We start from the raw sequence: 234,488 nt of genomic DNA on the forward strand, positions 1-234,488 counted from the left end.
GTCAGCTTCTTGTAATTGAAGCAACTCTGTATGGCACTGTTAAATCCCAAAGTGTTTATATCTAACACTTCTAACGTTCGTGGAAGCTCCTTCAACTTTATGCTGCCAACATCTTCTCATGGTGGTGAACATTCAGTCCCCAATGCCGCAGGTTTCAAAAACGAGAGCAGCCGGGACCAAATTGGCAATTGGGCATTTGTCTTGGGTGTTGACCTTGTGGAAGTCAATAAACAGTTTGCTGATGGGCACTCCTGTTTCTCTTGAATGCCAAGGACGACTGCATAATTTTTTTGGAGGCTGTTTCTGTCAGCTGGGGTTAAAAGGGGATAAAATGCTCTATGGCTTTCTGATATTAATGGGATATATTTTCCAGGTTCCTTACCGTCTCCACAGAATGAGGCAAGAGGGAAGAGAGCATTCAGTTCTCCACATTCATTTGCAATTTTTCACACAAAAAAGTCCTCATGAAAATTCACCAGCATTTTACCCAAATCTGTCCTAATACACAATTTTTTGTATACAATTTTGCCTAGGATACAAGCAATTTCCCCTCATAGAATGTATTTTTATATGGTACTGTCACTAATGCAGGCATTTGAAGGGAAGCTTTTCCAAATACACAGATTTTTGTCCACATTTCTGGGTTGAAGCGCTGCATTTCAAAAGTCAGAGAAATGCAAATTTAGGGTGGTTGTGTTTCAATTAACGTATCGGTTCGGCAAGTGTGAATTAGGTAGCTCTGCCTTTAAGTGCAAACTGAGCCAATTTTCTCCCCTCAAAATGTCTTGATACCGCCCTGCGGCCTACTTTTTCCTTAGCTGCTTCAGCTCCATACCTCAGCTCCCACCATTGTTTCTCTAGGTCCTGAAGTAACCGAAATGCAGCCTGCAGGTCCCTTCTGATTTGGATCGTCTTCCTAGCTAGGGTCTGCAGAGAGCTATTATGGAATCATGAAGCTTTTATGGAATTCTTTTAGAGAAGACATTGTTCCTGTTTTCTACAATCACATAACTAGCTTTGCGTTGCCTTCTAATTCAACACACATGGAGAATTTTGCACAGTGACAACAAAGTGTGTTTTGTTCTGTGTCACCCGATAAATAATTCGCCATCAGAAGGCTTGGATGCTGTTCTTAGAGTCGAGGATCATTGTTCCGCTCGGTTCAGGAAGTTGGCAGCCTTCCTTTTCCTTCTTCCCAAGAGAATTGGGTCACTTGAAACACTGAGTAACAGTCAGCCTAGTACCCCCAACAAGATGTTCACAAAATGCCGCTGACTGGTGGGGAGGGAGAGGAGAGCGGTGGCTTAATTTGCTATTCGGCAAATGTTTACAGACAGCAGCTATTTCTTATTTTTTGCAATAGGTTTGTAACTGTTACTGCTACATTCCTCCCAGTCTTATCACTCGTAATCATAACACAATCACTCATGTGATTAGTGCCTGGCTAAACGTCTTGGGTTTTGATGGAGTAATATGTGTAAATACGTGTAAACACCTGTCTGAAGGAGAAGTCTAATCACTGCAGAAGTTGACATGCTGTTACACCGGCTGTTTAACACTATTTAATAGATATGCCTCAAAGTCAAGGCTGAACTGTCAAATCTTCACGGAACCTAGGGTCTCCTAATGCTCCCAAGGAGCTCATCTTAAATCTCAAAGTCAGGCTTATCCACCTAGATTCCCCCCCCCCCAATTCCAATCCCTCTCCTTCATCTCAAACAGAAGCGAGTTCTCCCCCTGTTCCGCTAAACATATGAACAGCTACTGCATATTACATGCATTATGACCTGCATTATTGTATATTTAATATTATATGCACACTGACACATAATATTCTCCAGGTTTCCCAGGGCAAACAGCACATAATCAGATACATGCAAAATGAATACACAGGGTAGTAGCCAATTAAGTTTTACTCAGAGTAGACCCATCGAAATTAATGACCCTCTGAGTAAACCTCTGCTGAATACCACCCACTTCTATTCACATTCTTCTAAAATTATGCAGCAGAAATATGGCACAGCATGGGCCTTGACTCCTTTATGTGGCTTTTTTTCATACAATTTTGCACATAATTAGTCAGCCTTTTTATCTATAACTGGCAGAGTGACAGATAAAAGATAAAATGGAATGGGTGTCGGTGGGTGGTAGCCAGATAATATCAAATAGCATTCAGGTCAAATGGCAGCAATAACAGCAGCAGCAGCAACATATTCATGTGGCAGCAGGATATCACCAAAAAAAGGTCCAAATGAAATTACCAGGGCAGGGAGTTCAAAAGACTCCCTGATTTAAATGACAAACATAAGTCTGGGTGGAAAAAAAGAGAGGTTCTACTGTGTTTTCATATTTCATTTATCAGAAACTGACCTCTCCTCTTCAGGGTTGTTATTTTTAATCAATTATATCTATAGCTTTTAAAAACAAACTCCTGTTCATTGTTCTTTGATAGACAATTCGTGATCCTCTGTGCTTTGCAGTGCATTTCTAATGTGGCTGTGGATTTCCTCAGTGTGCTGAGTTAGAGGCCGTATTTTGAATAAATCTTTTATCCGAAATGTAGCCTGTTCCACACAGTAGGCATATTCATTAGTATCATTGACAGTATACATAAGACTGGATATACCCTGGTGCTTTAGAACAAGGGTGGCATGGTTGGACTTCAGTTCCCATCAGCCTCAGCCAAAATGGCTGATGGTTAGGGGTGATGTGTGTTAGTCCATCAACTTCAACACAGAATGCTGCCGTGCCTGCTTCAGATGCTGCTGGTGAACCAACAATTGCGCTCTGTTGCATAACGATATCACAAATGCTAAGTCACTTGACAAGTATTCTTACTTTTTCTTTTCTTTTTTTTTACATCAAACATGCAAGTTAGCATATATTTTTGTTTGTTTGCATGCCGGCTTGGGCCCCTGGTGAGCCTAGGAGGTGATATTGTGCAACAGTTGCGTTAAAACATCCAGTACATTTCTGATAGCTCTGGCTCTTGTTTGCCAGAACAATTGACTCTGAGCGCAGACACTTATCGGCAAAGGCCTAAACAAATTAACTTTATTATTTTTCGCTGACTGAACGTCAAGGTCTTCCAGGGCTGCGGTTGCTGTAGCGACACAAGGGCGCACGCATTAAATGATCAACATCAATGCCAAAGCTATCAGAGTTGAAATGGCCAAAAGTTAAACGTTAACTTCAATCTTCTGTTTGCTTTTTTTAATAAAATAAAAAAAAGAGGGAGAGAGAGAGAGAGAGTCCAGATTCATTTAGTTATCAATTGCTCGATGGAACCACTTTGGAAAGAGCTGTGGAAAACATGACCATAGGAATTTTTATATGAACGACTAACCGCTGACTATACTACTCAGGTATCTTCTCTGTGACAGTAACCAGATACTGCATGGCAAGGTGCAAAAAATAGCCATAATGGACTGTTATGCAATAAAAATGAAACGTGAGAATTATGACAGCTATGCCCTATAGCACAAGCCGGGGATTTCATAATCTTCTATCTTAGGAGCATTTCTGTGAGGGATTTGAGAATGACAGCTATATGAAGAAAAATAATCCCTTCCTTATCTTCTATGGAGGCCTCACATCTTCTCAGGATCAGTTGATTACCTGCAGATCCTGCTAAGCGAAAGGGCATTGCTGATGTTTCCAGCACCATATGGTGTGCATTGCTAGAGCTATATGCACGGTAAACAGTTAGGGACACTACCAGCACTGCTATAACCACTGCTAGCACTCCCATAGTGCTGTCACAAATTTTATCATGCATACAGCTCCATCAATGTGCTATACATGGCAAGGTAGCTGACAGGAAAGGGTATAGGTTCATCCTGGGCTTTTTTGCTTACTTAATAATCGAAAGGCCTTTCATCTCCTGATTCTCAGGGTTATCATTTGGAGGCAGTTGCAGCCTCATTGCAATGCCATGTAGAAATCCAAACTACCCCCCATACAAAATCAGGGTCAGCAGCACAGGGCCAAGAGATGCTTGCGCACTGCAGTGTCATGTAGGAATCCAACCCTTAATAAGAGATACATGAAGGTGGTTGGCACCATTTTGAAGGGTGTGTTTTGTAAGCCTCCACACATATGCTGAGTGGTTGCCTGCTTTCTTGTCAAAGAACATCTCTTAGTCAGTACAACGTCCATGGAGATGTCACTCCATGGTATTGTCAAGCTGAGGGCTAAGCCCCATACCACACCTTGACCATTAGGTCTATTTGCGTGTGAAGCTGAGTCCTCACAAAACAAGATAGTGGGTTATTCTCATGTTAGGTTTTGTAGTTGCCTCCTCTGAAGGAGGAGGTTAGTAGTTTATGGGTGCTCCTTGCTCTAGCATTGTCACTGGTAGTGAGGTGAGGTGAGAATATTATCCGGAGAATTTTCCCAAGAATATTCCCTGCTAGAAAATTCTCCAGAGAACATTCTCCACAAACTGTAAATTCTGTGTCGTCTACACAGCTGCTTTAAATGTACACACCTCATTAATTGAGAATATTCCCCAAAAGATTATTCTCGAGAATTTAACATCACTAGTCACTGGAAACCCAGGAGGCCTAAGTGACAATACCTGTTTCCACGTACAGCTGGTTCACCAGGGGCTGAAATGGTCTTGTGACACTGGTGCATGATCTCAAGTAACTTCACATTTAGACTACTGCAATGTGTACTGCATAGGGCTACCCTTGGAGACAAGCAACTCACTTAGAGACTTATAAACAGGCCATGCTGGTCTATGGCCATAATAAAGATCTGGATTGGATTGGATTGGATTGGATTGGATTATAAACAAGCTGGTGGCAGTGCTACCTAAGGGTCAGTACTGTGGATATTCCCAGATCGTTCCTGACAGTAAGGTCATAAAAACCAGCTTTCCATCAACTCTGATAAAGCAGAACTATTTGAATTAGTCTGCAAACAATATACGATGCAAAATAATTTGTGGAGAAGCAAGGCTGTGAGACTCAGCTTGGTGCAATTTAGCTTACACTGCTGAGTAAACAGACCAGAGCAAAGGCAAAAACCAGTTTTCTCAGTGGGAATGAGGGAGACGTGCCTTTTAAGTCAGGTGTCCCCACTTAGAGAAGGAGGGTTGGAAAGTATGCCTGTTCCAACCTAACAGTTCAGTCAAGCATTTTTAGGCAGTCTGCTGCCAACGCCCATCAGTTTCAAATCAAGAAAGAAAAGAGAGGTCTTCCTTCTGCTGCTATGGTACTCTCCTCATGCCCTGTCCATGGTTCTCATTTTAGCACTGCACATCCAACACGTTCAGCTTAGCAGCCCGACAAACAGATGTGCCCTTATCAGCTGTTGGCTCTTCCTTTTCTCATAAAACTAGGGAGAAATGTTTAGCTGATAGTTATGAGACCACCCTCCTTCCCAGCGCTAAAACTCTGTTTTACTTGGGTGTTGTTGTTTTTTTAAAGGACATAGCTAGAACCCAGGGCTTCCAAATTTCATATCTCCATCTAGTTAAGACTATTTCATATAGGAAGTATGAAATAATCAGTGGTGCTTTTTGGAAGAAGAACCAAGAAGCAGCCCACTGTTTACAAAGATATCCATTCCTGGAACCCATTTTTTAAAAGAAAGAAAAAGGAGAGACGTGCCAGGAGTTCAGCACCTCTCCATTCCAAAGAAGCACTAAATATAGAGGGTTTTTTAAAAACTATGTTCACAAATAAAACTAGCTATAACTGGTAAAAAGCCATTATTTATCACCCATGTTCTGATGTGAATGACTGCATTTAAAAGTTCTGTGAATCCTAAATGTTTTACAGGTGAAACACAGATGTGGAATTGTTCGCTGGAAATGACTTGCTCTTTGCTCTTTATACCTTGGTCTCCTATTCAGCAAAGCCTCAGACATGCAGTCTAGAAGCAAAAACAAGAACATGACCTCAGCTGTACAGTCTTGTTTTATTTTTTAGAGTAACAGAAGATGTGTAGCCAAGTGCAGCCATCTTCTCTAGCAGACATTTCGACAGTTTTTGTTAGCTCCAGTGGATGCAGGAATTTCTCACAACTCCTCCATCCGCATTTTAGTGCGAATTGGCCCCAATAAACACATTTTTTTAATCTTCAGTTTTAACTAGTGTACACATTTTCCCCAATATAATTCATTTTTGTATGACGGTTTCACTAAAACCTTCATTTTTAATCACACTTCCCCCTAGTGTATGCATTTTTGTAAACACTGGTTACTCAGACAACTGCATCGCAAAATTCGGTGATGTGCAAATTTCAAAGGGTAGCTGGGAGGTGTAAATTTGATAGATTCAGCTTTAAATGTGTGTTGAATCAGATGTCTCCTCCATCCCTATCTCCAACTTAACACCAGAAGCAGCAGCGGAGTCTTAGCGCCTGCTTCTACCTCCCTCTGCATTTTGAAAGCAACCCTCACTCAGCAAACACAAAATATGTTTACTGCAGAAACTTTGCACTTCAACCACTGCACTCAGTGCCCTGCCATGTGTTTGTTCTTTTTATACCTCCACAAGGAACAGATCCTTGCTCTTCTGAGATCGTAGCGGTATAGGGCATTTATTTAAGGCAGATGGAGGGATACTTAAACCCGCTGTCTCATTAGGCTGATTTATTCACTTATTTTTAGATGGGTTGGAAAGACGACATGTGAGCTAGCAGGATCAGGAGGCAAGCCAGAGTGCCATTCATATGACATGGCCTCGGAGGTGCTAAGGGCTTCCCTATCTGCTGCAGGCAGAGAGAGCTCTGAATTCTGAGCACCACAAGCTCCCAACCCCAGGGCCTGCTTTTCGTTGCAACGTGCAACAGAATATTCAGTGAAAATTTGCAATGAAGAGCAGATCATAAATGCTCAAATAATAACAACCACCCCACTGAGTTGATTTCCCAGCTGCAGAATTTGCACCATTTACATGCAGAAGAGGATCAGAAGCAGTAGGAAGGGCACTGAATGAGCTCGTCCACACTTTTGCTTGTCCCATGTCAGATGTCAAAGAGATAAACAACTACCTGACATTTAGAAGACATCTAGAAGACACCTGAAGGCAGCCCTGTTCAGGGAAGTTTTAATGTCTGACATTTTGATGTATTTTTAATGTATTTTTAATCTTTGTTGGAAGCCACCCAGAGTGGCTGGTGAAGCCTAGCCACAGATGGGCGGGGTACAAATAATAAATTATTATTATTATTATTATTATTATTATTATTATTATGCATGAGTCTGAGAGGTTTTCCCCTTGACCCACACTGCTAAGGCATGGGTCCAAGTGGTTTTCCCCCTTCCCTGCTCCTTTCCCATGGAAAACCCACTGTTTAGTGCCAAACTGGAGGATACGTCAATCTGGAGAAAACCCAAATTGCTGTTTGCTCTAATTGAACACTAAAGAGCTATTTTCCCCTGAGGAAGAGCAGCAGGACAAGAGGAAGTGTGGGTGTCTCTGAATGCCAGCTGCTGGGGACAGTGCTGTTACACTCATGTCCTGCTTACAGGCCTCTCACAGGCATCTGGTTGTCCACCGTGACAATAGTATGCTGGACTAGATGGCCCATTGACTTGATCTAGCAGGACCTTCATATATTCCTAGTTTCAGAATGCCTGTTGCAAGACTGCCTGGTTAGAGCAGAATCCCTGCAATCCCTCTAGGAATGTGGGAGCTGCTTTTATGGGCCAGATCAAATGTCCATGCGCTCTGTCCTGGACCCTGAGCACTTCCAGGCAAACTGTTTACTGAGTATTCGTCCTGATTTAGCTGTCACTGACCCTGTCACCCTCCAACTTGTGGAGGTTGACAGGGTGGAGGGGATTCTCTTTCTCATTCTCCCTGCTTCCAAGCTCATTTTACACATGAGTATGATGCCTGAATATGATTTTACTAGAGAATAAGCTACACTGGACACAGTGGTACCTAAAGCACCTTTGGGCTATCACAATTTTCGGGCGGGAGTAAACTGTAATACAGGGAAATACAGGTTGTGCAATTAAAGGTGATTTGGAGCTCTTGCGCAACAAACCTACTTCCCCAGAAGATCTGACTTTTTGCTAGAAGGAAAGGACAAGGAAATGCAATGTCATCTCAGCAAACGAATCAGAACGGATTCTCAATAAACAGGTCATCTGGAAGCAACATTAGTTCAGAAAATAGTGTTGGATTCACCGCTAATGACTGTTATTTTTTCTTTATCTTTATATATACCCTGCCTTTTTAAAAGTCTTATCAGGTTTTTAAAATAAAAGTACATTTTTATAGAAGTATTTCATAGAATGCCAATGAGAATAAAAGCAACAATGAAACACATATATAATTAAAATAGCGCAGCAAAAAGGTTTTTTAAAAGCCGGTCAGTATATACATAGTTGTTTTTTTTCGGGGGGGGTTAATAAAAAAAATCAAATCACAAAAGGCTTTTCCAGCTATTAAATAAGTTTTCAAAGTATGCTTCAAAGCACACAGAGAGGGGAACAGTTTCCTCAGGGAAATGGTTATGAACATTTAAGTGTGAGTGTAAGAGGTATACATTCCAAAGGCAAAAAAACAAAACAAAATCCCTTTGCTTGAAAACAAACAAGCATAGGGCAACTATTTGACCTGTGCTGTTGAAATTGCTATAATTATAAGGTACAAAAAAAGGAACCACAAAAATGTTCTTAAAATACAGCGGTGGTTCCTCCCCTACCCTGGATTTAAACTTGGAGATTTTCAAGAATGGATGCTTAAACCCAAGACACCCACAGCCAAGAAGAAAGCTATTCTCTCTCATTTGATCTGGTTATCAGCAGCAGAGTATCGCAGAGATAAGTGGGAATTCCATTTACATACTATAGCTAATACTAGCCATTGACAGATATCCCTTCCAGGAACTTGTGTAATTCCTTAAAAACAGTCTAAGCTAGTAGCCAACCAAGGGTGCCAACTTGAATAAAATATGGGGGGCCCAAGTCAGCCCCATCCTAAATAAATGATCACAAGACGTAGTCCATGCACACCAGCTGAATGACAATGTACCGACAATGTCTGGGGAGCTGAAGGGACCTTGGCCCCTCGGAGTTGGCTCCTATGTAGCCAAATGAAGCTATGTGTGAATTCTGTACGTTGGTGATGGGGAATCATTTCAGTCTAAGAGCTACATCCCCTTTTGGGTAACATTTGGGGGCACCTGCCAGTGGGGGCCAGGACAAGAGTCAAGAGTGGGTGGAGCAATACATGTGAATTTGCATTCTTATTATTAGTTGCTTTTTTGTTGCAAAAGTAAACTCAAAGAGACTTGCAATCTCATGCAAAAAAAAACAAATATAAAGCAAAATCCTGCTATTATGGTAAGGCAGGCCCTGGACCAAACTCCTACCCCAGTTGCATTCACTCAGCCATCAATCAAAGCCTAACCCACACGACAAGGAGAACAAAACTGCTGCAGACACTTGCAGGCTGGAAGAACAGACCAGGCAAGGGCCGGGATGGTTCAAAGCCAGCCCCTCCCTGCTTCTCTGTGGGTCGGGCCCCCTGGCAGCTCTGCTATTTAATATCTACATGATATATCAGGTGCTATTTAACATCTACATCAAGCCATTAGGAGTGGTCATTCGTAAAGTACCACGGGTATTCGGATGACATTCGGCTCTATTTCTTCATAACATCTGGATCAGGAGACTGTACTGTACAATCCCTAAGCCGCTTCCTGGATGCAGTGGTGAAATGGATAAGGAAAAACAAGCTGAGGTTGAACCTTGGCAAAATGGAGGCACTGTGGGTAAGTAGTCCGGTGTCCCAGAAATTGATCAGTTGCCTACACAGAAGGTGGCCTAACATACCCTACCCACTAGAGAACACAATATCCAAGACCAGGGGTCAGCAAACCTTTTCATCAGGGGGCTGGTCCACTGTCCCTCAGACCTTGTGGGGACGATGACTATATTTTGAAGGGGAGAAAATGAATGAATTCCTATGCCCCACAAATAACCCAGAGATACATTTTAAATAAAAGCACACATTCTACCTATGTAAAAACATGCTGATTCCCAGATCGTCCGTGGGCTGGATTTAGAAGGTGATTGGGCTGGATCTGGCCCCCAGGCCTTAGTTTGCCTACCCATGTCCAAGACTCTCCAAGTTAAAGGCCAAAAGATTGGCTGAAAAGAAACATTTTGCATGGCTCCAGGCATGCCTCCCCAGGGAAAACATCCCATAAATGGGAAGCTACTACTGAAAAGGCCCAGTCTCATGTTGCCACCCTCTGCACCTCCCTCAGAGACATTTCATATGATATTATTCATATTATTTTACAGAGCCTAACTGCCCTAGACCTAACTGATCTGCTTGCACCTACTCTTACAAGTCACAGAACAGCCTATCACCACTTCTTGACAAGGCAGCACATTGCAGTAATCCAGCCTAGATGTTACTGAGCCACATGTGACAGTGACCACATTAGCCTTCAGGCTCCTGAATGGTACAATGAGAGCCAGCATGGTGTAGTGGTTAAGAGCGGTGGACTTGTAATCTGGTGAACTGGGTTTGCTTCCCCGCTCCTCCACATGCAGCTGCTGGGTGACCTTGGGCTAGTCATACTTCTCTGAAGTGTCTCAGCCTCACTCACCTCACAGAGTGTTTGTTGTGGGGGAGGAAGGGAAAGGAGATTGTTAGTCACTTTGAGACTCCTTAAGGGGAGTGAAAGGCAGGAAATCAAGTCCAAACTCCTCCTCCTCTTCTTCTACGTCTTCTTCTTCTTCAAGCATGTCCTTGAAGCCAGCCTGACATTACATGGAGAGCCAGTGTCAAGGAGATAAAGTGGACACACACCCCTAATTACACTGGGTACATTCCCTCTATGATTGTTAGTTGTAAAGATTGGTAGATGAACAATTGGACATGCAAGTGATTCTGTGTAACTCATAGAAAAATATGGCCAATTCCTCTGGATACAGTAGTTAGTGTAAGTGCTATGCAGGACGGCTCAGAGCTGCGGTTCCCCCTTCCCCAAATTGCTCTCCAGAGAGGCGTGATCATTAGCCTTTTTGGCACCAGAGTTCCTGTATCTTTTGAGGTGAAAGAGGATTTAAATAGTCTGCATTGCTTGCTGTCATTATTACTATTATGCTATTGAAGCAAGCCAATCTGCATAGGGGATTTCAGCCAAATAAACCCAACAGCCAACACAACAAAGCATTACATACATCTCTCGCCTGGAAGTTGCTTTTATTTATGTTATTGGAAGTTGTCAGGGTGATGTCTGGGCTCGAGCCCCAAGGTGGAAAAATCTGGAGGTTGCTACACAGTGGATCTCTTTCCAGTTGGGTGGACTCACGCCTGTTATGCTGAACTGCAGGCTGGGTTGCCTCACAACACCACACATGTTTGGAAAGAGACGGAGGGTTGTCTGGTGCCCTGTGCTTCATGGTGCCAAGGGCACCAGCCATCGCTCTTCATGAGGAGAAAATAGATGATGGCTTTTCATAAGAAAAACTTAAGTCAACCCTGCCCACTTTTCAAATGGGCACATAATATTTTGGGTTCCCTTGGTACCAGAACAGAGTAATGAATAAAAACAAAATAAAAAGATTCCTTCCAGTAGCACCTTCTTCAGAAGAAGTGTGCATGCACACGAAAGCTCATACCAAGAACTAACTTAGTTGGTCTTTAAGGTGCTACTGGAAGGAATCTTTTTATTTTGTTTTGACTATGGCAGACCAACACGGCTACCTATCTGTAACAAGAGTAATGAATAGTATGTTAAAAGCACATGTTCTTATGTCCTTATAAGAAGAGACCTGCTGGGTTATACAAAAGGCCTATCATGCTTCCTGTTCCCCACAGTGGACCAACAGTTGCCTCTGAGAGTGGCTGGGGAAACCCAACCAGATGTGTGGAGTATAAATAATAAATTATTATTTTTTTATTGATATTATTATTTGAGAAGTCTTTAAGCAGATGAAGGCAATAGTCCTCCACCACTGTTGACCCAGAGAGTGGTATTCCATAGTAGTATATTGCCTCTGAGGTTCCGTAACCACCAAGGCTAGGAGCCATTGGTAGAGTAGAGATGAAATGTGATGTGAGAGACATAGGTTGATAACTCAGACAAGTCACTTGTTCACAGAGTGGCTCCAAACAAGCTGAAGTCTCTGTGCCTTGTTTCCATATTTTTAAGCATGAGGTCCAAGTCCATGCTTCCAGTGAAGAAGAAGAAGAATTTTATTATTTATACCTTGACAGCCGAAACAGCATCTTTTGCTAGAGAACTAGCACAGTCATTTCCCTAGCCTAGAGAAAGTGAAAACTTTTAAAGGAAGGTTAGGCACATTTACAAAAGATAGGCCTAGCAGTGAGCATTAGCCATAAAAGTTAAAAATGGAAGGCCCCTCTTTAGAAGCTATAGACCTCTGAGTATCAGAAGCCAAAGGGTATAGTCATTACTGTGGTGTCTTTATGGAGGTGGGGGGGCTTTCTCACAATCTTGGATGGCCACCACTGAAAGTAGATGATGTTCTCACTCACTAAAAGCCTTTGGTGGTTCCCGTCCTATACAAAATTCAGCACTACACATAAGCATTGAATCCATTGCCAGTCCGGTGGCTCCTTTTGAACATATGAAAGAGAGCCAGTGTAGTGGTTAGACTCTAGGAAGCCAAAGTTCAAATTCCCACTCAGCCATGAAGCTCACTGCATGATCTTGAGCCAGTCACTGCCTCTCAGCCTAACCAACTTCACAGGGGTGTCGTGGGGATTATAAACAAGGAGGGGGAGAACCATGTTCACCACCTTGATCTCCTTGGAGAACAAGGTAGGATAAAAATACAACAAATGCAATAAATAAGATGTTCCACAAGGCCTTTCTCTGAGCATAATGAAAGCGGAATTGAAACTCTACCTGAATTTTCAGTTCTCATACAGCCTTTGGGTTATTGCTTTAATTCTTAAATCACACAGAGCCACCATCTGCCTTGTTTACTGGGCAGTTTGCCAGATCAATAAATAAACTAATAAATAAACACATGCTTTATTGTTTATCCTAAAAAATTCACGGCCAACTGGCAAGCTGCTGCACTCTGCAGGCCCCTTTGGAGTGGAAAAGTTGTTCAAACTGGACTTCAAATGCAGCAAACACACCAAATCCCAATTCAGATCTAGGTTCTGCTTCCCAAAGTTGCTTCCAGTGAAATGCCTGCCAGCTGAATTTTTCACTGAGAAGAAGTCACACTTGCACGAGCACTCTACTTGTCTGAGCAGTGTGATGTCAAAACCATAAACTCACAAAAATCTCAGTTTTCCCTCTGACTCTCTGCAAAGGAAAAAAGGGCCTCCGCAATCCACAGCAAAGCTGTATTGAAAGGAGGGAGGTTGGTTATTTAGCAGCCACCCCCACATCTAGTGGAATAAAATTCCATTTTTTAGTTACATACTGCGTGAAAAAGTTGAATAATCTAGTATTAGGTTGATTAAATGCAGTGTGGGCACCAAACCTCTGTGTTTCAGGCATAACAGTTTCAGCAGCACTGATCCCTCTAAAGACCCCTTTTGACCCCTAATCAGTACCTCTCCTCTTTCCTTAAAAAAAAATTAATCAAAATTGTATTATTATTATTCAGGTTTTTCTATCTAGTTTGCATAGGGTATTGTTTTGGTTTGTGTTATATCCCCAACATTCTCTTCAACCATTAAGCCATTTATCCCACTGAAGAAAGAAAGTAGGTTAATTGCACATAATTTGCTTTTCACAAATCTCTGTTGACCAACTGCAGTCTTTAAACCTTACAGTCATATCCTGTGGTCTGCTATGGATGACGAAAAATAAGATCTGTGTAATATTACACATATCAAAAAATGCCACAGATATTGTATTGGTGTAGCAGCCTAGAATGGTGAAATTGAGTTTGTGTAATTTCAGTGTGAACCATTGCACAAGGGAGCTTATAGTCTTCACAGAGTCTCCACAGAAGATTGTAGTAGGCACACAAATGGGAACATTGTTCTATGCACAAACACTATGTGAAATAGCTACCTTACTAGGCATTGCCGTAGATCCCATCCCATTCACAGGCCTGGATAGAGAAATGGGACATCATCAGAAAAGCGGGAACTGAGAAGCACATCAAACAAGAGGACAAGTCTGCAAGACCATTAAATGATAACCTGGAACCCTACAGATATTGAGACAAGTTTCTTTCAAAACTGAACAGCAGCTTACCACATCGGGGTTATTTTCTGTGGTGTAAAAAAGCTCCAAAAGGAACATTCACTCCACGCATGCATGCACAGGTAATATTTTTGGAGCTCAGCCATAATCAAACTGCAAAAATGCCACACTAGTAAATCGATTTAAATTGTGCGTTTCTAAACGATCCTGTCACATAAAGCAATGCCCCAGAATCTTTCCTTGAAAATGATAAATGCATACTTTCCTGTGAAAAACCTGTAATTTACAGACAAAACAATTGGTTCTAATGGACTGAACATTATTCCTATTAACAAACCAGAGCTACATTGTATTATAATAGCAGACATTAGTCTCACAAGGAATGGGGGGGGGGGGACTATTAAAGAAGAGGGAATAAAGCATCCAAATTTAGCAGTGACTATTCCAAGAACAAGGGACGCAGGTGGCGCAGGGACGCGGGTGGTGCTGTGGGTAAAACCTCAGTGCCTAGGGCTTGCCGATCGCATGGTCGGCGGTTCAAATCCCTGCGGCGGGGTGAGCTCCCGTCTTTCGGTCCCAGCTCCTGCCCACCTAGCAGTTTGAAAGCACCCTTAAGTGCAAGTAGATAAATAGGTACTGCTTTATAGTGGGAAGGTAAACGGCGTTTCCGTGTGCTGCGCTGGTGCTGGCTCGCCAGAGCAGCTTCGTCACGCTGGCCACGTGACCCGGAAGTGTCTCCGGACAGCGCTGGCCCCGGCCTCTTAAGTGAGATGGGCACACAACCCTAGAGTCGGACACGACTGGCCCATACGGGCAGGGGTACCTTTACATTTTTATTCCAAGAACACAGAGGTGCAAAGCATCTGGATAAATCCCAGTGGAGTTTTCTGCTACACAGCTCATCACCAGGACATTTGCAGAAGACTGGAACAGATGAGGTAGCTTATGTGCTGCCCTCTAGCTGTTGACCTCTAAATGGTTAAGTCCAGTCAAAGGCGACTATGGGGTGCGGTGCTCATCTCGCTTTTCAAGCCAAGAGAGTTGGTGATTGTCCACAGACAGCTTTCCGGGACATGTGGCTAGCATGACTAAACCACTACTGGCACATGGAGGACCGTGATGAGCGCTGCATGGAAACACCATTTACCTTCCCACCACAGTGGTATCTATTTATCTACTTGCACTGGTGTGCTTTCGAACTGCTAGGTTGGCAGGGGCTGAGACAGAGCTGGTATTCGAACTGTTGACCTTCTGTTTGGCAAGCCCAAGAGGTTTATACCACAATGCCACCCATGGCCTGACAGCACATGAGACCACTACTCTGCTGAAGCTAAGCAGATCTTATATACATACCTATATACCTTTTATACATAATTTAGTGTACCTATTCCCAGAGAGTTTGCAACACTCCATGCTACAGAAATGGAAATGACTTTTAACTTGAGAACTGTGAAACAGATGGAACAGAAAACCAGAAATCCATCCCAGTTCCCAAACAGGGCAGTACTCTGCCTAAATAGGTTTATTGGCTCTAAGTTAAATTTTGCCCCTCAACGATTCAGTGATCCACTAAACCTGCTGAAAAACAGAACCCTCCAAACTAAAAGGACAGAATGTTGAGCATTTTAACATACCCTGTTTAATTCCAGAGGTCTGGGGGAAAATTAATGAATGACTAAATGAACAGGAACAGACCAAATGAGGACCACTTTACAACTAGCTTCCAGAAATAGGAAGCCAACCCTATTCAGATAAAGCATCCTATATTAATGGGTGACAGTTTCAGTCACTAGATGTAGTGAATGAATGACCACTGCTTCTGTTCTAAAGATGTGTTTTTGAGAGTTTCCAGTTATGCAAAGACAGTAGGCTGGAAATGATTGGCAGACTAAAAAGAAGGATGAGTGAACTAAAAGAGCTTGTCCAGGTGATCAAAACTTGCCTTATCCATCTCCTGTGCCACCTGACATTTTAGCCTTCAGGTGATGGTTGTACTCACATCCAGTCTACCTAAAATGGTTTGGGCTGAATCTCCTGAGCACAGAATGCAGACATATTACCAGGTCCATCATTTCTTCTTTTTAAAAAAATGAACAATATTTGCACTCCAAAGCTAGATAGAGAAACCATATAAAGAACTAGATAAAACAAAAGGATTTAAATGAAATCAATAACCCGGTCTTGTTTTATACAGTATTTGAGGGAGGCAGGGTTCATGAACACAGGTGACCACGCAGAATGGGGCAGGCATAAAACCACACTGGAATGTGGTCACATTGTCTAGAGAACTCCACCACACACCTGCAGACAAACAAAAACCTGAGTCAACAGAGACATGGTCAAATCCTCCTCACCACATGGGCGATTTCTACAAGCAACCAGGTTCCTCACCCAGTTGAGGGCCCACCACAGGAAGTTCCTGTCTGGTACACAGTCCCTGTATTGGCACATGTCTCCAATTTCAATATGCAAGCTTGAGATCTGGTACCTTGCACGGTGAAACATGTGATTTTAAAGTTCTAGTTATGGCTTCAGATAACTCCCTGGGTAAGTAGTACCCACAAAGTCTGGGAAAGATATGTTTGTTGGATTGCCTCAGTCTATATGGTTGCATTGAGATGGGGAGTTGGTTATAGAATAGGTACTGCCCAGGTTTGTAAGTGTGGCATCCCCATGGCTTCGTTGTCAGCAAATTACCCACAATACTTATTTTTGTAACAATTAAGCTGAATTTCTCTTTATTGCGGGAAATCTGATAATTAACATGGGCAGTTACTGCCTGTGTGAAAACACATTGTCTTAGGGTGGGTAGATTTTAACAGACGTGGGTGGCATTTTGGTGGGTGGCATCTCATATCACACCCCTACATTTGCTCCTCACCTGGGCACAACCTGGCTAGTTTTGTTGCTGACCCAAACCATAAAAAAAATTCCTTCCAGTAGCACCTTAGAGACCAACTAAGTGGGTTTTGAAGATGCTCAAACTCAGGACGAAAGGAAGAAACACGCTAAGAGGAAGGCATGTTTGGCAAACCCTCACTACGATCAACTCCTGCCCAGAAACCTATGTCCGTGCTGTGGAAGGATGTGTGGATCCACAGAATTGGCCTCCACAGTCACTTATGAACTCACTGTTAAAACCGTGTTTATGGAAGACAATCTTACTTGGCTATGTGTGATCGCCAAGGAAGAAGAAGAAGAAGAAGAAGAAGAAGAAGAAGAAGAAGAAGAAGAAGAAGCTGCTGCTAAGGCTGGTAATTAGTCCCCCATCTAGAAGCACCTTCTTTCTCTGCCTCTTATAGCATAAGAACATGAGATCTTAATTGATCAGGCCAATGGCCTATTTAGTCCATCATCCTGTTCTCACAATGGCCAACCAGATGCCTGTGGGAAACCCTCAGCACAAGAGAATTCCTCCCCAGCTGCAGTTCCAAGTCACTGGGGAAGATTGCAGGACTTCTTCAGCAAAAAAAGAGACAGCTCCCGGCATCAAGGAACTTAAGTTTAACACGGCTATTTTCAGGTGGGATTCAATCTCATACCAGCAAATTCAGGTTGTGCAATTCTAGTTTAGGCGGTCGTGTGCAAACAACCCCGCTTCCCCTGAAAGATCCAGCTTCTTGCATTCAGGGAAGCAACAGGGAACTGCCCTGGACAGTGTGGGAGAACACTTGCTTCAAATCAGAAGCAAATCAGAATGAGTGCTCATTAAATAGCTGGTGACATCTAATCTCCTTGCAAGCAAATCAAGATGGCTGCTCAATAAACAGGTTGTCTGCAAGTGCCCAAAGGGAGTGAGGAATGTGAGCCTTTACATGTACCTAAGCTTGCTCACAGTTTGGAATGAGAACGAAGGGGTGCTGCTAATGACATTGAGGAAAATTGGCTTTCATGGAAGGATTGGGTGGGAGCAGGAGAGGGGGCACCCCATCCGTGCTGTGCTAGGGGGTTCCTCACACCAGACGCCATCATGGGCCAAACTCGCGGATGCCAGAGAACGAGCACTCATGGCCTTAAAAACCCTCTGCATGTTTCTTCCATGCATGGCTCCCTGCTCCCCCATGGGTGCCTGGCTTCCATTTCTTCCTGACTCCTGTCCCCACTTACTTTACCCCCAAACCTCCTGTTCTTATCAATGGATCCCCTATAGCATAAGAGCAAATTATGCAAAGAAAGAAGCCCCGGGATGCAAAGGCAATTAATTTGCATGATTTATAGGGAGCCCAGATTTATACTGGGCGGAGAGGGTTATTTTGGTCCAGAGCACATACAGATCCAACTGTGTGCTCTCAGCTTGTAAACGACAGGGGGTTGGCACCTCTCCCAGCTGCTGGGTCTTTTCTCTTTCCAACCAGCACAGACCTACTCTTCAGTCTGAACTGGTGGACCTGTGTTTGTCATCCCTTGGCATAATAATATTTGCAAAACACTTTGCTCCCCTCCCCCCTTCAACCCAGGCAGCCACCAGGGACCATCTCTCTGTTTTCCGCTCAGTAAGGCCTGGGACATGCTGTCCATGGAAAAATCACACTCATCAGAGAAAGAGAGAGAGAGAGAGAGAAAGAGAGAGAGAGAGAGAGCAGTAGAGAAAACGAGGCGACTACCTGGCTGCCATTTATAGAATCCTGAATAAGTGCCAATTTGAAATCAGCCAAGCCCTGGTGTTTATGTCCCTCTTACATTTGCTACGGGATGGTTGATTAAATGCCTGGCGTCCATTTGGCACAATCCCCTGATACTGTAATTATGCTCCAGGGCCTCAGCCAAGCCGCGGCTGAAGACAATGGGGGCAGTGGATGCTGACAAACAAGGTGCTTGAGGTTTGGGGGTTGTTGTTGTTTCACTGTGTGAAAACCAATGAGAAAAGAGAGACACTGTGCAACTGTAGTGCTCAGCTCTATGGATGTCTAGGAAGCTCAGAATGTTCTGTGAGGTGTTCGTTATGTTCTGTAGGAAGACTGAGCAGCATGAAATCCATGCGTGTCAAAAGGATGTTGCCTAGTTTGCTCTCGTTAGTTGAGGTGTGATTAGGCTGCAATCCTAGGCACCATTATTGAAAAGTAAGCCTCATTGAGCACAATGGGACTCACATCTGAGTAAACAAGCATAGGATTGAGCTGTTAATATATGTCATTTTTACAGCATGCTGGATAACAAGCTGCAGTGGGTATAATGTTTTCCAGTACTTTAAACTGAGAAGCCATTGTTAGAAAAAGACCAGCCCTATTATCAGGCAGAATGAGGCAGTATCCTCAGGTGGCAATTTCCAGGGGAAGGAGATTAGCAACGAAAGGTTGGAAGGACAGAGCTGTTTCTGCCCTGAGCCTGTCTTTTGCCCTCAAGTGCAATTGAAAGCACTGTCCCATTATCACTGTTAAAGGGAGATTCAGTTGCCAGCCTAGTCAGCTTCCGACTGTGGAATGAGAGGGGATGCCATCTTGACCTTTGCCTCAGGCAGCAAGATGTCATGGATCAGCCCTGGTTCTTAGTCTGCCCTCAAGGGCAAGGTGGTAGTGATGGAATGGGACAAGAATCGGGGGGGGGGGGACACTAAAAGAAGGTTATTTTAGAATAATTACTTGTCTCCATGGCACCTTTACAAAGGCAAACACAGAAAATGATTCTCAAACAGGTGCCAATTTTTTCAAAAAATTAAGTGGCCCAAAGTTTCAAATTGTGGTCTTGTTTTTTGTTTTAAAAGTCATTACAAGAGACAAATTTGCTTGCAGCAAAAAGTGCTCCCAAAAGCATTCAAGCCAGCACAGCATAAACCTCTTTCAAGCATCTTTTCAGTGCAAGGTAAGTTCTGTTCAGGTAAATGCCACAGTTCAGTGGACTTATTCCCAGGTTGGTATGGATTGGCACAGCCTTAACCACTTGAGAGATGAGGGAGAGGGGTTTTTGAGAACTTTCTGAGAACTCGAAAGAGAGGGGCAGGACTGTGTCTGGTGGGAGATGTGGTCTCCCACTTGTGTTGGGAGGGTGTATGGCACCTATCACCAAACGGTCCTTCCTTCTTTGAAACTGCTTTTGGAAAACCCAGCAAGACTATCACCCCTTTGCTCCTAATCTAATGCCCCATAGCTACTCCACAACCCTTATTTATGTTAATTCTTCGGCCCACAACATTCAACTTAAAGGTAAAGGTAAAGGGACCCCTGACCATTAGGTCCAGTCGTGGCCGACTCTTTCTCAACAGGGGGCTGGTCCACTGTCCCTCAGACCTTGTGGGGGGCTGGACTATATTTTTTTTGGGGGGGGGATGAACGAATTCCTATGCCCCACAAATAACCCAGAGATGCATTTTAAATAAAAGGACACATTCTACTCATGTAAAAACACGCTGATTCCCGGACTGTCCACAGGCCAGATTTAGAAGGTGATTGGGCCGGATCTGGTCCCCCGGGCCTTAGTTTGCCTACCCATGCACTAGGGGTTGCAGTTTTAGTCTTGATTGCGACTTCTATATCATGAACCATTTCCGCACTTAACATACAACAAGTGTACCTCTGTCAGCTTGCTAAGGTCTTATAAAACACCAAGGCTTCAGCTTACATAACACAGCAAAGGGTCAGAGTAATCATTAACCTTGCCCCTTTTCTAGTTCACTTTGTTCTCAAGTAACCTGTTTGCCTGGATTAAACATATAGCAATATGTTAAGAGAAGGAGAAGCAGCTCCACAGTGTTCTTCCTACTATTGACCAGGCATGGAATTTGAGGGAGGAAGGACAGGCATTCCCAGGAAAGGTGGCTTTAAAAAAAGAAAGAAAGGACCAAGATCCACTTTCTTCCCTTCCAATGCTTTCAATATGCCCGGATACATTCCCCAGGAAATGACCTTAATAAAGAAAAGCTGCATCACTGGAAAGATCAGAAACGCTCATTAGCAACATTTAAGCAAGAACAGGAATGTTGTTGGCATTTGATTGGCATCCTATTCGTGTGTGTGTGTGTGTGTGTGTGTGTGTGTGTGTTGCTAGTCAAGGCATGGGTCATAGAGTAAGGATAGGAAACTGCAACTAATACAGAATGCTGCAGCTAGACTGGTGACTGGGAGTGGGCACTGAGACCACATAACACTGGTCCTGAAAGACCTACATTGGCTCCCAGTACATTTCCAAGCACAATTAAAAGTGTTGGTGCTGACCTTTAAAGCCCTTAAACGGACTCAGCCCAGTATACCTGAAGGAGCGTCTCCACCCCCATCGTCCAGCCCAGGCACTGAGGTCCAGCGACGATGGCCTTCTGGAGGTTCCCTCACTGCTAGAAGCGAAGCTACAAGGAACGAGGCAGAGGGCCTTCTCGGTAGTGGCACCCGCCTTCCCAGCAGATGTCAAGGAAATAAACAACTACCTGGCTTTTAGAAGACATCTGAAGGCACCCCTGTTTAGGGAGGCTTTTAATTTTTGAAGTTTTATTCTATTTTTAGTGTTCTGTTTATTCTGTTTTTAATGAAAGCCGCCCAGAGTGGCTGGGGAAACCCAGCCAGATGGGGAGGGGTAGAAAAAAAATCTATTATTATTATTTAGAAAAACGATGTTTGATGAAATAGGCAATTGCCAATAGGCTGCAGTTGGAGCCAATTTGTACAAAGAGTAGCAGTAGTAAGTAGCAAGTGGGAAGATGTAAGTTTTTAATGTGTCCTCCTAGGCAAGGTGTGTAGGTGAGGAGGAAACTCACTTTGTATTCTGAACAAGAATGCCCTGGAGAAAACTCACAGTTCAGATGTGATTCCTTCTTCTCGAGACATCGCTATGTTGATAAGCTCGGGATATTATTGTTGCACGCCACCCCAATCTCTGGGTGGTACAAGATTCCAGGGGTTCCGGACGCTTACCCAGGCCTTGTGTTTCCTTCTGGAAATGAGGCACAACGGAGACTGCAGTGTCTTTATGAGATATGGTTTATTTGCACATTTTTACAACCTGAGCCTACGATGGAGGGGTTCACAGTGTCAATACCCCAAGAGCGTCTTGCTTCCTCCATAGGCGCAGCCTAGGATTCCAGCAGAGATCCAATATGGTGCTGCCTGCTGCTTTGCTTCTCAGTCGCATCACTCAGTCACAATGGTTCCAAACTACAAGAAAGAAGATTCCACCTAAACATTAGGAAGAACTTCCTGACAGTAAGAGCTGTTCGACAGTGGAATTTGCTGCCAAGGAGTGTGGTGGAGTCTCCTTCTTTGGAGGTCTTTAAGCAGAGGCTTGACAACCATATGTCAGGAGTGCTCTGGTGGTGTTTCGTGCTTGGCAGGGGGTTGGACTCGATGGCCCTTGTGGTCTCTTCCAACTCTATGATTCTATGATTCTACATCACCTCTCTAAGCTAAGCTCTGATTTTATCTTCTGAGTTGAGGGAGGGGCCCCAAACATAAGCCATCTCACACCGAGTTCCTTTGACCCTTTGTAGTCTTAATGGCTTGTCTCCCAGGCAATTTCCTGGACATGGGAAACTTAGCCCTGACAGGCATCATATTACGCTTGTCTACCTGGTATTGTCATAGTTTTGCTTTCTGTGCAAATGCCAGTGCTAGCCAGTGGCCATACCAGCACACTCAAAGGGGAATGGGCTGTAGCATTTGCTTAGCATGCAGAAGGTCAGTCACTGGTATCTCCAGGTATGACTGGGAAAATTCCCTGTCTAAAACCCAAAAAAGCTGCAGCCAGTCAGTAGAAACATTAAATAAGATGGACCAATGACCTGCTTCAGAAGTGAAACAGCAAAGATCATTCTGTGTGCAAATTAATGGTTAATTTTGTTTAATGTTAAAGTCAACTAGCCAAGAGGGGAGTGGGTGGAGGTGTTACTTAGCAACCATGCAGAGCGACATGTTTACCAAGGTTTCACGTGCTCTGATTGGCTGTGTGGTCCTGAGGGATTTTTCCTCTGTATGTTTGGTTGTATGTCTCCCTGCTGTGCACAAGGCCTGAAGTAAGAAAGAAAAACCTCTCTGTTATTGTTCAATTTTCTCAGTAAAGTGTAATCAGGATTTCTTTTCTCTCTGGATTTTGCATCATTTAAGTTAGTTTCCTAGCAGCTCGACTCAGTATAAGGCAGCTTCCTATGTTTCGAAATGCTAGACGTTACTATTCTTTCCCATCCACACTGCCAAGGGGCTCCATGGACCCCTGAAGAATATGATTGTGAAAACCAAGGAAAGCGCATCACATCACTTGTAAAATTTCAATTTTCTTTTTATTGTCAAAGTAAATATATTTTATGAAGAACAAAAGAAAAAAATATACAGGATTGTAACTTATGTACACTGGCTTTAAAGATATTCTTTTGTTTCAAATTTACACAATTTTCTCATACGTTATTAAAAGATATTTTATATAGATATGCAATATGTACAGTTTTATTTACATACATTCATAGGATGTGAGATAAAAACCAGTCAATAGAAGAAAGATTTGTTTATACTTGTTTCTTAGACGACAAAAGGAATGCATTCCTAGATGAAGGTAGTGAGTGGAGCTCTTGCTCAAACATGGCGACGTGGTCTGCATTTTGACCTGGTACGAACACTAGAATTGCAGTGTTTTATTTCCCATTTGGCTAACAAAAAAGTTGACAAGACAGACAGGCTTAATCCTACAGAAGTTAATTGCAACCAAGTCCCATTGAAACCAATGGATCTTCAGGTAGGAGCTACTAATCTCGTCCCATTGATTTCAGAGGGGTTGAGTCACGGCTAACGTTTACTGAGTTGTGCTGACGGACACAGGCACCGTCTATGATCAGAGAAGAGATGCAACACGCTCAACTGTATTTTGCTTTAAACAAATATTCTCTAATTACCAGATTCTATTTTTGCTAGAAAGCTTCCTACGATCAGCTGAGTACATAAATAAAGGGAAAAGAGGGGGTGCAGGGGGAAATGTTTCCTAACACAATAATTTTGCTGCCAGCATTGCATTATAAGTATATATATATATATTGATATATATATGTATGTACGTATTCCCTTTTTTGTTGTTGTTGTTTAGCCCTTGAGACAGCTACTGCACCAGCTGGCAAAAATGCACGATGCCCCAGTTGCATTGCTCTCCGAATAGCAGCCCATGAGGATACTCCACATTTGGGGGGTGCTTGCCTCCTACGGCTCAAAAAAAGTGCTTTCGCAAAACATTCAATAAGTCTTTTAAGTCCTCCCTCCCCAGTGACTGGGGGGGGGGGATAAGGATTTCATTCCATGCTGTAAACGGGGGGGGGGGGTGAGTCCAGCATTTCTCCATACATCCATCTGGGAAGATGCAAAGAGCCATCCCAGTTACTTCTGTGCCCGTCAAAAGCCACGTGAGGAGGAGGTTGTAACTTTTGGCAGGAGGTACCTTAGGCTCCTGCAGGAATGGTACGTGATGCAGGCTGTATTGCATGGTGAAAACGCAGTGGCCCAAGAAGCGGCAAAAACAAGGTATCACTCTTACATCCAGTCCTCCCACATCATGATCACCGGACTATGAATCTTTGCCAAAGAGCAAGCATCATTTGTACAGGTCTGTGAGCATCACTCCTCTCCAATGAAAAATCTTTTATAGAGCACATTGGCCTGGCTATATTTTGGGCTGCATAGGAAACCAACATTCAACACTCTACCTTAACACCAGCCACACTCACACACAAACACACTGATAAGCTATTGTACTGTCAGCCTACTTTGGATTATGGCTGGACTGTGACTTTGAGACCTATGAAGCAGCAGTCAAGAACTGCTCCCAAAGACTGGAGGGGGGCAGAGTCTGTCGCTGAGATGCACCTCACCCTATGTATATTTATCATCCATGAACTGAATGAGACTGGTGTGTTTTAGTAATCTGGATGATTGGGCAAAGGACATACATTCCACATTTTATCCTTTTGTTTCTTCCTCCTTTGCTTGCCAGCTTTTTGATTTCAAAAATACTGACCTCAGGAGGGGCAAGGGGTGGAACCAATACACACTGGTGGAATAGGAGATAACATGGAAGACTCTTGTCAGCCTGGAAAGGAACCAGGGAGGATTAATTTAGTGGTTTATGAGAAGAGGCCCTGACCAGACTCCAGCAGAACTAGGAAGGATCTGGACCTTATGAGTTTTTCAGGCCACAATTCTGGCAGCTGACAGGATATTGTGCAGCTCTGCTCAAGAGCAGCAAAATACCAGCTGGCTTGCAATTTTCCACACAGAAACACAAATACACACATCATACACCCAATATGCTCCTTTTGCCCTTCCTCATTTGATAACCTCTACAGTGGGGCAGCTAGATCATTTTAGACTCTGGACCTAACAGTCGCATGAGGCATCCCTCTATAGGTGGCTGTGTATGACTTCAAAATGTGTGCTGCATTTGGGGGCCTTCCTGCTCATAAGAAGAGCCCTGTGGGATCAGGCCCAAGGCCCATCTAGTCCAGCATCCTGTTCTCACAGTGGCCAACCAGATGCCTATGGGAAACCCTCAAGGAGGACCGGAGTGCAAAAGCACTCTCCCAGCCTGGAAGTCCCAAAACCTGGTATTTGGAGGCATGTGTGAGCTCCAACAGTGGAGATGGAACATGGCCGCCATGGCTAATAGTCATTGATGGCCTTATTTTCCATGCTTCTACTGCTGAGTGGGCCTTAGCCATCAAAGGCCTCTGCCCTGACAGGACTACCAGGCCTCTACAAACTCCTAGATAAGGAACACCATCACCTCAACAAAATATATAAGCCTACCACCCCACCCCAACCTTGCCAAAAAGGCATTGTTTTAATTTCGAAAGGAATTTGCTGTTTCCAAACTGGACAAATAGGCCAACTTAATAAGAATGCTTTAAAAAAAAAAAAATTACCCCTCACAACGAATAGCCCTGTACATGAGCAAAGCCTTCAGGAATGCCAGAACTATAATTAACTAGCAGCAAGTAGCCCATAAATTATCATGGTGCAGGAGAAAACAGCTAAAAATAAAACACTGTAATTTCAAAAGGAAGAAGCATCAGCAAAGGAAAGGAAAAGAAATAAGGTAAAGGTGGTGGGTGGGGGTTTTTTTCTTCTTTTTCTTTTTAAAAAAATAGATGTGTGTGATGTCATGGCATCAGCTGTTACAGGGAGACAAATAAATTATCGTGAGGAGGATACTGAACAAAGTTCTGTCAGTTCCTGTTCATGGGTGAAGGGGTGGAAAGGAGAAAGTGAGACCCCACCCCCCTCAGTTCACTGAGCGCATCGAGCGGCTGCTTCTAGGAAACCGGTGGACTTTGACGTGCTTGGACAAATGGTCGCTCCGAGCAAACTTCTTCTCACACACGGGGCACTGGTATGGCTTCACTCCAGAATGCGAGCGCCTGTGCCGGGATAGTTCATCTGATCGTGAAAACCTGAAAGTCAGTAAGGGGGGAGAGGAAGGGTTATCAGTAGGTTGTTGTTTTTTGTTGTCATCAATGCATGAAAAACCAAAGGACGAAGTCACACAATGAAAAGAAGACAAGAGGTGATTTATAAGCAGACAGAACAAAATTGCATGTAAAACAAACATATACATGAATAGCAAAGCTGGCTGCTGTTGTGCAACAATTCCAACCATTTCTCCAAATACCTCAGGTTATTCTCTTATTATGACAAGATCTCCTGGATTTCATCCAGTTTCAACAGAACAAAATGGAGAATTTCTCACAGATGGCAGCTGTAAATCCCCTTTTGAAATCTTTGTTCATATGGTATAGTTCTTCCACAAAAGCTTAACCAAGGTACTTTCTATCCTGTAATCCCTATAATTTTATTTATTTTAGTAGATATCCTGCCTTTCTCCCAACATGGAACTCAACATGACATACATGGATTTCTTGGGCAGTCTCCCCTCAAGGCACTGAGCAGACTCAATCCACCCTACCTATATCAAGGTAACAGTATCATTTGCCCATAAACCATTCCCCTATGGGCCGGGGCTGCCCACATGTCAAGTCACCTGGCATCACAATTACACTCTGTGATCTGTTTTTCCATTGCACTGTGTACAGAAACCCCAGTGATCATCAGGGTATGCACACCACAGTGCATGGTGCTTTGCAAGCCCTGACAATCAGCTGATTGACAGGGATCACAGCTAAAGAATCCCTGACAGATGGCCATCCAACCTCTGTTTAAAAACTTCCAGTGAAGGAGAGTCCACAGCCTTCTGAGGTAGTCTGTTCCACTGTCAAGCATCTCTTACTGAGTCATTTGTTTAAGCTATGTGTAGACCAGTTAATTACAAATGTTTCTAAGTGGTGTACATAAAAATTAAAAAACATGCAATGGATAGGATCGATTAAAATTACTCGTAAAAACTGAAAAGTTCCCCTTCAATTGCCTGCTGAAGAAGAAAGGTCTCATATGCCAAACACCTTTGTCAAGCAAATTCAACGGAGAGGAATGAATGAATGAATGAATCAATCAATCAATCAATCAATCAATCAATCAATCAATCAATCAATGCATTCGACATCAAGCTATTCCCCACATGCTCTAGCAGACCTGTCCCCAAAATGGTGGCAACATGTGGGAAATTCTCCAATACATTGGGACAAAGTCATTATCCATGACCCGCTAGCAGCACAGAGGCAGATGTCGGCCACCAAGCATAGTTAAAAGTAGTCATTTCATATCCACTGGCACTGATTTCAAAGGAGGAAGAGTGTGACACTGTCTCATACAAATGTTCCTCTCATATCGGAAGGCACAGAACAACGCCATTTTGAACACAACAAGGCTCAGTCAGATTGTGGAGAGAGGAGAGAGAGAGACCCTCCAGCTAGCAATAGAACTCTCTGAGCTAATATATTAGGCAGCTCCTGCCTAACATCAGGAAAGGGGAAAAGAAAAGAAAAACCCTAAATACAGTGGTACCTCGGGTTAAGAATTTAATTCATTCCAGAGGTCTGTTCTTAACCTGAAACTGTTCTTAACCTGAAGCACCACTTTAGCTAATGGGGCCTCCTGCTGCCGCTGCACTGCCGTTGCACGATTTGTTCTCATCCTGAAGCAAAGTTCTTAACCTGAGGTACTATTTCTGGGTTAGCAGAGTCTGTAACCTGAAGCGTCTGTAGCCTGAAGCGTCTGTAACCCGAGGTACCACTGTACTGTCAATACTGAGATGAATTCATCGAGTTGCAAGGCAGGACAGTGTTGATTTCTAGCTGCGCATAATGCTGAAACTCCTCTGAAAACCCCACATGTTCAGGATGCACAACTGAGACTACTGCCCCTTTCGAAAGATGGTGCTATGAAGTGGGTGTCAGATAGAACAGTAGCAAAGGTTGGCACTGAAAAGGATTCTTAAGAAGTGCTGTCAGCTGTTTGCTTGTAGTAAATGAATGAAGCCGCAGTCATTTACTAAATGCAAATTGGAAAAGAAAGGAAATCTGTAAAATATGTTTGCCTGAAAAGATAGTAGATTGCTATGTTTAGGTGAATGCATTTTGTTTTGTTTTTAAGCAAAAAATAATAATTCTCAAGAGAAATGCAGGTGTGCCAAATTCCTGTGCCATCATTGTGTGATGCTTGGATTCATTTCTGCATACACACACACACACACAAATGCTGAGTCCATTGGGATGAGTTTTTATTATTAGCAAAATCAGGGGCAGATGCATGAGCACCTCAAAGATATGTGCTATCTGAGCCATGGAAAGCAGCGTGAGTTAATATGATAAGAATATTCTTTACCTCATGCCTAAACCCTGCAGTTGATCAGGTAACAATGTTGCTATGCTGTTGCCCAGCTTGCTGGGAAAGATCAGCTTACTATACCAGCAGAAATACACTCCCTGATCCCTGCGTGTTTATACAAAAGAAAAGACTCGAAAGGTGAACATCTGAAGCACGTAGAATCCCTTGCGATCGCCACACACTAGCCTTACCAACTTTTGTTTGCTCATTTTAGCTGGCTTTTGTGTCATGGTGCACATGGAATGATGTAACATATCCTTAAAGAGTTTGATTCAATCACAGGTGGTTCTCGGGTCAAACAAGCAGGACATGTGACAGATCCTGGAATCATGGTAGCAAGCTGCCTGGGTTTCACAGCAATTAGCTGAGCCCGGAAAGTGAGAATGGGGGAGATCTCTTCCCATATGTTAATTGCTCAGAAAATCTGGGTAAAAAGGGTTTCAGTGGGATTTAAGCATGCTTCAAGGGAGGGTTGCTGGCAGAGTGAAGCGGCTGCCTCAGGTTGGTTTGGGGGTGTCACGGAAGGACAGCAATTTGTTAGTTATTTAATTGGAAGTTGTGCCTTTACTCCCAAGGAGAGGTACTTGTGGATTTTCTGTCTCAAGTGCCTCGGGTACTATGCACCTTGACTCTGGAACTGTAGGAGGAGGGAGTGCGCCACATTATTCACATGTGGAAATGTGCTTCATACCACATATATCTTCTTTACTTGACAGATACCCCCACACCTTTTATTTTTTTTTATTACGGTAAGGCACATCAAGAGACAGGGACGCGGGTGGCGCTGTGGTGTAAACCACAGAGCCTAGGACTTGATGATCAGAAGGTTGGCGGTTCGAATCCCCGCGACGGGGTGAGCTCCCATTGTTCAGTCCCTGCTCCTGCCAACCTAGCAGTACGAAAGCACTTCAAAGTGCAAGTAGATAAATAGGTACCGCTCTGGCAGAAAGGTAAACGGCATTTCCGTGCGCTGCTCTGGTTTGCCAGAAGCAGCTTAGTCATGCTGGCCACATGACCCGGAAGCTGTACACCGGCTCGCTTGGCCAATAAAGCGAGATGAGCGCCGCAACCCCAGAGTCGTCCACAACTGGACCTAATGGTCAGGGGTCCCTTTACCTTTACCTTTACATCAAGAGACACAATTTGCTTTGTGTTGGTCAATTGCAGTATTCTTTAGCACCTTCATATTGTGCACCGCCAGTCCAGCTTCCTTGTTTTTCAAAAACCCGCCCACATTTTCTTATGTGATGGCGGGTGCTTTAGAAGTGTGCAGACTGCAGCTAATGGACTGTGTCTGCTTTCTAGTGCAGCTGTGCTGAATGCCTTGCATAAAAGAAAAGGTACAAGAAGTAGCCAATAGGCATCTCTTTGTCTCCATATGCCCTACATCAGTATTCTTCAACCTTGGATCCCCAGGCATTTGTTAGACTACACCTCCCAGCATCCCTAGTCAGGTTAGCCAATGGTCAAGGGTGATGGGACTTGTAGTTCGACAGCATCTGAGGACCCAGGTTCAAATGCTTCTCAGTTAAAACTATTATCGTTCTCCACCCTTGAATTATAGCACCTTGATTGACAAACATTATTTTATTTTTATTTACTTATCAGATTTATATACACACAAAGGAATGGTATTCTGAAGGAAAAGCTGGTATGTTTCAAGTTCCAAGGACTGATATATAGAATTTCAGGTATCACACATCCTAAAATATCAAAGATGGGGGGTTAAATATCGATTTCATAGGTCAAATACCAACCCAGGAATTGGATATCTGCATTCAGCATGAAATCTGAGTTCAACTATGTGAACCGTAGCAGATTCCAAATTGGATTTCTGAATGAAAAATGCATTTCTGAGTTAATTATGGTGGTCCAGCCGTTATAAGTGTATTGATGGCTTTCCAAATTATAAGTCCACAGCTCACTTACATTTTGTGTTTGCCGATTGCTTCATCCCAAGTTCTGGTAACACTCAACTCTTGCTAACTACATGCTGCATTAATATAATATTTTTAAGTGCTGGTTTTAAATTGTTTTTAATGATAATTTGAATGATTTATTTTATATTTTTTGTAAACTGCATAAGAGGTTTTCTTACAATCATGTGGTATATAAATTTTGTTTAAAAAAATAAATAAGCAAACAGACACCTTGAACTGCATTCATAGAGGAGATGCAGTGCAATCGTGGGAAAGCGTCCGTTCCAATGGGTGATATTTGTCATTTGCCTGTAGGGCTTGTTTGATTGCTTTACACAACAAGTTATTTATTTTGTAGGCTCTCATAATGGTACAACAGTAACAAAGACGATAAATGGTCCCAGGGTATGGTCTGAAGGCAAGGGAGGCTACCACCCTAGTGAAGCAAAACTGGTCTGGCTCTAAATATAGGAAGCTGCCTTATTTTGAGTCAGACCAATGTTTTGCCTAGCTCAGTATTATCTACTCTTGACTGGCAGAAGATATCCAGGGTTTCAGGCAAGACCTTTCAGTTGCCTTGCATCAGGTCAGCCCATATATTTATCCTACCAGTTTGGCATTGTCTGGCTAGCAGTCTCTCTCTCTCTCTCTCTCTCTCTCTCTCTCTCTCTCTCTCTCTGGGTTTCCAAGACACAGACCTTTCCCATCACCTGATGGGTCTTTACTGGAGATGCCAGGCACTAAACCTGGCTCCTTCAGCATCTACTTGACTCTACTGAGGTTTAGTCCTTCCCCATGGAGCAGGAGCAGAGAAAGATCCATTTGATTCTGCCTTGTCTACTTTAAATGTGTTTTGATGTTCTACTACGGTAGTAATGCACTACAGTAAGATGAGCTACTGTGGTTAGATAACAGCCTGTGAAGCAAAGTCATTGCTGTTGCTGCAGCCATCATACTACAGACAGAAGGAGGGCCATACCACACAGCAGCATGGGGTAGCCAACATGGTGGCTCCCTGGCATTGTAACACTCCAGCTCCCAACTTCCCTGAGCACTGGCCAGACTGACTGGGGCTGATGGGAAATGGTGTCCAATAATATCTGCAAGGCACAACACTGACTACCCCTGCAACAGAAGAATGGAGAAATGGAGAAGCCAATCTGTAGTAGATGTATTAGAATATAGGCACATCAGATTTCCTGGTGCATTTTGAATACCCAGGTTCTCTTTTGAGGGAAGCTATTCAGCAACATGACATTTTGTTTTTAACCTCACTGTCTCATCTAAAAGAAGGAGCAGCTTTAGTGCTGTGCATAGCTAAGTTATAAGAAAGGAGATTCCGACCAAACTTCAGAAAAAACCTTCTGACAGTAGGAGCTGTTTGACAGCGGAATGGACTCCCTCAGGAGGTTGTGGTCTCTCCTTTCTTGGAGGTTTTTAAGCAGAGGTTAGATGGCCATCTGTCATGGATGCCTTAGGCCCTTCAGGTCCCTTCCAACTCTACAGTTCTTTGATTCTAAGTATTGTGTTTCCATTTACACAGACCAGGGCAATTTTCTTTAATTGCTCTTGATGCAAACAAACACCTGAAATGCATCTGTTTGGAAAAAGGAGTCCTGCACAAAGAGGAAAAGAAAACAACTAAAGGAAAAATACCAGAAGTGTATCTCTTGGGCCTGTGTGTTCAATACAGAGCGATAAAGAAAAATGGAAAAGAACAGAAGCTCCAGGTGTACTCGGCACACACAAGTCATGTGAGGTCCCAGCTCTCTCTGAACTTCTGGAAAGTAAACATTCTCTGCTGATAAAAGGAAAGCTGTGCAATTTTGGGCTCAGTTACCTCCAGCCACTTGCCAATCTCACTTTGATGGCCAAAAACACCATGTAAGTGTGCACTGAAATTCTGGACTAATCCTAGAGAGGTATACTGGAAGAAACAAACTCCTTAGAAAATGGGCGGCCGCCTCTTCCTTCCTTTTAATAACAAATGCCCATTGCAAATGTGGGGTGGGAAACCCTGGGCCCTCTCTGGCCCTCAAGACTCTCTGAAAGCTATGCTGCACCCAAGCCCTGCCCTTTACACACAATCCACACCCTGCAGTGGCCATACTCTGCCATCTCCTTGAATAATCTTGCCTGCCTGCAATCTGCCACTGATCTGTTGATCTGCTGTCTTCCATAAGTCTCCTCCTCATAGTAACCATGAGCTAGAGCTGTCAAATGTACATATCAGTTAACATAGGCACTGGCTCAAAATAATAGCTCCCACCCAAAAAGATTAAAGGGCGTAAGGATCTGCAGGATGTGTAGTTTCTCGAGTAAAGAAAGGGGAAGACCTCTGGTGATGCAGTGGCGTAGCGTGGGGGTGCAGGGGGGCCGACCGCACCGGGCACAACATCTGGGGGGGCGCTCGCACTCACAGCTCTCTGCCCCTACCTGGAGGGGGCACAAATTACTTGCCTTGCCCCGGGTGCTGACAACCCACGCTATGCCACTGTTCTCCACAGCACTTAGACCCTGGATGCCACAGTACCAGGCCTACACAACTCACAATGCACCAAAGCAGATCACAGCTGTGCATTGTGGCCAGCAAGGTGCATGCTGTCCCTTCCCCTGCTTTTTGCAGAGGCAGCAAAAACATGAGAAGTCTATCAAACCTCTGGTGGACAATCATCCATGGCTGGTGTACATCACTCATGCTAGTCAGCTGTTACTCACAAAGACGCAGGCAGTCATCAATGCAAGCACACTCCCCATCACAGCAATGCAACATATTGCCTGGGCCATATCCACTGCCCTCTCTCCTGTGATAAATGTACAGCTGCCATTTTCTGAACTTTGTGACATTCCACAAAGCCGAACCTCATAAAGAAGGTATCTTAGATATTAGTTCTTACTCTGTTTAAGGGTTGGGCACTCCGGGCCTCTCTCTCTAGCCCTCAGGCCACATGTCCTGCCTTAGCTACAAGCCATCACTGGCCCATCTTCTCATGAGTGCTTCTGCATGGCTGGAAAGTATCCTAGAATTCTGTCAATGCCCCTTGCTTGTCTGGACGGAGGATAGATTGTGCTGTGTAAGCGGGTGTAGAAACTCACCTACTGCACAAAGGTAACATTTGCATTTGTTGCTCCACCCAATTTGCTTCCAGACTCACCCAACACTTGCATGTGGCCTCTGAACAGTGGCCAAGAAGGGAATGTGGCCCTCAAGCTGAAAAGGGTTCCCCACTCTTGCTGTAAAGCAGGGGTGTGGAACTTTGGGCTCTCTGGGTGTTGCTGAGCTACAACTCCCATCAGCCCCAGCTCAAGGCTTATGGGAGCTGCAGTACAACAACATTTGGAGACCAAAGGTCCCCCACCTATGGCCTAAAGCAGAGTTTCCCAAACTTGGGTCTCCAGCAGTTTTTGGACTACAATTCCCATCATGCCTGACTACTTATCCTGCTAACTAGGGGTGATGGGAGTTGTAGTCTGAAAACAGCTGGAGACCCAAGTTTGAGAAACTCTGTCCTAAAGCATACTAAAAAATAAATTTTAAAAATTGGTGATTTCAGGCTCTTCTCTATGACTTGTGACAGTTTCACCCACTGCCCTCTTGACATCTTCTGCTCATGCGATCCACGCTCACTTCCCTTGAAGTTAGGAAAATGACGTACATTTGTGGCTTTCCTAAAGTACATCCTCAGAAGAAAGGATGGAAGAGCAAAGAGGACTGGAGAGTCACTGAGAGTCCTCAGACAGGCTTGCTGGGATTTCAAGTTCATTGGCTACAGAATACCAAAATCATTTTCCTTCACCAGCATTTAAAAAAAATCTGAACATTTGTCATAATTTCCTCACATCCCCCGCTCACAGAAACAAAATTTTCCACAAAAATATTTGCATTAGGGTTCACTGTTAGGAAGAGCAAATATTCTAAATGCCATGACAGGAAGCCATCAGGACGGGAGGCCAACTACGTAGTTAATAATCAACTATTTCCCTAAAAACCATGGGTGAGAAATGTTATAAGTCGCTCCTTGCAGGCATAGGGCAATCAACCTAGGGAAGTGTCACAAATATGGAAATTGAAGAACATAAATACTGAGTCAAGCCAAATGTCCAACCGAGAATCTCATGCCTCCAGGCGTGACCATCATTGGATCCTACGCCATAGGGAAACCACAGCGATTACACAGCGATTCCTCTGTCTAGTCTCTCTTACTTACAGCCTGCGGAAAACAGAGGGTTTGGAGGCATTTTGACTAAGCCTTCCCCATTCTGAAAAGAAGCATGCCTATTTCATCCTCAAGTATCCATGCCCAACTGCAACATGTAGTAAGCACCACCCACTGCAAGATGGCATTTGACATCGCCTCACAAGTTCAGGGGTGCAAGCCACAACAAAGATGCTCAGCACACGGATGAGATGCAGGTCAACAGACATTTAGCAGACCAGATTTGCAAAGTCTTGTGGAATTTGTGTTGATTCAGTCAGAAGGAGTGTCAAGCCATTCAGAAAGCAGAGATTTCCATGGGTCTGATTGTATGCATTCACTTAAAGATGGTGAATATGGATATATAATTGATAATTCCCCCCTCCCTCTTTTGTCACTAACTGCAATTATAGGAACATATGAAGCTGTCAAAATACTTTGCCCATCTAGCCTAGTACTGTCATCTCACCTGCCACTCAACCATTTAACAGGAGAGGACTGAGCCTGGGACTTTTTTGTATTCAAATCCTGTGCTTCACCACTGAACTCTTCTTGGCACCTATCCTTTCCTTTGGTGCTGATTGCGGGAAATGCATCGCAACCAAGCCCATAGTATACAGCTCACAATGCCTGTTCTGACAAGTTCAATCTCTCTTTTATGAGCTGAGATGACAACTGTTTTTGTGGAAAAACAAAACCTTTTCTGCCACTAAAGCCCAAGAGGTTGTGCCATTTGATTCATAGATGTTGCTAGCGTCATCTCATTTTGAGAGAACATGCTTAAATTCTAATGATCGCCAGGTACTAGAGAAGAAGGCACATCCTTCAATTAATTTGGTTCAAAATCACCGGCTGGCAAATAACATGGAACGAATGGCAGTATTATGTGACCCAGCCGGCCACCACACCCCAATACTGACCTCCATCCGCAACCGGGCCACGTACACGCAAAGGGTTTCTCCCCCGTGTGCCTCCTCAGGTGGGCTTTCAAGTGGCTGCTTTTGGTGTACATCTTGGTACATCCGGGGAAAGTACATTTGTGCATTTTAATGAGTTCTGCCGCAGGGTTCTTTTGAAACTTTTGACCCATGATGACCCCCGTTTGCCCCTGGATCGTACCTCCAGGCCCGATTGGTTTTGCAGCGATCGGAACTGGGGCTATGCGGACAAATTTGGAGGAGGAGTTCAAGTTGGATGACGGAACAAGCTGTGGCACAAGTGCAAACGTTTGCCCTTGGATGTTGACCAGGAGCTGTGCAATTTTAATGTTCTCTTGCGCAGGTCCCTGTGAACTAGGGCTTGCGTTTGATGCTTGCTTAACTTGCACTGGTTGGATCTGGAGCATGACTGGGATCCCCCCATCGAGGGACACGGCTCCGTTTGATGCATCCATCGTGCCGCTTGACTGTTCGCTTTTGCTATCTTTTAAACTATTACTGGGTACCATGTGATCTTTGGGCTGCATGGAAGCCACAGTTATCTGGCCACAAGCTCTCATGTCTTTGGTCTCGCTTTTGGGTCCTTCCTTGAGCTCTGTCTCCATGTTCTCTTCCAGAAACTCCTCGATTTCCTCCAGGGTGGGCTGAAATGGTCCCGAATCCTCCATCTCCACTGTGAATTCGGGCATCCTATAATGCTCCTCCTTCACAATAGGCTGAAGTCTCCTTTTGTCCCACCAAGAGGCATGGCCATTCCCCAAGGATGCCTGAGACAACAAGTAGTCCAAGATGCTGTCCTGACTCTCGGCACTTGACGAGCTCCCGCAGCTTGAGCTAAGGACCTGGGAATCGGGACTGGAACAAGAGCAAAAACTGGAAGAGTCGCTGTCATCTTCCGACAAGGGGGACGGCAGCATGTGGTATGACCTGCCGATTGCTGTCATGTCCCCAAAGTATCCGAGAAGAGGCCTTGCAGATGAGAAGGACTCATCCGCAGGAAGCAAGTGATCCACCATCCCGGGATAATCTCTTTATAGGTCTCCCACCAGCATGTACCAACAGAGCGAAAGCCTGGATATGAGAAACACAAACACCAAGAGTCAGAAGTCAGGTTTAATCATTCATCTCAATGCACTAAAACTACAAAGCATTCTCCAGCCTGGCCCACAATCCTTGCTGCGTGCTCATGTTGCTACATGTTTTGATATTGCCTGTTATCACCCAAGAGGATTTTTTGAGAGCTCTTTTTCCAGGATTGCACCACATGCTTGCAAAAGAATTCTCTCTGAAACGCCATTTCACAACTATGTGTTCTGTAGATTTACAACAGCCTACTTATTTCCAAAGGATTGCTGGTGAGGAGAAAGATGTCCTTCAATGTCCTTTTCCTTAGCCGTAGATCTTGCAGCCAATGCTAAAGGGTAGAGAGAGCCAGGAACGAGGCCGAGGGAGGAGAACTGTTGAAACTTTTACCATTCCCAAACCTCCATATCAAGCAGAGTGTTTATTACTAGGTTGCCGCTTTCCACTGGCTTTATTTTTAACTTTCTCACATATACAAATATAGGCTAATCAGCGTAATGCAAAGCTTGGGGCAGCAGGAGCTAAAAATATTGGCTAGACTTTGACAGTAAGGATTTTCCTCTCCGGGTTAATGATTCAAATTTTCTACTGCCATTATCTGTTGTGCTGTTCTTGATACAGGCTTGAACCAAGCCGGATTATTTAATCGCCATACCTTGGCAAAGAGGGGGCCGTTCCCCACCCCTCAAAGAAAGATTACTAGCAAATTTTAGCTCTGGTCTGCATGCCCACAAGTCCAGTGTAAAAACTTCTCTCCAGCATATTCTCCTGCCTTTCATTTGAAGCACTGCCTTGGGATGAACTGAATCATGTGACAGCTTCTAAATTTGGAAGACTCCGGTCAGAATTAGCATCTCAATTCTGGCTTTGGATTTCAAAGCATTGTGACCAGCCTCATTGTGCCATGTTCCTGACAAGCACCATCAACTCACTTAGCCTCAGGAAGACCTGGGAGTGAATTTCCTACGGAAGAGCATCTGGGGGGGGGGGGGAGAAATCATGCACAAGCCTTTCCTGCTCTAGCTGCCCCAAGCAAAACTCTCACAGCAGAACACCCAAAGCTTGTGCTCTCAGTTGTGAAAGGGAAAAGATACAGTCTCGGGCAGACAATTATTTGCTCTTCCAGTCAAGGCAAACCTACTTTGCCTTGGGGGAGGGTATATGAATTGTGGTGGCAGATCCTTTAAGAGCCAGTGCTGGTGTAGTGGTTAGAGTGTTGGACTATGACCTCGGAGATCAGGGTTCAAAGCCCCACTTGGCCATGAAGCTCACTGGGTAGTCTTGGGCCAGTCACTGCCTCTCAAACATATTCTACCTCACAGGGTTGTTGTGAGGATAAAATGAGAAGAGGGAGAACCTCTTGGAGGAAAAGGTGCAATATAAATGCAATAAACTTATAAAACCTGGGTTTGGAAGAAAGAGGGTGAACGTGAGAGCGTGAGAAGGGGCAATGGAAAACAAAGGAGATCTCAAACACACCTTTTGCAAAGTCATTTCTAGCATGCTCGTCTGCTATTGCTATTGCTGCCGCAGCTGCTTTGCCACAAACTGTTGTTGATATTGTCCAGGGGTAGGCAAAAGATGCTTACTATTCTCTGTATAATCTGTGCTTTTACTGCATCTTTTAACTCGCCCCATCTTTGTCTCGTTCCACTCAAAGAAATAAAATCCAAAGCACGCACCGCACAGCTGAGATGGCAAAAGATGGATTTTGCACACATCTTCCATCAGCACCAGCCCACTGACATTCCACAGGAAGCCTGAACAAGCGAAAGTACATTTCTTTGAAAAGCAGCTTCCTGACTGATGCAAGGCTGGGGACGTGGATGGCGAGTCCTGAAGCAAAAAAAGCATTTGTTGGCTTCCCAAGCTGCACACTTTCCTAGTTTACACACAAACGCCAGCCATCTCTTCTTGTCAAATGACTACACTTATGAAATGTTCACATGTGCTGAACGGGAGGAAGTTCAATCAAAGGTTAGGCTTCACGGTGCAAAAAAAGAGGAAGGCGAACAAAGTTATTATGACATAAGCTTTCATGGGCGACTGTCATTAAATGCTATGCAGAATTCTAGATACATATGTGGTTGCAGCAGAATGGTATACTGTGAGATCAGAAGGCAAGGTAATGCCCCCAAAAAGGACATTTTATTAACAATGATCATTCACACATATAAGTAGTTAAATAATGCATGTAGGGTGATTTATTTATTTTTTAATCCATTGTGTTGGTTCAGTTCACAAGAGATAGCTTTGAGCCTCTCAGTGTATGGTAATTTATCCATTCCACAATGCATTTTCACCTCTTTTTGCATAATAATCACTATGAATAGTAAAGGGGATTCTTCACCTACACAGGTTAATTACCTAAGGATGCTGCAGATCAGATCTGAACCTCCAGAGTTTTCTCCTTTGTACTGCTCCAGGTTTATAGTTTAACCCTGTTCATGTCTACTGATAAGTGAGTTCCATTGAATCAAATGGGATTTGCACCCCAGGACTGCAGGTTTAATCAGTTTGATAGATTAATCAACTAAAGCTTTAGCTGATTAACCAGTAGGGAAAGGTGAGCATACATGTGTTTATTCAGCCTGTGGTATATTGGTGTAATAGGAATGGGGGGGGGGGTGGAATACAAAAGATGGCATTTCCTTATAAAATTATAATCTCACGCTCCCTTTAATACTGTGGGGGACAGGGAATCACCCTGATAATGGGCATAAGGAAGGTTGTCAGAGCTTCTGAGTAATATCATCCTCCTTATTCCCTGACAGAAGTTTTGGTAATACGCCGTCAATGAATTGATCAAATCAGTCAGCAAGCAGGCGATTAACCAACCAAGGATTTCTGGGCACAATTCACACAAGGGATTGTCTTAATCTATGATGTCCTAAGGGAACTTTGCCAGCACACACAAGTGAGTATACACACCAGTTCAGTATGTTCAGATCTTTGGAAGACACCCTGCTCTGAGTGCCATGCTTTCTGGAGTAAGGAAGGTCTTCTGAGTAGTAGCATCCTCCTTACAGAATCTCCTCCCCAGAGATGCCCAGCAAGCTGCCAGCTTGTTCTTTTTCTCGTTTTGAATCAAAGCTTGTTGGGAGGGAAAGACATCAAAATGCAGCGCTAGGCATTTTAATACGATCTTCATTAGCTCCTCTGCAGGCATTCGAGTGCCACATGGTGGGATGAAGCATTTCAAAGCAGAGATGCATTAATGAATCCTGCCCCAGTTTGGTCAGAGTCCAAAGCTGCAACCTTACCAGGGAGGGAGCCCCCCACTGAAGCTAAGGGCACTTGCTTCCGAGCAGAAATGCACAGTTCACAAGTTCCACTGGGGTGTGTTGCAGATGGCATGCAGGAGGGAGGGGGGAAATGGGAAACACATGTCTCCAAAAATGCAGGGAATGCATGCTGGGGTGCCTTAACTCTCAAATGGCAGTCTATGCCTCACCAAAGGAGGGCACGCATTTGATTTGCATAAAATCTGCATGAATTCAATTCACATGCATAGATACAAAGTAATAAACCGTTGTACTATAATTTAAGTAGAAATACAGTACCTTTTACTACAGTGGGGAAGGTGGCCTGTTTGCCTGCCCAGCCTGCTGCCCAGGCGTCCCCTGTTGACGGGCAACTTCAAGGCTCTTCCTGCTCTTCCTTCTGATGGGTTCTTTATCTTTAAACTTGACTTGGACGCCTTCAACAGAGGGCTGTCCTCCGTAGGACACGTGGCCTCCCTAATATTTCCTGGTAAGGGCCTACGATGTGTCCCAGGGTATTTGGTTTGCACGTCTCTCTTTTAGACTTCCATGCTTATGCCCATTCATGCAAATGGACTGAAATCTTACCTAACTCTGTACTGGACTGTGACCAAAGTGCAGAAAACAGCACTGTATCCAGGTTGCTATGCAGAGGGCCAGGAAAAAGGAGCATTTTAGAAGGAAAGTGTGCATGCCAAACATACAGGAAGTGGAACGAAGCTGAATGGAATGGACAGGGAAATAGGTAGAAAAACAGGCAGAAACTATCAGGTTTGCAAATCCTGGGAGCTAATGCTGTAAGGCTTAGTCCTGAACAGATATGTATAGGATTGCACCTTCAGGGCACATTTTAAACCATGAATGGCTGATTTGTGGCCCTCCATATGTTGCTAGACTACAGCTCCCGCAGCATCCCTGACCATTGGCCATGTTGGCAGGAACTGAGACTACTTGGAAGCCAACCACATCTGGAGAATCGTCAGCCAACGCTGTTTCGAACTGTCCTTGTCAGCTCAGGAGCTAGCATTTCAAGCAGTGATAAGGGCAATATTAATCTCCGTGATTTCATCAGAATGCAGGTTCTGGGGTGGGGGAGGAGGGTGGGGGAGGAATGACATGAGAGTCGGCAGATGACGAGAATGCTTTCTAGCGCAGGGCCAGCTGCTATTCATCTTACATTCCCATATCCATATGGCACAAATCAGTGCTCTCTCCTCCAGTGAAAGAAGAAATGCCAACAGGAGGCAGAAGGGTGAAACCCTAAAGGCACAGAGGTCAGTAGGCAGATGTGAGAACTTATACCACTTTCCTTGCCCTATCAGAGCTGTCACTGGAGCCAAAGGGAATTCTGGGTATTGGAGGAACATGCTGGATTCATCACTTGCCTGCTAATGACCAAATCCTTCTTTTTTTCCCTTTTCTCTTTTGGAGATTCTTAAAGAAGTAGGTAATAGTAATGTTAGTCTCATGGGGAAAATGCATAGCTGTATTTTCATTTACTGAGGCCTGCCCACTTTCAACAGTTTATCCATGAATAAGTTTTGTGGGGGTTATTGCTATGGTTTGGTTTGGTTTATTCTTGATCTTATTATGTATTTTTATAGGGTTTTTCCCTCTCTGCAACTGAAATGCAGTCAGCTCTGGGGTGAAGCACATTGACTCTCCCACAGTACTCCAAACCTCCGCAATATCCTCACAATATTGTTTTCTTGCTACTGATCTTTCAGAGCTGCCTTGTTTTGGGAACAACAGTTGCCTGTTTAGGTCACCAGCTAAATATTAAAAGGGCAGCAAATGTACTGCATGCCTGTGCACTGCTGTATTTCAGAGTAAGCATTCAGAGGAGAATGCAGAAAGCTATGCAAAACTTGAGCTGCTTGTCACTCCAGGGAACATTAGAGGACGACTGGGGAGCAGAGAGATGTTGCTGCTAACGGTATAATCCGATTTGGTGCCTTTTAAACAGCTGTGGATATGCTGACAGCTACTTTCTAGGGTTGCCAACATCTCCTCTCTTTGATGCAACGTAATCCCCTAAACCTATGTTCTCCCTACTACAACCGATTGCACCAAGAGGGATACCTGCTGATGGAATGCACAAGTCCCATTGGGACATCATCAATGCACCTTCAAGAAAGCCCAGGAATCCCAATAAACAGCAGAATTACTTTGCATGCAAATGTCATTGCTTCTGTATATGGAAAGTGCCAAGTCAAGAAGCCAGTGTGGACCAATGCTGGATCTGTTTCCACCAAGGGAACTCAAGTCCCAGCCTCTGCTTGACTGTAGGGGGGTAGACCTAACTCCTTCCATCCCTTGTGATCTAAGGGTGCTGCATTGCTAGCTCTGCTTCCCTCCACTGTCCTAACTGGACCCTAATATCTGTGCACAGGTAAACATCCACAGGGCCCTTTCACGTAAGGCTTTTCCCTCACATGGAGGAGACCTATGTGTGTAGCTCTGCATGCACAAAAGGGCCTATTATCATTCTACATGGCCTGTAGGATACCTGTGATCTACGCCCTTAGACCACATCCCAGTCTCAATTCTTCCTCTGCCTTCTCATACATGCTTTGTATATACATACCCTCCAACATTTCTCCGATGAAAATAGGGACGCCCCATTCCATAATGATAATTTTACTATTTATACCCCACACATCTTACTGGGTTGCCCCAGCCACTCTGGGCAGCTCTCAACATATATAAAAATATAATAAAACATTAAGCATTAAGCATTAAAAAACTTCCCTATACAGGATTGCCTTCAGACAGCTCAGGGGTCAGATATCCTCCAACGTTTCTCCAATGAAAATAATATAATAATTATTTATTATTTATTCCCCAGCCACTCTGGGCAGCTCCCAACCAAATATTAAAAACACAGTAAAGCATTAAACATTAAAAACTTCCTTAAGCAGGGCTGCCTTCATATGTCTTTTAAAAGTAAGATAGTTGCTTATTTCCTTCACATCTGAAGGGAGGGTGTTCCACAGAGAGGGTGCCACTACCGAGAAGGCCCTCTGTTTAGTTCCCTGTAACCTCACTTCTCACAATGAGGGAACTGCCAGAAGGCCCTTGCCGATGGACCTTGATGTCCAGGCTGAACAATGGGGGTGAAGATGCTCCTTCAGGTATACTGGGCTGAGGCCATTTAGGGCTTTAAAGGTCAGCACCAACACTTTGAATTGTGCCTGGAAACATACTGGGAGCCAATGTCGGTCTCTCAGGACATCCTAAGGAAAGGTGGGACATTCTGAGATCAGATCAGAACTGGGACGGCTTCTCTAAATGAGGGACACCCCTGGAAAATAGGGTTATTTGGAGGGATATCTGCAACATGACCAAGATGCAAGCATTTGAATGGAAATATGTAAATGAGGAGGCGGGACCAGGCAAACAAAAGTAGGCTCAATTCAGCAGCAGGAAACAGTTATAGACCTATGCACACCAAACACCAATGTACCCTGGAGTGCTATTTTTCAGTAGCTAGCAGTTTCCTTCTAGAGAGACAGACACCTGAACTGCTGCACTTGCATGGCAGTAAGAGCCAAAGCTCTCTTCCGCTGCTGAACCTGGATGGCTGAGATCCTACAGATTCCTTGGGGAGCAGGCACACAGGGGCAAGCATGTGTGCATAGGCACATGTGTACATGACACAAGGACAGAGTGGACCTCTTAGGAATCTTTCCAAACACAGACCCTCTAGAAATAATCTTGCCTTTGATAATGTATTTTATTAGCAGCTATTGTAATGCTCTGTAGGATTTTATACCCTTGAGAAAAAGCCTACAGATCAAAGTGCAGAATCGACTACCAGCAGTGAAGAAATGCAACAGGATAGAAGAGTTGCAGCAACTGCGAATGATGAGCCAGTTTTAATTCCTCGATTTGTATCCCAGCCTTATTCCCATCAGCTCAGGGCAGCAAACATGAGGTTGTCCCATTCCACTCTCACAGTGCCCCTGAAAGGTAGGTTTGCCTGAGAAATATTGACATGTTCTGGGGCTACTCAAGGACGAGCAGTACCGGCACCTCCCCCCCCCCATGTTAAAAGTGTGGCAGTTACTATAGCAACTTCATGGTGAGTACCGGCACCTTTTGTTTCTTTAAAAAAGAGACTGGACATGCCTCAAACCACCGACAGAACTTCACAGCTGAGCAGAGCTTTGAGCCAAAGTCTTTTGTTGTTGTTGTTGTTCCAAATCGAACTTCCCAGACTACAGATTGGGTCGTTTTTAAACCTAGCTGACAATCTGGCATCAAAAGAGGTATGTTTACAGCCCCATCGTACGCTCTGCTGTGTGCACTGGGTCAGCATAAAGGGATGAAGGAGATGCATATAGCATCTAATCATCATCAGCGTTGTCGTCATCCTTTACTATCATCTGCCGTCAGGCTGGTTTAAAAATACGCTTGCTGTTAAATGCGGCAAGAAAGGTTTCCTGATTAAGGAGCCTCCAGCCTGCATAGCACATGACTGCTTGGTGGTGCCAGTTAAATGCTTAAGAGAAAAGGCACATTGGGCAGCGCACAGCAACAACTTCAAGGTCTGCTCTCACTGCACACGGTTGCAGCAGCACAGAGTGCCAAAGGCAGCTTCTCAATTCTGGCCAGCACCAAATATCATTTTACAACACAGGGCAAGTTTCTAGATCTCATGGCTGGAAATATTTTTTTTAAAACAACAACAACAACAACCCAAAACAAATAAAACTAGGAGCACATCTGCAAATTGAGTTGTATGCAGTGTTGCTCCTACTTAGAGTAGACCCATTGGAATTGATGTATATGGCTAATGTAGGTCCATTAATTCCAATGGATCTACTCTGAGATAGCTGGATATAAGAAATAGTTCCTTGCACACACAAAAAGGTTCAAAGTATTTCCTTTCTCTCCATGGAAAACCCTCCCAGCACCTTTATCTCACCTTACTGTCCACCAAAGAATCATAGAATTTTAGAGTTGGAAGGGACCACAAGGGTTTTGCCCAATGTAGGACTCGAACCCATGACCCTGAGATTAAGAGTCTCATGCTCTATCAGCTGAGTGCTCTCTCTATATATGGGACCTCTTCCCTTCTCCTGATTCCCTCTATTCGCAATTAGACATTAAGAATACATAACTTATCTATAGGCTGGTAGCCTTGCAGTACGTCAAGATCCCTGATAATAAAGGAGAGGAAGGTGCTCCAGTATATGAGATCAAAACATGCTCCGGTTAGCAGAGGAGGATCGGTGGGAGGGGGGGGCAAGAAATCCCCTTTCTCGCCAAAAGCCAACTGGCTTTAAAACGCATCCATTCTCCTTTGTTTTCCAGAGGAGGAAAGACTTTGTTTACAGCAATAATGGCCAAAGACTTTAATCCGGGCTCTAGATTGTGTACATTCCGCTTTGACATTCATGCTGGTCACACACACATGGAGTCCCAAGCCTGTCTGTGCTAATCTGTCAAGAGGTGAATGGATAAAAGCTCCGGGATTCATTGCACTAAGCATGAGGGGGGTGGGGGGCGGCACAGAAAGGGAGAAGGGATACATTTCATATCCCTTCAAGAACCAGGCTGTGGTTTTAGTGCGAGGAGTCGGGGGGGGGGTTGTTTTTGCTTCCTCTAAATAGCCGAGTGTGTTTAACCCAACCTCAGCTTCACAAGGCTGGGTATTAAAGAGGCTGACTGAACACACTGTGACTGGTGGAGTTCTCCCTCCCTTTGGCCTCTGAAGTTTGCAATGACCGACAGTAACCCTGCAACCATCTCTCTCTCTCTCTCTCTCTCTCTCTCTCTCTCTCTCTCCTTTCTTTCAACATTACCATAACAGCCATAGCAGAGCAAAGCGCACAGCTGCCTCCTCCTGTTGCTGCTGCAGGAGGTTGCTTCCCCAACATTACATCCTCACAAGCCACTCAAAAGTTGCTCAGGGAAACCAGTAAACAGAACCGTGCTGTGTGCCGCAGAACTTCTGCCTCTCTCTCTCTCTCTCTCTCTCCAGTATGTCAAATATCTCACACCCTCAAGTTGAGAACATAGGAAGCTGCCTTGTATTCCAAGCCCATCCAGCTCAGCATTGGCCACACAGACTGGCAGCAGCTCTCCAGGGTTTTCAGAGGGGGGGGGGTGTTCCCATTCCCACCTGGAAATGCCACAGGTTGAAGCTGGGTTGCAAAGCAGATGCCCCTTTGCTGTTCGAAAGAGGGTGGTAGAAGAGGCAGAACGTTGCAAGTGAAGGGGAAACATTTCCTAATTCTGACAGCAGTTCGGGAACAGAACTGCACCCTTCGTCCCCATTAGAGTCATGCTCTCCTCCAGTCACCCAAACAGCTGTTTGGCAGGCTGGGAGGAGCATGGGCTATACATGAGGAGGATGCATGTTTCAAACTGGACAGCTCCACTGGTAAGAGACTCGGAATCTCAGGGTTGTGGATTTGAGCCCCACGTCCGGCAAAATATTCCTGCATTGCAGGGGGTTGAACTAGATTGGCCCTCATGGTCCCTCCCTACTCAACAATTCTATGATTTCACATCACACTCACGCTCTCAAGCAATTTGTGGCATTTTTTGGGAGGGGGTTGGCAGTGGGAGCAGCTGGGGCATGCACATCAGGTAGTGCTGAAGGCCTTCCAGGGCCACATCATGTGGCCCCTGGGTTACCCACATGTGCCTCAGAGGCAAAACAAGGGAAGTTTTTTGATTCGCCATCATGTGCTAAAAGTCAATGTGTCTTTTTTGCCATCTGCTTGAAAACCACGCCATGGACATGTGGCCCAAATGAACCCATGATTTTCTCACATGATGGCATACAGTGGTCTCACATACCCATGCCCTGCACTCTCCGTGGAGAAGTTCCATATGGGAAACAGTCCTGGACTTCCTAAGAAGGGTGTGCAGTATCTTTTTGTAAGATGCACTGAAGGGGAGGGGTACTCAATAGGTATGTGTTGGGATACAGCTGCTCCAACTTTGCCTACTCCTAAGGCAGGATTTGGGACTGACTACAGGACATGGAGCCCCTTCCAGCTGTCAGGTTGCATGCTTTGCTTCCCAGTGAGAAAATGTGGCCTCTTTTCTTGATTCGGTTATACCAATATTGATGTCAGACTGTGCAAGCTTTGGAATCGCACAGAATCCTTCATCCAAGGAAAGGTTCTTTGCAGCTCGGAAGCTGCTGCCCTACCACGACACAAATTAGCTCCACGTACAAAGACAGCCTCCTGCTGGTTTCGTCATCTCTGCCCTGTTCTCGACTTAACACCGCAACCACAGCTGTCTTGTTCTGTCTAGGCGCTCCACGTTAACATAAGTTCCGAAGCCACCGCCATCTGCAGCGCCCATCCATTTGTCCCAAAGCCATGCATTTGCGTTTCACCCCCTGGGGGAGCGGGAAGGGGGTCCAGAGAGAAAGCCATTGGTGAAGCTTTGAAACAAAGCAGAGTCACTTAAAAAACCAACACCTGCTGGAAGGAGTCAAGCGTGCAAGTTAAAGGCAAAGCGGGGTTTGGGGGGGGCGAAAAGGAGGGCATCCCTAGCAGTACAGGAGGAAGGATCAGTAACCGGATCTTTTCCAGTGTGGCAAGCGAAATGCACGCCGTGGGCTAAGAGAGGAAGCGGGGAAGTACCTGCACATTTATTTCTTATTAAAGGGAAAGCGCTGGCCGCATGTTGCCTTGCTGCTGAAACTCCTCAGCCAGGCAGCCTTCGCATATGGTGGGGAGCGCCGCCTCTTTCCAGCGCCAGGAGCGGAGATCGGGATCCGCACAGGCGAGGATCTCTCGCCCTTCACGGCCAGGATCCGGAATAGGAGTCTCTGCCCTCTCTCCCTCCCGCCCCCGATCACTGTAAACATCGGAAGGCGCGCACACGCGCCCAGGCACCCACACGCACCCCGTCCTGCCTCCATCTGCTGCCGCAAAGAGGACTCGCCTCGCCGTCCACATTCCTCGAATTCGGCGCGCAAGTCGCCCCGGCGGCCAAGCCAGCTAATCGATCCTTCGATCCGGCGGCCCTCTATATTGATCCGCCAGGCTAGAGCCGCCGCCGACCGATCGCCTTCTCGCTTAGCGTTTCCTGCACGCGCAGAATAAAGCAAGCATGCTGCCGGGTCCCTGGACTAGAAACTGTCTGCTTCTTCGTTTTCTTCCACTGAGGTTTACCCACCCCCTCCGCCCCGTCCTCCTCCTTTCCTTCTCTCTCCCCCCCCCCCGTCCCACATCGTGCACCCCCAACCCCTTATTATGGGTCACAATCGTGTCATTTGCTTCTTACCTGAACTTAACCCCCGAGGGTGAGCGTGAGGAGGGGGACAGCACACCCCCCACAATTTAAACTGCAAAAAGATCCCAGTAGGCGGCAGCTCCTCTTGACATTTAATTCTTTTTTTTAAAAAAAAAAAAAAAAAGGAGATGGGTGGGGGAGGAGAGAGAGAAGCAAAAAATAAAACAAGGATGGATTAAACCCCTCCAAGGAGATGATGGGCTGGGTGGCAAGCGGCGTCCTTGAGAATCGCCCGCAGGCAAACAGGGTCCCGATGGGCGGCCAGCAACCCGGCCGGCGATGTGTCCTTTCGCTCTCCTCGCGTAGTACTATATCCCCATCACATGACTGCCAGGGAGGTTATCACAGTAAAAGGCAGGGGAAGGCTTGAAGGAGGCTCGACCCAAAGTGGCGCCCTCATTGGCTGAGAGAAAGGCAAGGGGCGGGCCTGAGGTTTTGTCGTCAATGGAAGTATCTGGTATGCTCGCTCCGTTCGCCTTCCCTCTCCCTGGTCCCCCCCACCCCGCTCCGCTCCTCTCCCTCCACTTCTCCCCCCCCCCCCCCCCACCGCGCGGTCCATTTTTGTATCAAAGCCCAGGCAGGAATGTTTGGCTTCTGCTCCCCTCTGCTTACTCTCTCTGAGCCATGACAAAGAAGATCATGTGAAGGCGACGTAGAAATCCCTCAGGCGTATATTTAGAAGGCTGTTCTAACTTGGAAGAAGCACCCCGCCCGGGGGACAAATGTCCTTCTGACAATAGTTTGGCATTTGAATTGGTCTTGTTTTAGGGAAGGGCTGTAGCATCTGCCTCTTCCCAGGTTCGATCCCTGATGTCACCAAGTAAAGCTGGGAGTGATCTCCGCACCTGCTAGAGGAGCCCCAGCTAGATAATACTGTTGCACGCCACCCCAATCTCCCAGGGGTGCAAGATTCCAGGGGTTCCAGGCACTTACCAGGGTTTGGTCTCCTTGGAATGAAGGGCAGCAGAGACTGTGGTGTCTTTATGATATGTGGTTTATTTGCACGTATATTTTGCACGTGCTTCAGGTTAAGAACTTTGCTTCAGGATGAGAACAGAAATCGTGCTCCGGCGGCACAGCAGCAGGAGGAGGCCCCATTAGCTAAAGTGGTGCTTCAGGTTAAGAACAGTTTCAGGTTAAGAACAGACCTCCGGAACAAATTAAGTACTTAACCAGAGGTACCACTGTATTATAAGGGTCTCCACTTACAGCCTAACTCCCCCCCCCCCCCAGCTCATAACACTACTGCACTACTGAGGTAGAAGGACCTGGGGTCTAACTCAGCAGGAGGCCACTTCCAGGATGGGTGACCATACTTCACTGTTATGAAGACCTGTACAAGTAGCTTCTCCCTTGGTAAAACCCAGTGCTTTCTCTTTTTGGTTTTTGATTCACCTTGGCTTCTTCACAGTCATTTTCTTTGAGTTAGTAAACCCCATATCACCCCTGGATGAAACATAATGTTGGAAAAAGCATGCTCATTTGGAATCCTAAAGCTTGCATTACACACACACACACACACACACACACACACAGTGGTACCTCGGGTTACATACGCTTCAGGTTACATACGCTTCAAGTTACAGACTCCGCTAACCCAGAAATAGTACCTTGGGTTAAGAACTTTGCTTCAGGATGAGAACAGAAATCGTGCTCCGGCGGCATGGCGGCAGCAGGAGACCCCATTAGCTAATGTGGTGCTTCAGGTTAAGAACAGTTTCAGGTTAAGAACGGACCTCCAGAATGAATCAAGTTCTTAACCTGAGGTATCACTGTATACACACACACACACTTCAAAAATAATAGACTTGGGTTTTGTTTTTTGCTGCTTACTCAAGAGAATTGACCTTGTGTCCACTGTTAGAGTAATTGCCCTGCTGTACCCATTTTAAGGTAGCCTGATCCCTTGCCTGGGCGAAGTGCTCTCAAATGCTGCTGTTTGGACATGATGCAAGGGGAGTGCAAGATTAAATCATGCTGGGTGATTTCAAACAAAATGGGCCACAGCCTGAATGAAAGCATTTCAGTGTGATCGAGGGAAGCACACATGCCAAAATGTAGAACACAGAGATGACTTTAAGACTGTCATAATACACAGTGATCTGGGAAATGGGTGTGTGGTGGGGGAGAGGTTAAGAAATGGTGCAATGCTCACGCAGTCCACACTTAATCTCACGGTGTCATTCACTATTGTTTTAAAGATTTTAAAGGAGTGTCTATCCTATGCATCTTTCATCAGAAGCAAATTCCTTGTGCAGTGGAGGCCTGAACTTGCTTTCTCAGCTGTAGATCTCATTCTGTTCCATAGCGCCTACTCACTAGTAAGTTGGTGCAGGACAACACCCTCAGGGGCAAATCATACATTCTAAACGCACAGTCTGCCACTGAATGGGGGCGCATTTTCCCTTTAAAATAAAAGTTGGGGTGAGGTGGATCTGGACCACAGCACAGAGGATTGGGTTGACTCCTTCCTCCATGCTGCAATCCAAATTAAAATTGCCTCTTTGAAGCTCCGCCCACCCTGCAAATGGCAGCCTCTGGGTTATGTGATTCCCATTGAGAGTGCAGTGATGGCGTGTTGGGAGGGGATAACACCCACCTCCCTGTACACCAGGGCCCTGATCACTCCATATGGCTAGTATTTTAAAGGGGGGGGGTGCAATGGCAAACTAGGAGTTTTAAAATAGCACAGAGTTTGGCCCTTATTTAGCTTCTATCATTTTTAGATGGTCTTAGAGTGAGCGCACTGTAAGTTCCTAAAATGTTTTTCTTACACATTAATCTGAAACAAAGCAGCAGTTCCTATTGATTTCAATGGTGCTTACTTAGACTTGTAGAATCATAGAATTGTAGAACTGGAAAGGGACCCCAGAGGTCATCTAGTCCAACCTCCTGCAATGCAAGAATCCTGCCACAGACAACCCTGGGTGGGTTAATAGCCTTCTTGTTAACAGCCAGACACACTGGCCCATCCTTCCATATTCTTTCTTCCACTGGCCCATATGACCAGGAGTGTGCATCATATCTGGTGAATTGGGGTGATTTGGGGTAGACTTTCATGTTACCGAGGCAGATTGTGCTATTCACTAGGCATGTTGAGGTAAGAGGAAAGGGAACATCTAACTTGGCAAGTACCGGTAACTGCTGCCCTGGATTTTCCATTAAGTTTGCATGTAATAATAATAATTTAGGGGGAAAAAACCTCCTAAATTGTAAGAAATCATTACAAAAGTAACACTTCAAATGTCTGTCCTTTGCAGAATAACTGGATCCATCTATAATCCTAGTGGGAGACAAATAACATTGTTCTCTGTAGCTCATTTTTTCAGTCAGGTGTTAATTCTGACCAGAAAAGCCAAGACCATACAAAATTCTACTTCAAAACTCTACCTTTGTCTTCAAACTATCTCAGAGCTTGAGGAGGGGCCTCATCCATTTGCCCTCTGGCACAGAGCCCCTTCTCCTTGGCTTTCCTAATGGCTCTTCACCTTTCCTTTTTCTTTTTAATGGCTCATCTCCCAGGTGATTACCTCATTAGGAAACTGGCCTGGCTTATATTTTAACCCTTGCTGAATCCAGAAGTTCATTGTCTGGCACCCAGGTTAACACTTGGAGCACTGAGTAGATTCTAATACATACTAGACCCAGGAATTTAGGAGAGACTGGCACCCACAAACTCATAACAATATATATATATTTACTGCATATGCATGCAAAAATACCTAAGTTCAATTCCTGACATTCCTGGAATGGTCTAGGAAAGACTTGCAAACAAGGCTGAGCTAGTTGGTCCAATGGATTGATTCAAATCAGTGAGTTTCCTGCCCTTGATATGCACTGGTGTACAGCAATGCATGCAGTCAGCAGATGGATATGCCTGAGGCATCAGGATCTGCACCGTGTAAGGAACAGCTCTAGCTCAACATCATCTTACATCAGTTTGTCCCTCGTTGAAAATGTACAGCTTGTCCCATGCTTTCTCAAGTCTTTCTCAAGTCTGCCTGCACTGGACTTGCCAATAGAGACAAAACACTGCAAACCCAGCAAAGGAAATTGCACTTGATGATTCACTTCTTGGGAATCACCTGTGTAAAAAAGAAAAAAAAGAAAAGAAAAAAGAAAGGACGGGAACCTTAAGTCATGTGTTTCCTAACTCTTTTTCTTCTTCTTTTTTAGCCAATCTCTTCTCCTTCGGATTACAGTCTGGACTACGGAATTTCCCGTTTCCTTCTCCCCCGTTACTCATAATCCTAACTTGCAGTGCAGTCTGCCACCCTGTCAGAAACAAACTTAAAAATAAAGCCTTAAAACTGCCACGGTTCTGTTATTCGAAGGACCTTCTCCTGACAGATAAAACTGGCTACACCTTCAGGACATCAGGGAAGCGTCTTCCATTCATTTCTTTCCCTTCCCAGACATTGGGAGAGATGCAATGGAGAGCATTCTCCAAAAATGCTACCCAGGATATGGAGCTCTCTGTCCCAAGAGATCCACTCAGATGCCTCCAGGGTAGCTTTTAGGTGCCATCAGAAAATGTGGTTGTTGCAGGGAGCTTTTGGTTTGGCTGGTGGCATTTCCACTACCCAAATGTCATATCCGATGCATTATTTTGCTATATTATTCAGGTTTTAATTTACTTTAAAAGCTGCTGTTTTATAGTTATTGGTGCTTTTCTGCTGTATACAACCTTCAGAGAAGGGCTGTGGGACTTCCAGATCTTGTTGGAGTCTCAACATTTGTCAGCCCCAGGCAGCATGGCCAGCAGTTAGGGATTATGACAACTGTGGGCCAGAGGTATCTGAAGGGCTCAGGTTTCCCTCTGCAAAGCAGGTTATCTAATTACAAATAGATGAATAAAATAAAATATTGTCCTGCCTTCGACCTACCGAGACTCAATGTAGTTTCACCTGCATTTATTTTATTTATTAGATTTATATACTGCCCTTCCTCATAAGATCTCAGGGTGGTTCACAGAACAAAATACAGGATAAAAACAGTGCTGTTTTTGTAGAAAAGGAGGTGCCAGAACTCACCACGAATGCCTCCCTTGTTCTCTTATAATGGCAATGGAGCCCACCTGAAAGGTGCCGGAACTGAGTTCCAGTACGTTCCGGCTGGAAAAAAAAGCCCTGGATAAAAACAAGTAAATAAGTAAAACCAAGGGACGCGGGTGGCGCTGTGGGTTAAACCACAGAGCCTAGGACTTCCCGATCAGAAGGTCGGTGGTTCGAATCCCCATGACAGGGTGAGCTCCCGTTGTTCGGTCCCTGCTCCTGCCAACCTAGCAGTTCAAAAGCACATCAAGTGCAAGTACATAAATAGGTACCGCCCCAGCAGGAAGGTAAACAGCGTTTCCGTGCGCTGCTCTGGTTCGCCAGAAGTGGCTTAGTCATGCTGGCCACATGACCTGGAAGCTGTACGCCGGCTCCCTCAGCCAATAAAGCGAGATGAGTGCCGCGACCCCAGAGTGGGCCACAACTGGACCTAATGGTCAGGGGTCCCTTTACCTTTGCTAAGTAAAACCAAACAGCAAACCAATAACCCCTGCTTCCCACAGACACATTTAAAAGGCTGTAGAATACAGTCGTACATTGGAAGTCGAACGGAATCCGTTCTGAAAGTCCGTTCAGCTTCCAAAACGTTTGGAAACCAAGGCACAGCTTCCGATTGGCTGCAGGAAGCTCCTACAGCGAATTGGAAGCCGCAGAAGCTGCCCCAGACGTTCAGGATCCAAAGAACGTTCGCAAACCAGAACACTCACTTCCAGGTTTGCGGTGTTTGGGAGCCAAAACGTTCGAGTCGCAATGCGTTCATCAACCAAGGTACTACTATATTAATCAGCCAAAGGCCTGGTTAAAGAGGGGCGTTTTCACCTGGCGCCCAAAATTATATAAGGAAGGTGCCAAGCAAACCTCACTGGGGAGAGCATCCCACAAATGGGGAGTCACTAGAGAGAAGGCCCGTTCTCATGTTGCCACCCTCTGGATCTCACGTGGAGGTGGCACATGAAGAAGGACCTCAGAGGATGAATGCAAAGTCCAGGATGGTTTATGCATCTGAAGCCTAACTTGGGGTGGTGTGGGCTGACAAGACAAGCATTCAGTGGTTTCCTCTCCCCTTCTGATGACACCACCCTTATTCAAGCAAATGTGCCTTCAAAGTCAGTGGCAATTCTGAGGAACGGACCAAGGATCTGGCTGATGAATTTGTTCAATATCAAAAGCACAGGGGTGGCAATTTAAGCGACAGATAGATATTGGTGGTGTCAGTTGAGGAGGGCAACTCAACACATGCTGTGTGAACTTCCCAGCTGCTGTTTTCTCCATCATTGAAGGGAGATATACTGTTGCAAGCAATAAATGAATACATTGAAACAGCTTATACAGTATTTCAAGTCTGGGTGGTATTTCAAGGATAGCCAATGAAGATAACAGTTTCTCTTTCAAACTGGCAACTCACATGCTCTTTGGGAAATCGTCTTACATGAGCTGCCCAAGTTAGGAGATATGGATGCAGCTGGTTCGCAACACACTATCAGCGCCAGAACTCATTCGCAGGGGAAATCTCCATTCAAACTCATTTCCAAACGGCATTTGTGATTCATGAAAGTACGGTAATTGAAGTTGCCATTTTGAATGAACATGCACGGAACAAGTACAGAAAGGGGCAGTCGGATTCAGACAAGAAAAAGGCATAAACTGAGCGACACGGAGCAGATCCAAAGCAGATTAGGCTGTTTCCCGATGCTGCAGATACAAGGCAAATCTCATAGTTGCTACCCACCCCTAATAAATGCATTTATTAAATAAACAAACAACATGATTTAAAACAGCCACTGTGATAGTGGCTCCAAGTGTGTAAGACTGTAACCATAGGCCAAATTAGATCTGACCAAATGTGTCTTTTCAAATTAGCATGCAAAACTGCAAATAGCATTTGCACCTGGAGAGAATGGATATTTTATAGACTCAGAGCAGGCAATTTAACCCCTGCCTCTTCTCCTGCAGCCCTAAGAAAAATCCTTTCTCTGAAGCTTCAGTGGCTTAAAAATGGGATTGGACGAATTAATAGAGAATGAGGAAATGAATGGCTTCTAGTCACAATGGTTCTATAGCTTGTTACTTCCAGTATCAGGGACATTATTTATGCCACTGAATTCCATGTGAGGAATATTGCGCTCATGTATTGCTTTGGGCTTCCAATTGGCATTTGTTTGGACACTCTGGGTGAAGATACAAATGGGCCGTTCTAGCTTCAAAGAAGGGATTTTCCCTTGGTACTATAACAGGGATAGAAAGGGTTAAATGATCCCTTTTACAACTTTGATCCCACTAACTTTTTAATTGTGCTGTTTGTTTGTTTGTTATTTTTATTAAATTTGAATACCACCCTTCATCTGTAGATATCACGGTGGTTCATACTTGCAATATTTTTTTTAAAAAAGAAACCACTATTTGTGCTAAATGCAAGGAGCAAAAAACAGCCACATTGTTGCGCTTATAAAATTAAGATATTTCTTTCAGCCCCTGGTGGCAGGAACTCACAGGAGGCAAAAATGACCCTCTTCCAGAGTCCCTTGGCAGTCAGGCCAAGATGTGTGTGAGACAGGTGAGCGGACAGCTGGCCAAGTGAAAGCATTCAATGTCTTCTTCCAGTTAAGCCTGTAATTCAAGAAGCACCTCCTGGCCTTTAAATAAAGAGAGAGAGAGAGAGAGAGAGAGAGAGAGAGAGAGAGAGAGAGAGAAGAAGAAGAAGAAGAAGAAGAAGAAGAAGAAGAAGAAGAAGAAGAAGAAAACACCTTTCTTATTGGCTCAAATTCATATCTCCAGAAGGAATAGCCTTCCTCCGGATGTTGTAGCCCATTTTTATTCAGCACAGTGACACATATATTTCAAAGCCAGGAGCTTCTTCAGCTAATAATGAAAGGGCTTTGTACGTAGGCAGATGGGCTGTTTTGACCACATTCATTTGCAGTCCTTGAACAGATAAGAACTCCAAGTCCTCTTAATGCTACTGAACTATTGACACAAAGAACGTGTTTATCCTCTGCTGCCGTGCTGCAGCACAAAGTAGAAAAATCGGCAGCTGCCCAAGGGTCCATTGTTTATAAGGTTTCTCGAGGGCATTCAGGTAACCTGGCTGTTATGTTTTCACTTTGACACTGCTTATGCAATTTGGCAACTGGCCAGTCTAACAATACCAGCTCGCAACACTGGATTCCCCTCTGCATGTGCATCTTGGATTGTGGTGGGAAGGGGGGTGGGGAAGAGGTTGTACGCAGACCACATAGCAACAATGGGCAATATGGACCCCTCCAGATGTTGCTAGACTACAACTCCAGTCATCCCTGACCATCAGCTATACTGTTTAGGCTGATAGGAGTTGGAATTCTAAGCACACTTAGACAACTGCAGGTTCTTCGCCCTAGGAAAGGGATCTTGAGGATGGGGTTGATAGCTCAATGACAGCATCTGTCTGTGCCAGTTTTGAAGGAGTTGGATTTCACTTTTGCCTACAATATTGAAGGGGGACAACAAAGTCCCTAAGACACCTAGGACGGTAAAATAAGGTAAGTGGCACATTCCCTTTCCTTGTCTCTCGCATCAGATATGCAGTCAACTTGCTATCAAAGAACGCTCTCTGCATTTGGAGCAGGTGTAAAATCTTCGCCCTCCTTGGAACAGCTTTTCAATTAAAAGATTTAAAGCAAACAAACATGCAAAGAAAGGCACACAAAAGTCTGCCTGAAGGTTGGAGGGGATGGTGAAGTAGAAACCAGCACCGGATTTGGAGCAAGTTCATGTAGCATTTGAGGAGCAAAATCGGAGGAAAATACTGAAGCATTAAAAAAAACTGAAAGGGGACCTGTATTTGAAGGCAAATCTGTTGGCTTCCCAAACTTAGGGGACATTGGCTCTCCTTTCAGTCAAGTCATTTTTAATATGAGCTGCAAGTGCTTCTCTGACTCCCCCCCCCCCTCAATTGAAATGACTGGAATTCACCCAGGCTGCAACTGTGTGACCAGGGGCCCTCTGCTGGTCAAGCCTGAGGCATCAAGGCAAATGCTGATTGTGTTGGTTTTGGTTTGATTCATCCTTCCACCATCCCTGGGCCATTGCAAGCAAAGGGTCTGTGCTTCCCACTGATCTAGGGGCAGGGATGAACATTGCAAAGTGGGGAAAGATCCTATGGGACAATAGTCTGAGGTCTGAGCCACCTTTTCTTTGACCACACATTATTGAAAACTACTCTGATATTTCATAACATATAAAGGAATATAATCTTTTAATAATAATAATAATAATAATAATAATAATAATAATAATAAATGCTGTTATTGGTTGGCAGTTTTAAAGAAACCACTTCCCATGGAAGCACCTGAGGTTGCCGTTTTTGCTGGCACATTGCAGCAGTGAATGGGTGCTCGGATCCGGTCCATTCACCTTCTAAATCCGGTCTGTGGACAGTCTGGGAATCAGCGTGTTTTTACATGAGTACAATGTGTCCTTTTATTTAAAATGCATCTGTGGGTTATTTGTGGGGCATAGGAATTCATTCATTATTATTTTTCTAAATATAGTCCGGCCCCCCACAAGGTCTGAGGGACAGTGTACCGGCCCCCTGCTGAAAAAGTTTGCTGACCCCTGCCCTACATCATGGGGCTACATAGGGCACAACCTCCTTCCTCCTTGTTGCCATGCTATCGCCCTTCAAGTATTCAAAGCTCATGCAATGAGCCCTGGAAGATCACAGCTCTCAATCATGCAGGGAGCCTGCTTACTATGTGAGCTGAGAAGGCTCTCTGCTGCACAAGTTCAGCCCCCAGTGCAAAGTGGTGGGGAAAAGACCAGCGGCTTCATCCCCACCTTCATATAATAACTGGGGGGGGGGGAGGAGAGAATGACTGAAAGGGACTTCAATGGTTTCTAAAGCACTGGGATGCTCTCCTCTCCATCCACTAGGGGGCAGGCCAATTTGTAGGAGAGAGACTTCACCAGGGATCGGCCTAGAGGTCACCAGCATTGTCTTTATGTTTCAGACTTTTTTATTTTATTGTGTTTTTATGGCATTGCTTATATTTCGCAGCATTTGCATTAGCTGCCTTCCCTTTGTTGTCACCTGAAAACTGTGCTATTCAGGCAGGTCTTTGCTAGGTGCATTCTTTTCACCAGCTAATTTTTACTGATGTTGATGTTAATTTTGTATGCTGCCTACTGCCTTGCAGTATTTATATGAATTTATTTATTTATTTCATTGGCATCCCACCTTTTTCTCCAAGGAGTCCGAGGTGGTGTACATGGCTCTCCTCCTCCTCCTTCAATCCCCACAACAAACTTGTGAGGTAGGTTAGTTTGAGAGGCAGTGAGTGGCCCCCAAGTGAGCTTCATGGCCAAGGTTTTGGGGGGGGGTTTTACCCTGTTTGCCCAGATCCTAGTCCGACGCTCTAAGCACTACACCACAGGGGTTCTTAAAGTGAAATGCAGTCTGTAAATATTTCAATGCTAGTGGCTCACCAACCCCTCTGTCATTCCCCCCCCCCCACATTAACTCTATTCCCACGCCATGGAACTACTAAATTTGCTTTTCACCTCCCCAGTCCCATTGCTGATGCCACTTCTCTCATCTATTCTTCAGCCCTGCTTTGCACCCCTGTTTTCACCTTCTCCCCATGTCCATGTCTCCCCCCCCTTCTTTTTTTACAATTCCCCTTGCACACAAATCACCCCAAGGCAACCTCTGCATCTTCCTCCACCCACACATTGCAACTATTACAAATCCTTTTCACCTTCTGCCTAGTTATGAAGTCACCATTCCCTCTCCAAATCTTCCAGGGCAGGATTACAGCTTTACATTTTTATATATCTAGGAAGAAACAAAACAAATCCTTCTTCCTAATCTACCTCATAAGGCTGTTGTAAAGATATAATGATTTGACTCCATATATATGTCACCTTTGAAGGAAGGGCTTAGAAGTTAGGGTCTGGTTTTTGTCTAGGGCACTCAAATGATTTTCGGAGATTGACTTGCAGAATCTCTTTCCAATGGGCTAAGGGGTTTGCAGGCTTCAGCATCCTTCTGATAGGAAAACTCTCTGCTCTGGGTCCCCAAGGAAGATTGCAGGCAGGTCCCTTGGCTATTAGGCAAGATTGAAATAACAGATCTGTCCAGGCAGGTTATTAATCAACTTTCACTTGCTTGAAAGGAGAAATGTAACTACAATTGCAAGCATTTTTGCATAGTGCAAGTTAATGCTATGCACCTGGTTTTATGGGCTTGGAAATCCCATTCGGCCCCCTGATAACAAGGCCTAGAATAGATGACGGAAATCCTCAGTCTGGCACCTCAAAAGTAAATGACATATATGTGGAGGCACACCTTGCAGTAATTCAGTTCAGCTCTCAACAGCCTTGCAGAGAAGGCCTTATTCCCCCCACTCTTGCATAACATCTCTGTTGTTTTAAGACATCTGCCTGCAATCCCCACTTTGGACAAACACCCGAGTGTTTTTCTATTGGGATGACGTCAAAACCTGCAATCTCCCCCACATATGTCATTTCAACACCAGCAGAGATCACAGCTTTCCTGGCAAGCTCTCCGTTGCTGTCACTGAATGACAGAAATCCCATAAAGGCAGCTTCGATCCAGGCAGCATGGTTAATCGGTTACCAAATGGCAGCACGTGCGGTCCAGATCGCTTTGCCAGAGGAATAATATCTGCTTGCATTGTTAGCTGTCCCTGGTAGATTCTTTCAGCAGCAGAGGTCAGAAAACCTGTGGTCAAAAGAGAAAATTGCTTCCAAGCTGGAAAATGTTCTGAACAGGGCAACTAAAAGATCAAGGGGATGGAGCGGCACCCGATGAAGAAAGGGTGAAATGTTTGGGGCTTTTTAGCTTAGATCAGGCTAATGGCCCATCTCTACAGTATCCTGTTCACACAGTGGCGAGCTAGATGCCTGTGGGAGACAGCAAGCAGGATTCAAGTACAAGAGCAGCTGCCCTTCCTGTGGGTTCCAGCAACTGGTATTCAGAAGCACTGAGCCTTCAATTGTGGAGGACAGAGCTGGTGGCCATGGACAGACCTGTAGTTCTCCAGCCAGGCAATGTGAGCAAAAATACACATACTAGAGTAAGAATGCACAGATTCGTGAAAACTGCACACAAAAGGCATTTTATTAGGGGAAATGACTTTGCAAAAAAAATGTCCCTAGTAGGGGAAAATGCACACAAAAAGTGTGCTCTAGGAGAGATTTGCTCTAAAGTGCTGGTGCATTTTCATGAGGACCTTAAAAAAGAAAAAATTGCACCGAAGTTATCATATTCACCCATCTCTACCTGTCACCCATCAGCCAGGACTGATGGGAGAGGGAGTCCAATAACATCTGGAGGGCAGCAGGTTCTCCATCTCTGCTGCAAGTTATACTTTTTCTCAACTTCTAATAAGTTACTGGGTTGGGGGCTGCGGGACAACGATGGTGGCACAACTCTGCATCCTCTCCTGGTAATGGTTCCATGACAGTTTGATATCAAGCATTTATAGCAGCCTTTCTTTTTCAAAATCAACATATCGACTGGATATAAGGAACGTGCTTGGTGCCCAGTTGCCCAAGGGCAAACCCAGATTCCACAGAATCAGTAAAGACCCAGTTCCCAGCTCCCAAGCATCCATGTTTTGGTACTGTGTTGAAGGACAACATTGCAGAACTGAATATCAGACTAGATAAAACTTTTTTGCGGCATCCCATCCCTAAGCATTTAAGGACATTTTGCTGCAGCCAGGAGAGCTGCAGGAGTACAGCAGGTGCCCTCATTCTATTTATAGGCTTATCAGATGTCAGCTAAAACTGTTTGCACTTTCTATAGATTATACATCAAGTACAACAAGACAACACTTCAGAGTCTGTGCTGGTGGAGGGGCAGGTGCATTAGCCCAGGTTAAAGGCATCTGCTTAATTGAATGCATCTGGGAAAGGACACATGCTCTGGCCCTCTGCCCAGAACTTCTCTCAAGCTCCCAGAAAGCCGAGCTGATTGCTTTACAAACACTATTGTGTCAGAAGGAAAATTGGAGGTATGTGTGTGCACGCTTTTAAAAACGAGGCAACATTATTGGGCAGGAAGTCGTTTTCAGGCCCAAATCCATTTACAGATGCCTTAAAATAATACCCTCTTGCACGTGGATTTTGCTGAAGATATTCCAACAGCAGCCTATTGCAGTCTTGCATGCGACTCAGCAACACCTTTGAATTTGGGAGCTTGCACCTGTGTGGCTTTACTGAAACCCAATCTGAGTCTGTTATTTCCAAACAGCAGAATGAATGAGCTGAAATATGTGAGCTTCTCAATACATTCAGCTCCATAGGGGTAGTTTTTCTTCATTCCATACACATTGCCTGGTAGATGAAGGGAAGGCAGTGGATGTAGCCTACCTTGATTTCAGCAAGGCATTTGACAAGGTGCCCCATGATATTCTTGTAAAGAAGCTGGTAAAATGCGGTCTTTACTATGCTACCACTCAGTGGATTTGTAACTGGCTGACTGACCGAACCCAAAGGGTGCTCATCAATGGTTCCTCTTCATCCTGGAGAAGAGTGACTAGTGGGGTGCCACAGGGTTCTGTCTTGGGCCCGGTCTTATTCAACATCTTTATCAACGACTTGGATGATGGACTCAAGGGCATCCTGATCAAATTTGCAGATGACACCAAACTGGGAGGGGTGGCTAACACCCCAGAGGACAGGATCACACTTCAAAACGACCTTGACAGATTAGAGAACTGGGCCAAAACAAACAAGATGAATTTTAATAGGGAGAAATGTAAAGTATTGCACTTGGGCAAAAAAAAAATGAGAGGCACAAATACAAGATGGGTGACACCTGGCTTGAGAGCAGTACATGTGAAAAGGATCTAGGAGTCTTGGTTGACCACAAACTTGACATGAGCCAACAGTGTGACGCAGCAGCTAAAAAAGCCAATGCAATTCTGGGCTGCATCAATAGGAGTATTGCATCTAGATCAAGGGAAGTAATAGTGCCACTGTATTCTGCTCTGGTCAGACCTCACCTGGAGTACTGTGTCCAGTTCTGGGCACCACAGTTCAAGAAGGACACTGACAAACTGGAACGTGTCCAGAGGAGGGCAACCAAAATGGTCAAAGGTCTGGAAACGATGCCTTATGAAGAACGGCTAAGGGAGCTGGGCATGTTTAGCCTGGAGAAGAGGAGGTTAAGGGGTGATATGATAGCCATGTTCAAATATATAAAAGGATGTCACATAGAGGAGGGAGAAAGGTTGTTTTCTGCTGCTCCAGAGAAGCGGACACGAAGCAATGGTTCCAAACTACAAGAAAAAAGATTCCACCTAAACATTAGGAAGAACTTCCTGACAGTAAGAGCTGTTCGACAGTGGAATTTGCTGCCAAGGTGTGTGGTGGAGTCTCCTTCTTTGGAGGTCTTTAAGCGGAGGCTTGACAACCATATGTCAGGAGTGCTCTGATGGTGTTTCCTGCTTGGCAGGGGGTTGGACTCGATGGCCCTTGTGGTCTCTTCCAACTCTATGATTCTATGATTCTATTCTATAAGATATTCAAGTGTGCATATTATCTCTGATACTGAATACACATGAGCTCAGTGTTAACAGGGTTGGAAGCATCCACAGATTTATTTCAGTTGTCAAACCACTACCAGCTCCCTGTCAATGGATCCAGTTTCTCCCTGACATTCTGAGTGACCATTTTATGACAAAGGAAAGAAGACTGGGAGACACTGCTATATAATCAGGGGCAATTTTGCTCAGCTACCTGCAATGGCCAGTAGAAATGATTGCGTCTAGATCAGGGGTATGCAGTAACCACAAGGTTCAGTAAAGACCCCAAATTGCTGCTTCAGTCTGAAGCACTGCCTGTTTGCTTCACAAGGCTGCCTGATTTGGCTTGGGCCCCAAGGTCAAATCCACTTTGGAAGGAAAACACAGCTTCATTTCCCCATCCCATTCATTATTATGGGAAAATCAAAACACCTATTTCCCCCCCTTTTGGCAGAAGTAGGTAAAATTTGTGGGCATGGTAACCTCTCTCAGAGTAGACAAATTATAGGCAGATAGGTCCAGGGGTTTTTATGCTGGACACCTTTAAAATATATTGTTTGGTTTAAAAAAGGAATAGTCTATAACTTTATTCTTTGGTGGAGCTTTATGAAATTTGCAAGCCTAGTACTTCCTCCTGATGGGGTGAATTCAGAAAAGTCCATGTAGTGGTTTTCCTACAAGAGCAACTTCTACTGCTGGGATGGTTGGAAAAAGGATTCCCTTAAATCTCCCCTGGTGTTTAATTATAGGCATGACCTGTCAGCCATAGCCAGCATGGTGTGGTGGTTAAGAGCGGTAGACTCGTAATCTGGGGAACCGGCTTCGCATCTCCGCTCCTCCACATGCAGCTGCTGGGTGACCTTGGGCCAGTCACACTTCTTTGAAGTCTCTCAGCCCCACTCACCTTACAGAGTGTTTGTTGTGGGGCAGGAAGGGAAAGGAGAATTTTAGCCGCTTTGAGACTCCTTAGGGTAGTGATTAAAGTGGGATATCAAATCCAAACGCTTCTTCTTCTCTCTCTCAGGGGTACTCTGGCATTTGTTCTATTTCCCTTCTCCTTCCCTTCTTGCCCTCACAGTTTCCTTAAACAGTGAGATGAAATACAAGTAGCTTAGCTTTCCACAGACTCTTGCCTGGAGGGATTTTTTGGCAGCTGAATCGCCAAGGCACCATGCGATGCTTCAACGGGTCCCCATTTTGACTGAAGGCACCTCATGTGCAGATCCCGTTTTGCTTCAGACAAGCTGAGAATCCCACCAAAGCACTCCACATTGGGTTGGGAGTCATCAAAATCTGCTGCATACCCTTATTCAATGCTATTTTTCTTGGGGGGGGGGCGGTGATGCTGCCCTCAAATATAAGGATGGCTATTTTTAAAATCACAGCTTCCCAACCAGGAAGCGCTGGATAATGGTAGGTAGGATTTAGTGCAACCACGTTTGGGATATATTGAGGACTAGTCTGTCAGAGAGATTCTGTGGTGCTGAGAGGCAAAGAGGGAAGCAAGCATATTGTCCTTATAGGTATAAGAATTATTAAACTACAAATGAGAAGGGAGGACAGATTAAAGTTATAGTGGCAAAACCCTCTCCAGTAGCAATTATTCCTCTTATCACTATCCAGGGCGATGACCTGCTGTACAAGCTGCAGATAGGGAAAACTCAGGCAGAGCAACGCTAAATGCAATATTGACACAAGAGGCCGTTTTTCTAGAAAACAGCCTTCAGGGTTTGCTGACATCCTGGTTCACGGAACTCTGTACTTCTAAGCAGGTGTGGCCTTGAGCAGTTCAAACAATTGGCCATGGAGTTGTATCCTTCCCACTAAATATTACTTCAGATCGAATCAAGGTTTTTGGCTGCTTAGAGGTCTGTGTAAAGAAACAGGAGGAAAAACACCTCATTTATTCCTGACCAAATGACCCAAAGAACCAGCATAGGCTGTTCTTCTGCTTCTAGCATCACCTTGATCTGCCGAACTCAGCAGATGACACTATCCTGCAAGGAGATAAATATTAGCACCTGCACATATTTGAACTTGGAGGGTAACTGAGTGCAGAGCTGGCAAGTTAATTATATAGATGCTCCTGAAAAATAATCTAATCATGGAACCTGAAGGTGGGGTGCAACAACCCCTAAATGGTGCCTCTTAAATGGAGCTTCTCTAACTCAGCTTCCCACATGACTAAGAAATTAGGATTCAATGTTTTCCCAGCATTCCGTATTTCACTGCACAGACATACTGCCCTTATATTTACCACCGTAAGCATTTTACTCATTCCAGCAATGAGCCTACAAGGAATTAAGAAAGAACAGAACAAATTAAAGGGTAAGTTGCAGTCTCTTTCAGGGTGCCTTGACTAAAATAGGGGGGCAGATAAGCCCTGCCTCACATAGTGGGGTGCACACACACCATTTGAATGACAATGCCCATCAACTGGGGGGCAGGGACGAAGAACGAAGAAGAAGATGAGTTTGGATTTGAGCATACAGGATTTGAGCATACAGGATAGCAGAGGTTTTTTCTTGTTTCATCACATCTACAGAACACTGAGGGTTCCACAAAACAATTAAAAAACCCCATAGTTCAGTGGAACCTTTAAAAACTAATAAATGTTTGTTGCATCAGGATTTGTAAGCCAAAACCCTCTGCATCAGATGCATGGACTATTATGCTTACCTAGCTTTTCCATCTTTGTGTGTATCTTAATAGACAGAAGGGGAATGTTATTACAAAGGAAAAGCAGAAGATCCAGCAATTCAACAGATAGGTGTCCCAACACTACACTGAGCAGAAATACAAACAAAAGTAAAAGATTTATTCAGAGCGGTGAGTGTAACCCACTTCCAGTTGGCGTTGCTTTAACCCTAGCCCTTTTCCCTGGAATTTATATGTTTTGTTTTCTCCCTTTCTACTGAGAATTCAGAAAACATTGCCAAATCATTGCCTTTCTGTGTTTTGCTTTGTTTTAGCTGATTTGTGTGACCTTTCTTCCAAAAGTAAAAGAAACGTGATTGCAGCACCAGCGTTCCCACTGTGGAGTGGCAATGTGCGTTTGAGGCTTTTAAGGGCTACAGTACTTTTACTTTTTAAAAAACCTACCAGTTCTGCCTCTTTTAGTCTTTCTGTTCACTTCAGCTGGGATGAGTGATTAACGGTACCACACCTCTATGTTACTTCCAGGTGTTAATCAGAAAGGGGAGGACCTATTTCCTTAAATAATAATAATAATAATAATAATAATAATAATAATAATGGAAAAGCACCCTTTGCTACAAAGAAAATAAATAATGGAGGGGGCTAATAATTAAAGCACCATTTTCTTGTGGGAAGCAGGAGTTGATTGATAACAGGACATTTCATTTGTATTTTCCCAACCATACCAAACAGAGAACTATAAAAAGAGATGAAGCTGCAGGAGGAAACATTTAATTAACATAGTAGTGAGGTTTTCTGAGAAGGCTTCCTTGTGAGTAAATGCAGAAGGATCTTGGTTGGTGCTAGAATGATTGATATAGCACTATATTAAGTGCTGAGAGTAATCCCTGTTTTACTTCCCTTTGCAGATAACTGTGGGGAAATGCCCCTTAATTGTGAAAAGCCTTTAAGTAAGGAAGCAACCCAATTATCAATTGGCAAAGCAATATGATTAATGCCAAGACATACCTTAAGAAGGGACAATAGCTTTCTGTGGGGAGCATGCCAGTATTAGCTGAAAGGCATTACTTATGGTTTGCAAGGGGGGATGGGACAAGAGCTTTTAAAATAATAATTATGTCATATAAGGCGTCTTGGTTCTCACTGACTCACTCATTTGGTCTGATTATTAGGAAGAGGAATGACATTTTTGAACAGCTCATAATCAGAAAATAGAAGATTCCTGCTTAGTGTGTGTGTCTTTTTTAAAAAATATATACCTTAAATGTTTAAGATAACCTTTGTGATAAAAACCGAGGCTTTTTTTATTAGGAATTATAGGTGCAGAAATACCAAAGGAGCAGAAAAGACTATTTATGTACGCAGCGATGGCTACGCAGATGCTTTATGCCCAGAAATGGAAGAAACATAAAGTCCTAACCAGAAAAGAATGAATAATAAAGGACTACACCAAAATGGCAAAAATGACAGGGAAGATCAGAAACCAAGAAGATAGAAACTTTAATAAGGAATGGGGAAAATTTACAGAATATTTAGAACACTGTAAACAATTAAAAACTTTGCAGGATTTTAATAACACTTGTAATGTAACAAAAACTAGGGTAAAAAAAGGAAGTTAAAGAAAAGATAGATTACATTATGTGATGCAGTTGAAAATTATAAACAATGGAAACCATGGAGTAGCATAGGGAAGTCCAAGGATTCAGGGAATCCTATATGATATGTATGGTTTTTATTTATATTTGAATGCAAATGTTATTTGTAAAACTGAATAAAGATATATATTAAAAATGCAATAAATGAATAGTAGAAGAAATTTTAAAAAGGAACCGTAATTGTTTACCCATTATCTCTGCTGCCTTATACAAGTCAGACTATTGGTCCATCCAGCTCAGTACTGTCTACATGGGACTGGCAGTGGCTTTCCAGGGATTCAGGCAGGAAATCTTTCCCAGCCCTACCTGGAGACAACAGGGATTGATCTAGGGACCTTTGACATGCAAAGCAGATGCCCTACCTCGGAACTACAACCCTTCCACAGTGAGCTATGGCCACCCTAAAAACAATAACACCTGCATCCAAACCCTTAGGAACATAGGAAGCTGCCCTATGCTGAGTCTGACCATTGGTCCATCTAGCCTCAGTATTGCCTACACTGGCTGGCAGCAGCTCTCCAGGGTTTCAGGCTGGGTTCTCAACTGGATTGAGCCTGGGATCTGATGCATACAAAGGAGATGCTCTGCTATTTGGCTATGGCTGTTCCCCTAACATAGGAGGCTGCCTTTTACCAAGTCAGGCCTGTGCTCCATCCAGTTCAGTGTTGTCCGCACTGGCTGGCAGCAGCTCTCTAGGGTTTGAAGCAGGTAATAATTCCCAGCCCTACATGGAAATACTGGGGATCGAAACTGGGACCTTCTGTGTGCAAAGCAGATGTATCTTACTTTTGAACTTGTTTCCTTTACAAGTCTTCTTTAATGAGATTTTAACTGATGATGATGATGATGCCTTGCTGGATTAGGCCAATGGCCCATTCTGTCCAGCATCTTGTCAGCGCTTGTCAAATTCAGCCTAAGGAATAAGAAGCAGCAGAAGCAGCCCTAGCCTGGCCTCACTGAACTCCCTAGAAGCTTACAAAGAGTACACTCTTAACATAGACTCAGTGCAGTCAGGAGCCTGGGCTGTTCACAGCTGTGTTCATCAGCATCCCTGTCCATTTAGGTCCCCAAAATTCTGTAAATTAGGTTCCAGCCCAGAATAGCCTGGCCTGGCCTGAACCCCACAAGAGTCAAAGTGCCCTGTGTAACCTCTAGAGAGGACAATCGAACTTAGGAGCGTGCAGTTAGTAGCCCTTTCATCTCAGTTCTCTCTCGGTTTATTTTTAACTGCTGAAAAATGGCTGGAAGAAAATAAACACCCAGAGTGTTCATTGGAAGAGATGCGGTAATTCACTGACAACCATCTCAAGCTCACACTCTCTACCCTACCAGCTTAGTGGCTGTTCTATACACAGAAAAGAGAGGAGAGGAGTTCTGTTCTATTCCAGGTATACAAGCGGGAGTTTGCAACAAGCAGCTGCTTTGTGGAGTGCTCCGGAACAGATTTTCTTAGCCAGACATGCCCTTTTCCAGAATACTCCATTCTGTCCCTAATAGCCATGATCGCTGTGCACTGTTATACACTGCCAGAGGCAGTAACGCAGTGCCAGATTTAGGGCAGTGCCGGCACCTCCCCCGCACAGGGTGCTGAGCTGAGGGGACACAAAATAATAAAACCTATATTTATAAGGGTACCTACTGAGAAGAAAGCCATTGTACCCAAAGGAATTACAGTGAAAATGAGAAATATTGGGGGGGGGCAGGCACCAAATTTTATCCTCATTCAGGGCGCCATATTACCAAAGTCCACCACCCGTGCAATAATCTTTCTGAATACCAGTTGCTGGAAGCCACTCGAGGGGGGAAGGCTCTTGTAGTCAGATTCCGCTTGTGGGTTTCCTACAAGCATCAATGCTGGAATAAGAATAATACCTTTATTGTCAATGTACAACCTGTGTACAATGAAATTAACCGAGCCTAATTGAGCCTCGCACTCTCCCCACCCAAGCACTCAATCTAATTGTACTCTGTGTGTTTATCGCACAACATACCACCTCGCAAGTCAGCTGCACTATGTTATTTTCCATTCAGTAGCCTAACAGCCCATGGACAGAAGCTATTTTTTATCCTGCTGGTACAACTGATTATACTTCTATATCTCCTGCCCGAGGGTAGAAGATTAAAGAGGTGATGTCCGGGGTGTGAGTCATCCCTGAGAATTTTTCTCGCTCTCCTAAGGCAACGATCCCTTGCAATGTCATCTAGCGGACTCAAGGGACAGCCCATGAGATCATGTGCTGTATTCACCACCCTCTGTAGAGACTTTCTGTCCATGGTCGTCAAGCCAGCATATGGAATGCTGGAGAGCCACTGCCAGTCGGTTTAGAGTCCAGGCATGGCCAAACTTGGCCCGCCAACAGTTTGGGGACTACAACTCCCATCATCCCTGACCACTGGTCCTGTTAGCTAGGGATGATGGGAGTTGTAGTCCCAAAACATCTGGAGGGCCAAGTTTGGCCATGCCTGGTTTAGACAATAGTGAGCAGCGGCTCTCCAGGATTTCCCACCTCTACCTGCTGTTGCCGGGGATCGAACCTGCAACCTTCTGCTTGCAGGGCAGATGCTCCCACACTGAGCTCTGGCCCTTCCCCATGGACCAGAAGTCAAAAACCTGCGAGGGACTCCCTACACGACTAAGTATATCACCAGGAAGGGTGGTTCTAGCAGGGCCGCATGCCACTTCTCTGTGGTGACATGAAGGAGGACCTTTCATGTAGCAGCACAAGTGTTACTGAATGCCGTCCCAGCAGATACCACACAAGCCTTTGAGATTTTGGTGCCTGTTGAATTGTTTTTTTCCCCCTCCCATCATTTTTATTCCACCTGACTTGGTCACTGTTCATTTTGGAACAGTAGAAAGTTAGTGAAAGTGTTTTTTATCTGATGGTGATATTCCATTGTATTGAGATTCTTTTTAATACAAAGCTATTAAGACGTTTTCTAAACCAATGATTGAATATAGAGCTGCCTCATCATGCAGAAACTCAATCCAGGGTAACTAAGCTGTGGCCCTCCAGAGGCGGCTGGACTCCCAACTCCTTCAGCCCCGGCCAGCATAGCCAATGGTAGGGAATTATGGGAGCTGTAGTCCAGCAATACTGGGAGCGCCACAACTTAGCCACCCTGATCTAAATCTTTAAATGTCCACACACACCAAACAAAACACGGAGCTAATGTCCTCTCCGCCTCTCTCCTTCCTCATCTCTCTCCTTTTCTCTCTCTCCCTCTCTCTGCTAAGAGGAGACTACATCCCAACATCAGATGACATCCTGTGGCAGATTTGGGCAGTGCACTTGTTAGAAGTGGAACAGCTTTTCTGAAATCCACTGACGGAGGTTTCTGCAACAAAACAGCAAGGTCCCTTCCTGTGTCACACACCCCTATTGACATTTCAGGAACAAAGTTTAGGAAGCTGCCAGAAAATGACTTTGAACCCAGGATAGGCATTGTTTTTGGTGCCTACTGAAGACCTTTCTCTCCCAACAAAACTCTTTCTCAGTCTGCATCTATACTAGAATTGTTTTTAGATTTTAAAAAATTGTTTTGTTTTGTGTGTTTGCTGTCCTGGGCTCCTTCAAAAGGAAAGGTGGGGTATTATTTTTGATGATGATGAAGCTGTCTGAAGGATCAGATGTCAGTATGAGATACACCCACGTCATCAGAGTTTTCCTATGGTTTTTATGCATTTATTATATTTTTGTTAAGCTTATCTGATGTTATAAATATGTGCACATTTGGTCAGTTTGCTTGCCCACCCTTCAGTATTGCCCTGGCCCCTGCCTTATGCACACATTGGGGGTAAATCTTTATTTAAATAAACATTCCTAATTTGACCCTTAAAGATATTTCAGACTTTAGTGCCCTATCAAAGGACTGAGGTCACTGAAGATTTATTCCCATGTTATGATAAATGGATTATTTATACATATATAGCATACCTGGAGGTTTCACAGTTTAAACCCATTCCAACAAATACTCCTACCCCATTATGTTTCAGAGGCAGCACGCAGCGCCTCCCTCAGACCTCCCAGAAAATCCTACAGTTCTGACCTTGTTCTCAAACCGTCTCAAGTTGTAACTACCAACTGCCTCCTTTATTCATTTCTTCTATAGACCAAATTAGCACATTCGTTAGGATGGAGAGCAAAGGGGCATCCCATTCAGACATTTCCTGGCTATGGATGCAGTCCATCAATAATCTTCATAACAGAAGAGGCTAACCATGTGACCAGTTTGGCCATTTTAGCAGTCTTGTCTTAAACACACAAAAATCACTGGATGAGAAGCCTGGGGGTCATTTAGATCTACCCCCCCCCCAAACCCATAACAATATTGTGTTGGCCTTGTTTTTGTTTTTTAAAGCTAAGATTCCCAACAATCTTCATCAGATTTCAGAGCTTCCATCATCTATCAGGAACTGCAGCTTTATATTATTATTCTTCAATTCCTAGTCCTCTTGAGTTTAAACATTTTTAAAAGCATTTCCTATGTTTATAGGATCATTATTTTTTATTGTTATTTCTGCATTGGAAACCCTCACCATGACAAAGTAGTGATGTATGTGCACTTGGATGAATTTCTTTAATTCTCACTGATGAATGCCACGGGACTTCTGTGCAGCCTAAACAGATGTTTGGTGTGTTGTTGTTTTCAGAGTTCCACAATCAGCCTCCTTTCTCTCCTTGCTTGTACCATTCACTCGTTTCACAGTTTGCTGGCTCCAGTATCTGAGTAACCAGCAATTACAGGAAGCGATGCCTCTGTGACAACTAAATGGAAGTTTAGAGTTTTGTTTTGATTTTTCAAAGAACAAATTGTGCCATTTATTTTATACTATACTGAGCTTCTGCAGGGTCCACAAAAATCATCTGGAACATTATTGGCATATGACAGGAAGCGTTGTTTTGAAAAGCTCAGGCACCAGCCTCCGCAATATGAAGGGGGAGGAATGTGGGGCTAGGAATAAATAACAAGGACTTGGGGCTTCAAATACACAGAGCTGTATCCAACTCTCTAGCAGCACAGCCAGACTTCTGTTTCCTCTCCACACTCACACCCCAAATTTGATCCAGAGAGTCCCCCAACTCTCTAAAGCTGAATTTGACAGCACACAGGAGAGGGGCTGGAAGGGACAGGAAAGTCATCGCCAACATGTGCATGGGTATCTGCTGCACCACTGAATATGGCTCACAATTACTGCCTTGAACTTGAGCCCTTTCTTTGTGCCATTTATTCCAGGACTTTAAAGGTAAAGGATCCCTGGATGGTGGTGGTGGTTGTTTAGTCGTGTCCGACTCTTTGTGACCCCATGGACCAGAGCACGCCAGGCACTCCTGTCTTCCACTGCCTCCTGCAGTTTGGTCAAACGCATGCTGGTAGCTTCGAGAACACTGTCCAACCATCTTCTCTTCTCTTCTCATGAGGTGGCCAAAGTATTGGAGCCTCAGCTTCACGATCTGTCCTTCCAGTGATCACCTGAGATCGTGAAGCTGAGGCTCCAATACTTTGGCCACCTCATGAGAAGAGAAGACTCCCTGGAAAAAACCCTGATGTTGGGAAAGATGGAGGGTACAAGGAGAAGGGGACGATAGAGGACGAGATGGTTGGACAGTGTTCTCAAACCTACCAGTATGAGTCTGACCAAACTGCGGGAGGCAGTGGAAGACAGGAGTGCCGGGCATGCTCTGGTCCATGGGGTCACGAAGAGTCGGACACAACTAAACAACAACAAAAAATATGCTATAAGGTAATTTATGGACCTAATAGGTATCTAAAGTCATTTGCACATGGAGAATGTAGGCACCCTATATATAGAAATGAGCAAACCAGTGATATTTTAGGGAACAGGCCAGCAGGCGGGGCCCATTACTTACATCAAAGGAGCCTACACAACACAAAACACTGTTGCTGTATGTAGGTTTTATTTCTTTTTTATTGTATATTTTGGAAATGTACACCCATTTTTTTCCCATTAATTTTTTTGGGGGGCCCCAAGAGAGTGGGGCTCTAAGCTATAGACTGTTTAGCTTATACGTAAATCCGGCACTCACTGCATCTTCTGGGGCCCCCGATTTCACAGGTTACTTGCCCATTGCGTAAAAAGGTAGCTTTGTTTTGTCTAGCCTGCGTCTACCGTCCCTCTCACTTCACTGAATGACACACACACAGACCGAGTTCTAGTATTACCACCTTATTATTATAAAAAGGGGCTGTTACAATTCGAAGCCTGCCTCTCCACTGCTGCACCCCTCTGCCCAGGTTGGCCAACCATCCCTCCGGAACGACGCGGCGCTTCTTCCTTTTATGACGTCAGCATCTCCCGGCAACGGGAGAGAATGGTTGCCTTGGCGACGTAAACAATATAGGAGAACAATGGCAAAGGCAGAACGTCGAGACACCAAATCGTGTCTCTGGTGCAGAAGTGCAGCTGCGCTTGAACGCAGCTGGCCAAAGGGGCTTTCAAGACGCCGAAGATTCTTGCTTGCAGTTCAATGAAGCGTTTAAATGGGGCACATCTGAACTTTGTTTTCCTTCCTTGTATTTTTCACTTACGGTGTTGTTGTTTTCCTCCAGTCGCAACTGAGAATTCAGGGTGAGCTATGTGCTTTGTTAAACCTTATATGCATTGGTGAGAGATAGGTCTCTGAGTTGTCTGAAAGCAGGGAAGTCGGCAGGCTAAATGGATGTTTTTTAGGGGAGAATTACTGTGACTTTCGTGGAAGCATACCATATCCTCAAAAGAAACTAAACTCTTGTGGACTTTCCTCAGCGGTAGCATTACACAGGCACACACATCCGCAAATATTTAAAGTTGAAGATCCAGCTGCCTGTGGAATAAGTTTCCCTTCCAAAATATTTACATCTATGGTCATTCATCTGCCTCTTAAATTCCCGTCAGGGGGTTTAAAAATATTTCCAGTGTTTTCTCAGCCCAGTTGCTGTTTTTGCTCTTGACGGCTGATTTATATATTTGTACTTTTAAGGACAATCTGCTCATTCAAAGCACCAATATTTTAATGTTTATGTTTTGTGTGTGTAACCTTTCTGAGGGAGGGAGAAATTATAGACCTCGGGGGTTCAGGTTGCTCTTGACATTTGTCAGTTTGGCATTTAGAAGGCAATGCAATCTATTTCATTTCTTAAGATTTTTACATTGTAACCTGGGCTGAGCTTTTGGGAAAGAGCAGGCTATACTGAATAAGCATCTTTAATTTCTCTGCTCTGCAACTGGTTAAATATGATTAGTTTGCTTTTTTAAAAGGAAGTTAGCAGGCTGTGACTGTATACGGACTTAACTTGCAAGAAAAGCTGCACCCTATGCACATGGCGCTGTGGGTTAAAGCCTCAGCGCCTAGGGCTTGCCGATCGAAAGGTCGGCGGTTCGAATCCCTGCGGCGGGGTGCGCTCCCGCTGCTCGGTCCCAGCGCCTGCCAACCTAGCAGTTCGAAAGCACCTCCGGGTGCAAGTAGATAAATAGGGACCGCTTACCAGCGGGAAGGTAAAGGGCGTTTCCATGTGCGGCTCTGGCTCGCCAGAGCAGCGATGTCACGCTGGCCACGTGACCCGGAAGTGTCTCCGGACAGCGCTGGCCCCTGGCCTCTTAAGTGAGATGGGCGCACAACCCCAGAGTCTGTCAAGACTGGCCCGTACGGGCAGGGGTACCTTTACCTTTACCTTTTATGCCCTAAGTGACATTTGTGGGGAAGGGCTGTAGCTCAATGGTAGATTAAATCCTTTACCAGTAGAAAACCCCCAATTCTATCTTCTGCATTTCCAGGTAGGGCTGTGAATATCCCTCACCTGAAAACCTAGGGAGCTTCTGCCAGTCACTGTCAACAATACTGAACTAGCTGGATCAATTTTCTCACTTAGCATAAGGCAGCTTCTATGATCACATGCCCCTTTGAAAGAGTGGGTTTATCTCTGGGTAAACAAAGATCATGCAGCGTATCCCATTGAACACAGTGGGACTTCCTTCCCTGTAAACCTGATTTGGATTGTGTGCTGTATGAAATCTCGCAATGCTACTGTTTGTTAAGTAATTATTATCTTAAAGAATTACCTCAAAATATTATAATATGCAAAGCTAGTCTTGAAAATTAATTATATCCCACAAATTATAGGATTGGTTCTATCAGATGTAGTGATTTACTTGTAGTTCAGGTCCTGCAAAGACTTTATGTATATTTCATCAGGAACTTTGTTCCATTTCTCTGACTTAACTTGAATCAATTCAAATAGCTTGGAAAGATAAGACCTGTAGCTGTATGAGCATGCAAGTTTCACCCCCATAATATTTTAGTTCACTTTTGGTACACAGATATCACTACAATATAAAACAGTGCATAATGCTGTTAATTTGCAGTGTCCCAAGCACAGCGGAATGATGAGGAGTACGTGCCACATACTCTATATTACTTTATTTACACTTCAAAGCTGGTAGATTACAGAAAAACATCTTGCCTCTGCCGGAGCAGAGAAAGCATCCTCTCTCCTCTAAAGCACGGAGAGAACTCTGTGTGAACAGTGAAAAACAGGAAACCAGTGTACGTCACATCCAGTCTCCTTTCCCGTGAGAAAACCCAACAGCACAGACTGTGGAATGTAAACACCTGTCTCGTGATAAGCACTTCGCTGCACAGTGAAGAGAGCAGAAACCAACAAATGCATCCATGGGCATAGCCGGAGGGGGCAGCTGCCCCCTTGGATCAAGTGAAACAATAGAAATACTTATCTAACTGACCGATTATGTTGGTTCTGCACTCCAACAAAGTTCTGTCCCCACCACAACAAAAATCCTGGCTACGCCCATGAGTGCATCACAAACAAACAGAAGTTAAGGGCATTGGTCATACTGTAGTATTGAAAGAAGTACAGAATTTTTTTGCATGTGATTTTTCATTAAGAAGGACCGTTCCTAAATGTTTCATTGGAAGTGCTTGTATAAACTAAATATGCGCATATTGTAATAATAATTAATCACCAGGAAGAATAATTGCCTCAGCTGAAACAAATTGCAATTTTACATATTTGGGAGGAAAAATTGTACTTTCTCTGCTTCTTTGAGATGGGAAAACTTCTTAATGGAAACTTTTCCCTCAATCTTAAAAATTTTGGGTCCTCCTGTTCATTCAGCTGTGTGGGGCCCTGGACTTTGGCTCTGATGGCACAAATGACTTTGTGGTGGTCCCTTCAACAAGGCTGGGGAATCACTGCCTAATGAACATGACTACCCATGGCCCCTACCTAACCTTTGAAACCAAATCTCTGTTGCAGTGCATCAGATCCTTTTAAGCTTGCCATTAACATGTCTAAAATGATTATTCAGGCTTTTTGTGATTAATGTTTTTGGGTGCTTCCAGACAGTCACTATTTTTGGGTGGGATTCAATCACATATCTGCAAATTCAGGCTGCACAATTGTAGTTGTTTGGGAGGTCTTGGGCGACCAACCCTCTTCCCCAAAAGATCAGACATGTTGAAATAAGAGAAGCAATGAGGAAATGCACAGAAATATGAGGGATAATACATGCTTCCATGCAATGCCATCTAACTTCCCCACAAACTCATCCGAATGAATGCTCCTTAAATAGCCAATGCCATTTAATCTCCCTGCAAACTAATTAGGGTGAATGCTCAATAAGCAGATTGTCTGGAAGTGCCCTTGTGTAAGATATGTACCTTTAAAGCACATTAAAAAAACATTTTCTCCCTCAAAAAACTGGGCACTAAAGTTTGTAAAGGGTTGTTGTTGTTGTTGTTGTTCATTTCATTTCTAGACTGCTTTATATTTTTAAAGGCTGCTTGGAATTGCAGTTCTCTGAGAGGTAAGCTGCAGTGGCCAGAATTCTTTGATGTGGGAAAATGAGCTTTGAATAAGCTTTAAATATATAGTGTGCACACAGCCTCAGTAGTAGTTTTTACTTGTCCCTCTGAATATTTATATATCAATTTTATTTTATTTTCCTACAGAGACTGAGCAACATAGGTGCAGTTGGCTCTTCCCCACTCGCCTGGTGCATCAATTCTGTTTTTCTGCTTATGTTCTAGGAAGTGAACGCAGCATACGGTTTGGGGGAAACCAACGTCCAGTGTAAACCTTACCCTGTATTTTATTAAGGCAGAACGTCGCCAACATGTCTGTAGTCTCTTTTGCTCGTTCAGATACATCTCTGAATGCAGAGAGCTCTGAAGCAACTTACAGTAAGTTTTCTCTTTCTTTCTCACCACTTTAGTTAACTGGCTTGGCCCGTTTGGTTTGAAAACTCATGTCGTAATCTGAGGAGCTTCTGAAGAATACAGAAATCTCCAGGACGTAGACATTTGTGGGATATATATATTTATATGTCTGTACATTTTGCCTCATATCTAAGGTTCTATCAAGGCCTACTTAAAAAAAGGGACGGAATAGAAAGAAAGCTGGAGCACTAAATAAAGCCCACAGGGACTTGGTTAGCCATTACTGATCTGCACAGTCCTCATGATACAGGTCCTATCACTTGAGCATTAGTTCCAAAATGTGAAGCATTACCCGCACAGCCTCACTTCCTGAAACCTCAAGTATTTTTTTCCAACTCCTGAGATATCCATGACTAAGCGTGGGGTTGATTCTTATTGTTCCAGGAGAAAGACTGACATCTCGGCAAGTTGGGGATGTGTTTACAATTCCCTCAGTTCAGTCAGGTGAATCAAAACTAGGTAAGACAGTCTTGCAGATTTTTATTATTTCTGTTTTATAATTGCATATATGTTCCAGTTTTCCTATTAAGTTGTTCAAGCTGGCGTAGCTCCCCTTCTACCTTTTATCCCAGGGAACTCTGGGAACTGTAGCTCTGGGAGGTGGACATAAGGGTCTACTAAGAACTCTTAGTACCCTTAACAAACTACAGCTCCCAGAGTTCTTTGCAGGAAGCCATGGCCATTTAAAGCAACACCACAGTGCTTTAAATGCATGGTTTGAGTGTGGCCTTTGGTTACACAACCTGAATCCCACCTGCAAAATGGAGACAAGTCCAGAAGCAGCCTGGAGAGAAAGAGAGAGTAAAGGTGGAGATACCCTAATGCATGCGTGTCCGACCTCAAGTAGACTGTGATCTACTATTCAGCATTAAAAACTGGCAGTGATCTACCACACTCTCCCACTGCTGTGAGGGGTAAGGTGTTGGTGGCCAGAAAAAAACCCTTTCTTTCATTAGCACAGATTCACGGTGGATTCAGTCTCCGCCTTCTATGTATTGCCCAAATGGAGGCGACAGCTGATTAAGCCACAGGTTGCTCTGTATGGAGGAGGAAGAAAAGGCACTGTCATTTTATCTTGCCTCATCCCGAATTCAGAACATCGCCACCCCACACCCCAATTTCCTTTGCTCTCGAGGGGGAATGCTGCACCCTCTCCCCGCCACACGAGTGCAGTCCTGCAGCACCCAGCGAGGGCTGCCCAGCCAAAGGTGGCCTCCTTAGCAGAGTGAAGTGAGAGAGGCATGTGCTCCAGAGCTCATGGGACCGCAAGCGAAGGCGCAAGTCTGGCCTGGGAGGGCGGAGTGCAGACTGACTCCAGCTACAAAAGCAGAGGCTATTGAACATTGATATTATTGTTGTATCTTTGGTGTTAGATCTTATGATTTATGTGGAAATTGTTTCCATTTGGTTGTGTACTTTTTGATATGTTTTATTTATTGTTTAGGACTTTTCTTAGGTTTGTAATTATGTAAATCTTGTCATGTTGTAAGCCGCCTTGAGCATGGTCCAACTATGGAAAGTTGGGTATGTAAAAAATGGATTGATAATCAGATGAAAATATGAAGCTATAATATGTTAAGATATAGAATTAAGATAAAAACAAAGAGGGAAAGGATTTGCTGAATTAACCATGTGAACTGGAATACAAAAAAGGGAGGTGTGAGGAGGTCAGGAAACAAGTAAACAAAATATAAGATATGAAAAGATTGATTTTTTTCTTTTTTTCTTTTTTTCTAATTCTTTTTTTTATTTTCCAGGTATTGTGTATTTTTTTCGTATTTTTGTATTTGTAATTTTTTTCCTTTTTATTCTGTAATTACTTTCTTTTTTCTGTTTGTAAAACCCCAATAAATATCGTTGGGGGAAAAAAACAACAAAAAAATTAAAGGAAAAGAAACTGGATATACATTTCCAAAATATAAAATAAAAAACAACTATGGAAAGTTGGCATACAAATAAAATGATGATGAAGATGAAGAAGTCTCTCCCTCCTGCAGCCACTTCACAAGCCCCATTCAGCCCACCAGCTCATGGGAACACACAAGCAGAGGCACAGCTAATTTCCTTCCGCAGCCGAGCCCCGGCTGCGAGGGAGGAGCAAAGGCTGCCTGGCCATATCGTGATCGAAGGAAATCCATTCAAGGATCGATCTGTTGATCCTGATTGACGCCTTGGGCATGTCTGTCCCAATGCATCTCCATTAGCATGTCTGATGTGGTCCTGAATTGCACTGGACTTGAGGACGGTCAGGATCAATCTCATTCTGGCCTGCAAAGAAAGCTTAGGCACCAACTTTGCAGCAAATATAAAGCAAAACAAGAACAATACTCAGTTGCCCTAAAAGGGATGATGGGAATTGTAGTTCCAAAACAGCGAAAAGCCATTAATAATTTTGGGGGTTTTTGTTTTTGTTTTTTTTAAAAAAAGATTAATCTTCCTCAAATGGGGAGAAACAATACTTGTGAAGGGGGAAATACTTTGTTTTTATATGCTACATGCATATAAAATACAAATATTAGAATGTTGTATGTGAGAGAAGGGGAAGTCTCTTCTCAGGTGGTTCTTACCACCTGATATTCTTAGATTTTTTAAAGTTGCCATTTTAAAACAAACCTGCTGCTTTGTTAATTGGGGGTGTATGCAGTTCTACTCCATCAAATGTTGCTGTGTTTAAATTGATTTAATCCAAGCAATCGATCAGCTAAACATTGCAGCATTGCAATTAAATACAGAATCTTTCAGGTGTTGGGGTGCCATCCATCTGTGGTGGCTGTTCCACACATGCAGATCACCAATCAGTGGCGTAGCGTGGGTTGTCAGCACCCGGGGCAAGGCAAGTAATTTGCGCCCCCTAACCCACATGCCTGGCAACCCCCTCTCCACAGTGGGCGGCGACCCGGCGGCTCGGATTGGATTCGCACAGCAGTGAGAGAGAGTGAGTGAGCCAGGTAGGGGCAGAGAGCTGCGAGTGCGAGCGCGCCCCCCAGATGTTGCGGCCGGTGCGGCCGGCTCCCCCTGCACCCCCCACGCTACGCCACTGTCACCAATTAACATCATGCAAACTTTTTCCCCCTGAAGGGCAGCTGTTCCCCCCGCCCCCCACTTATAACTTCCTGTTTCTTGCAGCTTCTAGTCGTGCCACAGACTTTCAGTTAGACAAGAACCCGTTTAAAATCCCTTCGGATATTGATATCTTCTTGCTGCGAGACAGGCAGAAGGAAAAGGCAAGAGCGGTATGTACCAATCACAGGAGGTTCCTGGAGGAAATCTTTCTTGACCACAAGCAGTGTAGCATTATTGTTATTGTTTATTACATTTCTGTCTTGCCCAGAGGCAGCAAGGAGCAAAGCAATGCATTTTTAAAAAATTAAAATAAATTAACACAATTATAGACCATAGGATCAGGGAGCAAGTTGCGGGAACAATGCGTTCACATGCAGCGATTTTGCATATATCCAGGGAAATCTCTAAAATGAGGCTCTGAGCTCCTTGGAAAGTGAGCTGGACACAAATGTTATAAATAAAAAGTGTTCATAAAAATACAGTCCAACTGATCAAATTCTCTCTGTGCAGTACGAAATTAGATTCTAGAATATGCTGCCCTAAAATGTAGCGATAGCCACTCATTTATAGTACTTTTAAAAAGGGCATTAGCTGAATTCATTGAGGATAAATCTCTCATCAATTAGACAAGAGAGCCAAGTAGAACCTCCATGTTCAAAAGCAGTATACCTCAGAATACCCAATATGTTGGGGAGAAACTATGGGAGAGGGCTGTTTCCGAATCTGGAAGTCAGCAGCGCTGAGGTAGCCTGAAGTGCTGGTCTTGGGACTTAGAAGCTCAGCGCTGAGTTCTGAGATCATCTTTTGGGCTGTGGCTCTGTGTCTTGGATGCAAAAGATCTTAAGGTTCGACCCCCAGAATCTCCAGGTAGGACTAGAAAAGACCCTGGTGAGCAGCTGCCATTCAGTGCTGACAATATTCTGGCTCATTATAAGACAGCTTCCTACGTTCTTATGACTTTGCAAGTAGAACTATTTCGGTGTCAAGGCACGTGAGAATGCATATGAGCCATCACCTCTGGGACATCTTTCCCCCTTTATATTGTCACAATCGGCTCAGGCTTGAGTCTACAACCAATTTATGCTGTCTGGACATTCCTTTTTCCCCGTAAATAGTTTTTAATTTAATTTTAAAAGTATAAAATTATAACAATATCAAATACATACTCAGATTTAGAGATTTCTATGAATCTCCAGACTTCCCACCATCCCCTCCATGGTGCTATTGTCATCATTTACAACTGCGTATTATTTCATCATCCATATTTTAGGTCTATCCATATTATCCAAAGTCTTTGGTACATTACAAGTGGTGTTAAAATCCTGCTAAAGTTTTCATTTGTTTACAGTGGTCTCTTAGATAAATTATAAATCTTTCCCATTCTTTCTTGAAGCTTTTGTCTTCTTGGTTCCTGAACTTTCCGGTCAGTTTTGCCATTTTGTCAAACTCCAACAGCTTGATTTTCCATTCTTCTTCTTCTTTCCATCTCTGGGCTAACAGCATCCGTTAGGCGGTCGCTGCATACATAAAGAGTCTTTTCTGTTCCTTTGGAATCTCGGTATCTACAATTCCTAATAAAATTTGCTGTCTGGACATTCCTAACCAAAATAGGTGTTGGCTGTTAGAGGTTGGGCAGTCAGATCTGATTTTTGCAGAGGTTCCATTCATACCGGTCCCTCTAGTTGGTCACCATTGGCCACCACCACCACCACCACACACACACACACACACCGTATTTTTTGCTCTATAAGACACACCAGACCACAAGACGCACAATGCGCAGTGAAAGCAGCAATCCCTCTTGCTGTTCTGGCTTCTGGGATAGCTGCGCAGCATGCATTCGCTCCATAAGACGCACACACATTTCCCCTTACTTTTTAGGAGAGAAAAAGTGAGTCTTATAGAGCAAGAAATATGGTATATTCAAAGCAATCTTGGAGGTTACTGAAAACTGGATGGAGCAATAAGCCTACCCCCTTTTTACCCTTAGGAGCGAGAGCGAAGGAAGACTTTGAAGGTTCACGAGAAGATGACCTGCTCCACCCTGCAAGGTGCTAAACAATCTGGGTTCAAGAAAGAAATCCAAATGGAAGAGGAAGCGGAAGACAAAGAGTTGGCTGCGGAAGCAGAGCGCCTCAAAGCTCTCCGAGAAAGCATCTCTTGGAAGATAGCAGTCACTAAAGGTAGGGATCTTTACAGAAAGCGTCCAGATCAGGACACAACCAAGAGACTGACGGCAGTTTGAGTGACAGAACACACACTGCTTCAGCCTCCAGGCTCAGTTGCTGACACATCTCCAGTAACAAAAGACCTCAGGCAAAAACAACCCATGATGTGCAATTGCCTACATGTTTCTCCAGTATGTTTCATTTTTCAAACCGAAAGCAGCCATAGGATGTTGCAGTCTTTAGTAAAGGAGTGCCCCAGGGTTTGGGCATGCGTACACCCATGTGCTTGACCCTTTTCCTTCCAGCTTTTTTCCCATTCAGAATTGTGGGCACCTGCTTCCACAGAGAGAAAAGCAACAGTGGGTTAGGGGGCAGACGCTCTATGGGGGAAATATCCGTGAAGCTCAGGGGTGAGGAACCTTTGTTTTAAATCTGAGGGCCACATTCCTTTCTGGGCAACCTTTGGGGGGCCGCATTAGGTGAACAGGGCTAGATGTCAAAGCAGGCAGAATGCTGAATTTATGTTTAATCCAGGCATCCCCAACCTGTGGCCCTCCAGATGTTTTGGCCTACAGCTCCCGTGATCCCTAGCTAACAGGACCAGTGGTCAGGGATGATGGGAATTGTAGTCCAAAACATCTGGAGGGTCAAAGGTTGGGGATGCCTGGTTTCATCTTTACGTAGCAAGCTGATTTAAACAGATACTTACCCACAACCCTCTCTGTCCTCCATCCAGAAAAGAAAAAAGCAGGTTCAGAGTTCAAGGGCCTATTCCCAACTAGGCAATAATGCTCACGGAGGTTGTGAAGCTGCGCCAGTGAGGGGTGTAGCCTTGGGAAAGTCTCAAAGGCCAAATCTAGAGGCCAGGGCCTGAGTTCCTCCACCCCTGATGTAGCTGGTTGTAGACTCTTAGTTGCAAGTACATCTCAACTTCTTGGAGAATTGTTACTGATTCTCGAAACTCTCTGAACACAGCTTTTTTGCACATGGTCTGCCTTCGCTTCGCAGCTGCTTGTTCTATCTCTACTTTGCACAATTGTCTCTCTCCCTCCTGCCTTTCTTTCTTTTTCTAGACCAGGTCGTTGAAAGAGAGACCATGCATGACTACATCAATCAGAAACGGCAGATGTTCTTGCTGCAGGTATATGGCTTCAGTTTGGGTGGAATTTGATTCTGAGCCAGTGGAGGGCAGCAGTCAAAGCAATGGGCTTGGCTCGGGACAGCTGGCTTCAGGTCCCTGCTCAGTCATGGCACTCAGTGAGTGGACCTGGACAGGCCACTGTTTCCAACTTTAGAATGTTGTGAAGGTATAATGGACGAAGAGCAGGTTACAGTTGTGATCGTACATGTTCATGCTAGCTTTCTTCCTGCAGGGAGACTTTCATGTGAGAATAGAGTTAGATATAGTGGCTACTGCTGGTATCTTATAGTGGTAAGATCCTGAAAGGACTGTACCATGTGCTTATTTAATTAGCTAGGGTTGCCATACATCTGGAATTTCCCAGACATATCCGGAATACTGCAGTTGGAAGTAGTGTCAAGATGGAAATCGCTAAAAAAAAATGTCTGGGGAAATCCGGACATATGGCAACCACTGTCAGAGGAATAGGGGTGTGGGGGGATACGTCTGCTCTGGGTGCCATCCCGGGGGGGGGGACATTTGATTTATTTTGCATATATATGCCGCCTTTGTCTTCCAAGAATCTCAAGGTGGTGTACATGTTTCTCCTCCTTCCCATTTCATCCTCACAACAACCCTGTGAGGTAGGTTAGGCTAAGAGATGGTGACTGATCCAAAGTCACCCAGTGAGCTTCATGCCTCAGTGGTGTGTTGAACCCTATCCTATGTCAGTATCTGCTGTTCCCTATGACCTCTCCTTTGCAGGCCACAGACAGAATTGATCCAGCTCTAGGAAGCAATTATTTTACCTTGAAGAAAATGTATTTGATTGGGACTCAGTGGACTTGGGGTATAGACTTTGGACTCCCTACATGACTTTGGGGAGATAATGCAATCTTTTTGCATTGCATTTCTTTTCATACGTGACTTTAAAGGGTTGCTGAGCTGAGTCAAGAATCGTAACAAACACAATTCAGCAAGTCTCCAGTGTGGGCCAGTAATTTTTCTCTTCTTTTTGGCCTAAATTCCAGTATGCTGTAACAGTAAAGAAAGATGAGATCCAGAAGCTGGAAAACTTGGCCATTGAAGAAGAAGCAAAGCTGGAAAGAGCCGAGGAAGACCTTGAGAAGGATGCCGCCATGTTTGATGAGTTTCTGAAGGAGAATGATAGGAATTCTGCACAAGCCTTGAAAATGTAATGCTGGAATTTGGACTCCATACTGTCACATTAGATTTTGTGTGTGTGTGTGCGCGCGCGTGTGCGTGTGTGTTTTCCAATATACCCCCAGTATTTCCCTCCCCAGAATAATGAGAATGATGGGAATCAAATTGGGATTTAGAAATTGAGGGAGACGCATGGAATGGACTGGATCAAACCCCCGTATAAATCTATTCTGGCATTGACAAGAGAAAGAGCCCTCAAAATTGCACATGGCTGGTATTTAACACCTAGATGTCTAGCTTGTATAAAACCCAGCAGCTATCCTATGTGTTGGAGAGGGTGTCCCACTATTGGGGCATACAGAAATATGTGGTGGGAGTGTTCAAAAATAGAAAAATTCTGGGAAAATGTCATTGCAAAGATATCTTTGATTACATGGCAGACAGTTCCTATGTCTCCAGGGCTGGCATTGCTTAATTTGTACAGTCAGGACTCACCAAGAACTAGAAATAAATATCTTATAACCCATTTACTGACCGCGGGAAGAATGACCATAGCCAGAACATGGAAAACATTGCAAAGTTGACCATGGATAAGTGGTATGAAGCGGTCTGGCAGACAGCTTTGTTGGAGAATCTAACATGGAAACTGCAGGTAGAAAGAGGCTAAAAGAAAAACTCCTACACAGTAGGGGAAAATTTTATTGAACACACAGATAGTGAGGCACATGGGGGGGGGGTAGTGTTTGGGGTGGGTAACATAGTTTGGAATACTTGAAGTATACATTTTAACCTTTCAAATCGTTGCATATATAATGTATTCCTTCCTTTCAATGAGATTGGAGCACATGGTGTGTTGTTTTATGGTTTTTAAGATCACGAGAATGTTTGAAATATATGCTGTGGCAAATAAGCTATTTTTAAATGGAAACAAGAAACCGATAACCAGGGACTAAACTCCACATCAAGACTGAAGATGCCCGGAAAGGTGCATATGGGTGGGATTTTAAAAGGCCCCACATATCTTGCCAATGACTGCACACTCAAAGGCAGCACAAGTTTATTATGGACTCAGTCCTGCTCATGCCTACAAGTTTTTCCACAGGGTCCAGCATTCTCATCCAAATGCCACCCCATTCCCACCCTACCCCACAATTTAATCCAGATTTACAATGCCCATTTATCAGTTTTGCCTGTGGAAACTAAATATGGATTAAATGGAGGATATGGGGTGGGATTCTGAAGATGCAACTGCAAACTTACATACATGAGCAGTGCTGAGTCCAGATAAGGCTGCCATGCGGAAGAGCCATTGTATGGACAAGGCTGAGCTGGGAGGACATGGAGGCAAGGAAGCTGGAAGAAGCTTCTTTCTCTGTCTCTCTCCCTCTCCCTGAGCAGCTGCACCTGGCTTTTCAGGGAGAAGGACCTTTAGTCCCACCGCTGCTTCATCCCCTCCTGTTCTTCAGGTAACTGTTGTTTTGATGCCTTTTTCTTAGCGCTGAAAAGGAAACCAAAGCCAAGCTGGAAAAGATCCTTGAGATCCGAGAACTGACTGCGCAAATGATGAACATCCAAAGGTCAGAAATGTTTGGAAAATATTTGGAATTATTGTCAGTTATAGTAATTTTTTGTAATACCCCAGAGGCTATTTCTCCAATCCTGCAAAGATATCTGCACTGGTTGCTGATTTGCTACCAGGCCGAGGTGTTACTATTACTATATATACTTGGGGCCCCTCTTACCTGTGCGATCGCCTTGCCCTCTCAACCACTACAGTCTGTGGAACTGGTACCACATAATACCCATTCCACATCTGTGAGAAATCAACTTTTGACATGACACGAGGCAGACAATAATTTGATTAATCTGAAAAACTTGATTTAGGGAGAGTTTTGTTCCCCCGCCTTTATACGCGGGAGGCCCAACTCTGGCTGTTCCACAGCTTTCCCTGTTCCACACAGCAGCAGTGTGATGTAACAGTCTTCTTTTGAGGTAGAAAGTTTAGTAGTTGCTGAAATGAAGCAGACCCCTCTGTGGCTTTGCCTCTGCCAAGAGACAAAATACATGGTTTGAAATGGTCCAACCCTGGAAGCTTTTCCTCTGGGCAGCAGTGGAGCAAGCCGATTGGGTGCCTGGGGCAGGGCGCATGCCCTGTGCCCAGGAGCAGGGCCAGCCGTCCATGGGGTTGGGTCCAGCCGCCCACAGGGCAGGGCAACCTGGGGCAGGACATTCCATGGGGCCTCTGAGGAGACTGCCTGCCTCCTCCCACTAGCTGCCCTACAGCTGAGGGGGAGGCAGAGGGAGGACTGTTTGGGGCAGCATGGAGCCTGTGGGCGCCCAAGCCACTGCGTCACTCCCAGGAGAGACGCGTGGCTCATGTGCGCTGCAGGCCCTGCGGTGAGTGCCGCCCACCATTTTGTCACCCCCCTCAGCACTGACACCCGGGGTGGCCCACCCCCCCCTTCTTCCGCCCCTGCCTCTGGGCAGAGAAGACTGCAAATGACTCTGTTCATGGTGACTGGAACCTGATGGAACTTCTCCTCCTCCTCTAGCGAGATCGCCAGGTTTGAAGACACTATGCAGGAGTATGTAGTATTCAAGGACTTCCTCTTCCAGCTGTCCCCCAAAGAGTGGCGGGAGGAATATGAAAGAAAGCGAATGAAGGACAAAGAAAAAATGGTGAAAATTGTACCTGACAAAGATTTTGCACCTTCCAAAAGTAAGAGCGCCCAGCAAAGGACTGTCCATTGTTTGGGCACATGTGCACCTCCCATTTTATGGTTGTTTATGACAGATTAGCATAAAGGAATTGGGGAATAAGGAAAATAATCAAGCCAAGGCTAGATACTTCTCTGCTTTACTTTGAGGGGGTTCTTATTTTATGTTGGCAGTTTTAAATTGGTAACACTTCCTTTTCTAATTAAATACTAAATGCTGCATTCTAGCTGTCTGAAGGCCTTTTGTTAGAGCCCAATAGAGTCAGGAGAAGCACCGCTGACGTCATTGGTGCTTTCCCCCAGCTTTTTCTGCAGAGAATTTCATAAATGATACATGGTTGATTAAGGACATGGAAGCAGCTCTCCTGATCCCATGCTATCCACAAGACCACCCTTTGCTAGTCTGCTATCCTTATATGGTCAGATGATCCTAATAAATTTGGTATTACAGTGGTGCCCTGCAAGACGAATGCCTCGCAAGACGGAAAACCCGCTAGACGAAAGGGTTTTCCATTTTGGAGGTGCTTTGCAAAACAAATTTCCTATGGGCTTGCTTCGCAAGACGAAAATGTCTTGCGAGTTCCTGGTGTTTTTTTCCCTCCCCCCCCCCTTTTTCTAAGCCGCTAAGCCGCTTATCAGCTGATCCGCTAAGGTGCTTATCAGCTGATCCGCTAAGCTGCTTATCAGCTGATCCGCTAAGCCGCTTATTGGCTGATCCGCTAAGCCGCTTATTGGCTGATCCGCTAAGCCGCTTATTGGCTGATCCGCTAAGCCGCTAAGCCGCTAATAGTGCTAATCCGCTAATGGGCTTGCTTCGCAAGACGAAAAAACCGCAAAAGGAAGAGACTCGCGGAACGGATTCTTTTGGTCTTGCGAGACACCACTGTATTTGGTCCTCTTCTTGTGGGCGTGGCTGTGGGAGCTCTCTTGCTGAGCTCCTGTACTTCAACATTTACCACCACTGCACATAGCAGAACTAGGAGAATTTAACAGCAGACTGAAACCAGTAAAGGAGAGTCGATTTGCTATCCAGGGGCAGGCAGTTTCACAGTCTGGGTGCTACAACTGGTGAGGCCCTGGCAGGGCTGGTGTGTACATTGAACAACAGGGACATAGGTGGCACTGTGGTCTAAACCACTGAGCCTCTTGGGCTTGCCGATTGGAAGGTCGGCGGTTTGAATCCGCATGATAGGGTGAGCTCCCATTGCTCTGTCCCAGCTCCTGCCAACCAAGCAGTTCAGAAGCAAGCCAGTGCAAGTAGATAAATAGGTACCGCTGTGGCAGGAAGGTAAACAGCATTTACGTGCTCTCTGGTTTCCGTCACGGTGTTCAGTTGCGCCAGAAGCGGTTTAGTCATGCTGGCCACATGACCCAGAAAGCTGTCTGTGGACAAATACCGGTTCCCTTGGCCTGAAGTGAGATGAGCGCTGCAACTCCATAGTCACCTTTGACTGGACTTAACCATCAAGGGGTCCTTTACTTTTACTTTTACCTACATAAAAGCTCTCTCATGACACACCATTAGGCTCACCTACCTGTCAGAAAGTCCTGTGAACTGTAGGGGGAAAATATGTATACACCTCTACTCAGAAGGAATCCCCATTGAGTTCAATTGCATGAAATGTATTTGTCTGTATAACTTAAGGCGCATATTCCCTTCTCCTGCTCAGGTCGGGATTGGCAGCAAAGGAGGAAAAGCCGATCACTGCCAAAGCATTCCAGTTTTGACCTGTCTGGGATAGATTTGAGCTCCTCCAGGACTCAAAGCCAAGTTTTTGCTAGAAGGGACTCTTTTAGGCTCAGCCAGGTGTCTTCAAGGCAGAACCTCAGATCCCAGCTTGGCAAAAGATCGTAAGTGCAAAAGGGGAAGGAATTATAAAGGCAACATCACTGGCCCACATACAATCATGCCTGTGATTTAAAAAATAAATTAAAAAATAAAGCTCAGTCTGGAGGCCCTGCCCAGAGGTGCCAGGTTGGCAACTCTTGGTGAAGTGATGAGGCTGGTAAAAAGTGGCACACAGGACAAAAGAGAACTTCTGTAGTGACAAAATAACTAAGGGAACTAACCAATTTACTCTACAATCCTACACTCACTTACCTGTAAGTCTAATTGAACTTAATGAGACTTACTTTTGAGTAAGCTAGTATAAGCTTGCAGTTAATTGCGACACAGTAGAACCTCGACTTACGTTACCCTCGGGTAACGTAAACTTTGGGTTGCGAAAGCGGCAAACCCGGAAGTATTTTTATGGGTTTCACCTCTCGCGCATGCGCAGAAGCTCTCTACCGCCGTGCATGCACAGAAGTGAGATGCGGCTGGACCTCTGGAATGGATCCTGCCCGCAACCATAGGTACCACTGTATTTTGTTTTCATTGTGTGCTTTATTTTCCGCTGTTATCGCTTGCCACAAGCTCTTGAAAGGGGCAGGGCTAGAAACTGATTTCTATTGTATTTTTAAATCTCAAGTTATCCATTGTTATGGTCACGTTGTGCAAGCATCTAACTTAGAAATAACCTTTGCAGGAGCATTGCAGGAGACAGGGAAACTCCAGAGATTCCGTCTGATGATGATGACGACGACGAGGTTAGTAACCTTGAAACCAACATATTGAACGTATTCCTTTTGATTTACAAAATGGGGATTTGCTGCTTGTGTTTCGTTTGGCTTACTCAGAAGTAAGTCTCATTAAGCTCAGTTAGACTTACTCACAGGTAAGTAAGTGAGCATAGGAATGTAGTGTAAATTAATTAGAGCCCTGAACTATTTTGTCCTTGAGCTAAATAAAGCCTAAGGAGACTAAATAAGGCATAATACTACAGTTTGTATTACACAGTAAAGCATAAGGTTACCAAGCAAGACCCCTGTGGTTGCTAGGAGTCCCCTGGACAACAATGGACACAGCCTCTGACAGCCTGGGTGCCGCATCGCAGGTCTAAGTTTCAGGGTCTGAGCTTTTCCAGCTCTATGACATCTGGGGCTCCTTTCTTATACAGTGGTACCTCAGGTTACATACGCTTCAGGTTACAGACTCCGCTAACCCAGAAATAGTACCTCGAGTTAAGAACTTTGCTTCAGGATGAGAACAGAAATCGTGCTCCAGTGGTGCAACATTAGTGGGAGGCCCCATTAGCTAAAATGGTGCTTCAGGTTAAGAACAGTTTCAAGTTAAGAACGGACATCCGGAATGAATGAAGTTCTTAACCTGAGGTACCACTCTACTGTATAGTGTTGCACTATGCTGGCGAGGCTAATTGGTGTCTTCATATCCACATGCATACCCTCCAACATTTTGTGGCAAAAATTTGGGGCATCTCCCCCCATCCCCATATCCGTCATTTGCCCCTCCCTGCCACTGACCCCTTCCTTGCTCATTTGCTTTCGCTCTCCTCCCCTCTCCTCTCTTCCCTTTGCTGTCTTCAGCTTCCTGCTCATGAGACGCAGCATGGCTTGGTACAGCCTCCAGGAAGGTCACCCTGCCCACCCCATGCTGTACCGGGAGATGCAGCCCGCACCACACTGAGAGACACAGCGCAGCCTGGAGTAGCCTCTGGGGAAAGTGGAGCATCCCAGATTGGTATTAGAAGCCAGGGCAGCTTCTGTTAATTCAGGATGTCCCAATTAAATTGGGACACTTGAGGGGTCTGCATGTTAGACACCACTGGCCTTAACATTCCTTAACTATCCTGGTGACAGTGGCACAAAAGCAGCAGTGTGAGAAATGGGCTCGGCCTATTTTAAAAGGATATCCAGCCAGCTGTTCAGTTTCTCATTTGATCCTCCCTTTTAGCCCACCACTCGTTTCTGCTAATTAAATGCTGACTAAAAGAAGCCATACTAACTCCTGCAACGGTAGGTTACAATAGGATAATAGCAATGCAAGACTAGGGCCCAGACCTGCTCTTAGGCATCAGACCGAAGCATGAGAGGGGCAATTGCAGGCATCAGTGTAACTCAGGGGTCAGCAAACTTTTTCAGCAGGGGGTCGGTCCATTGTCCCTCAGACCTTGTGGGGGGCCGGACTATATTTTGGGGAAAAAATGAACGAATTCCCATGCCCCACAAATAACCCAGAGATGCATTTTAAATATTCTACTCATGTAAAAACACGCTGATTCCCGGACCGTCCGTGGGCCGGATTTAGAAGGTGAGTGGGCCAGATCCGACCCCTGGGCCTTTGTTTGCCTACCCCTGGTGTAACTCCTCAATATATCAAAGGCATATTGGGATACACATTTTATTTGCAGCAAAGGAGAACATGCATGTTGTAGTTAACCATACACTAATCTCTCCTGTCGTGCATATTCTCCTGTGTGCATAACAGAAAGGACTCCTTGATGCTAACATTTTCCTTTGCAGGAACCGGTGTTGTACTTCACAGATCCACACCAACTGCTGAATCTGTTCACTGAGTTGGAAGAACAAAACTTGTCCCTAATTCAGAATTCTCAGGAAACAGAGGAAACCCTTGATGAACTTCGGCATACCTTGGCTAATACGCGGAATAAAATGTAAGTGATAAAAGGACATTGCCCACAGTGAATTTGCACAATACATAGATGCTTTTGCATCGTGAGTGGTTTCCAATTTATATCATCAAAATCTATTCTGAGATGCACAGACTGGAAAAAGAGATTTCATAGAGCATATGACCAGTTTCCCCATTAAACTTTGGAGAGGGGGTGTTTCTCTATGATAGAATCCACGCAACTTTCATTCATCCAGTGCCAGATTTATGTATAAGCTAAACAGTCTATAGCTTAGGACCCCTCTCTCTTGGGGGCCCCCCAAAAAATTAAAGGAAAAAAACCTGCATGTACATTTCCAAACTATAAGATAAAAAAAATAAAAAATAAAACCTACATACAGCAACAGTGTTCTGTGTTGTGTAGGTTCCTATGGTGTAAGTAATGGGCCCTGCCTGCTAGCCTGCTCCCTAAAATATCACTGGTTTGCTCATTTCTATATATAGGGTGCCTACATTCTACATGGACTGGTTGCATGGCAACATGTGCAAATGGCTTTAGATACCTATTAGGTCCATAAATTACCATATAGCATATATTCAACAACAACAAAAACGACAATTTGTTGTTGACAAAGGACAGCTGGACATATAAAGGGCCCCATTACTTTCAGTAGCTTAGGGCCTCATCAAACCTAAATCTGGATCTGCATTCATCTCATGAGGACCTTGTATTAGGATTCCCGTGCTTGCATAATAGAGACGTCATTTCCTCATGCCAAAAAAATCCAGATTATCTAATACCTGTTTGCTAGGAAGCTGAATGTAAGTGAAGTTTCATAGTTAACCTGCCTGCAGTTGTTGCACATGATTAGCACATGGTGTGAAAATAAAACATATCAAAACTCCTTTAAAAAAAATAAAATATGTTTTCTTCTGGACCAGGGACCGTGAAATAGAGCAACTGAAGCAGCTTACAGTCACTCTTCAAGCCAACATTGTCAAAGAGGAGGAGACTGCAGCAGACCTCGAACTCAAATCCCGAGTCTTTTCCTTTGGAGAATACAAAGCTGACGTTCAGGTATGTGTCTGAATTAAATCGATGACTAAACAACCTTGGCCAGGAGAAGAACAGATAACATGTGCCTGGAGATTGTCGCTGACGGGAGCTAGACACCTTTTTCTCTGGTGGAGAATAATACTGGAAGTGTTACTCCGGATGAATTGCTGTGGAAGGGATGTGGTAGTTCCAGTCCCAGGTTCGTGGAGGTTAATACTGACACCTGCCCGCAGGACAAAATGTTGGTGAGCTTGCATCGAAAGGTGCTGGAAGTCTACCGGCGCTGCATTGGAGAAAACGAGGCAAACCTGGGAACCCTGCAGATGCTAACTGTGATTGAGCACCAGCTGGATGACTTACTCGAGTGCCTGGAGAGGATCCCTCCAGCCAAGATAGAACAAGCCGAGAAGGCCAAGGAGAAGGAGCGAAGGATGAGGTCTGACAGGGGCTGCCCACTTCTTTGGGGAAGGGGCAGAGGGCACATTTGGAGGTTGGGGGAGGAAAGTCCTGTGGGCACCAGTCACAAAATGGCTGCCAAGGCATAATACAAAACAGCTGGGGAAACAAACCCAGCCAGATGGGCGGGGTATAAGTAATAGATTATTATTACTATTATTTAAAGAAGAGAGACAGCACCATCACTTCCAAGGGGAAAAGGGCACCTCATCACCATGCTCACTCGAGAGAGAGAGAAGCTCTTCGTTCTTTATTCAGAACAGGAGTGTAGATGATGGTGGTGGTGGTATTATTATTATTATTAATAATAATAATAATTATTGACCCAGCCACTCTGAGCGGTTTCCAACATATATAAAAACATAAGCAAACATGAAATATTAAAATGCTACCCTGTACAGGGCTGCCTTCAGTTGTCTTCTAAAGGTTTTTTAGTTACTCATCTCCTTGACATCTGATGGGAGGGCGTTCCACAGGGCGGGCGCCACTACTGAGAAGGCCCTCTGCCTGGCTCCCTGTAGCTTCACTTCTCGCAATAACTATGGGCATGTTTAAGGAGGTGCGTTCAATGTAGGAGAAACTGAGCCAGTGCAAATAAGATCTGAGCAGGAAGACCACACCTTCCGTCTTCCGCATTGTGGATTTACGAGGGCGTCTTTCCTGGGTACCATTCACGGATGCTATTGCAGGTACTAGTGAGCACCCTGGCACCTGCAGGCACCATACTGCCTTATTGTCTCCAGTCCAAGTGAGAACATAAAGAAAACTTGACCTGTGATGGAAACTGTGCTGTCTCTGCAAAGGAGGCAAGGCCTGCCAGATACTGTTAGTTGCTTGTCAGTCCTACTGTTTAAACATACTTAAAACTAAATCAGTTGATTTATTTAAAAAATGCAACCTGAGAAATAAAATTAAGGCACAGAGAAAAAAATTCACCCCATTTTTGAAGGCTGAACCACAACTGCACAGCTCAGAAACTTGTGGCAGATTCTGACTTAAAACTTTGAACTACCTCTGTTCAATTTACTTGGAGAAGAGAATGTGCCAATGCCCAGTTTTAAACTGGGATTCAAAGCACAGGTGCATAGACAATTGTTCGCTTTCTCCTTCTGGTAGCAGCTGTCTTCCTCTGATAGACAGGGGCTTTTGTCACAGCACCCCATAAAGAGCCAAGGGGCTGTGGCTCAGTGGGAGAGCATCTGCTTTGCATGCAGGTCACAGTTTTTAAGCCCAGTGCCTCCAGTTAGGGCTAGCAGAGAAGCCGTGTCTGAAATGCTAGGAGAGCTGCTGCCAGTCAGTGTAGACAGTACTAAGCCAGATAGGCCAATGGTCTGACTCAGTAGAAGACAGCTTCTTATATTCTTAAGGGGCTGCCAGCAAAAAAAAAAAGGGGGGGGATTGGTCCTGTTTTTGTGTGTACATGGAAGCACATGGCATGGAAACGCCCGAGTCCCAGTCCTTGTGCTAATTCAGCTTAATAGAAATCTAATCAGATAAAGTTGGCTTACATGACGTGTACTTCTAGCCCTTAATCTGTTTCCTTTATTTTGCCAGGATGAGAGAAGAAAAGATAAGGCAGCAGAGGCTTTTACAGGAAGAGAGGCTGCAGCGTGCACTGGCAAGAGCACAAGCCGATGTTAAGAGAAAGGTAAATCCAGCAATTCCAGACAACTGGTCCTTGTGCACTAACTTGATTTCAGAATTGCAGCCGGCGCACAAACCTTTCTGCTCAGTCTCCTCCTGTAAGCCCAGTTCCACTAAATGGTGGCTATAAAAAGGACAGGGCTTTTACTGAAACACTGCCTACATATGCCCATTGCTTGGAAGAACAAGGGATGTTTGCCCAAAGAAACTTGATGGGCAGCTTCACTTGCTACAAGTGCACTTAAACTTACTAAGAGGTTGAGCACTCAGCAATTCAACAAGTTTTCTTTAGGCTTGCTGAGAAAAGCGTGGGTTCTTGCACAGGGTAGTGGAACAGCCTGAGAAGGCCCTCGGACATCTCCGCTCTGGGCTATCCCACTTCCTTTCAAGGAGTGTGTAAAATACAGAGATTGCAGTTCCCCATGCCTGGGATGGACTCAAGCAGCAGTGGTGATGGTGAGAGAGTAGGTGTAGTAGTATGACAGTAGGTGGAGCTCGAGCCAAATGAGATTCCTGCATTGCAAGGGGTTGGACTAGATGACCCTTGGGTCCCTGCCAACTCTACAATTATATGGCTATGCTCTGCCTCCATATTCAGAGCTCCTGTATTTGCGAAGATTACTAGATGAACAAGAGAAATCTGCTTGACTGGGTGTTACATATTTTACTTTGTAATGCAGAACAAGCTGTGCTGACCAGGCAAAGCTGTTTTTAGCAATTTGGGAACCAATAAGAAAAAAAGGGGGGGTGAATTTCATAGAAATGTTCTGGGAACAGCTGATTGACTGATCTTACTATTTCTATAAGGTGACCAAATGTTTGTCCTCCCTCCAGTTGTTTTTTAAGCACCTGGTAGCAGACAGGTTATCTTCTCTTAGCACTTCAGCCATTTATTGGGGCCTAGGCTGCAAAAATGTCGGTGGGAACCTGCTTTGAACTTATAGCTTCTCTCTGCTGCCTGCTCCTTTATCAGTTATTAATCCTTTAGAGACCTATCATCTTACACCATTACTGCTAAGCTTACACAGCTTTTGGGGGTCTTTGTTGAAAACTCCATTAGTCCAAGTATACAATGCTCACTGGATCACCCTGTGATGTGCTAGTGGAAAACCCTGTGCGATTTTAAGAACAGTAGGATCTTTGAGGTTTAAAAAAGCAAGAGCTTATCACATCCACTTAGAGCAGTCTCACCTTTCACTTTCCATCTGCTGTTGTTTTGTAAGGCACTTTCATGAGAAGCTGCCTCTTGAGCCAAAGTAATGGGAATGCAAAGTTGGACACACTGTTTGGCAACCCTTCCCTCCCCCAATAAACCATGGCTGTAAAGTGGTATAGTGAGTGCAAAACCAGCTTGGGCATATGGCTGAATGGTGCCAATCTGCCCTTTGCTTGTTATTGAGTGTGCTTTCTGTTACAAAAGATGTGGTTGTAGCACAAGACAATTTTGTCAACTTTCTCTTGCAAGAGTTGCTACCTCAAAGATAACTTCTGATAGCAGTGTTAGTTCCAGACCTCCTCCTCCCTTTTGCATGCCTCCTAAGAATAGCAGCAGCATCTTAATTTGCAGCAAAATGCTAACAGGATAATGAACCATCTACAGAGGGTTATTGGGTTGTTAGGAGGCAGTAGCACCACATACTCTGGGAGAGGGGAATGTAGAATGAAGACAATGCAGCATCCTGCAGATGTTGCTGGACTCCAACACACAACATTCCTGCCTGTTCATCATACTAGCTAGAGCTGGTAGGAGTTGGAGTCCACCAACATTTTCAGGGCCACAGGTTAGCCACCCCAAGGATAAAGGTGCAGCTGTGCATCCTTTCTAGAGCTGCTACATGCATCAGCACTTTTGTTTCTGCTCTTTCAGAGAACCATAGAAGAAACCACACTGGTGGTGGTTCATCTTTTTCTTCAGCAAAAAAGAGCAAATACTGCAGTTGGCTCTGCTTTTGCAGATGTACTTTTTAGATTTTTTTTTTTTTAAAAAAAGTACACTTAGAACTTATGGCTTCGGTATAGTTTTAAATATCGCCATTTGCACACCACACATGAAAATTACTAAGGGTTCTTCTGATGCCTGTCTTTATTGTGTCTTTTAGTCTGGCAGAAGGTTGGTATTCCGGTCTGAGCCTCCTGCCTACAAAGAAAAGGAAGATGAGGATCAAGGACTCATAGACAAGGAAAAGGAAGAGCTACTCTACTACTTTACTTAACAGCCCTGAAACTGTAAGAAATGGTGGAGAAATGTTTTGGTAGTTAGTACACTTTATCAATAATTTGTTCACTACTTTCATCCCATTTCCTCATTCTGGTTACATGTACAGCCCCCAGTAATCCAGGACAGACTACAAATCAGCTTATACACTGCTTTTAGTTGGACAATTCAGTTTTGCCTTTTTGTAAATAAAACTGCTTTTTTAAAATCTAACAGGCCACCATGGTTAGCAAGAGCAAGCAGTCCAATGCTTTGATTTCAGTCTTGAGTCCTGGAGATACAAAAATGAAAGGATTTCTGCTATTCAGAGATTTCAAGGCTCCAAAATTAGAAAGGTGTTTACAACTTTGCTTCTCTTGCGGTTAAGCAGCATCCTGATTGGAAACAACAAAAAACAACTGAAATGGAGAAACTGGACATTAGGTTTTTTTATTAGTCTCTTTGTCTCACCAGTTCTTTAGATGTCCACTGCCAGCAATGGACTTAGGCAGAATAAATCTGATGTTGACCTTTAAGCCCTTACCCTTCAATGTTTACTACAAATTCCATTGTAGGAATTTACAAAGCCAAGTAAATGATTTTTAAAAAGTAGACATGTTTACAAGTCTCAGGAAAAAAACAACCCACATGTGACTTATTCATAACTCTGCAAAACAGAAGCACCACGTTTTGATGGGCCCAGTTCATACTCTTACCTAGGCTGTGATCCTTTCAGCAGTAAATGAATGGGTGTGCTCTCTCCACCCTCCCTGCATCAAAGGTAACTGCTTACCAGGCACTCTATGTAAAAAGCTGTAGAGGAATTATTCTTGTTCAAGAAAGGGGTGAGGGAGTAGAAAGAACAGGAGATGAAAAGGCCTCATCACAGAGCAGCCCAAGTTACCTCTGAGGATCACTGCCAAAATGAAGTGTATGAACCAACCCCACAGAATAAAGAATTTGAGGGGACTTTTATGGGGGGGGGTGCAAGCCTCCAACACTCTGCATACATCTGCAGACCACTCAAGAGTTTTAGTTTCTCTTAAACTGAACTTTAGTGATATAAAAAAAAAGGTTGAATGAGTTAGCAGTTTCTTCACTCGGTTCATCTAAGGCAGTGGTGGAAAACCATAGTCTCTTCTGGGCAAGCTGCTAAGCGCCACCTGCCAGCCATGAGTGGAATCAGAGGCAAAAGTGGGTGGGGGAATGAATATTCATTTCACCTTTGTACAGTAAGCCAGTTTCCACACACTATAAGTACTCATAGCAGATTCACTGAAATTAATAGACATGGCGTGACTTAAGGTTATTAATGTCAGTGCTGCTTCTTGGAGTAAAACTTAGTTGAATACAGCCTGCTCCTCTTGATCATCCACCCAGGAAAGCAAGAGGCATTGTCAGAATTCAAGGATACATTCCAGCCATGCAAAGACTCAAGGTGAGGAATGTGGCCTAGAGCCATTCCCAGGGGCCAGAGAAAGAGGCAGGCAGGCAGGGCAGTATTTTGGCCCCATGGTTCCCCATCCTGATCTAAAGGAAGCAAAAATTAACTATAGTTCTTCTAGTTAAGAATTTTTTTAAAATACCCATAAATTAAATCTGAAATGATGTATAATCAGTATAAAAATGCCTTTACAATTTCAGGGAAAGTAAGTAAAAAGGCACAGGAATCAGTACATTTCTAATTACTTATGGGCAACCCCCTCCTAATCTTAATTTGGAATGAGCTTATTGAAGAAACGATGCATGGTCCAATAATAGCAGAAAATCATTTCCAGGGCCATTCTAGTCAAGTTGTGCTCTCAATTACATGCTATGGAGTAAGAATAGGTCCAAGCAACACATCCCCAGGCATTAGGGATGTACCAGGAAAATCTTCTGAAAGGGTGACAGAAATCCTGGTATCCGGAATGCTACCATCAGAGGCCCTTGGACCAGCTCACCTCATTGCCATTGTTGCCAGGTAAGTCTGGGTGGCTGCAGAATTAGTCCATTTCAAAATGTGCATGAGCTTCAGAGGCATATGGGCCTGGAGAAGGGTCCAGTCTGGGGAACTCTGTTTCTTACCACCACCACTCATGCTTTTCAGCTAGCTACCCTCTTATTAGTGCATTCCATGACTTCAAATAAATATACACAAGGTCAGATCACATGTGTTCATCTGCAGGATATCATACTTTGTAAAAAATAGAACTGCATATGCACGCTCACACTGCAGGATTAAAAATTCATACATACACACGCTGCTTTTTAACAAAGTCCTATATATAGATACATATATATAATTTTACATCCTTGTGGCACATCATGGAAAAAATATGTTTAAAATTCCAGCCTTGATGTTTGTTGTTGAACACCAAGTTCTTATATCCTATGCTCAACTGAAATCTTGACATTTGCTTTTTAAAAGTCTACAGAACTGTTTTCCTATTAACTAAAGTAAAAAAGGCAGGTTCCTATTTAAATTAAATATGCACTTTCCTTCTGGGTCAGTAACTCACCTGCATCTCAAATCCTATGACACTAGCTGGAAGCTCTTTGCTCAAGTATATAGTCTGTGTAAATGGCACATGGACCAAGAATGCAATCCTATGCACATTAACTTGGGAATAAATATATTTCCAAGAAAACATGCATGGGACTGGGCTACACATACTGAAAGTGGCAACTTCACAGGAATTGGCAATACTGTTTTGTATTACTGTAAACATATTCAAGGGGTAAGAATTAGCATCTGCTAGGCAGCCTCCTAAAAGGTAGAAAGTGTATACTGCACCATATCAGGGATGGAAGGAGCAAGGAACAACAAGGTTCAACTTCCGCTACCCCCAAGAACTGTATTATCATTCTGCAATTATTTCCTTAAAATTGTATTCAATGCTATCAGAGAAAACAGTTCGATAATAAACACTTCAATGGCCTTAACGGCTCTTCCTCCACTCAAGTCCAATATTCAACTAGGGGCACTAATTATGTTTATGGGTTTTACACTACCAAGTGTAACTGTTGATATTGCAGCACTGTCCTTGAAGACAACAGTATGGAGTACAATCACAGCATGTCCATTCTAAGACAGGGTTTCAAAACATCCACTGCATAATCTAAATAATGCTTCCATTATCACATTTTTCTGACCACAAGACAGAACATACCAAGATCTCCAAAGCCTTATCAAATAAAATTTACTGAACAGGTTTCCATTGCACGATAACCATCAAGCAAGCCACAAAGTAGCACTGATGTGTGCCCACTCCTATTTTTTTCCTTCAGAAGTAGGAACAAGCTTCTATTTCTCAAGATGCTGTACTTGAATGTTTCTGTCCGCAGCACAATCATTCAAGGTCTTGTAGGTTAATGGTGCTTCCTGTAAACTGAGAATTATCAGAACTGGCATCCTCTTCGGTAGAGTTGTGTGGCTCCTGTACAAAAGCAGAATAAAAGAATTCACACAGTGACATAGGCATTCCAATTTCCAAGTTTCACAGATACATATGGCTGATAAGCTTTCAAATTCCATCTCTGGGAAGATCACACACGCTGGATTATTTTAAAAAATCATACTCTTCTACAGTCAGCTTTTGGTCGTTTACCATTTATCCATCAAATTTTAAACAAGCAAAAAAAAGCATACAGAAAAGGCATCTTTTAAAAACTTATAGTAGCTGTCAATTTGTATCACGCAGGGCAACTGGAATTTGTGTTGATGTCCAATAAAACATAAAAGGGGTTGTACCTGAAGGATATGAACAGGCAAGTCTACTGTCAGCTGAGAATGTGAAGAAGACGACTGAGAACTGAGCTGAAATGGCAAATCTCCCTCTCCTGGGGAATCATCCTAAAGATAAAGGAGACAAGATCAGTTTCTAGTCACAGAAAAATCCCAATGGCAACCTAATCTTCTGCTATAAACACATGGAAACATTTGGAAGTAGCAACAGGTCTAATTAGCTATGCATTTTTAAGGCTCTCCATCCTGAAAGTAGAAATCTTAATCATTTCTATGAAATATATAAATCATGCTGCCACCCAATTATGGACTGGAAACTATTTACAGTCATACCTTGGTTGACGAATGCCTTGCGACTCAAATGGTTTGGCTTCCGAACAGCGCAAACTCGGAAGAGAGTGTTCCCGTTTACAAATGTTCTTTGGAACCTGAACATCTGATGTGGCTTCTATGGCTTCCTATTGACTGCAGGAGCTTCCTGCAACCAATTGGAAGTCGCAACTTGGTTTCCGGACGTTTTGGAAGTCAAACAGATTTCCAGAATGGATTCCATTCTACTTCCAAGATACCACTGTACTTAGTTACTTTATTCACTATAAGCAGACAGTGATTAAAGGCAATGTTCATCTAACTTATTCTTCCATGGACACCCTCCTCTGCATATACTAAATGAAAAAACAAGAGAGTACTTTATACATCCATGTACTGATCTAAACGGTATCCCTTTGCTAAAGGAAGGCTTTCTGACCCAGTGGAGCTTTCAGACAGCAGAACAAGAATAAAGGGAATCTTCAGGTACCTCCTCCTCCCTACACCACCACTTCCTATGCTGTTCCAAAGGGCCCAACCCTCCAGAGCACATCAAAGCTGTTTTTATTAATCACCATTTTGCAAATTGGTTACACTTATTTTAGACAAAGGGGTCACTTCACCTGGGACATGCCAGTCTACTGTATACCAGCTCATCTTCGCCCTGCCACCCTGACTTCACCACCGTTTGTTTGAATGTGTTGCTGTCCATTTACTGTTTTGTTTTAACATATTCCCAATTCATTTCACATATATATTTCAACAGTTTTCATTTTCAGGAAACAAGCGAGGAAAGGGGTTATCATGTGATGGGTAGAGAAGAGAGCTGAAAGGTTGAGTATAATAATAATAATAATAATAATAATAATAATAATAATAAACTTTTAATTGTATCCCGCCTTCCCTGGTCAAGACTGGGCTCAGGGCAGCTAACATCAAATATATAACGTTGGTATAAAATCAAACAATAACTAAATTACCTCCTAAAAACAAGTCAGGATAGTTTGCAAGTTAATTTCTAAATGCCCTCCAGGGATGTTGCATCTGAACTATATAATGGATCATCATGCACACCAAGAACCACTTACCAGTTGCATAAAAGTAGATGTAGGGTGTACATTTCTAAATACATAATTTAAAAATGAAGTGTGTAAATAAAGTCAGGTAGTGAATTCTTACCTGAAGTAGCTGGATTTGAACAAACTGTGTGCCAGCTGAAGAATCTCTTACTGTTAAGCTTCCATTTGGCAAAACACTATTGCATGACCGATTCCCATGGTTAGAAGAACTAATTTTATCACTTTTGCCTTTTCTTATGCCAGAGTTAGGGCTTCCTGAAATAAAGTAATTGATGTGTGTAATACAAAGTCATGTTCCAAGGAATTGAACATATGTACTTCTAAATAATGTATTTCAAAAAAGCTTTTAATATAACAATATATGCTTTTCACCAAAGAAAGTAGGTAATTAGGTAGTAGGGTAATACTACACATGGCATATAAAAACATGGAGCTGAATCCTGATATCCCATTAGTGGAACTCATCTTACAGAATCCTGTACCTCACAGCAGTGTTCAAAAATCCCATTGTTCTGGGTGCATTTTGTGACAGGGAATTTCATTAGTGCAAGCAGTTTCTGAGCTCTGGGTGCATCACTGCACCCAAGATTTAAGATTAAAATTGCAGAGTGGAAGGAAAGGAGGACTTTGTTCTGCCTCCCCACTTCCAGCTACTCTCTGAAGACTGGAGAAGAGACCCTCGTAAGAATATTAGGGGGGTGGGAATGGAAAGAACTAGATCATGTGAAAAATGAACATAGTATTTTAGCTGCAGTTCTTTCTTTTTCAGCTTTGTATTCTTGTTATAAAAAAGTGTGCCTAGACATTCCATTCTAGTGCCTATAACCTAGGTTTAAGGGGCCATTTAGCTCCTAGCTTTCATATCTCATTTTCTAACACTGCCTCATAGGAAAAAAGGGGTTTCCTCCAATGCCATCTTCAGCTATAGTTTCTGAAGGATCACCAGTCCATTCACTCACAAATGAACTAAAGAACTAGTCCTGATCAAAGCATGGTGAATGGTGAGACTAAGTTGCAACAATTTCTCAGGTACATGAGATTATACACACTTAATATATCAATCTTCCTATAAACATAAGAAGTCAGGTTGTAAGGTGCACCAGATAAGGAGGCCAGACACACTGGAAGGTCTCCCTGCTTTATACAGTCAGAGAATTGGTCATCCAGCCCAATTATCACATTATAGGCTTTGGATGAGCCTTTAAATAGGGGAATAGGTAATACAGACTTCCAGCTACCCCTGCTTATGCCTCATCAAAAATCAATCTGGCATGTATGCATACAGCAAGCTTTTACTGGGAGATGGGAGGACAACAACAATTTCTCTTTTTCCTACTAGTGAAAAATTAATTTCAGATAACTACTGGAAGCAAGGAGGAAAAGTCAACTGTGTTTTTATCTCTCTGCTCATTGTCATATCATAAGTAGCTCTGAATTCCTAACTACGCACAAGTAAGTTGCATTTATTTAAAATGGCAAAAGGCATTCCATGTGACTGAAGAAACTCAGGCCTCTTTGTCACTAGACAAAGATGCGTCCAAGAGAAACTGGACCACAAACACATAGGTGTAACGGTAGAAGGGGGTAAGGCCAAGAATCAAGAGAGATAAAGGTAAGTACACCTCTGTCTCAAAGACTTAAACTGAAATAGTGACCAACCACTGGAAGATGAACTATAAAAGCTGTTGATGTAGTTCCTTGCCTTTTCTGGAGCAGCAAGAGGAACAATAGTTAATATGATTCACCAGACCTTAAGGTCTCCATCTTAAGGAGCAGTTTCACCATTGTCCACTTCAAAGGTGGTGGGAACAGACCCTCTTCAAATACATTAATAACCTCCTAGACCAACCCAGTTACTTCAGTTCTCCAAATATAATTACTAATGAACAGCATGGACTGAGCACAGAAGAGGTTGACCAAATTTCTCTTAACACCATGTTTACATCCTTAAGTCACAATAACTGGAAAAAACAATCCAACAAAACTGGACCACTCTTTGTCCTAGACAAAGCAACAGAAACTGCTTCACACACAGCATCAAGGTCAGAGCAGATGTGATTATAATCAATTTGTACATGCCTGAGGAAGGATTAGTAAACATGGTTAGGATTGGGTGATAAGGGTATTTTACAATTGCCATTTCATACAAAAGCAAACATTTAAGAAACAGGGAAAGAGTTTCATTAAGCAGTATTTCATCATACATCAGTGTTCTATCATCCATGTGTGCTGCAGAACATACCCACTACTAGAACATAGCAAAATTACCCCAATTTGAGCAAGTCTTCTAAGAAGTGAGGCTCTATTCACTAGAATAGCCCCAAACTAACCATGATACTACCTTAGTAATCTATGATGGCTTGTACCAGGGACACAGACAAGTCTTCAAAACAATTTCACTCGGTAAATTGCATCCTGTGCTGGAACAATTATATACTCACCTATGTCATTCCCATTTTCCTTCTGTTTTCTTTTCTTTGCAAGCTGAATGGCTCGATAATCTGTTCTTGCAGACCCACCACTTTCCTAAAGAGAGAAGAAGGCTTATGCATGTCACCAATACAACAGGATTCTTAGTATTTTTAGGTTCACATTTTGGACAATATGCTTTTCCAAACATCACTGAATAGATCCCTAGAAGTCTCCCTGCATTGTCTGAACTTTTTCTATGCTAATCAGCTTAACAGTTTAATGGGATAGTGATGCAAGCATAGGGACATTCAATATTGAGGTCACCCATTTATCTGACTCGCAGGGGATTGGAAGTACTGTATTAAGAAGACTACCACCGAAACACGTTTTGGAAATGCAGCTCAAGACTGTGGTCCTCTGTCTTCCTCAAACTAACACGAGTGTTTAATTCAACTACCAATCAGAAACCCTATTTTAGCTGCATGTGGGATAATAATAATAATAAGAAGGCAAGGATCAGAAGAGGAGGAACTCTTCAAGATATTGCAGTCCATTTTCCTTGTTCTATAAGCAGCGAACAGGGGACTCCTGTTTATTTAGTCCCAAAGTCAACCATCACTCACTTTCGAGTACTTACAGAAACTTGGGAAGAGAGGCTAATAGCACTACGCTCCAGCTGGGAAAACAAAAAGCAAACTTTCCTCCAAATGTGATGCAGAATGTGTAATTGGGTTTAATACTTTCACAGGCAACCACAACTTATACCACTTACGTTGTACAAAATATACGACGACTTCGTTCGTGGCAGACATTCCACAAACCCATTTGATCTGGTAGAAAGGACGGCTCATATACGGCAATATAATATCCTCAAAGCTAAGATACTAATGAAAACTACAGTTATTGAGAGCTACTGCATACCAGAAAGGAGCTGCCAGTCACCGTGCTCAGATCAGTTTCTTTCTGTGCACTGTAACTTCCTGGAGGGTTGGAGAACACAAACTGAGTCACCACTTTACTGCCTTCTTGCTGTCCCACAACATCCAGGCTAGGAAGTAAAGTTTGCTCTGCTTTACTTGGAGCCAGTAATTCAGATGCATTATTTCCACCAAGGCTGCTTGAAGGGGTTAAAGTGGCTGTATCTACTGACAGGTTATTACTGGAAGTCAAACCATGCAGGTCTTGACTGGAACTCCTTGTGGACAACGATGCTAGGGAGCCTAAGGCTTCTGCATTCACAGTCTGTACATCATCCAAATTTAAAGTGCTTTGCTGTAAAACTGTGGCAGTGGTTCCCAGCAGAAGAGAGCTGTCCAGGCTGTGTGGAATGTCACTGCTAGCCACTAAAATCAGTGGGTCAACTGTCTGACCAAGAGAACTGCTACCAACAGAAAGATTGCCCCCAAGCGTGGAGCCAACGGAGGCAACATCTATCGTGAGAATTCCAGAGTTTATCAGAGCCATGTCTGTTGAAATTCCAGAGGTGTTCCCAGAAACACTGGAAAAAAGGGACACAAGGTCTACATTGCTGAGGTCACTTTGTCCTGAACTGGCAAGTTCACTGCTAGGCGTGAGGGAACCGATAGTTTCCATCTGATTTAAGAGATCTGAAACAAAGATTTAGCATGTTAGTACCACCGTGCCCATGGAACATGAGAATCAAAGGCCAACAATAAACCCCACCTGCTGCCTCTACTTCCAACTTGGCTGCCCTGCCATTCCTCCAAACATCCTGCTGTCTAAATTACTCCAGCCAACATCCTTCTCACCTTGCAGAAGCCAATGTTAGCTAGGAGCCTATTTCTGCTTGTCTCTACTCTGTCTTTTCGGATCATTTTCAAACCCTGCCTCCCTCATATGCATACACAGTGGCATTGCTGCTGTTCAAGGTCAGGGTGCCACATACTATGAGAATGGCTTGAATCAGTTTCCTGTATGTTATGCAGACTGAGAGGTACATGCTGCATTTCCCCAGATTCTGGCACCATTACTTACCACTCAGTTTGGCTAAACCACATAGGAAACAAATTCATGCAGTTCTCACAACCATGTAGAGCTTCTATCATACAGAAGCAATTTTCAGTGGCAAACAAGCCACTAGTTATATGGAATTGATCATAAAGTGTCTAGAAGCATGAGATCAATGTCTGAGAAAACCAGAAGTTGACACCAGTATCACTGTCACTGCTGCTGCTATAAGATAGGAAATACTATTATAAATTAATGCCCTCCTTTTAAAAGGATACAACACCCCATAGTAATTACAGTGGTACCTCAGGTTACGTACGCTTCAGGTTACAGACTCCGCTAACCCAGAAATAGTATCTCGGGTTAAGAACTTTGCTTCAGGATGAGAACAGAAATCATGCAGCGGCGGCACGGCAGCAGCAGGAGGTCCCATTAGCTAGTGGTCTTCAGGTTAAGAACAGTTTCAGGTTAAGAACGGACCTCCGGAACGAATTAAGTACGTAACCAGAGGTACCACTGTAAATGGCAAGGGCTTTCTAAAATAACCAGTGTTTCAATACCAAAAATAAATATATTATGTTTTAGATATAACACATACCAGCTATGACTTATTGCCAAGCAGTCAGTCAACGGGTCATACCTGCACTAAAATTGTGTTGCTTGACCATGTGTGTTTTCATACTATGCTTGGAAGTGAACAATTTATTACAGCTGGATACAGGGCAACGCGTCTTCAGTGAGTCCACATCCTGAAGGTGTTTTTTGGAGTGAATATACAGACTACTACGTGCCGAGAACTTGGCACAACAACCTGAAATAAGATATCAAAGTTTAGATAGTGTCCCTTAATTTACATTTTAAAATTATATCCTCTTTTCATTTGGATGCCAAAGGCAATTATCAGGATTCACATTCCACAAAATTATCTGTCATGATTTTTTTGTACGTACTGTCATAAAAAATGTGGAAATGTTATTAATATAAAGTAATATAATATGGAAAATTCATTTAGACTGCAATCCTATACTCACTACAGTACTTGAGAATAAGCTCCACTATGGGAATTACTTCTCAGCAGACATAGGCTGTTAAGTGTGGAAAACTTAAAATGTCACAAACAAGCATGTATAGGGCATCCAAAAGTGCCAGAACAAAACCAAAAACACCTTTTTAAAAAGTAGTTTTGGAGGGGAAAACAAGAAAGGGTTTCTCCTATCCATGCTGTGCTATGAACGTGCTTTTCTCCCCATTGTATGATTCAGCAACAATTCAAACCTGATGCATAGAGCAGCTACCATCTTCTCTAATTTAACCCTCTTGCATGACTAGGAACAAAGAAGATAAACACAAGCATACAAGAGCACATATACAAATAATACCTTCTACTGGACATTCAAATGGCTTTGTGCCAAGATGAGTTATACTATGGCCTTTCAAGTGTTCGGCTCTTGTGAAGGATTTTCCACAGCCTTCTACAGAACATGTAAACCTTCTGTCATCTTCATGTTTCCTACAATAAGAATTAAATAAATTCAATATAAAATGCTAAGGGCACAGGCATCAATGATTATAGGTTGGATCCTAATCATTTTAGCTGAACATGTGCATATTGCTATACTGTACCTGGAACACTTAAACCAGAATTCCACAATCTGATACCCTTCAGCTGTTTTAGACAACAACTCAGATCAACCCCAGCCAGAGGGGCCATGCTGGTTGGGGCCCAACAGCACCAAAAATAATCTTCCAGATAAAATGCATATGCCTTTCCCATGGGAAGCAAAGCTTATTTATCTTCTTGTACTCATCTTTTTCCCTTTGCGCACCCTCCCGATTTGTTATTTCCCCCAATGTAAATGTTTAAAGTGCAAGCTCTTTGAGGACCTCTAAACAGCCATCTACAGTCAGCTAATTTACCTTTTGTGCCTTAATAGCTTGGACATGCTAGTGAACGACCAGCCACAACCTTCAAAGTCACAGATGAAAGGTCTTTCACCTGGAGGAAAGCAAAAGCAAAAATATTTTTTTAAAAAAACGAATGCAATTACCTGACATTTTTGATAAAAAAAAACCCCACAACTGCTAACACATGTTATTCAGGAAGTCTAATAATTTTATGTTTAGGTAAAGGTAAAGGTAAAGGTAAAGGTAAAGGTAAAGGGACCACTGACCATTAGGTCCAGTCATGAATGACTCTGGGGTTGCACGCTCATCTCGCTCTATAGGCCGAGGGAGCCGGCGTTTGTCTGCAGACAGCTTCCGGGTCATGTGGCCAGCATGACTAAGCTGCTTCTGGCGAACCAGAGCAGCACACGGAAAAACCGTTTATCTTCCCGCCAGAGCGGTACCTTTTTATCTACTTGCACTTTGACGTGCTTTCGAACAGCTAGGTTGGCAGGAGCAGGGACCGAACAATGTTTACTACTGATTTAATTGTTCTGTTTTGTGCAGCTTATGAGCTAATTTGAGAACCTTAGCTAAAACCAGTTCATTAAATTTTAAAATAAATAGAAGAAACATTCTCACCCATCCAATGACCCTTCTGCCCGATTCCTCTCTTGAGTTAAATAGCTATTGGTTCTTTAACACCAGAAGATTCAGAGCAAGTCATGCATATAGCTTACATTGCTCAAAATGCTGCTGACCCCAGGCAAGCAATATGCACAGTTGTTTAAAGGACACTCTCCCTATAAATCTGAAAATACTATTTCAAGTTTACCAAATCCAAGTAAGTCTTACTTTTATCAATCAGTTAAACATTAAGTTCTATTTGCTTCCACCTCCCACTCACTTAAGCTCAGGTTTGCTGGTTTTATTTAAATAGAAGTTAACTTCTACTTAAGATAGCAAGCTAGCAGCGCACCCAAGGACACAGAACAACATCAGGATACAAGTAAATCAAATAGATTGGGGGAGGGAAACCCACACACAAAACTGTGTTTATTCCTTAGTACCACAACTCCATCTAAGAATTAAGGACATATTTCAATTCAACATAATCAGTTTATCTATTAATGACAAACCAACTTTAACTAATGGCCTAACTTCACACCTGTGTGACTTCTCATGTGGATTTTCAGTCGGCAGGCTTTGTCATACTGTTTGTTGCAGCCGGGGAAGGAGCAGGAGAACAGTTCTTGTTCCCTGAAGTGGATTCGATTATGAGAAAATAATGCACTCACTGTTATGAAGGTCCTCTCACAACCTAGAGAAAGAAGGAAGAACCAAACTCTGCTTTAGTGGAAAACAAAACAATTGGGTATTACCATGAACTAGAATATTATTATTACCATGATCTAGAAAGGTTCATGGTAATAATAATATCATTTAAATTGTTTTAATGGTGTATCTTACTGTGTATATTACCTTGACATATCATTTCTAAGTACTATGGGGGGAATTGCCTGAAAAGTGGTCTACAACCCTATTAAATAATAGTAAGTAAGTAAGTAAGTAAGTAGATAGATAGATAGATAGATAGATAGATACCTCATTAAACTATAAAGACCTTTCTGGGAAATTGCTCTGGACTAAGTTTATTTCCAATACTGCAATGTACTGCAGTATAATGTCACAGCTGAAGTTAGTTTTTTGCATCTCCTTTTCACTAGCACACTGCCATTCTTATACATCACTCTGCAATTTCCCTTTCTTCTAAACTGGAGTGCAAATTTTCTTGTTGTTTCGCTAACCTTTATTTTCCACATCTAATATTGTAGCATTCCAGCATGGTAAGCATTCAAAGGTATAGAGACAGTGTACATGATAGCTAATCTAAAGTAGATTATCTCAAGAGTACCAAATGCAGAAAACAAACAACAGATGAAGGCCTTCATGTCTGCCTTCTGTGCTTCTCTCTTGGAAACAGAATACTGAAAGTTACACACAAGTCTAAATATTACAGTGCACTTATACTGAACCCCACTACAGGGTCATTCCGTATCAAGTGATCCAATTTTTTTACCTCATCCAATTTTCTTAATATTTTGTACACTCATTGAATGATCAAAACTAAGTTTATATCTAGCATTTTAATTTTTTTAAAAAAGTGTACAAAATATTAAGAAAACTGGATGATATGAGGTAAAAAAATATATGAATCATTTGACATGGAATGACCCTACAGCATTGTGGATGTTCTGGCTTGGATTCAAACCCTCACTGACCTGCAAATTTCGGGTCTTATCACTATCTCTAGTCTATCCCACAAGGCGCCGAAAACACCTAATGAAGAGTGCAGGGCAAAGTATTTTTTCTTAAAGAGATTAGTACTGCAAGTGGGTACTGAGATTACGATTCAACTCTCTTCCGCTTTTTCCACTGTGCAAAACAAATCCACATCGCACATTTAAAGTGCACTTCTCCCCAAAGAATACCGGGAACCGCAGTTTGTTGAGGGTGCTGGAACTGGTAACTGGAAGCTAGTTTCCAAGGATTCTCTGATGGAATTCGTGCGCTTTAAACGTGCAATGGATGCAGCCAGCAATCCGGGGGTGCTGCCTACCTACAAGGCCAAACGGATTTTGAGGCGGGGCTCTTACGCAAGTCCGAAAGGCCGAGACTTGTTGACCTTTGTAAAAATAATTAAGAGGGAGAGCTGCCGGCTGCTTACCTGGATACTCGCAGCGGTAAGGCCGGTCGGGCTCCAGGTGGCTCCTCCGCTGGTGAGCGCCGAGGCGGGCGGCGCTGGGGAAGCGCTGGCCGCACGCCTCGCACTTGTGCGTCGCCTCCTGCTCGTGGGCCCGGCCGTGCGCCCGCAGGTTGTAGATGGTGGTGAAGCGCTTCGAGCAGCCGGGCGCTGAGCAGGCGAAAGGCCGCAGCTTGTCGTGCGAGTGCAGGTGGCGCCGCAGCTTGTAGGCCGTGGCGAAGGCCCAAGAGCAGCCGGGGACCGGGCAGCAGAAGGGCCGCGCCGCCCGCCCGGAGCCCCCCGCCGCCGCCGCCGCCGCTTCTTCTCCCGCTCCTCCTCCTCCTCCATCCTGCGCCGTAACAGCAGCGCCGCCGCCGCCGCCTCCGTGCGCGGACAGGCGGTGTAGTCGCAGCAGCTGCTTGCGGGAGAAGGCCTCTTCGCAGCGGGGCTCGGGGCAAGAGTAAGGCGCGGGAGTCCGAGACGGGCCTCCTGCTGAGGCCTCGTCGGCAGCGCCTGGGGAGCGCAGCGCCTGAGGAGGAGGAAGGAGCGGCGCGGGAGGCGGAGGCGGCTGCGCGGGCCCGCCGAGGCTGAGCAGCCCGTTCTCGAAGCGCACCAGCAGGCTCTGGTTGTTGATGGTGAGCGTGCCCGAGAACGAGGAGCCGGCGGCGCCGGGGTCGTCGTCCTCCGCCGCCGCCGCCGCCGCCTGTCCGCTCCCCTCAGCCACGGGCCCAGAAGCCTCGGCCTCGAGTGCACCTTCCCCCCCGCCGTCGCCCGGCTTCTCCTCTCGCGGAGGCGGCTGTGTCGTCGTCGTGGCGGCGGCGGTGCTGGCGGGTTCCTGCGAGGGGCTTCCGGAGGCTCCGCCCCGCACCAAGTTGAGCACCAGCAGCAGAGCGTCGCTGTCGTGCGGCTGCCCGGGGCCCGCGGGCGGCAGGGCGAAGGCGCTGCTCGCGGAAGGCCCCTGCGGAGGCTGCTGAGGTGCGGGCGGCGGAGGAAGAGGGGGAGGCGGCGGCAATGGCGGCGGCTGCTGCTGAGGCGGTTCCGGCGGCTTCTTGCCCTCCAGGAGCAGCAGCACCGGGAATGTCACGTCCAGGCCCCAGGCTCCCGCCGCCGCCGCTCCCGCCCCAGAGTCCCGCGGCTGAGGGGGTCGGCGGGCGGGCCCTGAGGGAGAAGCCCCCTCTCCAACGGCCGCGGCGCCGCTGCCGCCATGTTGCTGGGTGCCGGGCTCGGGCCGGGCCGCCTCCACCGCGGCAGGCAGCCCCTGCGTTTCCATCTTGGGGGTCCCTGTAGCAGCGGCTGAAACCGGAGCCGCGGGGCGGGGCCGGCGGGGCGGGCGGAGAAACCCGGAATGCGGATCGCTCAACGAGAGAGAGAGAAAGAGAGACAACAGCGCAGAGAGGGGATCCGGAGCTAACGCGGCTGGGTGGAAAACCCGGACACGGGATTGCTATGTGGAGTGTGAAATAGCGCAGGAAGGTGCGCCTCGCGGAGCGGAGTTGGGAAATTGGAGAGAGGTCGGGGGAAAGAGTATGCAAAGATAAGAGCAGTCGTCTTGGATCAGGCCAGTGGCCCATCCCGTCTTAACACCCTGTTCTCACAGTGGCCAACCGGATGCCCGTGGGAAACCTGCAAGCAGGGTTGACGCGCAAGAGTCGTCTTCCCTCTCCTGTGGTTTTCAACAACTGGAATTCAGAAATATTGCTGCTTTCGACTGTGAAGGCAGAGCTATAACCATCGTGGCTGGTAGCTATAGCCCCTCTCCTCCATGAAGTTGCCTAATCCTCTTTTAAAGCCATCCACGTTGGTGGCCATCATGCAAAGGAAGGGAGATGTGCAGGTGGAACACAAGAGAATGTGTTTTTCATGTACAGGACGAACCTAAGTGTCGGAAATAATAAGGTTTGCACCACCTCTGTTGAAAGAGGCTTACACCTAGATTGGATCCTTGTTTACATTTATTTATTGCTTTATTTGGGAATTGCCTTTCACATACACCTTAAGGTGATTTAAATCATACCAGTGAAAGCAACAAAAGCAGGTTTAAAAAACAGTGCAAAAAGCAACTAAAGATACTGTTACCCGCCACCGCAATCTCCAAGCAGTGCAAAATCCCAGGGGTTCAATGCACTTACCCAGCGGTTTAGGTTTCCTTGCAGGATAGTGCAAGATTTCCTACCAAGATAGTGATGTCTTTAGGATATATGGTTTATTTACACATATATACAACCTGAGCCTGGTATGGAGAGGTTCACAGCATTAACACTCCAAGAGACTCTTGCTTCTCCCATAGCCACAGCCTTGGATTCAAGCAGAAATAAGGCATAGCTCTGTCCCCCAGCCCACCAGCTTCTAGCTCACATAACTCAACTCTCCACTCTGGCCTTTATCTCATGAACTACCAGCGAGCTGAGGGAGGGGGGTTCACCCATTTGTTTTCTGGCACAGAGCCAGAAATCTTATGGCCCACCTTAATGGCCCACACTTAGAGGGTCTTTAGCTCACCAGGAAGCTAGCCTGGCTATTCAATGAATTGAATCCATCTGTATCCAGCAATTAGAAGAGGGCTGAAGTATACAGCCTATACCCAACAACTCATAACAATACAATACATAAGTTGTAAAGAAATGTGATGTATTCCCACCACATACAGATGACTCCCCACTTTACACGGGTTCAGGCACCCTACACACAGTGAAAATAGTGTAAGTGGGGAGCACGCTTTAAAAGCCTCTTTCCTCTTTCTCCAAATTACTACTCTCCAAAAATCAAAAATACTGCACCAAAAATATCCACAACTGGAATTGCTACAATATCATTTAAGCAGCAGGTGGTGCTATACCACCTTAGGAAAAAAATGCATGTTGGTCCTAACTTTTGACACACCCATTGTGATTTTTTGAACTTTTAAAAAAAATCACAATACATCTTTGTTATTATGAAATTGATGATCTCCTCATGCTTAGCCAACTGCATTATTTCTAAAGCTTTCTGAAACTGCCCCCTTTCTGTATTGCTAGGGTATTTCGTACACCTGCTACAATATGAGTGTGGCACAATCAAGTCCCTTTCCCCTGCACCAGGGCAGTGAAGAGAAATTCAGTTCAGTTCACATTTAAAGGTTTCTCTGCTAAATTGGCACTTCCTGAAATGGTGTGTGAACCAAACACTCAGCCATCCTTCAAGATTCAAACTTCTCTGAATTCTACAATGAATTAATGAGTACAAAAATTCATATACAAGGTATAGGGTGCAAAAAATCCATCTGTCTATCATTTGTTAGTCACTTTTTTCAAAAAGTGTCCCAAAGCAACCTGGAAGCCAGCTAAAAGCATCCAATAAAAATCTAAAAACATAGCTATATAAATAAAAGGCAGGTCTTACAGATCCCACTCCACTAAAAAAGTGCCACCCTTCAAATTAAGGGCCAAAAGTCAAGGTAAAGATAAGCCTTTAGCACCTAAAAACAGATGAAGGTGGAACTACACATGCCTCCTTGGGGGAAGCATTCCACACGCAGGGAGCCACCACTGAAAAGGCCCAATCTTGTGTTGGCAGCCTCTGCACCTCCCATGGAGAGGGCACACAAAGAAGGACCTCAGATATATTAGTGAACATAGTACCCAAATATTCGCTGGTGAAAATTGCTTGCAAATTTGCCCTATAATGCTGAATAATATTCATGAAGACCCTTAAAAGAAAATTTGCAAACTGATGTGGGAATGTGGAGAACTGAAATTAAGACTGGAAAAATGAGAACATTTGCACATTCCTAGCCACAACTTTGCTAATCCAAGCAACTGCTAAGCAAAACAAATATCTGAAACCACCATGAGGAAAAGCTAAGTGATGCTGAGCATTTTCTGTTGGAATTCCATATGCTTCATGATGGACCTGCATATTATAACATGGTAAACTCAAAAATTAATCTGGCCTTGTCACAATGGATCATCTGTCATTGTATTCAGTGCTGTAATTTGTTAAAGGCCTGATTCGGATGTCGTAACAAACCATGCCACCATATGATCTTGGTTTGTTATTTTAGTTTGTGAACAAATAATTTGCAGTATCAACATATGTACACAACCCCATTTCTGCTCATTAATTTATCTGCCTTTATAATGAATATATCTGTACCCAGAAAAGTTATTTACACAGTTTGCTTTGTTGATGCAGTTTTAGTATATTCAAATTCATACGAAGAATATTGGCCACAAACATGTTTATTCTATTATGTCCTGTCAACATATTGTCTTTATATTTATATAAAATCTTTATAAGCGTCTTATTAAAAAGCAACAACCCATTATTGGGAACAGGGTGTCCTTAAGTCTCTATTGTAGAGCTCGCTTGGACTATTCAGTGAGATACGATTCATTGACAGATTCATTGGCACCAAACCATGGAAGGAGGAAAAAACCTTGCAATGAATCGCAGTTATGAAGGAACCAAAAGTTATCTAGTTCAGCCTCTTCTACCCCCCCCCCTCCCTGCACAAGAGGGGAAATACAAATGGGGCAGTTCCTGTTCACAGAATCATGTATTGGAAGCAATTACTTTAGGTGCAAACAGATTGTGTTTTCTACATAATTTTAACCAAGGTGATTCCATGAGCAAGTATGGCAGAAATTGAGACCCCAATTTACCCAGTATCTATGCTGCGTTCAGTAATTAAACCCATGGTTCAGCCACTTTTCATGTATTACAACTACTTTATAAAAAGCAGTTTGAACTATTTAGTTAAACTGTTTTTGTTGATGGTTAACTATTCTAGATTAACAATTAATACAGTAATTACATTACACTTTGGGTGGGTGATTATTTACATCTAATTATTAGCACATTGAAATAGCCTCACCTAGGTTGTGGAAACGAAGAAAGCTAATCGGGTCCTGACCTTTTTGTGAAAGGACTGATCAGTTCTTGTACTGAAAACAGATTCCTAGGCTCAGAATGTGCTCAGAGACATTCTGTTCTTTAATTCTGACTGTTTGTCTGTTGTACCAGGCTCTGGTTACTGGATCTTGGGGTTCGACTAAAATAATAATAATAATAATAATAATAATAACAATAACAATAACAATAATAATAAACGACTAACAAGCAAGGAGCCCTCCCTTCTCTGATGTCACGGATGAAGTTAAATATCTGGCTTACAATCTATGGCCAAAAGCTTTTAAGTGAGATGTTGAAATATTTGGCATTGTCTGCATGCAAACTGGGTGTGGGTAAGCTGCAATAGAACCGGGAGCTTTTAAATTTATTGTCAAATTCCAAAATCAAAAGCACATGAAGATAATATATCACTGTGTGTGTGTGCAATCTGGCATCTGGTCAGGAATGTTCTGAACAGAGAAGTAAGCTTTTGTGACCTAAGAGATACAACTGTGAGCAATTTTCACATTGGATATATCACCACCGAGTATGATTCATCACTGCAGCTCTGTCAGCCTGAAAAGATCTCAACCACCAGCAGCCGAGGCCCATTCCTGCCTCCATTCCAGCTAGCACCCACAACCCTATGACAGCTGTGGCATTGTGCAGGACCAAAAGGCACCAACTCTTCTGAAGGCCATTTGCAAACATTTGCAAAATGGTGGCATGTTCTTTCCTTTTTTATGGCTGGATGGAGATGATGTTGCAGAGGAGATGAATGATGCTATGGGACAGGATGACAAGGAATGCAATGTGGTGGTGATGGTGAGTTATCACATCCCTGATAGACAGATAGGGATATAAGCAAGGGAATGGACAAACAGTAGAGTTCAGGGGAGATGAGTGAAGAATGGGTTGTGGGACAACTCTGATCCATCCATCCATAGTGCTTGGAAGGCAAATCATCCAGGCAAACAGTTAAGCGAATGCTTCACCCTTGTGTATATAAATTAGCTAAGGAATCGGGTATCCAAATCAACAAATAAATGGATTTCCAATGGGGGCCCGTGTCAGACCCTCCTGAGCAGCTGCAGTGCTGACACATAGGCATAAATATTCTCATAATAACAATGCTGGATTTTGACTACAAACCTGAAAAATGGGTTGCTTAAAAGAGCATTAGAAATGGATCATGTGTGTCCTTATTTCTTGTGCTTGGATTTCTAGACTGACAAACAATCATAGCTGTTGACAATACAACTCATGCTGGATAGATTCTTTGGTTGGGAAACATTCACTGTGATGCGATGGAAATATGTCCGTTACTGTTGAATGTTAAGTAGGTTGGAGTTTCCAAAAAATGAAAATAAAAAGGGTCCACTGTCCTGAAAGACAAACTCAAAGGCGTGTTTATTATGCCAACTTAACTAAGGCTTGTTGAAGACCAGAAGAGCATTGTTCAAAGCCTGTTGTTGTTGTTTAAAACAGGCAGAATAAAAAATTTAGTATAAGGTTAACAACTCAAGGCTTGTTCCAGGATATTGTCATCTACCACCTTATGTGGAAGAGTCACCTTCAGCTTCTTGTCTTTCTGCATGGCTTGGCAGATGGTTTCATATGCATTGTTGTTGCCGGACCAACAGCGTCTAGCAACCTGTCCATAGGGAACAAAAATAAATGGGTATAAATTAAGAAAAGAGTCATTTGTCTCTCAGCTATGTCAATCGTAGGAGAACACTTCTAATCAAATGGTTCTCATTTTTAACACATTTGATTTCTCAGTACAGTATCTAGCTCCTTCACCCCCTTGGCCAGGCATAGGCAAACTCGGCCCTCCAGATGTTTTTTGGGACTACAATTCCCATCATCCCTGACCACTGGTCCTGTTAGCTAGGGATCATGGGAGTTGTAGGCCAAAAACATCTGGAGGGCCAAGTTTGCCTATGCCTGCCCTTGGCTGTCCCCCCCCCCTTTAAAGTAAACCTGGTATGTTTTAGTTCCAGTTACAAGATTATTGGCCAGCACTAACCACAGACAGTCACAGTATCAACAGGGCACTTCAGAAGGTTCCCTCTGATGTAATAGAAATACTAAGGTGATCTGTAATATGTTCCATTTTAGATACAGGCATTTATTGAGCAATCGCTGCTCATTATATGGGGAGGTGTTACACGGAGCTAAGCACTCCTAAAACTGACTGAGTACAGTGATAAAGCCTTTCCCACATTTAAAGAGGCTAGGAAAACACTGTGCTTTGAAAATCAGATTTGAAGTGTTCAAATTTGAGGAAAGCGCCTGGAGGAATCCTGCAGTTATCGCATCAGTTCAAGCTTTGTTTACAGGCTGCTGTTTTTATCATCTGCCTCTGATAAATGAGGCCTATTAAGAGTGTTCCTCAGTGGTTCAAGCCTAAAGATTAACTTCCTATATGACATACCTACATCTCTTTCAGCAGAGCAAATCCCTTTTGAGACCTGCATGATAAATTGTCTGTGTCCACTAAAGCAGGATGGTTTTCAGTTGCTCAAATCCCTCCTGCAAAATTAAAGACCCAGAACCCAAGACCCAGTAACACTGACCTTCCTCCACAAGAAAAACCTTCAGCTACTGGAGCTAAACTGGAGTCATATTCCTCACTGCACAGGAATATGGCTGTTTTTTAGAATGTTGTACAGGACAAACTCCCAGAGACCTTACTAAAGCTGCAAGTGCTACATTTCATTAGAAAATAGCTAGCCGAGGAAATGACGCTTCGTGATTTCACGTGAACTTACTAAGACATTTACGAAATTCTGTATTTTTCAATACATTTAAAAACAAACACCAAAACAATATTTCAGAAAAAGCAGGTCAAGCATATTGGCTTACGCCATTGGAAACATCCCAACTTAGCATCATCTTCGCACGTTCTTCTGCATCTGCTGAGCCATCCAGGACAAGGCCAAATCCTCCGTTTATCACTTCTCCCCTTTAAAATGAATTTATTTTTTATTTTTTATTATCACTTTTTTGGAGTCGAATAAATCACATGCCAGCGCACTACAATCAAACACACATTTGGGAGGAATGAAAGATACGTATTAGACCTAAAACAGTGCTGTAATTGGGCACATTTAACTGATGGCAAATAGCCAGTTCAAGTAATGGACTCTGAGAATCCTGGTGCAGGATAAGGATTTTTGCCTTTTCCCACACTATGCCCAGCCAGCAAGATCAGTTCTTATTAAAGTGCCAGTGCCAAGGGTTGAGCTTGCTGCGATTCTCCTGAGTACAAGATAGTCCAAACAAGTACTTGTTTAAACAAATAATGAAAATGCCTGCATGTCTGATGATTAAGTGGCTAAAGTTACTGGGTTTCTCAAAGGCCAGGCGATGGCTATTGAAGTCGATTACACTGCAGTGTGGAATTCAGTTGCTGTGGTGGCGATGACCACTTTGGAATATGAATAAAGACCTTGGAATAGGGTCCTAAGGGAATTATGAGAAAGTATTCTTTCATTAATTATTTCATTAATAGGTTGGTTTTTTCCAGTTCCTCCAGGCTTTGTTATTGGGGGATTTGTTTTCATGTTACCTTGCTGACAAATCATAAGAGCATGACATTTGCCCTTTGCAATCTAGTCCAGTACAGTGGTAACTCGGTTTAAGAACAGCCCTGTTTACGAACTATTTGGTATATGAACTCCCCAAAACCGAAGTAGTGTTCTGGTTAACGAACTTTACCTCGGTCTACAAATGGAAGCCAAACGGTCAAAGGGCACCGGTGGCAGAAGGCCTCATTAGGGAAAGCGCACCTCAGTTTAAGAACGGACTTCCGGAACAGATTAAGTTCATAAACCAAGGTACCACTACACTCTGCGTCCAGATGCTCCTGGAAGTTCACAAGTAAGGCGTGAAAGGGATGGTCACTGCTTGTTCTTTACGCCAGGTAGCTGGTACTCAACGTCTACCTGGTTCTTAAATGTATACCACACCATATCTGGATGTTCCTATTTTAGTTATCGTGGATAACGGGGACAAAGCAGAACTCAACGGACTCTATAACCTGTAACACATGCTGTAAATGTGGCTGGAGGCCTTCAAATGTTTTTAAAGCCGAGATGATAACAGATTAAACAGAGCAGAAACTGATACTTTAAGGGTGCCTTCATATGTAGAGGCTGCAGTTGGAACAAAGTAATTAAAGACTGCTACTTTTCGTAGATGCCCAGGTGCGAGTCAAACAGAGAAAACAGTTAGCTGGAAAGCTCTGTAAAATGCCACCCCACTGTTCATTAAAGAAAGTTTTAGACTGCAACCACAATAAACTAGTTTCAACTCTATTTAACTGCTATATTTAGTTAAAGGTATGCCTCCTTTTAAAAAAGGGAAACTTAGAAGGGAGAAATAGTTCTACAATTCTGTGTTGAAAGAAGCCATGGCAGTTAAACCCATTTCCAAACATTCTAATTTTTTCTCCAGATATGGCAACAAGTCAGAATTTGACCAAGGCTGAAGCCTAAGTTGTGTAAGCATTCTAAAATATATAGGTTTGTATCTAACAAAGTATCCAATGAGCAGAATGACTTCCGCTCAGCCAACAAAAGATTCTCTCCCTCTCCTTCCCTGCTTGTATCCTGTGTTCACACACACACACACACACACACACACTGCTCTGGGGTCCCCCAACTCTCTGGAACAGGTTTGGGGTGGAACGAGAGGGAGGTGAAATTCTACTCCAGAGGAAAACTGGATATACTTTAAAATACTGGATATACACTGAAATAGAATGGATGACAAGGTTATGTGTAAAGGGTTAGATTTTACAACAGCAAACAAAGAAGGAGTCTTGTTGCACTTTAAAGACTAAGAAATTCATTATGACATGAGCTTCCACCATCAGATGCAATCCACAAAAGTGTTTGCTTGTCTTTTGTTGGTGTTCTACAAGACTTTCCCCTATTTTTGTTGCAGTAGGCTAACATGGCTGGAAGATCTTAAAATGGATTAAAGTAGCCACACAGTGAACTGAGATTCAACTAATGTTGCTGGGGGAATGTCTTCAGAGACCAAATCAGTATTGCCACAGAGGCCATCATGATATGAGTAACAATAGTTGGATGTTCAGGCAATGCTGAGATTAAGCACCAATTTGAAATGCTTTTCCAAGTGCTGTAGTTTGTCCCCCTATCTCTGTGTGATGCCTGGTCAGAATCAGTTTCTAAGTTCCTCATACTGGAGTCAAATCTAGAATTCTGCCATGCAGTTCAATAGCTAAGACAGTGAGGTCCAGGTTTGCCCCACTCCACATGCCTAAAAATGCTCATAAATTAAACTTACAACAAGTCATGTTTGTTAAGCTGAATTTTCCAACAAGTCTTCTCACTTTTATTGGAGAGCGCTTTGCCCTCATTAGTACTGGGTCATATATTCAAATAATTAAAGAAAGATGTGGCATTTTGACCTAAGCTACCTCCTATAATTTCCAGATGTCTCCATCCAAGGTGATCAAAGAACTTCAGGCCCCTCTTGCAATCAAGACATCACACTGTTGACTGTGTACTTCATTTGGTAAATTGCCTCTGTCTCTTTGTTGCTACAAGTCACTTTGGCCTCCTGCTAATAAATGGGCTTTCAGAACTGAGCTGCCTTAACAATGGCCAACCCTAACGTAACTCCCTATATGCTCCAGCTAATAGTAAAATGATTCCGATTCATGTGAGTAAGTAATTAATGTTCAGCTCTGTTTAGGCGGCATGATTATCAGCCTATAAACAAAAATATCACTTCAGTCTCTGAACGAAGAATAAAAATTTGTGGAAAGGAAACTAAACATGCATATTAGAAGTGGCTGATAAATCCATGTGTTTATCCATTGGTAAAAACACTGCAGTTCAGATCTGTCAGTTCTCTAGCCAGCAGTTTTGACAATGGAATGCTCAGCCTCACACACACAAGACAGCACACACATTTTATCATGAACTGATGAAAGATTGAAAAAAAGCATGTCTGAATGATGGAGTTTTCAAGGACCAGATGTATGGATCCAATGCAGCCAATCCCAGTGCTGGGCATGAACTAATCAGATTAATTCAGTGAATTAATTCAAAATTCTCTGACTCACACCTGAAAATAGTTCCCATAATTCCCAGGTGAGTTGAACATGATTTTATTCTAGTTTGTATGGGTTTCATCACACATTGCTCCAGTGGCGTAGCGTGGGTTGTCAGCACCCGGGGCAAGGCAAGTAATTTGCACCCCCTAACCTGTGGATTTGCGCCCCCTAACCCGTGGATTTGCCCTAACCCCAGATGTTGCGCCCGGTGCGGCCGGGCCCCCCTGCACCCCCCACGCTACGCCACTGCATTGCTCTGCATCTGATTGTGGGCACTACATTTTCCATTTTTACATATCTGAAAAGTGATTTTGTTTTAGCTTAAAGATCATAATTGTTGGGAGAAACAAATAAAGCAATTCTTCACATTGTACTGTGTGTGAATGTTTTGATGTTCACTTAGTCTTATTACTTATATGTAAAACTTCAGCAGAGCAGCTTGTAAAAATTTTGAAGGCTGAAAAAACTGTGAGAACCACATGAATGCATTGTGTCTTGAACTGTAATGGAATTGACTCCATTTTGGAGGGGGTGAACTGGAACTGGTACTAATCCCTTTTTAAAAATGAACTTTCTGAGCACTCTGCAGTCCCCACCAACCTCAAACTTCAGATCACCTTGATTCCTTCTTATGGGCAATGCAGACAGCCACCATGGAGGGTGAAGTATTATCACTAGCACTTTTTTACCCTTCCTATTTAGTGCAAAGTAGCCAATGGAAAGTATGAGCTTAAATTGCATATTTACCTCATTGAAATCAGACCCTGTTATCTTTTGACTGGGGCAGAATTACATGTTAGGAGAAACACAAGAGGGCAGAAGTCTCATTCTGCAGGTGGAAGTCCTTGTGCTAACAGGCCAACTTCATTGGATACAACCCACAGAAAGGTGCCTGATTCTGAATAAGGCAATTGGTCCATCTAGCTCAGTGTAGTCTGGACCAGAGGCGTAGGAAGGTGGGTGCAGTGGGTGCGGTCCGCCCTGGGTGTCATGACTGAGGGGGATGACAAAATGGCAGGCTAGTAGGCTGCACACCTTGCGCCCGGTGGCAGAGAGCAGTTCTCAGCCGTGGCAAGGCACATCCGACCGCAGCAGCTCTGTTGCTGGGTCATGTGTCTGACCTGGATGCAGAGAGCAGGAGAGTGAGCAGCAGCTGCCCTGCCCCTCTCCTACCCTGAACTGTGGCGAGTGGGAGGGCACCCTCCGCGCTCTGCCCCCTTTGGGAGTGCGCCTTGCCCCCCTCAGGAGCGCGCCCGTTCTGGGCAGTGCGGGCATATGTTCCGCCAATGGTATGGAGCAGGGATGGGGGAATCTATGTTACTCCAGATGTTGAACTACAACTTCCACAACAACCCATTACCATTCCAGGAAGCTAGCTGTACTAGCTGAATATAGACTGCATGGTTCCTGTGATCATTTATGTCTGCCAGCACGACAGGAACCAGGATAGCAGAATGGGTGAAAACCTCAATGGACAAGCATTGCAAGGTTGAGGCAAAGGAAAGAAACAGGGACTGTTGTGCCTAACTAAGAGCTTGGGGAGGATATCTTGCTCTAAGAAATCTTCCAGGTTCAGTGCCCACAGAAAAAAAAAGTTTAATTTGCTCCTTAAAAAAGAAAGAAAAAAAGCTAAAACTAATTGGAGTGAGAGCGGAGGAAAAGGCAGACTGGCACCTGACCTGTTTTATATCAGCGATCCCTTGCTGCATTTTAGCATATGGACATGTTATATTGGGGTCCAAAGGTCACAGGTTTAAATGCAGCTTGCGGGGAATCAAAATGCATCTCATCCACTGGCATCCTGAAGAACTAGGCAAGTTAATATGGTGTTGGAAGTAAGTTCTAGAAAGAAAGAAAGAAAGAAAGAAAGAAAGAAAGAAAGAAAGAAAGAAAGAAAGAAAGAAAGAAAACCTCGAAACTACCATAATAGTAGTCACTTTTCCACTGAATGCAGTGGTCACTGTCTTAACATCTGGGACTTTTTTAAAGATCTGGGAATGAATTAGAAGAGAATCTTGCAATATTAGTCAATAAAAAGAAACCTCAAACTCCAGCAGAGTCTACTTAAACCATTCTTATCCTGGTTTTGCACTCTGAAGGCAGCTAATACTGTAAATTCATTCAAAGGCAGCCCGCAATAATGGGCTGTGCTGAATGAATCCCACTGGAGCTATTTAAAAGCACAACTGTTCCTCAGTTTTCATTAACTTGCATAGAGATTGTGTGGGGCACCTTGATGTGTTTCTAAAGCACAGATGGAGAGCCTGTGGTGCTCTGCATGTTCCTTGACTTCCATCCCCCACTATCCCTGACTACTGGCTATTGCTGGTTAAGGGAGTTGGAACCCCACAACATCTGGAGGGCCACAGGTTCCCCTTCGCTGTTTTAAAGTCTTTCCAGAGGAGTAACTACGTTAGGCTGCTTCAGCAAAAACAATAAAGTGTGGCACTTTAATTTGTCACGGCATAAGTTTTCATGAGTCCACATCAGACTGTCATCAACGAAAGCTTATGCCACACTAAGCATGCTAACATGCCACACTACCCTTTCTCATTTATAAAGTTCGAAACAGAAGCAATGGAGACCCCCATGAAGGGCATGCCCTTCAGCAGCTCAATCCTGTTGCCCTACAACCATTGCTGTTTTTTGCTGCAGCTGCATGGCACTTCCTTTACTCAGGAAATGACATCTCCCTTCCTTTTGAAGACAAATTCTCCTTACCAGCCAACGCCGCCACCATTGTGCAAGGCAACCCAGGTGGCTCCTCTGAATGAGTCTCCCACAAAATTCTGAACAGCCATATCTGTGGAGTGAGAAAGCAGATGCATTACCGAAGCAGGGGAATTCTTAGGTTAATGTGGGGGAAAGCGCATAATAGACTTGCAGCTGTGAACCCAAAGCTTTCCTTTCTTTCTTCATTTCATTGACTGTTTCCATTCCAGATATCACATTGCCCTAACATTCTTGCCAGAGGGCTAAAGCAAATGCGATGGTAGCAGATCTGTGGGGCAAACTTGAGATTGCTGCCAGATGCCATAGCAATTTAAAGCACAGCCAGTGCTAATTCCGGAACTCAAGACATCCTTAGTGAGTCACCTGAACTACAGTGGTACCTCTGGTTACGTACTTAATTCGTTCCGGAGGTCTGTACTTAACCTGAAACTGTTCTTAACCTGAAGAACCGCTTTAGCTAATGGGGCCTCCTGCTGCCGCCGCGCCACCGGAGCACAATTTCTGTTCTCATCCTGAAGCAAAGTTCTTAACCCAAGGTACTATTTCTGGGTTAGCGGAGTCTGTAACCTGAAGCATATGTAACCTGAGGTACCACTGTATGAGGAATAGGCCTGACCAGGGCAGGCAGCCCAAGGAGTGTCTGCTTCTGCTTCTCCTCCTTATGAGCATCACTATGCTGGCTCATGACCTGTCCTTCCCTCAGACAGGTGATCAGGCAGGCAGCGCCAGCCAGCATGACTAATGGTCAGGGATTATGAGAGCTGAAGTCTAGCAACATCTAGGAGGTAACAGACTCCCCAACCCAGGCATAACAGATCACAGTCTTCTCCAGAGCCTGTTGAAATCCTTGGAAAGATCACGTCTCTGAAGGCCTTTCCTTGAGAATGGACTTCACTTTGTGATAGATTATAGGCATTGCTGATGCGTTTTAGCATGTCTCTGAGTTATTCAGTTTGGGGCAGGCTGGATGTTTCTCGTTTAATTTAACTGGCTTCAAGTAAGTATGTTTACAGTGGCTGTAAATTGCCTTGGGAGGGCTTTTGCCCTGAAAGGCTGCCTTTAAATAAAAATACAATCCTTTAAATAAAAATATAAATGCATTTTCTCATGTTATGTGCACTTATAAAATTGATAAACACTTCTTAAGTAACTTCAGCTTATCTGAAATTCAACCATATAAAAATGGAATGTTATTATTTACAAGAAATTCCTTGTCCTGGAAAATATCTAAGGGCGTTTCCAGAATGTTGTTTTTGGGGGGTGGAGGGCAAGATTCAACCACACACTAGCAAATACAGGCTGCACAATTAAAGTTGATTTTGTGGTCTTGCACAAACATTCCCAATAGAGGAACTGATGGGGAAATGCACTGAAAAAGGTGAGATAATGCAACATCCCCCACAAATAAGAATGAATGTTCAACAAACAGCTGGTGTCATCTAAGCTCCTCACAAACTTTGTGCAAACAAATCAGGAAGAATGTGCAATAAACAGGTCATCTGGGGCAACTGAAGGCATTACAAAGATGTCTGCAAACATGACATGCATGCTGGCAACATCAGCCCTGCCATGTGGGAACCCCTTGCAGATGACCACAGTGCTTGCAGATAGGCAGTCAAGGCCTTTAGCAGTAACCAGAGGAGAAATGACTGCTGGGAGGAGCGCAGAGAGAAGAAGCACCATGGTGCGTCTCGACGCTTTCATCTGCCCCAGCTGCAGCAAAACATATCTCTCCAGTATTGGTCTCTACAGCCACAGCAAGCACTGTAACCCTCCAATGGTTTGACTTCACCCCTGAAAGTGCACTCCACCATGGTCTCCCAAGACAGACAGATGCCAACCATTAAATGTGCAGAATCTTGGGAGGAAGGAGAATTTCCACAGTGATCTAATCATCGGCCTTTCTTCCCCTTCCCTCCACTAGGCAGGATATCTGCATTTTTATGTTTTGAACTGCCACAAATGTATTCATTGAACTGACACCTGACATTTTGTTTAATTTCTAGTAGCTCCGCCTATCAGATGCTAGGATCTTGGTTAGCTGGGTAGAGATGGGAATACCAGCGGGTTCAGCTTGTCATTCAGGGTCAAGAATAGCTGTAGATTCTGAAATTCTCTCTTTTATTCAGGGACGGGCACTTTGTCCTTCTTTGAATTAGCTCCCTGTGTATTGATGGGGTAATGACCATTTACATTATAAATAGTTATAATATAATGTTTACAGTATCCTGGTCTATGTGTTTAAGTTGTGCACTCAAGTTCTGTACTCTAGCTGCAAAGGATGTGCTATTTTTACAACTCCTTTTTTTTTTTTAACCTCGCCCTGTGCGTGCTTATGCCATCTCTGTCTACTTACTGCCTCGGAAAAAGTAGGATATTCCCTATGGAAGTTCAGACTACCATAACCTAGTTAACCTTCCAAGCCAAGGATGATTCAGCATCTCCCTCACCCCCTATTTTGACATCACTGAATTGCGGGCAACCTACCTACCAGACTAAAACTCTCCATGCTATTCAGTGAAATTATTTTTTGCATCTTAATCAATTCTGATCGCTCAAAAGAGACTATGCACCTATTCAGCTGACCTGCACAAAATGCTGATCCATCATAGATGTTCGACGTTTCTCTGTAAGGACTGTCTGTCCCACTTACATCATGGTGATCTCGACTAAGGACAACTGGTGCCTGCAATATAAAATAAAAGCTGAGGAGAGAGCAGTCAGAACTAGGGTGAGTGGGTGGGTGGGAACAGATCACTCTTCCTATTTAAAAGGAAGAGCCTCAGTTGACAAATGTACACTAAACCAAACTATGGCATAGCTCCAGGTAACAAGGCAGCAGAAAGACCAGGGAAGGAGTTATCACAAAATCCACCCTTTTAGATTCCAAAAATACTTGCTTCAAGATAAGGCCCATTGAGTTCAATGGGGCTTGCTCCTAGTTAAGTTGGCATAGGGTTTCAAACCTAAATCACTCCCAGAATTCCCTTTTGCCATCTGGCATGGGTCTCTAATGGGATGGGTCAGAAATGACAGACCTGGTGAGGAGAACAAATTTTTGTTTCTGATCTTCTGGCAAGATTAAAGGATTATCTTCATCCTCAATCCCTGCTGTAAATTATTTTAGCATGGAGACCAGTCCAGATGGAGGTACCAGCTGACATCTTCTCAGGGAAAGACTTTAGCAGTGAGTGTTTGTGTTTGATAAAAAGCTTAAACTTATTGAAGTGGAAAGATATGGAGCATGGCCCTGTTTTAGGCTGCTAGCAAATTATGTGGTCTGCTTGTAGTGCACTTATAAAGATGGAAACCATGACATTAGATCATGCAGAGAGAGAGAGAGATGATAGATTGGCATGAGGGTTTGACCTACGTTTTTCATTTATAGTCATTCTTGATTGATAAAAGTATCTTATATTAATGGGTCGTTCTGGAGATCCCAAGAAAGATCCTGGGGTCCAATACTGGAAGCTGATATGCACGGTTATTTCCTATTGTATGCCCCCTGGACAGAAAAGATACTTTAGCCACATTTCTCTGCCATGAATCGTTGTACTGAAATAAATAGGAAGGAATATCTGTGAAAACCACTGGTCATTCCTAACAGGTTTTAAAAAAGGAGTTGGGTTCAGAAATAAATTTTTAAAACCCCACATTTTATACAAAACCTTATCATACCATGTGGTTAGTGTTAGCGCCAACTTCATTTCTGTGGGAATGTTCAGGGAGGCAAGAGAGGATATATATTGTTAAATTACCGTATATCCTTCCCAACTTGTGTTAACAAGTTCTACAATTTAACAGAGTAACATTCCCCTTTTAAAACTTGTACAGCAGATAATGTCTTTGCCAGGCTTGTTTAAGCCTCTAAAATAGGTTTCTTGGTAATTTCCCCTTATCCCCGCATAAAAAGATTAGACACAACACAGTCTTGTATAAAATTATATAAAATAGTTTACTCACATTCTGTTCACAAATGGATCCCAGAAGGCAAACTTAGGTTACAAAATATATATACCTGGAATCTATCCCATAAGGAGATAGTTCTTTTGTCCTCTCTTGGAAACCAAGAGAGCATCTCAGACTAAGCAGATGTTGCTTCTTCGAGGAATGGAGTCAAAGAAAGATATGGCTGTTACCTGCATAGGTGAGGTCATGCCCACCTCTGGTTACATGTAGAGGAAGTCTGTCCCAGCCCAGGAGGAAACAGGAAGTTCCGACTGGCTGGTCCAGACACCCCCTTTTATGTCCACTCTAGGAATGTTGTATTTGACTGCTCTGTGTTTCACATCCCACAATTTCAACCCGATATTCTTTGTTATTCTGCTGCACATTCATTTGCTTCAGGTGGTTTGCATTTTTAAAGGAAATATCCTTGTCCCAATGTTTTACCTTATCCTGCCAATGTGGGTGGTGTTCAACATGTATTTACTAGATAGCGGAACCATATGGCTTTTTCCATCACAGGCCAATCTTGTATGCTAGAGGAAAAGAAGCAGGTCACACCAAAGTGATATATGCAAAGAGAATGTACCTTAATTTTTCCTTGGGCGATGCTTCGGTTAATAGCCAGTGCAATAGCAACACGACCCTTCTGATCTGAGTACAAAATTCTGGCTTGGGAACCCACAACCTAGAAAATAGAAATAATAGAAATATCTCCAATGCTCCAGATGTGAGCCAGCGACATTTCTCTTCCTCACAATACCCATCTTTAATGATTACGTTATGATGATGTCATTAGGCTTGAAATAAATTATTATTATTATTATTATTATTATTATTATTATTATTATTAATATGCTGCCCATCTGATTGGGTTTTCCTAGCCACTCTGGGTGGCTTCCAGCAAATTATAAAACCACAGCAAAACATCACACATTAAAAGCTTCCCTATACAGTACAGGGCTGCCTTCAGATGTCTATTAAAGAAGACTTTTATTGTGTCTGGGTGCACAGCTGTGGTGTATGTGTGGCCCCAGCAACAGTTATCTGGTTTGCAAATGTGCCTCCCAGGCTCCCAGAGTTTGGCAACACCTGGTTCATCCCAATCCTAGAGCTTTAGCACTTAAGCTCTTCACATTTAGGTCATTTGTACTGACAGGGTGTCATTTGAAACATTTCTAATGTTGGACAAAAATAGGAGTGGGCAGTTTACACATGCTTTGGGATTCATGCTTGGCTTTTGGTGCTGAAGGACTAATGCTCATCATAAGAATAAATCATACATTGGCTGCCTTGGACTGCCTGAAAGCACTTTTTTTAAAAAAAGGTCTGCCTGCCAGAAATGAAACTATTCCCTGAAAGTCCTGTTAGCTTGGAAATTTTCCAAAGCCCCTTCCAGTTTACATGACCCAGTTAGTGCAGCAACTATGGCCTAGTTTTTGCTAAAGTAATAAATCTGTGTCTGAGCTGGGCTACTTCAGATTGCAGATGGGGCGCCTCAAATGTTTTAATGCTTCTCCGTGCAAAGGAAAATAGGTGTCAGGGACAAGGGTTCCAACTTTTCTCTGGTGCTTAGTTTTCTAAGAGCAGAGAATTTTCGTATAAAAAAGCAATCCAATATGAAAGGTCTGCCCTGCAGGCATGTTTATCACCTCAGTGAGAACTAGTGACATGAATAGAACTAGGTTGGATTCTGCATACAGCCAAGCTTGGAACCAGGGCTACTTAGATAATCCACCTTTGCAGAGTTCCAACCCAGATTTTGAGGTTCCACTGAGTCAGATGTGTTTAATGGAGCAAAAATTAAAATCTGTTATTGTTCGGGAGGTACATTTCCAGAATTTGGCAAGCCAACAAGAGGAGATTCCTCTCTTTTCTGCTTCTTTTCTTTAACACAATGTGTTTATGCTTAATTGGAAATAAAACCTGTAAACTGTTTTCAAACCTTATATCTTTGTAGTAAAAAACAATGCAAATTTAAAAAATGAACTCCCCGCAAAAGGCACCTCAATTTTAATCTCCCCCCCAAAATTAGCTATTGTACTTGTCTACAAATTGTGATATTGCAAACATTAAAAACAACAACAATAAAAATTCAAGCAATGGCTTGGACCCTAATTTGCCTTTGAAACAAAATTTGTGTTCATAGTATCGGACTTTCCTGTTCCTCCCCCCCCCCTTTCCACAGCCCACTGTGATCCCAAAGATTTGATCCCATGGGTTGTTGTTGGTTCTTGGGAATGTTGTGGGAATGCAGCTTGGAGCAGCTGCATATGGAGGTGGACTTGGCAGAAATCATACACACCCTTAAGTGAATTAGAAGTGCAATTCTGGCCAATTTGTTTTTACTTTTTTTTTAAAAAAAAGAGTGAGATGGATTTATTTATTTTTTTAGGAAAAGGTTTGTGCATTTCTTCATTTTGGACACATGCACAAAATCCATTCTATTCCAAAAACTGGGAGTGCTATTATTACTCAACTGGAATGGAACCAAAAGGAATGTCATAATTTCAGACGTTTCATGGAGCAGAACTGAGAGAATTAGTTTCTTCCTCCTTGCAAGCCACATCATTGCTCAGCCCAATGATGGCAGCTTTGCAATGATGTGGCAAATGTGATTCAAAATGCAGAAGGCAGCATAGCCGCATGGCCATTTTATCACATGCTGTCTGATCTACTCAAGCCACAAATGAATGAGGAAAATGTGATAGTGTGAACATGAATGCAGGCGTGTGAGACGCCTCTGTATCCAGAAGGTGATTAATTTTTGAAGGCCAAGGCAAATGTCACATACACAAACCTGCTTACTATAGCCCCACTCTGTCCCCTTCCCCTGCCTATATGTAAATTGCTTTAGGAAGGTGCCAGTGAGATTCTGGCACTGAGAACACAGAGACAACCATTTACCAAGACAACAGTTTTAGGTTTTTGATTGGGCTCAGTCTTCCATTTGGAAACTATGCCCTTTAAAATGATGACACTGAACCTGAGCACTGCACACAGTCATTCTTTTAGTTGGCAGGATCCACATACCAAATTGTGCCTCCTGGCTTCCTGGATCCAGCGGATGTTATCGGAGTATTGCTGCTTCACAGATGCAGTCACTGGACAAGAGGAGGGGAGAGGGGACAAAATAGCTCATAAAGTGAGTACATTGCAGCCTAAGCCATGTGGTAGCTCCAGAGGCCAGCACGTAGATACACTATATAGAGAATAAGATACAGGGAATGAAAAATGCATAAGCACCTTTAAGATGACAAGTTAAATAGGAATGGAGGGTGGATAAACGATTGATTGATTGCCATTAGTCTTGCACATAAACATGCACGGCCTATCGGCAAAGGAAATAATTTACAGTGGTACCTCTGGTTACGAACTTACCCGTATTTTTCGCTCTATAACACGCACCAGACCATAACACGCACGTAGTTTTTAGAGGAGGAAAACAAGAAAAAAAATATTCTAAACGAAACAGTGGATATATGATTTTTGTGGTTCATGCTGTGATCTGACAGTGAGTTTGGAGTAGCCCAATGCAAAAATCCTGAGGATCCATGTGGATCCGTGCTTTGTAACCACGTTTTAAGTGGGGAAGGAAGGAAAAGCACTCAAGGGACAAGGAAAACGCGTGGGGTGTGTGGCGAAGGATGCTGCTAATAATGCAGGAGAGGAGTTTAAGGGGAGAAGGAACACACGTGGGGTGGGTGGAGAAGGATGCTGCTAATAATGAAGAAGAGGGGTATAAGGGGAGAAGGCTCCTCTTCCCTCCCGCTTTGCTCCTTTAAAGAAGCAGGCTCTCTGTCCCTCTCTCCTCCCCACTCTGCGGCTCTTCTCCCGCTTTGCTGTTTCAAAGCGAGTCACGGAGGAGGGAAGGAAGGGGAACCCTAGATCCTCTGCTCACGACTGCAGCAGATTCCCTCCGCCACCCGCAGGCATTCGCTCCATAACACGCACAGACATTTCCCCTTACTTTCTAGGAGGAAAAAAGTGAGTGTTATGGTGCAAAAAAAACGGTAATTTGTTCCAGAGGTCCATTCTTAACCTGAAACCATTCTTAATCTGAGGTACCACTTTAGCTAATGGGGCCTGCTGCTGCGCCACCGCCACGCGATTTCTGTTCTCATCCTGAGGTAAAGTACTTAACCCAAGGTAATACTTCTGGGTTAGCGGAGACTGTAACCTGAAGTGTTTGTAACCTGAGGTGTTTGTAACCTGAGGTAACACTGTACTTTGGGGGGCCACTAGGTGGCGCATCGGAAAATGGCTGACAATAACATCTCTCCGACCCACACGAGGTAATTTGGAGGCTATGATGGGGGTAATTAGCCTCCTTAACCCTCCCAGGATTATGGGGGGGACGGCCCTTGCCTGCTGTGCCCTATACCACCCCCGAATTTGTGGGGGTGGGGGCACTAGGCACAAAGCCCTCCTGTGGGATTTTCGGCACTCCTCGACGCCGTCCCCGATTCGCGCCGCTGGTTGCAATGATCTTTAAAAGAAATAATTTGGACATGATTAATTGCACATACATCAAGGAAAAAGGGGAGTAAATACTGCTGATAGAAGAGATCTCTGATAACAAGACAACAATAAAATACGAGAAGAACGTCAAGATACGGTAATGACTGAGGGGGGAGGGGGGGAAAAACCTGCCTCTACCTTTTTATGTGACTTAACAAGAATCCCCCTCCCCTAATGAGTCAGAAATTAAGGACTTAAGCTGTGGATTTAAGGCTGTGTGGAGATAAACTTTCGATCCAAAGCAATGTTTCAAGATGAAGCTGGAAAGCTAAGAGTTTTGGAGTGACGCAGTCAGGAAAAAATGCCGTTCGCCATTTTGTGAGGCATTGTGGGAGCTCTTGGGTCTGGGAGGAGAAAGAGAGAAATAGAGTTGTTTACATATCGTGAATCAACTCCTCGGTGGGACTTAAGAGCGACAAATGCCAAAATTTACGATGGAAAAAGTGATGTTATCTACGAAGGAGATATATGGAAACCATCTGGACTTAGTGGAGGAACGGGAAATCCACACAGGATTATTACACTTGCTATCGGCTTAAGGAGACTAACAGAAGAGATCGTAAAGGAAAAAGAGAAATTATACGAACAAGATATGATGTGGCAACACCAAGATAAGACTGGATAGAATTATGAACTTTGTTTGGACTGATTGGGATTGATTTGGACATTAACGCAGTAATAAGAAGATGATCTGAAGTCCCCTTTGGATCTTGAAGTATGGGTTCCCCCAACAAAATTTAAAAATTTGGCTTTGTAATTCGGAATTTATATGATGTGATTTAATTTGATGTGATTGGCCAGTTAATAAAAATTATTTTTTTTAAAAAAAAAAGAGGTAACACTGTACTTTATCTATTTAGCAAATTAATAAACCATCCTTCATCACACTGTAATCCCAAAGCGGTTTCTAATAAAATAACAAAAGCAAGATAGCATGTTCATGACCAAATATAACCAACTACCAGAGATAAATGTCAAATATGTGCACCAATACTGAGGAGACATTATTTTAAGCCTGCCCAGGCATGATCTCTTCCATGATGCTTGTAGTTCAGTTGCAAGATCCTTTAATTAAGCGTTGAGGATTAATATGCCAGTCTTTTTAATAACCATGAATAAGACATCTGCTTCCTTAGGAGAATTATACTGCATTTTAAATTCCATAGGGAACTATCCTATAAAAGGACATTGGGAGACTTGAATGAAAAAAATGTGTTTAATGGGCTTTTGCAAAATATGACAGAAAAAATACAAAAGGGAGTATGAATATCTCTGAAAGGCTTTAGATCACCCTGGAAAACAAACATGGTAAATCTGGGGTGCAAAACAGCTCAAGTGCTGCAATTCATTCACCCTTCCTAGGTAGAATCACTGACCTTTCATTAGCTTGACTTTGAAAATCCTTCCTGAATTGCTGAATCTCACATTTAAAATAAAAAGGGGGGAAAGTTGCCTCTTTTCTCATGAAACCAATCCTTTATCAATTTACTTTGTTGCCTCTGCTGCTTGCTGATCTTTATTTAGGTTCCAGAAGATACTAAAAGTATGTTGTGATCTCAGCCACATTGTTTGTGTCAGCAAGGAAACTGACTCCCTAGCCTCAGAGTTATTTTGTATTTTATTTTTACATCATCCAAGCCTCTCCAAATATACACAGGAAAGCACATTCTTCACATAAAACCGGTAAAGACAATTTCACTCCCACGCCAGCCTTGATGCAGAGAGGTCATCATTTCTCAGCAGATATTCCAATTTTTACAGAGTGTCACTTCAACGGGATAACCTTGGACATACTAATTTTGACTTTAAGAATGTTGCAGGAAGCAACCATAATCACATTTGAGTGTGTGTGGTGCAAAACACCAGCATTAGACTATGATTCAGTCTAACACTTTATATAGGTTAATGCACAACAACCAAAGTACTGTATCCTGGGCATTCTGCTACACAGAAGTCTATTTGCTTGTAGTAGCTATAGTTCTGAGGGTTGCCACAAGCACCAAGAATTAGTCTAGTCCCTTCAATAGCACACCTGATGCTTCCATTGCTATTTATCTATTGACTGCCCTTAGCAGAGAGCTGGAAGTAACAGCTAACAAAACGAGTGGTACCAGCACCACTATCAATGCTGGTGAGAAAGATGGAACAGCTCTCCATGTACACATAAAAAATCACTGGAACTGACAGCTGATACAGCCACGCAGAGGCTTCTGTACACCTGAGGTGGGTGGGTTAATAAGTTTCTTAGCTGAAGATTGGTCTTGGTCCTCATATCTTTTCCTTCTGCTTCACATTGTGTGGTAGTCCTTCTTTCTGCTTCATAGCATGGTGTGGCATATAGCATCAAAGGCCATAAAGTTTAAGGGCTTGCTCACCGTGCATGAGAATCACTTGGCTACTCATCAGTTGCTCACAGCTGACTGTGAGGTAATTGACCTCACAGGAAAACTTTTCATTTGATGTGATTAGAGCAGATCTAAAAGTTCTCCCTGTGGTGGCCTTTCTGCACATTCTATGAAAAATATATTAAATAGCAGTTTGCGACTGTTAAAGCCCCAAATGGCTTAGGACTGGGACACCTTTTCTATGGCTGCATAACTCTCCACCTAAGAAAGCTCACTTTGCCCCCTCTTTGGTTGCTTTCTGTCCTCACTATGTGAGGACCTTCCTTTGCAGTAGGCATCTAACCTGCCAAGGCATTGGTGATAATCTCTCCTGAAATATCCAATACTTGATGTGCTTTACCTGCTGTAACTACTTTATCTGTCTACAGGGTGCCAATGTGGTGCCCCCTAGATGGTTTTGAACTCCAGTTTGCATCAGAACCAGCTATTGTTATGGCCAATGATCAGGGATGATAGGAGATATAGTTCAGCAGCATGTGGAAAAAGCACCATGTTGTTACCCCTCGTCTATTAGTTTGCATTTTTAACTGATCATTTAAATGCTTCTTCTGTCATGTGGCAAACCACCTTGTGTGTCTTAAAGGAAAAAGCAAGGTAAAAACATTTTTTATAATAATAAATAAATAATGTGACAGGTTTCTGTCTCTACAGTTTTTGGCATTCCTTTTCAATTCTGCTTGATAAAATTAATTTTATTATTATTATTTAAAACAGAGGCAGTTTCGCTTCTTCAGAATGACAGTGTATGGCTAAGAGCCTGAATGTGGAATGTCCCAAATTCAAAGAATTGGAATTTTGTTTTGGTCATTATACTAATGATATGCACATTCCACAAGAGGAGTGTTTGAATGGCCCAACAAAGGAGCGACTGTAGCTATTAACCAGCCACTCAATGGCCAGCTTGATCTAAAGTTGCTGACTTGGTGTGTCAAAAATGGATCCCATGAGGCCATGTTCTGTACCTATCTGTGGAAGACAAAGAGGCAATTCAAATGTCCATATGGAGAATATGGGTTGACTGGAACCAGGAGGAATTTGGTTCACAGTGAAGCCACTGTGTGTTTGCTTCACCACAGGCACAGTTTTTGCCACTCAGCTCACATTGACCACACCATAATCCCTCCACTTCTGGAACTTTTCCAAAAGAATGGTAAACGTGGTTTGGGGTGCCAGCTAGGTCCGGGGTAAAGCAACCACACACTTCCCCATGTTAACAAACCCTGCAGAGATCCATTCAACTGGCTTTCTCAACCTTCCAATATGTCACTCTTGAAGATGAGGACTGTAGCTGAAGTTCTGCTTCTAGCTATAGCATAGTTGAATGGCAAGCAGAGCATTCAGTAATGAAGAGGTCAAAGGGGATTCCTAGAAAGGTTCATCTTATTAGACATCCACTCCACTGAAATTCAGTAGTTGTTTCTCTCTGAATTCCTCTGTCCATTGCTCTGCCAAGCACAACAACAAATTCAATAACTGACATGCGACCTAATCTCCTTCAGTCAGCTGGATTTTTAAAATGTCTATATATACACACACATATATACACACACAATTCTGATGGGCACTTTCTTGTGAGACACAGCCTTACAGCTTTATCTTGCATTAAAATAGTTTGGGTCTCTATCCCCCTTGAACAGTGGGAAAGTCAAGGCAGTCTTTCTAGGGTCGGATGCCATACCTTCCGGGAATATCTGCACTGTGAGAATGAGAGCGTTCCAGCTTGTCACTGTGTTTGTCATCACCCAATCACACAAAACAAAATAGTCTTTTGCAGGCCCCCTATAGTGCCATATGGGCAGGGGGTAGAGGTACCTTTGCAGAAGGACCGTAACTCAGTGGCAGAACATGCTCCTTGCATTCAAAAACTCTCAGGTTCAACCCCTAGCATCCCCAGGTATGAGCTAGGAAAGACTCTGTATGAAACCAGGTAGGGCTGGGTGATACCCCTGTCTGAAACTCTGGCACTATTGCCAGTTACTAGAAGTGAGAGCTGGACCATAAAGAAGGCTGATTGCCGAAGAATTGATGCTTTTGAATTATGGTGCTGGAGGAGACTCTTGAGAGTCCCATGGACTGCTAGAAGATCAAACCTATCCATTCTGAAGGAAATCAGACCTGAGTGCTCACTGGAAGGACAGATCATGAAGCTGAGGCTCCAATACTTTGGTCACCTCATGAGAAGAGAAGACTCCCTGGAAGAGACCCTGATGCTGGGAAAGATGGAGGGCACAAGGAGAAGGGGACGACAGAGGACGAAATGATTGGACAGTGTTCTCGAAGCTACCAGCATGAGTTTGACCAAACTGCGGGAGGCAGTGGAAGACAAGAGTGCCTGGCGTTCTCTAGTCCATGGGGTCACAAAGAGTCAGACACGACTAAATGACTAAACAACAACAACAGCAAGCCATATTGAGCTAGTTGAACTATGGTCTGCCTTAGTATTGTAGCTTTCTATGTGTGTTATTAGGCAAAGGTGCTCTTTTTTCAATTCCAAAGTTTGGGGCCGTTGCCAGCAATGTGTTCACATCTACTCATTTCCTTAAAAATAAATAAATTAAAATCATATTTAAAGTATTGTAGTGGGGTTAGCAAACTTTGTTAATATTGAGGGGCACATTTTCTCAGGTGTCAGGGGCTGTATGCTGGCAGAGGGCAGGACTAGAACTATATATGGGTGGGTCTACACCTTCTCTCTCATCCTCTCTCATTCTCTCTCTCTGGCACTCCTTTTTCTCTTTCACTCCCTCCTTCATTCTACCAAACAGGTTGCTGGCAGAAGAACAGACCACTCTTGCCAGAAGTCTAAAACTATCCCTTGCAGAGGGATTTTGAAATTAGGCTGAGGGCCACATTAAATCAGGCTGAGGGACACGTGCAGCCACTGGTTGTCCACTCCCATCTTACAGGAAGCCTTCAATCCTTTGCCAGCAAACCAGCCAAGAGATGTCAAGATCAGAAAGCCAAGTAATGAAGCCTTCATATGGCAAAACCGCTGTTCATTCCTTAAGCATGACAACATGAATTATTTTGCTTCCAGTGTGTCATCAGGTATAGGACCTCATTGTATGAAAATATTATATTTTATTCAGTCTGTCGTATCTGCATCCCATCTTATTCCCCAAAAGCTCAGTTGCATAGATGGGGTGGTATTCAACTAAATAACTGAACTCATGCAAGGATTACCACTAGTGCAATTTCCTCCCCTCCTGCCCCTGTGCTTGCCATCTTCAGATCTTCCCTGGAGGGTTGGTGGAACCCCCAGAGCAGATTTAGGAGCCACACAGTGGTTTGGGGGGGGGAGGAGAACATTATATTGTGCAAATAGAAATCCTTGTGCTGATGGAGGATTAGCCTTAATGCTATGTTAAATACAACCTCTCATTTTACCCCAGATCTCCCACTCTGAGCCCTACACTCTGTCAGTCCCTCTGGCCTCCTCTTGATGTTTCTACTCAAGATTTACTTGGTTTTGTTGCCTGTAATAGAGGAAGGGGTTGCAAGTGTCAATGACCCTGCAAATACACATGGAAATGGCAAGAAGTTCCAATGGCTATAAAAGACATAAGTGAACTCCACTGGCAGAGGCAGCATGCCTTAGAACACCGGTTGCTGGGAATCACAGATGGGGAGAGTGCCATTTTGCTCATGTCCTGCATGAGGGCTTCTCAAAGGCCTCTGGTTGGCCTCTGTGAGAACAGAGCACTGGGCTGGATGTGTCCTTGGCCTGATTCAGCAGGGCACCTCTGACATTTCGCACCCAGAAGATGTGTCTGTCTGGGAAATTTACCTTGAAGTGGATAATAATTTGGTATTTATGGTCTTAGTTGCAAGACACAATAAACTGCAGGTAGGTTTATCCATATCCCAGATTCACCTTCCATACTAGAAAATGGGTCGTCTTACCTCCCTGAAGCACAGCTTTCTCAAGCACTGATGTTGCAATGAAGTCGGTGGTTGCCAAATCTTCTGGGTTGCCTGAGGTACAAACCCAACGGAATGGTCCAAATCCCAAAGAAAAAATGTCACTGGGAAGGGAATATGTTTCACGATTAGAAGATAGCTGAAATTCCTGCCATATTTATCCTGGCAGTTAGCAATGCTTTTCTTTCATTAACTGAAGATGAAAGAATTCCAGCTATTTTAAAAAAACACACTAATCCAAACACTAAGTTATTCGGGCCATTATTTTTGAATTTCCACCAAGGCTTTACAGATGTAAGCTACTGTTTCTGTCTGTGGGTATCACACCTGTCATAAGCACATTCTGACAGAAGAACAGGGAGGTTTAAGTGAAGAAGCAACCAGCTAATTTCTTCTACTCAGAGTAGACCCATTGAAATTACAGGCAACAACCATTTCCTGCAGGGCTTCTCTTCCCGGCCCCTGCATATGTTGGCAGGGCATGCAAAAGCACGCATAAGTGCATTTAGTCCCCATTTCACCCTCTTCCCAGTCCAAAAGGACCCACACACCTGCAATTATGCATCAGTTGGACACACCTAAAATGGTTGTCACCTGAAATGGACCTAGGTTAGTCATGTCCATTCATTTCAATGGGTAGAACAACTCGGTTGGATACAACACATATTTTATTCTTCAACTACATTCATAGTTAGCAGCTAGGGTGGGTTTAGTAATTCCTGGTTTAGTAATGCAGCATGAAACCAGGAGCGCAGGAAAGGAGTGTAGAAAAGGCAGGGATTTCCCTTTGGAATGCCCTATAATTTACATTTAAGATGTGTTAGGTGGTCTATATTCTCTGGGGTGCAAAAAGAAAAAAGAAAAATGGGGAAGTAAGTTCAGTCTTGGAACACACTGCGTTTTGTCTCTCAAGTGTTTCATCTCTCTTGCTCGATTCTCTCATTACAGTGGTACCTCGTGTTACAGATGCTTCAGGTTACAGAGGCTTCAGGTTACAGACTCTGCTAACCCAGAAATAGTACCTCAGGTTAAGAACTTTGCTTCAGGATGAGAACAGAAATCGTGCAGCGGCAGCATGGCAGCAGCAGGAGGCCTCATTAGCTAAAGTGGTAACTCAGGTTAAGAACAGTTTTAGGTTAAGAATGGACCTCCAGAATGAATTAAGTTCTTAACCCAAGGTACCACTATACTTTCCTCCAGCTCAGAATTTGTCTGATAAATCCCCACCAGCTCTCTATACATGTTCATATCCACATGACAGAGTGGCAAATGGGACGAGCTTCTCTATTCAAGGAGCTCACATTAGTGTTTAAAGCCCTATAGCAACTTAGGTCCCAAATATCTGAAAGACCATCTTCACTCCTACTGACGTTCTTGGGTGTTAAAGATCTGCAGAGAGGGTTTCTCTTGATAGTACCGTCACCCTCAAAAGTACAGGGAAGTAAAGCCCCCAAATTGTGTAAGACCCTTTTCACTGACGTGTGTTTAGCATCTTCACTTAACAGTTTTCTCCATGTGCTGAAGATGCACTCTGGCCTTTGACAACTAAGGAATTTTGTTTTATGGGACCGACCTCTTTCGCTGAATTTATACAGTGGTGCCCCGCAAGACGAACGCCTCACAAGACGAAAAACCTGCTAGACGAAAGGGTTTTCCGTTTTCGAGGCGCTTCGCAAGACGAATTTCCCTATGGGCTTGCTTCGCAAGACGGAAACGTCTTGCGAGTCTTGCGAGTTTTTTTCGCTCCCCCCCCCTTTTCTAAGCTGCGAAGCCGCTAATAGCCTCTTAGCCGCTTTGCCGCTTTGCCGCTAATAGCCGCTAAGCCACTAATAGCACTAATCCGCTAAACCGCTAATAGGGTTGCTTCGCAGGACGAAAAAACCGCTAGACGAAGAGACTCGCGGAACGGATTCTTTTCGTCTTGCGAGGCACCACTGTACTGTTCTGTTCTATCTGGAATGGTTTCATTAAGTTTTTATAACTCTGGTGGTTTTATCTGTTTTCATTATTGTATATTCTGTTGTAATCTTCCCCGGGACTGTACGGTGAAGGGCAGCTAAGAAACCTTTTGTGAACTGCAGCTTTTAAGAACCCATCTTATAGCTTCTGGTCTACCGACAGATTATTTAACCACAAAAGACAATTCAGTTTTTATGAATATACAGGAATGACAAAAAATGGTCCCAAACAGGAAAACTCATTCAGTGCCTTTCTGCTTCTCTTCCTAATCCCCACCCAAAGCACAAGATTCAAGTCTTCTTTCTACATTGGTGTTCCACATTTTATTCTCTCCTACATACCCCATAATGTGTTGGACGTAAGAAGGGTATCGAAATTCAGCTTTGCTGGTACCTCTTTTCTCGATGTCAGCACCTTTGGAACAATTTAAATATAGGTTTCAATTTAAAGTGCTGGGGTTTTTTTTACCTTTAAAGCCCTACACAGTTGTTGTTGTTGTTATTATTATTGGATATGGAATTATGCTGCTTTGCATGTTGTGCTGGATATGACTGCAGAAAAATAGGATATAAATGTGATGATGATGATGATTCAACCCTTTTGCCAGAGTTTTACAGACAGGGTTTGGGTGAGCAGGATTGGATAGCTCTCCAACTGGCTGACAGTGGGGCGTATTGGAAAAAGTTATACATTTTAAATGCCACACAGTAGGTATTGCATGCAGGAGAAGTTAACATGAAACTCACATGTGATTCTTCTTGAATGTGAGATCATCATATACCAATGGTTACATGCTTTTTCCTACGCAGAAAAGTGCCCCCCTTTCCTGTAGAAAATGTGCAACATGGGGAGCACCCCTGTTCTTGGGATATGTTATCTGCTGTACTTGGCCAAATGCACTACTTGCTTAACTTATGCAAAAAGGAAAAGCGCTACTTACCTGCTCTCTGAGCTTCTAGAAGGAAAGCATTTCCATAATCCCAGAAAAACATTCCTTGATCAGAGAGCCTGTTGATGGCAGCCACTTGTCTCCTCAGACTGAAAATGGAAAGTTATAACGTTCTCTCAACATTATATGAATTTCCATAAAGAAAAATTATGAGCATGCACTAGGCCCTGAAATGAATGAACCAAAGTCTGCCATGTCTTAATTGCAATGGGTCTACTTTGAGTAGGACTAGCATTTAATACCACCCGTTATTTACAGTCCTGTGCTTGATTTGCTTATTCTTTAAAGCACCCTGGGATCTTACAGGATAAAGGGCAGTTAAAAAGTGTAATTCATTATTAAGACTGAGACTAGTCTAATTAACACTGTTATTCTGAGGATAACATGAAACAAGGATACACTGCAAACTTAGAAGAAGGTAGGAAAGAGATCATCACAGTAAAATAATGAAATGGGTGTATTTATTTATTTGCATTGAAATTTATGAGGCACTTTTCCATCCAAAAGGGGACCTTAGAGTGGAATATTGGAGGGTGAAGCATAAGAGTTATAAAATTAATGCAGTAAAAAGTCAATCAAAATAAATACTGAAAGAATAACATATGAAATCCTAAGCTGCAAAAACAAAAAACAAACAAAAATCCCCACGCAATCCATCAACATAGTCAATACTGCATGCACATAAATAAAATAGTAGGAGGTAGTTTTCATCAGACAAATAAAGGTCATTAAGGAAAGAGCTAGGCAAACTTTCCAGGAGAGAGAATTCCTTTGTCTGAGCACTGCAACAGAGAAGGCCCTTTCCTACATTCCCAACAGCCTCTGAAACTGTTGGTGGGATCAAGGTCTCCCTTGAAGATCTCAGTGGATGGGTATGCAGCCCTGGCAAAATAATTTGTGTTCCTAAAAAGGTAACTATTAATTGACATAGGCTGACAGCAAGTGTGAGAGTGGGCAACCATGGTTTGGGGGCAATGACTGCCCCTATCATGTACAAAGTGATTATATAGACGAGCAGACTCGAAGTCTTCCCCATCTTGCTGTTTACCTTCCTGCAGTCTGATATTTGAATGTCTTTTGAACCCAGAGAGGCTCCGATACTGGAAGTAAACCCAGCTGGGGAAGGAGGTGCTGGGGCAATGGGAGCAGGGATGGTTTGCCCAATGTTGAATGCAACTTTCTACTATTGAGCCAGCTTCCTTGAGTGACCTTCTTGTCCCTGGAAAATTTGAAGTCAGAAATATCACTGGCTTCCAACATTCTAGGGAAGAAAGGTTATCACTCAGGTAGGACATTTCAGTTTCTGACAACTCAGCTCTCCTCACTCACATGCTCTTTTTGTTCTTTAAGTCAAACCCTTTTCTCACTTCTGATTTGGGCAGACAAATGGATCTGCTGCCATGTTGCATCTAATTTAAACCATCAAATCTGTTTGACCTAGCATCAGTCGATCGGAGTGACTCCTGGCTCCCAAACCATCTTTTATGAAAATGAGACCTAACAGGAACAAGCTACAGGAAGAGAATCATTACCGCTAATCTATAGAGCCTAATTCCCTAATTCCCAGCTCCTGTGAGTATGCATTGGAAAAACAAGCAGCTGGCGATGGCTCAAAATCAATGCAGCTGGGTCACTTAACATTTGCAGCATTCTCAGAAATAAAACTCCTCTTCCTGCACAGTCATTTGCAGATTTGATTTTAGAGCAAGGCTGAAGAAATGAATGACATTTCTGTAGCCCGCTTCGACCTTCAGAAAAGAGGATTCTTCTTTCTGGTGCATAGTTCTGCCCCTGAGTTTGTCATAAGTGTATGATGCTGATGAAGAGATATCCTTTCAGACTGAATTTGATATCCCAGTGTGCAGTTTCTGGTGTTCGGATTTTATGAATGTCATTCCAAAATCAATTCCACCCCCCTATAGCTAGCTAGCTAGCTAGATAGACAGATAGACAGATGATAGATGATGATGATAGATGATAGATAGATAGATTGATAGATAGATAGATAGATAGATAGATAGATAGATAGATAGATGATAGATAGATAGATAGATAGATATAGATAGATGATAGATAGATAGATGATAGATGATAGATTGATAGATAGATAGATAGATAGATAGATAGATGATAGATAGATAGATAGATAGATAGATAGATAGATAGATAGATAGATGATAGATAGATAGATGATAGATAGATAGACCCCAAACTTAACTGTGTCTATAGAAGAAAAGTGAATATTACAAGAGACATTTGACCTCACAACAGAAGCAGAGTTTTGTTTAAAAAATTGTCCCAAGAAAACTTGTTCAAATTATTGAAGTACGGTACCTCTCTTGCACTAGGGTTCGGAATTTCACAGGATTGCTGGACATGAGCTGGTTAGCCTCCTTAAAGCTCAGCTGTACCGGGTAGTAGCCTCCATTAAAAGGATTGTGACAAGATGTTTGGTCAGACCCCAAATCAGCTAGCAGTTCTCCAGTGGTATTGAATTCCTCTGCAAGTCTCTCCCTGCACACAGAAAGAGGAAAAAGTGGACAACTATAGATCTGATTTTGGTATGGAAATAGAAAAGTAGATACCAGGAGCACCTAGACGAAACTTTGGTAAATTAGCCCCTTTGTGTTGCTAAGGGATGGACTCATTGTAGGAAATGGCACAACCAACACTTCAAGCATTTGTAAATCACACTGATTTCAATGACAAATACTTCAATCTCCCATTAAAATCAATGAGGCTGAAGTTGCGGGGAGAAATTTCACGACACATTTTTTATCAGAACTGCAACATGGATTCCCCGCTCCTCCCCTGCTATCGCAAGGTTCATTATTAGCTACTTACCAAAGATCTACCACATTCCCATGATATCCCAGACTAAGAGCCATTTTCTTCTTCTTTGCTTCTCTGTGTACAAGTCAAAAGGGATTAACTTTTAACAATTCAAAAGCAACTTAATTTTTTAAAAAATTCGATGTCATGATAGTTTTAGGTTTAAAAGATACTGAACAATGTTGCTGGGGGGGGATGTTCAGATGAAGACTTTTAAGCAAATAACAATATCTAGAATCCTCTTGAAACTATAAAGTGAGATAAAACTACTCTTCTGACATGCTACATTTTTCTCATCTACATCCAGGGACCTCTTTGTTCTTACAATCCCCTCCTTGACATCTGGCCTGACTGCCTGTCCTATTTCTCTGTATGTCATTGGCTGATCTTCTCTGATGTCAAAGTGAGTATTCAGGCAGGGATGTCACAGATGTCCTGTAGGTATCAGAAACTGTTCTGGTCTTGAAGGCTTGGATTATTACCTTTAAGACTCTGAAGTGTTTGAAATTCCAAAAATGCAGGAATAACTCTTTTTAACATATTAAACATATACGAATCAAGATGGTACTATGTGTTATTGGATAGTATCTGGCTGATGCGAATCAGGTGAGAGGTTTGAAAGCAGGCAGACAATTCTTGCTGTTACGTGATATTATGTTATGTGATATTTATGTTAATAGTGTGGTTGTTAGCAGTGATCTGTTCTGCAGTTTGAGCACTGGCGGAGGAAGAAGAGTGCGGGGGGAGTGCACCGCCCCCGGCAGTGCAACCCCGGTGGGGTGCCATTGCGGTTTCCCCCCCGCCTGTGCTGGGTGCCACGCCCCCGCAGGCAGTGCGCCACGCCCCAGGACACTCGTTATGCCCCTGCGGCAGCACGCCCCACCTTGGGACACGCCCCAGCTCTGGCCCCGCCTGCTCTCTACCTCCCGGTGCTGGAGCATGAAGCTCCGCCACTGAGTTTGAGATCAAAGCACTAAAGAATTCATGTATGTTCTGCTCCAAAGTGGAAAAATTATTCACACTAAGGCAGGTATGGGGAACCTGAGACACACACACACCATGTTGTTTTTCGCCAACTCTAATCAGTCGCAGTCAACATGGTAAATGCTCAGGGTTGATGGGAGATGTAGTTCAACACTTCTCAGAATGCCACAGATTCCACACACCTGCACTAAGGCAGACATGGCAGAAGACATGAGCCTTGATTGTGCTGAAAAAATAGGACAAGAATTTTATACATGCAAATTCCTACTTCAAGGAATGTGGCAAGTTGCATGTTTCATGTTTTTCACCATTGCAAAGTCTTAAATTGTTAGCCAGTTTCTGCCCCTCTTCACTACACACCTTTAAAACAAATAGGGGAAACAGATGTCAGGACCAGCCCCAAGAGAGTTTTTTATTTTAGTGAGGAGCACTGACCTAGTAGTCACTCACTTCTGAGAAATGTGAGGTTAAGCACTAGAAATAAACCATAGCAGAGATAGGGCAGAGAGGGTTGCCTGCCCCAGACCTTTCCTCCACACTGCAGAAAAGTCCTTTGGTGGGATGTGGAGTTAATTAGCAAAACGCTAAAGAATGTGTTTATTGAGCCATACCTGAGCTGAGCAATACAGTGGTCCAGACTGCTAGTGATTTCCATCAGCCATCCCTGCTGGTGACGCTTTAAGAGGGCTGCTTCATCAACCTGAGAGGTTGCATTAGATAAAATCGAATAGAATTAAACAAGCAACTACTGAACTTTAGAATAATTTGCCTTTAATTACTTATGGTAAAGGGTAGGAAATGAATCAGATAAGTCTCTAGTGCAGGTCACAGCAATTTAAAAATACAATATTAAAAACACTTAAAAACAAATTACAGTTGCAAGGATAGAATGGGTCTTAAATATATATATATATCCCAAGTGTCAAAGGCCAGGGTAAAGAGGTGCATCTTCAGCATGCAATGGAAACTATATAATAAAGATGCCACGGGCAGATCTGTGGGGAGGGAATTCCTCAGCCTAGGGGTTTCCACAGGGAATGCTCTTGCTCAGATCATCCCCACCCCAAACTTCTGAGGGAAGGGGAACTAAAGACTGCTCTCTTTTCTGATCTTAACACCTGAGAGGGTCTGTAGGGAATAAAGCAGCCTCTCAGATTTAAGAGTCCTAAATCATTTAGAGCTTTAAACTCTATTGTGAGCACCAATGTGAACAGCAGGTGACTGAGACCAGTAGTGGTGTGTAGATCTGAGGCCTAGCCTGGGACAGGCCACTCCTAGCTGAAGAACCACAAATGATCAATCAGTGAGATTTCTGACCCAAGCAAATTTAGAAACAAGATTTTCTCTCCATCATCAGTGGTAAAATTACACAGGTCACTGAAGTCCTTTATTACCCTGTTTAACAGCATAGCTATAAAGCTGTTATTATAGTAAGGCCTGTTTCACATGAGAACATTTCAACTCCATGGGGAAACCTTTTATTGAGTGAGCAAGATGTGCACGTCTGCCAACCACCATATAGCTTGAATTACAATCTGCCCAACAAAATTCTTGTTTGGTTAAGAAAAACAAATTCACATTAGCAAATCCTTTCATTATTGTTTGACCTTTTTTGTTGTTGTTTTAAAGCCCAGCTGCTGGTTTAAATGGATGGAAGCATTTTTTTCAGCGAGTCAAGGTCTAGGGCTGGAGTGGCTAAGTTAGTGCACAGCTCACGTAAGACCACAATCCAAAAGAGAATAAAATGCACATAACCCCACTGAAAATCAACAGGCTTAAGCACACTTAAATCAGTTTGGGGTTGTGGCCTAACATTCTGTGACAGTTTTCACCTAGGGGTTCATAACCTTTAGATAAAATGATGAATTGTTTAACAGTGCAATCCTAAACTTGTCTCTTCAGGTGTAAACCCCATTAAGTTCAATAGGGTTTACTCCCAGGCAAGTGGGTACAGTACTGTAGCCTGAGACATTTGCCCCTCTCTAAGCTACTAAAACCTTAACTTTTGGTAGAGTTTCCTTGTAAGCTCTCTCTTCTTAAAACCCACTTGTTCATTAAAATGCCTTAACACAATCACAAATGGGAGGGAAGTACAGGGAGCGGCCACATGAGAATGGACCTTTTCAGGGGAGGCTGATTTTTTAAAAAAACTAAGCAGAAGCATACAAATAAACATACAGGCTTACCTCAGCAATAATTCCCACACAGCCAGCAATGACTGCAGCCTTGGCTTGAGCGCCACTCATTCCTCCAAGGCCAGATGTGACAAAGACTTTCCCAGCCAGATTCTCCACTCCCAAGTAGCGCCGGCCTGCGTTGAGCACTGTTAGCTAAGGCACATTGCAGAAAAGGGTGGTGACTGTGCATGGTAAATGACCCTATGGTGTCATTTACCAATGGCAATACTTCTATCGTATCTCCATTTGTTTATCATTTGCACTTCTCATTTCATCTACTCAACAGAACTTTACATGCTCAAGAGTGAGCATGTAAAGGCCTGAAACAAAGCAAAGGAGGCTTCAGTCCAACCACTCAGGATCAATTACAGGCAATTAAAACAGAATACATTTCATTTTCTCCTACGCTTCTGTGTGAGCTACTGCTCTGGTTGTCCTTCCCATTTGGAAGGTGACAGTTCTGCTGTATTAGTAGTGCTTTAGTGGCGGTGGAAAAATTCCACTCTCATGCACCTGATGCAGAGATAGGGCAGAATTGCCTGCCCCCAATGGGCCTTATAGAAGCCTATATCAGGTAATGGTTTTTTTCACAAAGCAGTTCCCTTGCAGCACCCAGCTTGAGAGTTGGTGGCTTATATACGTTACAATGAGCAATGTGTCGCATGGGGCTTGTTATGCATTCAGTGTTCTGTGTTTGCCTGAGCTTGAGTCTGGACTAAGGATGCTGAGCCCCTGTGTTCTCATTTGATACATTATATCCAATCACAGAACATTTCAGGATTGGGGCCTCTGCCATTGGCCCTTAAACTCTGACTCATGATTCGCAGCTAGGTAGTTTAGACAGCCAATCACGTTGGGAGTAGGAGTGGCCCAGGCCTTCAGAAATGTATATAAACAGTTGTTTTGCCCCTGTTGTCCAGTTCAGTAGTTTAATAAAGGTTCTTGCTGTTATCACTGTGTCTTGCCGGAATGCACCTACACTTCAGCACTTTAGAGCAGAGAATGGAGCAGTGGGTCAGCTCTGCATTTGTTGTTGTTGTCGTTTGTTAGAAATACTAAATAGATCTTTAGTCAGAAGAGAACTGATGCTTCCTTTTTCTACAAACGATACATTCTGCCCAACAGTGATAGTGAGCAGTTCTTACCACAGTTCCATGGACTATTCCCTGTGGTCCAATGTAGCAGTAGCTACCTGCTGTCATCTGTCCATACCTGTCAATAGGAGTGAATGCAAGGCAGTTTTTTCAGTCAACTATGGATGTTGTTTTATTTTTATATATTCTGCCCCTATATTACTCTGTTAGTCTAGTAGTGCAACATTTCTTAAGTAACGGTACCCTTTGACACATTTCTCCATATTTCTCTTTTTCTCCATGTAGCTTCCTATGGTGTGATTCTATAAATTACTCAGAAATAAGCCCCAGTGAATTACACAAATATAAGCCCCACTTCCCCAAGGAAGTGAATGCATGGTTTCAGCCTTTGGGTTATATTTCTGCATGTATACATATAATGTTCTATCCCATCACCTGCCACAAAAAGTTCCCAATTCAGAACTAAAAAGCAGACATCAGAAATTCATTGGGAAAATTAATTAGGACAATGGATAACTTACATTGTAACCCCCATTGCAAACAGTTTCTCATATTCATCTCTGGAAGAATAGTTAGGAATCACCTAAACAAAGCAAGGAAATGTGTCTTATTTAGAGCATTTTGACAGCACTTTTCAGCTGACCAGGCAGCCAGAGAACTTTATACAGGTAACTAAAATCAAGCCAGTCCCTGTCATCAGAACTGCAATCTAAAAGACATGACACAGAAGGAAAAAGGGAGGAGAGGGGCAAGTAGACACCAGTTCATAATATTACAAGAATTAAAATAGAAGTCCTGAGGCAGGGAGGAAGGTGAAAATAGAGAGAGGTCTCTGATTAACACTGTGATTCTACCACCTTGCCAGCACAATACAACCAACCTATTATGGGTGCCCCCCAGCCAAAGGAATGCACACAGCAGATAGTTAACTGTATTGTCAAAAGTGGACACTTACAGAAGTTCCTATAGCTCTGAACACCCACACATACCAGTCTAGCATCCAGGCAGCTAGTTCCTGGTCTGTGCTCTATGGAGCAGTTGCAGCAACAGGGGGCACCACACCCGTCCATCCAGTTTATGTGCCTGTGTGAAAACTGCCTCTGCTCTTCCCTCTTCAATCCTCTCCTGGTTCCAAGAGACAGTGGTACAGGAGAGGGTGGGGAGACACCCAGCCCTTCACTTGCCTGACCTGCCTCATCCTCCAATCCCTTCTGAGCTCCCTTCTCCAGATCTGGAGCTTCCCCTGCCTCTCGCCTCTGGCTGGTACAGGTCCCCACAAATCACTAGCCCCCTCTCCTGAGCCAGACTCCAGCCCCTCTTTTCCCTGTGTACACTCACCAGTGTCCTGCCATTCCCCAACACAACCTTACTAATGCTGAAAGTGTGAGGGAACCCATTTGAAGAAGCAACGAGATCTAGTTTTAGATACTCCAATTATAACTAATAAAGTTTGACCCTATAGTAATTTGGAAAGTCAGAGAATATTCAAGAACACCCAGATCTTTTCCTCTCTCTGTCTCTCTTTTCCAAGGCCGCAGGGAAAGGACAGCAGGAAAAACAACAGGATGTTATTGGATGTAGTGGCGGAGGACAAATTCGATTCAGTTTGCATTTAAAGGTGACCCTATCTGATTCACACTTTCTGAAACAAACAGTACGTGAACCGAAACACGGCCAACCTTTGATCAATGAGGCAAAGCACAGTGCATACCAGAAAAAGACTGTGGGTTGTGACAAATGATAGTAAGCAAAGAGAGGACAAGATGACAGCAGCTATTTACCATGCCGTTGGTTATGACTAATCGAGGAGCGTTGCGATGGCTGGGGAAGAGTCCCAAGGGATGCCCACTGTACATGACCAAGGTCTGATCTTCAGTCATCTCAGACAAATAGTGCATCACCAGCCAGAACTGAAAGATGGAGATAGAATGGGAGAAAGGAGCAGGCTAAGCTTCCTTCTTATATTGATCTGTGTTTCTAAGGCTTTTAAAGGGCAAACTAGGCAAGTTGGTGGCAGGCCACCATTTTAGATTAACTGGGTGGGTTACTAGCCAATTCTTATAAAGTGACTTAAAGTGCAACATTGGCAAGTGGAAAGCCAGGTAATGTATCACACACAAACACACACGCCTTTCCCCTGAAACTGCTTCTCCCCACCCATTTCCCCCCCCCTTCCAGTTGGGTTCTGAAACTAGAAGTAATTCACATGGGGGGTGGAGAGCAGTATTTGGGGGGAAAACATGAGCCCTGCGCTTATTCTGAGTAGTCCATCTAGCTCAGCATTGCTTGGCGAGGCCCCGGGCCCCGCAGTTCCCTTAGATAATAAGCACATGGACACGAATGTTTAGGTTAATGGGATAAAATAGTCCACAACTTTACTGGTTACAGATGTGAGCGGTTTGGCTTAGGCATTGGGTGAAACCAGACTATATCCTGATACTGCCTGTCTGCAGGGAGTCTCATAAGGGTATACCACTGGTAGGGGGAGCCCTATTATATACATCAAATTGGGGCACCCCGGGGTCCACGATCGGGTCGTGGCATGGCCCTAGCCCATGCCCAGGCTTCGGACAGGATCCACACCCCCAGATCCCTTTAATGGGATACCCTTAATGAGGAGGGGCAGGCGGAGGCAACAACCTCCTCTCCCATAAACAAGGCCTTCCCAGTGCCTAACTTTACAAAGTTTTGACGATTGCTACAAGGTAGGGGAAAACCAAATGGCTGGTACCAATCTGTCAAGTGGAAAAACTCCTACCTGCCCCCAACAATAAGGCAGCCTACATTAGTCCGTGGCAAGGCTGATGTCAAGCAATATATAAAAAAGAGGGGGTGGGGTGGAGAGCAGTGTTGGGGGGGGGGACATGAGCCCTGGGCATATACTGAGCCAGTTCATCTAGCACAGCATCGTCAACACCAGCCTTCCACGCCCTGGTGCCTTCCAGATGTCATTGGACTACAGCTCCCTCCATCCCTGTCCATTGACAGATGCTGGGAGTTGTAGTCAAATGACTTCTGCAGAACACCAGGTTAGGGTTCCTGGTCTACAGCGATTGGCAGCAGCTTTCCAGGGTTTCAGACAGGGAATCTTCCCTAGTCCTCCCTGGAGATTGCACCAGAGGCCTTTTGCACGCAAGGGGTGTGCTCTACCTACTAAGCTCGGGCCCTTCCCCTGAACTAAGCGGGTTACGGCTCAGCACCCCTTCACATGCCACATTTTCAATTGCCTCTCCTCCCTGCACCAGAAATAACACTTCCAGGAATAACGTTGCTACAACATCTTTACAAACGGTCTCGTTTTTCATGAAACGAAACACTGAGAACAAACTGTCCTTATCGCAGTGAAAGAAAATCATTCATCCGACTGCTATTCTTAAGTAACCAGTGACAAAGGCATATTGTTTTGCTCCGCTGCGAAACTCTTGTTAGACATCACAGTCATATCGACGCTGGACATGGCTGCCGGTGCAAAGGAAGAGATAGCAAGTTTCCAAATGTTGTGTTTTCTGAATGTCACCTTGCTAGACGCGAAGTGCAGAATCATGTTCTTTCCCTCTTTTTCAGAATATCATGGTTGTTTCAGGAAAGAAAGCTGAAAGAGCTTAGCTCTGCCTGGGGACCTGGGAGTCCTGATCCCAGACAGAGCAGGGGATTCTTGTGATTCCCGAATGATGAACCTAAAGCACTCTGCATCTGCTCAGAAAACACTCAGACTAAATGATATTTAGGGTGCTTCCAGATTCGTGTTTCTTGTTTATGCAAGGTGTGTGCAGCATCCAAACAATGACATAAAAATACCAGCCCATATCTACCCCCACCCCCATTTAACCTGGATTTATGCTTTTCATGAAAAAATCTGTCAAGTTATTTTAACCGAATAATGACCCCCCCACAAACCTTGTAAAAAGGTAAAGGTAAAGGACACTTGACAGTTAAGTCCAGTCGCGAACGACTCTTGGGTTGTGGTGCTCATCTCGCTTTACTGGCCGAGGGAGCCGACGTTTGTCCGCAGACATTTTTTCCGGATCATGTGGCCAGCATGACTAAGCCGCTTCTAGTGAAACCAGAGCAGCACACAGAAATGTTGTTTACCTTCCCGTCGGAGTGGTACCTATTTATCTACTTGCACTTTGACATGCTTTCGAACTGCTAGGTTGGCAGGAGCTGGGACTGAGCAACGGGAGCTCACCCCGTTGCAGGGATTCAAACCGCCGACCTTCCGATCAGCAAGCCCAAGAGGCTCAGTGGTTTAGACTACAGCACCACCCGCGTCCCACAAACCTTGTAGCCTTCTATAATTACCAGCAAAGAAAGCAGCCACAACAGGTAAAACAGCTGTCACCCCACCCCAGGCCCCCATAATTCAAGCACTGGATTGCTCTTTCGATATTTCGATATTTCTTAAAGTCAAAAGCCCCAACAACTGCATGGATTCATTGTCAATGACAGCCAACAACTTCTTCCACCAAGCAAAATATGGATGTGATGGATTAAGAGCATGGTCAAGCAAGGCAAGCAACAAATGTATCAACACCATACCTGTGCCCAGTTGCTGAAGACTTGTCCATTCCCTCCATAAGTTACAAGTTCCTGGGGAAACTGCAAAGAGCACATTTTAAAGTATGTTTAAAACAGCATCCCTTATTTCAGTCTCAAATATGATTAAACCCAGTTTAATCAAAACACTGCTTAATGAGCACATAGCAGAGCTTAAATCTGACCAGGGGCATTCTAGACTGTGGCCTATTCAATTATCCTCTGTGCTGCACGAACTCCGGAACGCCAAGAGATAATGGCTTCTATTAGCACCAACCACTTCTTAGGATGCCTCTGCAGGGTACCTGATGAATGTCTAACCTCCACCGACTGACAAACTGTCAAGTCATCCACCTCCCCATGTCTAAGCTCCAGACAATAAGCAGCAGAACCCGCGTGTTGATATAGTTTGCATTTCAGTGGAAATGAAAGTTGGTGGAGGGACAGGGCTGGCTCAATACATTTTGCTGCCTGAGGCGAAGGACAAGATGGCACACTCTTCCAAGGCCCAGACAAAGGCTACCTGGACTGGGAGTGGAATCTTACTCAAATACTGGTGAAAGGACTATCTTCAATTTATTGTCACATGACTGTTTCGTGCATTTTAACTGCCTGTTTTATTACCATTCCTTGAGGCATCCAAACAAAAAAATAAAAATTACGTAACATCCCTATTAATGTGGTTTTTGTTGAAATATTTATAGTGCTTACAACATTATTCATATTTTTGTTTATGGGAATGAAAGAACACCAACCATCTGATTGCAGGAAATTGCTCCATAAGCTATGAAAATGTTTTCTAAAAACAGTCACACAAGCTGTGTTAGATATAACAAACTATGAATATTTCTAATAGTTTTATTCACAATAAAATCCTTTTTGGCAAGTATCAGTGGGATGGTCGAGCTTGCATTTTGCCCATGATTTGATGACTGTCAGAAATAGTATCAGATCGTTGTTGATACATAGCTTGCTTTTGTATTTTGTCTTCATAGCATAGGGTAGCATATTCTTATTTTGACTAAGCAAACTTCAAATCACTCTTGGCTTAACTATTTGCTATACTTGGTAGCAGATTAGGTGATATTTTTCCACAAGGTGCTTAAACAAGGAGTTGTTTTGAGTGATTCTTACAGCAAGTTCTCACATAACCTTGACCGAAACTTTAAGAGGGGAAGGCTGGAAAGAGTAGGGGCCAAGTCCATAGCTTCCTTCAACAATATTAAAAATAAAAACAGTATTCAAACCGGATCCATAGCTGTGCTGAAAATTCATGGATGGCAAAATTTAGGAAGCCATTTTGCCGGATAGTCTTCAGAGGAGGACTAAAATCTCCAACTGTTTTATGAAGAGCTCAAAAAAGCAAAAGAAGAAAGTCAAAAATTGGCTGGAAATTATTTTCTGAGAAATGTCAGCTCAGCCCTGTTTGCTTTTAAGCATCACATGCTCTACCTCAGAGCGGCATGCTAATTTTGCACCTCCACTGTTCTCCTGGTGGTGCAGCAATAAAACAGCTAGCACATTTGCAAGGGTAAGCAAGGTTCGGTATGGTCTCAAATTGGATGGGGGACTGTGTGTTGAGGGGGGTTGGATTTACGGAAGATGACTCTAGAGGGTCCTTCCAACTATGATTCATTAAAATTAATGGGGGAAAGTGGCAATGCATTGATTAAAAAAAAAATTAACCCATTTCATCCTTTGTTCCATTTCAGAACAATCGAAGCAGAACTGGTGTGTGTCAATTCACAAAAATCAATGCATTGTCACTGCTATCAGTTTGCGTTCCAAGACTAAGCCTTCCACCGAGGAATGTTCATTACCTGTGCCACTGCAGGGTCAAGATTATTCATAATCATGTGCATTATTGCAGCAGCTTGGATGGTTTTGCAGGGATATTCCTGGATGGGGTAAGCTCTGAAATTAAAATACACCAGTGAGGAAATGAAATAATTATCTTCAACCTTCTACAAGTGCATACTTGGATTTATCACAAGCAAATCATAAAAAAACCAAAATGAGAATAAAATGTTTGATATGAGGGTAGAATCAAACGGCATCATTCTTCTTCTTTTCCCCCCTAGAGTGATCAATATTTTCAGAGATTTCTCTGTGTATTCAAAGCACTTTGAGTGTCCCTAGCAAAACGCACCCCCACTACAAAAGCTAACGCTATGCCAAAAATTACTTCCATCTTTTTTCCCCCAGCCATGGTCCATCAGTTAATGAGAAAATAAATTGCAACAATTTCTGGGATATTCCTGTGGTCAGGGCACAGGTCTTTGTTTTGCTTACCGTGTTTTCAAGGTGGACACCGAGTTTGTAAGTGTCCTTACTTTCATTCTACACATTATCTCTCCAGAGGTTTGCATTCTGCAGCCTTTCTGGTGGCATCCTTCCTGAAAACCCATTACATACTTGCCTGGGCTTTAACAAAAAGGCAGGAAGGTGTGTCTCACTGCTGTTTGGTGCTATTTTTTAAAAAGGTGAAGTCTTTTTACTTTTAAAGAATCAGGTAGGTAGCCGTGTTGGTCTGACACAGTCAAAATAAATAAAAAAATTGTCCAGTAGCACCTTAGAGACCAACTAAGTTTGTGCTGGCTATAAGCTTTCATGTGTATCTGAAGAAGTGTGCATGCACACGAAAGCTTATACTCAGAACAAACTTAGTTGGTTTCTTTTTTTTAATAATATTTATTAAAGGTTTTTTGATTACAACACACAAAGAAAAACATACAAAAATATCACATATCATAACATATTTTCTTGTCTTCTTTGGACTTCCTCACATCTCCCGCTCCTGCGTTCCAAATTAATAGAAATTAAGCCAGCAATTTATCACCTTATCGCCACCTTACAATCTAATTTTCCAGTGTTATATCTTAAAATTTTAGATACATTTATTTCGCTCTTTAAAACATTAAACTTAGCCTAATAATTATCTAAAAATTTGATTTTTTCATGAATTTAACTTATCTTCATAGTTCACTTCGTCTGTTTCAATGGTGCCAAATTGTTTATGATCAAACATCCTGCTTAACATTCATACAATTTACAATATTTTTGCAAATAAATCTTAAATTTTTTCCAGTCTTCTTCCACCGTCTCCTCTCCCAGGTCTCGGATTCTGCCCATCATCTCAGCCAGTTCCATATAGTCTATCAGTTGCATCTGCCATTCTTCCAGTGTGGGTAGATCTTGAGTTTTCCAATGCTTAGCAGCGAGTATCCTTGCTGCTGTTGTTGCATACATAAAAGATGTTCGATCCTTCTTTAACACCCCTTGGCCAACAATACCCAAAAGGAAGGCCTCTGGTTTCTTAAGGAAGGTATACTTAAATACCTTTTTCAGCTCATTGTATATCATTTCCCAGAAAGCCTTCACTTTAGGGCAAGTCCACCAAAGGTGAAAGAACGTTCCTTCATTTTCCTTACATTTCCAACACTTATTATCAGACAAGTGGTATATTTTTGCAAGTTTGACTGGGGTCATGTACCATCTATATATCATTTTCATTACATTTTCTTTCAAAGCATTACATGCAGTAAACTTCAGCCCAGTAGTCCACAACTTTTCCCAGTCCTCAAACATAATATTATACCCAATGTCCTGTGCCCACTTTATCATAGCCGATTTAACCGTTTCATCTTGTGTGTTCCATTTTAGCAGCAAGTTATACATTCTTGAAAGTACCTTAGTCTTAGGCTCTAACAGTTCCGTTTCTAACTTCGATTTTTCCACCTGGAATCCTAACTTTTTATCAAGTTAAAAAACTTCTTTAATCTGAGCATAGTGTAACCAATCTCGCACTTTATCTTTCATTTTCTCCTGACTCTGCAATTTCCAGTTGTCTCCGTCTTTTTCTAATATTTCCCAATACTTCGGCCATTTGGCCTCCATATTGAGTCTTTTCCGGGCCTTAGCTTCCAATGGTGAAAGCCACCTTGGAGTCTTTGTATTTTGTCCAGACATTAAACACTGCTTTTCTGACAATATGGTTCTTGAAAGTCTTATTAATCTTAACCTTGTCATACCATAAATATGCATGCCAACCAAACGCATTGTCGAAACCTTCCAAATCTAAAACATCAGTGTCCTCGAGGAGCAGCCAATCTTTTAACCAGCAGAAAGCTGCTGATTCATAATACAGCCTTAAGTCTGGCAGGGCAAAGCCCCCTCTTTCTTTCGCGTCAGTTAGTATCTTAAACTTAATTCTGGGCTTTTTGCCCTGCCAGACAAATTTGGAAATGTCTCTCTGCCACTTCCGGAAACACTCTGTTTTGTCCACAATCTGTAATGTTTGAAATAAAAACAGCATTTTTGGCAATACATTCATCTTTACAGCAGCGATTCGACCTAACAAGGAAAGTTTCAGTCTTGTCCAACTTTCTAAATCTCTCTTAATTTCTGACCAACATTTCTCATAATTATCTTTAAATAGACTCAGATTTTTTGCTGTTATGTTTACCCCTAGGTATTTTACTTTTTTAACTACATTTAACTCTGTCTCTTTCTGAAACCGTTCTGACTCTGTAACTGTCAAATTTTTTCCCAATACCTTAGTTTTCTGCTTATTTAGTTTAAATCCCTCTACCCGACCAAACTCTTAAATCAGTTGTAATACTTTTTTCGTACTAGATTCTGGCTCCTGTAGGGTCAAAACTAGGTCATCTGCAAACGCTTTAAGTTTATATTGCTTCGCTCCGACCTGAATTCCTTCAACCAACCGGTCCCCTCTAATCATGTTCAAGAGCACCTCCAGGACCGAAATAAATAACAATGGGGAAATAGGACAGCCTTGTCGTGTTCCTTTTTCAATTTTGAACTCTTCTGTAATCACATTGTTGACTATCAGTTTAGCCTTTTGTTCTGAATAAATTGCATCTATCCCATTTCCAAAACCCCGTCCCACTCCCATCCCTTCCAAATTTCCCTTCATAAATTTCCAAGAAATATTATCGAAGGCCTTCTCCGCATCTATGAAAATTAACACTGCTTTTGTATTGATATTTGTTTGCAAAAGTTCCAAAATATCAATAATGTTCCTTGTATTAGCAAACAAATGTCTGCCTGGGAGAAAGCCTGCCTGATCCTTATGAATTACCTGATTTAAAACTTTTTTAAATCTACTTGCTAAAATGTCTGCAAATATTTTGTGATCCACATTTAGAAGAGAGATGGGGCGGTAGTTCTTAAGTTGAGTCTTTTCAGTTTCCAATTTTGGTATCAATTTGATAAACGCTTCTTTCCACGATTCCGGCGCCTTCTTCCCCTCCAAAATTTCATTGCTAACCTCCAACAATGGTCGTATCAAATAGTCTTTCAATGTCTTATAGTACTTGGAGGTGAGCCCATCTGGCCCTGGAGATTTGCCCGTTTGCATGTTCTGAATGGCTTGTTCAATCTCTTGTCGTGTTATTTTAGAGTTCAGGATTACTCTATTTTCTTGTGACAGTTTTGGTAGTCCATTCTTTTTCAAAAATTGTTTTATCTCAGCCTCATCTTGCGGCCCTTGAGTATATAGTTTTTTGAAATATCTCTGGAAGCATTTTCTAATATCCACAGGGTTCTGAATGTTTCTTCCTTCAGTCTCTAAGTTTGTAACTGTATTTAGTTTTTGTCTCTTCTTCAACTGCCATGCTAGCAGTTTCCCACATTTATTCGCCGATTCAAATGTTCTTTGTTTCATTAGTTTAACTTTCCACTCTATTTCCTGGTTTATCAATTTAGAATATTGTGCTTGATAGAGTTTAATTTTCCTCAGAATCGGCTGTGACTTCGGATTTGATCTTAACTTCTTCTCGAGTTCTTTAATTTTCTCCAAAATCTTATCTTTTTTCTCATTTTGTATCCTTTTCTTTACAGCATTCTGTTGTATCAAGAACCCCCTCATCACGGCCTTACTTGCATCCCAGATGGTTCTTTTTTCCACTGTGGTATTCAAGTTTATCTCAAAATAATCCTTCAGGACTTTTTGGGCTTTCTTGGTAATCTCCTGGTCTCTAAACAAATTGTCATTCATCTTCCATCTAAAGGAGCCGGTTGGTAGTAGTGTCATATCCATCTTTACAGCATTATGGTCGGAGCAGGTCTTTGGGCAGATTTCCACCTTTCTGGTCTTAGATGCCAGACCTCTAGATATCCATATTTGGTCGATTCTCGTCCATGTCAGTTGGGCTTCAGAAAAGAATGTTCCTTCTCTTCCCAAGGGGTTCTTTGTCCTCCAAATGTCAATCAAGTCCATATTGTCAGTCAATTCAAAAAAAAGTCTTAGGTAGTCTGCCATCTTTTGTGACATTTTGATTTTGTGACTTATCCATGTTGGTTGATACCACGCCATTCATATCTCCCATCATAATGATGTTATCATAATCCAGATAGTCCAGGACGCTCTCATGCAACTTCTTATAAAATTCCGATTTCCCCTCATTTGGTGCGTAAATTCCTAATATCAAAAACTTCTCTCCTTGGTATTGTGTCTCAATTGCCAAAATTCTTCCTTGCTCATCTTTGAATAAAAGTTAGGTGACAGGCTCTCCTTTGCATAAATCACCACTCCTCTTTTCTTCACTCGATCCGAAGAAATAAATTCTTGGCCTAATCTTTTATTTATTAGCACTTTTTTATGGAGCCTAGTCACATGTGTTTCTTGCAAACAAATAATGTCCAGTTGTTCTTTTTTCAATATATGAAATAACTTCCTCCTTTTTTCCGGGGAGTTGCACCCATTAATATTCCAGCTCAACAGTTGCAGAGACATCCTGAACAATTCTGTTATTTCTCTGGGGGTGGTATCTTTTTCTCTGGATCTTCAGGTTCCACGGGTAAACTTAGTTGGTTTCTAAGGTGCTACTTTTAAAGAAGTTAGTGTCAAATCATGTTGTTGTTGTGTATCTTTTTTTAAAATAAGTAAAAAAGACTTCCCTTAGAAACAAAACCAACAAGTGCATCAGTCTCAGGCAGTCAGGCTTCCCACGCTTGAATTAAAGCCCAATTAAAGACTCAATGAGCCCCTCATGGGGGAGTTCAGGTCAGGAAGTATGGGCAGCCAGGGAGGATTCAGAGCACTGGAGAAACCATCAGTGGAGAGCAAAACACAAATGCCTTCCTTGGTCACCTCACAGCAAGGAGGTAAACTCAACTCCAAACCCACTGAAATTCTAAATAAATTCTAAACTGCTGTGCAAATGAAGCAGCAAAATGGAAGCCTCTTTCACAGGGGAAGAATACAGCTCTAGCATAAACTGATCAGGTACAAAATGATGTCCGTAATTTCCAAGATTCATAGACCTGGAAGATGCATATCAATAGTTGTGCTTAATACTTGTAACAGATCCCATTTCTAGATAAGAACTCCCTTATTTGCATATTGATTTTATGTGGATTCTCTCTCTCTCTCTCTCTCTCTCTCTCTCTTTCTCTCTTTCTCTCTCTGCATATGGAAACTCATTTAAGCTGGGGAAATTAGGGCAGCCAGCTGTGCTCATCAGAAATCCATCAACCAATTTCAAACCCTGCATTTGAACGATATGTGTCTATATAGCTTTAGCAGCTGAACTCACCCCCATGGACAAATACATATCAGGATGAAAATGAAAGTTTGTAGCCTTTGCAAGGTTAGGAAGTCATTTTCATTTTGTTTTTAAAATACTGGTGCTCAGTTATATAGCAATGAATGGACTGGAATTAGTGCTGCTTGTCTAATATTATTAGCTGAGTTAGAGATGAACAATATATTGAGCAGATGGGGGGGGGGGGAATCTTCTCATTTGCTGCTGGTATAAAGTTAGCTCCCAAGAAGAGGGCGCTGCTTTATGCTGTGCTGCTCTTGGCTGCCCCCAGTGAAGTAGGCCACAAAGAGGTACTACACTGTAACTACAGAACCAGTGATTGCCCAGCAACACAAAGAGCCAACAGGAGTCTGATTAAAGTCACAGACTCTGGCCCACTTCCTTGGTCTGAGCAACACCTTTAGCACAAAGACCAAACTACTGTGAGATTTAGCAATGGGCCAATTTACCTGCCTGCCTGCCTGCCGGCTTCCTAGCTTGCATTGTCTCCCCTAGCCTGCCTATTTGGTGACAAGTGGCCTTCTGTCTGTTCAGTTTGGTTCATGGGTTGTGCCTCCACATCAACTCACTCTGACAGAATTTAGGTACAACTCTAAACAAACAAATGGCTTTCACTCCCAACATGCCATTCCTCGTAGAGCCCTCCTCAAGCCTTTACCTCATCTCAATGCGGGGGCAGAACCTGTACATGTAGATATGTCCATAGAGTCTCAGCTCCTTGGCAAATTCTGGTGCCAGGACTTCGTGGAAGTTGGAAGGGAAATAACGCAAGGCGTTCTTCAAAGCCAGCTGCACAGAGAGAGAGAGAGAGAGAAGGAAGCCAGAAGAAAGTGACCAAGTGGGTGGTTATCACAGCTAATTAAACACATGCATTTTTATCAGCCTGAACGGGAATTGTGCCCAGATGCTGCAAACGTATTCAAGGGCACTGACCGTTAATAAGTATGAGGCTCCAACAAACAAGGTAGCGCAGCATTTTGAATGGGATCTTCCCACCCTAACCTTTGCATAAACAAGAGGCTATCCTGGCACAGGATCTGGGCTGCACTCGTTCTCCAGAGGAGATGGAACAGCAAGCAGAATCAGCTGTAGATAACAGACATGCCAGGAACTCCATTGTACCATTATACCCAAGCACAACATGATGCAGGACACCCCTGGTGCCTGTTTGACAGCAGAACTTTGCTAAGTCAGGTTTGTAGCTCCATTGTCGCACTGAAATGGCACAGAAGGTTCAGTGCATGCTAATCTAATGGACCAAGATCACCCAGTGCTGTGCCAAAGAAACCAGAAGACTTCTGTGCTCAAATTTGCTAGCATTGCCAAATGCTGGGTGGGCGATTTTGTATCAGGAGAAATCAAAACAGGGAGGAGACTGGAACCAAGTTCTATGAGAAACGGCTGCAAGATTAGCCTAGAGAAGAGAAAGTGTCTTCAAATATCTGAGGACTGTCACACAGAAGATGCAGCATACCTCTTCTCTGTTTTTCCAGAGGGCAGAACTGGAACAAATGAGTGGAAATTGCAGGAGAGCCGAGTTTAGTTAAACATTAAGAGAAACTTCCTAACAGTAAGAGCTAATTGACAGTAGAATAGACTAGCTCTGGAGGCTGTTCATTTGACATCCATCAGCCAAGGATGCTGCAATCACATTCTGTGTTGCAGATCCTGCAATGAAGCAGGATTCAGAGTAGATGATCTCCAAGGTCCCTTCCAACTCAACCCCACCTTGCCACTTTGTGGTGGCACCTGCCATATGCTGAAAGGGATTCACTGAAGCCTTTTCTTGCTTTGGACATTTCTGCAGTTGTTGCAGTTTTAATATTTTCTGAGAACCATATACGGTTCATCAAAACGAGCTGTTTGTTACCTTCACCTCAATCTCCAGGGAAGGAGCCAAGTCTGAATATTTTAAATAAGTAAAATATGCCAGCAGGAACCCCAACAATACTTCAAAGGATAGTTGTTCCTCCAGCAGGCAAATCAGATAAAATCTTTCCTATCCTCCTCAGTAGGGTCCTCTTCATGTCATTGTCATTAACTCTTTTTTTAAAAAAACACACAACAAACCACCATATGGGATATGAAACAAGGAAATGTTTGTTCACTTCTCAAGTTCACTCCCTGCTTTGGAAATTGAGCATGCTATTAAATGTGTGGGAGCCCCAGCCCACTGGGGTGGAGTCAAAAAACTAAAACCATAAAGCAGACCCTCTTATATCCAAACTTCGGTTTGTAGAAATTTCGTTGCTTCCACCATGAAACTGCTTAAGGGTATAGTTATCTGCTCTTCTTTGTGAAATCAAATAAGGAGACAGCAGAGAAGGGAGTTGACTTTAGCCTTTGGCTTGCATGGTATACGAGGCCAGGAAGCAGTGGTGAGATCAGGGCTCTACAGGCACATTGAATTGGCTCTGCCAGCGTATTTGCACAGCCCTGACCTCACCGCTGCCTTGCCTCCCACTCCTAATCAGTGACAATGCTGCTGCCAGAAAGCTATTGCTCCCATATGGAAAGGAAGCTCCACAGATGGCGATGCCTTCAGACTATTCAAAAATATGATGAGCTAGCCCAGTGTCTCCATGCTGAGAAGATTCAAGCTCAGCTTGAGCAGCATCTTAAATATCCAAGCGGCATTTTTAAAATACTGTTTGCAGCTCTAGGCTCAGTTTTTAGGAAGAATGGGTCACAAATCACAATCTGCTATATATTTTGCAAATGGGCTTGTCCATCAGCTCTCTTTGTTTCCAGGCACCTCTTGAGATATTGTCTCCCAATTTGGCACGACATTTCCTGAGATGGTGGAGTGGTCCTGAACCAGATCAGTGATCCTCCAGAACTGCTAACTTTCCTGGGAGGGATGTTCCCATTGGTACCAAGTCAGGAGAACACAAGGAGAGCCTTGCTGGACCAAGCCAAAGGCACATTCATTTCAGCATCCTGTTCATATTGTGGCCAACCAAATGCCAGGACCCCCACACAAGAACACTCTTCCCACTTGTGATTCCCTGCAACTGGTGTTCAGAGGAATACTGCTTCTGACCGAGGAGATGCTACACATAATGGCCAGTAGCCACTGACAGCCCTATTCTCCATAATGCTCTAAACTACTACTCAAGTAGTGGTAGCAGCCTAGCAGTAGAATAAATAGTCTTTAGAAAGCCAAATCCATTATTTTGACAAACTGTGATACATTTCAGACACTGAATGACTCCAATTCCCTAGTTGTTTGTGGCTTAACATCTAGTCATCTGGAATTGACAATGCTGTGCCCTTTTCCAGGTGAAGACTTTAGCATTTGCCGATTCCCTTCCCTTCGACTATTACAGCACAATGACCTTCATGTGCAAACTAACATGGCCATTTGTCCTAATTTACACAACCAAGTACTGCAGACAGCTACATTTTAGAGACAAAAGACTCTTGTATGCAACTGACAGTTCTAGATGGACTCTACTTAAGAGGCTAGCACAAAGAAGATGAAATGTGTTTGTGTTCTACTAACAAAAGTAATTGGATAATGATGGGCTATTTGTTGGGCAAATGTCTTTGTTGAATCGGCAGGTGAAGCCACACAGTGAAGAGACATCAGCTGGCAGGTGGAATATTAGATGCTAAAGCAACAATCTGGAAAGCTGGCGAGGTGTTGAATTTTGACAGGCTGCAAATTGTACAAATAAGTATCTGCTTTGTGTATCCAAACAAGTTAATTAAGTGTGGCCCCAGTTTTCCATGTGCAAACAGGAGTGACCAATAGGGAGGGAGGGATCTGATCTCCTAGCAGCAGTGCCACCGTCTAGTACTGGGACAGAATAGTGGCAGTGTCATCAGACTGGCACAAGTGCACCAGTGTGCCAATTGAGTGTGCCCAAACTGCCTCAACCTTGCTGCTGCCCTGCTCTACATCTGCATCACTCTGGTATGCAGTAGTGGCACTGCTGCCAGGAGGCCAGGTCCACAGCAGCACCTCTCCTCACTGCCGTCTCCTGTGTGGAAATGTTTCAAAGCATATCCTTTGGGGGGGGTGGACCACTGCTCAATAACAGAGCACATGCTTTGCATGCAGAAGGTTCCAGGTTGCATCCCCGGCATCTCCAGGTAGGGCTGGGATGGAGGACATGCTGCCTGAAACCTCAGAGAGCCACTGCTAAGTCAGTGTAGACCAGAGGTTCCCAAACTGTGGTCCACGGACCACTTCATTCAGGCAGCCTGTCTGGATTTGAAGGCGGGAGATGGTATATTCAACATTCATATTGATTTTATTTCTTACACTGTATTACAATTTGAATGCTAAGGAATTCAAATAACAATGCAATGAAACACACTGTGTAGGAAATAAAAGGAGCCCATTTAAAAATACTGTGAAAAACCATACAGCACCTAGCACATGGGTAGGCAAACTAAGGCCCGGGGGCCAGATCCGGCACAATTGCCTTCTAAATCCAGCCCGTGGAATCAGCGTGTTTTTACATGGGTAGAATGTGTCCTTTTATTTTAAATGCATCTCTGAGTTATTTGTGGGGCACAGGAATTCATTCCTTCCCCCCCCATACAGCCCAGCCCCCACAAGTTCTGAGGGGCAGTGGACCGGCCCCCTACTGAAAAAGTTTGCTGACCCCTGACCTAGCACAATGCGTTATAATTGCTACAACAGGCAGAGAAACCATCAAGTGGTCCACCAAGATGCTCAACCATTTTCATGTGGTTCAAGGGGGTGGGGGAGTGTGAGGGCCACTGGAGTAAATGATACTGCCCTAGATGGAGCCATGGTCTGACTCCGAATAAGGCCATTTCCTAAGTTCTTATGTAAGGCAAGTTTACTCTTTAACAGCGGCACAATGAAGAGATGCAGGCTATCTATGTATGGCAGACAAAGGAAATGCAGCAGAGAGTCCTATGGCATTGTAGGATAGCAGAGTAATACATTTAACAAAAAAATGTTGTTTTTGCTGCATCAGGCCAACACAGCAACCCTTCTGTAATTTGCCAAAGGAAGACACTGTCTTTCTTAGGATTGGTAACAGTAAAGCACAGAGTCTTCTGCCTCTGGGCAGGGAAAAGGAGGAGACAGAGGATGTTGTGGCTTCAAGTCCCGAGCAACAAAGGGGCTTGGAAGAAAGAGAAGTCAGGAACCATATATGGAAAGAGCCTTGCAGATATGGTTTGGTTTATCCAAGGAGATTAAAGATGAGATGGTGGAAAGAGCCACGTAGCTCTTCCGAAGGACCCCGAAGCACATGGCTAAAGCTCTCATAAAGGCTTTATATTATTGCCAGAAACAGAGATGCATGAAAACAAAACATGAGAAGAGTTTCGAGTTAATACTGCAAATATAAATTGAAAATAAAGCGCTGCAGATACACAGGCCTGATCCTCAGCTTATATTAACTGACATTGTTCCCTCAGCTTTGGAACACATTACGGTTACACTGCCGATTCTACTTCTAATACTGCTACTACTATCCCAATGAATTATATTATCGTGGCTGATATTATTAATAGTCACAGCAAACAATAATAATTTATATTAATTGCAAACTTGTTCTTCAAGTGCTGGTCTTGGGATGGAGCAACTGCCCTATGAGGAAAGATTACAGCATTTAGGTTTTTTTAGTTTAGAGAAAAGGAAAGTAATGGCTTGTCTACATTTCCACTGTCCCATGCCTAGAAAGCATGGCTTTGAGCAGTTTTGTCTTTGCCTCACTGCTTTCCCCCAGAAAACCCACTCTTTAGTGCTAAATCAGAGCAAGCAACATTCTGGAGAAAACCCAATTGATGTTTGCTCTGATTCAGCAGTAAAGATTGGGTTTTCCTGGGGGACAGTAGCAGGGCAAGCAAAAGTGGATGAGCCCAAAGAGCCAACAGGATAGAAGTTTATAAAATTAGACATGGCATAGGGAAAGTGGTCTGATGCCAGATCCTATAAAGAAAGTAGCAAGACGAACAGGCTGTTGCAGGACCACAGACAGCTCCCAGTGAGCAACTTGCTCCCACAAAAGTTGGGAGCAGACTAAAGCCTTTTAAGCTTCTGTGTCCAGACTCCCTCTTCCAGACTCCACTGCCTTGTAGACAACTTCAGAGTCTTAAAGGGCCAGTTCTCTGGCCTGAAGACAGGCACTCTTGCCCTGTTCCCTAGTTTCTCTCCTGGTGTGCTCCCTGCACCGTTGAACCAATGATGTGTGGTGAGAGGCATCTGGTTTCTCAGGGGAAGGAGCCTGTGATGGTCCAGGCTCTGGCCCTATAGGCCCTGGTGGTCGACTCTAGGAGACTCTTCTGGAGGCTGCTGTCCAGCGGCCTCAGGTGTGGTCATCTCCTGCTCTCCAGCAGTCAGTTCAGGGCTTTTAATCTGATCTGGCTCCTTAGCGTGTGCCTCTGCAGCCTCTGACTCTGTGCCTGGATTGCTGCACAGGGGTCATGACAATGCAAACTTGGTGCAAAACCATCTAAAGTCAGCTCAACCCCTCTCTGGACAGAGAGCCTTTCCACCCACTGTACCTCTGTCTTGTGTGGATTATCTCTGATCTAGTCGGAGGCAGTAGGCCTCTGAATACCAGTGTTTGGAAACCACAGGAGGAGAGACTGCTCTGGTGCTCAGATCCTGCTTGCGGGTTTCCCACAGGCTTCTAGCTGGCCTCCACGAGAACAGAATGCTGGTTGAGATGATCTATTGGTCTGATCCAACTGGCTATTTCCCTCATAAAAGCCTCCGTTGGTCCTAATTGCCCTCTGTCAATGCAAGGGACACACTAATGGATACAAACCCATGAGGTCAGACCCACTTTGCAGGATGATGCTATCTAGGAATATAAGCCTGTTTCATTGAAAAGATACGTTTGGAGAAAGCGACTCACAAATATATTATGTGCCAAGACTTTTGAGCCAGCTACTGCCTCTCAGCCTAATACAATAATACAGGGTGAATCCTTTAAAAGAGGCCCCGTGGATACAGAGTACACATGTTCCACGAGGCCTCTTTTAAAAGGCTCACCCTGTGCAAAGATGCCACAAGTCCTCTCTGATTCAGAGTAAAACAATCCTGGAAGCACTCTCCTGGGAATTTCTCACTGGTTGGGGAAGCGGTGGGCATGTAACAATACTTAAGAACCCAACAGGCAACTCAGTTACTGCTTAGTTAAACAATTATTTATTTTTTGGTTGCCCAACCAAAGAACAAATCATTAACCCAACTCACTCAAGGATGCGTCTCAGTTTGAATATGCCAGGCCAATCGATTTTCCCCAAATGTCCCTCACCACCATATCATCATAGCAGTTTCTTTTTAAAGGCTTGAAAAACCAAGTCAGTCTCCTGCACAGACTGTTTTTGTTGGAAATTGAGAACCTATAACCCTGTAGACAACAATTCACTTTGTTTATTCTATTATTTATTTATTTATTTTATTTATTTATATTCTGCTTTTCCTCCAAAAGGAGCCTAGGACTGAAAACAAGTGATAAAATTATTTTAAAATCTCAAAAACAATTTCAGTATAAATACAGACTTGGTCAGTATCCATGGCCATTGGTCATTCTGTCTGGGGCTGATGTGCATTGGAGTCCAACATCTGGAAAGTAACAAGTGGCCTTACAGGAACACATATCTCTGTATACATAAATACAGTGTATTCTTACATTCTTATGTTAAAGGGCAAGTGTATCCATTCCTTTAAGTTTACAAAGCGGAGCACACTTACTAGAAAATGTTCCCCTAGACCATGCACAAGCATTATTTAGGACTGGGCTCTACTTGTGGAGAGGCATGTTTGACTAAGCAGACAAATGTACTTCACTCTTTATTTGCTTCACTGAGGGACAACAGAAGGTCCATGATGATTGCTTATGGTCTCCTCTTTCGTCTAGGCAACATGTGTCTCTATAACCAGTTTCTGACAGTGAATATTTTTATTCCTGTGCCTTTGGGGAACTGGGATGCCGCAGACCAGCAAAGACTGAAGTTCTGGTGGGTTTAAACTGGTGTGGGCACCCAAAGAGATCCAGTGCAAATGTTCTTACCTTTTCTTCATGAGACTCCAGGTTGGGAGTCCTCACAGGAGAATGAGGGATTCCACTCTTTCGGCCCCTGTTCTCCGGAAGAGGGTTCAAGGGAAGCCCGCCACAAATTTCTTTCAGGCTGGACATGGCTTGTGAGGGCTTGTAATTAGAGGAAGAAGATCATTCACAGAGAGCTATTGCCTGAGGGGCAAGACAGAAGATAGAGGCTCTCTTTGGAGAGTCCTGGGGGATCTTCAGCAACTTTGAGGTGACCCCTGATGAAAGCAAGCTGCTCACTGGCTTTTGTATGTGCACCTCCAGTTCTCTGGAGAAAAGGCACCATGCCTGTCAGACACACCTATTCAGTCTCCACAATCCTATTGGCTTCTCCTGCCTCCTCCTCCTAAAGAATAATTCACAGGCCTACTGATTATTCTCTGGCCATTCTTTGCGCATGCTTTTGGGCCTGTTACTTTGAACCACATTCGGCAAGCTTATGTACTTTGCACACACACACACACATTCACTACTCTGAGGGGCCTGGTGGGTTTTGCAAAGTTTTGAACCAATTGAAAGACACAGCATTGTGTGTCAAGTTTAAAAGATTCTACAATCTGACAAAAAAATCAAATCTTCGTATTTGTGTGTTTTCATTTGTGGGCCTTAATGTAGATCACCTTTGAGACTCCCCTATCTGATTATATTATTATTAGTAGTAGTAGTAGTAGTAGTAGTAGGGGTCGCAGGTGGCGCTGTGGGTTAAAGCCTCAGCGCCTAGGGCTTGCCGATTGAAAGGTCGGCGGTTCGAATCCCTGCGGCGGGGTGCGCTCCCGCTGCTCAGTCCCAGCGCCTGCCAACCTAGCAGTTCGAAAGCACCTCCGGGTGCAAGTAGATAAATAGGGACCGCTTACCAGCGGGAAGGTAAACGGCGTTTCCGTGTGCGACTCTGGCTCGCCAGAGCAGCGATGTCACGTTGGCCACGTGACCCGGAAGTGTCTCCGGACAGCGCTGGCCCCTGGCCTCTTAAGTGAGATGGGCGCACAACCCCAGAGTCTGTCAAGACTGGCCCGTACGGGCAGGGGTACCTTTACCTTTACCTTTAGTAGTAGTAGTAGTACCCTGCCCATCTGACTGGGTGACTTCCAACAAATATAAAAGCATAACAAAACATCAGACATTAAAAACTTCCCTATACAGGGCTGCCTTCAGGTGTCTTCTAAAAGTTGTATAGTTATTTATCTCCTTGACATTTTATGGGAGGGCGTTCCACAGGGTGGGCTCCATTAGTTATTATTATTATTTTTAAAAAAATAATTTTTATTAACTGGCCAATCACATCAAATTAAATCACGTCATATAAATTCCGAATTACAAAGCCAAATTTTTAAATTTTGTTGGGGGAACCCATACTTCAAGATCCAAAGGGGAATTCAGATCATCTTCTTATTACTGCGTTAATGTCCAAATCAGTCCCAATCAGTCCAAACAAAGTTCATAATTCTATCCAGTCTTATCTTGGTGTTGCCACATCATATCTTGTTCGTATAATTTCTCTTTCTCTTTTACGATCTCTTCTGTTAGTCTCCTTAAGCCAATAGCAAGTGTAATAATCCTGTGTGGATTTCCCGTTCCTCCACTAAGTCCAGATGGTTTCCATATATCTCCTTCGTAGATAACATCACTTTTTCCATCGTAAATTTTGGCATTTGTCGCTCTTAAGTCCCACCGAGGAATTGATTCACGATATGTAAACAACTCTATTTCTCTCTTTCTCCTCCCAGACCCAAGAGCTCCCACAATGCCTCACAAAATGGCGAACGGCATTTTTCCTGACTGCGTCACTCCAAAACTCTTAGCTTTCCAGCTTCATCTTGAAACATTGCTTTGGATCGAAAGTTTATCTCCACACAGCCTTAAATCCACAGCTTAAGTCCTTAATTTCTGACTCATTAGGGGATGGGGATTCTTGTTAAGTCACATAAAAAGGTAGAGGCAGGTTTCCTCCCCCCCCCTGACATTACCGTATCTTGACGTTCTTCTCGTATTTTATTGTTGTCTTGTTATCAGAGATCTCTTCTGTCAGCAGTATTTACTCCCCTTTTTCCTTGATGTATGTGCAATTAATCACGTCCAAATTTGTTCCTTTTAAAGATCATTGCAACCAGCGGCGCGAATCGGGGACGGCGTCGAGGAGTGCCGAAAATCCCACAGGAGGGCTTTGTGCCTAGTGCCCCCACCCCCACAAATTCGGGGGTGGTATAGGGCACAGCAGGCAAGGGCCGTCCCCCCCATAATCCTGGGGGGGGGGTTAAGGAGGCTAATTACCCCCATCATAGCCTCCAAATTACCTCGTGTGGGTCGGAGAGATGTTATTGTCAGCCATCTTCCGATGCGCCACCTAGTGGCCCCCCGGGCTCCACTAGTTATTAAATCATCTCTATACCCCCTTTGGGTTCCAGTAATGACTAGCAGAGCTTTACAACAGGTAAAATTCAAAATAAGGTGATGAAACATACATATATATTTTTTAAAATCACAGCAACAAAATGTCCTATAAAACTGACACCAACATGTAAGTCTACATAGAATCATGGGAGTCATACAGCAGTAGCATAACATAATGACAAAAGCTCCAAATCGCTCTAAAACAAGGCACCCCTTTCCAGGCATTTGAAGGAGCAATGTGAACTCTCCTCAGGAGAGATTTCTATAATGTTGGAGCCACCTTTGAGAAGCCCCTGTCCCACGGCAAGCCCCTTGCTTCTCTGATCATGAGGAGGGGGAGGCACTCTGAAGAGGATCTCAATACGTGCCTGGCTTCATTTGGCTGCCGCAGTCAGTCAATTTGGGGTGTCAAATTGCTGATTATTTAACTTATTCTTATCAGGCACTTCCAGACCATCATATTTTAGTACAGATCTCTCACACATCTGGGTACATGCTGGAATAATATGCCTTTTACACAGTAAAAGCACACCTTCCTAATTCACCCCCACCAGCCCCAGTGATTAAAACATGCATAATGGGGTGGGTGGAGGGGGGAGAACTCTGATGAACCAAAGCAGAAGTGAAGTGCTTCTTACTATCTTAGGTCTTACACACATGGCCCACAAATGCCTTGGGGAAGAGAAAGAAAAGAATGAAATATTTTTGCAGATCAGGGAATTAAGTCAAAGGCACATTTGCCGAGGGTGGGGACAATAAGCCTGTTATCAGAGGGCTGCAGGCCTGGAAATCTGGTTGGAAGAAAGGAATGAAGAAAGGAAAGAAAGGAATGGCTGGTGGAAATTTTGCCTCTGAATATGTCCCACTCATGCAGTCAGTCCGAACTACTGCAGAAAGAGATTAGAAAATCCACTTTATGGCTCCAGTAGGCAGCAATCAGTTCTGGTGATACAGACACTCAGGGGCTAAGAACAGAGAGTTGTGGAAATCGTAATGTGACCCAATAAACAGACTGCTTGGGAAGATACAGAAACTAGGGTTCAAACCCCACCTAATCTGCAGATTCGCTGGGTGGCCTTAACGAAATTCCTGTCATTCAGCATTGACACACCATCTGTAAAATGGGTATAATGCAGTGATGTATTTTGTGGTGTTGCAGCAAGAAGACGGGAAAGGACCACAGCAGTCAACAGTGATCAGTATGCGTGTATGCAACATGCAAACATAACCACACGCATAGTTGTGGAAACATTTTGCGACTGTGGGAAAGCCAGGGGTGGGGGAACTTCAAGTTGGCAGGGCATGGTAGTGGCCCTCTAGGGCTTCTGTATCTGGCCCTAGATACTCTTCCCAGGCCACACCCTCTCTCCTCAGGCTACACTCATCACCGGCCTGCTTCCCACCCCAAATATTTGTGCCCAGAAGGAAGGTGACCTTGAGCTCTCATAATGCCTTTTGGTTGTCTGGGTGAAGGCTAGAGAGGGTGAGTGTGTAAATCAGATAACTGCTCTCCCACCTTTGCCTCTGGCCGCACAGACTTGGTGCCTGCCAAGATCTCCTGCCCCTTATTTATTTGTAATAAAAAATAAATAAAGGTTGGCCTTTGTTGTTGTTCATTGCTTGGAAGGGGCTTCTCTGTTGTGTGAGGGTTTTGTTGTTGTTGCCTGTGTTAGAACATATGGACAGCTTGCTGAATCAGCCCAATGACCCATCCAGTCCAACACCCTTTTTGTCATAGTGGCAAAAGAGTTTTATCACTTTGCAGGGGTACGGGGAGGTATTTTTGAAAGCAGTTCTGAGCACCACCAGTTTGTTGGAAAGGAGTACAACAAGGCTGTATATTGTCTCTCTGCTTATTTAACTTATATGCAGAATTCATCATGCAAAAGGCTAGGCTGGATGAATCCCAAGCCGGAATTAAGATCGCTGGAAGAAATATCAACAATCTCAGATATGCAGATGACACAACCTTGAGGGAAGAAAGTGAGGAGGAATTAAAGAACCTTTTAATGAGGGTGAAAAAGTGGAGCGCAAAATATGGCCTGAAGCTCAACATCAAAAAAACTAAGATCATGGCCACTGGGCCCATCACCTCCTGGCAAATAGAAGGGGAAGAAATGGAGGCAGTGAGAGATTTTACTTTCTTGGGCTCCATGATCACTGCAGATGGTGACAGCAGCCACGAAATTAAAAGACACCTGGGAGGAAAGCAATGACAAACCTAGACAGCATCTTAAAAAGCAGTGGAAGACAGGAGTGCCTGCTGTGCTCTGGTCCATGGGGTTACGAAGAGTCGGACACGACTAAACGACTAAACAACAACAACATGATGTGGGTATTTGGCAATGCCCACAACAGTTTTTTACATTTTCAAATCTGTCTGCATACGCAAAAGTGGCTGAGGACCCCTCTAGTCTTTTTGCTGTAAGAGACTGTCCTGGCTTTCCTTCTGGAACTTTGCAAGGAGAAAAAGCGGAGGACTGAATACAAAGTTGTAAAGGGCTGGGCTGAGTTTCAGTATCATGAAAGGGCAGCTAATGGTTATGTATTTTACTTGCAAAGACATTTGTGGGATATTCTGTCTCAGATGCAAACATACAACCCCCCCCCCCCCCCCACCTTGGCTGGCCTTGGGAAGGACACACCTTGACTTGGAGCAGGGAAGTGATATACTGTTTTGCCTCTGGCGGCAAAATAACTTTGCATGAGCCTGTAAACCCCAGGGGGGGTGGAGAAACCCCGGCCTGCACTGCAACCAGTCGGCCAAAGCATTGCTTAGTTTCCAACCAGCTGCAAAAATTCAATCTTACTTTTCCCTGCTTAAATCCAACTTCTGCTTCTCCTCCCAGACAGGCTCTGGCAGGTTATTAACGCTGCTCGTTAATCAGCATCCATCCTTAGTGGTCGAAGCCACTAAGCAGGACAGCACATGTCCGATCACAGCAGCAATTTGTTAAACCCTCCTCCTCCTGGACCACTTTGCCTCAGTCGCCTGCCCGCCTCGGTGCTATGCGCAGACGGCGCCTGCTGCTGTTGGCCGTTATGCCTGAGGGGGGCGCTGCGGAGACACGAATCGACCCCGAGCCTGGCCGGTGCGAAGGGGGGAGCGACGGAGGAAGGAGCGCTTTCCCCGCCGGGCATTTGGTTTTAAAGGCCCAGGACAGGAGCAGCGTCGGAGTTGAAGGCTTGACGGGCTCTTGCGAAGTGGGGGAAAGGAGAGGCTCTGCGAGCGAGCAAACGCGGACACGTGCGTCTGGAGAGCGGCGCAAGCAGCCGAAGGAGTGCACAAGTGAGATGCAAAACACAGACACGCACACGTATCAAAGGACAGGAAGAGGATCACATGTCAGAATAATCCCTTTTGCAGCCAGACGGGGCTAGAGGGGACCGAGGTGGCCGGCAGAGGCGATCGCCGCGGGGTTGGAGAGACGCGAGCAGCTCGGCGCAAAGAAGCCTCGCCTCCCAAAAAAATTAGCTCATCGTCATTTTTTATTTTATTTTATAGAAGGCACTCATCCAAGGCACCTGAAAGTGAAGGAAGGGGCTATTCACCAATCCCCACAAAAGCCACCCAAGCCCAGCGCTGCCCTGAATAGTAGTAACAATACTACTACTAATAATAATCCATTTTCTTTTAAAGACGGTGGAATACATAGGATCGCCTCTGAGACACCAGCGATAGCCCCAAGGGGGTGGGGGAGAAGGCCGTGCTTGGGCGACCGAGGAGGGGGTGGTTGGGGGGGGTGAGAGGGTGGCAAAACAAAGGCGGCTTTGCCCTCGATTGCACTCGCGTTAGAGGAGCGCCAAAGCGCGAGTCAGTCCGGCGCGAGGAGGAGAGCCGAATGGCAACATTCGGGCGGCCAAGGGAAGGTCCGAAGTGAAATCGAAAGTTGAGCGAACTCCGAGGGAACTTTCGCCCTCCGAGCCGCGTCGCCGCCTTGACCCTGCGAAAGGTCAACGGGCGAGGAGGAGGAGGAGGAGGACTAGGCTTGCTCCGCTCGGCTTGCTGTGCCAGACGTGTGAACTGCACCTCGTCTCCGGGGGGGGGGCGAAGTTGGGAGGGGGCGAAGGGGCTCTATCTCGAAGCAGCCAGCCAGCCAGCGCTCTGACTGAATCCACTGGGAGGCGATGGGCGGCTGAGGTGGACGCGCCGGGGGAGGCGAAGCGGCCGCGGAGCTGGGAAGCACGCCTTAGATCCGAAGGGGAGAGAGAGAGAGGAAAGATACACAGAGACACGCGCGGCGGGTTCCCACCCACCCCTTCAGGGAAAGAGAAGCACGAGGAGCCCGCAGTCATCGCTGCCCTGAAGGAAAGTGTTTTTGTTTTGTCTGCTCTGCCCCCGCCCCGAAAAGAAAGGTCATGTGGGCACCAAGCTTGTAGAAATATCACCATTATTATTATTATTATTACCCTCGCGCCTCCGGAGAAGATGGATTTCCTAGGCGGAGTCATGCAGCATAAAAGCATAACGCTGATCGTATTCCTGGAGTATATTATTTCTGGCCATCCTGGAGCAGGTAAGCGGAATTACGCATAGGTTCCCAGTCAATGGTAGGGGAGAGCTTTAAAGCCTTTTCCGAGTGTTTATTTGTAGGAAGAGGAGAAGTCGTCCGTTTTTTCTTTAGATGTCTAGCCCACTCTGTCACCGAGTCCAGAGGCAGGCAATACCTGTGGCTCATCCCCGCCTAAGTCCCGGTTGTTCCCATTTCAAAGCCAGGAAACTGAGGCACAGAGAAAGGTAATTCTCCCAGAACCACGCTGCACTGGGATTCAGACCAGGTTGAAATGGGATTACTGGGAATGGTTTTTTCAACAGTGAAATCTTATGCAAGAAATTTTGGCTTGCACAAATGCTCAGATGCCGGACTCTACTATAAGGAGAGCCACACAAGATTGAGAGTTATGATTCAATATTCAGCACGCTGTCTGCCTGCAAGTACTTGAGATGGGCTGTGACTTTGGGTACATAATGTATGTGCATATCAGTGCTTTGAGTTTGGACTTAGCGCATAGGATAGTGTTGGGAATAAACATATCCTAATAAGAACAACTTTCGAGTCATGCCACATAATGTGTCTCGCTCACCAATATGCACTGTTTCTCAGGAAGAGCATATCTATGTTTCAAACCCTCTCTGGTGAGGACTGAGATGCATTATTGATGTAGAGCATGAACTATCCCCTCCCATCTGCATGTAGAAACACCCCCCCCAGTGTGCTCCTGTCTGTAAGCATGAGGCTGTGCCCTTGATGGGTCTACCTCAGTGCTATCTACACTGACTGGCAGCAGTCCTCCAGGATGTCAGACAGGAGTTCTTGCTCAACCTGACTTGGGCGTGCTAGAAACTGAACACAGGACTAATGGGCTGAGTTATGGGTGGCGTCGCTCCTCAATGATCTAAGGAGGGATAACAATGGTCCTTCACAATTTGTGACCCAAAACACTGAATGCAGTCATGTCTTTGGCATTACAAGTTGTTCAGGAACATAGGAAGCTGCCTTCTACAGAGTCATACCATAGTTAGTCCATGTTGCACAGTGATGTCTGCTTGACGCTGACCACCAATGGCTCTCCAGCCAGGACTAACAATAACAATAACAATAATTTATTTATACCCTGCTCATCTGGCTGGGTTTCCCCAGCCACTCTGGGCAGCTCCCAAAAGGATATTAATATTAATAATAAAAATAAAGTCATTAAACATTAAAAACTTCCCTAAAGAGGGCTGCCTTCAGATGTCTTCTAAAAGTCAGATAGTTGTTTATTTCTTTCTCAAACCCACCTAGAGATGCAGGGGACTGAACCTGAGTTCTTCTGCATGCAAAGCAAGAGCTTGGCCACTGGGCTAGAGCAGTGTTTCTCAATATTTTTTCCCGACCGTGACCCCCTTTCGCCCTTGTTTCCTTCATGTGGCCTCCCCTGCTCTACTGGTAGAAAGGGATCTATTTTGTTTGTAAATAGAACATCTTCTATTTATATTTTTTTATAATTATATAATTGCACCTGGGGGCACCCTTGGAATATCCTTGGAATATGGCCCCCGGCTGAGAAACACTGAGCTAGAGCCCCACCACCTCCACCTGCAAGGGGATATGTTGCTACTATGGCGAGTGTACTGTAATGCACTTAGCCATTCCCAAGAATGCAAGGCCCTCCCCCACTTTTCATTGGCTGGTACCACTTCTGTGGGAGTGGTCGGCACTCTAGGAGCCTAAAGAGATGAGTGGACGGCTGGATAGAGTAGGCATATTGGCTGACAGTTGGCGTAGCAGAAGCGAGAGCTCAGTGGCTGTGGGGATCCTCTCCTTATATACAGAGCTTCATTTGGTGAGGCCCGACTGTGGCTTAGTTTTCAGACATTATGGCTCTTGATCAAGGAAAACCACATGGTGGTAGTGAGCCTGTTGTAAACATTGAGTAAGAAAGGAAAGTTTGATGCTCTTTAACACCTGTAAAGCAAGAAGTCCATTTAGTCTGCCAAACAGTAGGGCAGGCTATGTTAGTTTTGACCATGATACTCAAATGGTTGAGAGGCAATCAAGGGGAATTCCTGGTTCTCAAATATACTTGTGAAAACCTAGATATCAAGGTGCATGTATGAAGTTTCAAATATATCCAAATTCCATACAGCTGCATTTTTTCAACTCCAGATCTCTGTACAGCTTTCTATCCTCTGCACCACACCAGGCTACATCTTCCATCTATATACAGCTTCATAGCCCATGCTTGCTATTTTGGATCTGTTGAAACAGCAGATAGGATGCAACCCCCCACCCCACCCCTTCTTGCCAATGATTACATTGGGTGGTGGATTATACCCCTTAGGTTGGTTGTTCCTTCTTCTTTCCCATTTGTTCAACAGCTCTACAAACCAGTGAAACTGGTGTGAGTGTTTTGCTTTTTAACTCAGCGATGGCAAGCAAAGGGAAGGCTTTAGTAGTTTGGTTTTGTGTTAGTGAAATGCATAAAATAATCTTGTGATGTACAATAGATGACAGATTATGAAACCGATGAATGCATCAGACAGTGGCTTCTCCCATTATCTATTCTCATCAGAATTGTTGTCACTTTCCATCAATCATACACGGCAACGATAAAATTACCCCTGATCCACTTTGTTTTCAGCCATTTCCCCTTTATCCTGTAATCAGTGTAAAAAACGTGTTACCATATTAACATTTAGCAGCTATATAAAGTTAGGACCGAGCAGAAAAACTGCCCTGTCTTCATACATTAGGAGTAGCATGCCTTGCAAGGTTTGTGTTACTCTGTCCTGGACTGTTAGATGTTATTGAAGATGTGCCACTGTGGGACTGCATTGTGTTGAGAGCTAAAACCTCTTCACTGACCCTAGTGACTCGGATGACCTCAGCCACTGAGAATCAAGCCCGGCCTTATTTGCATAGCTCCACCCTTTCGTGATCTTATGGCCAACAAATTTCAAAGGGGATTAGACAAATTCAGGGAGGATGAGGCTACCAGTGGTTACTAAAGCCGATGTCTATGTCCTACTTCCATGGTTGGAGGCAGCATGCTTCTGAATTCCAGTCACTGTAAATTGCAGCTTGCAGTCGTGCTCAGGTCCTGCTAGTGGGCTTCCTCTGGGCATCTTGTTGGCTCCTGTGAGAATAGGATGCTGGACCAGATGGGCCATTGGCCTGATTCAGCAGGCTCTTCTTCTGTTTTTATGACCAAATCCTGGCTCTCCCTGCTTGATCCCACTGGATGCAAAGCTTTTGTACAATAATGATACAGTATTGCTGAAAGACTGAAGATCAGAAATTGAGAGATGAAGTTAAATCCAAATGGTTGCTATCCATGGGACCATGCTACAGTACAGTGGTACCTCGGGTTACATATGCTTCAGGTTACAGACGCTTCAGGTTACAGACTCTGCTAACCCAGAAATAGTACCTCGGGTTAAGAACTTTGCTTCAGGATGAGAACAGAAATCGTGCTCCGGTGGCGCAGCAACAGCAGGAGGCCCCATTAGCTAAAGTGGTGCTTCAGGTTAAGAACAGTTTCAGGTTAAGAACGGACCTCCGGAACGAATTAAGTACTTAACCTGAGGTACCACTGTAGTTGGTTACTAGACTAAGTAGCATGGCTGTTTCCACACAATTAAATATGTTTGGCTGCAGTAATCCCCCCCCCCACTTCCCTCAAACAAAGCAGAAGCAGAGGAGGTGACCAGTGGAAAGTGGGAAACCATTTCAGATCCATTTTAATATTTATTTAAGGGTGAAAGGGTAAATCAGGCAATAGGAGAGAGGTGATTAGATCAGAGGGCTATGAACTAAGAAACAAGCTAGCATTCTGGTTATATGCCTCCTTCAGAGGTTAGATAGTAGGCTTATACTTCAGCAGTTTGTGGTGAAGCTTTAAACAACCTCACTTTCCCATTCTACATTTAAATACCCTACAGTCTCCACTGGGAAGAATAGCTCTCAAGATAAGTTTAGTTTATGCTATTTCATATCATAAGCTTTCTATTTTAAGTGATACCACAGATCCATTCATTCATTCATTCATTCATTCATTCATTCATTGGTTTTGTATGCTGCTTTTTCCACACACACCAAAAATGTGTGGCATCACTGTGTGGCAGATTCTGACCATTTTTAGCCAAATATTCAAAGATGACCTCTTCGGATCTTCTTCTTCAGCATGCAAAGGCCTTAGACTGAAGCAGGCATGGACTGGGATAGTGGGAGAGGGGGCTGAACACCTGGGCAGAGCTTAGGTGTTATATCACTAGTAAATGGACCCCTGACCATTAGGTCCAGTCGTGGCCGACTCTGGAGTTGTGGTGCTCATCTTGCTTTATTGGCGGATGGAGCCAGCGTACAGCTTCCGGGTCATGTGGCCAGCATGACTAAGCCACTTCTGGCGAACCAGAGCAGCGCACGGAAACGCCGTTTACCTTCCCGCCGGAGCAGTATCTATTTATCTACTTGCACTTTGACGTGCTTTCAAACTGCTAGCTTGGCAGGAGCTGGGACCGAACAATGGGAGCTCACCCCGTCGCAGGGATTCGAACCGCCGACCTTCTGATCAGTGAGTCCTAGGCTCTGTGGTTTAACCCACAGCACCACCTGTGTCCCTCACTATAGAGTAGTAAATCCCATCTTCTCTTCTCTCTTACCAATATTAGCTAGATCAGTCTTCACAAATCTGATGCCCTCCAGATGTTGTTGGACTACAACTCTCATGACTGATGGGCGTTGAAGTCCCAAGAACATCTGGAGGACACCAGCTTGGTAAAGGCTGAGCGATTCCCCCCCCCCCAGAAGCTTCTTTACACAGTAACACATAAACTATGAAATTTGTTACCACAAGATGTGTTGATGGCCACCAATTTAAATGCCTTCAAAAGGCGATTAGAATTATAACGGGACACATGGTGCATTGCACAATTATATCAGCAAACAAGAAAGATTACCATTTCAAAGAGCCTATGCGTTTCAACAGTTATAAAGGAAAGGGATAAAGGGAAGAGGCAGACTGCTTTAAGGAGTTAGGTTTCATGGAACAGATTAGCCTACTAAAATGTATATATAAAGAGGAAGGGACATATATAAGGAGCTTTTCCATTGCACCGTTTAGAATTAAAACTAGCAGCAGCAATTCTTTTTTCAAAGAGTTGGTTGTAGAAAGACTCCCCTGGTTTTCCATTGCTCTCAAACGGAACATGAAGCGTCCTCACCATGGGTGTGGTGTGACAAGAGGAGCCTATGTACCATGGGCGTAGCCAGGATTTATTTGGGGGGGCAGGCTTTATGTTGGGGAGGGGAAGAACCGAGATATCTGCAATGCAATTGGTCAGTTAGTTAAGTATTTCTATTTACAGTACTTACTTTATCTTGGGGGGCAGCAGCACTCCTGTACCCCCTGACTATGCCCATGCTATGTAGCAAATGTGCTTGATGTCAGCAGTTATTGAGAAGCAGTGGTGGCCCTGGCAGTACTCCTGGAGGACATACCATTATCAACATCCCATCCAAGAGGATGAAGGAGAAGGCGACTGATCGCGATGAGCCATAGTTTGGATCTGCCCAATTCTTTGCATATAAGATTTTTTAGGAATGGGAGCAGTAAGGTCATGGATGCCTACTTCCAGTGAATACACATACTTGGAAGAGATTCTTCTGACAGCACAGAGGAAGAATGGCAGAAAGTAGACTGTGATCCACTCCACTGGTGTGTTGCTAGCCAGTTTCCAATGCTTCACCTAACACCTGCTGGTTACTGGGATCATTGCAGGGCTAGGTTGACCTTAACTATGGTAATTCAGCAATACATTTCTTCTGTTCTTAAGCAAGCGTGCCTAGTCAGGATCCCTTAACACAGAATAATTATGCCATGCGTGTGTGTATTTTTGTGTAAAATACACTTTACTAAATTCTAGTAAAGAATTTAAAGTGCTTTCCAGTGGCATTCCACTCTTTCAGTGGAGCAAGAAACCTGGCCAGTCTTCTCCCTATATACTGGTTTGTTTATTTTTCTATACTGCCTGTGGTTTGTTTTGTTTTTTTCTTATTTCATAACATGGTATCAATGGGTGAAAGGCACTCAATAGCAAGGGCAGACCCACTAACTTGAAACTTCAAATAAGGATGGGTTTGCATAACTACTAGCTTGGAACATGTGGCGCTTTGAGTATATCATGCAAAGGTTGCTGCAGACCCACTTTTCAACCCACATGCAGCCAGCTGAACTCGGTAAGGCAAGGCACACACACTATTGACTTAAAACACAGCTGGGTCATTCTTTTTCTCAGTGTGGTTTGAAGATGGTTTGGGGACAAACATATCAAAACACAATATTTTCCTAGATCTGGATTGTGGCTAATGCCATGTGTATAAAGGTAAATGTAAAGGGACCCCTGAACATTAGGTCCAGTCGTGACCAACTCTGGGCTTGTGGCACTCATCTCGCTTTATTGGCCAAGGGAGCCGGCGTACAGCTTCCAAGTCATGTGGCCAGCATGACTAAGCCGCTTCTGGCAAACCAGAACAGCGCACGGAAATGCCATTTATCTTCCTGCCAGAGCAGTACCTATTTATCTACTTGCACTTTGATGTGCTTTCGAACTGCTGGGTTGGCAGGAGCAGGGACCAAGCAATGGGAGCTCACCCCGTCACGGGGATTTGAACCACCGACCTTCTGATTGGCAAGTCCTAGGTTCTGTGGTTTAACCCACAGCGCCACCAATGCCATGTGTATACCACATCCCAAACCAGCTAATCTGCTTTCAGCCATCAGCCATCTGAAAGGTTTGCCCAGCTTTTTGATGACTATGTCACTGCCAGACGCTTCAAACATTTGCCAGAAGCCCTCCGACAAACGGCCACCTTGCTGAGCGACTCCCCTAGGATAGCAGGGTAAATGCATAAATAGTTGAGTGGCATTGATTATTGCGCAACGCCATCTATCAAGAGCCAGGCACCATCCACCTCGGTGACATACAGCCCCTCGGGAGCGAGGGGAGGAGGGCGCACTGCAGCCTTGATTATTTAGCCTGGCATGAATTATTCAAGGAGTCCCTTTTGGCATTCAGGGTAAGTCCCTGGTTGCCGGAATGCTCTGTCCCTTTGCCCGCCATGCCCCACTTCTATGACCCCGCATTTCAGAGAAATAAACCAAGTGACGGATGGGCTGCCTTATTGGCACATTAATTGCTTCCAATGCAAGACTCTTAATCAACTGCAGATTTTGATCCGACTCTTCCCACCCGCCCCCTCTCCGCTCATTTGTCACATGTGCTCTCCTACTCTGCCGTTCCTAATGACACAGCAGTTCAGACAGGAACCATTTATTGATGTTGCTGCATTAGCAGGCACAGCAGATAAGCCTCCTTGTCATCACCACTGATTAGAAAGCCAACTGTGCTCTTCCCCACTCTGCCTGCTCCATAAAATGCATTTAGAAAATTGGTGGCGGGGGGAGTGGAGGAGAGAGAGAGACAGGCAGTGGGATGCTTTCCGATTCCATCTCTAGGAATGAAAAGAAGCAGATTTCCATTTTAATTTTGAGCCACGGGGCGAGCGTCATCTGTATTCATCTCCTGTCATTCTTGCATTCTGAGGATTCATTGGAAACCAGGGCAAGTCTACTTTTGAAACAGAGCCATGCAAACAGAGCAATTCCATAGTTCTTGGGTTAGACCCAAAGGTTCCCTTCTGCACGGGGGAAAGGCGCAGCTGATCACCCAAGGCCTGTTTTACAGCTCATGCTGGAGCAGAAGAAGGTGAAAAGTAGATCGGGAACTATTGGCGATTTGCAGCACAGCAGCATGGGTTTCTGACTCCAGTGGTTGGACAATGGCAACAGCACAATGACTCCCACCACCACAAGTTGGACTGCTGAAATGGGAAAGAAAAAAAAGCTTGGAGGAACCAGACTTGCATTTTAGTGTGCAGAACTCGGTTCAGTTCTGGTACAAATCCCTGAGCTCACTGCAAGTTCAGAGCACTCATGTTCTTCAGTTCTAAGTTCTTCAGTTCCTTTTGCACCTGGCTCTGGTTGTTAGATCTCTAGTGAAACACAGAGTAGATCCCACAAGGCTAGAGGACCGTGCAAGAAAAGTGAACCTAAATCCAAAGAGGCGCTTCCATTTCCACAAGTAGACATTTGAGAACCACTATGGGATTCTTCCACTAGTTCAGCCGTCCCCAGCCTATTGCTGGACTACAGCTCCCATCATCCCTGAACATGGTTCTTGCTGGCTGGGGCTGATGGGAGCTGGAGTCCCAACCATCTGGAGAACACCAGGTTGAGAAGAGGGTGCTCCAGTGCTTGCACTATCAACTGCAGAAGACAATTAGCTGTTCTCCCTCTCCCCAATTCCAAAAACCTTAAATCCAACCCACAAATTTTAGGCGATACACTTTAGACATAAATAGTGTGTTCTGCCTTTTAAAAAAACTTTCTGTAGGTATGAAAAGCATAAAGCCATAGAACTGTGAGAAGCCCTAGTTCAGCATGATATTCTGCAGCAGAAGCATCCTGTGAAATTGTGACAGAGGTAATGGAAACGAGCATGGAAATGGATTTGGAACAGGAACAGAAGATGTGTAGCCTCTGGGTAGAAAAACTGGAAGTGAATTCTGATTTTGACTACCTTTAGAATGGAGCTATCAACCACTGCTTTGCTACTTCCCACTTGTATTTATTATTGGAACTCATTTTTTCATGCACTTAGGGCCATTTGATTCAATATTTCTTCTGATGGTTTTATGGCACTGTCGAGGTGGGCTTGATCATTTTTTCTCAGGGCGAGTTCAAGCATTCAGGTCTTGTTATCAGCTGCTACATGAAGTACCACTGGGATGCCACAGTCTTAGGACTGTTGCCCTAAGTGTGGCCATGTGGGGGCCTCTCTAGCTTGCTCCTCCTGCTGGCAGCTGCTTCTAATAGCAATTTTGTGTGTGTGTGCTGTGTGACACATGGTACAAGGGCTCCAATTTTCTTCTTTTTCTGTCACCCTGCCCTGTTTTCAGGAGGTCTCACAGCCACAGTAAATTATGCACGTTCTTCTCCATAGCAAAGGGTTTCAATCAATGCATGCATCATTTTTTAAAACAATGATTTGAGACCCAGAAGACATTTTTAGACATTTTTAGAAATGTTTATCCTGCTGTATTTTATCCTGTCTATTTGTTTTTAAATGACTGGCAAGCTTGACTTGCATTATGATCGTATTGTGCACCAATTAATTTGCCAATTAATTTCTCATTTCACAACTGTTCCTTGCAAATATCTGATCTTATCAACCAAATTGATGCTTGGTTAAGCAAAATCTCTTTTTGGCTTTTCCGCACATTTGATAATACCCGATTCAGTGGGTAGGATCGGATTTTCACAAGACACAGCTGTGGAACGAGAATATGTCTCAGACCCAGGCAAATCAATTGGTACACAATGCCATCAAATTTGGGTTAAGTGAAACTGATGGATGGGCCATAAGTCTCTTTGAGACTTTTTTTTTTCTTGCAGAAAGCAAACAAAAAATGCAAATAATAATAACAATTAATGATGGTGTTAAGTGCTTGGTAGGGGATCCAGGGCTGGGGAGGGACTGGGTGATCCACAATGGTGCAGAATATTGATTTTATGCAGTTTTGTATCATTTTGTTCCCTGCTGCTTGCACTGCAGATTCAGTGAAGCTACGAGCCTTCCGATGCGATGGGCACTCCTGCAATCCTGCCGTGGGGAACCTTGCGACTGGAAGAACGCCAGTCACGCTTACCACCTGCGGTCAGAACAGCACAGAACTTTACTGCTTTTACCCAGACCACCATCTTCTCCACCACGGGCCCCAAGGGTGTGGACAACCTAGGTGCACCAAGTGTAACGCCAATCAGCCTGATAACTCTCACCTTCCTTCCGCTATGACGGACGACTTCTTCCTAAACCCCGCCTCCTGGTGGCAGTCTGCGCAAGGGGTGCACAGGGAGGAGATCCGGCTGGATTTGGAGACGGAGTTCTACCTGACCCACGTCATAGTGGTGTTCAAGTCGCCTCGCCCGGCGGCCATGGTGCTGGAGAGGTCGCAGGACTATGGGCAGACGTGGAGGCCGTACAAATATTTCTCTGCCAACTGCACGGCCACTTTTGGGCTCCCAGACGATACCACCAAGGAAGGGTCTCTCTGTACCTCCAGGTATTCAGACGTGCTGCCTTGCACTAGAGGAGAGGTAGGTGACGGTGACTGAAATATGCTTCACTTTTCTATGGTCATTGAGAGATTATGCTAAAAACAAAGGTTAGAAGCTGCTGCGGAAGAGAGCAGCCCTGGTGTAGTCATGGGCAACACATGTCGTGTAACCTTTGACAGCCCTGGATATGGTCCTTTCCATCCCTATTTGCATAATCCAGCCAGTTTAGCGGAGTTTGGGTGAGCATTGCTTCAGAGAGATGGAAATGAGCATCAAAATGCACATTGCATGGAGATGTTTCTTGCAGAACCAGAACTATGGTGTTGTGTGTTTTTTTAAAGGCCTAATCATATAATTTGTTTTCCAAAGAAAGAGAGATTTTAAAAATACACAATCAGAGAAACTGTTCTATTTTCAGATGACGGTTTTTCTGTATAAAGCAAAGTCATTTGTCATGTTGTCTGTGCACATAGAGTACTAAGAACATTGCCAGCGCCTCATTTTCAGAAACCTGGATCCTGTACTTCTGTGTGTGTGTGTGTGTGTGTGTGTGTGTGTGTGTGCGTGCCAGTGACTATTTTATGCATGTCTGACTGACGCACAATCATGCACACACTTGTTGCTGCTGACCCGGAAATGGCTAGAAAATGGGGCAGAATGGAACTGGGCGGGGCTTATGCATGCTTTGCCAACATGCCGGGAGGTCATGAATGGAACCCCTGAGTAAAATGATTGCCATATCTATATCTATCTATCTATCTATCTATCTATCATCTATCTATCTATCTATCTATCTATCTATCTATCATCTATCTATCTGTCTATCTATCTCTATCCATCTATCATCCATCTATCTATCATCTATCTATCATCTATCTATCTATCTATCTATCATCTATCTATCTATCATCTATCTATCTATCTATCTATCTATCTATCTCTATCTATCTATCATCTATCTATCATCTATCTATCTATCTATCTATCTATCTATCTATCTATCTATCTATCATCTATCTATCATCTATCTATCTGTCTATCTATCATCATCATCATCATCTCTCTATCTTAATGTTTGTTTGTTTTTTGTAAGTTTTTAAATCTCTGTTTTTAGCTGTTCTTATTTTATCTGTAAGCTGCATTGAGTCCCAGCCAGGGAAAAAAGTGGGACATAAAAAAATATAGTAAGAAATCTCTGCAGCAGAATCCTGTGCAAGGCAAGTGTGGGATTCATCTAGTGGTCCTGACTGACAATTCTGGAATTCCCTTATAATTGCTTAGCATAGGATATCAGGCATATGTGGCTATGTTGACATATCCCACTCTATGGCATTCAAATGATTTTTGATGCCGCATGAACCATGTTCAGGTTTTCTCACTTGTGGAGCCTCTATTCAGGTGGCACCATGCCTTATGAGCACCCAATTTAGATGTTCATAGAGGGAAAGGCAAAGGACTGGAGGCCACTGCTACCAACGTAGCCTATCCCCTACAGTTTCACATTACTAGCTCACGCTCTGGCTCCTCCCCCTTCCGCTCCTTCCTGATCAGAGCGATAGGGGAGAAACCCAGTAATTCACCTTGCCTGAAACTGTATGGGAACTGAAATGCAGCCAGGCTTCAAAATCCACACTTCTCTGGATTTTACGATGCAGCTCTCTAACTAAAAGAAGTGTGAAATAATTGTGCATATCAGGAGGACGCGTTCTTAAAGGTGCACATATTAGTCAAAAGATGCATATATGAGTCAAAATAGCGTAGAAAAAGGCACTATATCAGGGGAAATTACTTGCAAAAATGTGCAAATTAGGCAAACTGGTATACAACAATGTGTATATTTAGGATAAATGCTTACTGAAATGCTGGTGAATTTTCATGAAGAATTTTAAATTAATTAATAAATGGCAAACTGATGCAGAAATGTGGTAAACTGGATTTGAAAAATGAGAAACTGAATTCAAACAATTGTTAAGAAGTAGGTTTTTTTCCAAGGGTGCTGAGAGTTCTTAGGAGATCCCCTATTTGCTCCCAGAGCTACGAGCCTAGGGTGCCCTGGGATGTAGGATTGATCATTAAGACACTCTGGCAACTGTCTCTCTCAGCCACTCTCAGCCCCCATTAACAAACTAGAGTTCCCAGGATTCTTTGGGGGAAAGCCCTGACTGTTTAAGGTGGCATGATGCTGCTTTAAATCTACAAATCTTTGTAAAAACAAACAAACCTCAAAACAGTTTCTGAAAAGATTTCAGCCTTGAAAGTAAAGTTATCTTGATGATCCAAATTGGTTGTCCAAATGAGTTGCGTGACTCTCAGCTTACTCCCCTTTCCAAGGTGTAGGATACAGCAGTGTAAGCAGTGTAAGTACTTGTCTTATTTTTCATCTTCTGAATGCCTTCCTAAGACATGGAAATAGTTACAAAAAGTGGCACCGCATTGCTATTTTACAGAAAACAAGAGAGGCAAATAAATTCAGTGGTGGAGCAAGTTCTGCTGGTGAAAGAGAATGCAGGCATAGATATATGCATACTGAACTTCAAAAGCTTGCATTTTTCATTTCTTCGTTTTGCTACCCATAGAAGTTGATCTAATAAAAAGCCTTCATCTGGCCTGCTTTAAGAAGACCTTCAGTCGCATGTGCCCCAGCTTTTAGTTTTACATTCACCTGCATTGTGCCAGTTAAACAGAAGGTGTGATCAAAAGCAGACGCTTAGGTTAAAATGCTGGTGCAGATTTGTACCAAGGCTAAGGTCTCAGATTCAGTGTTCAATTTTTTGATTTTGATTTTTGTATTGTCCTTATCCTGTGCTGGAGGGATCTGGGAAATTAGAAGCATGTTTTTAATAAAGCAGAGCAGCCGGAAATGAAAATAAGCCTGCAGGAGGAAGAGTTTGGAGCACTGGAAGGGTGGCAATTGCAATGCTCCCCTTTGCCGTCGCAGGAACTGTAGGTCAGAAAAGTCTGATCCACCAAGAATTTATCGACTTGCTTCTCTATTTATGTTCCTGTCAGAATCTATAGGAGGCCAAACTACCAAAAGTCCTTTCATTCCATGTGAGCGTCTCTTGTGACAGATGACACCAAGGGAGTGTGCTAGAATGATTACTGGAATGCACTGGGGGAAGAGGAATTGTGTATGCCTGAACAAGGTAACCCGTTGCTGTGGCAACAGGTTAGATGTGCCCTGCTTGATGGACCTGTTCGATGATAATAATAATTAATAATAATAATAATTTTATTATTATTTATACCCCACCCATCTAGCTGGGTTTCCCCAGCCACTCTGGGCAGCTCCCAATAGGATATTAAAAACACGATAAAACTTCCCTAAACAGGGCTGCCTTCAGATGTCTTCTAAAAGTCAGATAGTTGTTTATTTCTTTGACATCTGATGGGAGGGCATTCCACAGGGCGAGCGCCACTACCAAGAAGGCCCTCTGTCTGGTTCCCTGTAACCTCACTTCTCGTAGTGAGGGAACTGCCAGAAGGCCCTCAGAGCTGGATTTCAGTGTCCAAGCTGAACGATAGGGGTGGAGATGCTCCTTCAAGCTTTGCTAGCTAACCTATGTGGATTGGTACCACGTGCTCTCTTTTCAAACCACACCAGTGGATCAAACACTGGCTTTTTCTAATGCTTTCCTTCCATGAGACTCAAATTCAGATCTGGTTCAATCATAGCTGCCTCAGAACTCACAAACATGAGCCTGAGGAAAATAAACCAGCAAAAGAACCATTTTCTGGTTCTGCCATGAAGCCACTGCTAGTTGAGTGGAAGGACAAGAGCTCTCACACTTAGGGCCGGTCCTGCCATTAGGCAGTGGAGGCGACTGCCTCAGGCAGCATATGATGGCAGGTGGTGGTATCCCACGGCTCTTCCTCCTGAGCTTCCTGACAACCCATTCACAATATTAAGTTCCTGTCTGGAAGCCCCCATTGCTGTGATTAAGAGGGCGGGGATTCCCATAATCACAGCTGCATATATTTAAGCTGTTGTGATGATAGTCGTCATGATTTGAGAAAATGCAGGAGGTTAAGCCAGGACACCCCCCGCCCCTCAAAAAGATGGCCAACTCCAGGGCCACCTATTGAGTCTAACATGGTCCTGGAGTCAGCAGATCTGCTTTGGCCACCATGACAAAGAAAGCTCATCATTCATGACTCTTTAGTTATTCCAACTTCCAGCTGGAAGAGATCGGGGAAGGGATTAGTTGCTCATAGAGGCAAGTGCCCAAATGTTATGACTAGGGCTGTCTGTTCAGCATTTCGTTGAACTTGAGCTGCAGAGGAGATAAAATGCAGAGGCAGGGGAGGGGGGGGGAAGCAGTTAACTCCAGCAGAATAAACATGCAGATAGCACCGCCAGGTTCTGCTTCCCCAGAGGAAAGGGCTGTAATGCAGTGTGAGTGTGTTGGGGGAGTGCGCAGTACCAGGCAAATATGGTTTTGTAGGGGGGAAAGCAGAATGGAGAACAACTCAGAGGCAGCTACGATGGAAGAGGAATCCTCTTCTAACCTGCATTTTAATGAGCCACATCTGCAGGCTTGCATTCTCTTTTTCTTCTTCCTTCTGGTTTTTTTTTTTTTTTTTAACTTGTAAGCTAGCCAGGAAAAGGCACTGTTTTTCTAGCATTATTTCTGCACTTCCTGACATGCTGGACAGCAGATACTGAATAGATTTATCATCCTCTCGTTGTTATATAAACGCCCAGTGAAGCTCCTGCTTCATTGCTCAGACCTAAACGGGAAGGGACCTGGGGAGCTGTTCCTATCAGAATTGTTGACTTTTTTTAAAAAAAAAAGTTGCTTCTTTTTTATGTATAGAATTGACATTTATTAGGCTACTATCCCACCCTTCTTTTAGAAAGTAGGAGGATCAGAGGAGTTCGAGTGATCCTGGGAGTTAGCATCAGATGCTCCCAACTCCATTCAAGGCACTCAGAAGAAACACTTTTCGGAATGGTCCTCTCTGTAAGGACAATGGCTGATAAGCTTTCTTCTTTTCCAATCTGAGTTTGTTCTAGGAAACTGGTTCAAATCTACCTGAGATTGGCAGGCACTGAAAGCAACTACTATCTGATGGCAGGGTGTGAGCACTGAGCTTGATGGTTCACAATTCCAGGGCCCAGACATCCATACCACATCACCATGACTTTGGCAAGATAAATTTGCTACTTTGTGACAAACTCAGAGTATTCATACCTAGGACTCAGCTACACTCAAGTCAGTTATATCATTGTAACTCCATTGTAAAGATGTAACACCAGATGGCGCTCTAGAGCACGAAATTTGTCTATGCAATTTTACATAGGGTTTTTTTTTCTTTTGTCATAACGAAACGATCTAATTTGTGACTTATTTATAGTGGTTTTCTTCCTGTGTGTAGATCCAGCCATAGAGTTCATTCACAAGTTTTGTTGGGTGCTTCTGAGATGGGGAGAACTGATGGTGTAATCCCAACCCCTCCTCTGCATTCACTGTGTGCACCTGTTATCAACTGCTCATAGGAGCCAATCTCTTTTGCTGTCTCTTCTGCTATCTCTTTGCTGTGTCAGAAGGAGGGGACAAGACCATCCCCCCAGTTGTCCTTCCAGCAGTGGCCTCTCCGTGTCACCAGTTGCCAGCAAGTGATAGAGAGGTTCGATCTAAATTTTATTTCAGCTTATTATTAATCATCATCATCACAAGGTTCTGGTCTTTGATTGCTTTTATTTTGCATTGATGCAGGCTAATTGCTTTATGCAACTTTGTATTAGTTGTTTCATTGTCTAGAGATCCTGCTGATTAGGATAGGCAGGACATAAATTTAATATGGTAAATGAATAATTGTGCCTGGAATCTTCTACCTTATAGAAGGCGCAATGTGCCTTCATTGTTTTAATTTTCTTCTGACATCTTAAGGAGGATCTTAAGATCTTTTCTTGGGTAGCCTGCCATAGGAGGTCATGCGTAAGAAGTGCCCTGACTCCATGACTCACTCATCCTTCTTGACTCTGAGCATGAATTCCCGATAAGAGGAGCTTTTGTTGTGGCCGCATCGTTTCACGTCAACTCCAGACTGGGAGATCAGGCTGTAATAACAGAATTATCTGCATTGGGGAATGGAGAATCAAAACATGGACCCCACGAATGGCAGGAAATCAAAAATCTGAGACATTGTCTCTGGAATGAAGATGACCCTCTTGGCCGGAGATAAAATATCAATGAGATGAAGAACTGCCAGCTGCTACTGAATAGGGTGGCGGAAATACATCCCCTTCATGATGGTTGTCAGCTTGCATTTTCTGTTGCTCTAAGGCACTCCTAAATTCCTTGCTGCTAAAAAAAAAAAAGATAAAGGGGGTCAGGGCAGGCAGAGATAATAATATTCCATTTATGATGAGTTGCAGCTGAGCGACTGAAAACAATAGCATGTGAGAGGTGAGAGTGAAAGGAATTCTCGCAAAGCACAGAGCTCCAGCATCAATTGGGATTATGCAAGAAAGACAGAGTTTAGCTCTCTTTTCTGTGGGAGCATTCAAAATAATTCAGAGGACACTTCCATTCTGTAAGTTCTTGAAAGTTAGCAGCCAAGCTCTGAAGTCCTAAGAGGAACTGAAATGAGGCTGGAGCTAGGATGGTATATTGGGGTAGTATACCCCAGGTTGAAGCCAGAGATGTCCACGGTTCGACTCCCTGCTTGCCCCACTTGTTGTGGGGAAGACTCTCACTTTGTACAGCAGACAGGCAGAAAAGGGGGGAAGGTGAGGGGAACACGACAACTTGGCAATCCTAGCTGGGCTAGATCTCATAGGAGGGACCAATCAAGGAATGCCACATAAAAAGAGCAAAAGATAGTCAATCAGAGGCAGAATTGATTATTGGGCCGGCATGGTGGGTAGGAAGCAAAAGGTTAGGTGCAAATGAGATAAACTGCAGCAAAGCAAGCTGGTGGGGGAGACCAGAACAAGTTGTCTAAGCAGCCAGAATTTTACTGGCCTGCCTAGAATTGTCTCCTCTTGGCCAGTTGCCAAAATGAATGTATTTGTTATGAGCAGCTAACATCCCTGCCTTCCTTTCCCAACAAATTCATTTTTACAGTGGTCTGTTGCCCCTTTCTAGTCAGCAGCATTCTACGTCTTTTGCTCAATTCAAGAGAGCTGAGGAAACTGCTCATCCCAGAGCTTTATTTCTCAAGCAGAAAGAGGCCGTGAATTAATCATCGAATTGCACTTTGATGTGGGAAGTGGAAGTTCCATATAAGGATACCCGTTGGGACAAGCCTATCATACAATAAGCTTTGTTGCTGATGGATCGATATCCAACAGCTCGTGGGGACCAAGAGATGGCAAAATAATTTGAAATATGAAAGGCAAGGCCAGAAATACATATTTGCAAAATAATGGAAAGTATTGGAAACCTTTGCTATCTGTCTTCTTCTTTCTAGAAACTAGAGTCAAATCAACTTTTTACTCAACTTAAAACAGATCTTAGGAACACTTATAACAGGGCAGAAGAATGAAGGAACAAATTTGCCAGTTTTTAAATGTTGCATTTTCTTTGTTGTTGATTTAATTTACAAAGAACCATATAGCACAAAAATTATTATTATTGTATTGAGGAATGCTCTGAGCATCTGGCATCCTGTTCTAAAAATATTTCTCAAATGCTAACACCTCAGTAGAGTTTCAAGGCCCTGATTTCAGATTTTACAACTGGGAGGACTTCAGAAATGTTTCTGTCTCCAAATAAGTTGCTTGGTTCCAAGAGGGCAATGCCACTGCAATGGTCCATAATAATGTCCATAATAAGCCTTGCTGAGATGTACACTTTTCAACTATAATGTTGTTTTGTCTACCTTATTATAAACACCTACTTTCACTGCAATGATTGACTGTGCTTTTGGGTTTGGCTGTGATCTTTCCAAAGCCTTCTCTGACATTGATTTCTCAGGTGATGGCTGAGAGGAAGATGTGTGTCGGTACCCAAAGACACTTCTTTCTTCTGTTAAGAGACACCAGAGACTGTAAACCACCCTGTGATCCTTGGATGTAGGGCAATATCTAAATCATCACCATCATCATAAGGCGAATATAGAAATCAGGGGTTGTGTTGGTTTCAGTGGGTGTCCTTAGGTATTTCATGCCATCTGCAAAGCACCAGAAATTAAAAGCAAGCAAAAAATGTAAAGAAATGCTAGTCCACATACACATCTCAGACTTTGCTTGATGGCACCTAGAACCGCAAAAAAACTGTTACCTCTAGGTGCAACAGTGAATAGGAAAAACAATTTTTTTGTGCATGCACTCATGATACCCAACTTCAGGTGTTGATTTCAGGATCATGTGACTATTTGGGGCTCTTGGATTTTGAACTTCAGAAGAGGAAATCTCAGTTCCAGATATATTCTCTCAGTGGCTTTTGAATTCCTATTGAATTTCAGTGTTTCTCTACCAACAATGGAATGGTGCTATCTGAGCTAAATAAGCTTGTCGGTTAGCCTTTGTTTCCATTAACCAAGCTCAGGCAGGCACGTGGATTGAGTAAACTTGGTCACTGGGCTTTAATTCTGTCCATCGAAAGAATGCTGGGCACCTGTGCTAAACAGAATAGGCTGTTTGCACATGGTTCCATTCCTCAGGGGAATGTGGACAGCTGGCCGGAAGGGGCCTCTGTTGTTTCTCGTGCTTCCATTGATCAGGGAATGTGTGAACACCTGCACTGGGCGGCCTAGGCTGGGCAAATTGCCCATTGCTCCCAGGAGCAAGGGACATCTCCAGTTTGAACCCTGGGCCACTTGCAAATCAGTGTCCTCTAAAGAGATGGGAAGTTGATGGGGAAAAGAACAATGAGGTGATGTCAATGGAAGCCCTGATAGAGCTCCAGACAGAGTGTGTTGTTGCCCAAAACCCAGGATGAGAGAACTCCAAGTACTTTTTGCTGGCAGGACTCAAGACAAAGCAAAAATAAAGGTTTCTGAATCTGCAAAGTATTATCCATGAATAGTAGCTTTGAAACTAATGTAAACAGTGGTTTTTAGCGTTCTGCCTTGAGGGAACAATTGTCCCATTGACTTTTAAGCTGTCGTGAAATTCTTCTGTTCTAACAGGGAATTCTCAGCATCCTTCCTAAATCACAATTCCTAGGATCCTTTGGGGGAAGCCATGTGAGTTAAATTGCTAGAAAAACACTATAAACACTATAAAAGAGCTAAATAAAACCTCTGTTGATCACATGTGGAGAACTCGACTTCATGGTAGATTGTTTCCCCTCTCTCTCTTTCTCTGCTTCCAGGTGATCTTTCGTGCCTTAACTCCTGCTAACAAGATTGAAGACCCATACGGTCCTGAAGCACAAGACCTCATGAAACTCACCAATCTGCGGCTCCTCTTATTAAAGAGACAAGAGTGTCCTTGCCAAGGCTCAGGGCTGCTGGAGAAGCCCCACAGATTCTCCCATTATGCTATCTATGACCTAATTGTCCGAGGCAGCTGCTTTTGCAATGGGCATGCGGAAGAATGCCAACTTGCCAATGGGACAGTTGTTGTGGACAACATGGTAAGTGTTCAAGTTATGCCTCCTTAAAAACAACATAAAACAACCCTGTGTATCTAGTGCATTAGATTTATCCTTTTGCATGGCTAATAGACCACAGGTTGTTGAATGTGGCCACAGTGTGTATCTCCAAACAATTAAAATACCTGTTTCAGGCTTCTCTGATCAGAACTTAGGCCCGGCTCAAATGTTGCTGTGGCGACAGGCCTGCTGCAGAACTTTCACACAACCAAGCTCTATGCCACGGTGGTAACATTTATTTTATTATAGCTTTTGACACTTGAATTGAGCACAAATGAAGTCAAATCAGATATTAATAAAATCACAATAAAAATAAAATAGCCAAGGCCCTCTGGTCGTGGGTGGGGTCAGTCTAGCTAGAGTAATCTGAACAATTCATCTACTGATGATACCTTCCTGTAGAACAGGCTTCCCTAACCTGGCATTCTCCAGATGTTTTGAACCACAACTTCCATCAGTCCCAGCCAAGACAGGTGCAGTGACACATCCACTTTATCCAAATTTCCTTTAGCGTGGGATAGGATGGGATTGTTCTGCACATGCAAGTTCCATAAGAGTTACCAGGTTGATATACCTTGGTACTTGTTGCTTGTACAGAAAAGGACAATCATCACAGGATGGCAACTCTGTTCTAACATAATGTCTCAGTCCCATGGAATATCTGGTGAAATTAAGTTGGAGAGATGTCTGCTCCTGAAGCAGTATGCCCATGTGACTTTAAAGTTGCAGTTCTGCAATTATGAATGAAGAGCTAAACATCTAAGACATGTGCTTTCATTATTCCTGGCCATACTCAATGGATGTGAAGTGTTAAACTATTAATATTTAAACACTGATGAAATACTAACAATGCACTGGGTACTGGATATTTCAAATAATTCCCTTTTTTTGAAATGAAGGAAGGAAAGAAAGACCTGGAGGGAATGTTAAATCCTCTTCTGATTAACAGCGGCTCTCAATTCCAACCTTATTTTGGCCTCTAGAGAAATGCCAGATTTACAAGGAGTCTGGGAATTAGTCGTTTTTTGGATAAGCTGGGAACAAGTTTATAATTACATCTAAAACAAAATGACAGAATGAGGGCAAATTTGCAAAGCTCATTTGGATTTTGTGACTTACATTTACCTACATCTTAAAAAAAAAATGTAAGAATCCTTTTCTCAGTGTTTATCTTTCCCAGCAGTTTAAAATGAAGTTGATTAAAATGGGTTTGGCAGATGATGATGAAACTAGCAAAAGGCCTATTGCTGTGTCAGGTGGGATGCTTGGAGAGAGAAGCAGTGCTACTGCTAAGGCCTTCTAAGCCAGGGGTTGAGGAGAACCTCATGCCCACCAAGCCCCTTTGGCCTATCCATGCCCACCTGCCCGTCCCCTGACACCATACATGGAAGACTGTTTAAAAACCCAACAGAAATTAACTAGACAAAAAAAAAAAAGCAAAAATAAGAAGTGACATAAGAATAACTAGGAGGGAGCCCAATAGATCTTTTGGGGCAGGTACAGCCTGGGCACATCCATGACTAGAGGGGTTTTTCCCCCTCAAGCGTTACAGCTGAACACTTGGAGAACCCCTCAGGGTTTTCCGAGCTCCCAACTTTAATGTTTCTGGGGCACAATTAATTTTGGGGTAAACACAAGATTGCTTCCCCATCCCTCCTGCTGATATGGTTTGCAGCCTCCAGAACCTATGTGAGGAAATCTGTTAGGCCTCAGATTGCCAGAGGCCAAAGGAGAACTTCCCTAGAACCAAACATGGAACAGTGTCCAAATACCGTATTTTTCGCTCTATAACACGCACCTGACCATAACACGCACATCGTTTTTAGAGGAGGAAAACAAGGGAAAAAACATTCTGAATGAAACAGTGGATGTATCATTTTTGTGCTTCATGCTGTGGCCACAGACATGTGATCTAATGGTGAATTTGGGGTGACCCAATGCAAAAATCCTGAGAATCCCCGTGGATCCATGCTTTGTAACCACGTTTTTGCACCATTGCAGCCCCAGGCAACAGTGGGTGCGTGATTTTTTGGGGGCAGGCTGTAGCCATGGACATGCTATGTGATCTGATGGTGAATTTGGGGTGACCAAATGCAAAGATCCTGAGGATCCATGTAGATCCATGCTTTTTAACCACGTTTTTGCACCATTGCAGCCCCAGGCAACAGTGGGTGCGTGATTTTGGGGGGGCAGGCTGTAGCCATGGACATGCTATGTGATCTGATGGTGAATTTGGGCTGACCCAATGCAAAGATCCTGAGGATCCATGTGGATCCATGCTTTTTAATCACATTTTAAGTGGGGAGGGAAGGAAAAACACAGAAGGGACAAGGAGCACGAGAGGGGTGTGCAGAGAAGCAGCTGGCTAAGAATGCAGGAGAGGGGTATAACGGGAGGGAGGAAAGGAAGGCAAAAGTTTTCCCTCACCTACCCACCCAAGCCAGCCAGCTCTCTCTCTCTCTCTCCCTCCTGCATGTTTTCACTCTGCTTTCCCCTCTGCTTGCCTGGAGGGGAGGGGCTTTCCCTGCTCTTTGTTCCGTTTGAGCAAACACAGCAAGGAAACAGAGATGGGTGGGCAGTAAGACCCTGAGGCAGAATGCAGGAAAGCAGCCGCTTCCTCTTTTCAGGTTTCCTTTCTCCGAGACGCGCGATTTGATTTTTGCCTGATTTTTTTTGCCCCTCGCGGCATTTGGCTCCAGGGACCACACATTCGCTCAATAACACGCACAGACATTTCCCCTTCCTTTTTAGGAGAAAAAATCTGCGTGTTATAGAAGGAAAAATAGGGTAACTTTTGTCATGCACAGACAATTATTATACAGACATGACCTCCTGCCATGCCTACTATAAATACAAATCAGGTAGAAAGAAATATCAGGAGTTTAAACAAAGGGAACTAGAATGTGACAAATAGATGTCTTAGGTATTTTACAGAGGAAAGGCCTCTATTTTGAAGGCCTGTCAGAGGACAGTCTTATATTTGGAGTTGTCCTCTGCTTGAATGGTGAAATGCATTGCATTTCTATTTCAATAACAATAATTATCATGTGCAAAATTTTTACTCTCTTTTTTTGTGAAGGAAATCCCCTCCCCAATTTTTCTCAGCAGTGCATGAACTGGTCACTCTAGACACTAGCATACCCCCCAATATTTCTCCAATGAAAATAGTGATCTCCTATTCCATAATGATGATGACGCCCCAATCGCTCTGGGCAGCTTCCAACATGTATAAAAACAATAATGAAACATTAAACATTAAAAAAAAAACAACACTTCCATATAGAGGGCTGCTTTCAAATGTCTTCTAAAGATTTTATAGTTATTTATCTCTTTGGCTCAGGGGCCACATAACTCCATGTGCTCCAATATTTCTCCAGTGAAAATAGGGACGTTCTAAGGAACAGCAGGACATTCTGGGATCAAATCAGAAACTGGGATGGGACTGGAAAATAGGGACATTTGGGGGGTCTGTGCCAGTCAACCTTTTGGTTTTTCAAAACAGACAGGGCCTCTCATGGGAAGAAAGGGGAAAGAAGTTCTGAATTACAAGTTTGTATCAGGCCCAAAGAATTCATGCTTTAGCCATGGCTCATGGTTATCAGCTGTGCAGTGTGGGCCAGAAAAACCGAAATGCATAAGGTTCTTGCATGACAAGCATTTGAATCAGAGCTCCGGGTATGTGTGGAAGAAGGGAAATGGAAAGAAAATTACACACTGCAATGAAGACAAGGATGGTAGGGAAGTAATGATAACTGAAGCCCCTCACCCTGAGATATTTAGAAAGTTCTCCAGATTCAGGTTCCAAAATCAGAATCCAACCCATTTAACCAGAAGCGAGCAACACCAATTAACAGCTGAAGTCTGCCAGTTTCCTTGTTTGGCTCTCTAAAGAAATCTAAAAGCCAAAGTAGTTTAAAATACTTCAATCTTGGTGAGACATGACATTACAGAGTCCAGGATTCCTTTCACAATGTAGCTTCATATACCTCTAGGTTTTTGTAATCTTGCCTTGCTTTCTTCTGAGGTGGAAATTCCTTGCTTCCATTTCATTGTTTTAGAAGTCAGGAGGACAAATAACAACTGTATGAGTTCCACAGTATTTTAAGAAAAATTCTGAACCACCACAGCTCTGGCATACTTCTAGGATTCACCCCCAGTATCCTAGCAACAAAGGATGTTATTAAACTCCACCCACAGGAAATATGGGTCCACTTAAGGAATGAGTCGATAAGAGGAAAGCAAACAGCTAAATATGCAAGTGTTGAAGCCTCACAAGATGAATAACACATTAAATTAACGCAGCTGGTTGAAGAATAAACACACTGCCCAAGAGAAAACACATTATGGCCCACGCTCTTGGCACAGTGATTGTAAACCTTAGCTGGATTTCTCTTTTATATTTTCCTCTAAATGTTGTGCCACTAAATGACTTCATCCAGCATGGAATTGAATTGTTTTGTTTAACTAAAATTCATAAATTCCCCATTTCCCAGAATTTAATAGGAAGAATGCATCCAGATACATTAACACTTTTTTTTTTTAGAATTAACTTTATGAGTTTTCAGCTTGTTTTCTTGAATGTGGAAAAATACCTCCCATTTTTGTCGCTGGTTCATCTTTGCCTTTACTCTGAAGTTTCACTTGCAGATGTTGTGATTTGATCAGATTGGCTGTTATGGCCTGCTTGATTTTGTCATCAGTGTTGCATACAGTGCATATGAAGTGATTTCTGCATCTTTGGGACTGGATCCAATGAGTTTAAGTTTCAGGGTGATAGATTTCCAGTAGGCAGTAGGAGAAACATCTTCGCAGTAAGAACAGTTTGACAATGGAACCGAAGGTAGGAGGAGGACAGACATCTGTTGGAGTTGCTCCAGCTCTGGATTTCCTTTATTGAGCTGGCCTGTACCATCTTTATGATGTCACAGGACACACGTAAATAGAATCACATGCTACAGCCAATAGCATTAAATAGCAGTAGATTAAGCTTTGGATTGTTTGTTCATCCAATAGAGGTTGAGGGTTTTTTAAAGAGGTTCACAAATTGTTGCAAGTCTGGGTAATTACCACAGGAGCTCTCCAATAGATAGCTTGTGGTATTTGTGCAACAATATACTGTATTGCAGTTTTGAGTGCAAGGAAGGTGTGATGTCCCCAGTATAGGACTATTTAAGAGGATTTGAGATGTCTGGACCTACTACAAAAAAATGAGTAACAACTTTGCATTCATTGTGCAAAGGCACCATAGTTTGCACATAGATATAATGGATCATGACAGTCAGTGACAGCAAAAAAGAGAGGAAAGGGCCTCATATCTGAAGCAGTAAACAACATCATATAAGAATTTCATATAACAAGTCCTTAATAAAAATCCTAGTCTATAGTCTCACATTTGATGGCACAAGCAAGGTAATCACTTAGTTTTGTTAACGTTTATATACCAAAGAAAATGGACAAAAGAGAGTATCATTATTAAAGATGTTAAATACTCCTTGAAATCAATGACTGGGATATCATGGAACATCTTACTTTAAGCAAGCAAGAACATTGCTTGTTAAAGATATTTAATATATCCAAGGTTGGCTCTGAAGGAAGTGGTCCTCACTCTGTCTGATCAGGCACCTAGGGGTACTTGTGGAGAGACAGGTATCAACAGTGATGAGGAGCACCTTTTGTCAACTTCATCAGTTACATAGGTTTTGCATCTTACTGGAGTAGGAGTTTACTAAGCTGATTCATTCTTTTATAACTTTTAGGATTGACTACTGTAGAGTAGAGCTGCCCTTGAAGGTGCCGTTGAAGCACAACACTGCTTTCTGCCACTTCTTAGACTTCCACATTTGCAATGTTTCCAAAGCACTTTCCCCAAATATAATTTTATTTTATTTATTGTTATTTATTTATTAAACATACTTGTTGCTTGTCACCTGAAGGTCTTCAAGCAACTTATAGCAAAAAGAATTACAATATATAATATAGGGGGAGCCATATAATACATTAATATTTAATATAACATAACATTTATGGGGGAAAAGAACATTCCAGCCTTATTAATAATAGCAAACAACATTCATAATACTCAAATAATAAACAAAGCAATACTCTGGCCCACTAATTGGCAAATAAACAAAACCCTCAACCCTGCCTCCCTAGTCCAAAAATCATTCACATCGAATCAACAATTTCCCCCCTTTAACCTCCTCACCCCACCCATAAGTCTGGTGTCAAGGCCAGCTGTTACAAATCAGTGGTGGGTGGGTCCAGTGTCCTCCAAGAATGGTCCAGCATCTTTTTTCTCCCTTCATGGGGGAGCAGTAGCAAAGCAAAGCAAAGCAGCAAGATGGTAACAAAGGTTTTACCTGCTCCTCAAGTTGCTGGTGTAATGCATTTTTGTATGTTATCTTCATGAATTTGTGCATCATTATACACCCTTTAGCCTAGCATATGCGCGCGCGCGCACACACACACACACACACACCACTATTCATCTGGAAAACAACATTATGAAATTTGAAGATCTGCAAATTTTGAAGAATGGCTGTATTTTGATTTGTGTATTGCTTCAGAAAGGGCAACTTGTGTAGGTTCACCTTTAAACTCAAACTTAATCAAATGTCTCCCCCATCCCTACTCACTGCGGAACATGAATGGGAGAGTGCTATTGCTATCACATTTTGCTTATGGGCTTTGTTCTTATATGCCATCCACCTCATATAGAATTGTTGGTTGGGGTAGCTGAGCAAAAACCTGGGTTGTGTAAAGTAAAGCTAGTTTTTCTCTATCTCGGCCTTCATCTTGGTGACTTGGCTGTCGCTTTCCCTTGCAAACATTATCTTCCTGTCTGAGAAGTTTTGTTCTGTTCCCTCTCATAATCCCACAACCAACTGAATTTGTACACTATCTGATCTAAGCTTTGCCAGTCTGTGTGACCTCCAAATACCACAGGAGCTACTGTGTGTTGTAGCTTGCAATTCACCGAACATGTTTTTATTGGGAGGGAAGTCCGGCTGTATATGCCAGTTAGCTGACTAACCCAAGAAATAAAGAGACATTCAGCTTGTGGAATGATTCAGACTAGTTTCTGCTAGGGTGAAAAGACTCTGAGTTGTTATATCTGAAAAGTTGCCACATAAACCTTTGTCCATGAAGAGGAAACTTATTTGTTACATGAAAATACATGTAACACTGGGGTGGTGTTGTTGTTGTTGTTGTTGTTGTTAGGAAAAACATATTCAGAAGAAGATTTTTTTTTTATAGTGGAAATGTAGCAGTTGGTAATACAGATTTTAAACCCTTCCTCTGGTGGCTGTTTTCCCATTCTGGATCACCGCCTTCCCCAGACTGCTTTTCTTCCCATGGGAATTCAGATTAATTATAAATGTGCATTTGATTTCTATCTGGAACAGGTGGAAAGCAGTTGGAAAAGTGTTTGTTAGAAAAACCTGCAACCTACATACTAGCCTGATAAAAGGAGGACAGTAATGGCTCCTCGTGATGTTCCTAACAACCAGGTGTAGGTTTATGCCTTATTATAATGTGTGAACAAGCCCTGAACAAGGACCAAGTCCTTATAATTGTAATGAGAATGATAGGCACCAGAGTCACAGTAGTGTGGCTGAGTAAAAAAAGTATGAGTTCTTCTTTGGCAATTACTTGTAGCTGAGTAAGATTCTTTTTCATGAACACAGTTTTAACAGTGAGTCTGTAAGTGACTGTGGAGGCCAATTCTGGATCCATACATCCTTCCACAGTGGGGACATAGGTTTCCGGGCGGGAGTTGATCACTGTGAGGGTTTGCCAAATGTGCCTTTTTCTTAGCTCGTTTCTCCTTTTCAGCCTGAGTTTGTGCTTCTTCAAAGTCCATGACACCTTTGGTAAAAGCTGTTCTCCAGTTGGAGCACTCACAGGCCAGTATTTCCCAGTTATCAGTACTTATTTTACTTTTTTGCCTTGAGAGCATCTTTAAACTTCTTTTGCTGTCCACCAGTATTTCACTTTCCATTCTTGAGTCAGGAATAGAGTAGTTGCTTTGGAAGACGATAATCAGGCATCCAAACAACATGACCCGAAAGTATGAGTAGTCCAGTCACCATGCAGGAATGTACTGAAGCTGGAATTGGAGTGGTCCATCCATTAGCAGTTGCAAGGTTACAAACAGTTACCAAAGTCATTTAGTCCAAACAGAAAAGAAAGCAAATGACCAACTCCTATTCAAAAAACAAAACAAAACCAGGGCATAGGAGAAGTGAGAATCCATACTGTGGCCATTTGGCTGCAAAGGCAACCAGATACCAAGCAGAATGTCCACTCCAAAAGAGCTATCAAATCCTGGAAAGCTATATAGAAGTTTCAGCTAATAAGAAGGCCAAGGCGAAAACTAGATCTGAAGTAGCACATGGACACAGGATGCCCAGTAATGTTTGTATGCATCCAAAGATATAGATAGATGATAGATAGATATAGATAGATGATAGATAGATAGATAGATAGATAGAGAGTCACAAGTCTTTGAAAGATAATATAGAAAATGAGCCCACAGACTTAAATTTGTGCATTTTAACATAGTGGGTTCTGTGAAACTAAACTTCCTTCTTTTGTCCTGTCACCATTCCATAAATTGGAGTCAGAGCCCAGATTCACTTATTTTCTTTCCTAATATTAACTTTTAGGCAAACCCTCTTATTGCCACCCTTAGCTCCTTCAGGAACAAAAGTGAGATATAAATTGATTAAATAAATAAATAAATAAATAAATATTCAAAGGAATGTCTATGGGACATTTAAAAGGGGACTGGTTTGATTGCTTAACCACTTGGCTACTGGTGGGTTTTGGTTATTTTAATCATTTAATTGCGACCTTGTGGCTACTTTCATCTCCTGTGGAAAATCAGCACTAATCCTGCTGGTAGAGAGACATCTGATTGGAAACACTTGTAAAGGCTAATAAACTGGTTTAATTGGCCTTGTGTCTTTGTTAAAGGAATTTTTTTGCTATTAAACACATTTTTAAAAAAAAGAAAGAAGCAATAAATTTAGTTTGGAACGGTCAAAAAACATTGGAAACAAGAATTGTTCTAGAATCTTCTGGAATGACAAAATGTCAAAAACTTGGTGGGTTATACCTACATTTCCCCCTATTGTACTCTTCAACTAATGTGTTGTATCAGGGGTCATTGTTACCTGGTGCGTTTCTCTGCAGGTGAATATGACTGTGTAGGTCAGGCCCAGGAACAGAACGAGCAGTCCCAACCCTGCTTACACACATACACAACACATTTACTGAATATCTGCGCAGGGCTTCAGATAATGCCTGATTCTTGAATATGTAAACAGGCCCAAAGTTTCCCTTTCATTCATCTGTGTTAGAAGACAGGAGCTCAGGTAACACTTCCATCCTGTCCTACTGAATATGCTTTTTCACCTGGAAGAAGTTGCTTCCCAACTCCCGGGCAGGTGAGAAATTGTATTGGTTTGCATGAAACCCAATATGAATTCTTGCCCGTTCCTTGGGGCCTGCAAGTGACTTGCTGATGATGATATGCAAATCTCTCTGTGTCCAAAATTGCTCTGGCAGCAGTACAAAGTGAACATGTAGCCAAATGACAAACATTTTCAGTGAATTGGCATCAGATGCGCAGTTCTGGAAAGGTTCCAGTACCCAAACTTCAGTCAGTGGGACCTACCCCCAGCCCCATTGACTAATGACAGCCAAGAAATAGCACCAATGGTAGCAACAACAGTAGGAATCATCAGCAGGATAAAAGAGACTAAGTGGAGAAACACAAGAGGAAGGAAGGATAAGATGAAACCAAATGGAAACACAAGTCTGCGTTACAATAGCCTGCGTCACAAATGTTCCAGCCAATCTGCTCCTTCCTACCCCCACCATGAAACTGTAGTTTCCATTCCTTTACCATCATGATTATGATGGCTGGGAACAAAAGGAATTCTTGATTGAGGTCCAGAAATCAAAACGTTGTGACAAGAGCAGATCACAGGCAGCACATTAATCCTCTTCTTGCTCAATTTCATTTGCTGCCAGTTAGCTTCTGGGGATTATTCAAGATGCTGGTTATTATATACCAGCAAAATGCCTATCGTTATGGTGAGTGTGTGTGTGTGGAAGGAAGGAAGGAAGGAAGGACATGCATATTTCAGGGACGTCATGGGTGGAGAGCACTGGGTCTCTGCTTGCCTTGACTTCAAATTATATAGAGTAGGGGTCTGACACCATCTGCATAGCCCTTGCATCTGCTAAGCCAAATCCTGGTTCTATTTCTTGGGTGCTCTAAGCCAACCCCAAAAAGTCAGAGGGAATCTGATAGTCAAGGCCTGAAATGGGCCAGGCTAGAGTATACACATGTAAAGGGACCCCTGACCATTATGTCCAGTCGTGGCCGACTCTGGGGTTGTGGCGCTCATCTCGCTTTATTGGCCAAGGGAGCCAGAGTACAGCTTCCGGGTCATGTGGCCAGCATGACTAAACCGCTTCTGGCGAACCAGAGCAGCGCACGGAAACGCTGTTTACCTTCCCGCTGGAGCGGTACCTATTTATCTACTTGCACTTTGACGTACTTTCAAACTGATAGGTTGGCAGGAGCAGGGACCAAGCAACGGGAGCTCACCCCGTCACAGGGATTCGAACCACCAACCTTCTGATTGGCAAGTCCTACGCTATGTGGTTTAACCCACAGCGTACATACATGCTAAAGCATACCCAGGGATGACCTGTCCTTTTTTGCCACCTGAGGCAAAATGGGAAGGTGCTGTCCCCATCCCCCCAACCATGCCTGTTGAACCAGTGCCTCACTTGTTGGGGTCACATGGCTGCAGCAGTGGCTTCCAGTAGGATATCATAAGATCTTGCTGAACTCTTTTGAGAGCTCTGTAAAATCTCACAGTATAGAAGTCTTGTTCAAAAAATAGACTAAACCCATGTAGCTTGTGGGTTGGGCCTACTGTTGTTATCCTGCCTCCCCACATCCCAGCACCCAAACATAAAAAGAAATCTGCCAGATTTTACCAAGTGTTCCCTCTTGTCCTGCTGTGGTAAACTTCAGTGACATAACTGTCAACTTTTCCCTTTTCTTGCAAGGAATCCTATTCAGACTAAGGGAATTTCCATTTTAAAAAGTGAAACGTTGACAGCTATGTTCAGTGATCCTTGGATGAAGTGAGGTATAGAAATACAACAAATAATAATATTTATAATGCTCTTAAGTACAAATTATGTAGGAATGTTAGTCCTATCAATGCTGCCAAATTGCTTCCCAGTTTTATATCACCTGCAAGCAAGCAAGCAAGCAAGCAAGCAAGCAAGCAAGCAAGCAAGCAAGCAAGCAAGCAAATAATATCGTTTTTGTTTTTTTAAGCCACCAGTTCTTCATCCAATCAAAAAGATACGGGAATATTTCTCTTTCAAAGTGTCTGTCATGCCAGACATGCAGAGGAATGAAGTCTACATGGTTCTCAAGGCTGTTTGTTGTTGTTGTTTTTTAAGTGATGCATCTGGCTTAAAATGTTTTACTTCTGAATTAACCAGAAAGTCCCTAGCATTCAACAGGACTGAGTCATAATTTTTTCCCTTGGCACAGAATTGTGGTTTTCTTGTTCCTGTTTTATCCCATCCAACTTTTTTTTCAGTCCTGCACTTGGTATTAGGGATGGGGGAGAAATTTGATTAAATTCACAGTTGACAACAAACTTATTTGATTTGCACTTTCTGAAGCAATACACAAATCGAAACACATCCATCCTTTGAGACTCATACTGCTCTGAATTTTGCAGTTCTCCAGCCAAATGATGTGTACAAAAATGCATATGCTTGGGTTGTTGCTGGCGTCTGTCTTGAGAGACAATGGAGTGTGCCTTCAGGTGTGAAGTCAAGTCTCTGTGTTAGCAGCACCAAAGTGACCTCCCTAGGGAGCAAGACTGTGCAGTGTGTATGAAGGTCCTGGGCTGCCCAGACGACAAGACCCCCATCTCAGCCTCGCTGATGTGGTCCAAAGAAAAGCAGAGCAATACGTTTGGCACCAGCTTGGCTGCAGGAGTTGCCGGAAGGAGGCATACAAGGCACAAGTAGATAGTCATGAAAACAACACATGAAAATGCATTATATCAGGAAACTTAATTTTCTGTGTAGTAGGCATAATTGTTTACAAACATGTATTATCCACCCCAAAATGCTAAACTTTTTGAGAGGGGTGGTTTTGATTTAGAAATGTAGAGAACCAAACTTAAGACTGGAAAAGTGAGAAACTGTGAGAAGCCAAAATCGACCCATTGACCCATCTCTGCTTGATATACAGTCGTACCTTGGATCTCAAATGCCTTGGCTCCCGAACAAATCAGCTCCCAAATGATCGAAACCCAGAAGTGAGTGTTCCAGTTTTCAAACACCTTTCCAAAGCTGAACGTCCAACGGGGCTTCTGCAGCTTCTGATTGGCTGCAGGAGCTTCCTGCAGCCAATCAGAAGCCATGCTTTGGTTTTCAAACATTTTGAAAGTTGAATGGACTTCCGGAAAGGATTCCATTTGACTTCTAAGGTATGACTGTATAACTTATTTGGTTCAAAAGAAGTCTTCACACACTGAAATACTAAGGTGACAGTTATTCAATTGTTTGTTCCTTCCTTCCTTCCTTCCTTCCTTCCTTCCTTCCTTCCTTCCTTCTTTCTTTCTTTCTTTCTTTCTTTCTTTCTTTCTTTCTTTCTTTCTTTCTTTCTCCCTTCTCAAATTATAAGCAGGTTCAGGGTTTTGAGCACAGACATTCTTGTACGATTCCCTAGAGGCTTCCTGTACAATGTACTCTGTCCCCTCCATCCTCCCCTGAGGCTGACTACAGCCAAGTGCAGAGAGGGAGAGAAATGCATACCCCGAAGTCTCTGCTCAGTCTTCCGTGAGGAGGCAGCAAACTGCTCTGGGCACAGAAAATCTGCCAGCTGGCTCTAGAGGAGCAGTGGCATCAGCCATGTAGCCTGTGTCCTCATATCTGATCTGAAGGGATTAGGAAAGAGGGAGAGAAGAGGGGGGGGGGAATTGCTGTAGGGAGCAAGCTGGTGAAGGGTAGCAGAGAGGAGGGCAGAGGAGATGTATATATACATTTGTTTTTTTAAGAATACTTCTCACCAGTTTCTCACCTGCAATGACATGTATAGGGCCTTGCAGCAGATGAAACACAATTGCCCCCCCCCCAAACACTACAGAGAACTGCCAGTGGCATTAGTAGCAAGATTAAAGGGATTTAGATTAGATTCATGCCTCAGTCAGAACTGAAATCTCAGGCTCCACTTTTGTATATAATATGCAGTGAGGCAGAAGCATGGCTGCACGGCTGCAACATTTGGTACCCCAACCCCATGTGCAAGAGAGGTCAGTGGAAGGAATTTAGGGGTGCAGGGGGGTGTTTGGTGACTGGAAAATTGAACTCAGTGGGGCCCATTCAGTTCAATTTTCATTCATCTCACATCCAATACAGAGGGGGATGACTGGGAGTCCTCTTCCATACTTAAAAAATCACATTTGAAAACAAAAGAAAGACATTTGAAAATGTGAGGGAAAAGGAAAATAAAGTGAACTAAACCACAGAGCCTAGGGCTTGCCGATCAGAAGGTTGGCGGTTCGAATCCCTGCGATGGGGTGAGCTCCTGTTGCTCAGTCCCTGCTCCTGCCAAGCTAGCAGTTCGAAAGCACGTTAAAGTGCAAGTAGATAAATAGGTACTGCTCTGGCGGGAAGGTAAACGGCATTTCCATGTGCTGCTCTGGTTCGCCATGCTGGCCACATGACCCGGAAGTTGTATGCTGGCTCCCTCGGCCAGTAAAGTGAGATGAGCGCCACAACCCCAGAGTCGGCCATGACTGGACCTAACGGTCAGGGGTCCCTTTACCTTTACCTTTTAGGCTTTCTGCAATGAAAACAAATGGCACTTTAAGCAATTTCTCTCCCTTTGCAACACCCACTAAATAATTATTTTAGGCTGTCAGTGCCTGTGTGTCCTGCTAAAACCCAAGTAGGCTTGGTCTCAAAGAGGTGGCCAGGTGAGAGCTAGTGACACACTTCTGCATTAAAGCATTAGGTGCAGATTCACATTTTTGCAGATTTTTCAGACCCTCGAGGTTTCATTTCTTCTCAGAAGGAAGAATAGGTGCACATTTCTTTCAGCATGTCACCTGTAGGCCTGTAGCTAGGCCTTCTCCAGTAGGACCAGATCAGGCTGCTTCAAGAAATTGCCACTGCCATCCATCTTGGAACTGCCGAAAGAGGCTGTGGCCAATGGGGCCGAGCTTTGGGCTTGGGAAAGGGGCAGGAGTCATTGTTGTCCCTCTGCCCCTTCCAAATTTTGGACGTCCAAGTGGAGACGGTTCCAATGAGCAGCCCTTTGGGATGCAATGAATGCGTGTTCTTCCACCAAAAAGACCTCTTAGCTAGTGCATTTTAGCACTTTATCGTTTTCTGAATGTGTGTGTTGTTGTTGCTTTCTTTGACAGGTCCATGGGAAGTGCATGTGCAGACATAACACTGCAGGACAGCATTGTGAGAGGTGCGCGCCATTGTACAATGACCAGCCATGGGAGCCAGGCAATGGAAAAACGGGGACACCAAATGAATGCAGAAGTATGTGGGTATGGCGAAGAGAGGGTAGAGATGAAGGGTTGCAATGTAATCCATCTTTCCACCCAGCAGCAAAGCCCGATAACAGCCAATTCATGGAGTCGGGATTTACGATGCTCTAGCGACAGATGGGGAATGGGATTGCCAAGCAACTGCCTGAAACTCCTTTCAGTCTCTCTCTATATGTGTGTGTGCATGTGTGAGCAAATGTGGTTGGCCTATGTGATATATTGTAAAATAGGGTACAAAGAGCAAAGCTCTGGTTTTCAAAGAGATTTTGCCCAACATTGCTTACTAGAGTTTTGGCCTACGATGAGAGTAGGGGAAAATATATAGATTTTTTTAAAGTTCATCTGTTTCTCAGCAGGTACCATTGTAGATTTATTTATCTATTATTTATTGGATTTATATACCGCCCTATACCCGCAGGTCTCAGGCCGGTTCACATAATTTAGAGGCTTTCTAGTTTTATTTCATTTCGTCAAAGAGTAGTACTTCATTTCAAGGTGCTTTGAAAAATGGTAAAGGTCCTACCATCATTCCTCAGAAAATAATATATTCAGAATGGGTATGTTAGTTGAAATAGTGATTGAAAAGAAGACATTGGATAAAGCAAAACTCCAGTTACAGCGAGGTTTTTAAAATCAGAGTTAAAGTGGCTCAACTCTAGAGGTTTAAGGTTTCCATAATCAAAATTCTAACCTCCAGGGATCCTTTCGCCTTAAAACTATGGAGCAGTTAGTGGCCTAGATGGAGATGTGTCTATCATTGCCCAATTTTACTTTTATTGGTCTAATGTACAAGTCACTGTTCCAAAAAAAAAAGATTCTGGTTTAAACTAGTTGAGGTGGAGTTGGGTGGGGTATTTGAGGGATGAGGACTGAACATCACAGATACTTCAGGCTAGATACAGCCCCAGAGGCAATATTTACATCCCTTTTATCAGAACAGGGTGGGATGGGTGAAGCTCTTCTCATGTTTTACATCTTATATACTAACAAAAGGCAGCAAGCTTTATGTGGAATCAGTTTTGCAAATATGATTACAATAAGTGCTTGGTTATCAGCACAAAAGAGTTATCACTTAAATTACTCAGTCTCTGCCCTACCCCTGCAAATCCTGCCTTTTCTTAACTCATACTGATTGAGGGCAATGTAAAAGGAATAATTTATTTGTTTATTTCATAAAACTTGTATAGTGCTTGGTTGTAAAATAACAGCAACAATAACCCTCAAAGCGGCTGACCAGAAAACACCACTCACGTCATTGGATTTTCTTTACACATCTTCCCAGCGTTTCCTTGCTCTTAACTAAAATGTTAGGACTAAATAAATCCATGAGAGGAAAAACCCCACATTTAAGTTCTATTCACTTGTACTACAGTGTGAGTAAGAATCATGTTGCTCCTTCTTCTTTTCCTTCTCCCCCTCACCCCTGGGCTCTGGACAGAGTGTCGCTGTCACAGTCATGCTGAGAGCTGCCATTTTGACCTGAGCGTCTGGTTGGCATCAGGAAAGCAGAGTGGAGGTGTCTGTGACAACTGCAAGCACAACACAGAGGGCTACCGGTGTCAAAGGTGCAAGCCTGGTTTTTACAGAGACAAAGCAAAACCCATGTCTTCGCCGGAGATTTGCAAACGTAAGTGGGGATGGGTGGGTTTGTCAATTTGGATTTCACTTTTCCTTTCCATCATGAATTTATTTCTTCACATTTCTGCAGCAGGCTGCAGTGCTGTTGCTTTTAAAGTCATGAAAGTTCATTGGCATTATAATGTGAATTTCTCTGATGAAGATGATGATGATGATGACAATAATAATAATTTATTCCCTGCCCATGTGACTGGGTTGCCCCAGCCACTATGGGTGGCTTACAACATAGTATCAAAACACAACTAGCCATCAAATATTTAAAACTTCCCAATACAAGGCTGCCTTCAAATGGTTGTGCAGTTCTTTATCTCCTTGACATCTGATGGGAGGGTGTTCCACAGGGTGGGCGCCACTACCAAGAAGGCCCTCTGCCTGGTTCCCTGTGCCTTCACTTCTCACAATGATGGAACCGCCAGAAGGCCCTCGGAGCTGAACCTCAGTGTCCAGTCTGAACAATGGGGTGGAGATGCTCCTTCAGGTATACAGGGCCCAAAGTACACATTTCTGTATGCACTTTGTGTGACGAATACACACCTTTATGCAAACAATTTCCCCTAAGGTAATGTATTTTTGTATGTTATTTCCCAAACACATGCATTTTATGTACCCTTTTCCCAAACATCTGCATTTTAAAACACATTATTTTGTTGGAAAACTGAATTGCAAAATTCAGAGAAGAGCAAATTTGGAATAACTGCATTTCTGCTTGCATTTTCATTTGAGAAATGTGAATTAGATATTTAAAAGAAAACTGGACTGAATTTCTTCCCCATTGTTAAATGTAAGTCATCAGCACACTTGTTTTAGTCATATTTATATATAATAAAGTAACTGATTTGTTAAGTTGTGGGTTGACATAGCAGACGACACAGCGAACATGATTGATTCAAAACTACCAGTTAATTTGACAGGGGGCGGGGCAAGTTTCAACAAACTGGTAGAGCCTATCTCAAAGCACCATCGCTGTATGCCTGTCCACCTCCAGGGTCAAGCTCTGGTATAAAAAATGGTTCTGCCCATTTGTAGGAGAAACCAGCAGTACATGATGGCATCAGGGATGCCATCGTGACATGTGAAATGTTCCCCCAGTCACTGGAACAGCTTTGCACGCTAATACATTTCCTTTCAAAAAATATAAGTGGAAGCAAATGAACTGATGAATGCTTTGGGATTCATGCAGCACCTGAAAAAAGAAGAAAATTCTGAATTTCATTGCAGGGCAAGACAGGCTGCTGGGCCACTGTTTGATTTGCTAGGAAGCACATCTCTCATTTGAAGTACAATGTCTACTCTTTTCCTATTCTTATATCTGTCTCCACCCTACTGCCTTGCTTCTGGTCTTCTGCTGTTACTTTGGTAGACCCGATCCAGGTTTCCTTTGAACTCTTATGTTTCTTGCGCTGTAATTTCCACAGGCCCCTGGTATTGCTTGAATGGCCCTGTTCACAACACTTCCTCTGTTTCTGCTCTTTTGTGTTTGCCTCTTCTGAAATGCTAGTGCTGGCTCAGCCTCCGCCCCCCTCCCTGCCCCGTTCACCAACTTTTAACCTTTTGTGAAAGCACAAGGAACGAGGAGCTGGCGAGCTAACCTATTGGTGTACCTGACCATAGGCGCCGACTCCATGGGGCCTGAGGGGGCCCGAGCCCCCTCAAAAATTCGTTTGGGGGGGCTCTGCCCCCCCCAATAATTTAAGAAAATTATTACCGTAAATTTTGCTCTATAACACACAGATTTTTTTCTCCTAAAAAGTAAGGGGAAATGTCTGTGCGTGTTACTGAGCGAATGTGTGGTCCCTGGAGCTGACTCGCCAGAGCGCAGGGGCAAAAATAGGCAAAAATCGGGCAAAAATAAGATCGGGCGGGCAGGCGGAGGGAAGGCGGAAGCTGCTGCTTTCCTGCATTCTGCCTCAGGGTCTTACTGCCCACCCGCTTCTGTTGCTGCGTTTGCTCAAACTCAACAAAGAGCAGGGAATCCCCTGCCCTCCTGGCAAGCAGAGGGTTAAGGAAAGGATCGAGTCCTTCCTTCTAATTCTTTCCTAGTCACACTGCGTGCAGGCTCCAGCCCACCACCTCCTCCTCTCCGTGCTCTAGGGACTCGCAGGCAGCCGAAAAACATGCAGGTTTGAGAGAGAGAGAGAGGGCTGGCTTGGGGGGGGGGACTTTTGCCTTCCTTTCCTCCCCCCCACCCCTTAAACTCCTCCCCTGCATTCTTAGCCAGCTGCTTCTCCGCACACCCCTCTTGTGCTTCTTGTCCCTTCTGTGTTTTTCCTTCCCTCCCCATTTAAAACGTGGTGACAAAGCACGGATCCACATGGATCCTCAGGATTTTTGCATTGGGTCACCCCAAATTCACCATCAGATCACATTACATGTCCATGGCTACAGTCTGTACCAAAAAAATCATGCACCCACTGTTGCCTGGGGCTGCAGTGCTGCAAAAACGTGGTTACAAAGCATGGATCCTCAGGATTTTTGCATTGGGTCACCCCAAATTCACCATCAGATAACATAGCATGTCCATGGCTACAGCCTGCACCAAAAAAATCACGCACCCACTGTTGCCTAGGGTCACAGTGGTGCAAAAACGTGGTTACAAAGCATGGATCCACATGGATCCTCAGGATTTTTGCATTGGGCTACTCCAAACTCACTGTCAGATATTAAAAATCTTTATAAAATAGAGAATTAAATACATACAGAATGTTAAATTTTCAGTTTCGAAATATTAGTACTAGTTTAGTACTGTATTTCTATATTACTATAGTACTGTATTAGTTATTTTCAAATACTTAAATATTTTTAGGGTGTAAGACCCAATTAAAGCCCGTTATTTACATACAGTATTACAGTATTTACATACAGTATTAGGCATACTGTATTAACTTTATTAACTGTATTAAAGCATTAACTTTGAGATATTATTTTTATTTAATGAACCCTCAGCCTTATTCAAAGTAAGCTTAAATTAGCTATTTCACTTATTAATCAAAGTGCTATTACTGTGCGACAGCAATATTTTATGTTTTATTCTTTTAATGATAGTTTAGGATTTATTTAAATATCATTTCAGTCTTTTCAGAGCTATATATTCACTGCTCTGTAATAGTCTATAAGCATAATTGTTACTGTAAATTAAATTAGCTTTTTACGAAAATACCGTGCGTGTTTATGTTTTGTTTCTTTTTTCAAAGCCAAAAAGTGTTTCAGGCTTGTCGAATTTCCCGGAGTGTGGAGTTATAGAGAGTCGAGTTTTCGGGGTTCTAATGTTGATCATATGACTCTAAAATACTTTAAAAAAACTTTAAAACTCACTAATTTTCATCTAAAATTTAGAAAACTTCCCGGGGCAGGACCCCGGTATGGGCCCCCCCAATATTTTTTATAAGTCGGCGCCCCTGTACCTGACCATATTGCATGACATCCAATGACTTCTCCTGTAGTCTTAGGGAAAGTAAGCTTTGTAAAGCCACCCTACCACAAGATTAGATTTCAAATCTCATAGCAGTTGAAAGATTTGTGCCCGAGTAGCAAAGTGGGGTAAATGTTCTCTAACTTAAAGAGCAGCAGGGGAGCAAAACCATTATTTCCTAAGGAATCAACGAGAAAGCAGCCAACTTGAATGAAAGTGAAGCTCAGTTTTCCAAATGGCTTTTGATCTAATATGGCTGCTTTAGATCTACAAAGTAGAGCTAAGACAAATCTTCTTGCAAGTATTTTCTTCAGCATTCACTTCTGGGAATACTGATGTTTCAATGCTTTCCAGATATCCTCTGAATATTTTCTGAATATTCACAGAAAATCACAAGCAGTATTTGATATCCAGTGAGATTTGATTTCAGTATTTGATCATTAACATTATGTCAGCAAGTCTAGTAAAAGTATTTGGTAATATTTGATAACTGGGATGCATTGATGGTTTGTTCTTTACAGTATTTGGTGGGTGACATACAAGTCTTTTTTTTAAAAAAGGTAATTTTATTAATCTAGATTTCCAAGATAGCCTACAAAAGAGAACCATAAAACAAATATAAAACATCAGAAACAAAAGCAGTTATCGAGCCACGTTTTAGACATTTTTTTTTAAAAAAATTGCTCAAGATTTTAACTGACATGCAAGTCTTTGACATGTGCATTAGTATTTAGTACAGTTTTACCTTGCTTTTTGAACAGCTTAGTTCTCAAACGTTTTGGCTCCCGAACGCCGCAAACCCAGAAGTGAGTGCTGGTTTGCGAACTATTTTTGGAAGCCGAACGTCCGATGGGGCTTCCACGGCTTCTGTGCTTTGATTTCCAAACCTTTTGGAAGTTGAACGGACTTCCGGAATGGATTCCATTCAACTTCAACAGTACGACTGTATTTGATTACTTCCGATATGTCACAGTTTGCCACCTGCCAAAATCAAAACAGACAAGATGTGAACAAGTCTGAAGTACCTGACTTGTGAAGTAAAATTTGAGGTGCGATTTTTGAATTCTTACTTGAAATTTCACATAGTAGTAGTAGTAATAATAATAATAAATTTTATTTATACCCCGCCCTCCCCAGCCAGGGCCGGGCTCAGGACGGCTAACAACCAATAATAAAAACAAGTTGAATGAAAACAACTTAAAAACAAGATTAAAATACAACCTTAAAATGCAGCCCAGCCTCATCACAGGAGAAGAAAGGAAAAAAGAAAAAGGGGGAGGGAATCAAATTGACTCCAAGCCAAAGGCCAGGGGAACAACTCTGTCTCTAGTAGTAAAAGTAATAGTAGTAGTAGTAGTAGTAGTAATATATATCATTTATACCCTGCCCATCTGGCTGAGTTTCCCCAGCCACACTGGGTGGCAGGTTGAGTTTGGCAGTATTTGAAAAATATGTCAGATTCAAATTATTCCTTTCAGTTCTCCAACAAATTATTCCTTTCAGTTCTGCTCCCTGTTCACGCATTCTGTGGAAAAAGTCTCTTCTGTCACATATCAAGCATGCAGAGCCTACGTATATGAAGTTTGTACAAACCAAGGTTCCTTCACAAGTTGTGCTGAACGTGTATGTGGGGGGAGAGCTCCTGGTTACCACCCTGTGCCCCCTTTCTATGTGTGTTGACTGTGCACAATTCTACTCAGTAGCAGCCAATGGAGCTGCACAGGTGAGGTGGCAGTGCCACCTAGTGAGAGGTGGAAGGGCAAGGCATCAGAAGTTTGGCACAGTGGGGGCACAGCACAGATGCCATGGCAGGAACATTGGGTTGTCTCCCCATAATGCCCGCACCATGCCTAGCTCCTTCTGCCCTGCCCTTCCACCTCTCAGTAAGCAGCTTCGCCACACCATGTTCAGAGACAGGAGAGCAACACAGCCTTACCAGCTACTCCTGGTCCTACTAACTGGGCATTAATAAGCCTTCATCCTACCTCACAATTCCGATTTGTGCCACACCCTGTCCTGCTGACCTTCAGCAAAAGACCGGAGGGTTTGCGATGTACCAGTAACTCATACCCTCAGCTTATTTTGGCTGAGAAATGCCATGTTAAATATGCACCGGCTTACAAAATAAAAATAATTTTAAAAATGCTGCGGATACCAAAGAGGAAAATAACAAATTTGTCACAGCAGATTGCACAGATGTTTGTGGGATGAGCAATGGAGTTCTCAGCCCCATTGTGAGAAAGGAAGAAATGCTTTGGGGAAGGGAGAGAGGGCACGGAAACTGCCATGGTCTCTCCCGTGGGCACTGGGTTGGAGAAGGAAAGGCCAAGGGGGAAAGCTGAATGAAATACCCCATTAATCCCTTCGTGAAAAGCTTGCTTTAAGAGTGTTCTTCCATCCAGAGCAAAGTCCCTCGGTTAAGCTGAAAAAGGCCCTCCGGCTCCTGAGAAGAAAAGAGAAGAGGACTCTCTGCTCAGAAGGAATCTCTCAGCATTAGTCACAATAATCGAACACATTCTCTCTTAATCACCAGTAAGAGGGAAAATGTGTTGTATAACAGTCTGAATGCTCTGGTGCTAGCCAAATCCTCCTCCACAGAGTTCTCATTGGTTAGGGATGCACAGACATTCCTGCAAAATGAACTGAAAGGAAATAAACCAGCCCAAACAGCAAACACATAAACATGCCTTCCCCTTCCTGTCACCTCTGCTCATCCCTGAACTTTCTTCAACTCTTTTGGTATTTTGCTGGGTGGAAGGACAGACATGCACATTAGGGCAGATGGGGCATTGCCTGCTCACCTTACTTGCAGCCAGTCAGCAAGTGGCTGGGCACACAGCTTTGGTTTCTGTAAGGTCCACAACTGACAACACAGGAATGCATGATCAGATTTCCTGACTTTTTTTTTTTTTTTTGCAGTGAAACAGGGCTCCAATTTTTATTAGAGCAGGCATAGGCAAACTCGGCCCTCCAGATGTTTTGGAACTATAATTCCCACCATCCCTGACCACTGGTCCTGTTAGCTAGGGATCGTGGGAGTTGTAGTCCCAGAACATCTGGAGGACTGAGTTTGCCTATGCCTATATTAGAGCAACACTGGTGAGGGACCTCCTGCCAACCTAGCAGTTCGAAAGCATGTCAAAGTGCAAGTAGATAAATAGGTACCGCTCCAGCTGGAAGGTAAACGGCGCTTCTGTGTGCTGCTCTGTTTCGCCAGAAGCAGCTTAGTCATGCTGGTCACATGACCCGGAAGCTGTACGCCGGCTCCCTCAGCCAATAAAGCGAGATGAGCGCCACAACCCCAGAGTCGGTCACGACTGGACCTAATGGTCAGGGGTCCCTTTACCTTTAGTGAGGGACAGGGTGCTTAATTTAGAGCCGGCTCTACTGTTAGACAAAGTGAGGCAACCACTGAAGAGCGGTAAATGCGGAGGGGTGTCGTGCAGACAGAGCTATGTGAGCCACATGGCCTGAGCGGCCTGCTGCCCTCTGGTGTGGTGGAGGACTCTGCCCCATTGTCAATGTTGAAGTAAGAGCCAGCTGCAAGTTAGGCTGGCATTTGTACATGGAATGGGAGTGACCACATCTTGCCCTTTGTCTCAGTCAGCAAAATGTCTTGGGCTGGCCCTGGCTAAACCCTCTCCCACATTGCATTTCCCATTCTAAATCATGCCCACCAAGCTGCTACTAGTCCTCGTGGCGGGAGGGGCTAAACATAGGACTGATTCAGGAGCATGTGTTATTTCCTGTGCTGGGCGGACACTTCATTGGGGGAAACAGCATGGGGAAATGGAGCAAAAAGTCCTCTCTCCTTGAAAACCAGAGAGACAGCGGGGGAGAAATGTCTGGAGATCCAATCACAGATCTCCCATTCCATGTCAATTTTGGCCTTAAAGTTGCAGTTCTGCTAACCAGGGATTTGCTTAATTTCCACTAACACCTTCAATAGGATTGAAGCCACTTAAGTGCATTCAGGGTACCAGCCAAGGCATGTCACTTTCTGGTTCACTGTGTTTTTTTATATTCTGTTGGAAGCCACCCAAAGTGGCTGGGGCAGCCTAGTCACATGAGCGGGATATAAGTAGTAAATCATCGTCATCTGAAAATGCATCATTTGAAAATGGATTGTGTAGGAGCAAGAAATACAGAAAGAAGGAGGACACCCAATCTGGCAGGCTTGACACAAATAATCCTGAAGTGCCGTTCCACATATGGCTACATGTACTAGGTGGATGAAAGCCATTTTCTTTTGTTGTAGCATAGATAGGAAAACTGGAGCAAACAGCATTAAACTGTGTCAGAAGTGTGTTCATTCCTCTACGCTCGGAGTCCATGTGTCAAACATTTCATTAATGCCAAATTTGGGTGAACCATTCCATCAACAAGTCTCCAGCATTTGGCAATGATTAATTTAGCCGCCACAATTAGGTATATACAGGCAGTGACTGTTTTACACGTGTCTGATTGATGTGTGATTGTGCGCACGCTCATTTCCACGGACCCAGAAGTGGCTGGAAAAGGGGGTGTAATGGGGAAGGGGCATAATGGGGCTAGCTTATGCATGGTCCACCAATGCAGGCGGGGGCCAGGAATGCAACCTGGAGCTAGGTTTTTACGTAACCCTGTTACAGATCGAGAATCAAAAATAAAAAGAAGAGCAAGTTTGAGGTCAGATGAAAGTTTCCGATTAGCTATGCATTCCATTTCTTGGAACACTTTCTGTCAAAACAAAGTAGCTTTGGGATAGGACTACCACATATGGAAGAAGCCAGGGGCCCTTGCTCCCTCTCCGGACTCTAATATCCTACAAAGTTGTGATGGATATAAATACCAGTCCTGAGTAAGCTTAATTGTATTTTCTTTTACCTTGGCTGAAACTGCCTTGAGGGGGTCCAGATTGCTTGCCAGCCTTAAATATGGGTCCACCAACATCAACCCTCACAACTTGTTTTTTCATTCCATCATTAAAACCTGGTAGGGTTTGAGAAAGAACTTTGCAAAGCTTAAGAATAAGGCCTGGGTCTAATGTCTCTTGGTTATAAATTGGTGAATCAAAAGAAGTTAAAGGGCAAGCAGTCTGTTCCGAGAATGTTGTGTTTATGCTGCATCTGACATACAGTAAAGCCCTTGAGGAGATTCTGTCCCTGCAGGTGACTGTCGGCTAATCCTCTCCATTCCACACTGCGCTTTCTCATTCAGCTTGCTCCTGCCACCTCATGGGCTCAGTGAACACGACTTTCAACCAGAGCTGGAAATGCCACCCAAAGACAGGATTCTGCTTCTGCAAACCAGGCGTTGCAGGCCCCAAATGCGACCGGTGCCTCTTGGGCTATTGGGGATTTGGAGAGAATGGCTGCCAGCCTTGTGACTGTGCCAGAGACTGTGACAAGCACACTGGAGAATGCCTCAGCAAGTAAGCAAACTCCTTATCACAAACTGATTATGTGCAGAATCCCTAGGCTGGTTCAGTCCTTGTTTGGGATTAGGATATTTTTTTTAATAATATTTTTTATTGATTTTGACATATAAATTATAAAACGTATCACAAAGCTTATCACTTATACAATCTTTTTGGACTTCCATCAGCACCTCTGATGATCCACCATTTTAACCACTTCTCATGCATTTCTTAACTTTATATTGCCTTTACATCTCTTAACAAATCATCCTCCGCCTTGTCCATTTTTACAATACTTCTAATAATACGCCTCACAAAACTTCTTGCAACCCTACAAACGTCGTCTGTTCTTCACAATTACTTTTCAAATAGTCCGTAAATTTACTCCAGTCTTCCGTGAATTTCTGGTCTTGCCGGTTTCGAATCCTTCCTGTTAGTTTATCTAATTCTGCATAGTACATTAACTTCAGGGATTAGGATATTTTTGCCTAATTGAAGGATACAGAAAATATCAATGCATCTTTCTGCACAGAAATCACTAACGATTGGTTCTTAGAAATGTTCCTTGCTTAACTTTGCTTATCAAAACTCTGGAGCTAGCATTACCTCTCCGTCACTGAGTAGTAAGTGAATGAAGCAGAGGCTACCTTGTGACTAACTATCACATCCCGTGATCTAAGTGCCATTTTCATTTGTTCTGTTGTCCTCTTCCCAGTTACGACAACCAGGCTTTTTTCAATATTCCCATTGGTGGAAGAATCCCTGACCTTATTCAAACACAAGCCAATGAGACTGAAGATGAGTGGCAGTGGAATGACCACGAACAAGGGTTTTCTGCACTAAGACATCCAGGTATGGATTTATATTGTTGCACGACAGATGCCAGTTATTACTTTTACAATTTAGTGGAGCGTTTTAGATTTACAGAGTATTTGTCATAAATAATTGTCTGTAGTGACTGAGGGGTACTTGAGTCTGATCTCTGACTTGCTTTTTATTTAGCATATATATTAATTGTGTGATAATTTCCATGCAAAGTGTTTTGCTTCCCACTTAGAAAGCTTGGCTAGATAGGGTGGTTCACTTTTGCCATTTAAGCATCATATTTGCAGTTAAATGATTTCTCTTTAAAATGTATTTTAATAAGACATACTCACCTTCTTGGGCAAGGTTCTTGGACCAGATCTAGGCATTCTTGGAGGAAATTGATTTTCTGGATCCATTTCAATCGGGGTTTAGGCCTGGTTTTGGCACAGAAACTGCTTTGGTGGCCCTATGTGATGGGCCTCTGTCATGGCCTTTTAAACTTTGTGTGTAGTATGTATTTTGTCCTTTTATATTCTAAACGGCCCTGTGATCCTTACTTAAAGGGTGGTACAGTATAGAAATTTAATAAATAGATAATAAAATAATAAACAATAGCAGCAAAACATTCCGATATTTGAAAGCGTATGTGCATGTGTACATGAAAATAACTTGATTTCTCTCTTTGCCAAACTCACCCAACCCCACTTTCTTAATGTGAACCTCCTCCTTCAACACTGGCCTGCGATTCCGTGGCCAGAAAAGTGTGTCTGCAAAGAAAGGATACTAGGAAGCGTCACCAATTTCTGCCAGATGAAATATGCTTACGGTAAGTGAGTAAAATACCTTCTCCCATTTAAATGTTGCTGTTGTTGTTTAGTCATTTAGTCATGTCCAACTCTTTGTGACCCCATGGACCAGAGCACGCCAGGCACTCCTGTCTTCCATTGCCTCCTGCAGTTTGGTCAAACTTATGTTAGTAGTTTCAAGAACACTGTCCAACCATCTCGTCCTCTGTCGTCCCCTTCTCCTTGTGCCCTCAATCTTTCCCAACATCAGGGTCTTTTGCACAGCGTCTTCTTTTCTCATAACAAAATTTAAAAAAATCCTTCCAGTAGCACCTTAAAGACCAACTAAGTTAGTTCTTGGTATGAGCTTTCGTGTGCATGCACACGAAAGCTCATACCAAAAACTAACTTAGTTGGTCTTTAAGGTGCTACTGGAAGGAATTTTTTTATTTTGTTTTGACTATGGCAGACCAACACGGCTACCTATCTGTAACATTCTTTTCTCATGAGGTGGCCAAAGTCTTGGAGCCTCAGCTTCAGGATCTGTCCTTCCAGTGAGCACTCGGGGCTGATTTCTTTAAGAATGGAGAGGTTTGATCTTCTTGCAGTCCATGGGACTCTCAAGAGTCTCCTCCACCTATTTAAATAGTGGGAACCAAATGAAGCCCCAGAACATCTTTCCTGCTGCTCTTCATCTTTCAAAACTCCAAAGTCTGTAGCAGAGAAGCCTAACGTCTGCACAAAGTAAACTCGGATACTTAATGCTCCCATAAAAATAACAATTACAGATGATGCACATCTTACACTTATTTTACTTACAGAATTGTATAAATAAGTGGAGAGAGGCAGAGTGCCAACTTGAATAAAATATTGGAGGAGGCCAGGTAGGCCCTGCTCTGCATAATGAATCACAACACCCCCACACACCCATTTGAATAGCACTGCCCATCATTTTTCAGGAGGCAGCCCCCCAAAAAAAAATTTTTTGGTGGGGGGGCAAAGGGACCTCAGCCCCTAGGAGTTGGCTCTTATGGAAAGCGGAGTAAACTATATATTTTCCTCCCACCCAGCCAGAGCTGCGTTCAGAAGCTTACCTCGCTTTGTGAAGGTGGTATAAGAGTTCTGGGATACTGCCAGACCCTCTGTGCCTCCTTCCCAGAGCTGGAAAGGAGGTGGGAGGGCTCTAGGACCCTGCCACAGCCCTTCTACACCCTCCCAAAAGCTGGGCAAGCAGCCCTCTGCCTTGCTGGGTAGGGGTGGTTCTGGATGTTCCTGGCTTCAGGCATCTTTTTCATGCTTGGGCCCCTGGAATGAAGCCCTCGCATAAGATGTGCGTTGCCTGTATGAGATTGAATTTCTATAACTTTATTCGTCTAGATATTGTGTTATGGGTTGGCATTTGTGTTTTATGTTGTGATCATTTGATACAGGGCAGTATATAGATATAATTAGCAAGCCATGTTGTTTATCCCTAAGACAAACTATCCAAATTCTGTGACAGATCTCCGAAGGCAGTCTGCTAATGCATTCATGTATTAACTAAGATGTGCTATAGCCACGCCAACCGACACAGCAAAATAAATTGCCCATTGTGTAAAATTAATTGTGTTTCCTTTCATGCTCTTTGGCAGTAATAAAAGCAAAGATCCTCTCCGCTCATGACAAAGGAACCCATGCAGAAGTCATTGTAAAGGTCAAGAAGGTTCTGAAATCGGGAAGAGTGAAAATCACGAGGAGTAACAGAAGCATCTATCCTGAGTCTTGGACCAACAGAGGGTGCACATGCCCGATTCTTAATCCTGGTAAATATTTATCCCTGGCATGTCCATGTAGGACAGGAATTGTCTCCAGCCTGAAACCCTGGAGAGCTGCTGCTAGTCAGTGTTGGCAGTTATGAGTTAGATGGAGCAATGGTCTGAGGCATTATAAGGCAGCAATCACAGTTCCTCGATGTTCTTTCTTTTCTCCAGAAAACTGGCATGGCAGTGCCAACCCACCCTCAGTGCTCCATGCCCCAAAAGTACTTTACTGTCACCACAGAGTTCCCACCTGTTCCACGTTAGGTCAGTGTGAGATAATGGTAAAAAGAAGGGACCATATCCAGACAAGGTATTATTTGCTTCAGGTGGTTGGTTCTGTGACATAATCACCACTGAAGACCTACAATTTGCATTGAAAGGAAAGCTCCCATTGGAGTAAGTGGGAGCTTTTTTCCTCTATGCAAATAGCCGGTGTGGGGACTGCAGTGGGGGCAAAGAGTTAAAGCTCTCCTATGCCACATGCCAGGGTTCTGCTCTATATCAGGCGTGGTCCTACGCCTGTAATTTACTTTTGAGAAGCCAGTCACAGAATTACTAAATACATGGATGGGCGCCTCATTTGTTTTGGCTCTTAGTGCCAGAGTCTCCTTCCAGTTTCATCACTGTGCTTTGTAATTTGATGCACACTGTCACATAGGTCCTATTGTCCTTTAAACGAGAGCCTGGGAACATGCTTTGGATTGTTTCTTCCATTTAAAGTCAAAGTAATTAGAGAAGGAACTACCGGTAGTTTACTTCTGGGCTTCATCAGATTAGGATGAGCAAATATGTACTTCTGAAGGTCGCAGCAGTCTTGCCTTCATCCCTTGATAAATTATATTGTGCTTTTTTATTGTGACTAAATTAAACACACATCCACATTGACTGAAAGGAAGTGTTTTGTCTAAAATGTAGGGTTTATAACCTAATCACTCACCATGATTAACATGAGACGACTTTCCCAGCAAATGCCTAGAATACCACCACTGTTTCGATTTCCCATTTTCTTTCTGCCCCATAAACTGAGGCTGGAGACAAACAATAGCTTTCTTAAAAGAACTGACAGCAATTTGAAAGAGGGCTTGCTGCTTAGGGTGTATAAATGTACCCTGTTTTCATTTATGGCAAGGAGGAGTTTCAGGGTTTTGTACCATTTAAAAACCTGCAAACCAGTTAGATCTGATTTGACCTGGGACAAAAGGAATGAAGGGAAGCCTCCTTAAAGTGGTTGGTTGGTTTCCAGCCTAACAGTAGAGTGGTCAACTTTCATATCCTGCCAATTTATTTATTTATTTTTATTAAATTTATCCACCACCCTTCATCTAAGGACCACAAGATGGTTTACAAAAGCTCTTCCTTTATACACCTATGGAGTAAGGTAAAGGTAAAGGTACCCCTGCCCGTACGGGCCAGTCCTGACAGACTCTGGGGTTGTGCGCCCATCTCACTTAAGAGGCCAGGGGCCAGCGCTGTCCGGAGACACTTCCGGGTCACGTGGCCAGCGTGACATCGCTGCTCTGGCGAGCCAGAGCCGCACACGGAAACGCCGTTTACCTTCCCGCTGGTAAGCGGTCCCTATTTATCTACTTGCACCCGGAGGTGCTTTCGAACTGCTAGGTTGGCAGGCGCTGGGACCGAGCAGCGGGAGCGCACCCCGCCGCAGGGATTCGAACCGCCGACCTTTCGATCGGCAAGTCCTAGGCGCTGAGGCTTTAACCCACAGCGCCACCTGCGTCCCCCACCTATGGAGTAGACGGTGATCATATTCCTCTCCCTCCCATTAAAATCTTCACTTAGGAGAAATCCAAACTGAAATGATGATGCAGAAATGTGGAGAATAAACTCAAGGTTGGAAAAACAAGAAAGTGAGAGAAATTGAAATTGACCTATTTCTCCACCCCTACTTCCAGACAACCAGTTTATTGAGCTTTCATCCTGATCTGTTTGCACAAATTCTGCAGGAGGTCAGATGTCAGCTGTGATTTATTGAGCCTCCATTCTGATTTGTTTGCGGGGAAGTGAGATGATGCTGTGTCCAGCAAATGTTACCCCACACTTTATGATGCATTGAAAATAATGACAGTCTGGAAGTGCCGAGTCAGGGGTGCCAACTTGAATGAAATATTGCGGCGACCCAGGGAAACCCTGCCCTGCATCACATGACACAGTGCACACACACCATTTGGATGGCAATGCCCATCAACTTTGTGGAGGTCCGGCCCCCTCAAATATTTTATTGCGGTAGCCAAAGTCCCCGCAGCCCCTAGGAGTTGGCGACTATGCAGCTAGTGATGTAATAATAATAATAATAATAATAATAATAATAATAATAATAATAATTTATTTGTACCCCATCCATCTGGCTGGGTTTCCCCAGCCACTCTGGGTGGCTTCCAACAAAATATTAAAATACAATAATTAATCAAATATTAAAAGATTCCCTAAACAGGGCTCCGTTCAGATGTCTTCTAAAAGTTCGATAGTTGTTTATTTCTTTGACATCTGATGTCAAGGCAGGCGCCACTACCAAGAAGGCCCTATGTGAGGGAAAGGCTTTAATGCAACAGTAGGGGAAAGACAAGGTGGAGGAAGGGAGTGGGGATGCTGACACGAAGTCAGCTGCGATTTAAAGCAACAGTAGAAGAAAGATGGAGAAGCCCGGTGCACTCTGACTGGCTCCTCAGATCTGTGTAAACTAATAAAAATACAGTTTGACTTTTCTCACTTGTTTAGCTCCTTGTCCATCTAACAACTATATGGATCTGTCGTGATGATATCCAAACACAACTATTGCATCTGTGAAATAAACATTCATTTATTTATTTAACAAACTTCAATGACTTTGGAGGGTGGTAGATCACTGCCAGTTTTTGATACTGGGTTGTAGATCACAGCCTACTCGAAGTTGGACATGCCTGGACTAGATCACCCTCGGAGCCCCTTCAAATTCTGCAATTCTGATTCTATGAGTGGAGTAGAGTTTTTGAAACAACATCTGTTGGAGGTCCTCTAGTTCCTTATTTTGTGTGTGGAGCAGGGGACCGTCATGACGCCCATCCAGATGTAGAATTCTATGACTGAGCAGGGAATTGAGCACAAGCCCCAATCCAGCACTGTCCTCAATGCCACACTTTAAAGCCCTAAATGACCCCGGTCAAGTGTACCTGAAGGAGCGTCTCCACCCCCATCGTTCAGCCTGGACACTGAGGTCCAGTGCCGAGGGCCTTCTGGCGGTTCCCTCATTGCGAGAAGTGAGGTTACAGGGAACCAGACAGAGGGCCTTCTCGGTAGTGGCGCCCGCCCTGTGGAACACCCTCCCATCAGAGGTCAAGGAAATATGCAGCTATCCTATTTTTAAAAGACATCTGAAGGCAACCCTGTTTAGGGAAGTTTTTAATATTTAATGCTGTATTGTTTTTAACACTCGATCGGGAGCTGCCCAGAGTGGCTGGGGAAACTCAGCCAGATGAGCGGGGTGTAAATAATACAGTGGTACCTAGGGTTACATACGCTTCAGGTTACAGACTCCACTAACCCAAAAATAGTACCTTGGGTTAAGAACTTTGCTTCAGGATGAGAACAGAAATCGTGCTCTGGCGGCACGGCGGCAGCAGGAGGCCCCATTAGCTAAAGTGGTGCTTCAGGTTAAGAACAGTTTCAGGTTAAGAATGGACCTCCGGAATGAATTAAGTATTCGAGGTACCACTGTATATTATTATTATTATTATTATTATTATTATTATTATTATTAGCATGTGGGCTAGTTTAATGCACATGCATACAAGCAGCAAAACAGAAAATAATTTGCAAGTCCAGTTTTGACTATATTTGCATTCCCTTTCTTCCTGAATGTCCACAGAGTGTCCCTTCCTGTCCCTTTTTGTTTTGTTTTGAGCAAGGGGAAGGGCGTCTTTGGGAAAAGACAAGGAAATAATCCACACTCGCCCCTGCTAGTCCCGTCTGGCACTGCATTCATCAGGACTTTCTGCTGTGCGCAGCAGTCTGGCTCCCTGCCCAACCATCTCTGTGCCATTGTACGGCATGTTCTTCCCTAGCTGGTGACAGGAAGTCCATATCTAATCTCATGGCATTAGAGTATAATCATAAAAACTTCATTTATGGTATGGTGCAGTGCAACTGCAGTGTGGGTTTATTTTTAAGTAAAAATAATAACAACAACTGCCTTTGTCACCAACAGAGATATAGCACCTTGAAAAAGAAATTGCCACCTTTCCCCTGCTCCATAAATGTAAAGTCTGATTGGGAAAGCCATCAGTTGGCATTGTTTTAACTGGGCAATATATTACTAGAGAAGGCAGTCCTTTGGTCCATTTAGCTCAATATTGTTGACACGGCTTGGCAGTGGCTCGCCAGGGTTTCTGGCAGGGGACATTAAATGCAAGAAATACAAACAGGATAATTGCATTTTAGCTTGAAATTTAGGCAAAGTAATTTCAGTGACTGCTCACGAAGCTGTTCTAATGATGCACAAGCACCCTTACATTGGTAAGTGAATTAAGGCCTGTAGTGGGGTTATGCCCCATTAATTTCAAGTCAATCTACCTTGTAAATGCAGTGTGAAAATATCATGCAAGTTTTCCTCATATTATTTTTGGAACCTGTAAAGACTTGGGAGCCGTGGCGTTGTTTTCCTTAATATAATTAAGATTCTTTCTTATAACCGGTTACCTGTAATAAACTGCATTGCGTGAAATGTTTTGGCCATTATGTTTATTAAGTTTTGCAGCTGGTGACGCGATCGTCTTTGATGAGGGTAAATAAGACTGGTTCCCCAATTCATTTGAAGAGGTCTCTGCTGTTGTGGGTTATAGTGGAAGAAATGGGGGAGAATGGGTTATTACTGCTTTTCAGGGCCAAATGAGGGTCACATACCCCATACTAAGTGATTATGGCACTAGCCAGCCCAGCCATCATGTCCAGGCCGTGTTGGTGGGGTATCTGTTATTATTGTCAAAGATTCCTCTGCCTAGCTGACAATCAGGCAAATCTATTGCTTGCAGTAGGGATGACTGATCACCCTTTTGCCTTTATTGTGAGGTTACCTAGCAGCCTTCAAGGAGAAATTATCTCTGTGCTAGCATTTCTCAAAGCAGGAATATGATCCTGTGTGCTTAGTACTCTTCGCAGCAGAGGGGAGTCATTTTGGTTGTTGTTTTTTATTAATGCAAAATCCGCTGGTGGATTTAGAGTTTACTTTTTTTCTAACACCTTGCTGTTCTTTTTCCAATCCAGGTGTAGACTATCTGATAGCAGGACAGGAAGACACACGGACTAACAAACTTCTCGTGAACATGAACAGCCTGGTGAAGCCCTGGAAAGCTCACTGGGGGAAACTAGTCGCAGACATGCTTCGAACTGGATGCAAATAATACCTTCACAGACTTTGAATATGTTAGTAATATTGCAGTGAAAGGCCTAAGTAGTTCTCTTGTTGTCTATCAGAACATTCCTAAGGGGAATTTAAAAACAGAATCTCTCTCTCCCCACCCCCGCCATATTTTGTGTTTTAGGGAAGCATCTTGTGCCTTGAGTTCTTTCTTCCAAGAATCAAAGGACAACGACAAAGGACGACAAACAATCCCAGCCCACACAGACTTGAAAACCTCAACCCTTCACTTTGTTTGCCTAGGAATCACAGCTTATAGCTTGCCCACATCGTTTATCCAGAGCTAAGCCCCACCCCCCAAACCAGTGTCAAGATTACAAAATGCATCGCCTGTTGATGCTTTCAAGTCCCATCCTGATACTACTAACGCATAAACTTACAGCTGCTTCACTAAAGCATTTGTTTCAGGGTGGGTGGGTTGCTTTTTTGAAGCAGCCATAAAGGATGAGCAAACAACTTTGTCGAGCTTTGGAGCGACAACATGCTCAACGGTTGGCCTGTCACATGACTCCCGCTTTATTCGGCAATCTTTTCAGCTCACTAAGCAAGCTACAGTTAGAATAACATACGCAGCCTTTGGGGGTCCTTAAAGAGTGTGTACGTGCGCCCTCAGCATTTGCACTGGGATGGAAAGATTCTGTAGATTTATGTTGTCTGTGTCCGAACTTTGCCACCAGAGAAGCAAACAGGCAGAGCCTGTGAGATGGTAGAAGAGGCTGAACGCCTTCCCAGGACTTAGCCCCTTGGGGGATTCTGGCAAGTGTGTGCACTGCATACAGGGAGGGGGGCATGGCTGGGGTCTGATCCTGCAGGCAGGAGTCTCAATGGACTTCACCTTTGTTCTTTCACAGAGCTTCTGGGAGAAGTGGTAGGTGGGGAGAGTTGGATTAGAGATTACAAGGACTGATGAGTGGAGAGTTGGATTAACATCATTTGCCTTCTCTAGGGCTGTTCTCTCAATACGTGCACCAAATCAACAATAGTTCTGGCTTTAACTTTGAGCCCACCTGCTCTCATCAAAGGTCTTCTCCCAGCTTGCCCTCCCCCGGCATCCATTGCACCACGCAAATTTCAGGAGGATTGCTGCTAAGAAGGGCTTGTGCAGCACCGATGATTCCTTTGTGAGGGAAGAATGCAGCCCACAGTTTCTGCATGCAAGTAGTGAAAGAAGTCCTGGAAGCTGATTTGGTTTGGCGTTGGTAGATTCACCAAACCACCGCAGAAGAGGTTGCAGGGCCACTAGACATGAGACAAGGAAACATCGGCTACCTCTGGGAACAGCCATGTGGTTATTCTGACCTGCTCTTTCCAAGATAATATTTGAGTCTCAAGTGCTGTCCTGCTAATATTTCATGTAAAAACTGTTGGGGTTACAGCTGCCAGCAACCACTTGCCTGTGGCAATTACGTTCCGTTTAAGAGCAGGGCTTCTCAAAGAGCTCTCTTCTCTAATATGAAACAAAGATGGTCAACTAGTGCTGCTGGTATTCTCTATTTTCTGTTGGTTGGTTCAAAGAGAATGGCACCATGAAAATGCTTAAGTGTTGGCCTTTAAGAAACGCAACACCTTCTCTTATTGATCTTGCCTTGCTTTACTGATTCAGCTGTGACTCCTGCAGTGCAGAGGATTGGACTACAACTCTACAATTCTGATTTTACAATTCCTGAAGAGTTGAGGCACTTGTGAGCAGGCACACAACACTCATGTAACTGCATTTTGCATCGCCTGCAAGGCTGGCAGGCAGCATTCAACGTCCTGGCTAGTCAAGGCACACAGAAATCTGCACAAAGATCCAAAGGCTACCTTTGCTTGCTACACTGAATCATGGTGTAGCATGTGTGTGTGTGTCTCACAGGCTCATACTCTTTCCCCTCCTCTTCCTGCATAGCTGGCAGATTGAAAGCTTCTGCTTCTGACTAACCACAGTTTACTGTGCCATCTGTGGCTCATCATGACTATGTTAAGTTTAAACAAGCCCGCTGCAGTTAACTATGGTTTGAAGTTGCCTTGTTTGAAACTAACAAGAGCTCATGCCAGTCCAAATGAAAAAGCAAACCATGGGCTAAGCAAAAGCTTTCAAACTACTCCTGGCCCATGAGATGAGAGGGGACATAGGCTTATTTCACTGCAGCCCTGCCCTGCTTGCTCATGTCACTCTAAACCATGTGTAAAGTGCAGCTTTCACCAGACCTGCCACCCCTCGAATCAGGTAGCCAGATACAGCTAACAGGACATGTTTGTCCATTGGAAGAGGCTCAAGATGCTTACAAATATATATATATATACAACAATCCAGACTTGCTGCAGTTACTTTCTTCTGCAGCTTGAGAGCTCCTCATCACCCCCACGGCTGACATCTTACTGAAGGACACACTAGTTGTGCTTTCCCCTCTGTATCTACTTTTTAGTTTGCAAATCACTGCGTGCACATTTATTCCTTTTAAAAAACAAGAAGTTTTTAACATCTTGCAAAACCGCTCAGGCCCATCAGTTCTCTATACAGCTAGCTTCTATTGCAATATGCCAAACCTTTTTGCCTGAGGTCAGTCTTGCAGAGAAATTGCTAAGTCCACACACAAAAAGTGAGTGTACCTCCATGAGCTTGAAATGGTGTTGTCTACAGAAGCCACACCTGGAACATGAAACTTGGGTCACACAGGGCAGTCTATTAAAAAGATATTACAAGGCAAGGAGACTTGCATTCCTTAGCGTTTACAAAGATGTAATATTGACCAGACTGGCTTAACTGTAGGCTTCCATTTGAAGTCAGGCATCCATTAGGGACACATTTTCATCAATTGTAATGGGAGAATAGAAGATGCGTTGCTCAGATATTACTTGTCCTAAAGATTGTGAAGTTGGTTTTGAATGCCACTTGGCTGCAAGAGAAATGGAAATCTAACTTCACTTAAACACGTGGAAAGGTTATCTGTAGGTTATGGGAAACACTGTCCGATGTGAAAAAATGCTCGTACTTAACCACAGGCCAAGGCCTTCTACATACAATTGTTCTTTTATTTAGACTCCGGTATGCATTTCAGGTAATCTATGAGTAGAAGCCATTCCTTCTAGTTGCTCACAGTTTTCATTAAAAGTGCTAAAGTCAAACTGGATACAGTATTGTAAACTACATTTATATTATATTGTCTAAATGTAACACTGACTCCTTCATATTTTGTTATGACAAGAAGCATTCAGTGATGTAAAGAGGCTAGCTAAATATTGCTATAGGTCATCCATATAAAAAATGGATTAACGTAGATCTGCTTTTGTACCTGCAGTTTTGTGGGTACCAAAAAAAAAGGTGCATGGGCAAATAATACTTAGGCTCAAAATCCCTTGACTTACATGGAGTGGCAAAAATGAGTTTATTAACTGGACAGGAGAAATGATGGCAGAAGGATTGGGGGAAGAAAAAGTTATGTTCTTAGAGCAGCCTTTCTTACTCTTGGGTTCCCAGGTGTTTTTGAACTATAACTCCCATCATCCCTAGCTAGCAGGTCCAGTAGTCAGGGATGATGGGAGTTGTAGTCCAACAACATCTGGGGACCCATAGTTGAGAAAGGCTGTTCTGGAACTCGGATAACCAATGGGGGCCCCCTCCATGTGCTCTTGGAC

General features: G+C 43.7%; 5 protein-coding genes and 1 long non-coding RNA gene across 9 annotated transcripts; 3 read left to right on the forward strand and 3 right to left on the reverse strand.

Moving 5' to 3' along the window:
* Nucleotides 1-23,298: 23,298 nt before the first annotated feature.
* On the reverse strand, nucleotides 23,299-48,783 carry KLF15 (KLF transcription factor 15). Of its 3 annotated transcripts, none has more exons than XM_079966541.1 (3): nucleotides 48,455-48,783; nucleotides 35,832-36,920; nucleotides 23,299-26,467 (listed from the first exon to the last, which is right to left on the reverse strand). In XM_079966541.1, exons 2-3 carry the CDS (start codon nucleotides 36,863-36,865, stop codon nucleotides 26,299-26,301), a joined length of 1,203 nt encoding a protein of 400 aa, XP_079822667.1. In that variant the 5' UTR covers nucleotides 36,866-36,920; nucleotides 48,455-48,783; the 3' UTR covers nucleotides 23,299-26,298. The 3 variants fall into 3 exon arrangements, with proteins under 3 accessions (XP_079822667.1, XP_079822666.1, XP_079822668.1); XM_079966540.1 differs by lacking the exon at nucleotides 48,455-48,783 and adding an exon at nucleotides 40,496-42,907; XM_079966542.1 differs by lacking the exon at nucleotides 48,455-48,783 and adding an exon at nucleotides 38,615-39,077.
* Nucleotides 48,784-73,708: 24,925 nt separating this feature from the next.
* CFAP100 (cilia and flagella associated protein 100) lies at nucleotides 73,709-97,886 on the forward strand. Of its 2 annotated transcripts, XM_079964552.1 has the most exons (17): nucleotides 73,709-73,952; nucleotides 75,138-75,271; nucleotides 77,410-77,562; nucleotides 77,983-78,057; nucleotides 80,725-80,831; nucleotides 82,652-82,844; nucleotides 83,903-83,970; nucleotides 84,981-85,144; nucleotides 86,610-86,690; nucleotides 87,666-87,832; nucleotides 89,501-89,681; nucleotides 90,359-90,419; nucleotides 92,193-92,344; nucleotides 93,244-93,379; nucleotides 93,592-93,794; nucleotides 95,369-95,462; nucleotides 97,558-97,886. In XM_079964552.1, exons 3-17 carry the CDS (start codon nucleotides 77,496-77,498, stop codon nucleotides 97,669-97,671), a joined length of 1,863 nt encoding a protein of 620 aa, XP_079820678.1. In that variant the 5' UTR covers nucleotides 73,709-73,952; nucleotides 75,138-75,271; nucleotides 77,410-77,495; the 3' UTR covers nucleotides 97,672-97,886. The 2 variants fall into 2 exon arrangements, with proteins under 2 accessions (XP_079820678.1, XP_079820677.1); XM_079964551.1 differs by lacking the exon at nucleotides 75,138-75,271.
* A 191-nt stretch (nucleotides 97,887-98,077) lies between these two features.
* On the reverse strand, nucleotides 98,078-113,146 carry ZXDC (ZXD family zinc finger C). Its single transcript, XM_079964506.1, has 10 exons — nucleotides 111,760-113,146; nucleotides 110,200-110,352; nucleotides 109,065-109,143; nucleotides 108,527-108,657; nucleotides 107,788-107,958; nucleotides 106,101-106,786; nucleotides 105,209-105,293; nucleotides 102,868-103,022; nucleotides 101,386-101,487; nucleotides 98,078-101,071 (listed from the first exon to the last, which is right to left on the reverse strand). The coding sequence occupies exons 1-10, from the start codon at nucleotides 113,042-113,044 to the stop codon at nucleotides 100,985-100,987; spliced, it is 2,934 nt and encodes a 977-aa protein (XP_079820632.1). The 5' UTR covers nucleotides 113,045-113,146; the 3' UTR covers nucleotides 98,078-100,984.
* Nucleotides 113,147-113,450: 304 nt separating this feature from the next.
* Nucleotides 113,451-115,449, forward strand: LOC307209500. Its single transcript, XR_013835619.1, has 2 exons — nucleotides 113,451-113,571; nucleotides 113,623-115,449. It is a non-coding gene; the product is annotated as an uncharacterized lncRNA (long non-coding RNA).
* Nucleotides 115,450-118,029: 2,580 nt separating this feature from the next.
* UROC1 (urocanate hydratase 1) lies at nucleotides 118,030-170,907 on the reverse strand. The gene is made up of 20 exons (XM_079964513.1): nucleotides 170,374-170,907; nucleotides 163,020-163,150; nucleotides 156,614-156,707; nucleotides 154,797-154,856; nucleotides 152,039-152,167; nucleotides 150,779-150,840; nucleotides 150,309-150,375; nucleotides 149,173-149,316; nucleotides 147,598-147,686; nucleotides 146,015-146,077; nucleotides 145,505-145,684; nucleotides 143,162-143,259; nucleotides 142,563-142,635; nucleotides 140,245-140,366; nucleotides 132,449-132,519; nucleotides 130,005-130,103; nucleotides 128,057-128,156; nucleotides 125,459-125,540; nucleotides 119,512-119,611; nucleotides 118,030-118,297 (listed from the first exon to the last, which is right to left on the reverse strand). Exons 1-20 carry the CDS (start codon nucleotides 170,497-170,499, stop codon nucleotides 118,157-118,159), a joined length of 2,031 nt encoding a protein of 676 aa, XP_079820639.1. The 5' UTR covers nucleotides 170,500-170,907; the 3' UTR covers nucleotides 118,030-118,156.
* Nucleotides 170,908-176,599: 5,692 nt separating this feature from the next.
* Nucleotides 176,600-234,027, forward strand: LOC307209452 (netrin-4-like). The gene is made up of 10 exons (XM_079964526.1): nucleotides 176,600-177,314; nucleotides 186,956-187,497; nucleotides 196,725-196,988; nucleotides 211,493-211,619; nucleotides 213,066-213,254; nucleotides 221,874-222,087; nucleotides 222,788-222,924; nucleotides 223,637-223,705; nucleotides 225,296-225,466; nucleotides 230,717-234,027. The coding sequence occupies exons 1-10, from the start codon at nucleotides 177,227-177,229 to the stop codon at nucleotides 230,851-230,853; spliced, it is 1,938 nt and encodes a 645-aa protein (XP_079820652.1). The 5' UTR covers nucleotides 176,600-177,226; the 3' UTR covers nucleotides 230,854-234,027.
* The last annotated feature ends 461 nt before the right edge of the window (nucleotides 234,028-234,488 follow it).

The sequence above is a fragment of the Podarcis cretensis genome, assembly GCF_951804945.1.
Source record: "Podarcis cretensis genome assembly, chromosome: 2".
NCBI lineage: Eukaryota > Metazoa > Chordata > Lepidosauria > Squamata > Lacertidae > Podarcis > Podarcis cretensis.

What these genes read in the sequence shown, in the direction of transcription:
- CFAP100 (XM_079964552.1), top strand. Translation starts at nt 77,496, where the DNA reads ATGTCTGTAGTCTCTTTTGCTCGTTCAGATACATCTCTGAATGCAGAG. An exon ending in GTCAGGTGAATCAAAACTAG is followed by an intron (nt 78,058 to 80,724) that starts GTAAGACAGTCT and finishes TGTTTCTTGCAG; the next exon opens with CTTCTAGTCGTGCCACAGAC. An exon ending in GAGAAGGAGCGAAGGATGAG is followed by an intron (nt 93,795 to 95,368) that starts GTCTGACAGGGG and finishes TTATTTTGCCAG; the next exon opens with GATGAGAGAAGAAAAGATAA.
- UROC1 (XM_079964513.1), bottom strand. Translation starts at nt 170,499, where the DNA reads ATGTCCAGCCTGAAAGAAATTTGTGGCGGGCTTCCCTTGAACCCTCTT. An exon ending in TTGACCCTGCAGTGGCACAG is followed by an intron (nt 154,857 to 156,613) that starts GTAATGAACATT and finishes TGCTCTTTGCAG; the next exon opens with TTTCCCCAGGAACTTGTAAC. An exon ending in CGAACCCTAGTGCAAGAGAG is followed by an intron (nt 143,260 to 145,504) that starts GTACCGTACTTC and finishes TTCCATTTTCAG; the next exon opens with TCTGAGGAGACAAGTGGCTG.
- KLF15 (XM_079966541.1), bottom strand. Translation starts at nt 36,865, where the DNA reads ATGGTGGATCACTTGCTTCCTGCGGATGAGTCCTTCTCATCTGCAAGG. An exon ending in TGGCCCGGTTGCGGATGGAG is followed by an intron (nt 26,468 to 35,831) that starts GTCAGTATTGGG and finishes ACTGACTTTCAG; the next exon opens with GTTTTCACGATCAGATGAAC.
- ZXDC (XM_079964506.1), bottom strand. Translation starts at nt 113,044, where the DNA reads ATGGAAACGCAGGGGCTGCCTGCCGCGGTGGAGGCGGCCCGGCCCGAG. An exon ending in TTACCGCTGCGAGTATCCAG is followed by an intron (nt 110,353 to 111,759) that starts GTAAGCAGCCGG and finishes TTCTTTCTCTAG; the next exon opens with GTTGTGAGAGGACCTTCATA. An exon ending in TGCCTGTTCATATCCTTCAG is followed by an intron (nt 101,072 to 101,385) that starts GTACAACCCCTT and finishes GCTTTTGTACAG; the next exon opens with GAGCCACACAACTCTACCGA.
- LOC307209452 (XM_079964526.1), top strand. Translation starts at nt 177,227, where the DNA reads ATGGATTTCCTAGGCGGAGTCATGCAGCATAAAAGCATAACGCTGATC. An exon ending in CCAGATGAAATATGCTTACG is followed by an intron (nt 223,706 to 225,295) that starts GTAAGTGAGTAA and finishes GCTCTTTGGCAG; the next exon opens with TAATAAAAGCAAAGATCCTC. An exon ending in ATGCCCGATTCTTAATCCTG is followed by an intron (nt 225,467 to 230,716) that starts GTAAATATTTAT and finishes TTTCCAATCCAG; the next exon opens with GTGTAGACTATCTGATAGCA.